The sequence below is a fragment of the Myxine glutinosa genome, chromosome 12, assembly GCF_964187855.1.
Source record: "Myxine glutinosa chromosome 12, kmMyxGlut1.1, whole genome shotgun sequence".
Classification (NCBI taxonomy): Eukaryota; Metazoa; Chordata; class Myxini; order Myxiniformes; family Myxinidae; genus Myxine; species Myxine glutinosa.
In genome coordinates, this window is record NC_136272.1 from 2,424,345 (window position 1) to 2,712,702 (window position 288,358).

Below are 288,358 nucleotides of genomic sequence, written 5' to 3' on the forward strand. Positions count from 1 at the left end.
TGAGAGAACTTCATTCAGGGCCACACGTTGACTACGACTAGAGAGGAAGTCCGCCAGCCATGCGTGGAGATTTCCATGGATATCAAAGCAGGAGAGTTTGGTGAGCAGAGCGGGGTGCCAGACCGTATCGAAGGCAAGTGATATGTCAAGGGAGACAGCTCTAATTTCCTGTTTGGCATTGAGGACCTCTGTCCATTGTTGAGACAGCAGAAGCAGCATGTCCAGAGTAGAGTGACCTGGTCTGAAACCAAATTGATGATCAGAGATCAAGCCATTGGAGAAGAGGAAGGATTTGATTTCCGAAGCGATGATGGAGTCCATGACTTTGCTGATAATTGGGAGAAGGCTGATTGGTCTGTAGTTGCATGGATCTGTTTTTACACCTTTTTGCATAAAGCGGAAATGTTGGCTGATTTCCAAGCAGGTGGAAGATGACCTTGAGCAAAAGAGAAGGTGAAGAGAACAGAGAGAGGGAGTGAAAGCGCGGAAGAACAGGATTTTAGGACACGTGGGCTGATGCCGTCAGGTCCAGTTGCAGAATCAGTGTCGAGGGTTGACAAACTGTTCCACCTTGTCAGGAGGAAAGGACACAGAGTCCAGGAGCAGCTGGGTACGACTGTGTACGGTGGGTACAGAGAGGGATAGGTTTGGGACACAAGTTTTAGAGGCAAACACAGAGTTGGGCATTTAGCTTTTTCACGTGCGGAGTCAGCTGTGTAGCCGTTTGAGGTAAGGGAGGGGATGGAGGCGGAACAAACACCAGAAACAGATTTGACCAGATGCCACCAGGATTTGGAAGAGGGAAACAGATAAGGGAATTCGGTCTGGAGAACGGAGAGATATTGTTTCCTGGCTCTCCTGAGGGTGGACACACACTTGTTTCGGGCTTTGTGAAAGGAAATGAGATTTCCTTCCTTTGGATTTGCTTTCCAGGAGACGAAGGCAAGTTGTTTCTGGGAAACAGCCTCACCATAAGATTCCGTGTACCATGGAAGGGAGGAACGGTATGACAACTGAAGATGAGATGGGATAAATCTGTGCATGAGAGAGAGCAATTTACTTTGGAAGAATTCCCAGGATGAGTTGATGTCAGAGGTGGTAGAGATGGGAGACCAGTCCAGATGATTGATGGCTGCTTGAAGACAATGCCAGTTGGCCTGAGTGAAATGCCAGACTCGTCGACGCTGAGGAGGCTCCCTGTGAATGATCAGAGAGATGTCCACTTTAACAAGCACATGATCAGATGAGCCGATTGGAGCAGAAGAAGAGCAGCAGACATTTTCAGGGAGGTTAGTCATAACCAAGTCCAGAAGAGAAGATGCTCCGTTGACTGAGATCCGGGTCGGGAAATTGACAGATTGTGTCAGTCCCAGTGAGTCGCAGAAGTCCTTTGCTGAGGAGCCATGGCTGGTGAGAGAGGTACCCACACCCAGCCAACTGGCATGGTGACAATTGAAATCACCACATATAAGGAAGAAAGAGTTGGGATGAGTAGATAGAAGTTGGTCCATATTATCAGACAGCGAGATGTAGATGGAGTCATCACTCTTTGGTGGACGGTACAGCACACATATGAACAAGAGGTGGGAGCGAAGGGGAAGCCGTAGCCAGAGGTATTCCAGGGAGTGAGGTGGAGAGATGGCAGTGCAGGGCGAGTGAGGAGGAGAGTTTTTGATAAAGATAGCAACCCCACCTCCAGGACGAGGCTCAGGTCTATCATACCGGAGGAGGGAGTAACCCGGGAGAGATTCTAAGGAATCAGAGACATCATGAAGGAGGAAAGTTTCTGTTAAGCAGATCACGTCTGGTTTGTCAGAAGCAACCTGTATGGAGAAATCAGTTAAGTTTGAACGAAGGCCCCGGATGTTTGAGGTCCATACCGTTAATGAAGAGGAAGGGGGAGCATCGGATACAGAACAGTGGAGAGGAGGGGTGGGGTAAGATGTGGAAGAGGAGGAAGAGGTCGGGAGAGCTGTTGAAGGTGTGTCAGATATTTCAGAATAGCTCTGAGAAAGGGAAGGATGGGGCGGACAAAAGGTTTGATGGTGATTGGGTGAGGCACAATGAGGTGTTATTTGAGGAGGGGGAAGAGCGAAGCAGGAGGTTGGGGGAGATGGAGGTGAGAGTTGGAAGGGGGAAGAAGCGGGGAGGACGCTTTGAGGAGGAGAGTGAGAGGGGGGAAATGGAGAAGAAATGAGGGTGGGGAGATTTGAAGGGGAGGGGGTGAAGGGGGAGTTTATGAGGGGAAGGGTTAGGGGGGAGTTTAGGAGGGAAGGGACAAGGGGAGGGATTTGAAAGGGATGGGAGATGGGGGAGATTTGGAGGGGAGGGGTGAGGGGGGAGATTTGGAGGGGAGGGGTGAGGGGGGAGTCTAGGAGGGGAGGGGCGAGGGGGAGTCTTGGAGGGGAGGGGTGTGGGGGGAGTTTTGGAGGAAAGGGGCAAGGGGGGAGATTTGAAAGGGATGGGTGATGGGGAGGATTTGGAGGGGAGGGGCAAGGGGGAAGATTTGAAAGGGATGGGTGATGGGGAAGATTTGGAGGGGAGGGGTGATGGGGAAGTTTTGGAGGGGAGCGGTGATGGGGAAGTTTTGGAGGGGAGGGGTGATGGGGAAGATTTGGAGGGGAGGGGTGAGATTGGATTTTGGAAAGTGTACGATTAATGGGAAATGAACAATTATTGCAAAATGAGTTCCTTGTGACCTTCGAGTTAAAAATACGTTTAAGGACGCTGGATGGGGGGTGGAGTGCAGGTGAGTTTAGGGAATGTTCAAAACAGGCACTGTAAGAGATGGAATTTTTTTGGGGATGAATAGATTTGGTGAGCAAGTCGAAAGCAACCTTTTAAAGAAGAAGAAGAAAAAGGTGTTATAATATACGACAGAATAGAGTACTTCAGGGAAAGTTTAAACATTTTTAAATTGAGCAGTGAAAACTATCTGGGGAAATGGGGAAGAAACATATGGTCGAAGAACAAACGAACGAATAAGAACAACGAATAAATGAATAAGAACAACGAATAAGAACAGAGAAGGAAATGTTTTTTTTTTGTTTTTTTTTGTTTTGAGTTGAGATTTTAAGCAAGGAAGTAGGCTATGGGGTGAAAAGACTGGTAAAAACAGAGAACGAAAGTTATTGGAGCACAAATGACTGACCGCTGAGAGAAAAACAAAGCCTCAAGGTCAGACACGGTAGCCTACAAGGCTTCAAATGACACGACACTAATTAACACGATTTTCTATACAGATATGAAAGATTTACACCGAGAATCTTCCTCGGGACACACTATAGGTAAAAACACCATAAAATAAATACAGTTTTAATGAAAATACAAATGGGAACAATTACTTAACTTCGATTTCGATGGAGAGCGTGGACAGCTGTGAATAAACGAAACCTCGCCGGCAAGACCGGAAGCTGCTGTTCCATTGTTTCTTGAATTCAGATGTTCCATTGTTTCTTGAATTCAGATGTTCCATTGTTTCTTGAATTCAGATGTTCCATTGTTTCTTGAATTCAGATGTTCCATTGTTTCTTGAATTCAGAAGTTCCATTGTTTCTTGAATTCAGATGTTCCATTGTTTCTTGAATTCAGATGTTCCATTGTTTCTTGAATTCAGATGTTCCATTGTTTCTTGAATTCAAATGTTCAATTGTTTCTTGAATTCAGATGTTCCATTGTTTCTTGAACTCAAATGTTCCATTGTTTCTTGAATTCAGATGTTCCATTGTTTGTTGAATTCAGATGTTCCATTGTTTCTTGAATTCAGATGTTCCATTGTTTCTTGAATTTAAATGTTCCATTGTTTCTTGAATTCAGATGTTCCATTGTTTCTTGAATTAAAATGTTCCATTGTTTCTTGAATTCAGATGTTCCATTGTTTCTTGAATTCAAATGTTCCATTGTTTCTTGAATTCAGATGCTCCATTGTTTCTTGAATTCAGATGTTCCATTGTTTCTTGAATTCAGATGTTCCATTGTTTCTTGAATTTAAATGTTCCATTGTTTCTTGAATTCAGATGTTCCATTGTTTCTTGAATTCAAATGTTCCATTGTTTCTTTAATTCAAATGTTCCATTGTTTCTTGAATTCAAATGTTCCATTGTTTCTTGAATTCAGATGTTCCATTGTTTCTTGAATTTAAATGTTCCATTGTTTCTTGAATTTAAATGTTCCATTGTTTCTTGAAATTTAATGTTCCACTGTTTCTTGAATTCAGACGTTCCATTGTTTCTTCAATTCAGACGCTCCATTGTTTCTTGAATTCAGATGTTCCATTGTTTCTTCAATTCAGACGCTCCATTGTTTCTTGAATTCAGACGTTCCATTGTTTCTTCAATTCAGACGCTCCATTGTTTCTTGAATTCAGATGTTCCATTGTTTCTTCAATTCAGACGCTCCATTGTTTCTTGAATTCAGACGTTCCATTGTTTCTTGAATTCAGATGTTCCATTGTTTCTTGAATTCAGAAGTTCCATTGTTTCTGAATTCAGACGTTCAATTGATTCTTTAATTCAGACGTTCCATTGTTTCTTCAAGTCAGACGTTCCATTGTTTCTTCAATTCAGACGTTCCATTGATTCTTCAATTCAGATGTTCCATTGATTCTTCAATTCAGACGTTCCACTGTTTCTTCAATTCAGACGTTCCATTGTTTCTTCAATTCAGACGTTCCATTGATTCTTCAATTCAGACGTTCCATTGATTCTTTAATTCAGACATTCCATTGATTCTTCAATTCAGACGTTCCATTGATTATATTTAATTCATACGTTCCACATTTTCTTCAATTCAGACGTTCCATTGATTCTTCAATTCAGACATTCCATTGTTTCTTCAATTCAGACGTTCCATTGATTCTTTAATTCAGACGTTCCATTGATTCTTCAATTCAGATGCTCCATTGTTTCATAAATTCAGACGTTCCATTGATTCTTTAATTCAGACGTTCCATTGATTCTTCAATTCAGACGTTCCATTGTTTCTTCAATTCAGACGTTCCATTGATTCTTTAATTCAGACGTTCCATTGATTTTTCAATTCAGACGCTCCATTGTTTCTTTAATTCAGCCATTCCATTGTTTCTACAATTCAGACGTCCCGGTTCCATTGTTTCTTTAATTCAGACATTCCATTGTTTCTTCAATTCAGATGTTCCAGTTCCATTGATTCTTTAATTCAGACGTTCCATTGTTTCTTCAATTCAGCTGTTCCGGTTCCATTGATTCTTTAATTCAGACGTTCCATTGTTTCTTTAATTCAGACGTTCCATTGATTCTTCAATTCAGACGTTACATTGTTTCTTCAATTCAGATGTGCCCGTTCCATTGATTCTTTAATTCAGACGTTCCATTGTTTCTTTAATTCAGACGTTCCATTGATTCTTCAATTCAGACGTTCCACTGTTTCTTGTCGTTCAATGAATTTTCCAGTGAGCTTCCTCTCTGCTACTTTGGATTTTTTACCGACCGTTTGATTCTTCCTTCTGTTTGACATTCTCAAAAGCATGGCTCTTCATTCGTTGAGGCCTTTTTCTCATCTGCGATATTCTTAGTTGTTGTCCATGTAAAAATATGGACATTTTCCTTCCTCTTCATGGGGAATGAAGATATACACACACATTCGTCTGTGTATATATTGTGGTGCTGCGCACACACGACTCGATTGCCAGAGAGGTAGGCCACAATGCGTTGGTATAACAAAGAGTCTATATTCAAAGCTCGTACTTCAGTACTGAGCAGGCTCGAGCTTAGAGCCCGCATATATGTCCCGAGGCCACGCCTACTCCCCGGGCGTGGCCGATCGGTCGAAAGGTGGGGCATGTGCTTTCGTTCCCCGCCTGGGCACTCGCGCCACCCACTGGTGCGCGGAATTATTGCCCCTTGTGCCCGCCACACGCGCCCCCCCAGAATTCCCGCGCACCTGAAGGGTGAGTTTGCGGGGAAGCCGGATGACCCGGCCGAAGCGCCCCCTGGCGGTGGGTGCAGGGCTGGGGGGTAGCGGGACGGCGGGGCTGGGGGGTGCCGGGGGTCCGACCGCCGGGGGGCGGCCTCGACGCGGAGGCAGAGCTGCTTGCGGGGGGTGGTCCGGATCAAAGTGGGCTGGCTTGAGGCGGTTCACGGAGATGCGATCCAGGGCACCGCCGATGTCGATGGTGAAGTATTTGTCCCCGGTCCCCAGCACGCGGAAGGGCCCGTCGTACGGGGGCCGTAGCGGTGCCCGGTGGGCGTCGTGCCGGACGAAGACGTACTTCGCCGTGCCAAGCTCCGGGGCGACGTGGGAAGGCAGGCAACCGTGGTGTGCCGTCGGCACCGGGGTGAACCTCCGGGCGGTCTCCTGAAGGGTGGAGCGCTGTTGCGCCACGGACCAAGGAGCCGTGGAGTCGGGGATAAATTCACCCGGTACCCGCAGTGGTTGCCCCAAGACCAGCTCTGCCGAGGATGCGCGCAGGTCGTCCTTGGGCGCCGTCCTGAGGCCCAGCAGGACCCAGGGGAGTCTGTCGACCCAGCCGCCGTCGCGGAGGCTGGCCCGGAGCGCGGCCTTCATTGAGCGATGAAAGCGCTCGCACAGGCCATTGGCCTGGGGGTGGTAGGCCATGGTGCGGTGTAGTTTCACCCCGAGCCCTTGCGCCACCATGGCCCAGAGCTCTAAGGTGAACTGGGGGCCGTGGTCGGACGAGATGTCCGAGGGGGCACCGAACCGGGCAACCCAAGTGGCGATGAAGGCTTGCGCCACATCAGCCGCAGACGTCGCCGCCAATGGGACGGCCTCCGGCCACCGTGTGGTGTGGTCCACCATGGTGAGGAGGTGGGTGAACCCCCGCGAGGGGGGCAGAGGTCCCACCAAGTCGACGTGCACGTGGTCGAACCGACGCTCGGGCACCGCAAATGGGGCCAACGGGGCCTGGGTGTGGCGGTGGACCTTTGCGCACTGGCACGCGAGGCACGTCCTGGCCCAGTCGCGGACGTCCTTCCAGAGGCCATACCAGACGAACTACGCCGCGACGAGCTTCTGGGATGCCTTCGTGCCCGGGTGGGACAGGCCGTGGATGGCATCGAAAACTGGGCGCCGCCAGCCAGCGGGCACGATGGGGCGAGGCTGGCCGAGGGAGACGTCGCATAGGAGGGCCGCGCCCGCGGCATCGAACGGCACCTCGGTGACGTGGAGGCCCATGACGGCGGTCCGCAAGGCCTGGACGCCGGGGTCGGCGGTCTGGTCCTCTGCCATCCGGGTATAGTGGACCCCGAGGTGGACCGCGTGCACGACGGACCGGGAAAGGCAATCCGCCACCGGGTTGTCTTTACCCGCCACGTGACAGATGTCCGTCGTGTACTCGGACACGGCAGAGAGGTGACGCTGCTGCCGTGCCGACCATAGCTCGGCGACCTTGGTCATCGCGAACACAAGGGGCTAGTGGTCGACGAAAGCCGTGAACGGGCGGCCCTCCAGCAGATGGCGGAAGTGTCGGATCGCCAGGTGGAGCCCGAGCAGCTCGCGGTCGAAGGTGCTATCGCGGCGTTTGTGCAGGCGAAGCTGCCGGCTAAAAAACGCCAGCGGTTGCCAAGCACCACGCACCCACTGCTCGTGCACCACGCCCACCGCGTAGTCCGACGCGTCGGTGGTGAGGGCGATTGGCGCATCGGGCGCCGGGTGCGCCAGCATGGTGGCGTCGGCCAGGGCCAGCTTTGCGCCCGCAAACGCCGCGGCCATCGGCTCCGACCAGCGATGTCACCTTTGCCTGGCTTGCCCCGGAGGGCCTCGTGCAAGGGGCGGAGGAGCTGGGCGACGTGGGGCACGAAGCGGTGGTGAAAATTTACCATGCCCAGGAACTCCTGGAGCCCCTTGATCGTGCAGGGCCGCGGGAAATCCCTGACCGCCTCCACCTTGGCCGGTAAAGGGACGGCCCCATGCCTGGTGATGCGGTGCCCCAAGAATTCAATGGTGGCGACGCCGAAACGGCACTTGGCGGGGTTGATGATTAGGCCATGCTGGCCGAGGCGTTCGAAAAGCGTGCGGAGGTGAAGCAGGTGATCCTCCCGGGACGTGCTCACGACTAGTGTGTCGTCCAGGTAGACAAAGAGGAAAGGTAAGTCGCGCAAGGCGCTGTCCATAAGCCGTTGGAACGCCTGGGCCGCATTCTTCATCCCGAAAGGCATTCTCAGGAACTCGAAGAGGCCGAAAGGGGTGATGACGGCCATCTTCGGGACATCGTCCGGTTGGACAGGGACCTGGTGGTAGCCCCGGATGAGGTCCACCTTGGAAAACACGGTCGTGTTTGCCAACCGGGCGGAAAAGTCCTGGATATGCGGGACCGGGTAGCGGTCGGGGGTGGTGGCATCATTGAGCCGGCGATAGTCCCCGCACGGCCGCCATCCTCCGCCGGGCTTCGGCACAATGTGCAGAGGAGAAGCCCAAGCGCTGTTGGAGCGCCGTACGATCCCCAGCCGCTCCAGCGTGGCGAACTCCGCTTTCGCCACCGCGAGCTTCGTGGGTTCGAGTCGGCGTGCCCGGGCATAGACCGGCGGCCCGACCGTGGGGATATGGTGCTCCACCCCGTGTTTAACGGCCACCGCTGAGAAGGTGGGCCGCGTGAGGGCCGGGAAACTGGCGAGGAGGCGGGTAAAGTAGGGCGCTGCCGGAAGCGTGCAAACTAAACTCGCCGGGACGGTACCTTCCAGCAAGCCGCTTGGCAAGCCGCTCGGTGAGCCGCTCAGTGAGCCGCTCAACGAGCCGCTCAGTGAACAAGCAAGCGAGCTGAAGGTTTCGGCCTAGACGAGCCATCTGCGCTTCACGTCGACCAACAGCCCATTCGCGCATAGGAAGTCCGCACCGAGCAGTGCCATTGGCACGCTGGTGTTCACGAACGACCATTGAAAGCGCTGCCCTCCGAACCGCAGTGAGAGGCAACGCTTCCCGAATGTGCGGATGGGTGTACCGTTGGCGGCAAGCAAAGCGGGGCCCCGGCCTGCGGTTTGCTTGTCGGACGTGGAGGTGGGGAGGACGCTGACCTGCGCTCCTGTGTCGCAAAGAAAACGGCGCCCGGACAAGGTGTCCATGATGAACAGCCTGCCGGAATGGCCGACGCTCAGGGCCGCTAATGAGCGCCGGCCCGGTCGTTTCCCGACCTGTCAAAAGAGCATGTCGGGCGACACGTTTTAGCCTTGCGGCCGAACCTGGCATGGTAGTAGCACCAGGTTTGCGGCGGTGGCAGCCGCGGCGGCCGTGGTGTTGGTGGCGGCGGTAGTGGGCGGGCGGGGCACAGCAGCGGCCACGAGGGAAGCCGGGGGCGCTGTAGCCTCTACCCCGTGATCCACTACGGCAGCACCGTACACCGACCGTGTGTCGCAGGCCGCGAAAAACCTGTCGGCCTCTACGGCCATGGCGCGGGGTTCCTTTATCTTGGAACCGGCCAGCGCGAGGCGTACCTGTGCGGGTAGCTGGCGTAGGAAAAGCGCCCGGAATAAGATCTCCGGGGGCTAGTCACCAAGCAGCGACAGCATAAAATCCATCCGGACGGATGGTCGTGTGCCGCCGAGTTCGGGAAGGTCCAGGAGGCGGTCGGCCCGTTCGATCTCCGTGAGCCCGAACGTGGCGAGCAGGAGACGTTTGAGTGCCTCGTACTTGTGGTCACCCGGCGGGCACCGAAGGATGGACATGACTCGGGCGGCCGTGCCGGGCCCGAGGGCGGCGACCACGTGGTAGTACCGGTTCTCGTCCGCCGTTATGCCTCGGAGCTGAAATTGAGCTTCGGCCTGGACGAACCAAACGTCGGCTTGTGCCTCCCAAAACTCCGGGAGTTTAACTGCGACGGCGTTGGTGGCCATGGCGCGTTCGGTGGTCAGCAACGGCTGAACCAATCGGGGTCACAAGTGTGGTGCTGCGCACACACGACTCGATTGCCAGAGAGGTAGGCCACAACGCGTTGGTATAACAAAGTCTTTATTCAAAGCTCGTACTTCAGCACTGAGCGGGCTCGAGCTTAGAGCCCGCATATATGTCCCGAGGCCACGCCTAGTCCCCGGGCGTGGCCGATCGGTCGAAAGGCGGGGCATGTGCTTTCGTTCCCTGCCTGGGCGCTCTCGCCACCCACTGGTGCGCGGAATTATTGCCCCTTGTGCCCGCCACAATATCTTCATTGTGTTTACGTACTTCCTGTTCCTTGCTTCCTTTCTTGTCTCCTAAATAAACATATCCTTCATATAATCAGTTCATTTTTCTTGTCTTAACATTCTTATTACTTTGTCGTATCTTTCTTAGTAGTAACTCTTTAAAAAAATTGTTTCTGCAATTAAAAAAGACAAAAAAATGTTTGGATATTTACGTGCGAGATTGCTCTTTACCTGCGTGTTTGCGAATTTTTGTGTGCGTGCTTGCGTCAATTTTGCGTGCGTGATTGCGTATATTTGCGTGCGTGATTGCGTTAATTGCGTGCGTGATTGCGTATATTTGTGTGCGCGATTACGTCAATTTTGTGTGCGTGATTGCGTCCATTTTGCGTGCGTGCTTGCGTCAATTTTGCGTGCGTGATTGCGTTTTTGCGTGCGTGATTGCGTATATTTGTGTGCGCGATTACGTCAATTTTGCGTGCGTGATTGCGTATATTTGCGTGCGTGATTGCGTTAATTGCGTGCGTGATTGCGTATATTTGTGTGCGCGATTACGTCAATTTTGTGTGCGTGATTGCGTCCATTTTGTGTGCGTGCTTGCGTCAATTTTGCGTGCGTGATTGCGTTATTTGCGTGCGTGATTGCGTATATTTGTGTGCGCGATTACGTCAATTTTGTGTGCGTGATTGCGTCATTTTGCGTGCGTGATTGCGTCATTTTGCGTGCGTGATTGCGTATATTTCGGTGCGCCATTGCGTATTTTTCGGTGCGTGATGGCGTCCATTTTGCGTGCGTGATTGCGTACGCGGAAATCTGTGTTTTGCCGGCGGGATGGGTATTTTTGTTTTTTTTTAGGGTTTCCGGGAGCGCGTGATTGAAATCGTTATTTCGCAATCCGCCATAACCCATTAACCCTTCACAGGCAGAGGCTGTTTTCTACCTTCGACATTGTTTCGTGTTAATGTATAGCCGTATAGGTGAGGTTCGGGTTGTGTTTTTCTTCCTAAAACGATGGGAAATAACTTTTTCTTTAACTGAAACTTGGTAATACCGTATTTTTAATAACCCTGGTTATTGTTTCCTTTCACCCACGAACCTGAAGACAGTTGTTATTTTCCTTTGCTTTGGGTTTATATGTGGTTTTTAAATTGTATTCTGAACATTGAATTTTGCGCGGATTTTACCTTAAGCACTTCAAAATATTGGCGAGTCCTGGCAAAGGGGAGGGTGTAGTGAATACAGCCACAGGTAGGCCTAATGATAAAGGTGAGGTAATGATTGAGGTGAGTTGAGTAGAAGTAATGATTGAGGTAAGTTGAGTGGAGGTCATGATTGAGGTGAGGTGAGTTGAGTAGAGGTAATGATTGAGGTGAGTTCAGGTCATGATTGAGGTAAGTTGAGTAGAGGTAATGATTGAGGTGAGGTAAGTTGAGTGGAGGTCATGATTGAGGTGATGTGAGTTGAGTGGAGGTCATGATTGAGGTGAGGTGAGGTGAGTTGAGGTAATGATTGACGTGAGTTGAGTAGAAGTAATGATTGAGGTGAGTGAGTTGAGTTGAGGTAATGATTGAGGTGATTTGAGTGGAGGTCATGATTGAGGTGAGTTGAGTGGAGGTCATGATTGAGGTGATTTGAGTGGAGGTCATGATTGAGGTGATTTGAGTGGAGGTCATGATTGAGGTGAGTTGAGTGGAGGTCATGATTGAGGTGAGTTGAGTGAAGGTAATGATTGAGGTGAGTTGAGTGGAGGTCATGATTGAGGTGAGTTGAGTGAAGGTAATGATTGAGGTGAGTTGAGTGGAGGTCATGATTGAGGTGAGTTGAGTGCAGGTAATGATTAAGGCGAGTTGAGTGCAGGTAATGATTAAGGCGAGTTGAGTGCAGGTAATGGTTAAGGCGAGTCGAGTGCAGGTAATGATTGAGGTGAGTCGAGTGGAGGTCATGATGAAGGCGAGTTGAGTGCAGGTAATGATTAAGGCAAGTTGAGCGCAGGTAATGATTAAGGCGAGTTGAGCGCAGGTAATGATTAAGGCGAGTTGAGTGCAGGTAATGATTAAGGCGAGTTGAGCGCAGGTAATGATTAAGGCGAGTTGAGCGCAGGTAATGATTAAGGCGAGTTGAGCGCAGGTAATGATTAAGTGCAGATTCAGGGTTGCGTCATGGTCAGTGATTGGCCATCTGGGCTCTGGTGCCTGCCTTTTGATTGGTGGAGCGAAGCAGTCTTGCAAGGTAAACCCCTATTGGCCCCAAAGACAAGTACGGTCACCCCCCCCTCACCCCCCCCGGCACACATTCCCACGACTGGCATGATTAACTTTCGTCATTGCAGGTGGCCTCTGTGGTTGGACAATGCATCAGAGTGAGCAGGCCAGACTCTCAAGGGCGATGGGCTCAATGTGAAGGGGGGTGGGATGGCATGGGCACCTTAATGCACACATCGCACCTCAATCATTACCTGCACACACCACACCTCATTCATTACCTGCACTCACCACACCTTAATCGTTACCTACACTCATCACATGTTTATCATTCCCTGCACTCACCTCACCTTAATCATCACCTCCACTTGTCACATGGATGGATCTTCAAGGCTCTGTTCCTTGTTCTCTCCTTGACTTCCTGGTTGCTACGGGTGGTGAAACCAATCCCGACCATGCCACCTGGGTTTTCATCACTCAGCCCAATGGGCTTAGGGGTATTGTCGTCAGGGCGGGCATCCGGGCGTCCGTCAACTTTTGGTTTCTGTCAATTTCAAGGAGAACGGCTTGTCCGATTAAATCCATTTTTGCAGTGTGTGTTGGGGTTGAGTAAAGGAAGGGTCCTTTCGAAAATGGGCGCGCTGCGATTTTCTATATGGCCGCCACGGCTTCCTTTCACCATGCATGGGCTGAAGGGTTACGCCCGCTTTGCAGTGCTATTTATTTTGTTTTGTATCCTTGTTCCAGGCTCATATAAGAGCTCACACATAGAACATATAATAAAGGGATCGGGAGACAAGATGGGGAGAGAGAGGGAAGCACAAAAACTAGTGAACAGGGATATCGGTAGATCTGTGGAAGGGAGAGGGTTGGGGTGGGATACATGGGATAAAGAAGATGGACACTACAAGGACTTTCAGGAAAGAAAACGGAATTTGAAGGAGATGGATTTGTGGTGTTTTAACGGGGGTAGAAAAGATCAAAGGTTTGGATGGGGGGGGGGGGGGCAGATAAGAGATGGTGGTGAACAGGTGTTTTGAGTTTTGGGACCTGGAGGGAAGAGTGGGATTGACGAGAGTGAGGGACTTTGTTCCAGAGGTGGGGGGAGGGGGGGGGGATTATTGAGAAAGTAGATGCGAGGGTTTCCAGTCGGTCTTTTCGGAGAGACAAGGTGAGAGTTTGAGATTTGTCAGGATTGAAAGACATGTTCCACTTGTTTGACCAGTTTGTGATTTTGTCCAGGTTTGTGGATAGTGAGGAGGCTGCAGCCTGCCAATCTGAGGGTTGAGATATGGAGCGGCAGAGAGTGGAGTCATTAGAAAAGTGATGGAGAGGATTTTCCAGAGTCGGAGAGATCATTGATGAAGACCAGAAGAGGCACAGGGCCCAGAACACTGCCTTGGGGAACTCCAGCCTGAACAGGAAGGGGAGATGAGAGAAACCCATTCAGGGCCACACGTTGACTACGACCAGAGAGGGAGTCCACAAGCCATTTGTGGAGATTTCCATGGATACCATAGGAGGAGAGTTTGGAGAGCAGGGTTGGGTGCCAATTGTATCGAAGGCACAAGATATGTCAAGGGAGACGGCTCGGATTTCCTTTTTGGCTTTGAGGACCTCCATCCATTGTTGAGGCAGCAGAAGAAGCATGTCCAGAGTAGAATGACCTGGTCTAAATCCAAATTGATGATCTGAGATCAAGCCATTGGAAAAGAGGAAGGATTTGATGTCAGAAGCAATGATGGATTCCATGACTTTGCTGATAATTGGGAGCAGGCTGATTGGTCTGTAGTTGCAAGGATCTGTTTTTGCACCTTTTTTTGTGCAAAGCGGTGATGTTTGCTGATTTCCAAACTGATGGCAGATGACCTTGAGCAAAAGAGAGGGTGAAGGGAACAGAGAGAGGGTGAGATAGAGCGGCAGAGCAGGATTTTAGGACCCATGGGCTGATGCCATCTTGTCCAGTTGCAGAATCAGAGTTGAGGTTTGACAGAAACTTCTCCACCTTGTCAGGAGAGAAGGACACACATTCCATGAGCAGCTGGGTACAACTGGGTATGGTGGGTACAGAGGGTACAGAGAGAGATTGCCTTAGGACACAAGATTTTGAGGCAAACACAGAGTTGAGGCATTCGGCTTTGTCACGTGCAGTGCCAACTGTGTAGCCATTTGAGGTAAGGGAGGGGATGGAGGGGGAACAAACACCAGAAACGGATTTGACCAGATGCCCTCAGGATTTGGAGGAAGGAGACAGGTTTGAGAGTTCAGTCTTGAGATTAGAGAGCTATAGTTTTCTGGCACTCCTGAGGGTAGAAACACACTTGTTCCGAGCTTTGTGAAAGGAACTGAGATTGCCTTCTGTTGGATTAAACCTCCATGAGGCGAAGGCAAGTTGTTTCAGGGCAACTGCCTCACCAAAAGATTCCGTGTACCATGGACGGGAGTAAGGGTATGACAACTGAAGACGAGATGGGATAAATCTGTGCATGAGCGAGAGCAATTTGCTTTGGAAGAATTCCCAGGAAGAGTTGATGTCGGAGGCAGAAGAGATGGGAGACCAGTCCAGATGATTGATGGCTGCTTGAAGACCGTGCCAGTCGGCCTGAGTGAAATGCCAGACTCGTCGACGCTGAGGAGGCTCTCTGAGAATGGCCAGAGAGATGTCCTCTTTAACAAGCACATGATCAGGTGAACCGATTGGAGCAGAAGAAGAACAGCAGACATTTGCAGGGAAGTTTGTCATAACCAAGTCTAGAAGAGTTTGCACCATGTTTGCAAACGAACTATGTTTGCAGCCTCACGAACCATGTCCTGCCTTTGTAATCCCGTCTGATTCATATGTGTGTGAGAGTCATGTGCTTTTGGAGTTTTTGGTTTTATTTGCATTAAGTGTTCTGTATTTACTGGGTCTCTCTTTTGCGAAGCGTTCTCTGTTTGATGTCGTGTGTCTTATCGTTTCGTATTCCTTAAGGGCACGCATCTGCCTTGTTATGCATCCTGCCGCACCATTTGGTGCATTTGGCAAATACCCGGGGGATCAAAATCTTGATAATGAGTGTGTTTCGACGCTAGTGGAGGAAGTATCGAACCGTGGAGGGAGTGAGTATCCAATCCTCGAGGTACTCTGTGGTTTGGCTTTCTGCAAAGTGTGTTCTTCGGCCTGTGCGACCCCCACATCCTTCCGTGGTAACGATTGGTTTTGTGGTGTGGGATTGAATGAATGAATGAATGATCGTTTTAAGGCCATTTTCCCCGCTAGAGCGGGGGTTAGCCTTGCGGGCCCCATGACGATCATGGTTCCCTGTTTGAGGCAATGTTTTTATGGAGGAAGGGATTATAATATAATAAATAACCACCTTTAGAGGCCATTTTTCCCCACAAAGCGGGGGTTGGCCCTTTTCGGGCACCGTGGTTGTTGTTGTTTTTCGGTCGCCTTTTTGAAGCAATGTTTTACGGCCGGATGCCCTTCCTGACGCCAACCCTTTTTGCCGCCTTTAACGACAAACAGGGAATTACCAGTGAACTGGTCCTCAATTAGCCGACCTCGGAAGGATGACAGGCTGAGTCAACCCCCCTGGCGTTAATTTAGCGATCGACCGGGATTCGAACCCAGGATCCTGGGATCCAAAGCCGGCACCCTAGCCGCTAGCCCAACACCAGGGGATTGCAAACAAAAAAACATCCTGCATGTTTTACATGATGAGGGAGTTAGGATATTTAATTGTCATAAGGCATGTTTGGCTGCCAAGGCTTCTGTTTTTTGTTTTTTTGCAATTTGTATGATTATAATATGTTTTTAATATTAGGGGTAATAAAGGATTATTAAAGGCAAACGATGTGTCATTCCTCCTTGTCTAAGATTTTGATCATGGAGACTGTTCGATTTGGAGAAGTATTGGATCGCGTGAAGAAAGCGCTCGACAGCACAATGGCGTTCTGGATTCAGCACTCGCATGACGAAGACCATGGGTTTGTTTTGTCTGGAATATTTAACAAGGAAATCGTTTTGATCTTTCAAGAAGACAGGCATAATCACAGGAATACTTACTCCACCAGATAATCTCGCGTTCTGCCTCGAAAGCGTCTATTTGGCTGTCAGACCGTTTTAACCTTCAACCCTAAACATTAAGGAAAGAAGCTTCTTGCTATTCTTCACCAATATTATTAATTGGTTATTTTTATTCCTCCGCCGACGAAGTCACCAGAGGCATTGTTTTCAGGTTTTCAGGTTCCTTCCGTCCGTGTGTCCGTCTGTGATAGGTTTTTGTTACCGTGATAACTTTACAATGGCTGAAGGAATCGAAGTCAAACTTTGTACAGGTATGTAGAATGATGTAACGATAAACCGATGATATTTTTGTGTAAAGAGGTCAAAGGTCAGAGATTTTTTTTTTTTTTTTTGTATACAAGATCGAAGCTCGTGAAAGAGCGAACATGATTCACAAAAAAGTTAAACCGACACATAAAACATATAATAAGGGGAGCAGTAGACAAGATGGGGAAAGAGGGGGAAGGACACAAACACAACATTTGAGACCAGGGACATCGAGAGATCTGTGGGAGGGAGAGGGTTTGGGGGGAGGTGAGAGAGGTATAAACCATGTGGACACTGCAAGGACTTCCAGGAAAGAAGTTGGAATTTCAAAAAAGAGGAGCTGGGATGAATTAGCGGGGTTAGAAAAGATCAAGTTTTTGGATGGGGGAAGATAAGAGATGGTGGTGAACAGCTGTTTTAAAGACCTGGAGGGAGGAGTGGGATTGAAGGGAGTGGGGGAGTTTGTTCCAGAGGCGGGAGAAAAGAGGAATGAAAGAGTGAAGGTGAATAGACGGTCTTTATTTCGGCAGTTTAACCATAAGAGGGTTGCAGGCAGATCTTGTGCGACCTGAAGGAATATTGGGGGGACAGAGCACAGAGAGAGCTGGGGGAGCAAGGCCGGAGAGGAGTCGATAGAAGACAGAAAGACCACCAATCTGCCTGCGGTGAGTGAGTGAAAGGCCCTCGGAGTTAGCTTCATCGCAGGAGATTACAATGATTCTGAAAGCTTTGGTTTTAACAGCATGAAGCCGAGCTAGGTGTGAGGCACGAGCACCGGCCCAGAGGGGGGAACAGTATTTCATTGAGCTGCAGATGAAAGCTTTGTATCTGGTGAGGAGCTCAGGTGTGCCAAGAAAGGACTTCGCATGGCGGAAGATGCCCAGTCGGCGACTAGCTTTGGAAGTACTTGCTTTGGATGCTTTGCTTTTGAAGCTTTTGGAAGCTTTTGGACTAGATTTGGAAGCCAACTTAGAAATGTGGTTTTCCCAGGAAAGATCATGGGAGATAGTGAGACCCAAAAGCTTGAGCGACAGAACTTCTTGGAGAGGATTGTTGAGAAAGTATATGGGAGGGTTGTCCAGTCGGTCTTTTCGGAGAGACATAGTAAGAGTGTGAGATTTGTCAGGATTGAAAGACATGTTCCACTTGTTTGACCAGTCTGTGATTTTGTGCAGGTCTGCATAGTGAAGAGGCTGCTGCCTGCCGATCTGAGGGATGAGGAATGGAGCGGCAGAAAGTGAAGTCATCAGCAAAGAGATAGAGGATTTTCCAGAGAGTCGAAGAGATCATTGATGAAGACCAGAAATAGCACAGGGCCCAGAACACTGCCTTGGGGAACTCCAGCCTGAACAGGAAGGGGAGATGAGAGAAATCCATTCAGGGCCACACGTTGACTACGACCAGAGAGGAAGTCCGCAAGCCAAGCGTGGAGATTTCCATGGATACCATAGGAGGAGAGTTTGGTGAGCAGAGCTGGGTGCCAGACCATATCGAAGGCACATGACATGTCGAGGGAGACAGCTCTGATTTCCTCTTTGGCATTGAGGACCTCCATCCATTGTTGAGACAGCAGAAGCAGCATGTCCAGAGAAGAATGACCTGGTCTGAATCCAAATTGATGATCGGAGATCAAGCCATTGGAGAAGAGGAAGGATTTGATATCCGAAGCAATGATGGATTCCATGACTTTGCTGATAATTGGGAGCAGGCTGATTGGTTTGTAGTTGCAAGGATCTGTTTTGCTCCTTTTTTGTGTAAAGCGATAATGTTTGCTGATTTCCAAACTGATGGCAGATGACCTGAGCAAAAGAGAGGGTGAAGGGAACAGAGAGAGGGTGAGATAGAGCGGCAGAGCAGGATTTTAGGACCCGTGGGCTGATGCCGTCTGGTCCAGTTGCAGAATCAGTCGAGGCTTGACAGAAACTTCTCCACCTTGTCGAGAGAGAAGGACACAGAGTCCAGGAGCAGTTGGGTTCGACTGGGAAAGGAGGGAACAGAGAGAGATGGGTTTGGGACTAAAGATTTTGAGGCAAACACAGAGTTGAGGCATTCGGCTTTGTCACGTGCAGTGTCAACTGTGTAGCCATTTGAGGTAAGGGAGGGGATGGAGGGGGAACAAACACCAGAAACGGATTTGACCAGACGCCACCTGGATTTGGAGGAAGGAGACAGGTTTGAGAGTTCATTCTTGAGTGTGGAGAGATAGTGCTTCCTGGCACTCCTGAGGGTAGAAACACACTTGTTCCGAGCTTGGTGGAAGGAACTGAGTTTGCCTTCAGTTGGATTAGCCTTCCAAGAGGCAAAGGCAAGTTGTTTCAGGGCAACTGCCTCACCACAAGAGAGATGATGTAAAGTAAAAATTATGTTACCGTGTCAACTTGTAAACCAGTGATGGGATTTTGACCAAACTTCATATGAGTACATATTATGATGATAAGATGAACTGGTTCGATTTCGGCCTTAAAGGTCAGAGGTCATGTCAGGTAAAAATGTGATACTTGAGAACAGTTGAGGGTATTTAAATCAAACTTGGTACAAGTATGTATTGTGATATAATAATGTGGGCGTAAGCATATCTGTCGACGTCGTGACGTCGAAGAGCGCCATTATAGTTATTCTCACAACATTGAAGTATTACATTGCATAGTACTTTAATGAAGTGCCAGAAAATTGTGGTGCACTTGACACTTTTTAAAATGAAACATCAATCCACTCTATTTTTTTTTTTTTTTTACTTATTTTCTGCTCAAGAAAAGTTTTAAATCAAAATCCAGTACCGGCATCTGTCGATCAGGTTGTTTCACTTTGCAATCAAATGTCCCTTTCCGACTTGTTTCATTGGTTCTTAAAGCTAATCATTGGAACCAATGATAGTCTGGTGTTGGCTTAACTGTTAAGGTGGCTGGCTTGAGATGTTACTGTCCTGAGACAGAGCCCCGTTATGCTGTTGAAATAACACCAGGTGGGTTGACTCAGCCAGATGGTCATCATTGACCTGGTGGTCACCTGAAATAACACCAGGTGGTCATTCTTCCAAGGTCGGCAAAATGAGCACCAGCTGACTGGTAAACGGGGGCATTGCATCAGTGGCACAGCCGCACCCCCAGAAAATGATGCAGCTGCAGGCTGCATACGAATCACCACCACCACTGAAACCAATGTCCAAATGGACAATTTGCCAAGAGAATGTATGTAAAGCAATAACAAATGTGATTGGATAGCAAGAAGTACTTCAGTGCAGTATGCTGAGCATGATGTGCACACAAAGCTCATTGGTCTCACCTAAAATCCACTCGAGTCAAGACTGGTCCATCATCTCCAAACTTCGCATGCTTCTGGTATTCCCTCGAAAATGGACTCATTTTTTTCGTCACATTCATTCCATCCCACATTCATACTTTTTGTCGATTATCTCGACTCTGCACTGCTGCGTGTGGTGAGGCCGTCACAAGAAAATAACTCGTATTTTCCTCCTGGAAGGCAAAATCTACTGAAAGTGATCTGTTGTCTCTCGACACAACTCGGAACCATTGTGAATGCATTCTATGAAGTACGACAGGCCGACAACAGGCTCACCTGCAATTTTAATTCTCCAGGCCCTCACCATCCTCCAAAGCCTGGCAGGAGCTGGTCAGGACGTCAGGTATTTGTGTAATACACATTTCACTTGTATTCCTTTCCTATTACACAGTTCCAACGCTCCCGTTGTTTGTGGCCGTGGCCTTGTTTGCCGGTGGCCTTGTGGTCTTGGTGGCCTTGTGGCCTTGTTTGCCGCTGTGGTCTTGATTAGCGGCTGCAGTCGTTTGCCGCTGCGTTTGCCGCTGCGTTTGCCGCTTTGCCTCCTCGACCTTGGCCTCGTACTCGTCCCTTCGCTCCTGCCTGGCATGGCTCTGAAGTACTCCGCCGCAAGGCTTCTTCTGCTCAATACCCGCTCCACCCCATCATGCATCTCTGCCATCAAATCAAATGGACTCCTCCGACGACCCAGGTACATTCACCGTGGCTCCGGTCGCAAGTTTGTTTATTTGCAATCAGGTCACTCCATCCCCGTCCTCTGGTCGGCTCAGCGCACTCTCACTCTTCGTCCCAGCGCACCTGGTCACAGCAACCCACACGATCGCACCTCTTGCCTACGAACCCTGGCTAAATCACCTGAATTCATCCCTGCTGTTCAAAACAACATCAAGCTCACCCTGTTCAACACCCGGTCCCTCAACAATAAATGCCTCATCCTGAACGAATACATCCTGGATAACAAACTGGACTTTCTCTGTCTCACCGAAACCTGGCAACAACCTCTGGACTACTACACACTCAACCTCACCACACCCAATGGATATTCCTACGTCAATAAACCACGCTCGGAGGGCCGAGGTGGTGGAATTGCCGTTATCCACCGTCAAGACATCAAGACCAACCTCATCTCCATCTCATCTGCTCCATCATTTGAACACCTGGCTTTAAAACTCTCTGGTCACACGCAGTCAGTCATGGCTGTCGTCTACCGCCCTCCCAAACCACACCCATCATTCCTGTCTGACTTCTCCTACTTTCTGACCCAGCTATGTTCCCTCTCCCCCTCAATCCTCCTCCTTGGTGATTTCAATATCCACATGGACTCCACTGACTCCACAATAACCACTGACTTCACTGATTTACTCACCTGCTTTAACCTCACTCAACATGTCGACTTTCCTACCCATATCCGTGGTCACATTTTGGACCTTGTCTGCTCCACTGGATTAAATTTGCACCATCTCTATGGCTCCGACCTCACCCTCTCTGACCACTTAGCCATCACTCTGACCATCAACATCCCCGCCCCAACACCAAGGCATTATCGCACAATCAACTTCCGTAAGCTAAACGCTCTTTCACCTACCTCATTCTCATCCACCCTCTCTGAAAAAATGTCCACTTCTCCCTTCATTGACCTCCACACCCCTTCCGACCTCACTGACTACTACAACCACACTCTCTCCTCCTGCCTTGACCAGCTTGCGCCTGTAAAAACCAAAACAGTTTCTTTCACCCATTCTGCTCCCTGGTTTACCCCTGAACTCCACCTGATGAAAACTCGTGCTCGCCAACTTGAAAGACTCCGCAATAAAACGGGTCTCACAGTTCACTCCCAAGCCTACAAGGACCACATACAACACTACAAAGATGCCCTCTCCCGCGCCCGCTCTGCCTACTACTCTCAAATTATCCACTCTGGCTCCGGAAACCCAAAAGCACTCTTCTCGACAATAAACAAACTCCTCCGCCCCCTGAACACCACCACCCAGTCATTCACAGTAGACAACTGCATCTCCTTCCTCTCTTTCTTCCAACGCAAAATTGACAACATCTACAACAGCTTGACCACCGCCGCACCCGCTCCCCCTCCAACCACCTGCCCCCCCCTTGTCCTGCCATCCCCTGTCTCGGTTCTCCCCAATCTCTCCTACTGACCTCTCTGAACTCCTCATAGGAATGAAAACTGCCACCTGCACTCTTGACCCCATCCCCTCCAGCTTTGTCAAAGCCTCCCTCCCTGCTCTCTCTCCACTTATCATTGCAACAATAAACTCCTCCCTGTCTACAGGCATCGTCCCACCTTCCCTCAAAATTGCTGCTGTTACCCCCATTCTAAAAAAACCTGGTCTAAACCCTGACACCCTAAACAACTTCAGACCCATCTCCAACCTACCCTTTCTGTCAAAAGTTTTGGAACGCGCTGTAGCCACTCAACTCAAACATCATCTCTCTGCCAATAACTTGTATGAAACATTCCAATCCGGATTCCGCTCCAACCACAGTACTGAAACTGCTCTCCTCAAAATCACCAACGACCTTCTCCTCTCCTCTGACGCTGGCAACCTCAACATTCTCGTCCTCCTCGACCTCAGCGCTGCCTTTGACACCATCGATCACACTATCCTCCTCACCCGACTTGAATCCACCTTTAACGTCACCGGCACTGCCCTCTCTTGGATTAAATCATACCTCTCTGACAGATGCCAGTTCATCTCCATCAATAACTGCAAATCCCCCACTGCTCCCCTCCCCCAAGGTGTCCCCCAAGGTTCAGTTCTTGGCCCCCTCCTCTTCATCCTTTACCTGTCCCCGCTCGGTCACTTAATCCGCCGTCATGGTCTCCAATTCCACTGCTTCGCCGATAACATCCAGCTTTTCATCTCCACCAAGTCCGTCTCCACCGACACCCACTCTATCCTGACAAACTGCATCACTGAAATAAAATCCTGGCTTCAAATCAACTTCCTCAAGCTTAACTGTGATAAATCTGAAATAATCATCATTGGCCCAAAAACGCTCACAAAATCCACCCATAACTTTGCCCTCAACATCGACGGTATCCCAGTATCCACCTCCCCTCACATCCGGAATCTTGGCGTCATCTTTGACCAAACCCTTTCCTTCGACAAATACACTAAACAGATCACAAAGTCAGCCTTCTTTCACCTGAAAAACATTGCCCGTCTCCGCTCATCCCTCTCCTCCACGGCTGCAGAAACCCTCATCCACGCCTTCATCACCTCCCGTCTGGACTACTGCAATAGCCTCCTCTATGGTTCACCCTCAAAAATCACCAATAAACTCCAATACATTCAGAACTCCGCTGCCCGTCTACTCACTCATTCCCGGACCCGTGACCACATCACCCCCGTCCTTTACAAGCTTCACTGGCTCCCCATCCCCCAGAGAATCCAGTACAAAATCCTCCTCCTGACATACAAAGCCCTCCATAACCTGGCCCCATCCTACCTGGCTGACCTCCTCTCCAGACACACTCCCACCCGCAACCTCCGCTCTGCTGGTACCAACCTCCTGACCCCCTCCATCCGGACCAAATTCAGATCCTGGGGGGACAGGGCCTTCTCCATCGCTGCTCCCACCCTCTGGAACTCACTACCTCACACCATCAGAGACTCCTCCTCACTCACCACATTCAAAACATCACTAAAGACCCACCTGTTCAACGCTGCATTCAACATTCAACCCACAGCATTTAACCCCTGACTATCTCTTCTCCTTCTCCCTCCTTTTGCTTTAAATATTTCCCTATTGATTCTTGTCTTGTCTTTTTGATTCTTGTCTTATATATATGCCGTATATCGCTGCTGTTTGTTTTCTTGATTCTTGTCTTTTTGCAATTGTTGTTTTCATGTATTGTTATGCATTATGTTTTCCACTCTGTCAAAGCGCCTTTGGGCTTCTGGAAAAGCGCTATACAAAATAAATGAATTATTATTATTATTAATGGTTGGAATCATGCTGGACACTGAGATCGAAATAAAAAAAGCAATTACTGAAATGCGTCTTCGCTCAAAAAGCCAAAGTCCCAAATCCATCCCTTCCTGCACCCATCCTTTCCACCTTTACATAATGTTCCCTTCAGCATGTGGACTTATCCCCTATCACAGTGGAGTGGTTTTATAAAATCAGATTCACGAACCATGCTGTATACATGTCGTTGCTGCTGTCGAAGCAGTTTCTATGGCAAGGGTTGCAATCTCAGATGGATCGCCACTCCGACACAGGAAGTTAGGGCAGGAATTTGGAATTTGACCAAGATTCCAGCGATTGCTTGTCTACTTGTTTGCTCCCCACCAACTAATGCCGGCAGATAGGACACAGAGTTTAACATCCATACGAGGGACACACTGATTAATCGCCCTGCATGTGAAACACCAAGATGAGAGTTTATTGCTCGCCAAGATTCCGCCCTAGGCTGGATAGTTTAGAGGTTAGCGTGCCGACCTCTAGGCCTTCCTGCCAGCCCGAGTACTTTCTTACCCAACTCCAAACCTCCATGCAACTGGTTCTGATGGCATAAGTGCTCTAATCTTTAGCAACTGTGCTACAGTCCTATCATACTCTCTCTCTCTCTCTCTCTCTCTCTCTCTCTCTCTCTCTCTCTCTCTCTCTCTCTCTCACTCACTCACTCACTCACTCACTCACTCACTCACTCACACTCACTCACTCACTCACTCACTCACTCACACACACCATGGTGGATAGAAGACATTTATTGCAACGAGGAGGGGGGAGTCGCCTGGGCATATTTCATGCCTCCCAGATAAAGATTGTAGAATGGAAAAACTAAAAAAAACTTTTAAAGAAGCCGAAAGTGCTTCCAAGTGTTCCTGCGAGAAATGTATGTACCTCTGCACAGCAAAACACTCGGGGAACTTCCTCATCAGCTTGTCCAAAAAGTTGACCTGTTGCAGTTCGTATTGAAAAAATTCCCAGAGATGTGCACCTGTGAAAGGCCCAAAAGTTTGTAGATGAGTGTGTTCTACCCAAACCTTCTTGCTTCTTAACACCAATGGGAAGATCATATGTGGGGCTTGTTGATGCACAAGGTAAGTTTAACATGATGATATTAATCATGTTTGGGAGGTTGGGGTAGGATTCGGAGCTGTATGGGCTGTGAGGAATATTATAATGAACATATGTCACCCACAGGGTGAACCGTATCTTGCCAAAATGTGAACATGAGTGACTTGCTTCAGGTCACAGTGAGGTGAACAGAACTGCTATCCACTAGAAGCGCAAAGTGACCTTGACCTTTGACCTTGACCTTAATAATTTCGTATGGGGAATAGTATGTCTTCATGACCAACGCACATGAAATATTGAAAGATTTTGATGAGAACTGAGGAAATAATTTTTTCATGAAAATTCCGTTTTTTCGTCATGACGTCATCAAATGACGTCATAGCGTCAAACTGTTTACAGATCTGGGAAGCACTCATCAAGGGCATTCATATGAGGTATTACTCGATATGGTACCTACGATTTCAAAATTTGACCTTGGGGTCAATAATTTTCGACCTCCAGCGCTAACCATGAAGGTCAAGGCCGATCACCACCAAAAAATAATCAGCTGAGCGCCGGACCATATACTAGATTCCCATGAAGTTTGGAGACGATCCGATCAAAGTTACTCAAAAAATAAGGATTTCAACATTTGACCTTGGGGTCAATAATTTTCGACCTCCAGCGCTAACCATGAAGGTCAAGGCCGATCGCCACCAAAAACTAATCAGCTGAGCGCCGGACCATATACTAGATTCCCATGAAGTTTGGAGACGATCCGATCAAAGTTACTCAAAAAATAAGGGTTTCGTCGACCTCCATGATTGACCACAAAGTGACCTTGACCTTTGACCTTGACCTTCAAAATTTTGTGTGCTGAAGGGTATCTCTATAGGACTCTGATATGCGAAGTTACATGCGAAGATATGCGAAGATATGGTACCTACGATTTCAACATTTGACCTTGGGGTCAATAATTTTCGACCTCCAGCGCTAACCATGAAGGTCAAGGCCGATCGCCACCAAAAACTAATCAGCTGAGCGCCGGACCATATACTAGATTCCCATGAAGTTTGGAGACGATCCGATCAAAGTTACTCAAAAAATAAGGGTTTCAACATTTGACCTTGGGGTCAATAATTTTCGACCTCCAGCGCTAACCATGAAGGTCAATGCCGATCGCCACCAAAAACTAATCAGCTGAGCGCCGGACCATATACTAGATTCCCATGAAGTTTGGAGACGATCCGATCAAAGTTACTCAAAAAATAAGGGTTTCGTCGACCTCCATGATTGACCACAAAGTGACCTTGACCTTTGACCTTGACCTTCAAAATTTTGTGTGCTGAAGGGTATCTCTATAGGACTCTGATATGCGAAGTTACAGGAGTTTCCAATAATAACTGTGGTCTACAGAGTGATCTAAACGTGAAAAAAAATGATTAACCACAAACAAAAAAACAAACAAAAAAATAAACATATGTCACCCACAGGGTGAACCGTATCTTGCCAAAATGTGAACATGAGTGACTTGCTTCAGGTCACACTGAGGTGAACACCTCCATGATTGGCCGCAAAGTGACCTTGACCTTTGACCTTGACCTTCATAATTTTGTGTGCTAAAGGGTATCTCTAAAAGACTCTGATATGCGAACTTACAAGAGTTTCCAAAGGGAACTGTGCTCTACAGAGTGACCTAAACAATGCGAACTAAAGCAATACAATATACATGAAAAGTGCAGTTTTTTCGTCATAATGCCGTCAAATGACGTCACATTGTCAAACTAGTTATATGTTTGGAAAGCACTCAACAAGGGCTTCAATTTGAGGTACTACTCGATATGGTAACTGAAACTTGAAAATTTTACCTTTTGGTCAAAATTGAATGACCTTCAAAATGACCTTGAAGGTCAAGGCCGATCGACACCAAAAACTAATCAGCTGAGCGCCATACCACACCCTATATACCCACCAAGTTTGGAGATCATAAGATCAAAGTTACTCAAAAAATAAGGGTTTCGTTGACCTCCATGATTGACCGCAAAGTGACCTTGACCTTTGACCTTGACCTTCAAAATTTTGTGTGCTGAAGGGTATCTCTATAGGACTCTGATATGCGAAGTTACAGGAGTTTCCAATAATAACTGTGGTCTACAGAGTGATCTAAACGTGAAAAAAAAATGATTAACCACAAACAAAATAAACATATGTCACCCACAGGGTGAACCGTATCTTGCCAAGTGACCTTGACCTTTGACCTTGACCTTCATAATTTTGTGTGCTAAAGGGTATCTCTAAAAGACTCTGATATGCGAACTTACAAGAGTTTCCAAAGGGAACTGTGCTCTACATAGTGACCTAAACAATGCGAACTAAAGCAATACAATATACATGAAAAGTGCAGTTTTTTCATCATAACGCCGTCAAATGACGTCACATTGTCAAACTAGTTATATGTTTGGAAAGCACTCAACAAGGGCTTCAATTTGAGGTACTACTCGATATGGTAACTGAAACTTGAAAATTTTACCTTTTGGTCAAAATTGAATGACCTTCAAAATGACCTTGAAGGTCAAGGCCGATCGACACCAAAAACTAATCAGCTGAGCGCCATACCACACCCTATATACCCACCAAGTTTGGAGATCATAAGATCAAAGTTACTCAAAAAATAAGGGTTTCGTTGACCTCCATGATTGACCCAATTGAATGACCTTCAAAATGACCTTGAAGGTCAAGGCCGATCGACACCAAAAACTAATCAGCTGAGCGCCATACCACACCCTATATACCCACCAAGTTTGGAGATCATAAGATCAAAGTTACTCAAAAAATAAGGGTTTCGTTGACCTCCATGATTGACCGCAAAGTGACCTTGACCTTTGACCTTTACCTTCAAAATTTTGTGTGCTGAAGGGTATCTCTATAGGACTCTGATATGCGAAGTTACAGGAGTTTCCAATAATAACTGTGGTAAATATGGTAACTGAAACTTGAAAATTTTACCTTTTGGTCAAAATTGAATGACCTTCAAAATGACCTTGAAGGTCAAGGCCGATCGACACCAAAAACTAATCAGCTGAGCGCCATACCACACCCTATATACCCACCAAGTTTGGAGATCATAAGATCAAAGTTACTCAAAAAATAAGGGTTTCGTTGACCTCCATGATTGACCCAATTGAATGACCTTCAAAATGACCTTGAAGGTCAAGGCCGATCGCCACCAAAAACTAATCAGCTGAGCGCCGGACCATATACTAGATTCCCATGAAGTTTGGAGACGATCCGATCAAAGTTACTCAAAAAATAAGGGTTTCGTTGACCTCCATGATTGACCGCAAAGTGACCTTGACCTTTGACCTTGACCTTCAAAATTTTGTGTGCTGAAGGGTATCTCTATAGGACTCTGATATGCGAAGTTACAGGAGTTTCCAATAATAACTGTGGTCTACAGAGTGATCTAAACGTGAAAAAAAAATGATTAACCACAAACAAAAAAACAAACAAACAAACAAACATACAAGCTGACTGATACATCTAGCAAAAACTTCGTTTTGGCAAGATAACAAACATACAAGCTGACTAATACATCTTGCAAAAACTTCGTTTTGGCAAGATAAATATATATTTTGTTTGGTTCCGAAGTCAAAAGAGATATACTAGATTATTTTTTTGTACACCGCTCCTTTCCTATGCCATCTCCAGGCACTGCAAAACGTCATTGCCAGGCACCGAAAGGGGCTCGGCGGTGACGCACGCTGAAAGGGAGTACTCAGTTTTCACTCTGGTTGTTGTAGACCGCACCTTTCCTATGCCATCTCCAGGCGTGGCATATCGTCATTGCCGGGCACCGAAGGGGGCTCGGCAATGACGCACGCTGAAAGGGAGTACTCAGTTTTCACTCTGGTTGTTGTACACCGCACCTTTCCTATGCCATCTCCAGGCGCTGCATATCGTCATTGCCGGGCACCGAAGGGGGCTCGGCAATGACGCACCCTGAAAGGGAGTACTTAGTTTTCACTCTGGTTGTTGTACACCGCACCTTTCCTATGCCATCTCCAGGCGCGGCATATCGTCATTGCCGGGCACCGAAGGGGGCTCGGCAATGACGCACGCTGAAAGGGAGTACTGAGTTTTCACTCTGGTTGTTGTTCACCGCACCTTTCCTATGCCATCTCCAGGCACCTATGCCATCTTCCAAGATTATCACAAAATATTTTCTTAATTGGCTAATAGCATAACTAAACCACTCGTGCTTCATCCGAAGATGTATCTTTTTAAAATGTAATTAAATAAGTCATGAATAAAAAAATAAATAATTCATTGATTTATCAATAAATAATTAATCGATTAAATGACTAATCATTACATCAAAAATATCCTTGCTAGCCATATCACTTGGTCACTGTCCTGTCCAAATATTAGCTTCCTACCTCAAAAGGTGCCTGAGATATTGGCCAAATGAGAAAGAAAATAAATAAATGATTAATAATGAAAATAAATAAATAGTAATCATTAAAAAATTAAATTATTAATCAATTCGGTCATAGAACACAAAAATCACCACCATTTCATCAGAAGCTGTAACTTAAAAAAAAAAAAGTTTAATCATTAATCGAATAATTAAATAATTGATCGATTAATTGATTAACTGATTAATTAATAAATCAAAAGTAGCCTTTACAGCCAAATCACCTGGTCATTGGCATGTCCAAATATCAGCTTCCTCACTCAAAAGGTGCTTGAGTAGCCTGGTGTTGGGCTAGCGGCTAGGGTGCCAGCTTAGGATCCGAGGATCCTGGGTTCGAATCCCGGTCGATCGCTGAATTAACGCCAGGGGGGTTGACTCAGCCTGTCATCCTTCCGAGGTCGGCAAATTGAGTACCAGTTCACTGGTAATTCCCTGTTTGTCGTAAAAAGGCGACAAAAAGGGTTGGCGGCAGGAAGGGCGTCCGGCCGTAAAACATTGCTTCAAAAAGGGGACCAAAAAACAACAACAACCATGGTCCCCGAAAAAGGCCAACCCCCGCTTGCGGGGAAAAATGGCCTCTAAAGGTTTTTTTGTTTGTTTTTCTTTCTCACTCAAAAGGTGCCTGAGATAATGGCCAGAAGAGAAAGGAAATTTGATTAATTAAATAAGTACTTAATTAATCGCTAATAATTAAATAACTCCTCAATTAATTGATCAATCAAAAAACAAAAAATACCGTTTTTGACAAAGGACTTGCTCACTATTGTGCCGAAATTTCAGCTTCCTAGCTCAAAGGATGGCTGAGATATCGCCCGAGACAAACAAGAAAGCAAGAAAACAAAGAAAGAAAGAAAACAAACAACCAGAGTGAAAACTGAGTACTCCCTTTCAGCGTGCGCCACTGCCGAGCCCCCTTCGGTTCCCAGCAATGACGATTTGCAATGCCTGGAGATGGCATCGGAAAGGTGTGGTGTACAACAACCAGAGTGAAAACTGAGTACTCCCTTTCAGCGTGCGTCATTGCCGAGCCCCCTTCGGTGCCCAGCAATGACGATTCGCAATGCCTGGAGATGGCATAGGAAAGGTGCGGTGTACAACAAGAAAGCAAACAACCAGAGTGAAAACTGACTACTCTCTTTCAGCGTGCGTCACTGCCGAGCCCCCTTCGGTGCCCAGCAATGACGATTTGCAATGCCTGGTGATGGCAGAGGAAAGGTGCGGTGCACAACAAACAACCAGAGTGAAAACTGAGTACTCCCTTTCAGCCTGCGTCACTGCCGAGCCCCCTTCGGTGCCCAGCAATGATGATTTGCAATGCCTGGAGATGGCATAGGAAAGGTGCGGTGTCCAACAAACAACCAGAGTGAAAACTGAGTACTCCCTTTCAGGGTGCGTCACTGCCGAGCCCCCTTCGGTGCCGGCAATGACGTTTTGCAATGCCTGGAGATGGCATCGGAAAGGTGCGGTGCACAATATTTCCTTTCTCTTCTGGCCATTATCTCAGGCACCTTTTGTGCGAGGAAGCTGATATTTGAACATGCCAATGACCAAGTGATTTGGCTGCAAAGGCTATTTTTGATTTATTGATTCATCAATTAATTAATTAATCGATTAATTATTTGATTAATGGTTTAAAAAAAATTTTTTTTTTAAAGTTACAGGTTCTGATGAAATGGTGGTGGTTTATGTATTCTATCAGCCAATTGATTAACTATTTAATTTTATAATTATTATTTATTTATTTTCATTATTAATCATTTATTTATTTTCTTTCTCATCTAGGCAATATCTCGGGCATCTTTTGAGCTAGGACGCTAATATTTGGACATGACAGTGAACAGGTGATGTGGCCATAAAGGATATTTTTGATTTATTGATTAATCATTTAATTGATTAATTATTTATTGATGAATCAATTAATTATTTATTAATGACCTATTTAATTAAATTTCTAAAAGATGCATCTTCGGATGAAGCATTGGAGGTTTAGTTATGCTTTTAGCCAATTAAGAAAATATTTTATGATAATATTTTATTGATTTTAATGATGCAATTAATCAATCAATTATTGTACTCGTCTCCCTCCCAATGCACTCTTGATGAGCTGCACTTTTTTTTTTCTTTTTTTTTTGTATACAAGATCGAGGCTCGTGAAAGAGCTAACATTAATCACACAAAAAGTCAAACCGACACATAAAACACAAAAAATAAGGGGAGCGGTAGACAAGATGGGGAGAGAGGGGGAAGGACACACAACATTTGAGAGCAGGGACATCGGGAGAAATGTGGGAGGGGGAGGGCTTGGGGGGAGGTGGGAGATGTATAAAACATATGAACACTGCAAGGACTTCCAGGAAAGAAGTTGGAATTTAAAAAAAAAGAAAAAAAAAGGGATCGGGTGAATTAGCGGGGGTAGAAAAGATCAAGGTTTTGGATGGGGGAAGATAAGAGATGGTGGTGAACAGCTGTTTTAAAGACCTGGAGGGAGGAGTGGGATTGAAGGGAGTGGGGGAGTTTGTTCCAGAGGCGGGAGAAAAGGGGAATGAAAGAGTGAAGGTGAGCAGAGAGCCTAGATTTTGGCAGTTTAACCATAAGAGGGTGGCAGGCAGATCTTGTGCGACCTGAAGGAATATTGGGGGGACAGAGCACAGAGAGAGCTGGGGGAGCAAGGCCGGAGAAGAGTCTGTAGAAGACAGAAAGACCACCAACCTGCCTGCGGTGAGTGAGTGAAAGGCCATCGGAGTTAACTTCATCGCAGGAGATTCCAATGATTCTGAAAGCTTTGGTTTCAACAGCGTGAAGCCGAGCTAGATGTGAGGCAGGAGCACCACCCCAGAGGGGGGAACAGTATTCCATTGAGCTGCGGATAAAAGCCTTGTACGTGGTGAGGAGCTCAGGTGTGCCAAGGAAGGACTTCGCATGACGGAGGATGCCCAGTCGGCGGCTGGCTTTGGAGGCCAGCTTGGAAATGTGGTTTTCCCAAGAAAGATCATGGCAGATAATGAGACCCAAAAGCTTGAGCGACAGAACTTCTTGGAGAGGATTGTTGAGAAAGTACATGGGAGGGTTTTCCAGTCGGTCCTTTCGGAGAGACATTGTAAGAGTGTGAGATTTGTCAGGATTGAAAGACATGTTCCACTTGTGTGAACAGTCTGTGATGTTGTCCAGGTCTGCAGAGAGTGAGGAGATGCAGACTGCCGATCTGAGGGATGAGGAATGGAGCGGCAAGTAAGTGGAGTCATCAGCAAAGAGATAGAGAAGATTTTCCAGAGAGGTCGGAGAGATCATTGATGAAGACCAGAAATAGCACGGGGCCAGAACACCACCTTGGGGAACTCCAGCCAGAACGGGAAGGGGAGATGAGAGAAATCCATTCAGGGCCACACGTTGCCTATGACCAGAGAGGAAGTCCGCAAGCCATGAGTGGAGATTTCCATGGATACCATAGGAGGAGAGGTTGGTGAGCAGAGCTGGGTGCCAGACCGTATCGAAGGCATGTAATATGTCAAGTGAGACAGCTCTGATTTCCTGTTTGGCATTGAGGACCTCCATCCATTGTTCAGACAGCAGAAGCAACATGTCCAGAGTCGAATGACCTGAGTCTGAATCCAAATTGATGATCAGAGATCAAGTCATTGGAGAAGAGGAAAGATTTGATATCCGAAGCAATGATGGATTCCATGACTTTGCTGATAATTGGAAGCTGGCTGATTGGTCTGGAGTTGCAAAGATCTGTTTTTGCACCTTTTTTGTGCAAAGCGGTAATGTTGGCTGATTTCCAAGATGCTGGCAGATGACCTTGAGCAAAAGAGAGGGTGAAAAGAACAGAGAGAGGGTGAGATGAGCGGCAGAGTTGGATTTTAGGACCCGTGGGCTGATGCCGTCTGGTCCAGTTGCAGAATCAGAGTCGAGGTTTGACAAAAACTTCTCCACCTTGTCAGGAGAGAAGGACACAGAGTCCAGGAGCAGTTGGGTTCGACTGGGAAAGGTGGGAACAGAGAGAGATGGGTTTGGGACACAGGATTTTGAGGCAAACACAGAGTTGAGGCATTCGGCTTTGTCACGTGCGGTGTCAACTGTGTAGCCATTTGAGGTAAGAGGGGATGGAGGGGCAACAAACACCAGAAACGGATTTGACCAGACGCCACCAGGATTTGGAGGAAGGAGACAGGTTTGAGAGTTCATTCTTGAGTGTGGAGAGATAGTGCTTCCTGGCACTCCTGAGGGTAGACACACACTTGTTCCGAGCTTGGTGGAAGGAACTGAGATTGCCTTCAGTTGGATTTGCCTTCCACGAGGCAAAGGCAAGTTGATTCAGGGCAACTGCCTCACCACATGATTCAGTGTACCATGGACGGGAGGAAGGGTAAGACAACTGAAGACGAGATGGGATAAATCTGTGCATGAGAGAGAGCAGTTTGCTTTGGAAGAATTCCCAGGAATAATTGATGTCAGAGGCAGTAGAGATGGGAGACCAGTCCAGGTGATTGATGGCTGCTTGCAGCCCTTGCCAGTCGGCCTGAGTGAAATGCCAGACTCGTCGGCGCTGAAGAGGCTCTCTGAGAATGGCCAGAGAGATGTCCACTTTAACAAGCAAATGATCAGAAGAACCGATTGGAGCAGAGAAGAGCAGCAGACATTTGCAGTGAACTTAGTCAAAACCAAGTCCAGAAGAGAAGATACTCCATTGATTGAGATCCGTGTCGGGAAATTGACAGATTGTGTCAGTCCCAATGAGTCGCAGTAGTCCTTTGCTGAGGTGCCATGGCTGGTGAGAGATGAACCCACACCCAGCCAGCTGGCACGATGACAGTTGAAGTCGCCACATATGAGGAAGGGAGAGTTTGGATGAGTTGATAGAAGTTGGTCCATGTTGTTCGACAGCGAAATGTAAATGGAGTCATCACTGTTTGGAGGACGGTACAGAACACATATGAACAAAAGGTGGGAGCGGAGAGGAAGCTGTAGCCAGAGGTACTCCTGGGGGTGGGGTGGAGAGAGGGCAGTGCAGGGATAGTGAAGAGAGTTTTTGAGAAAGATAGCCACCCCACCACCAGGACGAGGCTCAGGTCTATCGTACCGGAGGAGGGAGTAACCAGGAAGAGATATTAAGGAATCGGAGACATCTTGAAGGAGGAAAGTTTCTGTTAAGCAGATCAAGTCTGGATTGTCAGAAGCAACCTGAATGGAGAGATCAATCAGGTTTGAGCGAAGGCCCCGGATGTTTGAGGTCCATACCGTTAATGAGGAGAGAGGGGGAGCATTGGGTGCAGGACAGGGGAGGGGAGGGGTAGGGTCAGATGAAGGATGAGAGGGGGAGGTAGGAAGAGCAGTTGATAGTGTGTCAGAGATTACAGAAGAGTTACAAGAAAGGGAAGGATGAGGAGGACGAAAGGTTTGATGGTGATGGGATGAGGCACAGTGAGGGGTTGTTTGAGGGGGGGGGGGGGGGGAGAGGAAAGTAGAAGGTGGGGGGGGTGGGGGGGTGGAGGTATGAGATAGAAGGGAGATGAAGTGGGGAGGAGGCAGCTTTGAGAAGGTGGTGGGAGGAGGGAGAATTTGGGAGGGATGGTTGGGGGGGAGATTTGAAGGGGAGGGGTTGGGGGGGGATTTTGAATGGGAGGGGCAAGGGGGGAGTTTCGGAGGGGAAGGGCAAGGGGGGAGTTTAGGAGGGGAGGGGCAAGGGGGGAGTTTAGGAAGGGAGGGGCAAGGGGGGAGATTTGGAGGGGAGGGGCAAGGGGGGAGATTTGGAGGGGAGGGGCAAGGGGGGAGTTTTGGAGGGGAGGGGCAAGGGGGGAGTTTAGGAGGGGAGGGGCAAGGGGGGAGTTTAGGAGGGGAGGGGCAAGGGGGGAGTTTAGGAGGGGAGGGGCAAGGGGGGAGATTTGGAGGGGAGGGGCAAGGGGGGAGTTTAGAAAGTGGATGATTAATGAAAGATGAACATTTATAACAAATTGGGTTTGTTGTGATTTTCAAGTTAGCAATCCGTTTAAGAACTATGGAGGAGGGGTGGAATGAATGAGAATTTAGAGCATGTAGTGAGAAAGAATTATAAGAGATTGAATATTTTTTTGAAATGGAATGAGTTGAAGAGGAAATTGAAAGGAGCCTTTTAAATAGGAAGAAAAACAGCGTGTTGTAATATACGACTGAATAAAACATTCCAGTGGAAAGTTTAAACATATTTAAACAGAACCGTGAAGAACAATCTTATGTTCACAAAAATACCAATGGGGAGAGGGAGCCTAGAGGGACAACCACGAGTCATGTGAACAGGGCAAAAGGTGGAAGGCAGGGCGATAATGGGGACGGGGTGGGACAGCGCACATGGACAGAGGCAAAAGCACACGATGGGACAAAAGCACACGAGGAGAAAAGGAAATAAAAAAATTTTGGGGGGGGTGGGGGGGGTTGGGGGTGGGGGTTACAACGTTAGACAAAGAGTAGATGTTCGGTGAAGTTTGGGGGAGAAGGGAAAATAAAAAAACCAAGCAAAACCAGCGAAGGAAGAAACAAACTTCGACGGGGGAAGCCTGAGGCTGCAAGGCCTCACACGCGGCAGGCAAACAGAAACGAATAATTTATGAAAGATAAACACTGAGAAACTTCCAAGGGACACACTATAGGTTCACACACCGAAAGATAAAATACAATTGTGAACAATGACTTAACTTTGAAAACGTGGAGACCGTGTGGAGCTTCGAAAATCCGTGACGTTGTCTGACGTCGGGGGAGGGTTTTTTCAACTCCGTCGTGCGAAGTCCTTCCTTGGCACACCTGAGCTCCTCACCACATACAAGGCTTTCATCCGCAGCTCAATGGAATACTGTTCCCCCCTCTGGGCTGGTGCTCCTGCCTCACACCTTGCTCGGCTTCACGCTGTTGAGGCCAAAGCTTTCAGAATCATTGGAATCTCCTGCGATGTAGTCAACGCCGAGGGCCTTTCACTCACTCACCGCAGGCAGGTTGGTGGTCTTTCTGTCTTCTACCGACTCCTCTCCGGCCTTGCTCCCCCAGCTCTCTCTGTGCTCTGTCCCCCCAATATTCCTTCAGGTCGCACAAGATCTGCCTGCAACCCTCTTATGGTTAAACTGCCAAAGTCTAGGCTCTCTGCTCACCTTCACTCTTTCATTCCCCTTTTCTCCCGCCTCTGGAACAAACTCCCCCACTCCCTTCAATCCCACTCCTCCCTCCAGGTCTTTAAAACAGCTGTTCACCACCATCTCTTATCGTCCCCCATCGAAAACCTTGATCTTTTCTACCCCCGGTAATTCACCCCAGAGTCCTTGCAGTGTTCATATGTTTTAATCCTCTCCCACCTCCCCCCAAGTCCTCCCGATGTCCGTGCTCTCAAATGTTGTGTTTGTGTCCTTCCCCCTCTTCCCCCTCTCTTTTGTGTCCTTCCCGCTCTCTCCCCATCTTGTCTGCCGCTCCCCTTGTTTTTTGTGTTTTGTGTGTCGGTTTGTCTTTTTGTGTGATTAATGTTAGCTCTTTCACGAGTCTCGATCTTGTATACAAAAAAAACAAAAAAACTGCAGTATTGCAGCCAGAGGCGCAGACAGAGGCGCCAGAGCCAGACTGCAGCCAGAGGCGCAGACAGAGGCGCCAGAGCCAGACTGCAGCCAGAGGCGCAGACAGAGGCGCCAGAGCCAGACTGCAGCCAGAGGCGCCCCGGCAATGCCGCGCTGTGGGATATTTAATTATTTGGCATGGGGGCGGTGTACTTTGAATGTATCTGTTTTTGTTTTGTATCTTTTTTGTTGGTGTGTGTGTGTGTGTGTGTGTGTGTGTGTGTGTGTGTGTGTGTGTGTGTGTGTGTGTGTGTGTGTGTGTGTGTGTGTGTGTGTGTGTGTGTGTGTGTTGTGTTGTGTTGTGTTGTGTGTGATGTGTTCGCTCGCATTACACACACACTCACACCCTTGTTGTAACATATTTTAGATGTTTATTTGTTGCTTAAAGAGTACATGCAAGCAAAGCAAATGAACTGATGCATGTATTTGGTGTTCTGCTTTTCAGTGGATTCTTCACTTGTTTGGGTTGTGATGGTACCCTTTATGATGACTTGAAGTACATTTGGCTCCAAGGACGGCAGGTAGTCTTTTTTGCCATAATACCATGCCTTTTCAAAAAGGAAGTAACACATCACTATGTTAGAATTGCAATTGTTGCATTGTTTTGGGCTCACTATGAATTGGCATGATTTTGGTGCACCCTCTTTCACAGGCAGATCAATGTGTGCGTGCCGTCCCTCGGATGGATGTTACACGTGCGACCGGTCCTCTAGCATTAATCGGTCGACGTTAAATATCCCACAGTGTCCATGGCAAAGTGTAGGCAAACTATCCAGGTCTTCAAAACAGCTGTTCACAACCATTTCCTATCTTACCCCATCCAAAACTTTGAACTTTTCTACCCCCGTTAATCCACCCCAAATCCATCTCTTCAAATTCACCGTTTTCTTTCCTGAAAGTCCTTGTAGTGTCCATCTTGTTACCCGCGCAGGAGGAGAAGGTATTGCATTTGGGTACGTTTTTTAGCCTGTGTACCCATCCCTCTCCCTTCCACAGATCTTCCGATGTCCCTGTTGTACTTCCATGTCTCTGCCCCCTCTTATCTCCCGCTCAATTTTTGTCCCCCGTCGCACCGCGGAGCGAAAGGGGGACTATGGTTTTCCCCTCCGTGCGTGCGTGCGTGCGTGCGTAAGCGAAGGACCGCATTCGAATTTGGTGTGTGGGTGCAACCCACGTCAAAATCCAAGATGGCCGCCGCCATGTATGTCTGATGCCATGTATGTCTGAATCTTGTGAGCGGAATATCTTGAAAAATAAGCGAAGTACCAACTTCTAATCTGGGGTGTGGTTGTATCTAGGCATAAGGAAGAACACTATTGAAAATTGGGTCGCCACGTCAAAATCCAAGATGGCCGCCGCCATGTATGTCTGAACCGTGTGAGCGAAATATCATATGATAGCATGTTTTCTGCGTCTTCCACTTTGTCAACTCACATCACTTCCCCGACGGGGGACCGAGGCGTTACGCTTGTTTTATATGTTCTCTGTGTTCGCTGTCATACGAGCCTAGACAATGTATAAAAACCACCTTTAGAGGCCATTTTTCCCCGCAAGCGGGGGTTGGCCTTTTTCGGGAACCGTGGTTGTTGTTGTTTTTTGGTCCCCTTTTTGAAGCAATGTTTTACGGCCGGATGCCCTTCCTGACGCCAACCCTTTTTGCCGCCTTTAACGACAAACAGGGAATTACCAGTGAACTGGTACTCAATTAGCCGACCTCGAAAGGATGACAGGCTGAGTCAACCCCCCTGGCGTTAATTCAGCGATTGACCGGGATTCGAACCCAGGATCCTAGGATCCTAAGCCGGCACCCTAGCCGCTAGCCCAACACCAGGGAGCCTAGACAATGTATACCACGGGGAAAAAAATTTTTGTGATTAAATGTTGAAATATTCTTCATGATTAGCTTTGACGTCACACTAGGATGTTTACCGCCACTTCCGTATCGTTTACAGATTACATCGCGTTACGATTGAACTCAAATGGCGAATAACTTTCAAATTTCTACAAATATGCCGGGTCAATGCGTCGCCGGTGGTTGTAATAACACAAACCGAGACGGTTGCATGCTCCACCAATGGCTAAAATATCCGAGGGTTGTCAGAAATTGGCCAAGGTTTGTCCGAACCACCCGAGTGTGGATCAGGCCTAAAAAAATGTTCACTTTTTTTTCTCAGTACATTTTTCAGAGCATTGTTGTGAAGCAACATAAATGGCTACATCTTGTGGTGATCCACCATGATCGAGAGAGGATGGCATCCTCACGATTAAGCGAAAGAAAGGACCGTCGCTCGAGACCAAGACCATTCAGCACCACTCCCCTCTCCTCAATCCCACATCAGTTATTTTCACTTTGTGTGAATTTTTATTCATTTAATTATTTATTTTCACTTTCACTTTACTGAATTTCACTTTGAGTTATTCATCTTGCGCATGTGCCTTCTATTTGTTCAAGAAGGGGAAATGTATTAATACCCATAACCCATACCTTTTTACTTGTTTTACCTCTCAGGTATGGATGTATTGCCGACTCTACTGTGAGCTACCCAGGTTTCACAAGCCAGAGATCATTGATGCTGCTCTAAAAGGTGTCATCATTTTCCATTACTGTATTTACCTGTTTGTACCTGTATTATCAATAGCCATTTTTTGAATGATTATGAATATTTGAATGTTAAAATGGCTATATTAGATGTTTTAAAAGTGCCTTTGTGCTTTCTAAATGATGCTCGGATTCAGGTAAAACGATGAGATCATAGCTATCACATTAGTACCCTTTCCAATGATTAATGCTTCGAGTGAGCACTATGTTTGTATACACCAACTTATTTAACTACCCCAATTAATCCAACCTTTTTGGGTTGGCTCAACATTGGACATACTATTGGTCGTCTAAAGGATCAAAAGAGGTTTAACGTGGCTAAAAAGGGTCTAAGGAGTATGAAGGATATAAAAGGTACATTCCAATAGTACGTAATTGATGTATGATAATTAATAGACATGGTCATGGTCCAATAATGGGTAATTAAGACATACTCGGTTCAAACAGTATGTAATTAATAGACAAACTCGCATACCAATGAAATGTAATTGATAGATGTAGTACTCGCATTTCATTAGAACAATTAGGACAATTTGATGTACTTGTATTGCATTAGTACGTAATTAATGGATAAACTCACGTTCCAATACTGTAGTACATAATAGATGTACTCGTGTACTATTACCATGTACCTCGTGGCGTAGTGATGGGGGGGTTGGGGAGGGGGGGGGGGCGGAGGGGGCGACCGCACCAGGCGCGAAGTGGATGGGGCGCCAAATGACACCCTCAAAAAACCGTTTTAATGCTCCATTTGGTTGTGTTGTATATAAATAAATTATAATACCACGAACCCGTGAGATCACGAGAAGCAACTTTCAGAACCATGTTTTACAGTTTCAAGTCCGTGCTCTGTGTTAATGAGTCAGGTTGATGTTTACAAACTCCTTTTCATCCTGATTCACTTTTTTCTTAATTCCTATTTCTATCGCACAGTAAATAAATCCATGTTCTGGTGTTGCTGCGTAGATCTCTTATCTTGTATAATGAGGTTTAATATGCACTCGGTAACATGGAGATCGCCCATTGGCCCAAGGGATGGATGGGTGTAACTGTTGGACGTTTGTTTTGTAATTATGTCGATCAAATTAAATATCTCGGTCTATGTCCCAATGAGCGAGGCCAGGATCACGTGTAAAGTGAGTTATTTAACTTCCTTGCCTTCCTCTGCTGCTCTGTCTCATCAGCTCCAGTCTCCGGCCCAGATAAATGCCACACCATGCTACGTGCATGTTTGATGTAGTTTTTATTAATGGCCTTGTAGCATACCTGCCTGCTGTACTACTTCAGCATTAGTTTACCTTTCACCAAGCCCAGGTCTGCTTGGACCAGGGCAGGGATTATACGTTCGTTTTACTATTACCAAATGGTACGAATATTATTATTGTTGTTAATATTATTAGTATTAATAAATGCTTTGTTACAATGTTATCATTGTTTTTGTTATTTATTTTCTAATGGGAATACCATGCCATGGAAGGACCTATTAAACTGCTCTGTGCACCTTAACATGGTGCGTGTTTAGAAACATAGGAATTTTTCTGTATTCTTTGTAGTTAATTATCCGAATCATCTCAGGAGACAATAACTAAATCTCTTCTCATTTTGAGCAGGTTCCAGAGCTCTGCTGCCGAGCTCTTTCATATGCCCCCTCAATAGGAATTTCTGACTATATTAGTGCCTGCAAGGGGCGCTGTTTTTGACCTCCGCCCCAAGCGCCACAAACCATCACTACGCCACTGCTGATGTACCATTATTGTTAGCATTATTGGGGATCTAATCCTTCCAGGATGGATACCTATTGTTTTTCTTCTGTTTATTACGGATCTAATCTTCCAGGATGGATACCTATTGTTTTTCTTCTGTTTATTAGGGATCTAATCCTTCCAGGATGGATACCTATTGTTTTTCTTCTGTTTATTACGGATCTAATCTTCCAGGATGGATACCTATTGTTTTTCTTCTGTTTATTAGGGATCTAATCCTTCCAGGATGGATACCTATTGTTTTTCTTCTGTTTATTACGGATCTAATCTTCCAGGATGGATACCTATTGTTTTTCTTCTGTTTATTACGGATCTAATCTTCCAGGATGGATACCTATTGTTTTTCTTCTGTTTATTAGGGATCTAATCCTTCCAGGATGGATACCTATTGTTTTTCTTCTGTTTATTACGGATCTAATCTTCCAGGATGGATACCTATTGTTTTTCTTCTGTTTATTAGGGATCTAATCCTTCCAGGATGGATACCTATTGTTTTTCTTCTGTTTATTACGGATCTAATCTTCCAGGATGGATACCTATTGTTTTTCTTCTGTTTATTACGGATCTAATCTTCCAGGATGGATACCTATTGTTTTTCTTCTGTTTATTACGGATCTAATCTTCCAGGATGGATACCTATTGTTTTTCTTCTGTTTATTAAGGATCTAATCTTCCAGGATGGATACCTATTGTTTTTCTTCTGTTTATTATGGATCTAATCCTTCCAGGATGGATACCTATTGTTTTTCTTCTGTTTATAAGGGATCTAATCTTCCAGGATGGATACCTATTGTTTTTCTTCTGTTTATTACAGATCTAATTTTCCAGGATGGATACCTATTGTTTTTCTTCTGTTTATTAAGGATCTAATCTTCCAGGATGGATACCTACTGTTTTTCTTCTGTTTATTAGGGATCTATTCCTTCCAGGATGGACACATATTGTGTTTATTAACTCTGGCACCCCGCTCTGCTCACCAAACTCTCCTCCTCTGGTATCCATGGAAATCTCCATGCATGGCTTGCGGACTTCCTCTCTGGTCGTAGTCAACGTGTGGCCCTGAATGGATTTCTCTCATCTCCCCTTCCTGTCCAGGCTGGAGTTGCCCAAGGCAGTGTTCTGGGCCCTGTGCTTTTTCAGGTCTTTATCTCTCCGACTCTCTGGAAAATCCTCTCTATCTCTTTGCTGATGACTCCACTCTCTGCCGCTCCATTCCTCTTCCCTCAGATCGGCAGTCTGCAGCCTCCTCGCTCTCTGAAGACCTGGACAAAATCACCGACTGGTCAAACAAGTGGAACATGTCTTTCAATCCTGACAAATCTCACACTCTTACTTATGTCTCTCCGAAAAGATCGACTGGACAACCCTCCCATCCACTTTCTCAACAATCCTCTCCAAGAAGTTCTGTCGCTCAAGCTTTTGGGTCTCACTATCTGCCATGATCTTTCTTGGGAAAACCACATTTCCAAGCTGGCCTCCAAAGCCAGTCGCCGACTGGGCATCCTCCGTCCTGCGAAGTCCTTCCTAGGCACACCTAAGCTCCTCACCACATTCAAGGCTTTCATCCGCAGCTCAATGGAATACTGTTCTCCCCTACGGGCCAGTGCTCCTGCCTCACACCTAGCTCGGCTTCACGCTGTTGAAACAAAAGCTTTCAGAATCATTGGAATCTCTCGCGATGAAGCCATCTCTGAGGGCCTTTCACTCACTCACCGCAGGCAGGTAGGTGGTCTTTCTGTCTTCTACCGACTCCTCTCCGGCCTTGCTCCCCCAGCTCTCTCTGTGGTTTATCCCCCAAATACTCCTGCAGGTCGCACAAGATCTGCCAGCAACCGTCTGATGGTTAAACTGCCGAAATCTCGGCTCTCTGCTCACCTTCACTCTTTCATTCCTCTTTTCTCCCGCCTCTGGAACAAACTCCCACACTCCCTTCAATCCCACTCCTCCCTCCAGGTCTTTAAAACAGCTGTTCACCACCATCGCTTATCTTCCCCCATCCAAAACCTTGATCTTTTCTACCCCCGCTAATTCACCCCAGATCCACCTTGTTTGAAATTCCAACTTCTTTCCTGAAAGTCCTGGCAGTGTCCATATGTTTTATACCTCTCCCACCCCCCCCCTCCCCCTTCCCATGCCTCCCCCCCCCCCTCCCATGCCTCCCCTCCCCCTCCCATGCCTCCCCTCCCCAAAGCCCTCTCCCTCCCACAGATCTCTCGATGTCCCTGCTCTCAAATGTTGTGTTTGTGTCCTTCCCCCTCTCTCCCCATCTTGTCTACCGCTCCCCATGTTATATGTTTTATGTGTCGGTTTGTCTTTCTGTGTGATTAATGTTAGCTCTTTCCCGAGCCTCGATCTTGTATACAAAAAAAAACAAAAAAAAAACTCAACTGGACTATGTCCAGCTGAGTTTTTGTCGACACCCAGTGTCCGTCGTCTGTCACCTGTCTGTCTGTCTGTCTGTTGTCTGTAAACAATTCGACGTCGACGCTCTAAAAGTCACAAATATTGATTAAATTTAATGAAACTTGTTATGCAGCATCTTTAAGACATGAACTAGTTTGGGATTGCATTTGGGCGTTGCACGCCCAAAAATGGGCGCGGCAGGGCGGCCATATAGAAATCTATTTTTGTCATATATTTTTTAGCACATATAAACTATATAGTTTGTGGTTCTATTATGCATATTATAACCATATTGATATAGACCAGTTGAGTTCAGGCTCCCTGGAACCTCTCTAGTTCTGTTTATTAGGGATCTAATCCTTCCAGGATGATACCTATTGTTTTTATTCTCTTTTATTAGGGATCCAATCCTTCCAGGGTGGATACCTATTGTTTTTCTTCTGTTTATTAACTCAACTGGACTATGTCCAGCTGAGTTTTTGTCGACACCCAGTGTCCGTCGTCCGTCTGTCGTCTGTCTGTCTGTCGTCTGTAAACAATTCGACGTCTACGCTCTAAAAGTCACAAATATTGATTACATTTGATGAAACTTGTTATGCAGTATCTTTAAGACATAAACTAGTTTGGGATTGCATTTGGGCGTTGCATGGCCAAAAATGGGCGTGGCAGGGCGGTCATATTGAAAAATCAATTTTTTGTCATATATTTTTAGCACATATAAACTTCAGACTTGGCATTTAATATGGAATATTTTTTTTGTGGGGGTGAACTTACTTTTCAAGATGACTTAGAACCAAAAGTTCATTGGAATTATGTTGAAATTATTCGAGATTTTGTTAATGTGACCTTTAAAAGAAACAAAAACCACATTTGACATTTCGAAGCAAATAAATTGATCCTTGAAAGTGATGTAAACTGATATCGAACTCAATTCACGGACAGTACTGTGTTAAACTTCTGTACGTTTTCCAGAAGTATCTCTTTATTTTGCACATTAGCCAAAAAAATTTTCAACAAAAGCTAAATCATGACCGGGATTACGGACAGTAAAATTACATTTCAGTACTTCGTGTAACCCCCACGAGCATTCAGGAGAGCACGTACACGTCGAGGCATGCTGTTCACGAGATTTGCCAAGGTTTGGACAGGAATCGCTTGCCATGCAGTGACAATAGTCTGCTGCAATTCACGCACAGAGGTCGGCTGCTGGTCCAAGTTGTCGATTTGACGCGTTAATTCTGCCCACAAGTTCTCTATCGGATTCATATCCAGGGACATGGCAGGCCACTCCATATGCTCTACACCACGGTCAGCAAGAAAGTGTTGGATCATGCGAGCACGATAAGGCCGTGCATTGTCATCTTGGAAGACAAAGTTTCCTTGAAAGGCTGCACGAGCAAATGGAAGCAATGTTTCTTCCAGAATGACCCTGTACTTGAACTGGTTCAGGTTTCCATTCAGAACAACCAGGTCAGTTTTGACCCATGCATGAAAAGCAGCCCAAACGGTCACCCCACCACCTCCAGCTTGGACTCTTGGCACTATACAATCTTCGTTGTGGGCTTCATGCACTTGTCTGCGCACTCGGACGTGGCCATCTTGACGATAGACCAGAAATCTAGACTCGTCACTGAAGATCACATGATTCCAGTGTCCTGGCTGCCATTGACGGTGCTCTCTGGTCCACTGCAATCGGCGCTGGTGGTGTTGTCTGGTCAGGCGTGGCTTTCTCAGGGGATGCCTGGCACGATAGCCTGCTTGAACCAGTCGTTGGTTGACTAGCCTTCTGGATACAGGCACATTTGTCAGTTGCTGCCACTCAGCCCTAAGCCGATTAGCTGCCTTGGTACGGCCATTGCGGACTAACCGGTGCAGCTGGCGATCATCCTTCCTTGTGGTTCTGCGGGGACGTCCTGGCCTCGGTATTGGAGTAGGGACACCCCTCTGAGCATTTTGTTTCAGGATCTTTGACACCTGACCTTGAGTGATGCCATACTGCCGAGCAATAGCACGCTGTTTCATGCCGTAATTTCGTAAAGCCACCACTCCATGACAAACAGCATTGTTGAGTTGACGGACCATCTCCAGAGGAAGCGGCAATAACTTTTGGAGACGTGCAGCAGTTGTTTTCCACTAATAAAGAACGCAACAACCCTTGTATACCCGACTGTGAAGCCAATCATAAAATGCACCTGTCCGTACATTTTGCCACGCCACCTGTGATATAATCCTGTTGTTGACTTCTTGCTGCGACAGACAATCAGTGACATGGTTCTTTTAACAAATAAATCACCAAAGTGTAAAATAAACTCACCAGATTGATATACTGAGTTAAGAAAGTAAACCCAAGTCAAGAAAAAAAATATATATTCCATATTAAATGCCAAGTCTGTATATATATACTGTATGTATATGATTGTATGTATATATATATATATGTATATATATATATATATATATATATATATATATATATATTGTTGCGGAAATGGCCCTTAGTGGTTTATTAAATATAGAATTAGTTCAGGTCCCCTCTTAGATGTATGTTTACCATAGATCGTCTGTACTGGGATGGTAGTTTTGTGTCGGAAGGTGTAGCAGGCTGTTTTGTGTGGTGCATTGGTGGTGTACAAGAGACGGTTCCCTTTTAATTACATCTTGACAATCAAACAAGGTGCAAGTTCCATTAAGACCGGCCTCGGTGGCAATGCCATGATCGAGGCAATGGATTGACGTGAGAAAGCGCGATTGAGCGGGCAAAAACGACAAGCGCCGTCGAAAACTGGAAGCGGCGCTTCCAGGTAGTCGCTGAGCACGTGCGAGGGAGGAGGTGGAAAAAGACGCATGCACGGATGGCGGGTGGACAGGCCTTCGCGGCGGACGAGAACCACCAAGGCGAGTGAGAATAACGGAGTTCTCTCTCTCTCGGAAGAAGGGAGTTCGACAATCGTGCTGATCGCGTGGCCGATAAGGAGAGCGGGTGGCCGCCGTTTCGCGACGCTTGATGCGTGGCCGATAAGAGGGCGGGCCGCCATTTGGCAGACTGCAGGCCCAAGCGGGGCCTTCGAATCCGGCGACATCGGCTTGTTACGAGCTGCATTCGCCCTTTTCACATCTTCACCTCTCGTCCATCAACACCACCAAGTACCCCCTGTCTTGTATGAATGTTGTCCAGGCCTAAGGTTTATCTCGTTAGGGTCACCCCGCGAAACCCTTAATTGTAGCTCCCTAGATAAGAGCGGGTTATTACTCATAGTTGAATTATAATGTTATCGTGAACGCCTTGCTTGTTTTGTGTACCCTAATGTTCCCCCATTAAATCTGGTTGATTCGTATGGAAGTTGCCGCACTGCATTCATCTGTGTCGCATTGAAGAGCAATCCGCTCGATTTGTAATTAAAACCAAACTGGCTACAGGTTGCGGCAGACTTCGCTCGGTCTCTGACAAACCCAACCTGTAGCGACGGGTGTCTCCCCAACTGGCAAGGCACAGGTGTAATTTGGTATCGCGATAGAGGCGCGTAACCCGAGATCTGTGTCGAACCAGCCGGCGTTGCACCCGTGGGACGGCCGTGCCGGGAGGCGCGACCCGTCACCTACAACACTGGTGTCAGGAGTGGGATTTGGACCTGGGGTGCATTTCGCACCCCGAACATCGATTGTGAGAGGCGCGTAAAGAAAAAAAAAAAAAAAAAAACACGTCGCTCGCAAATTCCAAATTTGGTTTCATTTTTATTTTGAGTGGATTGGGTGTCAAACTTCGTAATTTATAAAGGAAGATGGAGTCGCAAAATGGCTGCGCGGCTCAGCAGCGTGATACGAGGTGGGAGAGAATCGGTATTAAGAGTGCAACGAGCCGCACATCACGAAGAAAACGCTCCCACCCACCGATCCAAACCACGTGGTCACAGCATGCGTCATGGCAAAATAAGCAGGACGACAATGCGTACATTAACGAGCTTCATGCACGATTGGACGATGCCTGGGAGCAGGTGGAGTGTAAGGACGATTATATTGGGGAGTTACACACGAAATTGCATGAGGCACTACAGCAGGCAAGTGAGGTTCAGGAAAATGAGGAGCAAAGGGAGTCACAACAATTGGTCGATGCACAGGAACGAATTCACTGGACGGAAATGGCCTTGGCCGGCGCATTGCGAGACAACACAGATTCCAGATGGGAACGAGCACGGATTCTCGAATTGGAAGGCATAGGGAATCAATTGGTGGAAAAAGTCCAGGTACTACAGGGAGAAAAGAGGAAAGTAGAGGGGAGTACCCATGAGTTGGAACAACTGAAAGAAAAGGTAAGATCCGGTGATCAGACAAGAGAAAGCCTAGAACAGAAGATAAAAAGAGGGGAGGAATACATGGAACAAGAGAAGAGCAAACTGAACAAGAGAATAGAGAAAGAACAAAGCAGAAACTCCCGGGATCGGGAGAACTTGAAAAAGGAAAGGGAGGAACACGATTTGGAATTGGAACAACTGAAGGGAGAATTGTCTGAGAAATCAAGCCAGTTTCGGGAATCAGAGTACAGAGGAAATGAACTGGCACGTCAAATGGAAAGTAGCAAGGAATACGGGAAGAGGATGGACAAAAGGAGAGAGGAAGCATGCGAAAGAGTAGAGGAGATAAGTGAGGAAAAAGAGAGGATGGAGAGTGAAATGTTAAGGAAACACACTGGGCAGATTGAGCAGATAGAAGGTAAAGCAAGACTAAAAAATGAGATGGAGTTACAGAAACACCAAAACAAAGAAAGGGAATTACAAAACAAGCTGAGGATGTTAAGTGAGGAAAGAGAGAGGACGGAGAAGGAAACGTTAAGGAACCACACTGTGCAGATTGAACAGATGGAAGCCAAAGCCAGGTTAAAGAATGACATGGATGAAAGGGTAATGAAAGAACAACGAATGAAGCAGGAGAAGGAAATCAATCAATTGAGAGAAACGACGAGATTGGAGAATGAAGAACAAAAGAGACGATGGGATACGAAACAAAAAGAATATGAATTTGAAATTGATCAACTAAAAAGGAACTACACTGTGCAGATCGAACAGGCAGAAGCCAAAGCAAGGTCAAAGAATGAGATGGATGAACGTGTAATGAAAGAACAACGAATGAAGCAGGAAAAGGAAATCAATCAATTGAGAGAAACGACGAGGTTGGAGAATGAAGCACAAGAGGGACGGTGGCATAAGAAACAAGAGGAATATGAATCGGAAATTGACCAATTAAAGGAGAAAGCAAGGGTGGAGTCCGCAGAGATGGAAAGACTCCGGAAAGGTAACGAACAACTAAAAAGGCTCAGAGAGGAAGAACGACTCAACTGGGAAAGAAAATGGAGCCAGGAAGTAGGGCAGCACAATAATGTGGGATGTGTGACGTCATCACAGGGAGGAATGTTAGTGGTGCAGGACTTGATTGGCATCACTCGTCGAATGAAACAACAATTGGAGCAAACCCTGGTGATGGAGACATGGAGGGAGTATACGGGGTTGTTGACTCATGAAACACATTTTGAGCAGGTCCAGCAAGTGAAGCTGACAGCCCCAGAGGAGTGTGGCGAACCAATGATGAGCGACCGGACCGATGTGACTTTGGAACGAAGCAGGTACGTGGGCATCTGCATACATGGTGCGGACGATGAGCTTAAGTTCGCAATTGGATTTGATGTTAATCAAGAGACTCCGTCCGATGGGGTGCACGTATGCGTGACACCTGAATGTGTGGATGGAATGCCTGTGGATGAATGCTGTGAGCCCATAGTCCAGTTTACAGCACCGGGGTGTGCTGTCAAGGCCGAAACGTGTGTGAGTGCGGAGCATGGAATGAGTGGTGACGTAGGAAATAGGTTCGAGGTGCAAGGGGAAATAGAAATTCCACCAGGAGCAGGCTTTAGAAAGGGGATTGTAATTTCTCCCTCAGCTTCACAGGAACTTCGAGGTAGAGCGCAGATGCGTAGCAGGCGGCGTTGGCATGCGTCACATACTCCCTGGACCCATTTTCGAACAAGAGGGGCCCAGCAACGACACCGCCAGGTGTCCCTTGGTCATCGGACCTCTCTGAGGACACGAGGGGTTCGGCTAGCTAAATGGGATTTACCTGTCTTCAGGGAATTAAAGAGAAGAGGGGGAGGCCGCTCCCCCAAGTGGGGTCTACCTGACTTCCGCGAACCCTGGAGAAAAGGAGGGGGTGGACCACGACCCCAATTGAGACGTGACCCTTATGAGCCGTGGCGGAAAGGCGGCGGGGCCATGTAAGGGGTAATGAGGGATTCCTTCCCTCACTCCCTTTCCAATGAGCCACAGAAGCAGGCCAGATTGGAAAGAAAAAAAAAAAAGGGGGAATTCTTGACTGAAAATAATATCGAGAGAGATTGCAAATTGAGAGACTGACAGAAGAGACAAGAGTGGCACAAGTGGATGTGCGTGACTATTTAAAAAAAAAAAAAAAAGAGAGAAATAGTGGGGACATGACAGACAGGGCGTTAAACACCCCTGCAAAAAAATGGAAGGTGTTGGATGGTGTTGTGGACTGGGTGTGTGGCACTGTGGAATGAATGACGAAGGTGTTTGGGATGAATGGCGTGATTGTGTGAATGAGGAGAGTGAGTGCGAACAATGTACCCTGTTGGTAGGAGTCTCCTAACCAAGTGAGTGTAGGTTAGGGGGACTTAGTGGATTTGACGTGGATTCTGGCTGCTGTTCCATTGTGCAGGCGGACTGCTAGGGGTAGGTGCAGCCAAGGTATGGTGGTACTGGCTGGGAGTGTGACATGGTATTGGAAGTTGGTGAGTCGGGAGGGGACACCAGACAGTAGGGTTTAGAGTGCTAAGAGAGCACAGTGCGGGGGCTAGAGAGCCACCCGGTTAGAGTGCTTGGAGAGCACAGTGTGGGGGCTAGAGAGCCACCCCTTATTTAGGAGCGCCAGAGGCGCGCTCAGGTGAACCCCGAGGTCGCTGGGTGTCCCCCACCACCTATTGGAAGCAGGCAAAGAGGCCTAGTTGTAGTCACACTCCCCAGCCAATGAGTTATGCCTGGCACCACCAAGTGAAGAAAAAGAGACAAATAAGGGCCTTGCCCAGGTTTAAAAGAATGGAACAGTGTGCCAGGTTGGGAAAAATGGGTCATTAGGATCATTGTGGCAATGGCAGGGTTTGTGCCATTGGTTAGAGCTTCAAGTAAAAGGTTAGGTTCGATGAACTCTCCTCCGCACCATTCATGTGTGACACCTGGTACGAGTCGTGTTGATGGGAAAGTTGTGAACAAGGGCCAGGTTCGGTCGCCCTCTCCAAGTGCCAGAGAAGCCACCAGTGTGTCATGAGCACACAGATAACAATTGATTAAGAAGCACACCATCCTGTCAGCTAAAAAGTGAAAGGACTTTTTAAGAAGACCATACTAAAACAAGTCGTACCAAGATAAGTCAGGCAAGGAAGGTTAAGGGTACTCTTCATTTTGCCTGGGCTGAGGTCATCACCCCCACTTGCCCCCTCAAGAATGCCTCCAGACTGCATTTGCTTACCATCGGTAGAACTGTGCCACCTGCTGTCCAAGGCAGGGCTTGTTGCCTGCTGCTGCTCGGTTGTGGGCCATGTGACCGGAGCATTTTGTAGGCCATGTGGCCGGATCATTTTTGTGTGCCATGTGGGCCGAAGCATTTTTGTGGGCCATGGAGGCCAAAGTGCTTTCGCGGGCTGTTGCAGCCGAAGATTCATGCCGTCTTGTGGGCTCAGTGGGCCGAAGGACTCTTTGTGAGATTAGGCCACTGGGCCGACTGAACTCACCTGGTGAGAGGCCAATAAGGCCACGAAGTAAGGAAACCCCTCTGGGGTGAAGACATAACACTGCCGGGAGGAGGCGTGAAGGAGCGAACACGTCAAGAAGCTTTGAAACTCTGAATGTCTTGCTCCGATGTGAATATTGGTGTTGAAAGTAACATTGAATGCCCTCCTGCGCAAATGCATAATTAGAATGTTAAGTATTGTGCATAGAGTGTGGATGTGTTTGTTAGATTAGTGATCCGACACACTAGGATAGGGACATGCCAATCTTACTGATACTTTGCTTCTTGGAGTTAAGTGCTTGCAATGTTGTGGGTTAGAGTAAATGGGAGATTTGTGCTGTACGTTAGACAGGGCCATTCCCGCGGGCTGCCCCTAGTGGAGGCTCGGGAGAGCCTCGGGAGAAAGGTGGGGGTAGTGTTGCGGAAATGGCCCTTAGTGGTTTATTAAATATAGAATTAGTTCAGGTCCCCTCTTAGATGTATGTTTACCATAGATCGTCTGTACTGGGATGGTAGTTTTGTGTCGGAAGGTGTAGCAGGCTGTTTTGTGTGGTGCATTGGTGGTGTACAAGAGACGGTTCCCTTTTAATTACATCTTGACAATCAAACAAGGTGCAAGTTCCATTAAGACCGGCCTCGGTGGCAATGCCATGATCGAGGCAATGGATTGACGTGAGAAAGCGCGATTGAGCGGGCAAAAACGACAAGCGCCGTCGAAAACTGGAAGCGGCGCTTCCAGGTAGTCGCTGAGCACGTGCGAGGGAGGAGGTGGAAAAAGACGCATGCACGGATGGCGGGTGGACAGGCCTTCGCGGCGGACGAGAACCACCAAGGCGAGTGAGAATAACGGAGTTCTCTCTCTCTCGGAAGAAGGGAGTTCGACAATCGTGCTGATCGCGTGGCCGATAAGGAGAGCGGGTGGCCGCCGTTTCGCGACGCTTGATGCGTGGCCGATAAGAGGGCGGGCCGCCATTTGGCAGACTGCAGGCCCAAGCGGGGCCTTCGAATCCGGCGACATCGGCTTGTTACGAGCTGCATTCGCCCTTTTCACATCTTCACCTCTCGTCCATCAACACCACCAAGTACCCCCTGTCTTGTATGAATGTTGTCCAGGCCTAAGGTTTATCTCGTTAGGGTCACCCCGCGAAACCCTTAATTGTAGCTCCCTAGATAAGAGCGGGTTATTACTCATAGTTGAATTATAATGTTATCGTGAACGCCTTGCTTGTTTTGTGTACCCTAATGTTCCCCCATTAAATCTGGTTGATTCGTATGGAAGTTGCCGCACTGCATTCATCTGTGTCGCATTGAAGAGCAATCCGCTCGATTTGTAATTAAAACCAAACTGGCTACAGGTTGCGGCAGACTTCGCTCGGTCTCTGACAAACCCAACCTGTAGCGATGGGTGTCTCCCCAACTGGCAAGGCACAGGTGTAATTTGGTATCGCGATAGAGGCGCGTAACCCGAGATCTGTGTCGAACCAGCCGGCGTTGCACCCGTGGGACGGCCGTGCCGGGAGGCGCGACCCGTCACCTACAACAATATATATATATATGTATATATATGTATGTATGTGTATATATATATATATATATATATATATATATATATATATATATATATTTTGAATAACTACAGTAATGAGGGAGAGTGCCCCGTCCCTTCCCTCGCACCTCCTAACTCTTACAACTTAAAGTATTATATGTATGGTGAATGGCCAAGCATTCAGGTTCCTTGTACTTGGCATGGTTGTGAACTGTTGACCTGTGTGACAAATGTTGTGGTGCTGGGAGGGAAGAATCCTCGATAAGAATTTGATAATAAGGAGAATATACTCTACAAGCCACTACATCACATGATTATTGTGTGGCCATTGGCAGCTCAAGGGTGGGCTGTTATAATGTTTGTTTCTTCTGCTCCACTGCCAAACTCTGGAACTCTTTACCTTCCCATGTCTTTCCAAACACTGACGACCTTCCACTTTTCAAAAAGCAGATTTTTTTTCTTTCCTCAAGATATCTTAGCCTATTCTCTCTTTCTTCACTTTTCTATCAATGCAGCTCTTTTATTTGAGGCCTGGCCTCAATGAGGACTATATCGTCCGTGACTGGAGCCTTCAACATTAAAAAAAACTAGAGCTTCCAGGGAAGCATAACTCAACTGAACTGACTGGACAACTTTAAAGTAGGTCGGGTCTCACATGCCAAGTTTGATGAAAATTCGTCAATATATATGTGGACGCTGGATTGTTAATGTCGTTTCAGAGCTGAAAAAATATGCCGGCCTATGGCGGCCATTTTGTGACAGATCGGGTTCACATGCGATAGCAACCTACCTTGTGTGGTAAGAGTCTCACACACCAAGTTTGATCAAAATCCATAAATATTTGTGGACGTTAAAGTCTTAACGTCATTTTGGAGCTGAAAACAATATGGTAGCCTTTGGCGGCCATTTTGTGACGAATCGGGTTGGAATGCAATAGCAACCTACCTTGTGTGGTAAGGGTTAAACATTCGGAGTTTGGTCAAAATCTGTTAATATTTGTGGACGCTAGAGTGTTGACGTCGTTTTCATGACCAAAAACAAAATGGTCGCATAAGTCCGCCATTTTTCAACGGATCGGGCTGAAATGTAATACCAACCTGTTCCTTGGGGTAACGGTGCTGCATGTAAAGTTTTATCAGAATCGGTTGATATTTGTGGACGTTGGAGTGTTAACGTCGAAAAGTTAACGGACGACAGACGACGGACGCTGGAGGGTTTTCAGTATGTGATGAACTCAACTGGACGGCAGTACTCTGGACGGTAGTCTAGTAGAGTTAAAAATGTGGGAAGGTAGTTTGACCGGCCCGGGGCATTAATTGTCTATTGTATGGGACTCGTTCACCTGTATGGTTTTGATGGAAATTGGAGGTGATTTGGAGTCCGAGTGAGTACGGGATTGATTGGCGGATGAACAGATGCATAATTGTGAATGAAAGAAGAATGAGGGGTCGAATGCTGAGGGAATTACAGGGGGAGCAGCACGGATGCACAGACGGAGTAACGGACAGAATATAACGAACGTGGGGTTGAAGGAAGGATCGATGGGCTGAAGGATGCGTTGATGAATTGAGGGAAAGAGATTGTTGGAACAGACCTTGGAAATAGTCTAGTAGGAAGGCTAGGTCCCCCTGCACCCCCCGGAGATATACTTCTAATCAGTGTTTCTAGATTGGAAAAAATGTGTAGAAAATGACTAGCTATGGCCCCAAGCTGAAATAATGTCCCACATACCATTTTTATGCAAATTACTGCTGCCATTATCAAAAAAAGACTAGGTCCCCCTGCACCCCTCGGAGATATACTTCTAATCAGTGTTTCTAGATTGGAAAAAATGTGTAGAAAATGACTAGCTATGGCCCCAAGCTGACAAAATGTCCCACATACCATTTTTATGCAAATTACTGCTGCCATTATCAAAAAAAGACTAGGTCCCCCTGCACCCCCCGGAGATATACTTCTAATCAGTGTTTCTAGATTGGAAAAAATGTGTAGAAAATGACTAGCTATGGCCCCAAGCTGAAAAAATGTCCCACATACCATTTTTATGCAAATTACTGCTGCCATTATCAAAAAAAGACTAGGTCCCCCTGCACCCCCCGGAGATATACTGAAACTGGCAGTGACTGGTGATTGAAATGCGGTGCCTTTTTGTGTTTCAGGTCGAGGTACGTGAACTCCCCACGATCTACAGCAACCAGGAAGAGACTGATACCAGGGTGGTTCTGTACCTCCATCATGCTGCTACCATCGGATACAAGAACGCTGTAGTCAGAACACCGGACACAGACATCCTCCTGATCCTGCTCCACCATGCCCACAACATCAAGCTGACGGTGTACCTGGATACAGGGTCAGGGAAGCATCGCCAACTTGTCAACGTCTCTGAGCTGGCAGAATCCCTGGGAGAGGACTACTGTGCCACTCTCCTGGGGTACTATGTGTTCAGCGGAGAAGACTGCACCAGTGCCTTCAAAGGGAAGGGAAAAGTCGGGCCCTTGAAAAAGCTGGAGAAGAATCCCAGGTTTCACAGGGCATTCGGTGAATTTCACAGGGTATTTAGAAAAATAAAACTTTGTGTTAACGTCTGTGTAGACGGACCTTAATATGAGTCTATTATTTCGTAAAACTGTGATTATTTTGTAAATAAAGCACTAATTAGCATACTAGTATACCATAGACACATGTAATCATGTTATGAATAGTTCTATCATGATCTATGCCCTTCAAAACATGGGTCTAGACACCTTCATTTTTCAATTATCTGCAATATTGGCTGAGATATGTCAAAAATCGTTTTTTTGATAATGGCAGCAGTAATTTGCATAAACATGGTATGTGGGACATTGTTTCAGCTTGGGGCCATAGCTAGTCATTTTCTACACATTTTTTCCAATCTAGAAACACTGATTAGAAGTATATCTCCGGGGGGTGCAGGGGGACCTAGTCTTTTTTTGATAATGGCAGCAGTAATTTGCATAAAAATGGTATGTGGGACATTTTTTCAGCTTGGGGCCATAGCTAGTCATTTTCTACACATTGTTTCCAATCTAGAAACACTGATTAGAAGTATATCTCCGGGGGGAGCAGGGGGACCTAGTCTTCCTACTAGACTAAAAGATGGTCCTGAGAGATGCCCTTCTGGATTTGCAGGCTTTACGTTGTCATGGTAGTATCAGGGCATTTGTCCAGGTCGGAGAATTTCAATAATCGCATATGTACTCGTATATATGTATACGTATACATATGCTGTTACGGGTCGAGCTTCGGGCACCGTTAACCTGGAGGGTGTCACGGCAGAAAATAAATGAAGACACTGATGTTCCTTTTGTGTTGTTTGATGGGGTCCTGCTCTGCCCTCCCTTATGTGACCATAAGGTTCTAATTGTCACTTTTCTGCCATTCTTTTGCCTAGGAGGTGACTTTATTCTGAAGCACGCACAAGTCTTCCCACCTGAGCCAAAGTGTGCGTTTGTAACGACGAGAGATGGACGCCCGGGCAGTGTGCAGCGCACTTTGTTCAGTGAGGCCTTTGTTGTAATGGGCTTATCGGAACTTGGCCGAGCAACCGGCCTGCTTCATTACACAGTAGGTCACCCTTTCGGCCATCTCTCACCTTTGTCTTCGACAGTATAACAAGTACAAAAACAGGTTGCTGATGAATGCAGGGAAAAAGGCTCCAAGAGAGTTGCTGGAGAAGACAAGATAGCACAAACGATGACATTTAAACTGCAGTGAAACTTAGGGAAACATGGCCTCAAGAGGTATTAAAATATAAGAACATCCTGGAGCAAGGAGAACACACCGATACCGAGTAAAATACGTGTGCAAATCATTCTGACTCATTCAATTCCTTCACTCATGATGGTATGTTATCCCTGGACAATGGACCAAATGAGCATGGTACTTGCTCGTTTAGTTCATTAAATCACCTTGTTTTATTACCTCTGCCACCGGAGGTGGATGGAGGTTATGTTTTCACCCCTGTCTGTTTTCTCTGTCTGTCTGTCTGTCTGTCTGAGTAGGATATCAAAAAGTTATGGATCGATTGAGACCAAATTTTGTGACATGTTGGGTGTGTGCCAATGATCGATTTGATTTTGGTGAGCATCAGGATCTGCACATGATCCGATCATTTTAAGTGATATTTCACCATTGTGAGAGAGGGCAAGATGAATATGCAGGAGGGCCTTGCCGTTCACAAGTTCCCCCTTCGTGGATTCACTCAAGCTCGAATATTTTAATGAGGCAAGGTTTGTGGATTTCCATCTACGCTTGAATAATTGTGGGTCAGCAAACTCCTATCCGCATTTATTCACCTAATTAACATGGACCATCAACACAATCACAACTAGAACGGCACTCGGTAGAGCGCACACCTCCGCCAGGCTGAACAGTTTGTTTTGTATCCCAATGATAGGCCGGATCTGGATTCGGACCGGAACCAAAATCTAATCGGCTTGTTTTTGTCACCAAACCAACTCATTCACATAGTTTTGTCATAAATCATCCATAACTTTTTAAAACATAATGTTAGATATCACTTTTCACTCGATCCCTCAATGGTGAAGAATCGCTTACAAATTAAATCATTATGGTTTCCGAATCCCTGGTGCTGGCCTAGCGGCTAGGGTGCCAGCTTAGGATCCTAGGATCCTGGGTTCGAATCCCGGTCGATCGCTGAATTAACGCCAGGGGGGTTGACTCAGCCTGTCATCCTTCCGAGGTCGGCAAATTGAGTACCAGTTCACTGGTAATTCCCTGTTTGTCCTAAAAGGCGGCAAACAGGGTTGGTGGCAGGCAGGGCATCCGGCCGTAAAACATTGCTTCAAAAAGGGGACCAACAAAAACAACAACAACCACGGTGCCCGAAAAGGCCAACCCCCGCTTTGCGGGGGGAAATGGCCTCTATAGGTGGTTATTATATATATATAATTCATATTCAGATCTTCACCAAAATCAAATCGATTAGTCCTCGTCACACACCCAACATCACCACCAAGTTTCGTCCAAATCCATCCATAACTGTTTGAGATATCCTGCTATGATATATCGTTTTTGGACTCATCTCCCAATGGTGAAGAATCACTTCAATTCTACTAGCCGAATCCCGATCTTCACCAAAATCTAATCATTTCGTCCTTGTCACATACGCAACCTCTCTGCCACATTTCGTCGAATCCATCCACAACATTTTGAGATATCTTGTTCACAGACAGACAACACACACAAATGAAAAATCACTCGTAAAGTGACACTGGGCAAAAGAGAATGAAGTAGAATGGCACTCGGTAGAGCATCCTTTTAACCTCACAAATAATAATTGTTGGTTGAATTATGTGACCTGATATGTAAATCGTCTTCAAATTTAGTCAATCGGATGAAAATTGACAATTTTAGAAAGTTGGCCAATGTTGACCTCAAAAATAGTTGGTGGTTGAATTTAGTTTGCTGTTATGTTAATCCGATTCAAATTTCGGATTTTAGAAATTTGAAATGGTTGTTGACCTTTGGCCTATGTTGACCTTTTGGCCTATTTTGATCTCCAAAATAGTTGCTGGTTGAATTCAGTTAGTAGATATTAAAATCGTATTCAAATTTCAAGTCAATCGGATGAAAATTGTGTATTTTAGAAATTTGAAACAAAAGTGGTTGAGCTTTGGCTTATGTTGACCTTTTTTTTTTTTTTGTCTTTTTGTTTACTGAATCGAGGCTCGTGAAAGAGCTAACATTTACTTCACAAACAAATCAACCAGACAAACAAAATATATAAAAAGAGGGAGCGGAAGACAAGATGGGGAGAGAAGGGGAAGCACACAAACAACATTTGAGAGCAGGGAGATGTGTGGAGGGGAGAGGGCTTGGGGGAAGGAGGCGTGGGAAGGTTGAAGTATAAAACACAAGGACACCAAGGACTTCCAGGACAGAAGTTGGTATTTCGAAAAAGTGGAATTGGGGTGAAATTAGCGGGGGTAGAAAAGATCAAGGTTTTGGATGAGCGAAGATAAGAGATGGTGGTGAACAGCTGTTTTAAAGACCTGGAGGGTGGAGTGGGATTGAAGAGAGTGAGGGAGTTTGTTCCAGAGGCGGGAGAAAAGAGGAATGAAGGAGTGAAGGTGAGCAGAGAGTCTTGATTTTGGCAGTTTAACCATAAGAGGGTTGCAGGCAGATCTTGTGCGACCTGTAGGAATATTTGCGGTACAGAGCCCAGAGAGAGCTGGGGGGGCAAGTCCAGAGAGGAGTCGGTAGAAGACGGAAAGACCACCAACCTGCCTGCGGTGAGTGAGTGAGAGGCCCTTGGAGTTAGCTTCATCGCGGGAGATTCCAATGATTCTGAATGCTTTGGTTTCAACAGCAAGAAGACGAGCTAGGTGTGAGGCAGGAGCACCAGCCCAGAGGGGAGAGCAGTATTCCATTGAGCTGCGGATGAAAGCCTTGTATGTGGTGAGGAGCTCAGGTGTGCCAAGGAAGGACTTCGCACGACGGAGGATGCCCAGTCGGCGACTGGCTTTGGAGTCCAGATTTGAAATGTGGTTTTCCCAGGAAAGATCATGGCAGATAGTGAGACCCAAAAGCTTGAGTGACAGAACTTCTTGCAAAGGATTATTCAGAAAGTGGATGGGAGGGTTGCCCAGTCGGTCTTTTCGGAGAGACATCGTAAGAGTGTGAGATTTGTCAGGATTGAAAGACATGTTCCGCTTGTTTGCCCAGTCTGTGATTTTGTCCAGGTCTGCAGAGAGTGAGGAGGCTGCAGACTGCTGATCGGAGGGATGAAGAATGGAGCGACAGAGAGTAGAGTCATCAGCAAAGAGATAGAGAGGATTTTCAAGAGAGTCAGAGAGATCATTGATGAAGACCAGAAAAAGCACAGGGCCCAGAACACTGCCTTGGGGAACTCCAGCCCGAACAGGAAGAGGAGATGAGAGAAACCCATTCAGGGCCACACGTTGACTACGACTAGAGAGGAAGTCCGCCAGCCATGCGTGGAGATTTCCATGGATACCAAAAGAGGAGAGTTTGGTGAGCAGAGCGGGGTGCCAGAACGTATCGAAGGCACGTGATGTGTCAAGGGAGACAGCTCTAATTTCCTGTTTGGCATTGAGGACCTCCATCCATTGTTGAGAAAGCAGAAGCAGCATGTCCAGAGTAGAGTGACCAGGTCAGAAACCAAATTGATGATCAGAGATCAAGCCATTGGAGAAGAGGAAAGATTTCATATCTGAAGCAATGATGGATTCCATGACTTTGCTGATAATTGGGAGAAGGCTGATTGGTCTGTAGTTGCTGGGATCTGTTTTTGCACCTTTTTTGTGCAAAGCGGTGATGTTGGCAGATTTCCAAGCAGATGGCAGATGACCTTGAGCAAAAGAGAGGGTGAAGAGAACAGAGAGAGGGAGTGAAAGAGCGGAAGAACAGGATTTTAGGACCCGTGGGCTGATGCCCTCAGGTCCAGTTGAAGAATCAGTCGAGGGTTGACAGAAACTTTTCCACCTTGTCAGGAGGAAAGGACATAGAGTCCAGGAGCAGCTGGGTACGACTGGGTGCGGTGGGTACAGAGAGGAATGGGTTTGGGACACAAGATTTAGAGGCAAACACAGAGTTGAGGCATTCAGCTTATTCACGTGCGGAGTCAGCGGTGTGGCCGTTTGAGGTGAGGGAGGGGATGGAGGGGGAACAAACACCAGAAACAGATTTGACCAGACGCCACCAGGATTTGGAAGAGGGAGACAGATAAGAGAGTTCGGTCCTGAGAACGGAGAGATATTGTTTCCTGGCTCTCCTGAGGGTGGACACACACTTGTTCCGAGCTTTGTGAAAGGAACTGAGATTGCCTTCAGTTGGATTTGCCTTACATGAGGCGAAGGCAAGTTGTTTCAGGGCAACTACCTCACCACAAGATTCAGTGTACCACGGACGGGAGGAAGGGTAAGACAACTGAAGACGAGATGGGATAAATCTGTGCTTGAGACAGCAATTTCCTTTGGAAGAATTCCCAGGACAGGATGAGTTAATGTCAGAGGCAGTAGAGATGGGAGACCAGTCCAGATGATTTATGGCTGCTTGAGGACCATGCCAGTCGGCCTGAGTGAAATGCCAGATTCGATGGTGCTGAGGAGGCTCTTTGAGAACGGCCAGAGAGATGTCCACTTTAACAAGAAAATTATCAGATTAACCGATTGGAGCAGAAGAACAACAACAGACATTTGCAGGGAAGTTGGTCATAACCAAGTCTAGAAGAGATGATGTACCGTTGACTGAGATCCCGGTTACGAAATTGACAGATTGTATCAGTCCCAATGAGTCGCAGAAGTCTTTGCTGAGGTGCCGTGGCTGGTGTGAGAGGTACCCACCCAGCCAGCTGGCATGATGACAGTTGAAGTCGCCACATACGAGGAATAGAGAGTTGGGATGAGTGGAAGAGCTGTTTGGCAGACGGTGCAACACACATTAACAAAAGATGGGAGCGGAGGGTAAGCCGTAACCAGAGGTACTCCTGGGGCAGTGTGGTGGAGAGAGGGCAGTGCAAGGAGAGTGAGGAAGATAGTTTTTGATAAAGATAGCGACTCCAGGATGAAGCTCATGTCTATAATGCCGGAGGAGGGAGTAACCAGGGAGACATACCAAGGAATCAGGCGCCTTGAAGGAGGAAAGTTTCTGTTAAGCCGATCGAGGAGTGGGACTGAAGATAGTGAGGGAGTTTGTTCCAGAGGCAGAAAAAACAGGAATGAAAGAGTGAAGGTGAGCAGCGAGTCTTGATTTTGGCAGTTTCACGAGAAGAGGGTTGCTGGCAGATCTTGTGCGACCTGAAGGAATATTTGGGGGACAGTACACAGACAGAGCAAGGCCGGAGAGGAGTCAGTAGAAGACAGAAAGACCACCAACCTGCCTGCGGTGAGTGAGTGAAAGGCCCTCAGAATCGGCCTCATCACAGGAGATTCCAATGATTCTGAACGCTTTGGTTTATACAGTGTGAAGCCGAGCTAGTTGTGAGGCAGGAGCACCAGCCCAGAGGGGAGAGCAGTATTCCGTCAAGCTGCGGAAGAAAGCTTTGTATCTGGTGGGAAGCTCAGGTGTGCCAAGGAAGGACTTCACACGACAGAGGATGCCCAGTCAGCGAGTGGCTTTGGAGGCCAGCTTGGAAATGTGTTTTTCCCAGGAAAGATCATGGCAGATAGTGAGACCCAAAAGCTTGAGTGACAGAACTTAGTAAGAGGATTGTTGAGAAAGTGAATGGGAGGGTTTTCCAGATAGTCTTTTCCGAGGGGCATCGTGAGAGTGTGAGATTTGTCGGGATTGAAAGACATGTTCCACTTGTTTCACCAGTCTGTGATTTTGTCCAGGTCTGCAAAGAGTGAAGGGGCTGCTGCCTGCCGATCTGAGGGATGACATATGGAGCGGCAGAGAGTGGGGTCATCAGCAAAGAGATGGAGAGGATTTTCCAGAGAGTCGGAGAGATCATTGATGAAGACCAGAAAAAGCACAGGGCCCAGAACACTGCCTTGGGGAACTCGAGCCTGAACAGGAAGGGGGAGATGAGAGAATTACATTCAAGGCCACACGTTGACTACGACCAGAGAGGAAGTCTGCGAGCCATGCGTGGAGATTTCCATGGATACCATAAGAGGAGAATGGAAAGGTGAAAACAGAGTGGGGATGGAAAGGTGAAAACGGCAAGATGGAGAAGGAGGGGAGGGAAGAGACAACACGTGGTCACAGGGAGGCGTGTGGTGAGGAATTTATTTATATTTTTTGAAGACATAAACATATGGTATATAGATGGGAGGATTTCAGGGATGGAGAAGTAAGGGGTGCAAAATTGAGGCTGAGGTAGATACAGAGAAAGATAAATATGGTCCAATTTATCCCTAGATCGGATGAAGTTTGTACTTGTACTTGTCAAATTATGATGTCATAATGGAGGGACCTATGCCAAAATCATTAACATATTTCATTCCCCATTGAGAGTTCTTTACAATTAGCCATGTCAAAAAATTTTCTATGCAGCGCTTTTGGAGATATAGAGGTGCAAAGTTTTTCGGTTTTTCCAAGATGGCGCCCACACTACGTGACCTATGACGTCATAAGTATCATTGAACATGACCGAAAGTCTAACAGCGGCATAGCCGGGCTTGTAAAATATTATAAACCACAAACACACATGATTAGCTTTTTAAACAGTCACTAATGCCGTTTATAACATTAAACATAGAAATTTGGAGGAATCCAGATATCCCTGAGGTAAGTTTAATTGCAGAACTGAGGGAAGATCTACTGTAATCTAGCTTATAATCCACGAGGGTTGGGTACTTGCCGTTTTGTTGGAAGAGACGTAACGCCGATCCTTTCGATATCTGATGGTCATTTTAACAATCGGTTTGTTTGTGTTTCACACTGAATGAAAAACGTAAAGGTGGAGCCTGGCGATTGTAATATATGACAGGATTGATGATATGTTTGGCATGAACGGCATATGAACCAAAATGGCGGTGTGTGGAGAGTCATCTGCCGTAATCGCATCACCCTGTCACGTGACCAGATCCTCAGCTCTGATTGGTATACGTTTGAGGGGACATACATACATACATACAGACGGACAAACACTGTTCTAGACGGCTTTGCCCTATGGGCCACGCCGTAAAAATTATACAGATGGAGACGCACGATGGTAAAAATTTCCTGTCAATCGGACCAACGGTTGCAGAGAAAAATCATATTTATTCTGTGTGGACAAAAAAATGGACTCAAATGCAATACCCTCTCCTCAGGTGAAGGTAACTAGAAGCACACAGTAAACAAAGAAACAAAATAACAGTAGAAAATCGTCAAAAATGGCCGGGAGCACTTTGAGGAAAAGGGAACAGTCAAAAATTGGCATGATGAACTCACGGAACCAGAAACTGGAAGGGGGATGGAGGAAACGATGAATGAAGGAAGCCAAATACAGGCAAATCCTTGAGGAGAACCTGCTTCAGAGTGCAAAAGACGTTCGACTGCGGTGAAGATTTTTGTTCCAACAGGACAATGACCCCAAGCATACAGTCAAAGCAACACTGGAATGGCTTCAGAACAAGAACGTGAAATTTCTTGAGTGGCCCAGCCAAAGCCCAGATTTTAATCCCATTGAGAATCTGTGGAAAGTCTTGAAGATTGTTTTTCACCGACGCTCCCCATCCAACTTGACAGAGCTTGAGCAAATCTGCAAAGAAGAATGGGACAAACTCCCCAAATCCAGATGTGCAAAACTGATAGACATACCCAGGAAGACTCGAAGCTGTAATCGCTGCCAAAGGCGATTCTACGAAGTAGTGACTGTGTGGGTTGAATACTTATGTTAATTAGATATTTCTATATTTCATGTTTTATTATTTTGTAAAAATTTCTTTGAAAAAAATTCCACTTTAACATTATGGGGTATTTTGTGTAGATCGTGATAAAAAAAATCTCAATTTAATCCATTTTTAATTCAGGCTGTAACACATCAAAATGTGAAAACATCAAAATGTCAAGGGGTGTGAATACTTTCTGAAGACACTAGTTGAGGAAAAGGGTAGAAAGCAGTTGACACAAATGATGACTGTACATCATTTGTACAGTCACGAGCTAGCTCGACGCAGCAGTAGTAGTAGTAGTAGCTTGTAAACAATACAAGTATATTTGGTGGAGACATTGTGAGGTGTACAGAGTCCATTTTCCTTGTGCTCCTTTAAATGAAAAGTCATTTTGTGAACGAGTGATGTGATTATTTTGCTACAGCACTGAAAACATGAGGATAACTGGCTGCATGTGGGAGCCTGGCTGTGTTAAATGATATTAATTGAAGCATATCGTGCTTACAATTCTCCACAGCCGGAAGTTTTAGGTTCTCACACTGGATGTCATGGAGAAAACCGTGTCCAAGTTGTTGATAACTGTGCTTCTTGGAGTTGAATGTTGATTAAAGTAAGTGTCGATGTGTTTTGCAGAAGGCAGCCTGGAAACTCATGAAACACATTGTGCATTGGGTCAGAATAGACTCATCTGGTCTAGGCAAACCAGCCCTCTCGGGCAGTGTTCGACATAGTGCGATGGCAGTTCCCATGATTCTGCTGTGCTTGATTGAGCAGCTGGAAAAGTCTACAAACAAAGACAGTGGGGCACCTGATACATCGACGGATGGAGTTGGACATGGAATGGAGGAGGACCATGGGCTGGACCTGCGAGAACTCGGGCAGTGGTGTGAAGACCAAATTTTGTTGCATGTCCAGGTAGTTCTGCAAGTTGTCCTTTCGAGAGAAAAAGTCCCCTTACCCCATGTTTTGATGGTCCCTCTCGTTCCTTGTGGGCCAGGTGTTTGACAAATCTGCTTGCTCATTCACACCTTGCTAAACTTTATCTTTTGTCAAACCTGTCCTTTTTCATCCGACCTCAACACTTTTCCCTCGTTTCCTCCTTTATTCTCAAAGCGACCACAGATATAATAATAATAATAATAATGCATTTATTTTATATAGCGCTTTTCAGGAAGCCCAAAGACGCTTTGACAGAGTGCAAAACATAATGCATAGCAAAACATAAAAACAATTGCAAAAAAAGAAGAATCAATAGGGAAATATTCAAAGCACAAAGGAGGGAGAAGGAGAGGAGATAGTCAGGGGTTAGATGCTGTGGGTTAAATGTTGAATGCAGTGTTGAACAGGTGGGTCTTGAGTGATGTTTTGAATGTGGTGAGTGAGGAGGAGTCTCTGATGGTGTGAGGTAGCGAGTTCCAGAGGGTGGGAGCAGCGATGGAGAAGGCCCTGTCCCCCCAGGATCTAAATTTGGTCCGGATGGGGGGGGGGGGGGGGGGTCAGGAGGTTGGTACCAGCAGAGCGGAGGTTGCGGGTGGGAGTGTGTCTGGAGAGGAGGTCAGCCAGGTAGGATGGGGCCAGGTTATGGAGGGCTTTGTAGGTCAAGAGGAGGATTTTGTACTGGATTCTCTGGGAGATGGGGAGCCAGTGAAGCTTGTAAAGGATGGGGGTGATGTGGTCACGGGTCCGGGAATGGGTGAGTAGACGGGCAGCAGAGTTCTGAATGTATTGGAGTTTATTGGTGATTGTTGAGGGTGAACCATAAAGGAGGCTATTGCAGTAGTCCAGACGGGAAGTGATGAAGGCGTGGATGAGGGTTTCTGCAGCCACGGAGGAGAGGGATGGACGGAGACGGGCGATGTTTTTCAGGTGAAAGAAGGCTGTCTTTGTGATCTGTTTAGTGTATTTGTCGAAGGAGAGGGTTTGGTCAAAGATGATGCCAAGATTCTGGATGTGAGGGGAGGTGGATACTGGGAAACCGCCGATGTTGAGGGCAAAGTTATGGGTGGACTTGGTGAGCGTTTTTGGGCCAATGATGATTATTTCAGATTTATCACAGTTAAGTTTGAGGAAGTTGATTTGAAGCCAGGATTTTATTTCAGTGATGCAGGTTGTCAGGATAGAGTGGGTGGCGGTGGAGATGGACTTGGTGGAGATGAAAAGCTGGATGTCATCGGCGAAGCAGTGGAATTGGAGACCATGACGGCGGATTAAGTGACCGAGGGGGGACAGGTAAAGGATGAAGAGGAGGGGGCCAAGAACTGAACCTTGGGGGACACCTTGGGGGAGGGGAGCAGTAGGGGATTTGCAGTTATTGATGGAAATGAACTGACGTCTGTCAGAGAGGTATGATTTAATCCAAGAGAGGGCAGTGCCGGTAATGTTAAAGGTGGTTTCAAGTCGGGTGAGGAGGATGGTGTGATCGATGGTGTCAAAGGCGGCGCTGAGGTCGAGGAGGATGAGAATGTTGAGGTTGCCAGCGTCAGAGGAGAGGAGAAGGTCGTTGGTGATTTTGAGGAGAGCAGTTTCAGTTCTGTGGTTGGAGCGGTATGTCAAGGGGTGTGAATATGAAGTCATTGGGAACTGACAGATGAAGTCATTTGAGTTTGGATGAAAACTGACAGAGACCGAACGTGAAACGTGAAAAATAGAGACCGAAAGGAATTGCGAGCGCAATCGAAGAAACCGCTGAGACAGAAACAAAGCCTCAAGCCAAGGGCAGACACGGTAACGTCCTACTACTAGTCCTACACTTGGCGTCAGAATATGTGACACGAACTGTACCGACGATTCTGTACACAGGTATTCTGTACACAGGTAAACACACAGGTATTCTGTACACAGGTATGAAAAACCTATGAAGTACCTAAAATCTAAAATATGAAGTCATTCATAATTTCCACTAATTCCGAGTCATTACCTCCACCACTGAAGGTGGACAAAGGTTATGTTCTTGCCCCTATTTGTTACCTCCCCCACTGAAGGTGGACCGAGATTGTGTTTTCACACCTCACAGCTTGCTCACAGACGGACAATCTCAAAAAAGGAATAGACCGATTTGGACAATACTTTGTGGACAGGTCGAGTGTGTGACAAGGACGAAATGATTCGATTTTGGTGAAGATCCAGATCCAGAAACAAGAATCTTTTAATTTCTAAAGTGATTTTTTTTTTTTACAATTGTTAGATCAGGTCAAAAACGATATACAGAGTGCATTCAGAAAGTATTCAGACCCCTTCACTTTTTTCACATTTTGTTATGTTGCAGCCTTATGCTGAAATCGTTTAAATTCATTTTTCCCCTCATCAATCTACACTCAATACCCCACAATGACAAAGAGAAAACAGGATTTTAGAAAGTTTTGCAAATTTATTAAAAAGAAAAAACTGAAATATCACATTTACATAAGTATTCAGACCCTTAACTCAGTACTTAGTTGAAGCACCATTGGCAGCGATTACAGCCTCGAGTCTTCTTGGGTATGACGCAACAAGCTTTGCACACCTGGATTTGGGGATTTTCTGCCATTCTTCTCTGCAGATCCTCTCAAGCTCTGTCAGGTTGGATGGAGACCGTCGGTGCACAGCCATTTTCAGGTCTCTCCAGAGTTGTTCGATTGGGTTCAAGTCAGGGCTCTGGTTGGGCCACTCAAGGACCTTCACAAAGTTGTCCCTAAGCCACTCCTGCATTGTCTTGGCTGTGTGCATTGGGTCATTGTCCTGTTGGAAGGTGAACCTTCGGCCCAGTCTGAGGTCCTGTGCGCTCTGTTTCAGGTTTTCATTAAGGATATCTTTGTACTTTGCTCCGTTCATTGTTCCCTCAACCCTGACCAGTCCCCCAGTCCCTGCTGCTGAAAAACACCCCCACAGCATGATGCTGCCACCACCATGCTTCACCGTTGGGATGGTATTGGGCAGGTGATGGGTGGTGCCTGGTTTCCTCCAGACATGACGCTTAGAATTGAGGCCAAACAGTTAAATCTTGGTTCCATCAGACCACAGAATCTTGTTTCTCACAGTCTCAGAGTCCTTTAGGTGCTTTTTTGCAAACTCCAAGCGGGCTTTGTGTCTTTCACTGAGGAGAGGGTTCCGTCTGGCCACTCTGCCATAAACCCCAGATCGGTGGAGTGTTGCAGTGATGGTTGTCCTTCTGGAAGTTTCTCCCATCTCCACACAGGATCTCTGGAGCTCAGCCAGAGTGACCATCGGGTTCTTGGTCACCTCTCTTACCAAGGCCCTTCTCCCCCGATTGCTCAATTTGGCCGGGCGGCCAGCTCTTGGAATAGTCCTGGTTGTTCCAAACTTCTTCCATTTAAGAATAATGGAGGCCACTGTACTCTTGGGAACCTTCAATGCAGCAGAGATTTTTGTGGGCTTCCCCAGATCTGTGCCTCGACACAATCCTGTCTCTGAGCTCTGCAGGCAGTTCCTTGGACCTCATGGCTTGGTTTTTGCTCTGATATGCATTGTCACCTGTGAGACCTTATATACACAGGTGTGTGTCTTTCCAAATCATGTCCAATCAATTGAATTTACCACAGGTGGACACCAATCAAGGTGTAGAAACATCTCAAAGATGATCAAGAGCAATGGGAGGCACCTGAGCTAAATTTCAAGTGTCATAGCAAAGGGTATGAATACTTATGTAAATGTGATATTTCACGTTTTTTATTTTAAATAAATTTGCAAAACTTTTTAAAATCCTATTCTCTCTTTGTCATTATGGGGTATGGAGTGTAGATTGATGAGGGAAAAAATGAATTTAAACGATTTCAGCAAAAGGCTGCAACATAATAAAATGTGAAAAAGTGAAGGGGTCTGAATACTTTCTGAATGCACTGTATAGCACAATATTTCAGAAAGTTATGGACGGATTATGACTAGCTGGACAAGTTGGGTAGGTGACAAGAAGGAGCCGATTAGAATTTGGTTCTGATCCAGATCCGGCCTATCAGTGGGAGACAAACCTTGAATTGTTCAGCTTGGCGAAGGTATGCACTCTACCGAGTGCCCTTCTCGTTTTTACTTGTTCTGTCACAAACATATGGACAGCATTCACTGTTTTCATTCAAGAATACCATGTTGATATCAAACAATATCGCTGTGATGGCTCTCTATGAATAGCACAATACCACTACTTACACCAACATTATATTTGGAGATACCAGCAGATGATGCACTTTATACACGATCAGCACACAGCAGATGATGCACTTTATACACGATCGGCACACAGCAGATAAAAAACCACCTTTAGAGGCCATTTTTCCCCGCAAAGCGGGGGTTGGCCTTTTTCGGGAACCGTGGTTGTTGTTGTTTTTTTGGGCCCCTTTTTGAAGCAATGTTTTACGGCCGGATGCCCTTCCTGACGCCAACCCTTTTTGCCGCCTTTAACGACAAACAGGGAATTACCAGTGAACTGGTACTCAATTAGCCGACCTCGGAAGGATGACAGGCTGAGTCAACCCCCCTGGCGTTAATTCAGCGATCGACTGGGATTCGAACCCAGGATCCTAGGATCCTAAGCCGGCACCCTCGCCGCTAGCCCAACACCAGGGTCTGATGATGCACTTTAGCACACAGCAAGCAAGGAAGCACACAGCAGATGATGAACTTTATACGACCCCAAAATTTAATCAGTTAATCTTTTCATCATTATGCATACCTGTACCAAGTTTGAATTGGATCACCTCAGCCGTTGTCAAGTTATAGACATTTTTTTTTTTTTTTTTTTTTTTTTTTTTTTTTTTTGTATACAAGATCGAGGCTCGTGAAAGAGCGAACATTAATCACACAGAAAGACAAACCGACACATAACACATATAACATCGGGAGCGGTAGACAAGATGGGGAGAGAGGGGGAAGGACACAAACACAACATTTGAGAGCAGGGACCGAGAGACATGGAGACATCGAGAGATCTGAGAGAGGGCGACATATTACAGACTTTGCCCTTTGACCTCTTGACCACAAAATTTAAAGGTCGGAGGTCATGTCAGGTAAAAATGTGATAACAGCTGAATATATTTAAATTAAACTTTGTACAAGTATTTTTTATTGATGTAATAATGTGGGCAGAGGCATAATCGGTCGCCGTCGTGATGTTGAAGTGTTGTTCTAGTTTTGTTTGTTTTGCGTTCTGATTTGTTTCCCTATTACAGCGCGATGGCAAGGCTGTGCTGGAACATGTGTCACCAGAGGGAGCAGAACTCTCTGGGAGCTTTGGCCGGCTGCAGAACCCTGGTGACTATGACTTTGCAATGTACACAATAGCTTGTAAATACAACCACGGGTATTCTGTGCTGAAAATTATTTTAAAAGTTGCTCAACAGGAAGATATGAAGAAGAAACGGAGACGGAAACTAACGGGTGAAGAAGCATTTAAAAGAAAAGTGAAAATTTTAAAACCGCTTTTAAAAACTCCTCCACAAAAGATGATGGAAATCCCTGTTTCTTCAATTCCTGTGATAAAATATCCTCGGAGAAAACTTCAAATGTTAGTCTTGGTCAAATGATGGAGCAAGAACCAGGAGATATAGGAGAATTGGAATATGATGATGAGCTGGGAAAGGTAAGTCGACCTCCTGATTATGTTGTTCAGAACTATTAACATTCATCAGATTCAAAAATTATAGCCGGTTTCATATCAACAGCAGAATCTGCGCATTTCTATTTAGTTAAGGAAAACGCGGTTTAGAGGTGAATTTGTCAAATAGTGTCTGGCCACCTGAGCAGCCGATTCGCACCCACCTTTGGTTGAATAATCCGATTGGACAGGGAGTAGCTCAGCCCTAAGTTCATTGGAAAAAGATCAGGCTCCGGCTTTGGTTACGAGTCAGCGAAATGTATTGCCATCGTTCTTGGTTAACGCTAATAAGTTTGCTCCAAAAAAGATAGGACGCACAGCTTCCGAAATCTCCCCACCGCAAAACCATGTTGATGAACAGGGTAAAAGAGAGTAGACGAACCCCCACATCGGCAGAGTCCTTGCCTAGGAGAGCCTAAAGGTGGCCCGGTCTGACCCCATCAGGGCCTGCAGCCGATCCGGATGGAGATAGATTGACCGAGGTCCAGACGGAATGCTCCGAAAGAACCACTGGAATGGCCAATTCACCATCAGGTGAAACTGGAAGGTTGAGGTCTGGCAGGGCAGCCAGATGTTTGGCTTTAAGCACATCGGCTGTTTTGGCTGATTGTGGAGCATGCCCCTCACCGGACACCAACTGCCTGACAGCCGCCTTGATATCCATGTCAGCAAATTTGGCCTTCACCCATTTGTTAATGCATAGCTGGTCGTCAACTTTGCAGGGCTTTAGGGGTAGAGTTGCCTGAACAGGTGGGTTGTAAGTGGTGGCAAAAAAACGTCCAGATCCCCAAAAAAATCAGCCACCTGTCACTTGACTTTGGATGTCAGCAAGCCATCGGGGGAGTCCGGTGCCTCCTTATTGGGCACTCTAAGGCCAAAAAAGCAAAAAACGAGGAGGCGGTACCAGGCCAAATGGGCCTGATCCTCAAGGACCTCACGGAGAAGTTTACTGAGGGCATCGGCGACAGGAATGTGAGCTCCCTTGGTACTTTACGGAGAATGCTGAAATTGCTGTGACATCTCAACAAATAAATGGAGATGTCCATTGGTTGGGCAGGGATGACAGGGGGGCAATCAATGCAATCCCATGGCAGACGGGGCATGACCAATTCGTAAAAAACACCTCTGCCTGACACCCAGACAACTTGACACAAAAGTAGTGATAGCAGGAATTGTATGCCGACACTGGATGGAATGCTTCCTCATGTTGACGAGCTTGCATTTGGAGCATGGAAGTGTATTGACCGGAGCGACCATGCTGGGAACTGAGGGGTTAATTAATAGTCTCATTTCCAAAGGTACTTAGCAGCGCAACAAACCACTCCAACAGATCTGAAGCCACTATCAAAACTGTCACCGGCCACTCCACCGGAGGCCACCAAAACGTTATTTTATTGGCCGCCAACAAGGGCCCAAGGACCCACCATGGGCTTCTGGATGCCCATTATAGGCATTGTCAATACACCGCCGAAGGCCGCTGAACGTTCTTTGTTATTATCGCCGACGATGGCACCACTACCAGTGGTTGCTGAACACCTGACAGGGCTAGGTTTTGTGTTGGGCTCTATGCCACACAGCCTTACAGCTACCGTGCGCTTTTGTGTGGCAATTGAGCCCTGTTGTTTCCTTGGGGCCACCTTGTTCCGGGACACCTTTTGCAAACTTGAAGGGTTAAACTGTGTTTTGTCAATTGTTTTGTTAGCTATGTGGTCTTCATCAAGCTCTTTGACGATGGGGAGCGGAGTATGCGCAGCCATGTTGCTCTGCCCGATCTGCTCGAACACAATATTCGGGTGATTCAAAGTCTTTATGGTATTAGCTTCACCAAAAAGCTTTTGCAAATCTGATTAATTCAGCTGTATTTTGTCTATTAAATTGATGGCAAATATGTCCCCCCCCCCCCCCCCCCTCACTCGTTCACCATGGGGAGGGGAGGTCGTGTGGGCATATTACTCTGCCCAAGGCTGTCTTGCTCGCTCACCACAGGGAGCGGAGTTTGCACGGCCATATTGTTCTGCCCGAGACCGTCCTGCTTGTCCACTGCATGAAGCTGAGGTCGTGCGGGCATATTACTCTGCCCAAGGCCGTCTTGCTCGCTCACCACAGGGAGCTGAGTTTGCACGGCCATGTTGCTCTGCCTGAGACCGTCCCATGTGTCCACAGCAGGAAGCGGAGTTTACACTGCCATGTTGCTCTGCCCTGAGCCGTTGTGTCCGCTCGCCATTGGGAGCACGGTCCGCATTGCCATGTTGAATTGAAGTATAAATCTGTCATCAATAAACCACACAAACACAGCAGCTAATAAACACCACACACAATATACCACACAAACGCGTCCTGGAGAGGGTCTGCAATCGCCGAGTACTCTTTGTTGTTTTCTATGTGATTAAGTTTTTGTCTTTGAGTTTTATCAATTTCATCTCTTCTATTTTACTGGCTAACTCTTCTTCCAATCTGTGCTGCTCTTCCTCATCTTCACCATCCTCCTCCTCCTTCTTTTCTCTCTCTCTCTCTCTCTCTCGCTCTCCCCTGCTCTCTCCTGCTCTCTCCTGCTCTCTCCTGCTCTCTCCTGCTCTCCCTTGCCACCCATCACCATCCGACTTTTCCACTCTTTTCAAATCCAATCCAATCCGACTTTTCATTTCACATGGAAGCTCACCTCGTTTGTCCTTTCAATGTCCGCCTTCAGGGAAGAGGCTCCAGAATCGTGTGAGGTCCCAGCAGATGTGCCGGCGGTTCGGCCCGCCTCGCATCGCTGATTAAAATGCCAACGGACCATGCTCGTCTTTCTCTCGTGTGTGTGTGTGTGTGTGTGTGTGTGTGTGTGTGTGTGTGTGTGTGTGTGTGTGTGTGTGTGTGTGTGTGTGTGTGCATAAAAGAGAGAGAGACACACACAGAGACACACAGAGAACATAAGCACACCTCCTAGCTTGGTAAAGCAGTTATGTACAGTTCGTGTCCCGTAACAGTTTAAACTGCATGAACTGTGAGAAGTAATGTCTGTCTGCCACACAAAAGCATTACCTCTACTTTACTGCCTCACCAACCAAGAGGTGAGTTTGTGGTTGGGCATAATCTATATATATATATACTAGCTGAATGCACCCGGCGTTGCCCAGGTTCTTTTTGAATGAATTTAATCTTTTGTACATAGGTCTGAGGCGAGCCCAGTATCAGTTAGTGCTCAACGATTCCTTGTTCTTTCTTCTGTCGGGCCCCACGAGAGAGAATTTTGAAAGCATGTGTTGCAATCGGTCAGATATTCCTATTAAGTGCATAAGTTGTACTTCAAGATAATTTTGAAAGAAGAAGAAGATTTATTGCGAAATGGGCCCAGCCCGGCCGAGGCGGCCTCGACCGGCCTCGCCACCTAGCCTAAAGCTTTCCCGGGGCCCGTCCCAACATTTTTTGTTTCAGAGGTTTCCTCCTATCTTTCACCGTTCAGGAGATTAGCGCATGCAGACAAACAAACAAACAAAAACACAAATTTTATTTTATATATATTGTTGCGGTTGTGCCATAAAGGCAAACCCTCTATAATTCGTTGCACGACAACATGTAGCCTGCAGTAGTTAGTTATTTTCTATTGAATGTAAAGATTAGCCCTTTCCCATTGTGTAGTAATCAAAACCAATATGCGTTGAAGTTAGGCAGGATCTTCAAACCCTCGTTGATTAAGGGAAACCATTTTTAATGAGCAGGAAGGCATGGCCAAAAGCACGGCCCAGGTGACCAATGGCGAGCCGGGAACCCGTCGCCATGATGCGACAAGCCTCAGCCAATGGGAGGCTGTGGAACATTTTTTGCATGCGTGGACGGATATGGTAAAAGCCCACGCAGATCACAAATTTATTCTCTTTGCCTGGGATTTCGTGCGCACAGGACGACCTCTCTCTTGCCTTGGATTTTGCCATGTAGACGACACCCTGCTTTGGTCTCTCTTGTTTTGGCTCCACCAGACGACACATGTTTTGGCCTTTGTGTTTTGTCGACCACCATCGACTCTTTGCCGATCTCTTGCGCCATCCCGCTGACCTGCAAAGGTTGGCATTTCTACACGACTCACCTGCGCTGAAGTTCATCTACCTGTGCTAAGTTCGTCCGTGCCGACTTCAAGGCGGCGGTTCGTCCTTCGGGCCTTACCTCATCCAGGCTGTATGTCCGGATCGGGTATTGAACCGCGAGCTGCGCACACCAGACCACATGGTCACCAGCGAGGCAATACCAGCACGTACATCGGTACGCCCTTAACCAGTGTCTTTTTCCGTGTGTGTGTGTGTGTGTGTGTGTGTGTGTGTGTCAGAGTGTGCAGGCGCCAAGTCGGGGTTATTATTAGGTAATAATTGATAAGCTGAATCTTCGTCTTTGTTTCTCTGTGCCTTCAAAATAAAAGGCTGTACATTTTGTTGTTACTCTCCAACCTGTTCACTACGTCCTTTCACCAATTGGCCTAGCATCAGCTGGGACAGAATTTGGCTAGACTCAGGTCCATAAATCTTGTGGGGGTAATGCCGCTTTCCACACCGTGCAAATCCGCTCGGCACCGATAAGGTGTGGGAAAGTGAGGGTTCGATCGCTCGGTTCTTTGGCACGCGCGTGCACCTTGATCCGTGCACCTTGAAGGTATTCGTGATTCTCCGGTATTAACCGAGGGGAATCACGCAACAAAATTGTTGTCCATTTGTTGCGGGATTTTGGTCCCTCGCCGCAACGATATAATATAAAATAATAATATATATCAAAAAAAAAAAAAATATATACTCAAAGGCAAAAGTTATTGTGACACACAAACAACAAACAGAATCAGTGTTAAAGTTTTACTGCCGTGAATGAAATGTCATTACATGGAAAGACAAATGTTTCAAGGTATGGTAACGATCAACAGTCCATAAGAACAGCGCACCTGGCATATGCAAATGAGCCACAACACAAGAGGGGGTTCACACGGTCAGTAGCGAGTGTGTCCACCTTCTGCATTGATGCAGGCCTGGCACCTTTGCCTCATTGAGGCCACTAAACGTCGATGAAAGTCCTGGGGAAGATCATTCCATATCCGAAGAAGGATTTGGCGGAGTTCCTTCAGCGTTGTTGGAGGATTCGGATGACGTCGTAGACATCGCTCCATTTCATCCCAGACGTGTTCAATGGGTGACAAATCAGGGGATCTTGCGGGCCAGGGTAACACATTAACATTGTTCTGATTAAGATACTGCTGTACAACTCGAGCAACGTGTGGTCTGGCATTATCGTGTTGAAACGTCACTCCAGGGCCGTTCTGTTGCAAAAACGGTAAAGCGGCCATTTGCAAAATCTCGACTCGGTACCTCACAGCATTCAAGTTCCCCTCAATCACAATCATTGGCGTCCTTGCTGCAGCTGTTATCCCACCCCAGATCATAACACCCCCACCTCCAAAACGATCCCCTTCCAGAACACATGGCCTGATGTAACGTTCACCTGTGCGCCTGTAGACACGTGTCCTGCCGTCAGCTCGGTGAAGAAGGAAACGTGACTCATCGGTGAAGAGAACTCTTCTCCACTCACGTGCTCCCCATCGCAAGTGTTGTCTGCTCCACTGGAGACGTCGATGTTCTGGCGTCAGAATTGGCCGTCGGGCTGGGTTCCAGAACGATGAATAGAGGTGTTTTTCTGACTTCTGCACTTCTTAAGACTGCAATGAGTGGAAATGATAAGCGTCTGATTGTCTGGCCTTTTAAAGTGAACATTGCTGGCCATTTTTCTCGAATATGTCATGCTTCTTGCAAATTTCGTGCAATTCGAACAACTGCTTGGTTGCATTTCTTCGACCATTTTAACACACTTTCTCTGGTTCAAATCCAAAAATTCATTGACAAGATTACCAATGAAAAAATTCCACGTCACAATAACTTTTGCCTCCGAGTATATAGATATATATATATATATACAGTAATACCCCGGCCTACGTCATTAATTGGTTCCATAAGCCGTGACGTAACTCGGTTTTTGACGTAAACTGGGAGTAATGTCTTAAAAATGCCTTAAAATGAAGACAAACACCGTAATTCGTAAAACTAGAGTAAATAACTGGAGGAGGCTGCGGCTTCGCCCTGAATCTTTGCCGCTCCCCGTCGGGAGTCCCTCCATTGTTTTCTATCGGTCGGGTCTTCTCGAACGGGGTAACCGGCACGGACGTGTCGACCGTGAGCTGGCTTGTGTGCCGAGTGGCTCTGCGGCCCGCTTCATCACCACGGGCTTTACCCAACGTGTCCGAGCAGTTTCACCGGTGGTCGTGTCGTGTCGTCTGTGACGAACGAACGAGCTCAGGGTTCCGTGAACCCGGCCGCCCTGGGGATCGAAGCTCGCCTCTGAGTGGTAGGCGTGCCCCGTCTTTCCTCGAGCGGCCGAAGTTGCTTGCTTCTTTATTTTTGGATGATGCGATATACGCAGAAACGACGACGTACAGGCAGGCATTTGCAAATCCATGCACATGTGCACATGCACACGTCGATCGGTTCTTTACAACGATATGCATCAAGGGTATCTACTTGGTATATCTACTACAAAAGTGCAGCCGCACAGCTCAGTGTTCCTGCACACTCCCCTCAACAAAGGATATGGGTCCATGGGTGGGGAGGAAAGACAAAGCAGAGGTTGGCGGGGGAAAGGGCGCAAGGGTACACGTCAAAACAAGGTAATGCAACATGAGGGGCGCGGGAGAGCGAGCGGAGAAAGCTCGTCCCTAGCCGTTCGTCACCCCCCATGTCAACCTACACTACCCTTGCCCCTCCCCGTATTTACACTTTACAAATTCCGTCTCTACCGTCTTGTCTCTTCTATCCCCCTTTATGCCAAATTCGTTTCCAATCCCTCCCAAGAAGGAAGAGATGGAATAAACACAGTGTCTCACCCACGTCATGATGCGTCTTTCATTCCAAATCATCTGCAAAACCTGGTGTGGAGTCCTGTCACCTTGGTGAGTGGATGTGGATGGTGCGAAGAGATTTCATCCTAACTATCCTTCTAATTGACATTAACTCTTTAAACTACCCGGGGTCTTGCCCTGCCAATCAATTGGCCTCTTTACACTATGTGGTTCTAAAAACCAATTCCCATTGACCCACCCTGTGGTGCCCTACCAAATTTGGGGTCTCACTCCCCCCTTTTTTCCATATGTGCCTTCGCACAATTTCGGCACTGGGTCGTGTGGCTCTACCAGCAGGTCCTACTTACCTGCGCACCTCCGCCACTGAAGTCGCCACCCGAGCTTGCCTAGCTCCTTCAACTACCCTAACTCCGGGAAGGCCCTCCTGGCTCTCTCACCCCTCTGATGCCCTCTCTGGCATTGGGCTACCCGGGTCCTTCTCTCGGATCCTCGGGCCCCACTGAACACTACACTGAACTCTACCTGGCTCCCAGAGCCTACCTGCGGCTTCACCTGGCCGACAGACTACCAGTGGCGGAGTGCCCATTTAACCATACTCACTAATTAAGCCCACACGCCCAGCCATTCCACTCACTCATGCACCCCTCAAAGCAACAACTTGCTACTCCCTGCACCACAGATGTCAATTTCCAAACAATTTACCTACTCCCTCTACCTAACTTTAAACGACCCTCCCCGGGTATTCGTGAAGGGGTCCATCCTCCCCCATCCACTCCTTCGCACCATGCACTCCACACCACTCAATCCACACCACACCACTCAATCCACACTACTCACTCCACACACCATTTATTCCCACACACGAAGTATTCTCTCCATTTATCCACTTGCACCCCATGCAAGTCAATCACTCAACACCATTACACTTGTCCTCAATACACCACTCATACACTTTCTCCGGTCATCCCAGACCATTGCCTCATTTCACTAAGTTCAACGATAACCAGATTCTCACACACACAACCATTCTCGACCAATGCCTCATTTCACCAAGCCCAAGAGGCACCCACAATTACACACACACACAGCGTCATCTAACTAACTACTTCCCTCTAATACTTGTGCTTTCCCTGTCTTCCCTTATACAAAGCACTTCCCTCGTCATTAACATCCTTCTAATCTGACTAGGTCCCCTCTACCTGTATCAATGTCTCTACTTAAATCTCGGTCTCCTATTGTCATCCTTCTAAATCCCTAACAATATCCTAGCCCGCCCTCGGCTAGTTCACACTGCCAAACCCCATAAATCTACTGCTCCTTTGCCCCAACGTGAGGGATGGTAGAGCTACCATCCCTCTACATCGGACACTATCTCCCACTATCACCCCCCAGTCCTCTCGCACTATGAGCCCCCGTCATTGGAGGTACTGGGTCCTGCCTATATATATATATATACAAATGTATACTGTACGTCCGAGCCGGCATCGTCGTGTTTCGCCGTTGCCACGTTACGTTGGTTGTTTTGCACAGTAAAGGAACATTTACACAGTAAAGGAATAATCACAAAAATACCAGCGAAAGGCAAAGCAAGCACGCGACCACAGCACAGGACCAAATGCATATGGTGTCGCCTTTGTTTTGAATGAGAACCAGCAGCTACGCGTACGTATACTGTACGTACATTTTTAAAATTTTTAATGTGCTTTTTATTGTATTTTTAATTGTTTCGATCGTTAAAACATCAACGTTATAACAACGATCAATGATCGTTAAAACATCCAATTGCTTAAATTGTTTAATTTTTTTCACGTCCGTAGGAATGACGTAAAGTCGCACATAATGACGTTCGCTGAACTGAAATTTACTCTAGAAGAGTGTCGCAAAGTCGGATTTGACGTAGGTCGAAATGGCGTAAAACGGGGTATGACTATATATATATATATATATATATATATATATATATATATATATATATATATATATATATATATATATATATATATATATATATACATATATATATTGTTGCGGATATGGGATTTGGCCTCCATCCATATCCGCTTGTAAATATTCCCCCTATTTCCCCAATACTCCCCAACTATCCCCAATCCCCCATTCCCTAGTCCCATTGTCTGTAAACAACACTCTGTAGAACCGACCTTCCCCTATTTCCCCCATTAAATGTCGCACCCAGGTTCACCGCATCTCACGTAGACAACTATAGGACATCTTGCTAGTTATTCTTAGTCTATGTCAGTTAAGGACTCGTTTCCATTAATTCTGACTCTTCGTTGCACCAGAATGCGATTGTATGGCACCATTAGTAAGTTTAGGACCTCCCAATACCTCCCCGCATCTCTTCCTCATGGAACGACAACACCAACAACAACAACAGCGGCGGCGGCGGCGGCGGCGCGGGGAGTGTGCGTCCTCACTCCGGCTTGGTTAGCCGCCATTGACCATGTGCTCCGACGGGGTTACCACGCAGGGGCTCACTGTCAGCTCCTCGTCAAGGGCGGAGCCCGGTAACCCCCCGCACCCAATAAGAAGCGGCGGACCGATTCCATCTGGGGCGGAGCTAACGAGCCGAGGGCGTGTCACTCCCCGCTGGGCATGCGCAGGAAGACGGAGGTGACGTCAGATGCGCCTCAGCTTGAAGAGAAACGGACGCCACCTCCAGCGCGATGATACCTACCCGCATCTCTGGACCGGACAGGGTCGATTCTGCCCCTGAGCCAAGGTGCACCTTGAGCTATCGACTGCCTGCCCTTCCTTGCCATCAATCCCTGTGTGAGTCAGTCTTGTCCCGTTTGTCTGTGGTCTGTCGGGAATAAGATAAGACTGTGTCTAAGTGCCCATCTTGCTGTGTTTTTACCTCTTGCCGTGTAATCTAACCGTTCTGCATAACCAATATTATATCCTCCTCCGGAGGTCTTGAGAACTGTACCCCTGGTGTCGTGTCATTTAAACCAGCCGTTGTGTCCTTTCCTTCATTGATTTAGCATAGCGCGATTCGGCCAACGTTCGAGTGTAATCGGGTAACTTGTGCGAACACGGCGGCCATTCCGCTCGGTCAAGCAACATCTAAGTCGTGTCCGTAACAATTGGTGTCGGGAAGTGGGATCGGTCCCGGAGCGCGTTTCACGCGCTCGAAATTATAACGGCGAAATTTAATTGTGTTTTACAAAAATAATAATAACCCGAATTTTGAAAGTCACGCTATGGCAGATCAAGACGGCTGGGTTCCGGTAGAGGAGAGTGAGGCAGGGTCGATCCAGGACCAAATTGAGGGACATGAGAGCGAAGCAGTGAGGGTAGCAGGGTCGCAAAATGGCGTCGTCGCGCACGAGGTTGCGGGTGCGCAAAATGGCGCCTCGCACATAGCTACGGCGGCCGCACCCGCTGCACAAGTGGGAGGGATGGCCCAAATGCAGGCCCTCATGGAGCAATTTATGGCGCAAATGCAGGCGTCCCTCAAACTGCAGAGTGAGCAATTAGGGGTAATGAGGAACCGGATGGAGGCTCAGAGTGAGCAAATGGGGGTAATGAGGGACGAAGCGAGGGGTACCGGTGAGGGATTAGACAAGAAATTAGAGGGGTTAGACAATGGGATAGAAGGGGTGAAACATGGGTTAATGGGGGTGGAAAATAGAATGGCTGCCCAGGAGAATCAGATAGAGGGAGTGAAAAAGGGGTTAGAGGGGTTAGAAAACAGTATGGAAGGCAAATTGAGGGACATGAGGGACCAAGCGGAAAGGGAAGTTAACCAAATGGGGCAGCAGATAGAGGGGGTCAGAATGGGGGTAGAAACTAAACTGGATGCTCACAGGGAGGAAATGGAGCAGATGAGGGTGGCATCTGGGCAGGAGATGCAAGTGATGGGAGAGGAGATCAGAAGAGGTGTGAGTGAGGAGGTCGGAGGAGTGCGCGAGGAGGTGAGGCACTGTAAGGAGCACATGGAGAAGGAGGTGAGAAAGGGGACTGTAAAGTTACAAGGGGGCATAGAGGACCTGACGCAGGAGGTGGAACAGCTGACGGAGGGACAAAAAGGACTAACGGAGCAGGTTCAAAGGAACACTGCGGTATTAGGAGGGTTAAAAGCGACACAGAAAGAACTAAAAGACGACTTGATAGCGACGAAGAGGGAATGTCAGATGGTACGTGAGGGACTGACAACGAGGTTGGACGAGGTGACAGAGGTAATGGAGACGAAGGACCGGCAGGTGAGGACGCACATGGAAACGGTCAAGGTAGCCTTAGAGGACGAACTTGAGGAGACGTACCGGGAAATAAAAGAGGTAAAGCAGAAATTAGAAGAAGTGGAAGAAGGGGTGAGCGAAATTAAGAAGCGACGGAGAGGGGATAAGAAAGAGATAAAAGAGGAGGTAAAAGAATTGGTCCAAAGTCTGTGTTTGGATCGTGATGATGTGCTCATTAACCGGATGAGGGATTCGCAGGTGATGGAGGAGAAGCGAAGAGGAAGAGGACCCGGTGTAAGTGGTGACCAATATGGTCGTGCGTATGATGCGCCAGGTGATTTAATGAGCTTGGGGGTCGAGATGGACCCGGGTGTTCGTGAGAGGCCGTTGGTGAAGTGTGCGACAGGTCTGGTGTGCGAAAAAGGAGGTGTGCGAGAAAGTTCGACCCTGGGGTGTGTGAGGAAAAAGTGCGTGCCAAGGAGTGAGGGTGCTGGCGAGAGTGAGTCGGTCGTAGCGCGTGTGCGAGGGAGCACATGGAAGCGCGTAGTGAGGAGTGTTACGGAGGGTGTAAAGGGAGAATGCACGCCTGTGGTGAGTGTTACAGAGGATGTAACGGGAGAGGGTGTGCGAGAAAGATGTGTGACGGACAGGTGCATGGGGAAAGAGTGCGCTGTCAAGAGTAAGGGTGAGTGCGTTGTCAAGAGTGGTGGTGAGAGTAGTGAGAGTGACAAGGAGCGTGAGTTGGTTGTGACAGGTGAGCGAGGATGTACACCTGGAATGGAAGGATGCACACCTGGAATGGTAGAGCGTGAGTGGGAATGCACGCTGGAATTGGTAGTGAGGCACGTGGTTGGGTGTGCGAGTGAGAGCACACCTGTGATTGTCACAGAGGAGGTGACCGAGGAGGGGGCGCGAAGAGGTGTGTTGGTGAGGTGTGCGACCAACGAATGTGTGCCAAAGTGTTCGGTGGTCAGGTGTGTGACCAAGGCTGGGAGTGGAATGAGTGTACCTGGGTGTGTTAGAGAAGGTACGACGAGGAGCATGGAAACGGCTGGATGTATGAGCACGAAAGGGGTAGCGTATGCTTGTAAGCATCCAGGTGAGGCATCGACGATAACCGGGTTAGAGGTTAGGTCGACCTTTAGCCGAAGCGGGCCCTCGGTGCGTGCCGGTCTTCGCGTGCCGCGAGAACCAGCGGGGATCCGAGCCACGGCGGGTTCGAAAGGACCGCCGTGCGCGATCCACGCTGGGCCTCGCTTTGAACGGCCGCGTCCGTGCTCCACTAGGCGGAGCTGGCAGCCCGATAGGAAGGGTCGTCATGGCGACCACTTTTTGTTGAGACGTGCCGGCAGGTCGAGATCGGGACATTGGATGGCTCCACGCCAAGGTGGTGCGTGGGGTCTCGGGCCGGGTAAGCCCCCGTCCCTGCCCCGAATGCGGGACGTATCCAGCCGCTGGCACCAAACAACCCGCATGCATGGCTTGGCTGTACGAAGCCGAGCAGTAGAAGTGAATTGGCGCACCGAGAGGCATTAGTGAGTAGACTGTGTGATGAGGTTAGTGTTTTGGACCGAAAATTAGAGAAAAACAAAATTTGATGATTGCCAAAGGATTGGCAGTAATGATTGGCAGATGATGGGTAGTGATTGGCAAATTTTTGATTTGTTGAAATTTGATGTGCAAAATTGGTAGTGAGCGATGGGCCCGGTGGGTAAGGGTGGCATCCCTGCCACCCTTCCCATCTGTGGGGCAAATGCGCTATAGATTATGGGGTGTATGGCAGTGAAAACTAGCCCGGGTGGGTTAGGATATTGATAGGGCCCTAGAAGATGACATTAGGTAACGTTAAGGTTAGATAGTGACTGATACCTGTAGTGGGGACGCAGGTAGATTAGTGTGGATTATAATGACGTGGGAGCGCAATAGTTTAAAGGGACGACTGGGAAGCGCAAGTTTCAGAGGGGAGTAGTTAGATGAGATGATGCTGTGTGAGAACTGGACAGGTGTGTGGAGCAGTGTATGAGTAGTGAGTGTTGTGGATCAGCGCGAATGCGCTTGGGGAGAGAAGGGTGCAGGCGGCACCAAGTATGAGAGCACAGGTGTGCAAGTACAGGTGTGTGGAGTACATGGAGTAAGTGGTACGGAGTGGTGTGCATGGTGCGAAGGTGTGGATGGGGGAAGAGTGGACCCCCTTTCACGAGTACCCGGGGCGGGTAGTGTAAGTGTTAGGTAGAGGGTATAGGTAAATTGTGGTTGGATATTGGCATCTGTGGTGCGGGTGACAGAATGGTATTTGGATGGGTGCATTAGTGTTGTGGAAATGGCTGGGCGTGTAGCCTGTTAGTGTGTGTAGTTGGTTTGGGCACTCCACCACTGTGAGGATGTCGGCCAGGTGAGGCCGCAGGTGGGCTCTGGGAGCCGGTAGAGTTGTGGATGGGGCCCGAGGATCCGGAGGACGGACCCGGGTAGCCCAGTGCCAGAGAGGGCACCGAGTGGGGAGAGCGCCAGAGGGCCTTCCCCAGGTAGATAGGTTAGGGTAAGGAGCAGGTTAGCTCGGAGGCAACTGCAGTGGTGGAGGTGTGCAGGTGGGTAGACCTGCTGGGAGAGCTACACGTCACCGCCCAGAAATTGTGCGAGGGCACCGGGAGATGAATCGGGGGAGTGAGACCCCAAATTGAGAGGCACCACAGATTGGTCAATGGGACTTGGTTTTTAGAACCCATAGTGTAAGTTGGCCAATGGATTGGCAGGGAAAGACCCCGGGTAATGTAAAGTTGTTAAAGTCATTTAGGAAATAGTTAGGATTGATGAACCTGTCGCACCATACGCAGCCACTTACCTGAGGGGATGATGATGACTCCACACCTGTGTTCTTTTGTTCTGTGTTGCAGGAAATGAGAATTGCTGTGTGGATTGGTGAGACGCATCACGACGTGGATGAGACATTGGGGTGATTCCATCTCTCCCTCCTTAGGAGGGACTGATGATGAATTGGTGATGGCAAATTTGGATGTTGAATTGGAGATGGCAAATTTTGATGAGAGTTGGAAATGGCAAATTTGATTGGTTAGGAGGGAGAGAAGACGAATTTGGTTTATGGGAGGAACGGGGAAGACAGTAGGGATGTTGTGGATTTGTAAAGTAGATGTTTATGGGTAGTGTTGTGTTTTGTGGATACAGTAAGGGGTAAGGGAGGGCAATGTAGGTTACCTGGTGGGGGGGGGGGGGGGGGCGTACGGTAGGAACGTACCTGTCTCACCTGGTTCCCATGTGCCCCCAGTGTGCATCACCTTGTATTGCGTGCACTTTTGCGCCCTTACCACCTTACTCACTTGTCTTCTTCTTTTGTCTCCCACCTCCGAGGATCTGGCTTTGGGGCAGAGAGAGAGGAGAGAGAGGTGCTGGCTCCGCAGTTGTGGGCCTGCACTTTCGCTGCTTGCTGCCTGGATCGATACACCATATGGACCGCAATTTTTGTGGCCGCCCACAATGGACCGCAGTTCTTTTGCGGGCAAGCACCACCCGTTGATGGACCTATGGGTCAACGTGGCACCTATGCCATAGAGGTGAACCACTATAGTTGGCCCCCTGACGGCCACAATTTAGAAATGGACGCGGTTGGCGCCTTTCTTTATTTTTTAAGGAAGCTAGAAGGCCAAGTGCTTCAAGAAGGCAAAACCAGCGGCAGAACATCGGCCGGCTGCGACACCACCGGTGACTATAAACACTTTATTGGTGCACCGGATGGTGCTGACTGTGTGATGGGGTGGTGCTTTTGGTGCTTGAACGGGGTGCTCTGCACATTATTAAAGGCCGTAGGGCCACAGAGCACTCGTGGGTTGGTGTATCGATGCTGGCATGCGTGCTCTCTCTATGCATAACATCTGCATGTGTTCCTCCAAAAACAGGTCCTGGATCGTAGTGTAAATATCAGTGTAGTCTTGTATAAATGATGCTCCCTACCGGCTGTATGTTTAGTTTGAGGATTCTTTCCGCGATTCGGTTATCCTGTGGGTGTGGTTCTGTGAGGAGAAGGGTGCAACGTCGCAGGGGGACATATTTACTCATTTGTGAACATCTGTAAAACTGTCGCACTCAGGGTTGAGTTAATAGTAGAGGGAACTACATCTGAGTGCCACACTAACGTAGGTAAAGATTTATCGGGTCGGGACGCCCCGAGGTAGAGAAGGATGCAATGTTGCGGATATGGGATTTGGCCTCCATCCATATCCGCTTGTAAATATTCCCCCTATTTCCCCAATACTCCCCAACTATCCCCAATCCCCCATTCCCTAGTCCCATTGTCTGTAAACAACACTCTGTAGAACCGACCTTCCCCTATTTCCCCCATTAAATGTCGCACCCAGGTTCACCGCATCTCACGTAGACAACTATAGGACATCTTGCTAGTTATTCTTAGTCTATGTCAGTTAAGGACTCGTTTCCATTAATTCTGACTCTTCGTTGCACCAGAATGTGATTGTATGGCACCATTAGTAAGTTTAGGACCTCCCAATACCTCCCCGCATCTCTTCCTCATGGAACGACAACACCAACAACAACAACAGCGGCGGCGGCGCGGGGAGTGTGCGTCCTCACTCCGGCTTGGTTAGCCGCCATTGACCATGTGCTCCGACGGGGTTACCACGCAGGGGCTCACTGTCAGCTCCTCGTCAAGGGCGGAGCCCGGTAACCCCCCGCACCCAATAAGAAGCGGCGGACCGATTCCATCTGGGGCGGAGTTAACGAGCCGAGGGCGTGTCACTCCCCGCTGGGCATGCGCAGGAAGACGGAGGTGACGTCAGATGCGCCTCAGCTTGAAGAGAAACGGACGCCACCTCCAGTGCGACGATACCTACCCGCATCTCTGGACCGGACCGGGTCGATTCTGCCCCTGAGCCAAGGTGCACCTTGAGCTATCGACTGCCTGCCCTTCCTTGCCATCAATCCCTGTGTGAGTCAGTCTTGTCCCGTTTGTCTGTGGTCTGTCGGGATTAAGATAAGACTGTGTCTAAGTGCCCATCTTGCTGTGTTTTTACCTCTTGCCGTGTAATCTAACCGTTCTGCATAACCAATATTATATCCTCCTCCGGAGGTCTTGAGAACTGTACCCCTTGTGTCGTGTCATTTAACCCAGCCGTTGTGTCCTTTCCTTCATTGATTTAGCATAGCGCGATTCGGCCAACGTTCGAGTGTAATCGGGTAACTTGTGCGAACACGGCGGCCATTCCGCTCGGTCAAGCAACATCTAAGTCGTGTCCGTAACAATATATATATATATATATATATATATATATATATATATATATATATATATATATATATATATATATATACATACATATACACTTGGCATTTAATATGGAATATTTTTTTTGTGGGGGTGAACTTACTTTTCAAGATAACTTAGAACCAAAAGTTCATTGCAATTATGTTGAAATTATTCGAGATTTTGTTAATGTGACCTTTAAAAGAAACAAAAACCACATTTGACATTTCAAAGCAAATAAATTGATCCTTGAAAGTGATGTGAACTGATATCGAACTCAATTCACGGACAGTACTGTGTTAAACTTCTGTACGTTTTCCAGAAGTATCTCTTTATTTTGCACATTAGCCAATTTTTTTTCAACAAAAACAAAAGCTAAATTATGACTGGGATTACGGACAGTAAAATTACAGTTCGGTACTTCGTGTAACCCCCACGAGCATTCAGGAGAGCACGTACACGTTGAGGCATGCTGTCCACAAGATTTGCCAAGGTTTGGACAGGAATCGCTTGCCATGCAGTGACAATAGCCTGCTGCAATTCACGCACAGAGGTCGGCTGCTGGTCCAAGTTGTCGATTTGACGCGTTAGTTCTGCCCACAAGTTCTCTATCGGATTCATATCCGGGGACATGGCAGACCACTCCATATGCTCTACACCATGGTCAGCAAGAAAGTGTTGGATCATGCGAGCACGATGAGGCCGTGCATTGTCATCTTGGAAGACAAGGTTTCCTCGAAAGGCTGCACGAGCAAATGGAAGCAATGTTTCTTCCAGAATGACCCTGTACTTGAACTGGTTCAGGTTTCCATTCAGAACAACCAGGTCAGTTTTGCCCCTTGCATGAAAAGCAGCCCAAATGGTCACCCCACCACCTCCAGCTTGGACTCTTGGCACTATACAATCTTCGTTGTGGGTTTCATGCACTTGTCTGCGCACTCGGATGCGGCCATCTTGACGATAGACCAGAAATCTAGACTCGTCACTGAAGGTCACGTGATTCCAGTGTCCTGGCTGCCATTGACGGTGCTCTCTGGCCCACTGCAATCGGCGCTGGCTGTGTTGTCTGGTCAGGCGTGGCTTTCTCAGGGGATGCCTGGCACGATAGCCTGCTTGAACCATTCATTGGTTGACTCGCCTTCTGGATACAGGCACATTTGTCAGTTGCTGCCACTCAGCCCTAAGCCGATTAGCTGACTTGGTACGGCCATTGCAGACTAACCGGTGCAGCTGGCGATCATCTCTCCTTGTGGTTCTGCGTGGACGTCCTGGCCTCGGTATTGGAGTAGGGACACCCCTCTGAGCATTTCGTTTCAGGATCTTTGACACCTGACCTTGAGTGATGCCATACTGCCGAGCAATAGCACTCTGTTTCATGCCAGAATTTTGTAAAGCCACCACTCCATGACAAACAGCATTGTCAAGTTGACGGACCATCTCCAGAAGAAGCGGCAATAACTTTTGTAGACGTGCAGTAGTTGTTTTCCACTAATACAGAACGCAACAACCCTTATATACCCGATTGTGAAGCCAATCGTCAAATGTACCTGTCCTTACATTTTGTCACGCCACCTGTGATATAATCCTGTTATTGACTTCTTGCTGCGAAAGACAATCAGTGACATGATTCTTTCAACAAAGACATCACCGAAGGGTAAAAGAAACTCACCAGATTGATATACTGAGTTCAGAAAGTAAACCTAAGTCAAGAAAAAAAAAATTCCACATTAAATGCCAAGTCCATGTCAAATGTGTGTTTGTGTGCTTCCTCCCCTTCTCTCCCCATCTTGTCGACCGCTCCCCTTTTTATATGCTTGTTTGCTTGTTTGTTTGATAAATGTTAGCTCTTTCACGAGCGTTGACTCTGTATACAAAAAAAAAAGAAAAAAAGTCTATATATATATATATATATATATATATATATATATATATATATATATTGTTATGGGTTTGAGAATTGCTGTGTTTTTTTTTATTGTAGTGTAATGAATTGTAAAAATATCACCCTCCTTCCTCCATTTGTTGTGTATAAAGGTCAAAGGTCGTGCCCGTAGTTATTCCAAATACCACACATAGCCAATCATAGATTTCCTCCTTGTTCGGTAGTTATCTCCTTATTATGTGTATTAGATTAAGGCTGTGTCTTCCATTAATTAACACTCCATTGCACCGAAGTGGAATAAGGTAGATTCCCTGCACATCCCCCCTTTCGTCAATTGCCAACTGCACTGGGCGGTTTGCTACATTCTGCCGCTGCTGTGGGGTTGTGGTTGTTTTCGCTGCAAGACTCCATTAGCCACGAGGTCATCTCGGAGCCAAAGGTGGGAGGAGTCGGCCCAGCGCCGGGAACAAGGCGTGGCCTTGCCAACGCCTCCGCTAAGGGCGGGATCGGTGAGCCCTCGCGACCAATCAGGGCCGAGGCGAGCTCACTGATGGGCGTGTCCTGGAGGCTTGATCGCCCGAGGCGATATAAAAACGCGCGCGGAAGCCTTTGCGAGGGTTGCGTCAGAGAAACGGAAGGGAGTTCAAGTCAAGTCGAGAGAAACGAGGGAAGCATTGAAAGAGAGTCCAAGGAGTCCTGAGAGCAAGCATTGAAAGAGAGTCCAAGGAGTCCTGAGAGCAAGCATTGAGAGTCCTGAGAGCAAGCAAGTGGAGTACCACGAGCAGTACCAGCAGCTTTAAACTCCACCAAGCAGCGTTGGCTCCACCAGCAGCTTTGACTCCACCAAGCAGCGTTGGCTCCACCAGGCAGCTTCGACTCGTTACCCCGTGGGAACCAGGATCGGTGGCATCGGTGGCCGTCGAGGTCCAGCCCGACGTCCCGTGCGGGATCAAGCCCGAACCATCTGCCCCAACTGAACCTTCCTCTCTCCTTCCAGTCCTTCATTCCTGCCATTCCATCCTTCTGTGTACGTGAGTTTGTTCTGTCTTTGTCTTGTCCTGGGGTATAAGTTAAGCCTGTTTAGTTAAGCTAGAGTTTCACTGTGTCCTTCTGGTCCGTCCCTCCTTCTGCATTATTTTATTATCCTTCCTTCTTCCTTGGTTTCTTTAATTGTGTAAATAGTAATAATAAATAATATTCGTATTTCAACCTTTTTTTTTTTTTTTTTTTTTTTTTGTATACTGAATCGAGGCTCGTGAAAGAGCTAACATTTATTTCACAAACAAATCAACCAGAAAAACAAAATATACAAAAAGAGGGAGCGGAAGACAAGATGGGGAGAGAAGGGGAAGCACACAACCACAACATTTGAGAGCAGGGAGAAGTGTGGGAGGGAGAGGGCTTGGGGGCAGGAGGCGTGGGAAGGGGAGGGGGGTGGGTCGGGGGGGGGGGGAGAGGTATAAAACACAAGGGGACCGAAATTAGCGGGGGTAGAAAAGATAAAGGTTTTGGATGGGGGAGGATAAGAGATGGTGGTGAACAGCTGTTTTAAAGACCTGGAGGGTGGAGTGGGATTGAAGAGAGTGAGGGAGTTTGTTCCAGAGGCGGGAGAAAAGAGGAATGAAGGAGTGAAGGTGAGCAGAAAGTCTTGATTTTGGCAGTTTAACCATAAGAGGGTTGCAGGCAGATCTTGTGCGACCTGTAGGAATATTTGGGGGACAGAGCCCAGAGAGGGCTGGGGGGGGGCAAGGCCAGAGAGGAGTCGGTAGAAGACGGAAAGACCACCAACCTGCCTGCGGTGAGTGAGTGAAAGGCCCTTGGAGTTAGCTTCATCGCGGGAGATTCCAATGATTCTGAACGCTTTGGTTTCAACAGCGTGAAGACGGGCTAGGTGTGAGGCAGGAGCACCAGACCAGAGGGGAGAGCAGTATTCCATAGAGCTGCGGATGAAAGCCTTGTATGTGGTGAGGAGCTCAGGTGTGCCAAGGAAGGACTTCGCACGACGGAGGATGCCCAGTCGGCGACTGGCTTTGGAGGCCAGATTTGAAATGTGGTTTTCCCAGGAAAGATAATGGCAAATAGTGAGACCCAAAAGCTTGAGTGACAGAACTTCTTGGAGAGGATTATTCAGAAAGTGGATGGGAGGGTTTTCCAGTCGGTCTTTTCGGAGAGACATCGTAAGAGTGTGAGATTTATCAGGATTGAAAGACATGTTCCATTTGTTTGCCCAGTCTGTGATTTTGTCCAGGTCTGCAGAGAGTGAGGAGGCTGCAGACTGCCGATCTGAGGGATGAGGAATGGAGCGACAGAGAGTAGAGTCATCAGCAAAGAGATAGAGAGGATTTTCAAGAGAGTCAGAGAGATCATTGATGAAGACCAGAAAAAGCACGGGGCCCAGAACACTGCCTTGGGGAACTCCAGCCTGAACAGGAAGAGGAGATGAGAGAAACCCATTCAGGGCCACACGTTGACGACGACTAGAGAGGAAGTCCGCCAGCCATGCGTGGAGATTTCCATGGATACCAAAGGAGGAGTTTGGTGAGCAGAGCGGGGTGCCAGACCGTGTCGAAGGCACGTGATATGTCGAGGGAGACAGCTCTAATTTCCTGTTTGGCATTGAGGACCTCCATCCATTGTTGAGACAGCAGAAGCAGCATGTCCAGAGTAGAGTGACCTGGTCTGAAACCAAATTGATGATCAGAGATCAAGCCATTGGAGAAGAGGAAAGATTTCATATCCGAAGCAATGATGGATTCCATGACTTTGCTGATAATTGGGAGAAGGCTGATTGGTCTGTAGTTGCTAGGATCTGTTTTTGCACCTTTTTTGTGCAAAGCGGTGATGTTGGCTGATTTCCAAGCAGATGGCAGTTGACCTTGAGCAAAAGAGAGGGTGAAGAGAACAGAGAGAGGGTGAGATAGAGCAGCAGAGCAGGATTTTAGGACCCGTGCGCTGATGCCGTCGGGACCAGTTGCAGAATCAGAGTCGAGGGTTGACAGAAACTTTTCCACCTTGTCAGGAGGAAAGGACACGGAGTCCAGGAGCAGCAGGGTACGACTGGGTATGGTGGGTACAGAGAGGGATGGGTTTGGGACACAAGATTTAGAGGCAAACACAGAGTTGAGGCATTCAGCTTTTTCACGTGCGGAGTCAGCTGTGTAACCGTTTGAGGTAAGGGAGGGGATGGAGGGGGAACAAACACCAGAAACGGCTTTGACCAGACGCCACCAGGATTTGGAAGAGGGAGACAGATAAGAGAGTTCGGTCTTGAGAACGGAGAGATATTGTTTCCTGGCTCTCCTGAGGGTGGACACACACTTGTTTCGGGCTTTGTGAAAGGAAATGAGATTTCCTTCCGTTGGATTTGCTTTCCAGGAGACGAAAGCAAGTTGTTTCTGGGCAACAGCCTCACCACAAGATTCCGTGTACCATGGACGGGAGGAAGGGTATGACAACTGAAGACGAGATGGGATAAATCTGTGCATGAGAGAGAGCAATTTACTTTGGAAGAATTCCCAGGATGAGTTGATGTCAGAGGTGGTAGAGATGGGAGACCAGTCTAGATGATTGATGGCTGCTTGAAGACCGTGCCAGTTGGCCTGAGTGAAATGCCAGACTCGTCGACGCTAAGCAGGCTCCCTGAGGATGGTCAGAGAGATGTCCACTTTAACAAGGACATGATCAGATGATCCGATTGGAGCAGAAGAAGAGCAGCAGACATTTTCAGGGAAGTTAGTCATAACCAAGTCCAGAAGAGAAGAGAACCTTAACACCATTTAGATCACTTGCACCCTTCAGACCGATTAGACAGTTTGGACCCTTGACCATTTAGAGCTTTACTCCACTTGGATCTTTTTGGATTACAAATAAATAATATCACCAATATTACAAATAAGTTACAAATAAATAATATCACAAATAAATTACAAATAAATAATATCACCAATATTATAAATAAATTACAAATAAATAATATCATCAACATTACAAACAAGAAGACGTCATGCAGAGCACGATACTTACAAAATCCACCACCCACCCCACCCACCCCAAAAGGATTCCATTGATCCATCAAATTGTCCATTTCATTCAGATTAAAAATGACGATCTTGATCAAAGCTCAGGTTAATAGGATGAAAAGTTTTTGGTTTTTTTGTATACAGAATCGAGGCTCGTGAAAGAGCTAACATTTATCACACAAACAAATAAAACAGACAAACAAAATGTATAAAAAGAGGGAGCGGTAGGCAAGATGGGGAGAGAAGGGGAAGCACACAAACACAACATTTGAGAGCAGGGACATCGGGAGATGTGTGGAAGGGAGAGGGCTTGGGGGGAGGAGGCGTGGGAAGGGGGGGGGGGGGGGTGGGAGAATATAAAACACAAGGACACCAAGGACTTCCAGGACAGAAGTTGGTATTTCATAAAAGTGGATTTGGGGTGAAATTAGCAGGGGTAGAAAAGATCAAGGTTTTGGATGGGGGAAGATAAGATTTTTCATTTGTGATTATTTTTCAGATGAAAAATGATTTTAGAAGTTTGACCTTGAGTTGGCCTTTGACCTTTTGACCTCAAATAGTTGGTTTCCCAATTCAGTGAGGCAATGCACAAATGCTGTTCTATTTTGAAGTCAATCGGATGAAAATTGATGGGTTTTCAGATAAAAATGGATGATTTTGGAAGTTTGACCTTGTGTTGACCTTTGACCGTTTGACCTCAAAAATAGTATGTTTCCCAATTTAGTGACTCGATATGCAAATGCTGTTCAATTTTCAAGTCAATCGGTTGAGAATTGACAGTTTTTTGGATGGAAATTGATGACTTAAAATTTGATCTTGAGTTGACCTTTGACCCCAAAAATAGTTCATTTCCCAATTTATTGACTCGATATACAAATGCTATTCAATTTTCAAGTCAATCGGATTTAAAATGGCGATTTTAGAAATTTGACCTCCAGATGACCTTTGACCTCAAAATCAATAGGCTTCTCAATTGGGATGACGTAGACAACTTGGTGAAGTTTCGTGACGATTGGTTTGGAATTGTGACCTGTAGGCCGGTGAAAAAAAAGACAGAACCACAAATGCAACCGACCAATATACTTGAAAATGTTCGATTTTGCCAGTAATAAAATGGGTGGTGAGTTTCACGTATCGGGGTTTCACCTCGACGTCACTTCAATCAGCCTCGGCCCAATAAACACAACTGAACTTATTCAGTCAAAGCAGATGATGTCCTTCAGCCTTTCGTCTCAGAACCCTCTTCAGACTGCATCCCCCTCACCCCCCCTGCCCCTTTATCTGTTTTTGTGGGATGTCGTAGATCGTTCATATAGATAGCATATAGTGTGAACAAACAACCGTAATTGTCTCATCAGTTCTTACATTTTGCCTCGACCTATTGTGCTTCATTCCCTCTGGAATTGTTTTCCGTTACGCAGGGCACGCCATGGAGGCCGGTTGGTTCCTGCTCCTCCGGGCTGCACAACGAGGAGACTCCGCGATGATCCACAAGACGATGTCGAGCTTCGTGCTGGGTCCACTGGAGAGCGGATGGGACGAGAAATATGGGGGCTTGTTCTATTTCCTGGACGTCGATGGCCACAGCCCTACGCAGGTTTGGGAAAGACCGAGTGACAAAGTGTGTAGGAAACAGAAGAGGAAATAAGACACAAAGATAATTTTACGAGTTCCCTTATTAAGGATGTCGATGCAGGAGGAGGCCATCGGGCCCATTAACGGCAGTCGCTGGATTACCAACCGATGGTTGTTTGTTCGTGTTCTATCCTTTCCAAATGCTGAGCGTCGGGCAAGGAAGAACACGGACAATTTTAAAAGTCTTTGGTACGACTCGTCCGGGCTTCGCACTCCCAGACTCGGAGCAGATTTTGTAACCATTACACCACTCCCAGACTCGGAGATAAACGTTTTTTCTGCCATCCTTGTATCTCATTCATAAGATACTAGTACTCCATTTACGGTATATCTTGTATCTATATATAGACGCAAGTTGAACAGTTGTCCGAACGGGGTAAACGTCGTAACCACAGCACGTATAATGCAGAAAGATCTTGATCTGCTGAATGAGCTCTTGGGTCCAGACATTGCATGCGGAGATCTAACAATATCGATATTCACGCGATAATTTGGTTTGCACACAGGTGGTGTATAGGCTGAGTCGCTGGTTCGCACACCTACCAGAAACAAAAATAATACTGTGCAACCACAAACTATTCAATCGATTCCGTCGAACGTGTAATTTCCTTTTCGTCGATTTACTTTATGGAGAAATCTCAGCAGCCCCTTAATAGTTGGTCATTATTATGCGGACTTGAAGTTGGGGTTGAGTTTAAGAAATTTGGACCTGAAGACTCGTGTCTGGTAGTGGGCTTGTGGACTTATGTTTTGTTTTGCCTCATTCTTCTCCGGACACCCTTGTCTTTCCAAATATCCACGCATATCCGTAGCACCGACGCAGGAAACCTGTCTCACAACTATGTAAACCCAACTCACGTTCCCTGTTAGTGAGTGAACAATCTCAATAGGCCAAAACAAAATGGTGCCTTAAGAACCCAGCGATGTGAGTGGGCTGACCAAGATGGTGGGGCACTTTTTTTTTTTTTTTGGAGCACCTTGTTGATCATCTTCAGGAAGGGTGTTTAAACAAACCCAAACACCAAGTTTTCATTGGTGCACTCCCTTGGAGTTCCCTTTGTATGCATGCAATATTTGGGGGTCGCTAAGTTTCATGGTTTTGGAGTTGTGGAGGAGACACACACACACACACACACACACACAGCCTTTTATTGTTATTATAGATTGTGCTATTTCTTTTTTGCCATTCCTTTGTATATAATAACCTCTTTCCTCTGCTTACTTCTGCACCAAAGGTGGACAGAGGTTATGTTTTCATCCCCGTCTGTTTGTCTGTGACCAGTATATCTCAAAAGGTTGTGGACGGATTTGGTGGAGAGTTTGGGTGTGACAAAGACCAATATGCTTGATTTTGGTGAAAATCTGTTTTATGAGAATTTTTAAAAATGCAAGTTATTTTGCACCATTTAGAGATGGAGCCAAAAATGATGTCACACGATATCTCAAAGTTGTGGACGAGTTGGTTAGGTGACAAGAACAAGCCAATTCGATTGTAGTTCAGGTTGATGATCCAGATCCAGATCCAGATCCGGTCTGTCTGTGGCATACAAAATGTAAACTGTTCATCCTAGCGGAGTTATGCTCTCTGCCGAGTGCCGTTCTAGTTTAGTATGTAAATCCATGTATCCACATTGGTTAGACCCCAGTCATACCAGTGTGCACGTCTTCTCTCCTTAATAATGAAGTAATGTGCGAGGTGGCATCTGTTGTACATCTCTCCTTTCCTATTCCATCTCCAGGCGCTGCATGACATCATTGCCGGGTGCCGAAGGGGGCCCGGCGATGACGCGCGCTGAAAGGGAGTACTCGGTTTTCACTCCGGTTTCTTGTTTTCTTGGTTGTCCGGGCGATATCTCGGCCATCCTTTGAGCGAGGAAGCTGAAATTTGGGCACAATAGTGAGTACGTGCTTTGGCAAAAACGGTATTTCGGCAATGCCACGCTGGAGGATATTTATTTATTTGGCATGGGGGGGGGGAGGCAGTGTACTTTGAATGTATCTGTACTTGTTGTTATTGGTCGTTAACTCTGATATGAATAAGAAGTATAGTTGCTTTTTACTTTCCTTTACCCATTTTCCCATGTGTTCATTACACCCCAGCTGGAGTGGTGCATGAAGTTATGGTGGCCACATTGTGAAGCACTGGTCGCCCTGCTCACGGCCTACATGCACGAGCGGAAACCAGAGCTGCTCGATAGGTTTTTCATGGTTTTTGATTACACCATGAGCCATGTGGGTCCCTTTCCCTGCCTCACCTTTGCCTTTTTTCTTCACTTGTGCTTCCTTGATATCGGGATAAAATAATTCTTATATTTTGGCATTAAGCTGAATTTTTAGTCTGTTGGATATTTTAACATGTCACAGATCGTTTGAGGAAATATGGCACACGTGGTTAAATCATTATTATTGTTGTTTTTGTTATTATCAACATTTTGTGCCAGAGTTGTTTTTTCTTTGCTTTTTAAAAACTTTATTTTATCACAATGTAGGGCTGCCGGATGGCCTAGGGGTACACACACTCACCTCGAAGCTCTCGCCTGAGTGCACCTGCTATATACTGTCATCCCGATGTTTCACAGGAAGTGATTCACCGTGTGTGCCCTCCTCCGGATGGACACGAAACAGGCGTCACGTCTGCCGGCATTAGTTGGTGGACGTTAGAGATCTCGGTGTCCTTTGTGAAGAGTACCCAAGCTATCGTCGGCACCATGAACAAATTACAAATTCCTCCCATAACCAGCAGAGGGTACTGCATCAGCGGCAACACCTGCTCCCTCAGCCAGCGTAAAATCTTTACACCTGAAAAATTGTGCTGCTTCTCTATTAAAGCATGTCTTTAGGCTGCACATGGAAGTGAGCCATCACCTCAGAATTCTCTGCAGAGCTGACTCCTCCAACTTGTAAAGATGCAGAAGACCATCTGGACAGCCTTGGAATATTTCTTCCCACTTGTGGTCGACTGCTGCTACTTCCTGTCTTGCCTCTCCTTAAAAGTCATGCCTTCTGAGCTCCTCCATATCATTACATGTGGCTGAATCCCTGTCTGCAGGTTTGTGGTGTTGCAGTCTTTATCCTCTACTCTGGTCTTGCTCCTCCTGCCCTCACATCTCTCTATCTCTCTCTCTCTGTCTCTCTCTCTGTCTATATATATATATATATCTGTCTATCTCTCTTTCTTTCTTTCTCCCTCTCTGTGTCTCTCCGTCTCTATATATATATATCTCTGTCTCTTTCTCCCTCTCTGTGTCTCTCCGTCTCTATATATACAGTCACGTGAAAAAGTAAGTACACCCCATGTAAAGTTTTGACCTTTTTCAACATATTTCAACATACAGCTATTTGATCTTCATTTCAACAATATTGATAGATAAAGGTGATATAATATAACAAATATCATGAAACATTTACATTTTGTAGTCCATTGTATAATTTAAATAAACATAAATGCAAATTTAGCATGTGGAAAAAGTAAGTACACCCCATGAAATGTTTTTAAAATCTTTTTAACATATGTGGACATATCAATATTTGATCTTCATTTAAACAGTATCTATAGAAAAAGGTGATCTAATTGAACAAAAAACAATGAAAGATTGACTTTGCAATAATTTATTCAACAAAAAATTAACAGAGATGCCATTTCCTTCTGTGGAAAAAGTAAGTACACCCTTGGCTCTAATAGGTGGTATTGCCCCCTTTGGCAGAAACAACCTCAAGGAGGCGTTTCTTATAACTGTCTACCAGTCTCTGACATCGACTGGGAGAAATTTTTGCGCACTCCTCCATGCAGAATTCTTTCAGGTGTGTGATGTTTGAGGGGTTTTTTGCATGCACAGCTCGTTTCAAATCCCCCCACAACAAATCGATGGGATTTAGATCCGGGCTTTCACTTGGCCATTCCAGAACCCTCCATTTCTTTCTTTTCAGCCATTCCTTGGTGGATTTACTGGTATGTTTAGGGTCATTGTCATGTTGCAAGGTCCACCTTCGGTTCAGCTTCAACTTTCCGACAGATGGCCTCACATTATCCCCAAGCACCCTCTGGTACAATGAAGAAGTCATAGTGGATTCTATGATGGTGAGCTGCCCAGGCCCTGATGCAGCAAAGCTGCCCCAAACCATACTATTTCCACCACCATGCTTTACAGTTGGTATCAGGTTCTTGTGGTCAAATGCTGTCTTTGGTTTTCGCCAAACATGTCTTCTGGTACTGTGGCCAAATAGCTCTACCTTTGACTCATCTGTCCAGAGCACATTGTTCCAGAAGTGCTGGTCTTTGCCTCGGTGTTCATTGGCAAACTTTAGTCTTGCCCTGATGTTCTTTCTGGACAGCAAAGGTTTCCTCCTGGCACACCTCCTATGTAGATCAAATTTGTGCAGCCTCTTTCTAATGGTAGACTCGTGCACTTTGACATCAACAGTGGCAAGAGCTACCTGTAGGTCCCGTGATGACATTCTGGGGTTCTTCGAGACTTCTTTCAGCATCTTGCGGTCTGTTCTCGGGCTGAACTTGCTGGGGCGGCCTGGCCTGAACAAGTTGGCAGTTGTTTGGAATCTTCTCCACTTGTAGATGATCTTCCAGACAGTCAAATGATTGATTTCAAATTGTTTGGAGATCTTTTTAAATCCCTTCCCAGACTCGCAGGCATCTATAACCTTCTTTCTGAAGGCCTCAGAGAGCTCTTTTGATCTAGGCATGGTGACGCCGCACACTTCAACAACAAAGAGCAAACCAAACTAAATGTCTAAGGTTTAAATAAGACAGGTTCCTCCAAGATCCTCTCTAACGATGTTCTAATCATTTGCACCTGAGCTGGTGCACCTGATTCTAATTTTAGGTATTTGAAGTAGTGATAAATGTCGGTGTGTACTTACTTTTTCCACATGCGAAATTTGCATTTATGTTTATTTAAATTATACAATGGACTACAAAATGTAAATGTTTCTTGATATTTGTTATATTATATCACCTTTATCTATCAATATTGTTGAAATGAAGATCAAATAGCTGCATGTTGAAATATGCTGAAAAAGGTCAAAACTTTACATGGGGTGTACTTACTTTTTCACATGACTATCTCTCTCTCTCTCTCTCTCTCTCTCTCTCTCTCTCTCTCTGTCTCTGTCTCTTTCTCTTTCTCTCTTTCCCTCTCTGTGTCTCTCCGTCTATATATATATATCTCTCTACAGAAACCTCTGTGCCGAGTTAGATTCGGACATGGACCAAATGATATTTTATTCGATATTTCACTGCGTTTATTTAATTAATGCTAACTTTACTGTTCTCCAAGGAACTTAAATTGGGCCGAAATAATGGCAGTTTGCGTACATGGAACCAGATGGCTCAAACTGGTCCAGTTGCAGAATCAGTCGAGGTTTGACAAAAAAACTTCTCGACCTTGTCAGGAGAGAAAGCCGTGGAGTCCAGGAGCAGCTGGGTACGCCTGGGTAAGGTAGGAACAGAGAGGGATGGGTTTGGGACACAAGATTTTGAGGCAAACACAGAGTTGAGGCATTCAGCTTTTTCACGTGTGGAGTCACTGTGTAGCCGTTTGAGGTAAGGGAGGGGATGGAGGGGGAACAAACACCAGAAACAGATTTGACCAGACGCCACCAGGATTTGGAGGAGGGAGACAGGTTTGAGAGTTCATTCTTGAGAATAGAGAGATCGTGCTTCCTGGCACTCCTGAGGGTAGACACACACTTGTTCCGAGCTTTGTGAAAGGAACGGAGATTGCCTTCCATTGGATTAGCCTTCCATGAGGCAAAGGCAAGTTGTTTCAAGGCAACTGCCTCACCACAAGATTCAGTGTACCATGGACGGGAGGAATAGAAGGGTATGACAACTGAAGACGAGATGGGATAAATCTGTGCATGAGAGAGAGCAGTTTGCTTTGGAAGAATTCCCAGGATGAGTTGATGTCAGAGGCAGTAGAGATGGGAGACCAATCCAGATGATTGATGGCTGCTTGAAGACCGTCCCAGTCGGCCTGAGTGAAATGCCAGACTCGTCGGCGCTGAGGAGGCTCTCTGAGAATGGCCAGAGAGATGTCCACTTTAACAAGCACATGATCAGAAGAACCGATTGGAGCAGAAGAAGAGCAGCAGACATTGCAGGGAAGTTAGTCATGAGAAAGTCTAGAAGAGATGATGCTCCGTTGACCAAGATCCGGGTCGGGAAGTTAACAGATTGTGTCGGTCCCAAATTATTTTTTCTTTCCGAAAAGTTTACTTCTGTATCCATCTTGTCTACTCCGTGTGCGCACCCCACCCTGTCATTCCTCCCCTTACCTCCCCATATCCTCCCCAACCCCCACCACTCTCATTCTTCCCCTAGCCCTAATTTCTTCTCTGCCCCTCAATTCCACTCCTACCCCTCCTTCCCCACAAACCCATTGTTTGTCCAAGTCTCCCTCTACTTTGTCCTTCAATCCTGCTGTTTGGTTCTCCCCCTTTCTCTTTCTCTCTGCTGTTCCATTGATTCTGTTGCATTTTTCCACGAGCTTTGACTTTGCATACAAAACAACAAACTTGACAAGTTTATATTATAAACGATAAGTTTATGTCATGCAAAGGATAATTTCAGGAGTGAATCCAAACAGACTATTTCTGTAAATATTTCTGATCCTTCTCAGCAATTCTTTTCCACTCTCTCGTCTTCCCTTCATTGTGGACTCGTCAATCTGACCTTTTTATTTTGTGTGAAAACCTCCATCGTTACAGGTTGTCATGTCATGTCATGTCATGTCATGTCATGTCATGTCATGTGACATTTCCTCCCTCTTTAGTTCCCAGATAAAAAGCATGGGGAGTGGTTTGGTTACCTGGACCGACAGGGACAGCAAACGCATGACTTCAAAGGTGGTCCTTTCAAAGGTATTCCGTACTCACTTAATTTTTCTTTGAAATAATTTGTTTATGATAACAGGTTTGAAAAAAGGAAATTCCGTTTTATTGATGCAGATAAACTCAGAACTGTATCCGGTTCGATAAAACCAAAATGGTCCACATCGGCATCTTAGCACGAACCCAATGATCTCATTAAAATCATATTTCAATCCGTAGAGATCTTATCAGGTTTTTTTTCCCTTGTTTACCTATTTACAGGTTGTTTAACGAGGATGTTTTGTGTTTTTCTTGTTTACCTATTTACAGGTTGTTTAATGAGGATGTTTTGTGTTTTTCTTGTTTACCTATTTACAGGTTGTTTCCATGTTCCACGTGCTCTCTATTTGTGTGAAACTATGCTGGAGCAGTTACTTGAAGAACTTGGTCCTTCTGCCTAATTGTGATGTTTATGATTGGTCTCGGTGCAGGTATATCCTGAATTATTTGTGCTACCTACCACTCCAAATGATTTCGTTTATTACCTTGTAACTTGTAAGTGTTTTGCTAGAGCCTGGTGTTGGCTTAGCGGTTCGGGTGCCGGCTTGGGATCCTAGGATCCTGAGTTTGAATCACGGTCTGGTGTTGGCTTAGCGGTTCGGGTGCCGGCTTGGGATCCTAGGATCCTGAGTTTGAATCACGGTCTGGTGTTGGCTTAGCGGTTTGGGTGCCGGCTTGGGATCCTAGGATCCTGAGTTTGAATCACGGTCTGGTGTTGGCTTAGCGGTTCGGGTGCCGGCTTGGGATCCTAGGATCCTGAGTTTGAATCACCGTCTGGTGTTGGCTTAGCGGTTAGGGTGCCGGCTTGGGATCCTAGGATCCTGAGTTTGAATCACGGTCTGGTGTTGGCTTAGCTGTTCGGGTGCGGGCTTGCGATCCTAGGATCCTGAGTTTGAATCACGGTCTGGTGTTGGCTTAGCGGTTCGGGTGCCAGCTTGGGATTTTTTTTTTTTTTTTTTTTTGTTGTATACAAGATCGAGGCTCGTGAAAGAGCGAACATTAATCACACAGAAAGACAAACAGACACACAAAACAAACAAGTCAAGTGAATCCACTTGGATTCCGCCCAGGTTGGCACATGGAAATTATGATGTAGCATAATTATCATCTCGGGTCAAGATTTGAAATTATGCCATGGTTTTTGTAAAATTGCTACTAGTATTCACATTATGTACTTTCACCAAAACATACATCATCATAGAAACATACATAGAATTTGGGTCCTCTGGGTCATTTGGGTCCTCTGGGTCATTTGGGTCCTCTGGGTCATTTGGGTTCTCTGGGTCATTTGGGTCCTCTGGGTCATTTGGGTCCTCTGGGTCATTTGGGTCCTCTGGGTCATTTGGGTCCTCTGGGTCATTTGGGTCCTCTGGGTCATTTGGGTCCTCTGGGTCATTTGGGTCCTCTGGGTCATTTGGGTCCTCTGGGTCATTTGGGTCATTTGGGTCCTCTGGGTCATTTGGGTCCTCTGGGTCATTTGGGTCCTCTGGGTCATTTGGGTCATTTGGGTCCTCTGGGTCATTTGGGTCCTCTGGGTCATTTGGGTCCTCTGGGTCCTCTGGGTCCTCTGGGTCATTTGGGTCCTCTGGGTCATTTGGGTCCTCTGGGTCATTTGGGTCCTCTGGGTCATTTGGGTCCTCTGGGTCATTTGGGTCCTCTGGGTCATTTGGGTCCTCTGGGTCATTTGGGTCCTCTGGGTCCTCTGGGTCATTTGGGTCCTCTGGGTCATTTGGGTCATTTGGGTCCTCTGGGTCATTTGGGTCCTCTGGGTCATTTGGGTCCTCTGGGTCATTTGGGTCCTCTGGGTCATTTGGGTCCTCTGGGTCATTTGGGTCCTCTGGGTCATTTGGGTCCTCTGGGTCATTTGGGTCCTCTGGGTCATTTGGGTCCTCTGGGTCATTTTGGTCCTCTGGGTCATTTGGGTCCTCTGGGTCATTTGGGTCCTCTGGGTCATTTGGGTCCTCTGGGTCATTTGGGTCCTCTGGGTCATTTGGGTCCTCTGGGTCATTTGGGTCCTCTGGGTCATTTGGGTCCTATATTCCTATCCTATAACATATATATCTCCTATAACCTATCCTATAAATATAGATTTGATGACGTCATGTTTACACATCTGAGCGACAGAAATGAGCGACAGAAATGGGCGACAGAAACTAGCTTCACTTTTGAGCGCCCGAAATTCCCAGGCAAACGCTATAACGCACCAGGTTTACAACCTGTGCGTTAATAACATCGGGAGCGGTAGACAAGATGGGGAGAGAGGGGGAAGGACACAAACACAACATTTGAGAGCAGGGACCGAGAGACATGGAGACATCGAGAGAACTGTGGGAGGGAGAGGGCTTTGGGGGGGAGGTATGAGAAGGGGGGGGGGGGGTGGGAGAGGTATAAAACATATGGACACTGCCAGGACTTCCAGGAAAGAAGTTGGAATTTCAAACAAGGTGGATCTGGGGTGAATTAGTGGGGGTAGAAAAGATCAAGGTTTTGGATGGGGGAAGATAAGAGATGGTGGTGAACAGCTGTTTTAAAGACCTGGAGGGAGGAGTGGGATTGAAGGGAGTGAGGGAGTTTGTTCCAGAGGCGGGAGAAAAGAGGAATGAAAGAGTGAAGGTGAGCGGAGAGCCGAGATTTCGGCAGTTTAACCATCAGAGGGTTGCTGGCAGATCTTGTGCGACCTGTAGGAATATTTGGGGGACAGAGCACAGAGAGAGCTGGGGGAGCAAGGCCGGAGAGGAGTCGGTAGAAGACAGAAAGACCACCTACCTGCCTGCGGTGAGTGAGTGAAAGGCCCTCAGAGATAGCTTCATCGCGGGATCCTAGGATCCTGAGTTTGAATCACAGTCGATCACTGAAGTCAGGCCAGGAAGGTTTGACTCAGCCTGTCATCCTTCCGAGGTCCACAAATTGAGTACCAGCTTGCTGGGATGAATGATCCCAGTGTGTACCCAGATTTAGAATAGGTACACCGTATCCCTGTGCATCGTAAGAGGCGACTAAAGGGTTGGCATCAGGAAGGGCATCCGGCCATAAAAACATTGCCTCAAACAGGGAACCATGATTGTCATGGCGCCCGCAAGGCTCTAGCAGGGAAAATCGCCTTAAAAAGAGAATCTTTTTTTTTTGTGTTTTGCTGATTCTCTCCTTTCTCTTTCGTTAGTTGTCAACAATTAGCAATTCATGATTGGGCTGGAAAAAAATCCATTTTTTCCTCTGTTGACACTTCCTGCATTTTAAAGTTTCTTTTTGTGCAATCATCTTTCTGTAATCGATCCATCTATGGCATGGATGGTCACCACTTCTTTCTCCTTTAACATAAGGCTGTGGATGGGATTTTGGTGCTGGTTTTGTTCACCGCTCGGCTTCATTCTTTGCTGCTGAAACCAATGAAGTCTGAATTTTGGAAGCGTCTGCAATAAAGTTTTTGTTGGTCTACCTTGTCTCTCAACTATTTTATACCTCCGCAGAGGCAGTGTGTGTGTGTGTATGTGTGTGTATGTGTGTGTGTGTGTGTGTGTGTGTGTGCGTGCATGGTCATTAAGCATAACATATCATTCTCTTTGATAACCCCCTCTCCCCGTACATTTTGCCCGGCAATGTCAGGTACCTTTGCACGTTTTCATACATCGTTATTTACCTGAGACGATTCCAATAATTATACGGACTGACGCATAAGGCCTGCAGCCTAAGATTCTTCCAAAATGTTGGCGCATTATGTTGAGTGTGGGCAGAGTTGGGCAAGCTGTCAAACCAATTGGGTGAAGGCAGTCGCGCGTCACTTCCGTGAATGTGAGGTGACTTAATTCGTGATCAAAAATGAATACACAGGGCCTTTATATGGAACCGCCTTTAGAGACCATTTTCCCCACAGGGTGGGGGTTGTGTTGGCCTTTTGGGGCACCTTGGTCCCCTTTATTTAAGCAATGTGTTATGGCCGGATGCCCTTCCTGCCGCCAACACTGTTAGTCACCTCCTGCGACACACAGGGAATTACCAGTGAACTGGTACTCAATTTGCCGACCTCGGAAGGATGACAGGCTGAGTCGACCCCCCTTGGCGGTAATCCAGCAATAGCCAGGATTCGAACCGAGGATCCCAAGCCGGCACCCTAACCGCCAAGCCAACACCAGACGGTGATTCAAACTCAGGATTCTAGGATCCCAAGCTGGCACCCTAACCGCTAAGCCAACACCAGACCGTGATTCAAACTCAGGATCCTAGGATCCCAAGCCCGCACCCGAACCGCTAAGCCAACACCAGGCTATCAGGGCCTTTTTATATAGCAAAAGAGGTACCCGGCGTTGCCGGGTAACAATGAGTCATTTCCTGATGGGAATATGATTTACGCAATCTGTGGCAATCATGTGCAGGGAATTTTAAAAACATCGCTGGAGCAGTGGCGAATCGAAGAAAAATGACACTCGGGGCGAGATGTCAGATTGCCACCACTCGTAACTTCCCACAAGTCTTTGAAGTATGTGTGTTGTGTGGTGTGGGTTGTGTTGTGTGGTGGTGTGTGTTGTGTGTGTGTTGTGTGTGTGGTCCATGTCTGGTCCGTCAGGGCTGTAACCTTTTTACCATTTCAGTTTTGTCATCAAATTTTCACCAAAGCATTTTTATGAGAATATGAAGAGGGCAAATTAATAATTTTGTCAAAAGGTCAAAGGTCAGCGTCACATAAAATCATCAATTTTCATGCGACTGACCTGAAATTTTAAGAATTTGCATATTAGGTCAATTAATTTGTTCACCAATCAAAAGCTAGAAGCAGAATGTTTTTTTTTTAGATCTAAAGATCAAAGGTCAAGGTGTAGCGGCTACCGCTGGGTTTTCACAATCGCCTTGCACCTATCAAGGACGCGGAGCGATCACCATGCCGGGCTCGGCCAGGACGCCCGGGCAGGCCCGCGCTCAACTTGCCAGGCCTCGGTCGGGACGCCCGGGCAGGCCCGTGCTCAACTTGCCAGGCCTCGGTCGGGACGCCCGGGCATGCTCGCCCTCAACTTGCCAGGCCGCAGCCAGGACGCTGGGCCACGCCCCCTCTCGCCTTTCCTGGGCATAACGCTCCGGGATAATATGTATATATATTGCTGCCCGATAAACGGGCTTTTCAGAGTGCCTGAGTGTTTGGTTTGATTAAAGCAACTCGGATGAATTCCAGCTTTTTGTCGCGTCCATTCTTCCGATCGACGTGGGAGCCCCAGCTCCTTCAAAGGCTGCATAAAATCATCATTTTTCATTTGTATTTTCTTAAACTGTTTTCGTTATTTTGAGCATACGGAAAAAGAAGAAGAAGAAGATGTGAATACAAACGGAAGCGGACGGGCTTTGCATTCTCAGATGCTTTCTGGTTTAGCAGTTGGAACTGTTATTAAACTCATTTCTGCAGTTTAAATTTTGAAAATCGGTTCAGAATAAGAGTTTGTCGAGCGTATCGCATTTTAGTTTTTAACCATTGTGCGGAAATAAAATAAAGGCACGAACACCGCCATGTCGGGACTCTATGTACAGGGACCGACATCCTCCTACCCACCTCCAACGCCGACTGAGCATCCTCAGTCGTGCGAAGTCCTTCCTCGGCACACCTGAGCTCCTCACCACATACAAGGCTTTCATCCGCAGCTCAATGGAATACTGTTCTCCCCTATGGGCCGGTGCTCCTGCCTCACACCTAGCCCGGCTTCACGCTGTTGAAACCAAAGCTTTCAGAATTATTGGAATCTCCCGCGATGAAGCTATCTCTGAGGGCCTTTCACTCACTCACCGCAGGCAGGTAGGTGGTCTTTCTGTCTTCTACCGACTCCTCTCCGGCCTTGCACCCCCAGCTCTCTCTGTGCTCTGTCCCCCAAATATTCCTACAGGTCGCACAAGATCTGCCAGCCACCCTCTGATGGTTAAACTGCCGAAATCTCGGCTCTCTGCTCACCTTCACTCTTTCATTCCTCTTTTCTCCCGCCTCTGGAACAAACTCCCTCACTCCCTTCAATCCCACTCCTCCCTCCAGGTCTTTAAAACAGCTGTTCACCACCATCTCTTATCTTCCCCCATCCAAAACCTTGATCTTTTCTACCCCCGCTAATTCATCCCAGATCCACCTTGTTTGAAATTCCAACTTCTTTCCTGGAAGTCCTGGCAGTGTCCATATGTTTTATACCTCTCCCACCGCCCCCTTCCCACGCCCCCCCCCCCCCAAAGCCCTCGCCCTCTCTCAGATCTCTCGATGTCTCCATGTCTCTCGGTCCCTGCTCTCAAATGTTGTGTTTGTGTCCTTCCCCCTCTCTCCCCATCTTGTCTACCGCTCCCTATGTTATATGTTTTATGTGTCGGTTTGTCTTTCTGTGTGATTAATGTTCGCTCTTTCACGAGCCTCGATCTTGTATACAAAAAAAAAAAAAAAAAACTCCTCCCTCCACCCCCATACAACTCTCCCTTAATCCCCCCCTACCTCCTCCCTCCACCCCCATACAACTCTCCCTTAAGCCCCCCTACCTCCTCCAACTCCTCCCTCTACCCCCATACAACTCTCCCTTAATCCCTCCTAACTCCTCCCTCACACAACTCTCCCTTAATCCCCCCTACCTCCTCCCTCATACAACTCTCCCTTAATCCCCCCTACCTCCTCCAACTCCTCCCTCCACCCTCATACAACTCTCCCTTAATCCCCCCTACCTCCTCCAACTCCTCCCTCCACCCCCATACAACTCTCCCTTAATCCCCCCTACCTCCTCCCTTCACCCCCATACAACTCTCCCTTAATCCCCCCTACCTCCTCCAACTCCTCCCTCACACAACTCTCCCTTAATTCCCCCTACCTCCTCCCTCATATAACTCTCCCTTAATCCCCACTCTTCCCTCCACCCTTATACAACCCTCTGGACTTCACTGGGCGGTGTTTGTACCTTTATTTCATTTCCACATGGTTAAAAACTAAAATGTGACCCGCTCTACAAACTCTAAATTTTGAAAATCGGTTCAGAATAAAACTGCAGAATTGAGTTTAACAGCAGTTCCGACTACTAAAAAAAAAATTTTCATTTGCTAAAAACGTTTCATTCAAAAAAACGTGTCTCCGGGCGGTGTTGGTGGTGTTTCGCCGATCAAAAGTGCCGCTCGAGGGGCTGCCACCTTCGCCCACCCCCCTCTCGCTACGATAGTACATGCAATTGAATGACACCCTATCCCATGGAAGTATGAATTAAGTTTAAAATAATCATATTCAAAAAGGGTGTTATAATACACCGACACTGCCCCAGCCTTGCGACTAATTAAGAGCCCTCGAGAAGCGGCTGAAGCACTCCAGCAAGCACAACAACGAAATGGGTTTTAAGGAACGGCTGGCTTGGCAAGCTGATTGCTTCTGGTTGAAATGGCCGAGGAATTTTAAAAACAGATCGTAGGTACAATGGAGTGACACCCTATCCCATGGAAGTATAAATGAAGTTAAAATTATCAAGTTAAAAAAGAAAGGGAGGGGGGGGGGGGGTATATATCGTTGCGGTTTTGTGGTTTTATAATAAAGGTTAATTTCACCTCCTAGTTAGTTACACTGCAACATGTAGCCTCGTTTAAGCTCAGTTATTTCATAGTAAATGTAAGCATAGACCTTTCCTGTGTTTAGTTTTGCATTGAGTAGGATAATGAAAATTAGGTGCCTTTACGATGCTTTTGGTTTTGGCGCGAAATACCACGGGGCAGGCCTGAACAAGTCGACCGAGGCCGAAGGAAGGCGGAGGAGGAGCCAACGGTAAGCGCGAGCCACCAATCAGGGCTCGAGGGGAATGACTTACCTCTGCGGCAAAAGGCGGGGTTTGGAACATTTGATTCGGGCTAGGGCGGGGGCAATATAACCCTGTGCCCTGAGCCCCCACCTCAGATGAGTTGCGCAGCCCATGAGAAGAGTTACGAATCGGAGTTGTGAGAAGACGCTCGTGAGATTGCGTTGTGTCGAGTCATATTGGAGGAACTGAATAACTCCGTGTAGATGAACTTTGCCCTGCTCCCCGCGCTCCGCGCAGTATTAATCACACTGCAAAGACGACCAGCGTCGGGCCACAGACGCGCGTATTTTCTCCTGCCTGCCTTTGCCGATATACGCGCCGCGAGGATTTTCCCGCCTGCCTGCCTTCCCCGGGATACGTGCTGTGACCGCCAGAGGGCCACGCCGGGTGAACTGTTCCTGGAGAGACCGAAGCAGGCGCGTTCGGCGCGCGAACATCCTTCCTCCATCTCCCTGTGTGTGTAAGTGGGCCCATTGTCTGGGAAAAAGGAGGACTGATTACGACTGCCCTGTGTCTCTTCTTCTACCAATCATTGTAAATAGTGTAAATAAACCTGTTATTTCTTCTGATTCGACCGTCTTGTGTTTTCCATCATTGGCTTAGCATGGTACGAATTAGATCGCTCTAATCGGGTTCAATAGCAAGGTAACAGCATGGGTCACGTGGTACGCCATCCGCTCGGGTGTACTCAATTACGCGTGGTTCGTGCGAGACTCGATCCCCGCTTCCGCTGCGGCATGGGTACTCAAGGTACGTGCGAAATTGTCCCGAGACCCTTTTCCACGTCTGCCCGGAAGTGGCGACTCAGTCTCGCGGTTTCGAAGACCCAAGGAGAAAAAGGGGCTTAGTATCCCCTTTGTAAGGGAACGGGCTTCGGAAAACCGCAACAATATATTTATATTGAAGCAATATAAATGTATAATAATAAATATTGATATTTATTTATATTGATATATATAAATAAATATCAATATTTATTATTGATATTTATTTATATATATCAAATAAATATCTCATCAATGATCTCAATATATATATACATACAAATGGATATTGTCCCAAATTGTACATTTATCATTATCTCCCTTATCATACTAAAATACACAATTTGGCATCTGTCTGATGATTTTTTGACCGCGATACATTCCGTCGTTACTTATCCAATGTCAACCAAATTTGACAGGATGACTAAAGGTCACACAATGAAGGTTGTAGCGCATTCAGTTCCCCCCCCCCCCCCCCTCCCCTCCACAAGATGGGATCCCACTATCGTTGGGCTAGAAAATGTGAAGTCATCAGCCTGGCAGAGGTATGCGCTCTTCCGAAGTGCCGTTCTCGTTATAACTTGTAATATCCCATAGTTGAAAATGCCACTTGTATGCTGATGCCCTAACTGACCACACTAGGGAGCGACACTATATGATACTGTTACGGATTCGTCACTTCCGTTGTGGTGGCTTTCATCCACTTGAGACATTTCTGGTTCCATGTATTATTATTCTTGTTGTTTGAGGGAAATAGCAATTATTATTGTCAAAAGGTAAAAGGAATGTTTTAAAATGAAACAGGAACCGGACGGCGATGAAGAGGAAGAAGAGGAAAGAGAGGGCGGAGCGAGTCGAATCGGACAAGAAAGTCGAGTTGCTCCGAGTTCTGAAACGAACGTTGGCGAGCTAGAGTCACTAGCGAACTTTCGGGTTTCCGGGATAGGAAATTCCTGTGACAGAGTTGTCATCGCTGTGATCGATCAACCTCGTGTCAGGTTTTGGGCGTTGGATTCTGAGGAGAATTAGCGCCGGGCCGTCCCGTCTCAAGAGCAGGTCGTCGGCCATTTTGACTCGCGCAGGACTTGTGCTTCGCTCGCGGTTTCGTTTATTTTCGACAATTCTCACCGCATTCAGACATCGATCTGGGGCGTGTGTGTGACATGGCTTCTTGAAGGCCAATTCGTCCATACCCGAGGGTGTGATCTCTCAGTCGCCTATAGGGCGCCTTTGGATTTCCCAGTCGCCTTGAGGGCGCCTTTGTACAGCTTCGGCTGTGTGACTGCCCTTGCCATCCGCACGGGATTCTGGTCTCGATTGGACATCGTTCTAGCGATCGCTGGAGCGAATCAACTTCGTCTTGAAGCCGGGAATAAGAGACATTGGGGAATGTTCTTGTTACACTCACTTGGAGCACAGTGAGTTATATATTACAAAACTGATGGTACCATCATAGGACATAGTGATTGTACTTTGGAATACTATTGTTGTTGTGCTGTTATTCTTGTGTGATCTCAATACAATATTTGTTTGTTTGTGAGTAACAATTGGGGTGGCTTCTCCATTGATCTTTGACACACAGAATAACCCATTTTTCTGCCGTGACTCCTCTCGGGGCTCGGTGGTACACCGTGACCAGGGGGTCGGGGAGGGAGCACATAACAGAAATTGGGGGCTCGTCCGGGATTAAATTCCCTGATAACTCGTCCGGGATTGAATTCCCTAACATTCCCAAAATTCCCAAATTTTTCAAAAAAAAAAAATAGGAAAATTTTTGTGTGACGGTTAACAGGTGTTAACTGATAGTCACCATGGTGTTTGATGCAGGAAAGTTTGCGGCATCCCCTAATGAGGCACAGTTCCAAGCATTAAAAAAATCGGAACTCTTGATATTGGCCAGGCATTTTAACTTGGAGGTCCGAGTTAGTATGAAGAAGGCAGAGATGCAGACATTGGTGGTAGAATCTCTGGTGGGACAGGGAACATGGACAGAGGTAGCTTTGGATTGGTTACCCGAGGAAAAAGAAAATGTGGAGCTCCGGAAAATGGAGATGCAACTGCAGAGCCAGGAAAGGGTAAAAGCAGAGGAAAGGAAAGCAGAGGAAAGGAAAGCAGAGGAGAGAAGAGCAGAGGAAAGGAGCGCTGAAGAAGAAAGAAGAGCAGGGGAAAGAGCAGAGGAAAGGAGAGCTGCAAGGGAACTCGAAGAAAGAAGAGAAAAGGAAAGAGGAGAGGAGAGCCGAAAGGGAGTTAAAGGAACGTGACATGGAGTGTCAGAGGGAAATTAAACTCGAGGAACTGGAATTAATGAGAGAACGGGGAGAGGTAGCATCCATGCCGGCTGGTTCGACAACTAGTCAGAACACCTGGGATGTAGGTAGGCATGTGAGGCTGGTTCCACCCTTCAATGAAAAGGAGGTAGCCAAGTTTTTTTTACACTTTGAGAAAGTGGCTCAAATGTTAAAATGGCCTGTGGAGTCCTGGACTATGTTAGTGCAAAGTGTTCTGGTGGGTAAAGCTCGATATATTTTCGGCTTTACCGATTGACACATGTACAGATTATGAGGAAGTGAAGAAAGGCATTCTCAAAGCCTATGAATTGGTTCCTGAAGCTTACCGGCAAAAATTTCGGAATACCAGGAAGAGGGAGAGTGAGACCCATGTGGAGTTTGCCAGAATGAAGGAAACCATGTTTGATCGGTGGTGTGACTCGAAAGGGGTTGGAAAGGACTTCAAACTGTTGCAACAATTGATCTTGGTGGAGGAATTCAAACAGTGTGTCCACGTGGACATTAAAGTACATCTGGAGGAAAAGAAGGTACCAGAGTTGTATGAGGCAGCAACTGTGGCGGATGACTATGCCTTGTCACACAGGATGGGGTTCCACAAACCTAACTTCCCACCTAGAGTTCGCCAGGAGAGTTATGGTACATCCGGTTCGGAGAACGAAGATTCATGGGGCGGCCGAGAGATGACTACGAGGACAGATCGGATACCGCGACTCTTGGGGATCAGAAGTCTACAGTTCGAAGACGGACTTATCTTCCGGGGGGCTCGAGGCAGACCACGAGTTTTTCCTCTGGTAGTCAGGTTCACTATGTTTTTTCGTTCAAAATTTTGGTAGATTAGCAAAACTATACATTTTGGGAATATTCAGAGCATGAGGAATCCAAAAATTAATGTTTACATTTGCGTAGACACCTTTGCAAAAATGACACTCAGGACAGTGATGAAGATCTGTAAAAGCATATTCCTGAACGGTAGACATCTTGATCCTGTGTATAGGACTTATAGTTCAATCTGATACTACCTATAACTTCCTATAACAACCTATAACTTCAAAGGACTTGCAATATCATGTATTATGTAACACAGTTATATCACAAATATAAAGACAATGGTTTTCAATTACCTTTGTTTGTTGCTTTTCTATAATCCTGAGCACTATTTTGAGGCCTTTATTGGATTCCTTGACCCAGAAAACATAGGATTAGCATATTTAATTAAGTCTCTAGGTTGACTAGAAGCCGAGATCGCGCAAAATATGTATTTTATGGCGGCCATTTTCAAAATCCAAAATGGCGGCCATGCAGGTGTCTGCAAATGCCAACATTGATTTTCAGATTCTCCATGCTCTGAAGATTCCAAAAATGTACAGGTTTGCTAATCTACCAAAATTTTGAACGAAATTATATTTGTTAACATAGTGAACCTGACTATCTTCATCACTGTCCTGAGTGTCATTTTCGCAAAGGTGTCTACGCAAATGTAAACATTAATTTTTGGATTCCTCATACTCTGAATATTCCAAAAATGTATAGTTTTGCTAATCTACCAAAATTTTGAACGAAATTATATTTGTTAACATAGTGAACCTGACTATGGGCCTACTTGCGCTTTTTGCAAGAAACCTGGACACTTGATGTCCCAATGTTATGCCCTGGAAAGGAACAATCATGAGCGGAGTCAGACTAGTACAACTCCGAATGCATTGGCAAATGTGAGAAATCGTCCTTGGAGGACAGTGCCTTATGAAGGTTCCCATGCCAAAGTTACGGCATCACAGAACAACCTTGTTCAAGAGGGTTACAAACCTTTTATGTCGGAGGGGTTTGTGTCACTGGATGGAGACTTGACTAAACAGAGACCTGTTAGGGTATTGAGGGACACAGGAGCACATCAATCTTTGATGCTTGAGGGCATTTTGCCATCGTCAGAGAAGACGGCAACTGGTGTCAGTGTTCGTTTACAGGGGGTTGGTGGCTATGTTAAAGCCCCACTTCATGTCATCCATTTAGAGTCTGATTTGGTGTCAGGACCGGTCACCGTGGGGTTACAAGCCACTCTACCTGTAGAGGGAGTATCTTTTGTTATCGGGAATGATTTGGCCGGTGGTCAAGTTTCTGGTAACCCGATGTTTGCTGAAAAGCCTAGCATGAAAAATAACACTGCACAGTTAGAGCAGAAGATTCCGGGTATCTATCCATCCTGTGCCGCGACTCGTGCTATGGGTAGGAAGCGCTCTGAAGAGAAGAGGAAGGTACTGACGTCACGCTTTGCACAGGCACGTCTTGTCAAGTACCCAAAAACGAAGTGTCAGCACACACAAGTCATGGATGGAGGCAATGTTGGCAAGCTCTTTGTAGGTGGACTGAACTTCAAAACAAAGGAAGTTGTTTTGGATTCTGTCTTCGGCCAATATGGACCACTCTTGGAAGTGCGGCTGATAAAAGATAGGGAGATGCAAAAGTCAAGAGGGTTTGGCTTTGTCACGTTTGAAAACACAAAGGACGCCAAAGATGTAGAAAAGGATTTGAATGGCAAGGATTTGGATGGTCGGACCATAACAGTAGAGAAGGTAGGCCATGGGCGTCGAGGGGGCTACAGAGGGGGAAAACGGGGAGGTAGCTTCAGGAGTGGCTATGGCTCCCGGGGTGGGAGTAGTAGTTTTGGTGGTGACCGCAGTCGATATTACTATGGAGGCTCCCAGAGTTACAGCAGCTCCCGAAGGGATGATTATCAGGGAAGTGGCCGAGGAGACCGCTATTCACGTGACTACAGCGACAAGCGTTCCAACCGTGATTATTATGAAAGTTAGGAAGAGTTTGAAGCACTGAATGCTGCGGAGCAGCCGAGCCAAGATTCCGACACGGATTAACCGTGAACTCCACGTTCCTAAAGGCGACCATGTAGTGAACTTTCCTGCACTGATTAACCGTGAACTCCACGTTCCTAAAGACGTCCATGTAGTGAATACTTCCAGGCCTCACCACCCAACCTCCATGAAACCTGGCTCTCAGCTCGGCCTCCCTAAAAAAGTGCTATAGATTTGCTTGACTTTGGATTTTTGATCACACCCCCTTAACCTTCATTCAAAAAAGAAAAGAAAAATAAAATTAGAGGTTGATGAGATGGAGTTTGGCTTTGCAGGAGTTCAACTTGGAAATTGAGCATGTAAAGGGCAGGGACAATGTCGTTGCTGATGCTTTGTCCAGAGTGAACTAACTTTGGAAATCTCTGTAGGTTGTTTAAAGTTTTGATGCTTTATTTTTGGGAACTATTGATTATCGTTGCTCACGGGAATTGATGATTTGGGTGTGAGTTTACTTTAGTTTGTTTGGAGAGTTTTGCCGACACAGAAAGTTTTCACTATGTTCAAACTTTCTTTCTTGAGGGGGGGGGGCAGGGGGGGGGGGGAAGTGTTACGGATTCGTCACTTCCGTTGTGGTGGCTTTCATCCACTTGAGACATTTCTGGTTCCCTGTATTATTATTACTAGGGCATGCCCCTACTATATATATATCTAAAATTATATCCCCCCCCTCTATTTACATGAAATGGTTTGGTCCATTCGCAAAGCCAAAGCGAACGGCTTGCGAGTACGGTAGAACCCCCCCCCCCCCCTCTATTTACATGAAATGGTTTGGTCCATTCGCAAAGCCAAAGCGAACGGCGAACGGCTAAATCGCCATAGCTCGGTAGCTCGCTGCTCTCTGATTGGTCGAATCGTTTTTTGGACATAGCTCGGTAACTACTTGTCCGATTAATTTCAAACCTTGAAAAGGCACATCCTTGGGTCCCCAGCAATATACCTGGCAAGTTTCAAGTATATCGGACCGGTAGTTGTCGAGAAACAGCGGTCGCATACACACAGAGATTACTGGAATTATAGATAGATTGTTGTTTGAGGGAAATAGCAATTATTATTGTCAAAAGGTAAAAGGAATGTTTTAAAATGAAACAGGAACCGGACGGCGATGAAGAGGAAGAAGAGGAAAGAAAGAGGGCGGAGCGAGTCGAGTCGGACAAGTAAGCCAAGTTGCTCCGAGTTCTGAAACGAACGTTGGCGAGCTAGAGTCACTAGCGAACTTTCGGGTTTCCGGGATAGGAAATTCCTGTGACAGAGTTGTCATCGCTATGATCGATCAAACTGCGTGTCAGGTTTTGGGCGTTGGATTCCGAGGAGAATTAGCGCCGGGCTGTCCCGTCTCAAGAGCGGGTCGTCGGCCATTTTGACTAGCGCAGGACTTGTGCTTCGCTCGCGATTTCGTTTCTTTTCGACAATTCTCACCGCATTCAGACGTCGATCTGGGGCGAGTGTGTGACGTGGCTTTTTGAAGGCTAATTCGTCCATACCCGAGGGTGTGATCTCTCAGTCGCCTGTAGGGCGCCTTTGGATTTCCCAGTCGCCTTGAGGGCGCCTTTGTACAGCTTCGGCTGTGTGACTGCCCTTGCCATCCGCATGGGATTCTGGTCTCGATTGGACATCGTTCTAGCGATCGCTGGAGCGAATCAACTTCGTCTTGAAGCCGGGAATAAGAGACATTGGGGAATGTTCTTGTTTCACTCACTTGGAGCACAGTGAGTTATATATTACAAAATTGATGGTACCATCATAGGACATAGTGATTGTACTTTGGAATACTATTGTTGTTGTGCTGTTATTCTTGTGTGATCTTAATACAATATTTGTTTGTGAGTAACAATTGGAGTGGCTTCTCCATTGATCTTTGACACACAGAATAACCCATTTTTCTGCCGTGACTCCTCTCGAGGTTCGGAGGTACACCATGACCAGGGGTCGGGGAAGAGCATGTAACAATACACATTTACATCAAGCTAATTTGCTTTCCCACCCCTCAACCATCGGGACTATGAATTATTTATTTTTTGGATGCCGATGGATGTGAAGCATGATATGTCATGGAGAACAATCGACCCTGGAGGGCAGCCGAATAACCAAATTGCAAAGTCCTCACCAAACGTACAGTACACGGACACTATTGGCAGCACATCCAAGCCTGATAAACCGGCACACAAAATTAGGGATCATGGTCATTCACAAATTAACACATAATGCTATAAATACATAGCAAAATACAAACACAGGTGCAATTATCAAAAAATAATAACATGCATGTCAGAACATTGCATGAATTTTGTTTCAAACAACAAAATAAAATTGAAATGTTCACATCGCACATTCACAAAGCCGAGTGAGTCGTCTCCTCAATACGTCCTTTCAGAATGTTCAGTAAGAGCAACAACCTGGCAGCAGAACACGACTCATTGAACAAGGTGTGGATATTTTACCCACAAAACAAGTGTGACAAACAAACAAATGAAAAATCGGTCAGAGACCGAGGACTTGCTGGAATGTACTTTTTATCGGCCATTTTGGGTCATTAAAAGTAAATAATGACCTCTGCCAAAGTTCAAACGACGTGGGTTTAATCTCTACATGAGAGAATTCCACATAGCTATTTGGGCGGTGTATAAGCTAACAGATCGCTGTCTCCATCGATCTTGCCAAGGCCGTAACACCTATCGGCTCAAAATCCTTTTAACTGCTGATTTGGTAGTTTTTACAATGAAGGAAACACGTATCGGGAGTACATACGACATAGCGATTGTGAATGTGACAGCTCTGAGGCGTGTTTCGCTTCGCATCGCAGTAACAGTGAGCACCAACATGGAGGCTGTAAGATTAAAATCTGGCTTCAAGCCCCCTCACCACCCAAAGCCTTCAACCAGACATATTAACACGCTCCTCCGCCTTCATTCCCGTTCTTCAAAGCAAAGCGGTAAAAATTGTTGTATCGCCATTATATATTACTAGCAACGGTACCCACCCTAAGGGTGGGGCTTCAATTGGGAGGCGCAAATGATTGGGTGACCATCGTTTTGGGTGACCTTGAGCTTGACCTAGGGCCTAGAGAGTTAAAAATTGTTGTATCGCCATTATATATTACTAGCAACGGTACCCACCCTAAGGGCGGGGCTTCAATTGGGAGGCGCAAATGATTGGGTGACCATCGTTTTGGGTGACCTTGAGCTTGACCTAGGGCCTAGAGTTAAAAATTGGGCACAGTCTATGCCAGGGCAAGGCAAATATGTGTGTAAAGTATGGCGATGTTATGTGCAACGATGTAGACGTAGTACTGCGCACAAACAGACAGACAGACAGACAAACCAACCAACATACTTGCCGGAATCTATCACAGAAATACAGAAAATTACAGAAATGTAATTTTAGATTACAGAAATACTGGATCCATTGCATCCACAAGTTATTGTACAGTAACACCTTTCCTTTCATCATTTCAAAATGGCCACACGGTGCAGGTTTTGTGAGTCAACATGGAGATATCTGAAGCCATCTGGAAAACAGCATTTAATGTGCAGTTTGACATTCGTCCAATTTGTTGAGCAATCATGTAAAATATCCCACAAAAGGTGCCTTTTCAATCACAACTGTGGCCCATAAGATTCCCCATATGAACCAAGTAAATAACTTTTCACCTTATTTACCGAGAACCTTTGAGGGTCTACAACAACCGACGTGGCCCAATGAGTGTTAAACCATAAAGAAGAGATAAATAGACAACAAGTTTTAAATATACATTCTCTCATGAAAACACCGAACTCATTTATATTCACATCACACAATATGGCAAATAAATATGACACCCCGAGATGATGGGATCAGCACCTTCGGCGTACTCGGAAGTTACTTTCCTCAAGGTCAACAGCTGTGTTTCCTCATGTTAAACATCAAGTCGTATGTTGCACGCCTGGCATCTGTATGTGTGCTCTTCCATGAGCCTTAGACCTTGCAGGAAATAGAACAAACTCTTCCATGAGCCTTAGACCTTGCAGGAAAAAGAACAAACTCTTCCATGAGCCTTAGACCTTGCAGGAAAAAGAACAAACTCTTCCATGAGCCTTAGACCTTGCAGGAAATAGAACAAACTCTTCCATGAGCCTTAGACCTTGCAGGAAAAAGAACAAACTCTTCCATGAGCCTTAGACCTTGCAGGAAATAGAACAAACTCTTCCATGAGCCTTAGACCTTGCCGGAAATAGAACAAACTCTTCCATGAGCCTTAGACCTTGCAGGAAATAGAACAAACTCTTCCATGAGCCTTAGACCTTGCAGGAAATAGAACAAACTCTTCCATGAGCCTTAGACCTTGCAGGAAATAGAACAAACTCTTCCATGAGCCTTAGACCTCGCAGGAAATAGAACAAACTCTTCCATGAGCCTTAGACCTCGCAGGAAATAGAACAAACTCTTCCATGAGCCTTAGACCTTGCAGGAAATAGAACAAACTCTTCCATGAGCCTTAGACCTTGCAGGAAAAAGAACAAACTCTTCCATGAGCCTTAGACCTTGCAGGAAATAGAACAAACTCTTCCATGAGCCTTAGACCTTGCAGGAAATAGAACAAACTCTTCCATGAGCCTTAGACCTCGCAGGAAATAGAACAAACTCTTCCATGAGCCTTAGACCTTGCAGGAAAAAGAACAAACTCTTCCATGAGCCTTAGACCTTGCAGGAAATAGAACAAACTCTTCCATGAGCCTTAGACCTTGCAGGAAATAGAACAAACTCTTCCATGAGCCTTAGACCTCGCAGGAAATAGAACAAACTCTTCCATGAGCCTTAGACCTTGCAGGAAAAAGAACAAACTCTTCCATGAGCCTTAGACCTCACAGGAAATAGAACAAACTCTTCCATGAGCCTTAGACCTTGCAGGAAATAGAACAAACTCTTCCATGAGCCTTAGACCTCGCAGGAAAAAGAACAAACTCTTCCATGAGCCTTAGACCTTGCAGGAAAAAGAACAAACTCTTCCATGAGCCTTAGACCTCGCAGGAAATAGAACAAACTCTTCCATGAGCCTTAGACCTCGCAGGAAATAGAACAAACTCTTCCATGAGCCTTAGACCTTGCAGGAAATAGAACAAACTCTTCCATGAGCCTTAGACCTTGCCGGAAATAGAACAAACTCTTCCATGAGCCTTAGACCTTGCAGGAAAAAGAACAAACTCTTCCATGAGCCTTAGACCTCGCAGGAAATAGAACAAACTCTTCCATGAGCCTTAGACCTTGCAGGAAATAGAACAAACTCTTCCATGAGCCTTAGACCTTGCCGGAAATAGAACAAACTCTTCCATGAGCCTTAGACCTTGCAGGAAATAGAACAAACTCTTCCATGAGCCTTAGACCTTGCAGGAAATAGAACAAACTCTTCCATGAGCCTTAGACCTTGCAGGAAATAGAACAAACTCTTCCATGAGCCTTAGACCTCGCAGGAAATAGAACAAACTCTTCCATGAGCCTTAGACCTTGCAGGAAAAAGAACAAACTCTTCCATGAGCCTTAGACCTCGCAGGAAATAGAACAAACTCTTCCATGAGCCTTAGACCTTGCAGGAAATAGAACAAACTCTTCCATGAGCCTTAGACCTTGCAGGAAATAGAACAAACTCTTCCATGAGCCTTAGACCTTGCAGGAAATAGAACAAACTCTTCCATGAGCCTTAGACCTCGCAGGAAATAGAACAAACTCTTCCATGAGCCTTAGACCTCGCAGGAAAAAGAACAAACTCTTCCATGAGCCTTAGACCTTGCAGGAAATAGAACAAACTCTTCCATGAGCCTTAGACCTTGCAGGAAATAGAACAAACTCTTCCATGAGCCTTAGACCTCGCAGGAAATAGAACAAACTCTTCCATGAGCCTTAGACCTCGCAGGAAATAGAACAAACTCTTCCATGAGCCTTAGACCTTGCAGGAAAAAGAACAAACTCTTCCATGAGCCTTAGACCTTGCAGGAAATAGAACAAACTCTTCCATGAGCCTTAGACCTTGCAGGAAAAAGAACAAACTCTTCCATGAGCCTTAGACCTTGCAGGAAATAGAACAAACTCTTCCATGAGCCTTAGACCTTGCAGGAAATAGAACAAACTCTTCCATGAGCCTTAGACCTTGTTGAATTACCTTGCCTGGGTCAGATTGTCCACCCAATGATAAACTAGTATTGCCGCTTCATAATTCAGTGTGCTGCGTCACAAAGTGTGCGGTTCCTCGGATGGACGCGGGCCGGGTGTCACATCGCCGCATGAGCTGTTCAATGTAAATTTTAAAAATCCCACAAGGTCGTTGACGAAGAGTAGGCAAGTTATTACCGGCACACTGAACAAAAATTCCTGCATAAATCGGCTCCAGTTGAACGCAAGGCCTTGCATGCCCGTTCATGAAAGACTTGGTCGAAAACCTGCACCATGTGGTCGGAACAATTGCAGCCACCCTAGTAGTAGCACTGGATGTTGTAGTGGTAGTAGTAACAGCAGCATTGGTTGTAGTAACAGTACCTGTATTTATACTGTACAAACGATGGGGCAATGTGTAGTAGTAGTGGGAGTAGTAGTGAACCAGGATGCAGCAATCATGTGCTGGAATGCATCAGAGAATGCACGTAACACTCGTATTGAATCTCAGCTTCGCACAAACGCTCGTAGAACCAGTTGACGTTGTGAATCGCAGCCAGGAGGTCGGTCCGTATGAGACACGAACCAAGCAGATCCGCAGTCGGAACCTGCCGAGGAGGTCCGGGGCCATTAAACACCTGGGAGAGAAAGAGTTCTGGGGTAAACTTTCATTGCGCTCGAATCCATTTTGCATTCCGCCAAATGCTTTGTAAACCTCAAATGATCTTGCTAGTTTTGCTTTATACAACCTCGTCCCTTTGGTGAAACATTGTTGATACATTGTTAAAAGTATGAAACTTCTGAAACAAAGTTTTCATGTCGACCATTTCCCCTTCATTGTATTAGTGTATTTTGGTGGTGTCCAGAGTAACGAAAAGGGAAGAAAGCAAAATGTATTAAATAGGAAGAAGGGATGATGAAAATGGCACCACATTTACACACACAAATGGAAGATAAGATAAATATAGAGCCGATTGGGAGTGTGAAAATATAAATAAATAAACACGATGAAAGAGAAAAACCAATATGAAATATGTCGTGCATAACACGATACTTGTGAAATCCCTAAAATAAGTTATTGGACTTCCACCTATGTTGACCTTTTGACCTTAAAAATGGTTGGTGGTGGAATCGAGTGACCTGACATGCAAATCCTGTTCAAATTTCAAATCAATCGGATAAACCGTTTCACTTTCATCTTTACTCCAAGAAAACAAATGGAGCGGCTTTCTGAAGATTAATCTCAAATGAAGCGGTAATCCAAAATACAAGCGACTGTTTGTGAATCGATAAAGGAAGTTTGTCAAAACCCAAAACACACTTCTTCAAAGTAACTACCGGTACCACAACAAATCAAACTCTGTCATGTATCGAGATTTCAAGAGATCTGGACAATGGAATGATGACCCAAGTAAATCAAGAATAACACACGGGTTTAAAGGACATGCTGGGTTATGTTATCTGATTATCTCGATAAATTTGTCAATCAATATCAATAAATGTGGGTTATCAAACAAAAAAGCAGCAACGAAGGCTGGAAAAGAAAAAACAACCACCTTTAGAGGCCATTTTTCCCTGCAAAGCTGGTGTTTGCCTTTTTCGGGCACCGTGGTCCCCTTTTTGAAGCAATGTTTTATGGCCGGATGCCCTTCCTGCCGCCAACCCTGTTAGCCGCCTCTTGCGACACACAGAGAATTACCAGTGAACTGGTACTCAATTTGCCAATCTCCAAAGGATGACAGGCTGAGTCATTCACAAACTCAGTCTAATAGTCAGTTTAGTCAGTCTAACGAAGGCTGGAAAGGGTGGAAATGCGAATGGTTCGGTGGATGTGCGTAGTATCGTTGAGAGAGAGGAAGACAAATGATGAATTGCGAAAAATGATGGGAATAGAGCCTGTGCTTGATGCTGTGAAGAGGAACAGGTTGAGATGGTTTGGTCCTGTGTTGAGGAAGGATGAAAGTGACTGGTTGAGAAGAGTGATGGAAATGAATGTAGAAGGAAGTAGAGGATGGGGAAGACCGAGAAAGACTTGGCTAAAGATGGTGGAAGAAGAAATGCGTGCAAGGGGGTTAACAAGGAGAGATGCAGAAAATAGGGCAAAATGGAGAAGATTGTCATGGGGACCGCAAGGCTAACCCCCGCTCTCGCAGGGAAAATGGCCTTAAAATGCCTGTTGTTGTTGTTGTTGTTGTTGTATCTAACAAAGGAGTGTCCAATTAATCAAAATCAAAACAAAAGCCTAGTTTATAAATGGTACTGTCAAGGGAAACCCGACCAGAAACCCAAAACGGCCTGTGAGCTAGAACTGAACTAAACATCCTGGTGCATGATGAGAGGAGGGAGACCAGTCCTTTGGAATGACCTGAAGTCGGGTGTTCGATCTGCTTGGATTTGTTGGCGAAGGAGAAAGTTCCAGCAATGTCTTTCAAAAGGTGAGCCATTATGTGCCGGTACCCTGCCCAAACAACAAACTCCTGCCTCAACTTACAGCAGCATAGATTAAAATGAATAAAGAAGAAGAGGCGTCTAACCAGCGGGAGAACAATCGAGTCTTCATCCTCCAGTCGAATGTTATCATCAAAGAAGACGTGATGGACCGAGGGATCCTGGGGATCAACCCAAAAGGGTTTACCTCCGTGGCATGAACATCCATTGCGGGTCCACCTGAAAGTGTACAAGGGTAGGGTGAGTGGAATAAAGGAATATTAGTTCCACTTATAGTTCCTCATGAAAACTCCACAGTGATGTCACACAAACGCAATGCCATCACCAGCATGGCCGAAACAATCACGGGGGAGGAGGGGCGGTTTAATCAGCCCACATGGGTCGAAACGTCCAAAAATCTCCTTCCTTCTTCCCTTTCCTGACACCTCATCTGGTTTACAGAGAGCAAAATCCAACACCCATTACCTCACAAATGTTAATTTTCGACACCTTCCGTCTCACGGCAGAAAAATAGCAAGACAACTTCACCCAAACAAATCCCTGTTATAGAAGAATGTTCTAACCTACTTGAGCACATGGACCACTGAACTCATGGTCTTTCCAAATGCGTACCCCCTCCAATGTAACAATATGTAATGCAGTTACTTCTGTGGCCTCGACTCATATAATCGACCAAATCAATCAAATCCATTTCAGTTGAGATTGAATTTTTTTTTTTAATATGCAAATGTTATTTAGATGTGAAATCGCCCTATTCCGAGAATGTCGAAAGTTGGTTTCACAGCAAAATGGTCCTTATGTATGGCAAAAGTATCCCGAAATACAAAGGGAAGTAACTCTGGATGGAAATTGAAGTCTTACTTGTTTAGACTCCACCATAGCAATATTTGTAGTTCTGGTAGAGGGTGTTGCTCCCACGTAAACGGCACAACAACATACGTATACACGTTTACACAGCGTTTGTTCAAGGAGGAAACACCTCTTGGGGCGGGGGATATTATTAGTATCAATATTGTTTTGTAATAACATAAATATTATGCTTTTGTTATGATAAGCAGCCCTTGGAAAAACGTCACGATAAAGCTATTTTAACACCAATATACACCTCAACACGCAACCCCATTGGTGGGGAAAACCCCCTTGGCGGAGAAAACCCCCTTGCGGAAGGGGACTAATTATTGTGCCACAACCTCCATTGTGTGACCCTTAGTCATCCTGTCAGGTTTGGTTGAGATTGGATAAGTAACGGCAGAATGTATCAAGATCAAAAATCGTCAGACGGACAAACAGACACCAAATTGCGTGTTTTAGTTTGATGATGTAAATAACATTTAATGTGTCCCAAGTTAAAAGTTTTTTTTGCATGAAAAACACCTTTGATAAGCCTTAAAAAGCATATTTTTGTGCATTTACATTCAATAACATCCCAATCATAAAATAAAATACCTAACAAACAGAAATCAGTAAAAGCATAACATAAATAACCAAAACAGGGGCAATACCCCTGGGCGCTCACCTGGTAGAATCAACGGTATACTACACTGACAAGGTATTTTAAACAGTATCATGGTATCAATTTCAATGGTTGCTAGGAGACAGGGCAGCATGTACAATCATACCAACGAAATCATAAAATTTAAAACAAGCAAACAAAAAAGTACCTATTTTAGGGGGCGATCCTCGCCCCCCACCACCCACCCACCCACCCCCAGACACTCCGGGCGGATTGTTTTCATTATTATCATGGGTGTTGAAGGTTGTGGTCAACTCGTTTCATCAAAATTGCGTGTGCAGGTTCTGAGAAGAAAGCAAATACCTATTTGGAGGAGGGGGGGGGGGGTGGGGGGGGGGGTGGGGGGGGTTGGGTTGCCCTCTCCTTAGACCCCGATTGATTTTATGTAGTGAACAAACCTCAGTCACAACATACTGTACCGATGATCATTTGTGCCAGGTTTGGTCACAATCCCATCAGCGGTTTCAGAGAGGAAAGCAAGAGAGCAAGCGTTTACGGTCTGTCGACGCGCCATCGCATAAGCTCCCTGGAACTTCGTGGCAGGTGAAGTAAAAAAGTAACATGTAAAGTAATGTACAGTACTGTACTGTATTCACTGATGATGGTCATGGATGGAGCTCTTGTGGAGATGGAGTGGGAGGGAAAATGGTGGGGGAGTGGCCTAATGCAAGGAGGAGGAGGACGATGGAGCAGGTTCCACCTCCCCCAACGCCTCTACGTCATCGTCAACACTGTACTTACACTGTACTTGCACTGTACTCGCACAGCTCACGAAGCGAAAAGCATGGTTCGGCATTCAGTTGTGTATGCGTGGCATGTCTGCATTTTTAAAATCCATTTTCTTGGCAACCGTTGGTCCGATGGACACAAAATTTTGACCAGAGGAGCGCCTCCTCCTGTAGAATTGTAAAATGATAATCATGACGTAATAGGCGCCATCTTGGAAAAACAAACAAAAAAAAGTTGCACCTCTATATCTCCAAAACATCTCCATGGGAAAAATTGAAACGTGGCTCATTGTAAAAAAAAACACCGCATGGGAAATATGTGTCGTTAACGATGACATCATTGGTGCTTTAATTATGACGTCATAATTCGACAGGAACAACGCTTTGTCTGATCAGTTTGAAATGTATTGAGCCTGATCTACACAACAATCTTATTAGAGAATATAAATTTATGATGTCATCGCTCACGTGGTCTGGCAGCCATATTGGATCAAAGAAAAATACCCTTCAAAAACAGAAGAGTTGGCTCGCACCAAGTTGACAGTGCAGGGTAAGTTATTCTATGAATACAATCTTGTTACCTCCGCCACCAAAGGTGGATGGAGGTTATATTTTCACCCCTGTCTGTCTGTTTGTCCATTTGTCTGTCTGTCCGTTTGTGAACAAAATATCTCAAAAAGTTGTGGACGGATTCGGACAAAATTTGGCAGAGAGGTTGCGTATGTGACACGGACGAAATGATTAGATTTTGGTGAAGATCCGGATCCGGCTACTACAATTTTAAAGTAATTCTTCACCATTGGGAGATAGGGCCAAAAACGATACATAGCGGGATACCTCAAAAAGTTATGGATGGATTTGGACGAAACCTGTTGGACAGTTTGTGTGACAAGGAAGAATCGATTCAATTTTGGTGAAGATCCGGATCAGGCTCGTGTAATTTTTAAAGTGATTCTTCAACAATGAGAGATCGGATGAAAAGCCATATATAACATGATATTTTAAAAGGTTATGGACGAGTTATGACTAAACTTGGTGGACGAGTTGGTTTGGTGACAAGAACGAGCTGATTCGATGTTGGTTCAGGTCCGAATCCAGATCCGGCTTATCAGTGGATACAAAACAAACTGTTCGGCCTGGTGGAGGTGTGCGCTCTACCGAGTGCCGGCCTAGTTTTGTGTGATTTTGTTAATTCCAGAATAAAACGGCATTCTTTGGGAAAGTTGTCGTCACGTTCCTGTTAATACACCCGTCGGTGTGGTGCAGGTCACCAGGCACCTGTACAAGGGGGGAGGGATAGGAGGTGTATGACCAAATGTCCAAATGTTAGAGTGTTACAGGGGGGAAGGGGATGTTGTCAATGGAGTTATGCAAAACTATTAACCAATGTATACTTTTCATTACAGTTATGTAAAGTTATGTAAAGCATATACAGTTATGTTAAATATGGGAGTTATTGAACAATCCCATATAATGTTTCATAGACAGTAATGTTAAATATGGGAGTTATTGAACAATCCCATATAATGTTTCATATACAGTTATGTTAAATATGGGAGTTATTGAACAATCCCACATAATAATGTTTCATATACAGTAATGTTAAATATGGGAGTTATTGAACAATCCCATATAATGTTTCATATACAGTTATGTTAAATATGGGAGTTATTGAACAATCCCACATAATGTTTCATATACAGTTATGTTAAATATGGGAGTTATTGAACAATCCCACATAATAATGTTTCATATACAGTTATGTTAAATATGGGAGTTATTGAACAATCCCATATAATGTTTCATATACAGTAATGTTAAATATGTGAGTTATTGAACAATCCTACATAATAATGTTTCATATACAGTAATGTTAAATATGGGAGTTATTGAACAATCCCACATAATGTTTCATATACAGTTATGTTAAATATGGGAGTTATTGAACAATCCCACATAATAATGTTTCATATACAGTAATGTTAAATATGGGAGTTTTTGAACAATCCCATATAATGTTTCATATACAGTAATGTTAAATATGGGAGTTATTAAACAATCCCATATAATGTTTCATATACAGTTATGTTAAATATGGGAGTTATTGAACAATCCCATATAATGTTTCATATACAGTAATGTTAAATATGGGAGTTATTGAACAATCCCATATAATGTTTCATATACAGTTATGTTAAATATGGGAGTTATTGAACAATCCCAAATAATGTTTCATATACAGTTATGTTAAATATGGGAGTTATTGAACAATCCCATATAATGTTTCATATACAGTTATGTTAAATATGGGAGTTATTGAACAATCCCAAATAATGTTTCATATACAGTTATGTTAAATATGGGAGTTATTGAACAATCCCATATAATGTTTCATATGCAGTTATGTTAAACATGGGAGTTATTGAACAATCCCAAATAATGTTTCATATACAGTTATGTTAAATATGGGAGTTATTGAACAATCCCAAATAATGTTTCATATACAGTTATGTTAAATATGGGAGTTATTGAACAATCCCAAATAATGTTTCATATACAGTTATGTTAAATATGGGAGTTATTGAACAATCCCAAATAATGTTTCATATACAGTTATGTTAAATATGGGAGTTATTGAACAATCCCATTTAATGTTTCATATACAGTTATGTTAAATATGGGAGTTATTGAACCATCCCAAATAATGTTTGATATACAGTTGTGTTAAATATGGGAGTTATTGAACCATCCCAAATAATGTTTGATATACAGTTATGTTAAATATGGGAGTTATTGAACAATCCCATATAATGTTTCATATACAGTAATGTTAAATATGGGAGTTATTGAACCATCCCAAATAATGTTTCATATACAGTTATGTTAAATATGGGAGTTATTGAACCATCCCAAATAATGTTTCATATACAGTTATGTTAAATATGGGAGTTATTGAACAATCCCATATAATGTTTCATATACAGTTATGTTAAATATGGGAGTTATTGAACCATCCCAAATAATGTTTCATATACAGTTATTAGGGTGCATCAAACGCCCCATGATTTTCAAAAAGTTGTTGTATTTTAATGTCTATTCCCTCAAATGTTACACTTGTTGGTAGAAGTATATATGCAAAAAATAGATGAAATCAGAGGTGGTCCTGGGTGGCCACCGGCCACTTTTATATATTTAGGGCCATTTAGGGCCACAGCTAAACTACTTTACAAGATAATGTAAAATTAACTACAAGATAATGTAAAATTAACCATTATACCTATATACAAAAGTAAAGTCCTACTTTTACTAAATGCCTAATATCAAACAGTTAAAACAACCTTACATGTCAATGTAAAATTAACCAAAATCGTTCTTCATATTACAAAGTTGTAGTACAGTGTTGTAGTATTGTACTTTCATTGATTAAAAGTTTGAAAATGTATTAAGCACAACGCCAATGTCACTACTCCAACTTTGCTCGTTTCCGCAAATTTGGCCTCGCTTTGCGGTCACATTCAACCACTTGAAGAAGATTTTGGAAGTGGTCTTCTCTTCTTGCAGTTGAGACAAAATCAGTTGCGAGCTTTACTGCTCTCTCCGCAGGGTCATTCACAACATTAAGCCCATCCACAATGGACTTGGCTGCCTTGAAGTGCTCATTGTTCTGCCAAGTGTCAACATCCTCTGTTAGGAAGGTCATATCTAGGTGAAGAAGGTTTACTGTAAACCACGAGTCCTCGTTCACAAGATCAGCCAGGGTTGTCGCTTCTGTAATTTTTGGAAATGACGGTTTGCCATATCCAGAACCGTAGCGGTGTTTTGGAGTGCTTGGCATTTCATCTGGTTGTATGGCCAGTAACACATCTGCAAGGGCACGACGATCCTTTTGAGGAATTGCATTGCTGAACAGTGCCAAAACAACCAGTTCTGGGGTTAAATACCACAAATGTCTATCAAAGGCTTTCACAGCGCTGACTGAAATGGTTGAGTTGACAGCTTTATAGTTGAGCAGAGTCTTGTAAAAGCACAAATCAAACCATGGGGCATTTGAAGCAGACTGACATATGAGCCACCAATCACAATAAATATAAACAACAAAAACAACAAACTCCTTCAGTTTTTTCTGTTGATGTTGTGTTGTTACAGTTCCTCGAGGTAGTAGAGAAATTTGCTCTTCAAGTAGGCATATTTTGATGGAATAAAGAATCTTTGACATCCACCTTGCTTTATGCATGGCCCCTGGTCTGTGGAGTGTTCCTTGTTTTGTGACATCATCATCGAGGACTACCTGGCAGAGTTGTGCCATTTCCTTGTAGTCTTCCCTACAGTATGAAGCGCTTGTGCGGATTGTGCTTAAAACCTTGTTTTTGCAGGATAAAAGCAGCTGTTGTGCATAGTCATTGTACATGGAAATGTCAATTTTGGTTAAACTTTCATTCTTTGCATGCGATATGCGTTCCCAATTCTTCTGGAATTTTTGGAACAAAGATACTTCTGGAGACTTTGATGCCTCAATTTTGAGAACGTCAAACACATGATCCAGGATTACCTCTCCAACATGATGGCGACATGCACACCACAGAAGAGCACGGTCCAGTTTTGACTGAATGGTAACACAGGCAGCTGTAACGTGTCCAGTGTTTGATGCTGTTGTGTCAAAACATAAGTTGACAACTGATTGTTTGCACTTCCATGAATGTAGATACGTGTAAGTGTGCTCGGCAATGATGTCACCTGATGACCTATCACTTCCAGGAGGATATCTAGCCACCCCCAGTAGCTTTACATCAGTGGCATTCCCAACCAACACTGGCAATCTTTCTTCCTTGACATTCTTGTTTGTGAGCGTTGGTATCTGCTTGCCATCCCAGTGAAGTGTTGCAGCTGTTGGGGCGATCCAATTTTCTTGAATATCTTTGGCGATAGCACTTGTTATTGATCGTCGAGCCTTATCAGCAGTTGAGTACGACTTGGCCACACGACGTGGATCACCTCCTGCCTCTTGAATTACAGCTTTGGTGAGCGCAACCTGTTGAACAGGAGTTATGTTTAGTCGAGTAGCAACAGACACAACTGAATGTCTTTTCAGAATATCATGAGGAATAAAGGCAGATGTACCTGCATATGTTGATCTGTGGTGACTACGCTTCCTTTGAAACTCTGGAATCGCCTCTTCTTCAGTTTCTTCCAAGCTATCTGCAGAGTCACTATCATCAGAGCATACAGAACTAATTGTCATCTCTTGTACACTGGATGATTCATGACGTTCTCGTCTTGAAGCTTCCGCTAAGAGGCGTTTTTCTTTTCTATGATCTTTATCAACTTTCTTCTTGTCAACACCACCAAATGAGGCTACTCTGTCAGATTTCATTGACTCTAAAAATACTCTATCTTCCTCATTCTTAATGTTTGTCATTGCATCTTTTGTCCATACACCAAAGGTCTTATCAAGACGTTCATTCATGGTTTGCAACTTAGCCAAAGTGCTTGGAGATTCTCGGCGAGAAACAGGTATTTGACGCAATTTGTTATTGTCATTAAGAAGGTCAAGTATTAGTTTGCAGCATTGATGGTCTGAAAGCATAGGAATATTTGCTTTAGTGTAGAATTTTTTCAGCTGGATAAGGACGATGCTGGCAGATTTCCATTTCAGTGGCTGAGTTTGTTTGCCTTCACATATTTCTTTCTGGATGTACCACATCACGCATCGAAGAACCTGCCGGCAAGTTGGGAGGCGGACTCCTGTCAATGTACCATCTGCTTCTGTAAAAGCATTGCCAAGACCAAAAATGGCACTTGCTAATCTGGTCTTCTTATCTGCCATCTGAAAGAAAATAAAGGATATTATTAGACTACTAGTATGGGACCCACGATTAGACCTCCGATTTCATTCATGTAAAAATACAAACTAATTATCAAACCATCGTTTTTTGCATAATATTGTTATATTTGTATTCCTCTCATCAAGACCTTCAATTTGATACCAAACATGACTAGGTTTGGGTGTAAAATAACAAAATCAAACATTTTTACATAGTGCGGCCCCGAAAATGGCCCTAAATATATAAAAGTGGCCGGTGGCCACCCAGGACCACCTCTGATTTCATTTATTTTTTGCATACATACTTCTACCAACAAGTGTAACATTTGAGAGAATAGACATTAAAATCCAAGAACCTAAGGGCGTTTGATGCACCCTAACAGTTATGTTAAATATGGGAGTTATTGAACAATCCCAAATAATGTTTCATATACAGTTATGTTAAATATGGGAGTTATTGAACAATCCCAAATAATGGGATGTTCGCGGGTCGGCGAGGTCACGTCTTTTCGAAGCTGTTCCATGCGCTCACGCTTTCGAAGCTGTTCCATGCGCTCACGCTTTCGAAGCTGTTCCATGCGCTCACGCTTTCGAAGCTGTTCCATGCGCTCACGCTTTCAAAGCTGTTCCATGCGCTCACGCTTTCGAAGCTGTTCCATGCGCTCACGCTTTCGAAGCTGTTCCATGCGCTCACGCTTTCGAAGCTGTTCCATGCGCTCACGCTTTCGAAGCTGTTCCATGCGCTCACGCTTTCGAAGCTGTTCCATGCGCTCACGCTTTCGAAGCTGTTCCATGCGCTCACGCTTTCGAAGCTGTTCCATACGCTCACGCTTTCGAAGCTGTTCCATGCGCTCACGCTTTCGAAGCTGTTCCATGCGCTCACGCTTTCGAAGCTGTTCCATGCGCTCACGCTTTCGAAGCTGTTCCATGCGCTCACGCTTTCGAAGCTGTTCCATGCGCTCACGCTTTCGAAGCTGTTCCATGCGCTCACGCTTTCGAAGCTGTTCCATGCGCTCACGCTTTCGAAGCTGTTCCATACGCTCACGCTTTCGAAGCTGTTCCATGCGCTCACGCTTTCGAAGCTGTTCCATGCGCTCACGCTTTCGAAGCTGTTCCATGCGCTCACGCTTTCTAAGCTGTTCCATGCGCTCACGCTTTCGAAGCTGTTCCATGCGCTCACGCTTTCGAAGCTGTTCCATGCGCTCACGCTTTCGAAACTGTTCCATGCGCTCACGCTTTCGAAGCTGTTCCATGCGCTCACGCTTTCGAAGCTGTTCCATGCGCTCACGCTTTCGAAGCTGTTCCATGCGCTCACGCTTTCGAAGCTAAGTAATTTTTTCACAATTGTGTTTTTGTCGAGACTGTATCTATCTTTCGGTGTGTGTACCTTAGGGTGGTCCAAAAAACATCGATCTCTCCGATTTTGATGCTCTACTGGATTATTGTTAGAAATGGTCTAAAACATTCACCCACCAAATATTTTCGCTCAATTCCATCTCGAAACTCATACACACTTCAATTGAAATATGGCGTTTTTCACCAAATTTGGCTAAATGAGAACAATCCAATAGCAACCTAGGCGGAAAAAGTACATGCACTATTGTACTAAGCCATTTTGTGGTTCATGACTTTTTGCATGCGCTTGCGCCTGTGAGTGTGAGTGTGAGTGTGAAATCATCATGGTCGAAACATGTTTGACAATGCTTGAAACATGTTTGAAACATGTTCATACATGTCCGACTCATGTTTCGACCATGAGGACTTCACAGGGGTATGTACCATCAATGACATTATTTCGGAAAAAAATATTTCTAAAGTCTTTGTAAGTCATTAAAATTGACCAAAATGACAAATTTATATGTTGAGTGTGTATGAGTTTATAGATGACTCGGATGCAAAATATTTTTTGGGTGAATGATTTAGACCATTTCTAACAATAATCCAATAGACTAATAGAGCATCAAAATCCAGATAAAAAAGTGATTTTTTTGCATTTTTGGACCACCCTTGTGTACCTATAGCGTGTCTTTAGGAAAATTTTCGGTGTTAATTTTTCGTACATGTATACACAATCGTCGGTTAATGCGTGTCGAGTATTCTGAGGCCTAGTACTAGTAGGCTTAGGCTACCGTCTCCAACCTTGTGGTTTTCTTTTCTCTCAGCGGTTCGTCGAATGCGCTGCAATTGTTTTCGTTCTCTGTCCCAGTCGTTCTCTGTCCCAGAACTTTCGTCCCAGTCGTTCACGCCATACTTCCTTGTTTAATATCTCTACTCCAAAAAAAATAAACCCCCAAATTTTTTTCCCTTCTCAGTTCTCATTCGTTTATTTGTTGTTCTTATTTGTTCGTTCGTTCTTCGTTCACATTGTTCGCGATCACGCGATCACGTGGTTAGAAATGTTTAATCTCTCCCCTGAACAACTGTTTTCTGTCATATATTATAACACCTTTTTCTTCTTCTCCTACAAAAGGATGCTTTCGTCTTGCTCACCAAATCTATTCATTCCAAAAAAAAAAAAAATACCATCTCTTACGGTTCCTCTTTTCTACCTTCCCTAAACTCTCCAGAACTCCACCCCTCCTTCAGCATCCTCAAACGTATTTTTGACTCGAAGGTCTCAAACTCATTTTGCAAAAAATGTTCGTTTCCCATGAATCATACACTTTTCAAAATCCAATCTCACCCCTCCCCTCCAAATCTTCCCCATCCCCCCTTCCCCCCAAAACTTCCCCATCCCCCCTTCCCTCCAAAACTTCCCCATCCCCCCTCCCCTCCAAAACTTCCCCATCACCCCTCTCCTCCAAATCTACCCCCTTACCCCTCCCCTCCAAATCTTCCCCATCACCCATCTCTTTCAAATATTCCCCCTTGCCCCTCCCCTCCAAATCTTCCCCATCACCCATCCCTTTCAAATCTTCCCCCTTGCCCCTCCCCTCCAAATCTTCCCCATCACCCCTTCCCACCAAAACTTCCCCATCACCCCTCCCCTCCAAAACTTCCCCTTCACCCCTCCCCTCCAAATCTACCCCCTTGCCCCTCCCCTCCAAATCTTCCCCATCACCCATCCCTTTCAAATCTCCCCCCTTGCCCCTTCCCTCCCCTCCCTCCTAACCTCCCCCCAGACCCCTCCCCTCCGAGACTCTCCCTCGCTCCTCCTCTCCGAGACTCCCCTCTCACCCCTCCTCCTCAAAGCATCCTCCCTGCTTCTTCCCCCATCCAACTTTCACGTTCATCTCACCCAACCTTCTGCCTCACTCTTCCCCCTCCTCAAATAACACCTCACTGTGCCTCACCCAATCTCCATCAAACCTTTTGTCTGCCCCATTCATCCCTTTCTCCAAGCTATTCTGAAATCTCTGAAATCTCTGACACACCTTCAACAGCTCTCCCTACCTCTTCCTCCTCTTCCACATCTTACCCTACCCCTCCCCCCCCCCCCCCCCCATTCTGTATCCGATGCTCCCCCTTCCTCTTCATTAACGGTATGGACCTCAAACATCCGGGGCCTTCGCTCAAACTTGACTGATCTCTCCATACAGGTTGCTTCTGACAAACCAGACATGATCTGCTTAACAGAAACTTTCCTCCTTCATGATGTCTCTGATGCCTTGGTATCTCTCCCAGGTTACTCCCTCCTCCGGTATGATAGACCTGAGCCTCGTCCTGGAGGTGGGGTTGCTATCTTTATAAAAAAACTCTCTTCCTCACTCGCCCTCCACTGCCCTCTCTCCACCTCACCCCCAGGAATACCTTTGGATACGGCTTCCCCTTCGCTCCCACCTTTTGTTCATATGTGTGTTGTACCGTCCACCAAACAGTGATGACTCCATCTACATCTCGCTGTCTGATAATATGGACCAACTTCTATCTAGCCATCCCAACTCTCTCTTCCTCATATGTGGTGATTTCAATTGTCACCATGCCAGTTGGCTGTTTGTGGGTACCTCTCTCACCAGCCATGGCTCTTCAGCAAAGGACTTCTGCGACTCACTGGGACTGACACAATCTGTCAATTTCCCGACCCGGATCTCAGTCAACGGAGCATCTTCTCTTCTGGACTTGGTTATGACTAACTTTCCTGAAAATGTCTGCTGCTCTTCTTCTGCTCCAATCGGCTCATCTGATCATGTGCTTGTTAAAGTGGACATCTCTCTGACCATTCTCAGAGAGCCTCCTCAGCGTCGACGAGTCTGGCATTTCACTCAGGCCAACTGGCACGGTCTTCAAGCAGCCATCAATCATCTGGACTGGTCTCCCATCTCTACCGCCTCTGACATCAACTCATCCTGAGAATTCTTTCAAAGTAAATTGCTCTCTCTCATGCACAGATTTATCCCATCTCGTCTTCAGTTGTCATACCCTTCCTCCCGTCCATGGTACACGGAATCTTGTGGTGAGGCTGTTGCCCAGAAACAACTTGCTTTTGTCTCCTGGAAAGCAAATCCAACGGAAGGAAATCTCATTTTCTTTCACAAAGCCCGAAACAAGTGTGTGTCCACCCTCAGGAGAGCCAGGAAACAATATCTCACCATTCTCAAGACCGAACTCTCTTATCTGTCTCCCTCTTCCAAATCCTGGTGGTGTCTGGTCAAATCTGTTTCTGGTGTTTGTTCCCCCTCCATCCCCTCCCTCACCTCAAACGGCTTAACGGCTGACTCCGCACGTGAAAAAGCTGAATGCCTCAACTCTGTGTTTGCCTCTAAATCTTGTGTCCCAAACCAATCCCTCTCTGTACCCACCGTACCCAGTCGTACCCAGCTGCTCCTGGACTCTGTGTCCTTTCCTCCTGACAAGGTGGAAAAGTTTCTGTCAACCCTCGACTCTGATTCTGCAACTGGTCCTGATGGTATCAGCCCACGGGTCCTAAAATCATGTTCTTCCGCTCTTTCACTCCCTCATTCTGTTCTCTTCACCCTCTCTTTTGCTCAAGGTCATCTGCCATCTGCTTGGAAATCAGCCAACATCACCGCTTTGCACAAAAAAGGTGCAAAAATAGATCCTAGCAACTACAGACCAATCAGCCTTCTCCCAATTATCAGCAAAGTCATGGAATCCATCATTGCTTCAGATATGAAATCTTTCCTCTTCTCCAATGGCTTGATCTCTGACCATCAATTTGGTTTCAGACCTGGTCACTCTACTCTGGACATGCTGCTTCTGCTTTCTCAACAATGGATGGAGGTCCTCAACGCCAAACAGGAAATTAGAGCTGTCTCCCTTGACATATCACGTGCCTTCGATACGGTCTGGCACCCCGCTCTGCTCACCAAACTCTCCTCCTTTGGTATCCATGGAAATCTCCATGCATGGCTGGCGGACTTCCTCTCTGGTCGTAGTCAACGTGTGGCCCTGAATGGGTTTCTCTCATCTCCTCTTCCTGTTCAGGCTGGAGTTCCCCAAGGCAGTGTTCTGGGCCCTGTGCTTTTTCTGGTCTTCATCAATGATCTCTCTGACTCTCTTGAAAATCCCCTCTATCTATTTGCTGACGACTCTACTCTCTGTCGCTCCATTCCTCATCCCTCAGATCGGCAGTCTGCAGCCTCCTCACTCTCTGCAGACATGGACAAAATCACAGACTGGGAAAACAAATGGAACATGTCTTTCAATCCTGACAAATATCACACTCTTACGATGTCTCTCCGAAAAGACCGACTGGACAACCCTCCCATCCACTTTCGGAATAATCCTCTCCAAGAAGTTCTGTCACTCAATCTTTTGGGTCTCACTATCTGCCATGATCTTTCCTGGGAAAACCACATTTCAAATCTGGCCTCCAAAGCCAGTCGCCGACTGGGCATCCTCCGTCGTGCGAAGTCCTTCCTTGGTACACCTGAGCTCCTCACCACTTACAAGGCATTCATCCGCAGCTCTATGGAATACTGCTCTCCCCTCTGGTCTGGTGCTCCTGCCTCACACCTAGCTCGTCTTCACGCTGTTGAAACCAAAGCGTTAAGAATCATTGGAATCTCCCGCGATGAAGCTAACTCCAAGGGCCTTTCACTCACTCACCGCAGGCAGGTTGGTGGTCTTTCCATCTTCTACCGACTCCTCTCTGGCCTTGCCCCCTCCCCCCCCCCCCCCCCAGCTCTCTCTGGGCTCTGTCCCCCAAATATTCCTACAGGTCGGAGACAAGATCCCATGTGAAGTAGTGACATGGGCATTGAGGAAGTTAGGAGTGGAGGAATGGTTGATCAGAGTGGTGATGGCAATGTACGAAAGAGCTCGCACAGCTGTAAGGACGAAGGACGGGAACAGTGGTGAGTTTGAGGTGAAGGTGGGAGTGCATCAGGGGTCAGTACTAAGTCCACTACTATTTGTAGCTGTGATGGAGGTGCTGGCTCAGAACGTAAAGTAGGGTTTACCGTGGGAGTTGTTGTATGCAGATGATCTGGTGTTGATTGCGGAAAGTATGGATGGACTGATTGAGAAGATGAACAAGTGGAAGGAATGTATGGAGACAAAAGGTCTGAAGGTGAATATCGGAAAAAACGAAGGTGATGGCAAGTGGTAAAGCATGTGGTGAGGTGGAAAGAACTGGGAAGTGGCCGTGTGCTGTGTGCAGGAAGGGTGTTGGAGTGAACTCCATTCAATGTACAATGTGCGCCGAGTGGGTTCATCAAAAATGTGGTTTGAGAGGGTCATTAACCAGTGTGGCAGCTACATTCAAGTGTAAGGTGTGCACAGAGGGAGCTGCAGATGGAGGAAATGTTGAGTTGGATCTTGGAGACGGCGTGAAGCTGGAAGGTGTGAAAACATTTCGCTACCTAGGAGACATGCTGAATGGAGAAGGTGGATCATACTTGGCAACAGTTGCTGGAGTGAGATGTGCATGGAAGAAGTTTCGGGAACTGAGTGGCATGCTGATGAGGAGGGGAGTGTCGTTGAAGCTGAAGGGAAAGGTGTATGCTGCATGTGTGAGAAGTGTTATGATTTATGGGAGCGAGACATGGGTAATGAACGTAGAGCGACAACGAAGGCTGGAAAGGGTGGAAATGCGAATGGTTCGGTGGTTGTGTGGAGTATCGTTGAGAGAGAGAAAGACAAATGATGAATTGCGAAAGATGATGGGAATGGAGCCTGTGATGGATGCTGTGAAGAGAAACAGTTTGAGATGGTTTGGTCATGTGTTGAGGAAGGATGAAAGTGACTGGTTGAGAAGAATGATGGAAATGAATGTGGAAGGAAGTAGAGGATGGGGAAGACCGAGAAAGACTTGGCTAAAGATGGTGGAAGAAGAAATGCGGGCAAGGGGGTTAACAAGGGGAGATGCAGAAAATAGGGCAAAATGGAGAAGATCGTCATGGGGACCGCAAGGCTAACCCCCGCTCTAGCAGGGAAAATGGCCTTAAAATGCCTGTTGTGTTGTGTACAGTTATGTTAAATATGGGGGTTATTGAACAATCCCATATAATGTTTCATATACAGTTATGTAAAGCTATGAACCAATGTATTAACCAATGTATACTTTGTTTTTCTCCATAATAAAGTCACATCAGTTGCATCTTTACGCATACAGTACTAACTGCCGGGAACCGACGATGTTATATGGAAACGTCACCACGTTGTAAGAAAAGTGATCCCCTATTTGTAAGCGACGTTATAGTAAAACGACGTTAGAAGCGACATTGTAGGAGAACTTACTGTAATACATCTATGAATGTACAAGTTACGCAAAGACAAATTTGATGAAACCTCTTATTTTCCACTCCCTTTGTTTGCAGATTTCCAAAGTGGTCAATATTTGAATCGAAAACAACAGTGAACGTGTGGGACTTGTACATCGACTTGTCCTCCATTATATAAACTGAAGGTTTTCGTTTTGTTGGAACATGAGGGATTCGAAAAGGATTGCATGAGGGAGTCGAGGAGCATGAGATGGAATCGAACAGGATTGTGTGAATGAGTTGAGGAGGAGCTTGTTCGGGAGGCGAACAGGATTGTGGAGGGAGTCGAGGAGGAGTGCATGAGCGAGTTGAGGAGCATGCAAGCGAGTCGCGGTGCACGTGAGTCGAGCAGGATTGTGTGAGGGAGTTGAATAGCATGAGTGAGTTGGAGGAGCGCGAGTGAGTTGAGGAGGAGCTTGCTCGGGAGGCGAACAGGATTGTGGAGGGATTCGAGGCGGAGTGCATGAGGCAGTCGAGCATGTGGGCGAGTCGAGGAACATGCGAGCGAGTCGAGGTGCACGTGAGGGAATCGAGCAGGATTGTGTGAGGGAGTTGAAGAGGAGCATGAGAGTTGAGCAGCATGAGAGAGTTGAGCAGCATGAGAGAGTTGAGCAGCATGAGAGAGTTGAGGAGTGTGAGCAAGTTGAGGTGGAGCATGCTAGGGAGGCAAACAGGATTGTGGAGGGAGTCGAGGAGGAGCGCATGAGGCAGTCGAGCATGCGAGCGAGTCGAGGTGCGCATGAGGGAATCAAGCAGGATTGTGTGAGGGAGTTGAAGAGGCGCGTGAGAGAGTTGAGGAGCATGAGAGAGTTGAGCAGCATGAGAGAGTTGAGGAGGAGCATGGTAGGGAGGCGAACAGGATTGTGGAGGGAGTTAAGAAGGAGCGCATGAGGGAGTCAAGGTATGCGAGCGAGTCAAGGAGTAGACGAGGGAGTCGAGGAGTAGTGAGGTAGTGATAGAGGAGTTGAGAAGTGTATTTGCACGAGTATACTGAGGGTCAAACTGAGTGGCAAGAGTGGAGGGAGAGGGGAGTGGGGAGGAGGAGGGAGAATGAGGGGGAGGGTGGGAGGAGGAATCGGCGGAAAGGAAGAAAAGGGGACGGGAGGAAGAGAATGGGAGGGAAGGAAGAGGAGAGATGGGAAGGGGGGAGGAGAGGGAGAAGTGAAGGGGGAGGAGGTGAGGATAAGAGGGAGGGGGGGGGAGAGGAGAGACAGAGAAGGCAGTGAGGTCAGGTGAGTGGAGTGGAGGCAGGGAGGAGCGAGGAGGGGAGGGGTTGGATGTAGGGGAGTGAGTCAAGTGTGAGAAACAGGAGTGACTCACAAGTGTGAGAAAGAAGCAAGTCAGGTGGGTGAGAGTAGTGTGGTGGGGGCTACGGGGGAGGATGAGTGATGAAAGTGCAGTGTGTGTGTATGTATGTATGTATGTATGTATGTATGTATGTATTGTTACGGATTCATCACTTCCATTGTTGTGGTTTTCATCCACTGTAAACATTTTTGATTCCATGTACTATTATTGTTGTCGTTTAAGGGAGATAGAGGTTACTATTTTCAAAAGGTAAAAAGTCAATGTTTTAAATGAAACCGGAACCGGACGACGACAAAGAGGAAGAGGAGGAGAAGAAGGCGGAGCGAGTGAGTCGGACAAGAAAGCCAAGTTGCTTCGAGATCCTGAGCGAACGTTGGCGAACGAAGGTCACGTGTGAACTTCGGGTTTCCCGGGAAAGGGATTCCTGCGACAGAGTTGTTATCACTGTGACAGATCAACCTGCGTGTCAGGTTTTGCGGTGGATTCTGAAGAGAATCATCGTCGTGCCGTTACGCCTCGAGAACGGGCCGTCGGCCATTTCGACTTGCGCGCTTTGCGCATCGCGCAAGGTTTTTCGCTTCGCTTCAACTATTTTCACCGCATCCAGACGTTTATCTGGTGTGTGTGTGTGTGTAACGTGGATTTTGAAGGTAAATCTGCAGTTCGCCGATTTGGAGCCGTGAAACGTCCATACCCGAGGGTGTGATTTCCCAGTCGCCTTGAAGGCGCCTCTGCGTAGCTTTGGCCTCGTGAGTGTGACTGTCATCCGAACGGGATTCTGGTCTCCATTGGACATCATTCTGACGATCGCTGGAGCGGATCGACTTGGGCTTGATGCCGGAATAGAGACATTCGGGAATCTTCTTCTTATTGCTCACTTGGAGCACAGTGAGTTATATTGTACGAACCTGATGGTACCATCATAGGAAATATATATTGATTGTACAATTTATTACTATTGTTGTTATACTGTTATTCTTGTGTGATCTTAATACAATATTTGTTTGTTGGTAACAATTGGTGTGGCTTCACCATTGATCTTTGACATAAAGAATAACACATTTTTCTGCCGTGACTCCTCTCGGGGCTCGGAGGTACATCGTGACTGGGGGTTGGGGAGGAGCACGTAACAGTATGCCTACGCACACAGGATGGTGGCAGCAGGCTGGTGTAGTAGGTCTAGCAGGTCAGCCCAGGCAGTGCTGCTGATTGATGATCTGAATGTCCCATACTAATAAAGATGGTACTAGCTCTGCCAGGTGGGCAGCAGTTCAGAAGTGAGATCGGGATAGGTATTTTTAATGTGGGATCAATGGAGGGGAGAGGAGTCTCGGTGGTGGAGATGATGGCGAGAAGGAGATTGAAAGTGTTGTGTGTGCAGGGGACTAAATGGAAAGGGGACAGGACGAGGAGGTTGGTAGGAGGATAGAAGCTGTTGCACGTAGGAGGGGATGGAAGGAGTAATGACGTGGGGAGAAATAGCATCGGAAGAGATCAGCAAGCAGGTGGTCGGAGTGGAAAGATTGGCTTCATGACGTATGATAGTACAGAAAAAAGGAAAGGACCAAAAACCTTGAAGGGGCACGTACCACAGGGTGAATAACCCCCAAATCCCAAGCATCGCTCATAATACTGGTCCGACGAACCACGAACCCCCCAGGTACATTATATGTAATATATGCATGGTCCACTATGAAATAGGAAAACAGTCGGAAAATGCCCTGAACTCACCTTAATTTCCCTTAAACTTTTTACATTTACAGATTTTTAACAATAAACCAATTTAAATGAAAATACGTAGAAAGCAGCTCGCAGTGGAAATTCACTCGAGGCTATTTAATGACTATTTAAAGGTATATCATTTCACATTCATCATTTCCTCAATCAGAAGATCAAAGATGAGGCTTAAAGAGCACACAAAACAGACTATGCTTGTAATATCAACCTCAGGTGGGAGGCAGGAGGGGAAGAAGAATGATGTGGAAATCACAAATTATAAACAAAATATTAAAATATCAACGAAAAGGTGAAAAAGATTTGTTGAAATGATTACTATTGATTTTAAAAAGGAAGACCTGAAGCAGGGTGATTGGTGTGCCATTAATAGCCACCAGAAAACATCTTAGCAGGTGGCAGTCATTAAAACAAGGAGAGTGCTGAGAGTTACCAGGTGTAGCTGTCCTGTAGACCACAGACACCTGTCAGGTTAGACAAAAGGTTGTAGGCTGCTCGAGGACCATCCTTTGCTGATACGGAGTGAGATTCAATCTCCAGTGCCACACCATATTTTGAGTTGCTTACCTTACCTGGAGACAGACATACCTGCATAAGAGATCAGATAGAGGAGGGATGGGAAGGGATTCACATTTTGATCACACCACCTCATGAGCAAACCAAATCAGTTTCCACAACCTGAGGTACAAACATCCTCGAACACTGCAAGGAAAATAGCTTTGTACTTGGCCTTGTGTGCTTGATACACGTTGGTGAACACAAAAATGTTACATGATGAGCACCAAATGGTCAAGTCTAGAGAATTACCTGAATGGAGGGGACGTGTGGAAAGTCAGGGTGATGGCCGAGGGCCCATTGGTGCACCGCAGCGAGTGTGGGACACAAATCAGACCCAAATGAGCGAAAAATAACAGCAAAATCACGGCCACACTGGTGGAGCTGTGTAAGCAGCTGAAAAAATCCCGGCAAGAGCAGGTGGAAATATTTCCCATTGGAACCTGCAACGAGTACAGTGAAGTTAACAAAAAAATATATATACGGTATATACATATACAAATGCCTTACCAATACTAAAGCCAGTAGACCATGTTCAGGAACATTCCGTTCAGGAACACCACCTTCCAACTCCCATTCATTCATTTATTTCACCCCCACCCCATTCCCACCCTTGCTCCCCAATCTCTTTTATCCCCAGCCTCTCGCAACTCATCTACCCTTCCTTTTCTCCTCCATTCCCTAGTTTTTCCCGAAATATTTTATTGATGAATTTACGACTGATCCTCTTTGCACAAAATGTATCAATGGCCTCTTAAGTCGTAGACCAAGGTGGTTTCAGACAGGCCCAGAAAGCAAGTCAAAAACACAAGACTAAACCAGAAAGCATCTGAAAATGGAAGGTCCACTTTGTATTCAGACGTCTTCTTCCATATGCTAAACATGCCAAAAACAGCTAAAAATACAAAACAATTGACAATTTTAGGCGAACTTGACCTTTCGCCTTTTGATCTTAAAAAAAACTAGAACAATGCAACTGTCGCCAATATGCCTCCTCATAGTCCCACAACGGGTAGATGCCATCGTTCACTGTCCTAAAAATAAACAAGTTTGATTTACATCCCTTCCACTGTTTTCAAGTATCACATTTTCACCAGCCATGACAGGTTTCACATTGATCGGTGAAACGGTTTCAGAGAAGGGATTTTTTTTTTGCTTTTTTTTTTTGGGGGGATACAAGATCGAGGCTCGTGAAAGAGCCAACACTAATCACACAAAAAGTCAAACCGACACATAAAACACAAAATAAAGGGAGCGGTAGACAAGATGGGGAGAGAGGGGGAAGGACACAAACACAACATTTGAGAGCAGGGACATCGAGAGAACTGTGGGAGGGAGAGGGCTTGGGGGGAGGTGGGAGAGGTATAAAACATATGGACACTGCAAGGACTTCCAGGAAAGAAGTTGGAATTTCAAAAAAGTGTATCTGGGGTGAATTAGCGGGGGTAGAAAACATCAAGCTTTTGGATGGGGGAAGATAAGAGATGGTGGTGAACAGCTGTTTTAAAGACCTGGAGGGAGGAGTTGGATTGAAGGGAGTGGGGGAGTTTGTTCCAGAGGTGGGAGAAAAGGGGAATGAAAGAGTGAAGGTGAGCAGAGAGCCTAGATTTTGGCAGTTTAACCATAAGAGGGTTGCTGGCAGATCTTGTGCGACCTGTAGGAATATTTGGGGGACAGAGCACAGAGAGAGCTGGGGGAGCAAGGCCGGAGAGGATTCGGTAGAAGACAGAAAGACCACCAACCTGCCTGCGGTGAGTGAGTGAAAGGCCCTCGGAGTTAGCTTCATCGCAGGAGATTCCAATGATTCTGAAAGCTTTGGCTTCAACAGCGTGAAGCCGAGCTAGGTGTGAGGCAGGAGCACCGGCCCAGAGGGAGGAACCAGAGGAACCAGAACCAGAATCAGAGGTAGATTCAGAGGCAGAGGCAGACATTCAATCAGAGGCAGACATTCAATCAGAGGCAGACATTCAAGCGAATGTCTGCCACACCACGTGACATATGACCTTTAAGAATGTAAACTCTGCATATGTATGGGCAGGGGATCACGTTTGTGAGGTTTTGTGTTGATCGGATAAGATTCGTTTTTCTACCCAAGATGGCTGCCAAACCACGTGACATACGGCATCATCATTTTAAACTATATGCAATAATGGTGTTAGATGATATTTGTAAAATTTCGCATCGATAGGGTAAGCGGTTTCAGAGATATAATTATTTAATATTTTCCTTCAATCCAATATGGCTGCCACACCATGTGACCAATGATGTTTTCGTGATCATCTTCTATTCACCGTGCCTAGTTAATGACACACGTAAAGTTTCGAATCGATTGATTTGGTGGTTTGGGAGAAGATTTTTTTTAAAGGTTTTAAGTTAAATCCAATATGGCTGCCGAACCATGTGACCTATGATGTCATAAGTTTAATATTTCAATACAAATGGGTTATAGATCATGTGCATGTAATTTCAGATTTTTAGGATAAGGAATTCAATTTAAACATTTTGGGCTGGTATACTTCACCTATGATGTCATCATTATCATGCTTTTGTTCCCCATTTGGAGTACTTGACAATGTGCCAAATTTCAAATTTTTCATTCAGCAGTTTCCAAGAAATAATTTTGAAATTATTTGTGTTTAATCCAAGATGGCTGCCATACCACATGACCTATGACGTCACAATTATCATAAAAACATTCTGCATGGGTGTCGCTCCTACCCTGAAAGTTTGTCTCAATTGAACATGTGGTTGCTGAGAAAAACGAGGTTTAGCCTGTATCGGACGGAGGGACAGACAACCCGAAAACATAATGCCTCCGGCCACCTTCGGGGGCGGAGGCATAACAATCATCTTCTACCTTTTAATTAGTGAACCAATTTAGTGACCCAATATGCAAATTCTTAAAACTTTAGATCAATAAGATGAAAATTGATGATTTTAGGTGACGCTGATCTTTGACCTTTTGAGCAAATTATTAATTTGTTTTCTCCATACTCTCATAATAAAGCAATGTTTTATTTCTTGTTTCTTGTCGGCAAAATCGAGGCTCATGTAAGAGCTAAATGAAATGATGAAAATGATGACAAAACTCAAATGGTAAATTTAAATTTCAGGTCAGTTGGATGATAATTGATATGAGGTGATGCTGACCTTTGACCTTTTGACAAAATTATGAAATTGACTTCTCCACATTCTCATAATAAAGCTTTGTTGAAAATTTGACGAAGATAGCCGAAATGGTAAAAAAAACGTTATGGCCTGGACAGACACACACACAAGCCATTGCAAAACAATGTCTCCTGCTGTGCGGGGGATGGACAAACAAGACATAGCAATCAGGTATTGCAGACCCTTGTCAGGACTTGTGTGTGCTGTATTTGTGGTGTACCTTCCCTCAATCCATGGTACACTGAATCTTGTGATGAGGCAGTTGCCTTGGCGCCTTGAAACAACTTGCCTTTGCCTCATGGAAGGCTAATCCAATGGAAGGCAATCTCCGTTCCTTTCACAAAGCTCGGAACAAGTGTGTGTCTACCCTCAGGAGAGCCAGGAAACAATATCTCTCTACTCTCAAGACTGAACTCTCAAACGTGTCTCCCTCCCTAACCTCAAATGGCTACACAGCTGACTCCGCACGTGACAAAGCCGAATGCCTCAATTCTGTATTTGCTTCAAAATCTTGTGTCCCGAACCCATCACTCCCTGTACCCACCTTACCCAGTCGCACCCAGCTGATCCTGGACTCTGTGTCGACAAGGTGGAGAAGTTTCTGTCAAACCTCGACTCCGATTCTGCAGCTGGACCAGACGGCATCAGCCCACTGGTCCTAAAATCCTGCTCTGCCCCTCTTTCACACCCTGCGTTCTCTTCACCCTCTCTTTTGCTCAAGGTCATCTTCCATCTGCTTGGAAATCAGCCAACATTACCGCTTTACACAAAAAGGTGTAAAAACAGATCCATGCAACTACAGACCAATCAGCCTGCTCCCAATGATCAGCAAAGTCATGGAATCCATCATCGCTTCGGAAATCAAATCCTTCCTCTTCTCCAATAACTTGATCTCAGATCATCAATTTGGTTTCAGACCAGGCCACTCTACTCTGACCATGCTGCTTCTGCTGTCTCAACAATGGATGGAGGTCCTCAACGCCAAATAGGAAATCAGAGCCATCTCCCTTGACATATCTCGTGCCTTCGATTCGGTCGAGCACCCCGCTCTGCTCACCAAACTCTCCTCTTATGGTATCCATGGAAACCTCCACGCATGGCTCACGGACTTCCGGACTTCCTCTGCTGTCGTTGTCAAAGTATGGCTCTAAATGGCATTCTCTCATATTCCCTTCCTGTCCAGGCTTGAGTTCCTCAAGGCAACGTTCTGGGTCCTGTGCTTTTTCTAGTCTTCGTCCACTATCACTCCGACTCTCTGGAAAATCCACTCTATCTCTTTGCTGATGACTCCACTCTCTGGCACTCCATATGTCATTCCTCAGATCGGCAGTCTGCAGCCTCCTCACTCTCTGCAGACCTGGACAAAATCACAGACTGGGCAAACAAGTGGAACATGTCTTTCAATCCTGACAAATCTCACACTCTTACTCTGTCTCTCCGAAAAGACCGACTGGACAACCCTCCCATCTACTTTCACAACAATCCTCTCGAAGAAGTTCTGTCACTCAAGCTTTTGGGTCTCACTATCTGCCATGATCTTTCCTGGGAAATCCATATTTCCAAGCTGGCCTCCAAAGTCAGTCGCTGTCCGGGCATCGTCCGTCGTGCGAAGTCCTTCCTTGGCAACACCAAGCTCCTCACCACATACAAAGCTTTCATCTGCAGCTCGATGGAGTACTGCTCTCCCGTCTGGGCCGGTGCTCCTGCCTCACACCTAGCTCGGCTTCACGCTGTAGAAACCAAAGCTTTCAGAATCATTGGAATTTCCCGCGATGAAGCCGATTCTGAGGGCCTGTCACTTTCTCACCGCAGGCAGGTTTCATCGCAGGAGATTCCAATGATTCTGAAAGCTTTGGCTCCAACAGCGTGAAGCCGAGCTAGGTGTGAGGCAGGAGCACCGGACCAGAGGGAGGAACAGTAGGAACCAGAGGAGCCAGAACCAGAATCAGAGGTAGAGAGAATCAGATGTAGATTCAGAGGCAAAGGCAGACATTTAATCAGAGGCAGACATTCGCTTGAATGCAGCTCTTTCTGTCTTCTATCGACTCCTCTCCGGCCTAGCTCCCCCAGCTCTGTCTGTGCTTTTTCCCACAAGATCTGCCAGCAACCCTCTTCTGGTGAAATTGCCAAAATCAAGACTCTCCATTCACCTTCACTCTTTCATTCCTTTTTTTTTCTTTTCCAACTCTCGAACAAACTCTCACACTCTCTTCAATCCCTCTCCTCCCTCCAGGTCTTCAAAACAGCTGTTCACCACCATCTCTTATCTTCCCCCATCCAAAACCTTGTTTTTTCTACCCCCGTTAATACACCCCAAATCCACCTTCTTCAAATTACGTTTTCTTTCTTGAAAGTCCTTGTAGTGTCCATCTTGTTTATCCCGTGTATCCAGCCCCAGTCCTCTCCTCTCCACAGATCTTCCGATGTCCATTCTCTACTGTTCTTGTGTTTGTGTGCTTCCCTCTCTCTCCCCCTCTTCTCTCCCACTCCCTTTATTATATCTTCTATGTGTGAGCTCTTACACAAGCCTCGACTTAGTATACAAAAAAAAAGAAAAGGTCTCGTTGTAAATGTGTGACGGTCAAAGGTCTGAAAAGTTGTAACGGTTACATGGTCCGAGGTTGAAAGGTGGAAATGTGTATAAAATGGTCTTAAAAGGTCGAAGGGATCTAAAGGGTGTAACTTAAGGTCCAAAGGGTCAGAATTTCTAAAAGTCTAAAGAATCATAAAATGCCTAAAAAGGATCTAAATGTCAAAGAGGTCTCCAGAGTATTAAAAACATCATGCCTCCGGCGACTTTGTCGGCGGAGGCATAAAAAGTTCCTTTGATCATGGATTTTAAATGGCATTCAAAAAATAAAATACACCTACCTGTATTGGAAACACTCAGGTAAGCATTGGGAGTGTGTTGCCACCGTAAGGCAGAAAGCGAGTGGTTGAAGATAGACCGGAAGGTACAACCTGGCTCATTCTCTGTAAATGTTGTGCTCCGCCCAAATACCGAAGCGAAAGTGCGCGCACCAGGACAGGGTGGTGAGAATGACGTAGTATCACCAATACACTTCCAAGAACCTTAAGATAAAGGAAGGTCAGGAACAAGTTATCAAATTCACAAAAGGAAAGGTTACAAACAAATGTATACAAACAAATGCATACAAACAAATGTATATAAACAAATGTATACAAACAAATGTATATAAACAAATGTATACAAACAAATGTATACAAACAAATGTATACAAACAAATGTATACAAACAAATGTATACAAACAAATGCATACAAACAAATGTTGCAAACAAATGTATACAAACAAATGCATACAAACAAATGTATACAAACAAATGTATACAAACAAATGTATACAAACAAATGTATACAAACAAATGTATACAAACAAATGCATACAAACAAATGTTGCAAACAAATGTATACAAACAAATGTATACAAACAAATGTATACAAACAAATGTATACAAACAAATGTTGCAAACAAATGTATAAAAACAAATGTATACAAACAAATGTATACAAACAAATGTATACAAACAAATGTATACAAACAAATGTTGCAAACAAATGTATACAAACAAATGTTACAAACAAATGTTGCAAACAAATGTATACAAACAAATGTATACAAACAAATGTACACAAACAAATGTATACAAACAAATGTATACAAACAAATGTATACAAACAAATGTTACAAACAAATGTTGCAAACAAAAGTATACAAACAAATGTTACAAACAAATGTTGCAAACAAATGTATAAAAACAAATGTATACAAACAAATGTATACAAACAAATGTATACAAACAAATGTATACAAACAAATGTTGCAAACAAATGTATACAAACAAATGTTACAAACAAATGTTGCAAACAAATGTATACAAACAAATGTATACAAACAAATGTACACAAACAAATGTATACAAACAAATGTATACAAACAAATGTATACAAACAAATGTATACAAACAAATGTTACAAACAAATGTTGCAAACAAATGTATAAAAACAAATGTATACAAACAAATGTATACAAACAAATGTATACAAACAAATGCATACAAACAAATGTTGCAAACAAATGTATACAAACAAATGTATACAAACAAATGTATACAAACAAATGTTACAAACAAATGTTGCAAACAAATGTATAAAAACAAATGTATACAAACAAATGTATACAAACAAATGTATACAAACAAATGTATACAAACAAATGTTGCAAACAAATGTATACAAACAAATGTTACAAACAAATGTTGCAAACAAATGTATACAAACAAATGTATACAAACAAATGTACACAAACAAATGTACACAAACAAATGTATACAAACAAATGTATACAAACAAATGTATACAAACAAATGTATACAAACAAATGTATACAAACAAATGTTACAAACAAATGTTGCAAACAAAAGTATACAAACAAATGTTACAAACAAATGTATGCATACAAATGTATGCAAACAAATGCATACAAACAAATGTTACAAACAAATGTATACAGACAAATGCTTCAAACAAATGTATACAAACAAATGCTACAAACAAATGTTACAAACAAATGTATACAAACAAATGCTACAAACAAATGTTACAAACAAATGTATACAAACAAATGCTACAAACAAATGTTACAAGCAAATGTATACAAACAAATGCTACAAACAAATGTTACAAACAAATGTATACAAACAAATGCATACAAACAAATGTATACAAACAAATGTATACAAACAAATGTTACAAACAAATGTATGCATACAAATGTATGCAAACAAATGCATACAAACAAATGTTACAAACAAATGTATACAGACAAATGTTTCAAACAAATGTATACAAACAAATGCTGCAAACAATGTTATAAACAAATGTATACAAACAAATGCTACAAACAAATGTTACAAACAAATGTATACAAACAAATGCATACAAACAAATGTATACAAACAAATGTTACAAACAAATGTTACAAACAAATGTATACAAACAAATGTTACAAACAAATGTTACAAACAAATGTATGCAAACAAATGTATGCAAAGAAATGTTACAAACAAATGTATACAAACAAATGTATACAAACAAATGTTACAAACAAATATATACAAACAAATGCATACAAACAAATGTTACAAACAAATGTTACAAACAAATGTTACAAACAAATGTATACAAACAAATGTTACAAACAAATGTTACAAACAAATGTTACAAACAAATGTATGCAAACAAATGTATGCAAACAAATGTATGCAAACAAATGTTACAAACAAATGTATAGAAACAAATGTATACAAACAAATGTATGCAAACACTTTTCATAAAGAAATAAATTATGAAACATATTGTTGTGGAAATGAATCTAAGGACTAATAATTCAAAGATTGGAAGAGTTATTTCCCTTAATTCTTTTTTTTTTTTTTTTTATACCGAAGTTGAAGCTTGTATAAGAGCTAACACATATATAAAAAAGGGAGCGGGAGACAAGAGGGGGCGAGAGAGGGAAGTACAACAACAGTAGAGAACAGACAGATCAGGAGATCTGTGCAAGGGAGAGGGCTGTGGTTGGATACACAGGATAAACAAGATGGACACTGCAGGGGATATCAGGGAAGAAAACTGAATTTGAAGGAGGTCGTTTTGGGATGCATTAATGGGGGTAGATCCAATGGTGTCTCCCATTAAGGTTTCGTTTTCCCCTACACTCTGGTATGCTAAAGATCTGCTCACCTTCACTCCTTCATTTCTCCTGCCACTGGAACAAACTCCCTCACTCTCTTCAATCCCACTCCTCCCTCAAGGTCTTTAAAAGAGCTGTTCACCACCATCTCTCGTCTTCCCCCGTCCAAAACCTTGATCTTTTCTACCCCCGTTAATTTCACCCCAGATCCACTTTTTTGAAATTCCGACTTCTTTCCTTGAAGTCCTTGCAGTGTCCATGTGTTTTATATTTCTCCCACCCCCCCCCCCCCACACCCCCTTTCCCATGCCTCCTCCCCTCAAGCCCTCTCCCTCCCACAGATCTTCCCCTACACTCAGGTATGCTAAAGATACAATGGTGTTTTGTCAAAGTAAATAAAGTGCGGTTGCGTTTAAATCCAACATTCACTTGTTCATCCCTGAGGGACCATGCATCAAATTTCAACAATATACTGTACTGCATCAAATTTCAACAACATACTGTACTGCATCAAATTTCAACAATATACTGTACTGCATCAAATTTCAACAATATACTGTACTGCATCAAATTTCAACAAAATACTGTACTGCATCAAATTTCAACAATATACTGTACTGCATCAAATTTCAACAATATACTGTACTGCATCAAATTTCAACAATATACTGTACTGCATCAAATTTCAACAATATACTGTACTGCATCAAATTTCAACAATATACTGTACTGCATCAAATTTCAACAAAACACTGTACTGCATCAAATTTCAACAATATACTGTACTGCATCAAATTTCAACAATATACTGTACTGCATCAAATTTCAACAATATACTGTACTGCATCAAATTTCAACAATATACTGTACTGCATCAAATTTCAACAATATACTGTACTGCATCAAATTTCAACAATATACTGTACTGCATCAAATTTCAACAATATACTGTACTGCATCAAATTTCAACAATATACTGTACTGCATCAAATTTCAACAATATACTGTACTGCATCAAATTTCAACAATATACTGTACTGCATCAAATTTCAACAATATACTGTACTGCATCAAATTTCAACAATATACTGTACTGCATCAAATTTCAACAATATACTGTACTGCATCAAATTTCAACAACATACTGTACTGCATCAAATTTCAACAATATACTGTACTGCATCAAATTTCAACAATATACTGTACTGCATCAAATTTCAACAATATACTGTACTGCATCAAATTTCAACAATATACTGTACTGCATCAAATTTCAACAACATACTGTACTGCATCAAATTTCAACAATATACTGTACTGCATCAAATTTCAACAATATACTGTACTGCATCAAATTTCAACAATATACTGTACTGCATCAAATTTCAACAATATACTGTACTGCATCAAATTTCAACAATATACTGTACTGCATCAAATTTCAACAATATACTGTACTGCATCAAATTTCAACAATATACTGTACTGCATCAAATTTCAACAATATACTGTACTGCATCAAATTTCAACAATATACTGTACTGCATCAAATTTCAACAATATACTGTACTGCATCAAATTTCAACAATATACTGTACTGCATCAAATTTCAACAATATACTGTACTGCATCAAATTTCAACAATATACTGTACTGCATCAAATTTCAACAATATACTGTACTGCATCAAATTTCAACAATATACTGTACTGCATCAAATTTCAACAATATACTGTACTGCATCAAATTTCAACAATATACTGTACTGCATCAAATTTCAACAATATACTGTACTGCATCAAATTTCAACAATATACTGTACTGCATCAAATTTCAACAATATACTGTACTGCATCAAATTTCTCCTTGCGGTTAATTTTAATATCTGCCTGTCCTCACATTATCTGAATAATAAAAAGGGAGGATGTTAAAACAACTCATAAATCAATGAGTATAGTCATATAATCACCACCATTATCGCACAATGAAGTCTTCCTGTGAATACACAAGGGGAAATGAGGTCGAGAACGCAAGATGGCAGACTTATTAAATAATTATTTTTTCTTTATTGATGCAGACACAGGTAGAGACTATATCACAGAGGTGAGGAAGAGCTATCAGATGGGACAGAAGGAAGTTGGAAGACAGCTCGACAAGCTTAAAAGATAAAGCCTCAGGGCCTTACTGGAGCTTGCAGAATATAACAAACTGGTCTGGAAAGATTATTCTAGTGTTCAAGATTCTAGAATAAACAAGATTCCAAACTTTATTCCAGTTTATTCTAGAATAAACTAAACTTTCTCGAATAAACTAGAAAGATTATTCTAGTTTATTCAAACTGGTATTCTCTGGTGGATGGCGCTGCCTGTGTGTGCAGGATTTGTGCGACAGCTCTTCCATGATGCTTAGACCGTGAAAAAAGGACCCTCTGGTTTTAAAATAAAAGAAAGACGCTTAATTGCAAATTTCTGATACTAGTGGGGTCACCCGTGGGAATCCCACGGGCATGGAGGTGTATCGTTGGGATCGGTGCAGCCGTTTTTGCGGTACCCGGGACAATAACGTTAGGCCAGAGTCCAAACCTGAAAATGCTGGAGACAAAAGTTGAAATTGGAAAACAATCCAGCCTATTTTACTCCAGGAGGTCCCAGGATTACCCACCCAAAATTTCGTTGCGATCGGTTCAGCCGTTTTTGCGGTACCTGGGAATGGATGGACGGACAGACAGACAGATGGGCGGACGGACGGACATTTGGTAAATTATAGTAAGATGCTGCGGATTTTCTTGTGTTCGTCCAATGCAAGTTTTTTCTTTCCCTACAACAAATTAAATCAAACTTTTTCTTGGAGTCTCTGCCAAATATTGTACATGTTATATGAGAATCTTATTATAATGGAGCAAACGTGGACGACTGGACGTCACCGAAACTTAAAAAAAAAAAAAAAAAGGTGGTGTAAGGAGTGCCACCTTTAGTAGTAGCTGGTATTACACATCAACTTCATTTATCTTATGACGTGGAGTACGATATGTTGCAATCAACAAAATTTCTTTCAAAAATGCTAAGTTGCATTGTGCCAAGATTGCGCTGTAGCACATTGCCCACCAAATGTGGGCCGAGAAGGGTAGTCCTACCAGGAGGACCCGGAGGTCAGGGTGCCCGCGAGTGCATGCAATACGGCACTTTTTGAAATGACAGAATCCACCCCCAAATGCTCTGCAAGAATGCACAGAATCCCTTAGAAATGATGGTGTTCGGGCACCCTAAAGTATATTGTGCCACAGAGGATAAAAGTGCCCTGTCCTGTCCAGCAGGAGTGAGCAGCTGAAAACACACACAGGGTATGCATGAAACCCCTCGTTAGCATTCATACTTCATTTTGAAAGTCGTGTATTACGTACGAAAAATTACATGTCAGGTAAGCATCACAAAAGGCTGAAGATAGTCCAACAGCTCGAAATACATTACCTTGCACATAGTGTCCCCAGGTGACCGAGGAAAGATAATAATTGAGTAATGCCTTCTGTTCCATCCCCATGACCGAGTCAGACAGCAATACAGTGCAGTTCACGTCCATATGCAAGACCAATTTCCTTCGAGACACAGTAGATATTGCTGCCAGCTCTGAGGGCACCTTTACACAGCAGACTCTCTGATCCTCGCAGATCTCTTCGTCGTTTCCATGGCTAATGTCTTGGCATATTGGTAACTGGTCCATGATGACCTTGGAGGCAGCACTGCACCTACTGAAATCATTTAAATGAGTGTTCCATTCAACAGGACCTTATGATTATGTTGATATTTTATGGTTTGGACACATAAACACCGACATGCTGAACATTCAAATATCTCAGGTGACAAGGTAAGCAATGGTACAATGCTTGGAACTCTTACCAAGTCAACACAATCGTATTGCTCGGAACTTATACCGAGTCAACACAATCCTAATGCTGGGAACTCATACCGAATCAACACAATCCTAATGCTCGGAATTTATACCGAGTCAACACAATCCTAATGCTCGGAACTTATACCGAGTCACCACAATCCTAATGCTCAGAACTCATAGCGAGTCAACACAATCCTAATGCTCGGAACTTATGCCGAGTCAACACAATCCTAATGCTCGGAACTCATACCGAGTCAACACAATCCTAATGCTCGGAACTTATGCTGAGTCAACACAACCCTAATGCTCAGAACCTATAGCGAGTCAACACAATCCTAATGCTCGGAACTTATGCCGAGTCAACACAATCCTAATGCTCAGAACTTATACCGAGTCAACACAATCCTAATGCTCAGAACTCATAGCGAGTCAACACAATCCTAATGCTCGGAACTCATACCGAGTCAACACAATCCTAATGCTCGGAACTCATACAGAGTCAACACAATCCTAATGCTCGGAACTTATACCGAGTCAACACAATCCTAATGCTCGGAATTTAAACCGAGCCAACCCAATCCTAATGCTCGGAACCTATACCGAGTCAACACAATCCTAATGCTTGGAACTCATACTGAGTCAACACAATCCTAATGCTCAGAACCTATACCGAGTCAACACAATCCTAATGCTCAGAACTTATACCGAGTCAACACAATCCTAATGCTTGGAGCTCATGGCGAGTCAACACAATCCTAATGCTTGGAATTAATACCGAGTCAACACAATCCTAATGCTCAGAACTCGTACCGAGTCAACACAACCCTAATGCTCGGAACTCATACAGAGTCAACACAATCCTAATGCTCGGAACTCATACCGAGTCAACACAATCCTAATGCTCTGAACTTATGCCAAGTCAACACAACCCTAATGCTCGGAACTCATACAGAGTCAACACAATCCTAATGCTCGGAACTTATACCGAGTCAACACAATCCTAATGCTCGGAACTTATGCCGAGTCAACACAATCCTAATGCTCGGAACTCATACCGAGTCAACACAATCCTAATGCTCGGAACTTATGCCGAGTCAACACAATCCTAATGCTCGGAACTCATACCGAGTCAACACAATCCTAATGCTCGGACCTTATGCTGAGTCAACACAATCCTAATGCTCAGAACTCATTGCGAGTCAACACAATCCTAATGCTCGGAACTTATGCCGAGTCAACACAATCCTAATGCTCGGAACTTATACCGAGTCAACACAATCCTAATGCTCAGAACTCATCGCGAGTCAACACAATCCTAATGCTCGGAACTTATGCCGAGTCAACACAATCCTAATACTCGGAACTCATACCGAGTCAACACAATCCTAATGCTCGGAACTCATAGCGAGTCAACACAATCCTAATGCTCGGAACTCATACCGAGTCAACACAATCCTAATGCTCGGAACTCATACAGAGTCAACACAATCCTAATGCTCGGAACTTATGCAGAGTCAACACAATCCTAATGCTCGGAATTTATACCGAGCCAACCCAATCCTAATGCGCGGAACTCATGCCGAATCAACACAATCCTAATACTTAGAACTTATACCGAGTCAACACAATCCTAATGCTTGGAACTCATACCGAATCAACACAATCCTCATGCTCGGAACTTACACCAAGTCAACACAATCCTAATGCTTGGAACTCATACCAAGTCAACACAATCCTAATGCGCGGAACTCATGCCGAATCAACACAATCCTAATGCTCGGAACTCATGCCGAATCAACACAATCCTAATGCTCGGAACTCATACCGAGTCAACACAATCCTAATGCTTGAAACTTACACCGAGTCAACACAATCCCAATGCTCGGAACTTATGCCGAGTCAAAACAATCCTAATACTTGGAACTCGTAGCGAGTCAACACAATCCTAATGCTCGGAACTTATTCTGAGTCAAAACAATCCTAATACTTGGAACTCATACCGAGTCAACACAATCCTAATGCTTGAAACTTATACCGAGTCAACACAATCCTAATGCTCGGAACTCATACCAAGTCAACACAATCCTAATGCTTGGAACTCATACCGAGTCAACACAATCCTAATGCTTGGAACTTATACCGAGTCAACACAATCCTCATGCTTGGAACTCATACAGTGTCAACACAATTCTAATGCTTGGAACTCATACCGAGTCAACACAATCCTAATGCTTGGAACTTATACCGAGTCAACACAATCCTAATGCTTGGAACTCATACAGTGTCAACACAATCCTAATGCTTGGAACTTATACCGAGTCAACACAATCCTAATGCTCGGAACTCATACCAAGTCAACACAATCCTAATGCTTGGAACTCATACCGAGTCAACACAATCCTAATGCTTGGAACTTATACCGAGTCAACACAATCCTCATGCTTGGAACTCATACAGTGTCAACACAATCCTAATGCTTGGAACTCATACCGAGTCAACACAATCCTAATGCTTGGAACTTATACCGAGTCAACACAATCCTAATGCTTGGAACTCATACAGTGTCAACACAATCCTAATGCTTGGAACTTATACCGAGTCAACACAATCCTAATGCTTGGAACTTATACCGAGTCAACACAATCCTAATGCTTGGAACTCACACAGTGTCAACACAATCCTTATGCTTGGAACTCATACAGAGTCAACACAATCCTAATGCTCAGAACTTATACCAAGTCAACACAATCCTAATGCTTGGAACTCATACCGAGTCAACACAATCCTAATGCTCAGAACCTATACCGAGTCAACACAATCCTAATGCTCGGAACTCATACCGAGTCAACACAATCCTAATGCTCGGAACTTATGCCGAGTCAACACAACCCTAATGCTCGGAACTCATACAGAGTCAACACAATCCTAATGCTCGGAACTTATACCGAGTCAACACAATCCTAATGCTCGGAACCTATGCCGAGTCAACACAATCCTAATGCTCGGAACTCATACCGAGTCAACACAATCCTAATGCTCGGAACTTATGCTGAGTCAACACAATCCTAATGCTCGGAACTCATACCGAGTCAACACAATCCTAATGCTCGGACCTTATGCTGAGTCAACACAATCCTAATGCTCAGAACTCATTGCGAGTCAACACAATCCTAATGCTCGGAACTTATGCCGAGTCAACACAATCCTAATGCTCGGAACTTATACCGAGTCAACACAATCCTAATGCTCAGAACTCATCGCGAGTCAACACAATCCTAATGCTCGGAACTTATGCCGAGTCAACACAATCCTAATACTCGGAACTCATACCGAGTCAACACAATCCTCATGCTCGGAACTCATAGCGAGTCAACACAATCCTAATGCTCGGAACTCATACCGAGTCAACACAATCCTAATGCTCGGAACTCATACAGAGTCAACACAATCCTAATGCTCGGAACTTATGCAGAGTCAACACAATCCTAATGCTCGGAATTTATACCGAGCCAACCCAATCCTAATGCTCGGAACCTACACCGAGTCAATACAATCATAATGCTTGGAACTCACAGCGAGTCAACACAATCCTAATGCTCGGAACTTATGCCGAGTCAACACAATCCTAATGCTTGGAACTCATACCGAATCAACACAATCCTAATGCTAGGAACTCATACCGAGTCAACACAATCCTAATGCTTGGAACCTACACCGAGTCAACACAATCCCAATGCTCAGAACTTATACCGAGTCAACACAATCCTAATGCTCAGAACTTATCCCAAGTCAACACAATCCTAATGCTTGGAACTCATACCAAGTCAACACAATCCTAATGCGCGGAACTCATACCAAGTCAACACAATCCTAATGCGCGGAACTCATGCCGAATCAACACAATCCTAATACTCAGAACTTATACCGAGTCAACACAATCCTAATACTTGGAACTCGTAGCGAGTCAACACAATCCTCATGCTTGGAACTCATACCGAATCAACACAATCCTCATGCTCGGAACTTACACCAAGTCAACACAATCCTAATGCTTGGAACTCATACCAAGTCAACACAATCCTAATGCGCGGAACTCATGCCGAATCAACACAATCCTAATGCTCGGAACTCATGCCGAATCAACACAATCCTAATGCTCGGAACTCATGCCGAATCAACACAATCCTCATGCTCGGAACTCATACCGAGTCAACACAATCCCAATGCTCGGAACTTATGCCGAGTCAAAACAATCCTAATACTTGGAACTCGTAGCGAGTCAACACAATCCTAATGCTCGGAACTTATACTGAGTCAAAACAATCCTAATACTTGGAACTCATACCGAGTCAACACAATCCTAATGCTTGAAACTTATACCGAGTCAACACAATCCTAATGCTCGGAACTCATACCAAGTCAACACAATCCTAATGCTTGGAACTCATACCGAGTCAACACAATCCTAATGCTTGGAACTTATACCGAGTCAACACAATCCTCATGCTTGGAACTCATACAGTGTCAACACAATCCTAATGCTTGGAACTCATACCGAGTCAACACAATCCTAATGCTTGGAACTTATACCGAGTCAACACAATCCTAATGCTTGGAACTCATACAGTGTCAACACAATCCTAATGCTTGGAACTCATTCCGAGTCAACACAATCCTAATGCTTGGAACTTATACCGAGTCAACACAATCCTAATGCTTGGAACTTATACCGAGTCAACACAATCCTCATGCTTGGAACTCATACAGTGTCAACACAATCCTAATGCTTGGAACTCACACAGTGTCAACACAATCCTTATGCTTGGAACTCATACAGAGTCAACACAATCCTACTTGGAACTTATACCGAGTCAACACAATCCTAATGCTTGGAACTCATACCGAGTCAACACAATCCTAATGCTTGGAACTCATAGCGAGTCAAACCAATCCGAATGCTTGGAACTCGTAGCGAGTCAACACAATCCTTATGCTTGGAACTTATACCGAGTCAACACAATCCTAATGCTTGGAACTCACACAGTGTCAACACAATCCTTATGCTTGGAACTCATACAGAGTCAACACAATCCTACTTGGAACTTATACCGAGTCAACACAATCCTAATGCTTGGAACTCATACCGAGTCAACACAATCCTAATGCTTGGAACTCATAGCGAGTCAAACCAATCCGAATGCTTGGAACTCGTAGCGAGTCAACACAATCCTTATGCTCGGAACTTACACCAAGTCAACACAATCCTAATGCTTGGAACTCATACCTAGTCAACACAATCCTAATGCTTGAAACTTATACCGAGTCAACACAATCCTAATGCTCGGCTCTCATAGCGAGTCAATTATAAGTCAATTAGTTTAATTAACGAGTCAATTCGTCAATCCTTTAAATTTTTCCTTTTTTTGTATACGAGATCGAGGCTCATGTAAGAGCTAACATTAATCACAAAAAACATAAACGGACACATACAACATATAATAAAGGGAACGGTAGACAAGATGGGGAAAGAGAGGGAAGCACACAAGCACAACAACAGTAGAGAATAGGGACATCGGGAGATCTGTGGAAGGGAGAGGGCTTGGGGGGAGGTACAAGGGATAAATAAAATGGACATGACGAGGACTTTCAGGAAAGGAAACCGGGAATTTGAAGGAGGTGGATTTGGGGTGTATTAATGGGGGTAGAAAAGATCAAGGTTTTGGATGTGGGAAGATAAGAGATGGTTGTGAACAGCTGTTTTAAAGAGGAGTGGGATTGAAGAGAGGGAGGGAGTTTGTTCCAGAGGCAGTATAAAAGAGGAATGAAGGACAGAAGGTGAGTAGAGAGTCTTGATTTTGGCAGTTTCACCAGAAGAGGGTTGCTGGCAGATCTTGTGCGACCTGTACGAACATTTGGGGGACAGAGCACAGATAGAGCTGGGGGAGCAAGGCCGGAGAGGAGTCGGTAGAAAACAGAAAGACCACCAACCTGCCTGCAGTGAGCGCGTGAAAGGCCCTCACAATCAGCTTCATCGCGGGAGATTCCAATGGTTCTGAAAAGTTTGGTTTATATAGCGTGAAGCCGAGCTAGGTGTGAGGCAGGAGCTCCAGCCCAGAGGGGAGATCAGTATTCCATTGAGGCGGATGAAAGCCTTGTATGTGGTGAGGAGCTCAGGTGTGCCAAGGAAGGACTTCGCATGACGGAGGATGCCCATTGCCCAGTCGGTCAGTGGCTTTGGAGGCCAGCTTGGAAATGTGGTTTTCCCAAGAAAGATCATGGGAGATATATATATATATAATAACCACCTTCAGAGGCCATTTTTCCCCGCAAAGCGGGGGTTGGCCTTTTTTGGGAACCGTGGTTGTTGTTGTTTTTCGGTCCCCTTTTTGAAGCAATGTTTTACGGCCGGATGCCCTTCCCGACGCCAACCCTTTTTGCCGCCTTTAACGACAAACAGGGAATTACCAGTGAGCTGGTACTCAATTAGCCGACCTCGGAAGGATGACAGGCTGAGTCAACCCCCCTGGCGTTAATTCAGCGATCGACCGGGATTCGAACCCAGGATCCTAGGATCCTAAGCCGGCACCCTAGCCGCTAGCCCAACACCAGGAGATAGTGAGACCCAAAAGTTTGAGTGTCAGACCTTTTTGGAGAGGGTTGTTGAGAAAGTAGATGGGAGGGTTGTCCAGTCGGTCTTTTCGTCGAGACATCGTAAGAGTGTGAGATTTGTCAGGATTGAAAGACATGTTCCACTTGTTTGCCCAGTCTGTGATTTTGTCCAGGTCTGCAGAGAGTGAGGAGGCTGCAGACTGCCGATCTGAGGGATAAGGAATGGAGCGGCAGAGAGTGGAGTCATCAGCAAAGAGATAGAGAGGATTTTCAAGAGAGTGAGAGAGATCATTGATGAAGACCAGAAAAAGCACAGGGCCCAGAACACTACCTTGGGGAACTCCAGCCTGAACAGGAAGAGGAGATGAGAGAAACCCATTCAGGGCCACACGTTGACTACGACTAGAGAGGAAGTCCGCCAGCCATGCGTGGAGATTTCCATGGATACCATAGGAGGAGAGATGCTTTTGCAACAAAGAGAATCAAGGATCTATATAAAACCGATTCGTTATCCGAGACTCACCCAACACTCAACCAAACAACAGTCTAAAACGATGAACATCGATACCATGTACAACACGAGCACTCATCAGTTTCAGAGAGAAATGGAATGATTGATATATTATAATTAGTAGATACACGGGGATACACAAGGGACTTGGAACTGGTCGGATGGGTGACCACGACGAAAGGGCTAGATTTTGATGAAGATCCGAATCTGGATATGAGGCGTTTTACATTTTTTAAAAGTGATTCTTTACCAATTGAGAGATGGGCCAAAAACAACATACAACATTATATTTCAAAAAGTTGTGGAGAGATTCTGAACGAAACTTGTTGGACAGGTTGGGTACGTCAGGAGAACAAGTCGATTCAATTTTCGTTCAGGTCCGAATCCAGATGTATCCCAGGTGGGATACAAAATGTTACCTGTTCAGCCTGGCGGAGGTGTGCGCTCCACCGAGTACCGGTCTGGTTCACTTTGTATGCAACCTTGAGGCTCGTGGAGGAGCAGAATAGAAAGGATCAGGAAGTAAAATAACAAAAGTAACAGTGGAATAAGATGGTCGACAGACAAAATAGAGGGAGACCTGGGCAGAGAGGGAAGGAGGAGGGAGGAGGTGAATGAGATGGATTTAGCTGCGTAATATCGGGAAGAGAAAACTGGAAACTTGGAAATAGGTGGGCTTAGGGAGGATTAATGGAGGTAGAAAAGATCATCAACAAATCGTTATATCGAGGAAGACCTGCAGTCACTCGGAGAGTTCAAACTTCCGACTCAGGATGAGCATGACACAGAAGTTATGTATCAGACTCGTCCTGCTTGGGTCACGCACACAGGTCTGTGAATCACCATCGATGGAAAACCACTGAAGACTATTAATGCCTTTACATATCTTGGTGACATTCTTTCAAATGACGCTCAACTTGATAAAGAAATAGCAAATCGGATTTTTAGGTTATTCCTTTCATCATGTACACTGTGGGTGAAGGAGCCCTGCCTGCACTACCACGGTCGCAACTCCACTTCCTTACTCTCAGGCTATGGTCCCTAGTCCTGTCGCCATCTGAGGATACAAGGACCATCAAAGGACAACGAGGGCCACTGCGTCGGCGCCAAAGAGTCGCTGGATGAGGTGAGATCCACCATCAACGCCTGCTGGCAAAACCTGTGGCCACAGGCAGTGAAAAGCGTCACAGGCTTTCCCGACAACAAGGACAAGAGGCATGGCATTGCCGGGTTGGCACAGCAGGTGTGAGAAGAAGGCTTTGACAACATCGAGCCTGAGGAGTTAGAGGATGTTATCGCCGGGCAGGCCGAGGGGCAGGCCGACGAGCAGGCAGAGCAGCAAGCCGAGGAACAAGCCGAGGAGCAAGCCGAGGGGCAGGCCGACGAGCAGGCAGAGGAGCAAGCCGAGGAGCATGCCGAGGAGCAAGCAGAGGAGCATGCCGAGGAGCATGCCGAGGAGCAAGCCGAGGAGCAGGCCGACGAGCAAGCAGAGGAGCAAGCCGAGGGGCAGGCCGACGAGCAAGCAGAGGAGCAAGCAGAGGAGCATGCCGACGAGCATGCCGAGGAGCATGCCGAGGAGCAAGCCAACGAGCAAGCAGAGGAGCAAGCAGAGGAGCAAGCCGAGGGGCAGGCCGACGAGCAAGCAGAGGAGCAAGCAGAGGAGCAAGCAGAAGAGCAAGCAGAGGAGCAAGCAGAGGAGCAAGCCAACGAGCAAGCAGAGGAGCAAGCCGAGGGGTAGGCCGACGAGCAAGCAGAAGAGCAAGCAGAGGAGCAAGCCGAGGAGAAAGTCGAGGGGCAGGCCGACGAGCAAGCAGAAGAGCAAGCAGAAGAGCAAGCAGAGGAGCAAGCCGACGAGCAGGCAGAGGAGCAAGCCGACGAGCAGGCAGAGGAGCAAGCCAACGAGCAAGCAGAGGAGCAAGCCGAGGGGCAAGCCGACGAGCAAGCAGAAGAGCAAGCAGAGGAGCAAGCCGAGGAGCAAGTCGAGGGGCAGGCCGACGAGCAAGCAGAGGAGCAAGCAGAGGAGCAAGCCAACGAGGAGCAGACCGAGGAGCAAGCCAACGAGCAGAACGAGGAGCAGACCGAGGAGCAGACCGAGGAGCAGGCCGAGGAGCAGGCCGAGGAGCAAGCCACGGAGCAGAACGAGGAGCAAGCCAACGAGCAGAACGAGGAGCAGACCGAGGAGCAGACCGAGGAGGAGTTTGACACCATTATCAAGGACGCCTTGATAAACTTCAGCAGTTGTTTTGCCTCTACCCTTCATTATCTTAAACATTCCAATCAAATTGCATCCTTTCTAATGTGTCAGGTCTTGTCTCCTCCAACTGCTCCTCATAGCTTCATCTCGTTAGTCCCAGAATCAATCTCGAAGTCACTCGATCCTGTACTCTCTCGATGGCGGTGATGTCCTTCCCCAGAAGCGATGACTGTACCCTTCCTTACATGTGGTGACCAAAACTGAACACCATCCCCCCCCCCGCATCCCTCCCACCCCACCACCCTCTTTCCACTTTTACCCTCCTGAAAGTTTGCTTCTGTACCTATCTTGTCCTCCACGACTCCTCACTCTTATCCAAACCCCTTATTTGTCCAAGTCCTCTATTTTGTCCTTCATCCCTACTGTTGGCATTTCCCCTTCTCCTCCTGCTGTTCCTTTCCTTATGTTGCATCTTAATCCGTCCAGTGTTCTCGATCTTCCACAAGCCTCAACTTTGCATCAAGAGATCTCACTAAATTCTGCAGGACAAGTGAACAAACTTCCTTTGATTCATCATTTACCCCCTACTAATAAAACACAACACCTGCTTGCTTTACCTGTATTGCTACCGGGCAATCCACTGTCTGATTACCTCCCATACTCACCCCCAGATCCTTCTCCCATACAACACGCTCCAAGATTACCCCTTGTATCATGTAATCTCTATTTTCATTATTTCCCCCCCCCCCCCCCCCCCCCCCCGCGCCGCGCCCTCCTCCTCCTCCTCCTCCTCCTCGTCCTCCTCGTCCTCCTCATGCCAATCATTGGAAAAAATCCGTTATTACAATATCCGTCAACCTGATGAATGCCCTGTCGGAGATTTGTGATTTGTTCGTTTGGAAAATGGATTGCGAAACCCACTGTGCCCATCATTCATGTTCATAAAGAATAATAATATCATCACTCCTCGTACTCATCACCATGGGCCCATCATTCATGTTCATAAAGAATAATAATATCATCACTCCTCGTACTCATCACCATGGGCCCATCATTCATGTTCATAAAGAATAATAATAACATCACTCCTCGTACTCATCACCATGGGCCCATCATTCATGTTCATAAAGAATAATAATATCATCACTCCTCGTACTCATCACCATGGGCCCATCATTCATGTTCATAAAGAATAATAATATCATCATCACTCCTCGTACACATCACCATGGGCCCATCATTCATGTTCATAAAGAATAATAATATCATCACTTCTCGTACTCATCACCATGGGCCCATCATTCATGTTCATAAAGAATAATAATATCATCACTCCTCGTACTCATCACCATGGGCCCATCATTCATGTTCATAAAGAATAATAATATCATCATCACTCCTCGTACACATCACCATGGGCCCATCATTCATGTTCATAAAGAATAATAATATCATCACTTCTCGTACTCATCACCATGGGCCCATCATTCATGTTCATAAAGAATAATAATATCATCACTCCTCGTACTCATCACCATGGGCCCATCATTCATGTTCATAAAGAATAATAATATCATCACTCCTCGTACTCATCACCATGGGCCCATCATTCATGTTCATAAAGAATAATAATATCATCATCACTCCTCGTACACATCACCATGGGCCCATCATTCATGTTCATAAAGAATAATATCATCACTCGTACACATCACCATGGGCCCATCATTCATGTTCATAAAGAATAATATCATCATCACTCCTCGTACACATCACCATGGGCCCATCATTCATGTTCATAAAGAATAATAATAACATCATCACTCCTCATACTCATCACCATGGGCCCATCATTCATGTTCATAAAGAATAATAATAACATCATCACTCCTCATACTCATCACCATGGGCCCATCATTCATGTTCATAAAGAATAATAATAACATCATCACTCCTCATACTCATCACCATGGGCCCATCATTCATGTTCATAAAGAATAATAATAACATCACTCCTCATACTCATCACCATGGGCCCATCATTCATGTTCATAAAGAATAATAATAATATCATCATCACTCCTCGTACACATCACCATGGGCCCATCATTCATGTTCATAAAGAATAATAATATCATCATCACTCCTCGTACACATCACCATGGGCCCATCATTCATGTTCATAAAGAATAATAATAATATCATCATCACTCGTACACATCACCATGGGCCCATCATTCATGTTCATAAAGAAGAATAATAATAACATCATCACTCCTCGTACACATCACCATGGGCCCATCATTCATGTTCATAAAGAAGAATAATAATATCATCATCATCACTCCTCGTACACATCACCATGGGCCCATCATTCATGTTCATAAAGAATAATAATAATAACATCATCTCTCCTCGTAGTCATCACCATGGGCCCATCATTCATGTTCATAAAGAATAATAATAACATCATCTCTCCTCGTACTCATCACCATGGGCCCATCATTCATGTTCATAAAGAAGAATAATAATATCATCATCACTCGTACACATCACCATGGGCCCATCATTCATGTTCATAAAGAATAATAATAATAACATCATCACTCCTCGTACACATCACCATGGGCCCATCATTCATGTTCATAAAGAAGAATAATAATATCATCATCATCACTCCTCGTACACATCACCATGGGCCCATCATTCATGTTCATAAAGAATAATAATAATAACATCATCTCTCCTCGTAGTCATCACCATGGGCCCATCATTCATGTTCATAAAGAATAATAATAACATCATCTCTCCTCGTACTCATCACCATGGGCCCATCATTCATGTTCATAAAGAAGAATAATAATATCATCATCATCACTCCTCGTACACATCACCATGGGCCCATCATTCATGTTCATAAAGAATAATAATAATAACATCATCTCTCCTCGTAGTCATCACCATGGGCCCATCATTCATGTTCATAAAGAATAATAATAATAACATCATCTCTCCTCGTAGTCATCACCATGGGTCCATCATTCATGTTCATAAAGAAGAATAATAATATCATCATCATCACTCCTCGTACACATCACCATGGGCCCATCATTCATGTTCATAAAGAATAATAATAATAACATCATCTCTCCTCGTAGTCATCACCATGGGTCCATCATTCATGTTCATAAAGAAGAATAATAATATCATCATCACTCGTACACATCACCATGGGCCCATCATTCATGTTCATAAAGAATAATAATAATAACATCATCACTCCTCGTACACATCACCATGGGCCCATCATTCATGTTCATAAAGAATAATAATAATATCATCATCACTCCTCGTACACATCAACATGAGCCCATCATTCATGTTCATAAAGAATAATAATAATAACATCATCACTCCTCGTACACATCACCATGGGCCCATCATTCATGTTCATAAAGAATAATATCATCATCACTCCTCGTACACATCACCATGGGCCCATCATTCATGTTCATAAAGAATAATAATAACATCATCACTCCTCATACTCATCACCATGGGCCCATCATTCATGTTCATAAAGAATAATAATAACATCATCACTCCTCATACTCATCACCATGGGCCCATCATTCATGTTCATAAAGAATAATAATAACATCATCACTCCTCATACTCATCACCATGGGCCCATCATTCATGTTCATAAAGAATAATAATAACATCATCACTCCTCATACTCATCACCATGGGCCCATCATTCATGTTCATAAAGAATAATAATAACATCATCACTCCTCATACTCATCACCATGGGCCCATCATTCATGTTCATAAAGAATAATAATAATATCATCATCACTCCTCGTACACATCACCATGGGCCCATCATTCATGTTCATAAAGAATAATAATATCATCTCTCCTCGTACTCATCACCATGGGCCCATCATTCATGTTCATAAAGAATAATAATAATATCATCATCACTCCTCGTACACATTTTTTTTTTTTTTTTTTTTTTTTTGTATACAAGATCGAGGCTCGTGAAAGAGCGAAAATTAATCACACAGAAAGACAAACAGACACATAAAACAAATAACATCGGGAGCGGTAGACAAGATGGGGAGAGAGGGGGAAGGACACAAACACAACATTTGAGAGCAGGGACCGAGAGACATGGAGACATCGAGAGATCTGTGGGAGGGAGAGGGCTTTGGGGGGGAGGCATGTGAAGGGGGGAGGCATGTGAAGGGGGGGAGGCATGTGAAGGGGGGGGGTGGGAGAGGTATAAACATATGGACACTGCCAGGATTTCCAGGAAATAAGTTGGAATTTCAAACAAGGTGGATCTGGGGTGAATTAGTGGGGGTAGAAAAGATCAAGGTTATGGATGGGGGAAGATAAGAGATGGTGGTGAACAGCTGTTTTAAAGACCTGGAGGGAGGAGAGGGATTGAAGGGAGTGTGGGAGTTTGTTCCACAGGCGGGAGAAAAGAGGAATGAAAGAGTGAAGGTGAGCAGAGAGCCGAGATTTCGGCAGTTTAACCATCAGAGGGTTGCTGGCAGATCTTGTGCGACCTGTAGGAATATTTGGGGGACAGAGCACGGAGAGAGCTGGGGGAGCAATACTCATCACCATGGGCCCATCATTCATGTTCATAAAGAATAATAATAACATCATCACTCCTCATACAAGATGACATCACTCATCACCATCACTCAGAATAATAATAATAACATCATCTCTCCTCGTACTCATCACCATGGGCCCATCATTCATGTTCATAAAGAATAATAATAATATCATCACTCCTCGTAGTCATCACCATGGGCCCATCATTCATGTTCATAAAGAATAATAATAATAACATCATCTCTCCTCGTACTCATCACCATGGGCCCATCATTCATGTTCATAAAGAATAATAATATCATCATCACTCCTCGTATACATCACCATGGGCCCATCATTCATGTTCATAAAGAATAATAATAATATCATCATCACTCGTACACATCACCATGGGCCCATCATTCATGTTCATAAAGAATAATAATAATAACATCATCACTCCTCGTACACATCACCATGGGCCCATCATTCATGTTCATGAAGAAGAATAATAATATCATCATCATCACTCCTCGTACACATCACCATGGGCCCATCATTCATGTTCATAAAGAATAATAATAATAACATCATCTCTCCTCATACTCATCACCATGGGCCCATCATTCATGTTCATAAAGAATAATAATAATATCATCACTCCTCGTAGTCATCACCATGGGCCCATCATTCATGTTCATAAAGAATAATAATAATAACATCATCTCTCCTCGTACTCATCACCATGGGTCCATCATTCATGTTCATAAAGAAGATTAATAATATCATCATCACTCGTACACATCACCATGGGCCCATCATTCATGTTCATAAAGAATAATAATAATAACATCATCACTCCTCGTACACATCACCATGGGCCCATCATTCATGTTCATAAAGAATAATAATAATATCATCATCACTCCTCGTACACATCAACATGGGCCCATCATTCATGTTCATAAAGAATAATAATATCATCACTCCTCGTACTCATCACCATGGGCCCATCATTCATGTTCATAACGAATAATAATAATATCATCACTCCTCGTACTCATCACCATGGGCCCATCATTCATGTTCATAAAGAATAATAATAATATCATCATCACTCCGCGTACACATCACCATGGGCCCATCATTCATGTTCATAAAGAATAATAATAATAACATCATCTCTCCTCGTACTCATCACCATGGGCCCATCATTCATGTTCATAAAGAATAATAATAATATCATCATCACTCCTCGTACACATCAACATGGGCCCATCATTCATGTTCATAAAGAATAATAATATCATCACTCCTCGTACTCATCACCATGGGCCCATCATTCATGTTCATAACGAATAATAATAATATCATCACTCCTCGTACTCATCACCATGGGCCCATCATTCATGTTCATAAAGAATAATAATAATATCATCATCACTCCGCGTACACATCACCATGGGCCCATCATTCATGTTCATAAAGAATAATAATAATAACATCATCTCTCCTCGTACTCATCACCATGGGCCTATCATTCATGTTCATAAAGAATAATAATAATATCATCACTCCTCGTACTCATCACCATGGGCCCATCATTCATGCTCATAAAGAATAATAATAACATCATCACTCCTCGTACTCATCACCATGGGCCCATCATTCATGTTCATAAAGAATAATAATAACATCATCATCACTCCTCGTACACATCACCATGGGCCCATCATTCATGCTCATAAAGAATAATAATAACATCATCACTCCTCGTACTCATCACCATGGGCCCATCATTCATGCTCATAAAGAATAATAATAACATCATCACTCCTCGTACTCATCACCATGGGCCCATCATTCATGCTCATAAAGAATAATAATAACATCATCACTCCTCGTACTCATCACCATGGGCCCATCATTCATGCTCATAAAGAATAATAATAACATCATCACTCCTCGTACTCATCACCATGGGCCCATCATTCATGCTCATAAAGAATAATAATAATATCATCACTCCTCGTACTCATCACCATGGGCCCATCATTCATGCTCATAAAGAATAATAATAACATCATCACTCCTCGTACTCATCACCATGGGCCCATCATTCATGCTCATAAAGAATAATAATAACATCATCACTCCTCGTACTCATCACCATGGGCCCATCATTCATGCTCATAAAGAATAATAATAACATCATCACTCCTCGTACTCATCACCATGGGCCCATCATTCATGCTCATAAAGAATAATAATAATATCATCACTCCTCGTACTCATCACCATGGGCCCATCATTCATGTTCATAAAGAATAATAATAACATCATCATCACTCCTCGTACACATCACCATGGGCCCATCATTCATGTTCATAAAGAATAATAATAATATCATCATCACTCCTCGTACACATCACCATGGGCCCATCATTCATGTTCATAAAGAATAATAATAATATCATCATCACTCGTACTCATCACCATGGGCCCATCATTCATGTTCATAAAGAATAATAATAATAACATCATCTCTCCTCATACTCATCACCATGGGCCCATCATTCATGTTCATCTATCTATAATTCCAGTAATCTCTGTTTGTACGTCTGTACGTTTGTACGTCTGTTTGTCTGTGACCGCTGTTTCTCGACAACCACGGGTCCGATATACTTTTAACTTGCCAGGTATATTGCTGGGGACCCGAGGATGTGCCTTTTCAAGGTTTCATATTAATCGGACAATTACTTACCGAGCTATGTCCAAAAAACGATTCAACCAATCAGAGAGCAGCGAACGATCGCGTGTGCCGAACGTGGCGGACACACTCTGCCTCGGATGGCACATTTGAGAGCGTATTCATTTATTTCACGTTTGCAAACTATGTTGGCGTTAAACTATGTTTTAAAACTAATAAAACCGAATTTGCGATTCATTCGCTTTCCTGCGTGTTTGTGCACGCGATGGCGATTTCTTTACCAAACTCCGGAAGCCGTTCGCTTTGGATCAAACCATTTCATGTAAATAGAGGGGGGGGATTGTCACCGTACTCGCAAGCCGTTCGCTTTGGACCAAACCATTTCATGTAAATAGAGGGGGGGGGATATAATTTTAGATATAGATATAGTACGGGCAATGCCCTAGTAAAGAATAATAATAATATCATCATCACTCGTACTCATCACCATGGGCCCATCATTCATGTTCATAAAGAATAATAATAACATCACTCCTCGTACTCATCACCATGGGCCCATCATTCATGCTCATCTATCTATAATTCCAGTAATCTCTGTACGTTTGTACGTTTGTACGTCTGTATGTCTGTGACCGCTGTTTCTCGACAACCACGGGTCCGATATACTTTTAACTTGCCAGGTATATTGCTGGGGACCCGAGGATGTGCCTTTTCAAGGTTTCATATTAATCGGACAATTACTTACCGAGCTATGTCCAAAAAACGATTCAACCAATCAGAGAGCAGCGAACGATCGCGTGTGCCGAACGTGGCGGACACACTCTGCCTCGGATGGCACATTTGAGAGCGTATTCATTTATTTCACGTTTGCAAACTATGTTGGCGTTAAACTATGTTTTAAAACTAATAAAACCGAATTTGCGATTCATTCGCTTTCCTGCGCGTTTGTGCACGCGATGGCGATTTCTTTACCAAACTCCGGAAGCCGTTCGCTTTGGACCAAACCATTGCATGTAAATAGAGGGGGGGGATTGTCACCGTACTCGCAAGCCGTTCGCTTTGGACCAAACCATTTCATGTAAATAGAGGGGGGGGGATATAATTTTAGATATAGATATAGTACGGGCAATGCCCTAGTCTATCTATAATTCCAGTAATCTCTGTTTGTACGTTTGTACGTCTGTACGTCTGTTTGTCTGTGACCGCTGTTTCTCGACAACCACGGGTCCGATATACTTTTAACTTGCCAGGTATATTGCTGGGGACCCGAGGATGTGCCTTTTCAAGGTTTCATATTAATCGGACAATTACTTACCGAGCTATGTCCAAAAAACGATTCAACCAATCAGAGAGCAGCGAACGATCGCGTGTGCCGAACGTGGAGGACACACTCTGCCTCGGATGGCACATTTGAGAGCGTATTCATTTATTTCACGTTTGCAAACTATGTTGGCGTTAAACTATGTTTTAAAACTAATAAAACCGAATTTGCGATTCATTCGCTTTCCTGCGCGTTTGTGCACGCGATGGCGATTTCTTTACCAAACTCCGGAAGCCGTTCGCTTTGGACCAAACCATTGCATGTAAATAGAGGGGGGGGATTGTCACCGTACTCGCAAGCCGTTCGCTTTGGACCAAACCATTTCATGTAAATAGAGGGGGGGGATATAATTTTAGATATAGATATAGTACGGGCAATGCCCTAGTCTATCTATAATTCCAGTAATCTCTGTTTGTACGTTTGTACGTCTGTACGTCTGTACGTCTGTTTGTCTGTGACCGCTGTTTCTCGACAACCACGGGTCCGATATACGTTTAACTTGCCAGGTATATTGCTGGGGACCCGAGGATGTGCCTTTTCAAGGTTTCATATTAATCGGACAATTACTTACCGAGCTATGTCCAAAAAACGATTCAACCAATCAGAGAGCAGCGAACGATCGCGTGTGCCGAACGTGGAGGACACACTCTGCCTCGGATGGCACATTTGAGAGCGTATTCATTTATTTCACGTTTGCAAACTATGTTGGCGTTAAACTATGTTTTAAAACTAATAAAACCGAATTTGCGATTCATTCGCTTTCCTGCGCGTTTGTGCACGCGATGGCGATTTCTTTACCAAACTCCGGAAGCCGTTCGCTTTGGACCAAACCATTGCATGTAAATAGAGGGGGGGGATTGTCGCCGTACTCGCAAGCCGTTCGCTTTGGACCAAACCATTTCATGTAAATAGAGGGGGGGGATATAATTTTAGATATCTATCTATAATTCCACTAATCTCTGTCTGTACGTTTGTCTGTGACCGCTGTTTCTCGACAACCACGGGTCCGATATACTTTTAACTTGCCAGGTATATTGCTGGGGACCCGAGGATGTGCCTTTTCAAGGTTTCATATTAATCGGACAATTACTTACCGAGCTATGTCCAAAAAACGATTCAACCAATCAGAGAGCAGCGAACGATCGCGTGTGCCGAACGTGGCGGGCACACTCTGCCTCGGATGGCACATTTGAGAGCGTATTCATTTATTTCACGTTTGCAAACTATGTTGGCGTTAAACTATGTTTTACAACTAATAAAAACGAATTTGCGATTCATTCGCTTTCCTGCGCGTTTGTGCACGCGATGGCGATTTCTTTACCAAACTCCGGAAGCCGTTCGCTTTGGACCAAACCATTGCATGTAAATAGAGGGGGGGGATTGTCACCACTCGCAAGCCGTTCGCTTTGGACCAAACCATTTCATGTAAATAGAGGGGGGGGGATATAATTTTAGATATAGATATAGTACGGGCATGCCCTAGTAGATATAGTACGGGCAATGCCCTAGTAAAGAACAATAATAATAACATCATCACTCCTCGTACTCATCACCATGGGCCCATCATTCATGTTCATAAAGAATAATAATAACTAGCCAAAACCCGTGGAACATCCACGGAAGGGAGGATGTGGTGTATGGATAGAGTGTACCATTGTGGACGGCATAGGGGATTTGCTTGTCCGACTAAGAGTTAGGAAGAAAGATCAATTTTCACTTGTGCAAAAATGCTACTCACAATTGCATCGCCTGTGCGTCGGCCTGTGATTGAGCCAGAGAGTTGGCCTGTGAGTCAACTTCCTTTCCAATGTCTGCAAGAATTGAAATACTGATTGTGAATGTGTAAAATTATATGAAAGGAGAACATGCATATCAATAGACGATGCCATCGAAAAGGAGAGCAGCTGTCAATAGAAAAGGAGGTCTGACATCAATTTGACATTATTGCACAGGAAATGACAAACAAAGAAACAGTTCATTTCCATCGGGTAATATTACGATGAGAGATCAGCCGATACCTTTATTATGTCCATCAGCATCCATGGCACTTAGAAAAAAACGTGGCATCAGCCAGCCGCAGCCAACTATCACGTACCGTCTCGAAGTCAATGCCATCCCTTTATCTCTTCGTATACAAGTACAACTCACTGATCGCAACGTCACTCCATTTAACTTTATTAAAATGCGATAAAGACGTGAAACCCGTGGAACATCCACGGAAGGGATATCGTTCGTCTGTTTTCAGCTCGTTATCTTTAAGCTTCCTTACGTCTCGCCACCTGCTACAACTCTCTGAGTTACGAGGATTTATGCAACGCACCCCGAGTATCGCAACGTCACTCCATTTAACTTTATTAAAATGACGATAAAGACGTTTCCTTATCTATCTATAATTCCAGTAATCTCTGTGTGTATGTATGTATGTATGTATGTATGTCTGTATGTCTGTGACCGCTGTTTCTCGACAACCACGGGTCCGATATACTTTAAACTTGCCAGGTATATTGCTGGGGACCCGAGGATGTGCCTTTTCAAGGTTTCATATTAATCGGACAAGTAGTTAGCGAGCTATGTCCAAAAAACGATTCAACCAATCAGAGAGCAGCGAGCTATCACGTGTGCCGAACGTGGCGAACAGACTCTGCCTCGGACGGCACATTTGAGAGCGTATTCATTTATTTCACGTTGGCAAACTATGTTGGCGTTAAACTATGTTTTAAAACTAATTAAAACTACTTTGCGATTCTTTCGCTTTCCTGCGCGTTTGTGCACGCTATGGCGATTTCTTTACCAAACTCCGCAAGCCGTTCGCTTTGGACCAAACCATTTCATGTAAATAGAGGGGGGGGGGGATTGTCACCGTACTCGCAAGCCGTTCGCTTTGGACCAAACCATTTCATGTAAATAGAGGGGGGGGATTGTCACCGTACTCGCAAGCCGTTCGCTTTGGACCAAACCATTTCATGTAAATAGAGGGGGGGGGGATATAATTTTAGATATATATATAGTACGGGCATGCCCTAGTCTATCTATAATTCCAGTAATCTCTGTATGTCTGTATGTCTGTGACCGCTGTTTCTCGACAACCACGGGTCCGATATACTTTAAACTTGCCAGGTATATTGCTGGGGACCCGAGGATGTGCCTTTTCAAGGTTTCATATTAATCGGACAAGTAGTTACCGAGCTATGTCCAAAAAACGATTCAACCAATCAGAGAGCAGCGAGTTATCACGTGTGCCGAACGTGGCGAACAGACTCTGCCTCGGACGGCACATTTGAGAGCGTATTCATTTATTTCACGTTGGCAAACTATGTTGCCGCTATGTTGGCGTTAAACTATGTTTTAAAACTAATTAAAACTAATTTGCGATTCTTTCGCTTTCCTGCGCGTTTGTGCACGCTATGGCGATTTCTTTACCAAACTCCGCAAGCCGTTCGCTTTGGACCAAACCATTTCATGTAAATAGAGGGGGGGGGATTGTCACCGTACTCGCAAGCCGTTCGCTTTGGACCAAACCATTTCATGTAAATAGAGGGGGGGGATTGTCACCGTACTCGCAAGCCGTTCGCTTTGGACCAAACCATTTCATGTAAATAGAGGGGGGGGATTGTCACCGTACTCGCAAGCCGTTCGCTTTGGCTTTGCGAATGGACCAAACCATTTCATGTAAATAGAGGGGGGGGATATAATTTTAGATATATATATAGTACGGGCATGCCCTAGTATATCCTAATTTCAAATGTTCAAGGGAATAAAAAAGCTTCCTTAGGTCTCGCCACCTGTTACACCTCTCTGAGTTACGAGGATTTATGCAACGCACCCCGAGTATCGCAACATCACTCCATTTAACTTTATTAAAATGACGATAAAGATGTTTCCTTATATATCCGAATTTAAAATGTTCAAGGGAATAAAAAGATCATTTGGTTCACACCACCCATCACACCACTCGACTGTCCAATCAGCGGACGGCTCGCATCGCCTTCGCCCAGCAGACGCCAATACGATGGTGTCGTAAGATGGCGTCGTATCGGCCGATAATCGGATGCTTTTGGGTCCCAAAGTCGGCGAATTCAGATTTTTCGAGTATGGCTGTACGTGATAAACAAAGAGCGCGGTTCGTAGATCGTAAATCCATAACTGCCGTGGGCATCGGGTCACTGGGTGCGGCGTAAAAGGGATAACAAAGTCGAGTCCTTACGGTATTATTTATATAGATAACGTGGTCACTCCTCGTACTCATCACCATGGGCCCATCATTCATGTCCGTAAAGAATAATAATAACATCATCACTCCTCGTACTCATCACCATGGGCCCATCATTCATGTTCATAAAGAATAATAATATCATCACTCCTCGTACTCATCACCATGGGCCCATCATTCATGCTCATAAAGAATAATAATAACATCATCACTCCTCGTACTCATCACCATGGACCCACCAATTCATGTTCATAAAGAATAATAATAACATCATCACTCCTCGTACTCATCACCATGGGCCCATCATTCATGTTCATAACGAATAATAATAATAATATCACTCCTCGTACTCATCACCATGGGCCCATCATTCATGCTCATAAAGAATAATAATATCACTCCTCGTACTCATCACCATGGGCCCATCATTCATGTTCATAAAGAATAATAATAACATCATCACTCCTCGTACTCATCACCATGGGCCCATCATTCATGTTCATAAAGAATAATAATAACATCATCACTCCTCGTACTCATCACCATGGGCCCATCATTCATGTTCATAAAGAATAATAATAATATCATCATCACTCCTCGTACTCATCACCATGGGCCCATCATTCATGTTCATAAAGAATAATAATAACATCATCACTCCTCGTACTCATCACCATGGGCCCATCATTCATGTTCATAAAGAATAATAATAACATCATCACTCCTCGTACTCATCACCATGGGCCCATCATTCATGTTCATAAAGAATAATAATAACATCATCACTCCTCGTACACATCACCATGGGCCCATCATTCATGTTCATAAAGAATAATAATAACATCATCACTCCTCGTACTCATCACCATGGGCCCATCATTCATGCTCATAAAGAATAATAATAACATCATCACTCCTCGTACTCATCACCATGGGCCCATCATTCATGTTCATAAAGAATAATAATAATAACATCATCACTCCTCGTACACATCACCATGGGCCCATCATTCATGTTCATAAAGAATAATAATAATATCATCATCACTCGTACTCATCACCATGGGCCCATCATTCATGTTCATAAAGAATAATAATAACATCATCACTCCTCGTACTCATCACCATGGGCCCATCATTCATGTTCATAAAGAATAATAATAATAACATCATCACTCGTACTCATCACCATGGGCCCATCATTCATGTTCATAAAGAATAATAATAATAACATCATCACTCCTCGTACACATCACCATGGGCCCATCATTCATGTTCATAAAGAATAATAATAATATCATCATCACTCGTACTCATCACCATGGGCCCATCATTCATGTTCATAAAGAATAATAATAATATCATCACTCCTCGTACTCATCACCATGGGCCCATCATTCATGTTCATAAAGAATAATAATATCATCACTCCTCGTACTCATCACCATGGGCCCATCATTCATGTTCATAAAGAATAATAATATCATCACTCCTCGTACTCATCACCATGGGCCCATCATTCATGTTCATAAAGAATAATAATATCACTCCTCGTACTCATCACCATGGCCACATTATATTATATAATATAGAGGATTAACCCTCACATCCGCACTCTCTCACCTGCACTCTCTCACCTGCACTCTCTCACCTGCACTCTCTCACCTGCACTCTCTCACCTCCACTCTCTCACCTCCACTCTCACACCTGCATTCTCTCACACCTGCATTCTCTCACACCTGCACTCTCTCTCTCACCTGCACTCTCTCTCTCACCTGCACTCTCTCACACCTCCTCTCTCTTCTTCCACTCATCGACCCAGATCTCAATGCAGTTTCTCTACTCGATCAGCCATTCCACACAGCCCTCGCTGACACACCAACCTTGAATGCGATGCCTTGTCCGTCAATCCTTCAACATAAAAACTACACACGTCTGTTGCTGCGCCATCTTGCCAGGCACCCCAGACTGCGCATGCGCGTTTCTTCAGATTTGCTCACCAAAATTATCTTCACACGCCGAACACGTCATAATAAAAACATTGTGTTTCTTAATGAAGTTGATATCAAATCAAACTAGAAACAACTGAAAATGCAAAGCCCGTCCACGTCAGTTTGTTTCAGACGTCTACCTCTTCTTCTTCTTCTTCTCCAGTTACCGTAGCTCAAAATAACGAAAACATGTGAAAAAAAAACACAAAATGAAACTTGATGATTTTATGCAGCCTCGACCTTTGAGCTTTAGATCTAAAAAAAAACCAGCTTTTACCTTTTGATTAGTGAACCAATTGAGTGAGTGACCCGACATGCAAATGATTTAAATTACAAGTCAATCGTGTGAAAATTGGTGATTTTATGTGAAGCTGACCTTTAACCTTTAGACCTTTTGACCAAATTATTAATTTTCCTTATCCGTATTATCATAATAAAGCTTTGGTGAAAATTTGATGATAAAACTCAAATGGTAAAAATGCTACAGCACGAACAAACGGATGGAAACACACACGCACACACACACACACACACACACACACACACACACACACACACACACACACACACACACACACACATACAAACACACACACACACCACACCACGTCTGTGCGGCCACTCCGAGCAGCAGGAAAGTGCCCTGTAACAGGTAATGACTACACCTTCTCAAGCGAGGAAAAACATCACCTCGCGAAAAGACATAATTATGCACCAAAGCAAGAAGCTGAGAAGGTGCTAACTGTCTCACCACCATCAAAGACAATAATCCAGAGGAGAAAATTACAAACGAAAACCTGGAGTGTTAAGGAGGAGGGATAATCCTCCAATGCAAGATGTATTCCATGCATGAGGCATGGGGGAGTAAAGGTAAAGGTGAACGGTTCAGGAACCAGCTAAAACGAAACAGGCTACGAGGGTGGAGACCGTCCCCCTTGATAAATTCGAGAAGGAATTTTCAACAATTAAAAGATATCTAGATAAAGACAGAATAGAGGAGATTACATCTAGGCCAAGGCAACAGGTGGCAAGAGAGATGAGAGTGAGGGGAGCTAAGTGCTCACTTGAAGGTGAATGTGAAAATCGAACATGTGGCAACGTGAAAATAGAACATGTGTCAACGTGAAAATAGAACATGTGTCAACGTGAAAATAGAACATGTGTCAACGTGAAAATAGAACATGTGTCAACGTGAAAATAGAACATGTGTCAACGTGAAAATAGAACATGTGTCAACGTGAAAATAGAACATGTGTCAACGTGAAAATAGAACATGTGTCAACGTGAAAATAGAACATGTGTCAACGTGAAAATAGAACATGTGTCAACGTGAAAATAGAACATGTGTCAACGTGAAAATAGAACATGTGTCAACGTGAAAATAGAACATGTGTCAACGTGAAAATAGAACATGTGTCAATGTGAAAATAGAACATGTGTCAACGTGAAAATATGAAAATAGAGCATGTGTCAACGTGGAAATAGAACATGTGTCAACGTGGAAATAGAACATGTGTCAACGTGAAAAGAGAACATGTGTCAACGTGAAAATAGAACATGTGTCAACGTGAAAATAGAACATGTGTCAACGTGAAAATAGAACATGTGCAACGTGAAAATAGAACACGTGTCAATGTGAAAATGGAACATGTGTCAACGTGAAAATAGAACATATGTCAACGTGAAAATAGAACATGTGTCAATGTGAAAATAGAACATGTGTCAATGTGAAAATAGAACATGTGTCAACGTGAAAATAGAACATGTGTCAACGTGAAAATACATGTTTCAACGTGAAAATAGAACATGTGTCAACGTGAAAATAGAACATGTGTCAATGTGAAAATAGAACATGTGTCAACGTCAAAATAGAACATGTTTCCATGTGAAAATAGAACATGTGTCAACGTGAAAATAGAACATGTGTCAACGTGAAAATAGAGCGTGTGTCAATGTGAAAATATAACATGTGTCAATGTGAAAATATAACATGTGTCAACGTGAAAATAGAGCGTGTGTCAACGTGAAAATATAACGTGTGTCAACGTGAAAATATAACATGTGTCAACGTGAAAATAAAACATGTGTCAACGTGAAAATAGAACATGTGTCAACGTGAAAATAGAACATGTGTCAACGTGAAAATAGAACATGTGTCAACGTGAAAATTGAACATGTGTCAACGTGAAAATAGAACATGTGTCAATGTGAAAATAGAACATGTGTCAACGTGAAAATATAACGTGTCAACATGAAAATAGAGCATGTGTCAACGTGAAAATAGAACATGTGTCAACGTGAAAATAGAACATGTGTCAACGTGAAAATAGAACATGTGTCAACGTGAAAATAGAACATGTGTCAACGTGAAAATAGAACATGTGTCAACGTGAAAATAGAACATGTGTCAACGTGAAAATAGAACATGTGTCAACGTTAAAATAGAACATGTGTCAACGTTAAAATAGAACATGTGTCAATGTGAAAATAGAGCATGTGTCAACATGAAAATAGAACATGTGTCAACGTGGAAATAGAACATGTGTCAATGTGAAAAGAGAACATGTGTCAACGTGAAAATAGAACATGTGTCAATGTGAAAATATAACGTGTCAACGTGAAAATAGAGCATGTGTCAACGTGAAAATAGAACATGTGTCAACGTGAAAATAGAACATGTGTCAACGTGAAAATAGAACATGTGTCAACGTGAAAATAGAACATGTGCAACGTGAAAATAGAACACGTGTCAATGTGAAAATAGAACATGTGTCAACGTGAAAATAGAACATGTGCAACGTGAAAATAGAACACGTGTCAATGTGAAAATGGAACATGTGTCAACGTGAAAATAGAACATGTGTCAACGTGGAAATAGAACATGTGTCAATGTGAAAAGAGAACATGTGTCAACGTGAAAATAGAACACGTGTCAACGTGAAAATGGAACATGTGTCAACGTGAAAATAGAACATGTGTCAACGTGGAAATAGAACATGTGTCAACGTGGAAATAGAACATGTGTCAATGTGAAAAGAGAACATGTGTCAACGTGAAAATAGAACATGTGTCAATGTGAAAATATAACGTGTCAACGTGAAAATAGAGCATGTGTCAACGTGAAAATAGAACATGTGTCAACGTGAAAATAGAACATGTGTCAACGTGAAAATAGAACATGTGTCAACGTGAAAATAGAACATGTGCAACGTGAAAATAGAACACGTGTCAATGTGAAAATAGAACATGTGTCAACGTGAAAATAGAACATGTGCAACGTGAAAATAGAACACGTGTCAATGTGAAAATGGAACATGTGTCAACGTGAAAATAGAACATGTGTCAACGTGGAAATAGAACATGTGTCAATGTGAAAAGAGAACATGTGTCAACGTGAAAATAGAACATGTGTCAATGTGAAAATATAACGTGTCAACGTGAAAATAGAGCATGTGTCAACGTGAAAATAGAACATGTGTCAACGTGAAAATAGAACATGTGTCAACGTGAAAATAGAACATGTGTCAACGTGAAAATAGAACATGTGCAACGTGAAAATAGAACACGTGTCAATGTGAAAATAGAACATGTGTCAACGTGAAAATAGAACATGTGCAACGTGAAAATAGAACACGTGTCAATGTGAAAATGGAACATGTGTCAACGTGAAAATAGAACACGTGTCAATGTGAAAATGGAACATGTGTCAACGTGAAAATAGAACATGTATCAATGTGAAAATAGAACATGTGTCAATGTGAAAATAGAACATGTGTCAACATGAAAATAGAACATGTGTCAACGTGGAAATAGAACATGTGTCAACGTGAAAAGAGAACATGTGTCAACGTGAAAATAGAACATGTGTCAACGTGAAAATAGAACATGTGTCAACGTGAAAATAGAACATGTGCAACGTGAAAATAGAACACGTGTCAATGTGAAAATGGAACATGTGTCAACGTGAAAATAGAACATGTATCAATGTGAAAATAGAACATGTGTCAATGTGAAAATAGAACATGTGTCAATGTGAAAATAGAACATGTGTCAACGTGAAAATACATGTTTCAACGTGAAAATAGAACATGTGTCAATGTGAAAATAGAACATATGTCAATGTGAAAATAGAACATGTGTCAATGTCAAAATAGAACATGTGTCAACATGAAAATAGAACATGTGTCAACGTGAAAATAGAACATGTGTCAACGTGAAAATAGAGCGTGTGTCAACGTGAAAATATAACATGTGTCAACGTGAAAATATAACATGTGTCAACGTGAAAACAGAGCGTGTGTCAAAGTGAAAATATAACATGTGTCAACGTGAAAATATAACATGTGTCAACGTGAAAATAAAACATGTGTCAACGTGAAAATAGAACATGTGTCAACGTGAAAATAGAACATGTGTCAACGTGAAAATAGAACATGTGTCAACGTGAAAATTGAACATGTGTCAACGTGAAAATATAACATGTGTCAACGTGAAAATAGAACATGTGTCAATGTGAAAATAGAACATGTGTCAACGTGAAAATAGAACATTTGTCAACGTGAAAATAGAACATGTGTCAATGTGAAAATAGAACATGTGTCAACGTGAAAATAGAACATGTGTCAATGTGAAAATAGAGCATGTGTCAACGTGAAAATAAAACATGTGTCAACGTGGAAATAGAACATGTGTCAACGTGAAAATAGAACATGTGTCAACGTTAAAATAGAACATGTGTCAACGTTAAAATAGAACATGTGTCAATGTGAAAATAGAGCATGTGTCAACATGAAAATAGAACATGTGTCAACGTGGAAATAGAACATGTGTCAATGTGAAAAGAGAACATGTGTCAACGTGAAAATAGAACATGTGTCAATGTGAAAATATAACGTGTCAACGTGAAAATAGAGCATGTGTCAACGTGAAAATAGAACATGTGTCAACGTGAAAATAGAACATGTGTCAACGTGAAAATAGAACATGTGTCAACGTGAAAATAGAACATGTGCAACGTGAAAATAGAACACGTGTCAATGTGAAAATAGAACATGTGTCAACGTGAAAATAGAACATGTGCAACGTGAAAATAGAACACGTGTCAATGTGAAAATGGAACATGTGTCAACGTGAAAATAGAACATGTGTCAACGTGGAAATAGAACATGTGTCAATGTGAAAAGAGAACATGTGTCAACGTGAAAATAGAACACGTGTCAACGTGAAAATGGAACATGTGTCAACGTGAAAATAGAACATGTGTCAACGTGGAAATAGAACATGTGTCAATGTGGAAATAGAACATGTGTCAATGTGAAAAGAGAACATGTGTCAACGTGAAAATAGAACATGTGTCAATGTGAAAATATAACGTGTCAACGTGAAAATAGAGCATGTGTCAACGTGAAAATAGAACATGTGTCAACGTGAAAATAGAACATGTGTCAACGTGAAAATAGAACATGTGTCAACGTGAAAATAGAACATGTGCAACGTGAAAATAGAACACGTGTCAATGTGAAAATAGAACATGTGTCAACGTGAAAATAGAACATGTGCAACGTGAAAATAGAACACGTGTCAATGTGAAAATGGAACATGTGTCAACGTGAAAATAGAACACGTGTCAATGTGAAAATGGAACATGTGTCAACGTGAAAATAGAACATGTATCAATGTGAAAATAGAACATGTGTCAATGTGAAAATAGAACATGTGTCAACATGAAAATAGAACATGTGTCAACGTGGAAATAGAACATGTGTCAACGTGAAAAGAGAACATGTGTCAACGTGAAAATAGAACATGTGTCAACGTGAAAATAGAACATGTGTCAACGTGAAAATAGAACATGTGCAACGTGAAAATAGAACACGTGTCAATGTGAAAATGGAACATGTGTCAACGTGAAAATAGAACATGTATCAATGTGAAAATAGAACATATGTCAATGTGAAAATAGAACATGTGTCAATGTGAAAATAGAACATGTGTCAACGTGAAAATACATGTTTCAACGTGAAAATAGAACATGTGTCAATGTGAAAATAGAACATATGTCAATGTGAAAATAGAACATGTGTCAATGTCAAAATAGAACATGTGTCAACATGAAAATAGAACATGTGTCAACGTGAAAATAGAACATGTGTCAACGTGAAAATAGAGCGTGTGTCAACGTGAAAATATAACATGTGTCAACGTGAAAATATAACATGTGTCAACGTGAAAACAGAGCGTGTGTCAAAGTGAAAATATAACATGTGTCAACATGAAAATATAACATGTGTCAACGTGAAAATAAAACATGTGTCAACGTGAAAATAGAACATGTGTCAACCTGAAAATAGAACATGTGTCAACGTGAAAATAGAACATGTGTCAACGTGAAAATTGAACATGTGTCAACGTGAAAATATAACATGTGTCAACGTGAAAATAGAACATGTGTCAATGTGAAAATAGAACATGTGTCAACGTGAAAATAGAACATTTGTCAACGTGAAAATAGAACATGTGTCAATGTGAAAATAGAACATGTGTCAACGTGAAAATAGAACATGTGTCAATGTGAAAATAGAGCATGTGTCAACGTGAAAATAAAACATGTGTCAACGTGGAAATAGAACATGTGTCAACGTGAAAAGAGAACATGTGTCAACGTGAAAATAGAACATGTGTCAACGTGACAATAGAACATGTGTCAACGTGAAAATAGAACATGTGCAACGTGAAAATAGAACATGTGTCAATGTGAAAATGGAACATGTCAACGTGAACATAGAACATGTGTCAACGTGAAAATAGAACATGTGTCAATGTGAAAATAGAACATGTGTCAACATGAAAATAGAACATGTGTCAACGTGAAAATAGAACATGTGTCAACGTGAAAATAGAACATGTGTCAACGTGAAAATAGAACATGTGTCAATGTGAAAATAGAACATGTGTCAACGTGAAAATAGAACATGTGTCAATGTGAAAATAGAACATGTGTCAACGTGAAAATAGAACATGTGTCAACGTGAAAATAGAACATGTGTCAATGTGAAAACAGAGCATGTGTCAACGTGAAAATAGAACATGTGTCAATGTGGAAATAGAACATGTGTCAACGTGAAAAGAGAACATGTGTCAACGTGAAAAGAGAACATGTGTCAACATGAAAATAGAACATGTGTCAACGTGAAAATAGAACATGTGCAACGTGAAAATAGAACACGTGTCAATGTGAAAATGGAACATGTGTCAACGTGAAAATAGAACATATGTCAACGTGAAAATAGAACATGTGTCAATGTGAAAATAGAACATGTGTCAACGTGAAAATACATGTGTCAACGTGAAAATACATGTTTCAACGTGAAAATAGAACATGTGTCAACATGAAAATAGAACATGTGTCAACGTGAAAATACATGTTTCAACGTGAAAATAGAACATGTGTCAACGTGAAAATATAACATGTGTCAACGTGAAAATAGAGCGTGTGTCAACGTGAAAATATAACATGTGTCAACGTGAAAATATAACATGTGTCAACGTGAAAATAAAACATGTGTCAACGTGAAAATAGAACATGTGTCAACGTGAAAATAGAACATGTGTCAACGTGAAAATAGAACATATGTCAACGTGAAAATTGAACATGTGTCAACATGAAAATAGAACATGTGTCAACGTGAAAATAGAACATGTGTCAACGTGAAAATATAACGTGTCAACGTGAAAATAGAGCATGTGTCAACGTGAAAATAGAACATGTGTCAACGTGAAAATAGAACATGTGTCAATGTGAAAATAGAACATGTGTCAACGTGAAAATAGAACATGTGTCAACGTGAAAATAGAACATGTGTCAACGTGAAAATAGAACATGTGCAACGTGAAAATAGAACACGTGTCAATGTGAAAATGGAACATGTGTCAACGTGAAAATAGAACATGTGTCAATGTGAAAATAGAACATGTGTCAATGTGAAAATAGAACATGTGTCAATGTGAAAATAGAACATGTGTCAACGTGAAAATACATGTTTCAACGTGAAAATAGAACATGTGTCAACGTGAAAATAGAACATATGTCAATGTGAAAATAGAACATGTGTCCACGTCAAAATAGAACATGTGTCAACATGAAAATAGAACATGTGTCAACGTGAAAATAGAACATGTGTCAACGTGAAAATAGAGCGTGTGTCAACGTGAAAATATAACATGTGTCAACGTGAAAATATAACATGTGTCAACGTGAAAATAGAGCGTGTGTCAAAGTGAAAATATAACATGTGTCAACGTGAAAATATAACATGTGTCAACGTGAAAATAAAACATGTATCAACGTGAAAATAGAACATGTGTCAACGTGAAAATAGAACATGTGTCAATGTGAAAATAGAACATGTGTCAACGTGAAAATTGAACATGTGTCAACGTGAAAATAGAACATGTGTCAACGTGAAAATAGAACATGTGTCAATGTGAAAATAGAACATGTGTCAACGTGAAAATAGAACATGTGTCAACGTGAAAATAGAACATGTGTCAATGTGAAAATAGAACATGTGTCAACATGAAAATAGAACATGTGTCAATGTGAAAATAGAGCATGTGTCAACGTGAAAATAGAACATGTGTCAACGTTGAAATAGAACATGTGTCAACGTGAAAAGAGAACATGTGTCAACGTGAAAATAGAACATGTGTCAACGTGAAAATAGAACATGTGCAACGTGAAAATAGAACACGTGTCAATGGGAAAATGGAACTTGTGTCAACGTGAACATAGAACATGTGTCAACGTGAAAATAGAACATGTGTCAATGTGAAAATAGATCATGTGTCAACGTGAAAATAGAACATGTGTCAACATGAAAATACATGTTTCAACGTGAAAATAGAACACGTGTCAACGTGAAAATAGAACATGTGTCAATGTGAAAATAGAACATGTGTCAACGTCAAAATAGAACATGTGTCAACGTGAAAATAGAACGTGTCAACGTGAAAATAGAGCATGTGTCAATGTGAAATTATAACATGTGTCAACGTGAAAATAAAACATGTGTCAACGTGAAAATAGAACATGTGTCAACGTGAAAATAGAACATGTGTCAACGTGAAAATAGAACATGTGTCAACGTTAAAATTGAACATGTGTCAACGTGAAAATAGAACATGTGTCAACGTGAAAATAGAACATGTGTCAATGTGAAAATAGAACATGTGTCAACGTGAAAATAGAACATGTGTCAACGTGAAAATAGAACATGTGTCAACATGAAAATAGAACATGTGTCAACGTGAAAATAGAACATGTATCAACGTGAAAATAGAACATGTGTCAATGTGAAAATAGAGCATATGTCAATGTGAAAATAGAGCATGTGTCAACGTGAAAATAGAACATGAGTCAACGTGAAAATAGAACATGTGTCAATGTGAAAATAGAGCATATGTCAACTGTTACGTGCTCCTCCCCAAACCCCTGGTCACGGTGTACCTCCGAGCCCCGAGAGGAGTCACGGCAGAAAAATGTGTTATTCTGTATGTCAAAGATCAATGGTGAAGCCACACCAATTGTTACCAACAAACAAATATTGTATTAAGATCACACAAGAATAATAGTAAGTACAACAATAATAATAATCAAAAGTACAATCAATATATATCCGATGATGGTACCATCAGGTTCGTACAATATAACTCACTGTGCTCCAAGTGAGCGAAAAGAAGAAGATGCCCAATGTCTCTATTCCCGGCTTCAAGCCAAAGTCGATCCGCTCCAGCAATCGTCAGAACAATGTCCAATCGAGACCAGAATCCCGTTGGGTTGGCAGTTACAGTCCTGCTGCCAAAGATGCACAAAGGTGCCCTCAAGGCGACTGGGAAATCACACCCTCGTGTATGGTCGTTTCACGGCTCCAAATTGGCGACACCGCAGATTTACCTTCAAAGAGCCACGTCGCACACACACGCCAAATCCACATCTGAATGCGGTGACAGTGATTAAAGCGAAGCGAAAAACCTTGAGTGAAGCGTAAATGCGCGAGGTAAAATGGCCGACGACCCGTACTCGACACGTAACGGCCCTCCAATGATTCTCTTCAGAATCCACCGCATGACACGCAGGTTGATCTGTCACAACGATAACAACTCTGCCACAGGAATCCCTTTCCCGGGAAACCCGAAGTGCACATGTGACCTTCGTTCGCCAACGTTTACCCAAGACCTCGAAACAACTCGGCTTTCTTGTCCGACTCACTCGCTCCGCCTTCTTTTCCTTCTCTTCCTCTTCTTTGTCGTCCGGTTCCGGTTTCATTTAACATTAACTTTTTTACCTTCCGAAAACAGCAATATCTATCTCCCTTAAACGACAACAATATGAGTACATGGAATCAAAAATGTTTACAGTGGATGAAAACCATGACAACGGAAGTGACGAATCCGTAACACTCCCCGCCCCCCCCCCCCCCCCCTCAAGAAAGAAAGTTTGAACATAATGAAAACTTTCTTTGCAGGCAAAAACTCTTTTAACAAACAAAAGTAAAACTCACACCCAAATCATCAATTCCCGTGAGCAACGATAATTAATATTTCCCAAAATAAAGCAACAAAACTTCCAAACAACCTACAGAAATTTCCAAAGCTAGTTCACTCTGGACAAAGCATCAGCAACGACATTGTCCCTGCCCTTTACATGCTCAAATTTCCAAGTTGAACTCCTGCAAAGCCAAACTCCATCTCATCAACCTCTGGTTTTTATTTTTCATCTTTTGAATGAAGGTTAAGGGGTTGTGATCAGTGAATCCAAAGCAAATAAAACCTATAGCACTTTTTTAAGGAGGCCGAGTGGAGAGACAGGTTTCATGGTGGTTGGGTGGTGAGGCCTGGAAGTATTCGCTGTGTGGACGCATTTAGGAATGTTGAGTTCACAGGTTAATCCAGGTAGAAATCTTGACTCAGCTACTCCGCAGCATTCAGTGCTTCAAACTCTTCCTAACTTTCATAATAATCATGGTTGGAGCACTTGACGCTGTAGTCACGTGAATAGCGGTCTCCTTCTCGGCCACTACCCTGATAATCATCCCTTCGGGAGCTGCCGTAACTCTGGGAGCCTCCACGGTAATCTCGACTGCCGCCAACACCAAAACTACTACTCCCACCCCGGGAGCCATAGCCACCCCTGAAACTACCTCCACGTTTTTCTCCTCTGTAGCCCCCTCGACGCCCATGGCCTGCCTTCTCAACTGTTATGGTCCGACCATCCAAATCCTTGCCACTCAAATCCTTTTCTGCATCTTTGGCATCCTTTGTGTTTTCAAACGTGACAAAGCCAAACCCTCTTGACTTTTGTGTCTCCCTGTCTTTTATCAGCCGCACTTCCAGGAGAGTGGTCCATATTTGCCAAAGATAGAGTCCAGAACATCTTCACTTGTGTCAAAGTTCAGTCCACCTACAAAGAACTTGCCAACATTGCCTCCATCTATGACTAGTGTGTGCTGACACTTAGTTTCAGGGTACTCGACAAGACGTGCCTGTGCCAAGCGTGCCGTCAGTACGTTCTCTTTCACTTCAGAGCGCTTCCTACCCATAGCACGAGTCGCGGCACAGGATGGAAAGATACCCGGAATCTCCTGCTCTAACTGTGCGGTGTTATTTTCCATACTAGGCTTTTCAACAAACATCGGATTACCAGAAACTCGACCACCGGCCAAATCATTCCCGATAACAAAAGAGATTCCCTCTACAGGAAGAGTGGCTTGTAAACCTACGGTGACCAGTCCTGACAGAAAATCAGACTTTAAATGGATGACATGAAGTGGAGCTTTAACATAGCCAGGAACCCCCTGTAAAAGAACACTAACACCAATTGCCGTCTTCTCTGACAATGGCAAAATGCCTTCAAGCATCAAAGATTGATGTGCTCCGGTGTCTCCCAATACCCTAACAGGTCTCTGGTTAGTCAAGTCTCCATCCAGTGACACAAACCCCTCTGAAATAAAAGGTTTGTTACCCTCTTGAACAAGGTCGTTCTGTGATGCCGTAACTTTGGCATGGGAACCTTCACAAGGCACTGTCCTCCAAGGACGATTTCTCACATTTGCCAATGCATTCGGAGTTGTACTAGTCTGACTCCGCTCCTGATTTTTCCTTTTCAGGGCGTAACATTGGGACATCAAATGCCCAGGTTTCTTGCAAAAAGCGCAAGTAGGCCCAGAGGAAAAACTCCTGGTCTGCCTCGGGCCCCCCGGAAGATTAGTCTGTCTTGGAACTGTAGTCTTCTGATCCCTAAAAGTCGCGGTTTCAGATTTGTCCTCATCGTCATCTCTAGGCCGCCTCCATGAATATTTGTTCTCCGCACCTGATTTACCATAACTCCCCTGGCTAACTCTACTGAGAAGTGAGGTTTGTGGAACCCCATCATGTGTGTCAAGGCATAGTCATCTGCCACGGTTGCTGCCTCATACAACTCTGGTACTTTATTTTCATCCAGATGTACTTTAATGTCCGTGTGGACACACTGTTTGAATTCCTCCACCAAGATCAATTGTCGCAACAGTTTGAAGTCTTTCCCAATCCCCTTCGGATCACACCACCGATCAAACATGGTTTCCTTCATTCTGGCAAACTCCACATGGGTCTCACTCTCCCTCTTCCTGGCATTCCTGAATTTTTGCCAGTAAGCTTCAAGGACCAATTAATAGGCTTTGAGAATGGTTTTCTTCACTATCTCATAATCTGCACATTGGTCAATCGGTAAAGCTGAATAGATATCTTGAGCTTTACCCACCAGAACACTTTGCACTAACATCGTCCAGGACCCACAGGCCATTTTGTCATTCGAGCCACTTTCTCAAAGTGTAAAAAAAACTTGGCTTCCTCTTTTTCATTGAAGGGTGGAACCAGCCTCACATGCCTACCAACATCCCAAGTGTTCTGACTAGTTGTCGAACTAGCCGGCATGGATACGACTTCTCTCCGTGCTCCCATTAATTCCAGCTCCTTGAGTTTAAGCTCCCTCTGATACTCCATGTCACGTTCCTTTAACTCCCTTTCGGCTCTCCTTTCCTCTGTTCTAATCTCCTCAAGTTCTCGTTCCAGTTCTACTCTTCTTTCCTTGAGTTCCCTTTCAGCTCTCCTTTCCTCTGCTCTTCTTTCCTTGGCTTTCCATTCCAACTCTTTTAACCTTTCCTGGCTCTGCAGTTGCATCTCCATTTTCCGGAGCTCCACATTTTCATTTTCCTCGGGTAACCAATCCAAGGCTATCTCTGTCCATGTTCCTTGTCCCACCAGAGATTCTACCACCAATGCCTGCATCTCTGCTTTCTTTATGTGAGCTCGGACCTCCAAGTTAAAATGTTTGGCCAATATCAAGAGTTCCGATCTTTTTAACGCTTGGAACTGTGCCTCATTAGGGGACGCCGCAAACTTTTCTGCGTCAAACACCATGGTGACTATCAGATTTGTGAAAACAGCACGGCTGATGAGCGAGACAGCTGCACTAGTGTCTACCTCCATTTGCAATGGTCGATTGTTGACGACAACAGTGGCAAGAAGAGGGTCCCGCTTATGGCGAGAATCAATATGAAACAGGTCATACGATTCTGAGTTGTCGGAAACGGAGCTCACCTGGTCAAGCTCAGGTTCCTCCGAACCGATAAACTGATGAATCTTGTCAGCAGCTTTCTCTTTTCCCGATTTGCGAGTGATGCAAGCTGGAGCAATATGGCCAGTTTTCGAACAGAAATGGCAGGTCGCATCTTTGAACCGACACGTCTACGGAGGGTGATTTCCGTTGCACCGAAAACATTTGTTGTGGGTTTGAGACTGCACTGCCTTCTGACGAGGCGACTTGTTCCAACGTTTTGGCTGATCATGATCCAACCGATTCACAGCAGGGCTGGTACCAGATGAGCGAGTGGCACCGATGCTTGTAATGTTGCGATCAGCACTTTCCATGGAAATGGCGGTGTCTCTGGCATTTTGGAAAGTCAGTCTTCTCTCAGCAAGCAGGCGTCTACGAGTGCGGTCATCGGACATGCCAACCACCAGCAAATCACGGAGCATGTCGTCAATAGTGTCCCCAAACTCACACAGATGTGACAGTTTTTGAGGTGTGCAATGAAGTCTGCGATTGACTGACCTTGCTGCTGTCTGCACATGTAAAAATTAAACCGACACAGGATGACTGAAGGAGATGGGTTGCAATGTTCCTTCAAAGCGGCCTTGAGCTCTGCATACGTGAGCTCCTGGATTGTCCGAGGCCGAATCAGGTTTTTAACGAGTGTGAACGTCTCACCCCCGCAAACGGACAGGAAGACGGACGGCCTTCTTCCGGGCTTCCGTCGTGATGCCGTTCGCCTCGAAGTAGAAAGACAACCGCTCAGAATACGTGTCGAAATCTCCCTCATGAGGGTCGAATTCATCGATATGGCCGAAATAAGTCATGATCTAGACTCTACATGTTTATCCTCGTCGCCATGTAAGGTATCTCGACAGACTACAATCGATTGTTGCACACGTTTATTGACTCTGCAGATACAGGCCCGATTCACCGCAGCACCTTCCGAGCTGAGCCGTAACTCCCGGAAACGGAAATAAACCCGCGGTCACGGTGTCCAGATAAAACGGTGAATATTTGCAGCTTCATACATGACAGGCAACAAAATAGATGAGATGAAATTGATAAAACTCAGAGAAAGACCAAAACTTTATCACATAGAAAACAATAAACATACAAAAATCTTAGTGGGGTGAACCAACCATTCAATTAGAAAAATGATTTCAAAATCATCCACCTTGAAGGAAATCAACGTCTGTTTCACTATTTATTCAAGAAAAAGTAACGGACAAACAACACCAGAAGAAGAAAAACCAGGCCCTACAAATAGAACCCAAATTCCACCTTGGAGACAGAGATTCGAGAAACAAAGAGAGCAACTGCGGAAGGAAGTAGGACAAATACAAGTTGTTTTTTTTGGATACTGAATCGAGGCTCGTGAAAGAGCTGACATTTACTTTACAAACAAATCAACCAGAAAAACAAAATATATAAAAAGAGGGAGCGGAAGACAATAGAGGGGACGCACGCAAACACTTGAGAGCACACAACATTTAAGAGCAGGGAGATGTGTGGGAGGGAGAGGGCTTGGGGGGAGGAGGCGTGGAAAGGGGGGGGGGGGTGGGAGAAGTATAAAACACAGGGACACCAAGGACTTCCAGGACAGAAGTTGGTATTTCAAAAAAGTGGAATTGGGGTGAAATTAGCGGGGATAGAAAAGATCAAGGTTTTGTTTGGTTTTGAAATATACATGAGATTAATACTATGACAGGTAATACCATTCCATCTTCCCACCACCAAATCTGTTTGTATTCCCTGGCTTTGTATAGTTATATGATTGTCTTGACTCTTTGTCATACAAACCATCGCTATGCTGCCATATAAGCTTTTACTTCCAAACTCATGTATTAGCTGACTACTAATTGTGTTTCCACATACCGCATTATGGTCACCAAGGGGTTAATATTCTTCTTTATGGGACCAAATAAAATCTTGTAGGTCTTCCAAGTTTATTGAAAAGAACCAATTATACCCTAACTCAAGCATATCATACCCCCATTTATCAATTACCATATTAATAATATCCCCCTCTTTATAAAGTTTGATTGTAAGTGGTACGTTAAATTTAATGCGAAAAGGGGTATGATCTGGAGAACCGGGCGTTGTGACTGTAATTTCTACTTGTTTGTCATAACGTGCTGTTTTCTCTTGGGATATATGTTGTACTACATCACCTAATCTCACCAAGTCGTTGTTACCCGCGGGACTCAGATAATTGATTAATTTATAACTATTTTTCATATTAAGATTTTTAGTTATATCATATTTCTGTCGTTCAACCTGGGCCTTTGTATAATAATTTGATAAATCAACAGTCGCCTCTTGAGATCCCCTAAAGATAGAACCACCTTTTCCAACGCAGGTCATTTTAAATAAGAGTAAAAATAATATCAGAAAACTTTTCATTATTGTTGAGGTGAAATAATACGTATAAACATAATTGACCACAACATTTAGAATTTACTTATTGGACTTGAAACTTTTGACAAGCACTCTCCCCCTTCGGAAGGAAGTTAATTACTTCAAGAGGCGGTGGAAGTCCATAGCTATCAAAATAATATTTATCTCCACCATTATGAATACAAGTCCAATGTGACCGATTCCCACTATTATCTTCTAAATTCATCATATTATTCTTTGTATTTTTAGGCAGCTTTGGTAATTCATCCCTCATACAAATACTTACGTTATCGAGTTTTTGCTGTTTACAATATTTACCGAGTTCTATATTTGACGTTGTATTCTTTCCAAAATGTTTAAACCACTCCTCCATTTTATTTTCGAAAATAAATTTTCTTTTTATTTAGGAGAAATATATAATCCATTACCCCTTTTAGTTAGTTTTACACCCGCCTGTGCGATAGAAGAAAGCATATTTCCGACTAACGATCTCGCCCTATCAGGCAGACTTTCAAGCCTTTCAGCAAAATCTACAATTGGATCTTGTGATATGATGAGTGCAGTACAGCGGATGGTGCTTATCCTGGGTCGGGCCTCGGGTTTCCTCGACGTGATCACCTCAAACGGTGTTTAAATTATCATTGTACATGTAACTCGTGTCGTGTCTTTTGAGGTTGAGGTCCGACCTTGAGGCTTTGTTTTTCTCTCAGCGGTCTGTTGATTGTGCTCCAAAAACTTTCGTTCTCTGTTTTTCCCAGTCTTTTCACCCCATAGCCTACTTCCTTGTTTAAAATCTCAACTCAAAACAAAAAATAATAATAATAATAAACAACAACAACAACAACATTTCCTTCTCTGTTCTTATACGTTGTTCTTATACGTTTATTCGTTGTTCTTATTCGTTTGTTCGTTCTTCGACCACGTGTTTCTCCCCCATTTCCCCAGATAGTTTTCACTGTTAAACTTTAAAATGTTCACACTTTCCCCTGAAGTACTGTATTCTGTCGTATATTACAACACCTTTTTCTTCTTCTTCTTTAAAAGGTTGCTTTCGACTTGCTCACCAAATCTATTCATCCCCAAAAAAAATTCCACCTCTTACAGTTCCTCTTTTCTACATTCGCTAAACTCTACTGCACTCCATCCCCCCTCCAGGGTCCTCAAACGTATCTTTGACTCGAAGGTCACAAGACACTCATTTTGCAATAAATGTTCGTTTCCCATTAATCGTACACTTTCTAAATTCCAATCTCACCCCTCCCCTCCAAATCTTCCCCATCACTCCTCCCCTCCAAAACTTCCCCATCACCCATCCCTTTCAAATCTCCCCCCTTGCCCCTTTCCTCCAAAACTCCCCCAACACCCCTCCCCTCCTAGACTCCCCCTCGCCCTCCCCTCCTAGACTGCCCCCTCAACCCTCCCCTCCAAATCTTCCCCATCACCCATCCCTTTCAAATCTTCCCCCTTGCCCCTTCCCTCCTAAACTCCCCCCACACCCCTCCCCTCCTAGACTCCCCCTCACCCCTCCCCTCCAAACCTCCCCCCTCACCCCTCCCCTCCAAATCTCCCCCATCTCCCATCACTTTCAAATCCCTCCCCTTGTCCCTTCCCTCCAAAACTCCCCCCTAACCCCTCCCCTCATAAACTCCCCCCTCACCCCTCCCCTTCAAATCTCCCCACCGTCATTTCTTCTCCATTTCCCCCCTCTCACCCCTCCTCCTCAAAGCGTCCTCCATGCTTCTTCCCCCTTCCAACTCTCACTTCCATCTCCCCCAACCTTCTGCCTCACTCTTGCCCCTCCTCAAATAACACCTCATTGTGCCTCACCCAATCACCATCAAACCTTTTGTCCGCCCCATCCTTCCCTTTCTCCGAGCTATTCTGAAATCTCTGACACACCTTCAACAGCTCTCCCTACCTCTTCCTCCTGTTACGTGGTCCCCTCGGTGAATACCTGGTCTCGGTGACCCCCGGACCGTGAGAGGAACTCCGCCAGCAAGCTGTATTATATATGCGCTTTCGCCACGCAATCCATAGGAATTTCACCCAGGAGACAACTGATGTTCAAGGATATATTTCCAATGGTAATGACACCATACAATTTCAAGGACACAACCACGGAGATTTTCCCCGAGCAATCAACAATACACAACCATCAACAATTCCCAATTCACAAACACTTCCCTATGAGTAAGATGGCCATCTTATATATGTGTGTCCCGGTGAGTACTCACACCCCCTTTCGGTCTCTGCTCCTCACAATGTCTCTGGGCCCCTCCTGACCAAGATACTGGTCGGCGTCTCCGCACTCGGGCGGTTGAACGAACCCCGGGTGGGCGTTTCTCCACCGGGCAGGTATCGTACCAGGCACCGTGGCTGCAGCCCCTCGTGGCCACGTGGAGCGGGTACGGTAGAGCAAGCCAAACCCCACGCCGCTTGCAAGGCGCGTTAGGCCCCAACGTGCGACCCGCACGCGTCTGTTTAGACGGTGCTGCGAACGACACCAGACGCGGGGTCGATGCACGGCCCCACGTCAACTTGACGTCTCCACCGGGCAGGTACACGTCCCGGTGATTCCTCTCGCCAGACAGGCTTCGGAACGCCGCTTTTCCACGCTGCGCAAGGTCGATCCCACCTTTTGGTCGGAGCGGGGCGAGGAAGAATAATCCTCGTCCTTTTTTCCTCGTGTCTTTTCCTCTTCCGTTTCCGGTCACTTCCGTTTCCGGCCACTCCCTCAGAAGGGCTCCTGACCCTCCAACCACAACAACTACACAACAACTTAATATACTACACACGGATAAGCAAAGACCTGAATGGTAATTCACATACATTCACATAAATATGTAACACTCCCCCCCTTCAAGAAAGAAAGTTTGAACCCAGCGAAAACTTTCTTTGCCGGCCAATTTGGAGAAACAAACCAGATAACTCAACCCCCCCCACATTATCCGTTCCCCCCGGGCACAGTTATCACTTAAAAATAAAGCAACCAAAATTTCACCACAACCCCTCCAGATTACTCCCTCTGGACTAAGTACCAACAACGACATTGTCCCTGCCAAATCAAACTTCATCTCATGACCCTCTGACTTTGACCGTCAGTTTCTTGGGAATGAAGGTAAAGGGGTTGATCAAAGATCCAAAGTTAAGCAACTCGATAGCACTTTTTCCGGGAGGCCAAGCCGAGTATTCACTACATGGATGCCTTTAGGAACGCGGAGTTCACGGTTAGTCCGTGCAGGAAAGTTCTCTACATGGGCGCCTTGAGGAACGTGGAGTTCACGGTTAGTCCGTGCATGAAAGTTCACTACATGGACGCCTTTAGGAACGGCGTTCACGGTTAATTCGTGTAGGAATCTTGGCTCGGCGGCTCCGCCGCCTTCAGTGCTTCAACTTCTCAGAACTTCCCTAATAATTAGGGTGGGACCACTGGTCCCTGTAGTCCCATGAATAGCGGTCTCCTTCTCGGCCACTACCAAAACTACCGCCCAGTTGTCCTCTCCTGTAGACCTCTCGACGCCTACGAAATGCCTTCCCTACTGTTATGGTCCGACCCTCCAAATCCTTGCCATTCCAATTCTTCTCTGCCTCTCTGGCGTCTTTTGTGCTGGCAAACGTGACAAAGCCGAACCCTCTTGACTGTTGCGTTTCCCAGTCTCTTACCAACCGCACTTCCACCAGCGGCCCATATCTGTTGAAGACAGAGGTCAGAACTTCTTCCTCTGTTTTGAAGTTCAGTCCCCCTACAAATAACTTGGCACTTTGGTCGCCATCCCGAGCTGGTGTGGTGTTATTTTCCCTGCTGGGCTCTTTACCAACCCTCAGGTTACCATAAACTTGACCCCCGGCCAAATCATTCCCGATAACCACAGATACACCCTCTACAGGAAGCGTGGCTTGTAAACCGACGGTGACCGGTCCTGACACCAAATCGGACTCCAACTGGATGACCTGAAGGGGAGCACTAACACCGCCCCCGATCCCCTGTAAACGAACACTATCCCCCGTTGCCGTCTCCTCGGACCATGGCAAAATGCCTTCAAGCATTAAAGATTGATGGGCCCCTGTGTCCCTCAATATCCTAACCGGTCTCCGGTTAGTCGAGGCTCCATCCAGTGACACAAACCCCTCTGAAATAAATGGTTGGTAACCCTTTTGATGGCGATTTCTTACGCTAGCCATCGCATTCGGAGTTGTAATAGTCGGACTCCGCTCTGGGTTGTCCCTTTTCATGAGGTAACAACTGGACATCAAGTGTCCAGGTTTCTTGCAAAACGCGCAAGTAGGCCCGGAGGAAAAACTCGGGGTCTGCCTCGGGCCCCCCGAACTATAAGTTTGTCTTGGGCCCGCATCCCTCTGATTTCGAACCGGTGGGGTATCATAGTTGTCCCCATAATCATCTCGAGGCCACCGCCATGTATGGTCGTTCTCCGCACCTGCTGTTCCCCACCTCCCCTGCGGAGATCTAGGCGAGGAGTTAGGTTCGTGGACCCCTATTCGGTGGGTTAAGGCATAATCATCTGCCATGGTGGCTGCGTCCCACAACTTTGGTACCTTCTTTTCCTGCAGGTACACTTTGATGTCCTCGTGGACACACTGCTGGAATTCCTCCACCAGGATCAAGTCCCGCAATGTTTCGAAGTCTTTCCCGACTCCTTTTGACTCACACCACCGATCAAACATGTTTTCTTTCACTCTGGCAAACTCCACATGGGTCTCACTCTCCCTCTTCCTGGCATTCCTGAATTTTTGCCTGTAAGCTTCCGGAACCAACTCATAGGCCTTGAGGATGTGCTTCTTCAGTACCTCATAATCTGCACATTGGTCCATTGGTAGCGCCGAATAAATTTCCTGAGCTTTCCCCACCAGCACACTTTGCACGAGTATGGTCCAGGCCTCCTCCGGCCAGTTTAATTGTCGAGCCACTTTCTCAAAGTGTGGAAAAAATTTCGCGACTTCTTTTTCACTGAACGGTGGAACCAGCCTCACATGTCTGCCCACATCCCAGGTTTTCTGGTTAGGTGTCGACCCCGTCAGCAAGGGTGGTGCCTCTCCCCGTTCTCTCATTAACTCCAGCTCCTTGAATTTGATTTCTTGCTGAAGCTCCATGTCACGTTCCTTTAATTCCCTTTCCGCTTTTCTCTCCTCTGCTTCGAGGTCCCTTGCAGCTCTCCTCTCCTCCGCTTTTCTCCCTTCTAACCTTTCCTGGAGTTCTCGTTCCACTCTCCTTTCCTCTGCTTGTTTCTCTTCTCTCCTCGCTCCTGCTTTCCTTTCTGCTTCTGCTCTTTCCTTTTCTGCTTTCCTTTCTTCTTCTGCTCTTTCCTTTTCTGCTTTCCTTTCTTCTTCTGCTCTTTCCTTTTCTGCTTTCCTTTCTTCTTCTTTTAACCTTTCCTGGAGTTCTCGTTCCACTCTCCTTTCCTCTGCTTGCTTCTCTTCTCTCCTCTCTTCTGCTTTCCTTTCCTCTTCTGCTCTTTCCTTTTCTGCTTTCCTTTCTTCTTCTGCTCTTTCCTTTTCTGCTTTCCTTTCTTCTTCTGCTCTTTCCTTTTCTGCTTTCCTTTCTTCTTCTGCTCTTTCCTTTTCTGCTTTCCTTTCTTCTTCTTTGATCCGTTCCTGGCTCCGTAATTGCAACTCCAGTTTCCGGAGCTCAACGTCTTCTGGTTCTTCGGGTAGCCACTCCCAGGCTAACTCGTCCCATGTTCCTAATCCCACCATAGATTGTATCACCGTGGCCTGCAACTCTGCCTTCCTCAAATTAGTTCGGACCTCCAAGTTAAAATGTTTGGCCAATTTCAAGAGGTCCGACTTTAGCAACGCTCGGAACTGTGCCTCACTCGGGGTTACCCCAAAGTTCTGTGCCACAAACGCCATGGTGCCTATCGTTAACAACTGTTAACCTTCACCCAAGACTTTACCCCAATTTCTCAATTTTTTTTTACCAATTAATAATTAATTAATAAATTTTAATTAATAAAAAAAATTATTATTTTATTATTTTATACAATTTTAAATCCCGGACGTAGACCCAATTGCGAAACCGCAAATCGTAATTTGGACGAGCCCCCAATTCTGTTACGTGGTCCCCTCGGTGAATACCTGGTCTCGGTGACCCCCGGACCGTGAGAGGAACTCCGCCAGCAAGCTGTATTATATATGCGCTTTCGCCACGCAATCCATAGGAATTTCACCCAGGAGACAACTGATGTTCAAGGATATATTTCCAATGGTAATGACACCATACAATTTCAAGGACACAACCACGGAGATTTTCCCCGAGCAATCAACAATACACAACCATCAACAATTCCCAATTCACAAACACTTCCCTATGAGTAAGATGGCCATCTTATATATGTGTGTCCCGGTGAGTACTCACACCCCCTTTCGGTCTCTGCTCCTCACAATGTCTCTGGGCCCCTCCTGACCAAGATACTGGTCGGCGTCTCCGCACTCGGGCGGTTGAACGAACCCCGGGTGGGCGTTTCTCCACCGGGCAGGTATCGTACCAGGCACCGTGGCTGCAGCCCCTCGTGGCCACGCGGAGCGGGTACGGTAGAGCAAGCCAAACCCCACGCCGCTTGCAAGGCGCGTTAGGCCCCAACGTGCGACCCGCACGCGTCTGTTTAGACGGTGCCGCGAACGACACCAGACGCGGGGTCGATGCACGGCCCCACGTCAACTTGACGTCTCCACCGGGCAGGTACACGTCCCGGTGATTCCTCTCGCCAGACAGGCTTCGGAACGCCGCTTTTCCACGCTGCGCAAGGTCGATCCCACCTTTTGGTCGGAGCGGGGCGAGGAAGAATAATCCTCGTCCTTTTTTCCTCGTGTCTTTTCCTCTTCCGTTTCCGGTCACTTCCGTTTCCGGCCACTCCCTCAGAAGGGCTCCTGACCCTCCAACCACAACAACTACACAACAACTTAATATACTACACACGGATAAGCAAAGACCTGAATGGTAATTCACATACATTCACATAAATATGTAACACTCCTCTTCCACATCTTACCCTACCCCTCCTCCCCCCTGTTCTGCATCCGATGCTCCCCCTTCCTCTTCATTAATGGTATCGACCTCAAACATCCGGAGCCTTCGTTCAAACTTAACTAATCTCTCCATGCAGGTTGCTTCTGACAAACCAGACGTGATCTGCTTAACAGAAACTTTCCTCCTTCATGATGTCTCTGATTCCTTGGTATATCTCCCAGGTTACTCCCTCCTCCGGTATGATAGACCTGAGCCTCGTCCTGGAGGCAGGGTTGCTATCTTTATCAAAAACTCTCTTTCTCACTCGCCCTGCACTGCCCTCTCTCCACCTCACCCCCAGGAATACCTCTGTCTACAGCTTCCCCTTCACTCAAACATCTTGTTCATATGTGTGTTGTACCGTCCACCAAACAGTGATGACTCCATCTACATCTCGCTGTCTGATAATATGGACCAACTTCTATCTACTCATCCCAACTCTCTCTTCCTCATATGTGGTGATTTCAATTGTCACCATGCCAGTTGGCTGGGGTGTGGGTACCTCTCTCACCAGCCATGGCTCCTCAGCAAACGACTTCTGCGACTCACTGGGACTGACACAATCTGTAAATTTCCCGACCCCGATCTCAGTCAACGGAGCATCTTCTCTTCTGGACTTGGTTATGACTAACTTCCCTGAAAATGTCTGCTGCTCTTCTTCTGCTCCAATCGGCTCATCTGATCATGTGCTTGTTAAAGTGGACATCTCTCTGACCATTCTGAGGGAGCCTCCTCAGCGTCGACGAGTCTGGCATTTCACTCAGGCCAACTGGCACGGTCTTCAAGCAGCCATCAATCATTTGGACTGGTCTCCCATCTCTACCACCTCTGACATCAACTCATCCTGGGAATTCTTCCAAAGTAAATTGCTCTCTCTCATGCACAGATTTATCCCATCTGGTCTTCAGTTGTCATACCCTTCCTCCCGTCCATGGTACACGGAATCTTGTGGTGAGGCTGTTGCCCAGAAACAACTTGCTTTCGTCTCCTGGAAAGCAAATCCAACGGAAGGAAATCTCATTTCCTTTCACAAAGCCCGAAACAAATGTGTGTCCACCCTCAGGAGAGCCAGGAAACAATATCTCTCCGTTCTCAAGACCGAACTCTCTTATCTGTCTCCCTCTTCCAAATCCTGGTGGCATCTGGTCAAATCTGTTTCTGGTGTTTGTTCCCGCTCCATCCCCTCCCTTACCTCAAATGGCTACACAGCTGACTGCGCACATGAAAAAGCTGAATGCCTCAACTCTGTGTTTGCCTCTAAATCTTGTGTCCCAAACCCATCCCTCTCTGTACCCACCGTACCCAGTCATATCCAGCTGCTCCTGGACTCTGTGTCCTTTCCTCCTGACAAGGTGGAAAAGTTTCTGTCAACCCTCGACTCCGATTCTGCAGCTGGACCAGACGGCATCAGCCCACTGGTCCTAAAATCCTGCTCTGCCCCTCTTTCACACCCTGCGTTCTCTTCACCCTCTCTTTTGCTCAAGGTCATCTTCCATCTGCTTGGAAATCAGCCAACATTACCGCTTTACACAAAAAGGTGTAAAAACAGATCCATGCAACTACAGCGCAATCAGCCTTCTCGCAATGATCAGCAAAGTCATGGAATCCATCATCGCTTCGGAAATCAAATCCTTCCTCTTCTCCAATAACTTGATCTCAGATCATCAATTTGGATTCAGACCAGGCCACTCTACTCTGAACATGCTGCTTCTGCTGTCTCAACAATGGATGGAGGTCCTCAATGCCAAACAGGAAATTAGAGCTGTCTCCCTCGACATATCACGTGCCTTCGATATGGTCTGGCACCCCGCTCTGCTCACCAAACTCTCCTCCTTTGGTATCCATGGAAATCTCCACGCATGGCTGGCGGACTTCCTCTCTAGTCGTAGTCAACGTGTGGCCCTGAATGGGTTTCTCTCATCTCCTCTTCCTGTTCAGGCTGGAGTTCCCCAAGGCAGTGTTCTGGGCCCTGTGCTTTTTCTGGTGGTCATCAATGATCTCTCCGACTCTCTTGAAAATCCTCTCTATCTCTTTGCTGATGACTCCACTCTCTGCCGCTCCATTCCTCATCCCTCAGATCGGCAGTCTGCAGCCTCCTCACTCTCTGCAGACCTGGACAAAATCACAGACAGGGCAAGCAAGTGGAACATGTCTTTCAATCCTGACAAATCACACACTCTTACGATGTCTCTCTGAAAAGCCTGACTGGACAACCCTCCCATCCACTTTCTGAATAATCCTCTCCAAGAAGTTCTGTCACTCAAGCTTTTGGGTCTCACGATCTGCCATGATCTTTCCTGGGAAAACCACATTTCAAATCTGGCCTCGAAAGCCAGTCGCCCACTGGGCATCCTCCATCGTGCGAAGTCCTTCCTTGGCACACCTGAGCTCCTCACCACATACAAGGCTTTCATCCGCAGCTCAATGGAATACTGCTCTCCGCTCTGGGCTGGTGCTCCTGCCTCACACCTAGCTCGTCTTCACGCTGTTGAAACCAAAGCGTTCAGAATCATTGGAATCTCCCTTGATGAAGCTACCTCCGAGGGCCTTTCACTTACTCACCGCAGGCAGGTTGGTGGTCTTTCTGTCTTCCACCGACTCCTCTCCGGCCTTGCTCCTCTAGCTCTCTCTGGGCTCTTTCCCCCAAATATTCATACAGGTCGCACAAGATCTGCCTGCAACCCTCTTATGGTTAAACTGCCAAGATCAAGACTCTCTGCTCACCTTCACTCCTTCATTCCTCTTTTCTCCCGCCTCTGGAACAAACTCCCTCACTCTCTTCAATCTGACTCCTCCCTCCAGGTCTTTAAAACAGCTGTTCACCACCATCTCTTATCTTCCCCCATCCAAAACCTTGATCTTTTCTACGTCTGCTAATTTCACCCCAAATCCACTTTTTTGAAATACCAAATTCTTTCCTGGAAGTCCCTGGTGTCCTTGTGTTTATACTTCTCCCACCCCCCCCCCCCTCTTCCCACGCCGCCTCCCCCGAAGCCCTCTCCCTCCCACACATTCCCGATTTCCATGCTCTCAAATGTTGTGTTTATGTGCTTCCCCTTCTCTCCCCATCTTGTCTACCGCTCCCCTTTTTATATACTTTGTTTGTTTGTCTGTTTGATTTGTTTGTGTGATAAATGTTAGCTCTTTCACGAGCCTCGATTATGTATACAAAAATAAATAAAAAATTACCCCACTTCCACTACGTTTTTTCTCCTCCACCGCCCTGTTATGCCTTTCCGTTTCTTTTTGGGCTGCCAGTTGAGCTTTCCTTGCGTTAGCAGCTTTTACCGCTTTCGCAACCCCACCCGCCACAGTTCCCGCTGCACTTACAGCACCAACAATTAGGGGCATTAGGGATAGAAGCGGAGGAAATCCTCCTGTTATTTCCTTTCGTGAATATTTTTTCAACATAGGTTTTGACATTTTTAAACTAAGTGAACCGTCACTATTTAGTTTTTCCTCCTGCACTTTTGTGAGCAAAACACTAATTCTCATGTCACCCTTTCTTAGAATTGTACGAACATTAATCGTACAAGGTTTTTGATTTTGGATACAAGGTGATAGTTTATCACGATTGATTTGATTAATATATACAGTCACATGAAAAAGTAAGTGCACCCCATGTAAAGTTTCGACTTTTTCAACATATTTCAACATACAGCTATTTGATCTTCATTTCAACAATATTGACAGATAAAGGTGATATAATATAACAAATATCATGAAACATTTACATTTTGTAGTCCATTGTACAATTTAAATAAACATAAATGCAAAATTTCGCATGTGGAAAATGTAAGTACACCCTTGGCTCCAATAGGTGGTATTGCCCCCTTTGGCAGAAACAACCTCAAGTAGGCATTTCTTATAACTGTCTACCAGTCTCTGACATCGACTGGGAGAAATTTTTGCCCACTCCTCCATGCAGAATTATTTCAGCTGTGCGATGTTTGAGGGGTTTCTTGCATGCACAGCTCGTTTCAAATCCCCCCACAACATCTCCATGGGATTTAGATCCGGGCTTTGACTTGGCCATTCCAGAACCCTCCATTTCTTTCTTTTCAGCCATTCCTTGGTGGATTTACTGGTATGTTTAGGGTCATTGTCATGTTGCAAGGTCCACCTTCGGTTGAGCTTCAACTTGCCGACAAATGGCCTCACATTATCCTCAAGCACCCTCTGGTACAATGAAGAATTCATAGTGGATTCTATGATGGTGAGCTGCCAAGGCCCTGATGCAGCAAAGCTGCCCCAAACCATAGTATTTCCACCACCATGCTTTACAGTTGGTATCAGGTTCTTGTGGTCAAATGCTATCTTTGGTTTTCGCCAAACATGTCTTCTGGTACTGTGGCCAAATAGCTCTACCTTTGACTCATCTGCCCAGAGCACATTGTTCCAGAAGTGCTGGTCTTTGCCTAGGTGTTCATTGGCAAACTTTAGTCTTACCCTGATGTTCTTTCTGGACAGCAAAGGTTTCCTCCTGGCACACCTCCCATGTAGATCAAGTTTGTGCAGCCTCTTTCTAATGGTAGACTCGTGCACTTTGACATCAACAGTGGCAAGAGCTACCTGTAGGTCCTGTGGTGACATTCTGGGGTTCTTAGAGACTTCTTTCAGCATCTCGCGGTCTGCTCACGGGCTGAACTTGCTGGGGTGGCCTGGCCTGAACAAGTTGGCAGTTGTTTGGAATCTTCTCCACTTGTAGATAATCTTCTGGACAGTCGAATGATTGATTTCCAATTGTTTACAGATCTTTTTAAATCCCTTCCCAGACTCGTAGACATCTATAACTTTATTTCTGAAGGCCTCAGAGAGCTCTTTTGATCTAGGCATGGTGACGCCGCACACTTCAACAACAAAGAGCAAACCAAACGAAATGTCTGAGGTTTAAATAAGACAGGTTCCTCCAAGATCCTCTCTAACGATGTTCTAATCATTTGCACCTGAGCTGGTGCACCTGATTCTAATTTTAGGTATTTGAAGTAGTGATAAATGTAGGGGTGTACTTACTTTTTCCACATGCGAAATTTGCATTTATGTTTATTTAAATTATACAATGGACTACAAAATGTAAATGTTTCTTGATATTTGTTATCTTATATCACCTTTATCTATCAATATTGTTGATATGAAGATCAAATAGCTGTATGTTGAAATATGTTGAAAAAGTCAAAACTTTACATGGGGTGTACTTACTTTTTCACGTGACTGTACGTCAGTTGTTACTTTACTCATTTTATTTATGTAAAGATTTTTTTCCTAGTTATTACTTATGTGATATTGGTCATAACACCATTATCCATATTGATCTATAGTTCTGTTTCTTCCAAGAGTAAACAATATGCATCAACTTCTTCATTCTCTTCTCTTTCAATGTATAAGGAAGTATCCACTCTATTAGACCTTATAGTTTCCTTTTTGCGCACTTCGGTCAATCACGTAGATTGTATATATGTCTTTAAATGATGCCATATCCAAAATGGGCTCTTCATTACCGTTGCTTTCACACACCTTTTGGTAAGACTTATAGGCTTCAGCATAATCATTGGTTTTCCAATTAATTTCCAATCTATCTCGAGGATAAAATGTTCCATCTCGAGAAACCCGAAGTTGTTTTACGGTAGCATTATCACACAATGCGTTATTCTTATCAGTAACAGTACCTCCATCGGGTTTCTTAAAAATAAGCCATAGGTACCGAGGCTTTCCTTCCAGAACACCTAAATTCCAAGTGTAGGTAGTATGTTCCAATTTAACATGTTGACATCTTCTTTTAAGGTAGGATACATTTAGCGGGGTCTTTGTGTTAAGCCTTCTATTCAACATCTCTTCCGTTTTAAGACTGGGAGTATATTCACTAATATACCAACACAGATCATTAACAACAAATTTATTGTTAGCACCGAAAGCATTAGCCTCCCCAAAAACCAATCTGTTTTCTTTAGTATTCCTTAGTAGTTGAAATCTAATTTTAAGGCCGTACAGAAATTTATCATAATCACAAAATCCAAATATACCTTTAAGGGGCACAGCTACGTTAAAACTATTCACTGGTTTTGTCTCATTATACATTCCCTTCCTTTGTTTATAGCCAGGGTTATCGACCTTTCCTGTTTTCATATCAGAAATAAAACCTTCAACACACCCCTTACCCACCCTATCACTAGACGAATATAGCGTAAATTTCATCATTTCAGCTGTCGCAGAGACATAATAAATCGCTTCAACTTCTTGCGTTCCAATATACAAACGAATACTGTCAAACATTTTTCAGAAGAAATCATTTACGAGTGTAGCGTTTGTGTTATTCACCCCTTTGGTGAATTTAAATTTACATAATAAGAAACCATCGGCTAGGTTCAAGTAAGTTTGTTGATTATTTATCTCAAAACTTTTTGTTCCGGTCGTATTCCAATCTGTTCCTGTTATGCATTTACCTCATAATAATCTTCTTTTTTAGTTGGGTTTGAGATGATAATCGTGTCATCCAAATCATAAATAGTATCAATTGCCTCCATTCTTTTTATATAACAATAAAAAATATAATAAATAAATTTATTATATTTATGTGTGATACTAATAAAATATTTAAAACTTTTGAAAACCCGACCCAAGTACTTCAATTATTCTTTGTCGTTCTTGTGGAGTTAGTTCAGTTTTACCTTTTCTAACTTCTTTGATCATTTGTAATTTATGAGACTCCTTTTGAGCATCTTTTATACTGTTTACAGCACCCGCTACATTTCCCATGGCAGAAGCGGTTGAACCAATTAGGTCTTTATGTTTAAGAATAGTTGAACCGATACCCATTAGAGTATCAATTAGCCCATCTTTATTTCTAAATTGATCTCCTACACCACGTTCTCTCGTAGGCTTATAGTATCCTCTCCCAAGAAACATACCTTCCCCCTTATAGTATGGTGAAAGATACATACCTTGGCCCTTATAGTGCGGTGAAAGATACATACCTTCCCCAATCCCATTCCCAGCTGTTTTACTAACACCTTTCGTATCTTTCGTAATGACTTTATATTTTCTTAGCTCATGTTTTCTTACAACAACCATCTTGTTTTTATTCTAAGTAGAATAAAAAACTTTTAGCATTTTAGTTTTAATTTTTTCAATTTATCCGCTTTGATTTTTCGTTCTAGTTACGAATAATTAGCGTGTGGTGGCCAAAACAATTTTTCAAAACATAATTTATCTTTCATTGAAAATTTTGACAGAATTAAAAATTCTCCGCTCGACGTTAACATAATCTCTCCTCTTTCCCGAGTAAATACAAGACCTATTTTTCCAAACGCTAGCTCTTGGTAAGTTTTCTTTTTATCTTTATCACTCGTGTTAAAACTCCATTCTAGAAAAAACAGGTGGATGTTCATTTATTAATTAGTTTATAGTTAATATATAATTTTTCCAATTATTTGTTGAAGAACTTCGCGTAGCTGATCTACAGTTGATTGTTGAACTTCACATAGGTGAATTCTGATGGATATAATTTCACCATTGAAAGAAACCATACGGTGATCCTGATCAGTTTTCTTAAAATTTACTTTAGAAATGTTTTTTCCTGACATTGGAAAATAGGTGAGATTCTTTGGCTGCATATTGAATTTATAACCTATTCGAGTTGAATAAGTGCTGAATGAAAATATTGTATTTGTTTTTACTCCATCGTCATAAGCACCATCAACCAAATCACAGTGAATTAATATTGAATTTATACCTGAGGATATGTCAATGGCGTTATCACTGTAAAACGTATTATTATCCTCAAGCTTTTTTGCGGAGAAACCTAACATCTCGCGGAATGAATTAGTAATTGTGAAATCTATTTTATAATTATTTTCAAGTCTAATAGTTGATTTTGATGTATGTTTTTGAGTATCTATTTCGATATTTTTTGGTTCATCGCCTTTTTCGTTCATAACACGAGAAATTTCTGAAATAGTATCAGGTAAGCTCCGGGGGGTACTTCTATAGTTTTATATCCAGTTCCCGGATCATAACTAAAGTTGTTATTCTTTTCTGTGATATTAAACAAGGTATTATCGGCTTCCATAGACAATAACGCCGCTTCATATTCTTTTGTGGGATCAAGTTGTACCGGGTATTGGAATGGAATTGTGTGATCACTTGTTGTAAAATAAAATCTAAGAGTTGTGTTTCTCATTTTATTGTATGTGAGATAAAAGATCTTTGTATTGACATTTATTAATTATTTTCCTATTCATCAACTGATCTAAAATGGCTGATATTTCATTAAAACAATTGTTTTTTCCCGTCTCCTTACTACCTTGCAACAGTAATAGTCTATTAACTAATTGTGATGAGTCACTCAGAAGAAAACTAACGCCCGAACCAAGCTTACTTAAAGCATTAAGAATATTTTTTTTCCTTCTCATTCTTCTTGCTTTTACCGGCACCAGAAACGTGATAATCAAGCAAGTGTAGTACATCAATATATACCTTATCTTCCACATTTTCCATATCAAGCGGTTCATCAAAATATTTTGAATTAGTATATCCATCTTTTGTGAGAATAAACATTAATCTGGGGGTTAGTGTCATAGGTAATAGGTTAGAATTTAAGAATAACAAATTAGCATTAAATATATATATACCTTTTCTCTAACAAGATAAAACGTTGCTGGTTCTTCTGTTGGAGTGAGGCCCGTTTTGGTTTTTGAATCTGCCGAATATTCATTGTTTTGAAGAGCTTGCACAACATAATCAGGGGGGTGATTTCTCTCCTCAAGCTGTTGGAATGAGTCTTCATTCTCAGATTTTAATGCTCCTATATCTCTAAGCTCTTGCTCTGTCATTTGACTAAAATCTTTTATCATCAGAAGTTTTTTAGGAGTATATTCTATCGTAGGAAGTTGAAATGAAACCTCCTTTTGTTCGGTAGATTGTAAAAGAGGTTTAAAAAACTTCTCTTGTTTTCTTTCAAATACGTCTTCACCTAATAGCTTTTGTCGCCGTTTCTTCCTTATTCCCTCCTGTTGTTTAACAACTTTTGAAAGTAATTGTTGATGTTCCTTCAATTTTCTTGCTCGTTCTTCAGCATTCATTTTATTTATGTAAATAAATTATTAGTTATTATATCATCTTCTTTAACAACGATATATTTCTATTTTTCAGTTGTATGTTTCATATGACCCTCAAATTTCTTTTTACTACAAAATGTAGAACAATTATCCCTCCAAAAATTGGTTATATCTAATGCATTTAGTTTGAATAAAATAAAAGTATTAGCATTGTTTCTTATTGAGCAACGAGGGAGTTGAAAGTATGATTGACTAAGAGAAATACAATTACAAGAAGAATGTCTCCCCCTTGTATAGTATCTGTCCATAACCGTTTGATTTTTCTCATCAACACAATCATCAAAGATAACGAGGTTCTTTTTTGTTTCATCTAAATCTTGAGGTGAAGGTATATCATCCGTATTATCAGTGAGAGTACAAGTTATGGTTGTAGATGATGTGGGTTTTGATTTCTTTTTCCATTTTTGTGGAGTATCACAAAATAGTTGTATTACATCTTCAATGTTGAGCTCATTTAGTTCGTGTTGAAGCTTAAATAACCCGATTATATCTTCTTTTTGAAGGCCGGCATTAAAACCTTGTGATAGTAGTTGATACTCTGGCTGAAAACTAGACTTTGTGAAAATTATTAAATTTTCATAATCTAAAAATTTTGGAGTAAGGAGCATCTTTAAAAGCAAACAGGTTTTTCCACATCCACTTGACCCGACTATTAGGCATCTTAACGAATTTGGGAGGTTCTTATGATTATTAAATTTTATCTTACTTTCCCACACGGGTAAAAAATCATCCATTTTATATAAGGTTGAAAATATATAGCGGGTAATCATTCATCATGTGTGTTGTTATCTCTATTTGTATTATAATTATGTATACATATTAGAAGCGATTCAACCAACCGTCTAATTGTGTTAAATATATCTTGAAATATTTTGAAAATGGGCTCGGCCATTTTATATACTCTATCAAAAAAAAATTTTATTTTCTTATTATATAAAATAGGAAAATGGGAAAATCGGGATATTGTTTACTTAAAGGAATAGTTTGTAATATGTACGGGGTGGGGTTCCTATATAGCGATGGATTGCATTACCCATCGCGTATGCCAGGGGTTTTTGTGTACCCGCTGTAGGAATTCCCATTCGTTGTCACAAATATTCATAAAATAATTTTTTAACCACACGGTTTAAAAAATGGTTGTTATAATTATTTAATTATGTTAAAAACTAGAAATTTGGGGAAATCGTAAAAATCGTGAAAATCTGATATTTTGAAAATTTTGGGAAATTCGAGAAAATCGTGAAAATCTGAAATCAAATAATTAATTGGTCACTTCCGGTTTGTGGTGAGTCACTTCCTGTTTTTGAGTTGAGTCAGTTTCGGTTTGGGGTCAAGGGGGGATGTGGGGAATATGGGGAGGGTGGGGAGGGTGGCCTGGCCTGGAACCTACCTTATACATCTACTAGCAGTGCTACCTTGACAAACGTTTACACACATTGGAATACTTCTACAAATTAACTTTAAAACTGCAGTATGAGGAACCAATCTGTTCTCACAAAGTGATTCAATAAAAACAAAACAATTTTGCCTTTTTTATGAACTGTATACAATGATTTGGATGTCAAATACAACAACAACAACAACAACAACAGGCATTTTAAGGCCATTTTCCCTGCTTGAGCGGGGGTTAGCTTTGCGGTCCCCATGACAATCTTCTCCATTTTGCCCTATTTTCTGCATCTCTCCTTGTTAACCCCCTTGCCCGCATTTCTTCTTCCACCATCTTTAGCCAAGTCTTTCTCGGTCTTCCCCGTCTTCTACTTCCTTCTACATTCATTTCCATCACTCTTCTCAACCAGTCACTTTCATCCTTCCTCAACACATGACCAAACCATCTCAACCTGTTTCTCTTCACAAGCTCTATTCCCATCATCTTTCGCAATTCATCATTTGTCTTCCTCTCTCTCAACGATACTCCGCACATCCACTGAACCATTCGCATTTCCACCCTTTCCAGCCCTCGTTGCTGCTCTACGCTCATTACCCATGTCTCGCTCCCATAAATCATAGCACTTCTCACACATGCAGCATACATCTTTCCCTTCAGCTTCAACGACACTCTCCTCCTCGTCAGCACGCCACTCAGTTCCCGAAACTTCTTCCATGCACATCTCACTCTAGCAACCATTGTCGAGTCTGATGCACCTTCTCCATTTAGCATGTCTCCGAGATAGCAAAATGTTTTCATACCTTCCAGCTTCACACCATCTCCAAGATCCAACTCAACATTTCCTCCATCTGCAGCTCCCTCTGTGCACACCTTACACTTGAATGTAGCTGCCACATGGGTTAATGACCCTCTCCGACCACTACATTTTTGATGAACCCACTGTGCGCACATTGTACATTGAATGAAGTTCAAGTTCAAGATTGGATTTCAAATGTTCCACCATATTTCACTCCCAGACACCAAACTCCCCAAACACTGAATCATTTCATTCTTTCTATCCCAGGGTTCATGTTCATTCCTTTTTACAAGCGTTGGTGAACATTTGTTTCAGGATTGAGGGAAACTTTGTTTTAATTCCATAAACCTGGCGATAATCATGTGTTGATCCTTTGGTAAACCCGAAACACATAATCTTGCAAATCTGAAATCCAAAATGTCCAAGTCATGATGGCGTCTGTCAAGTCTGTCCCTGGTTTGTGCTGTCCCTCTAACCTGTCCCTGGCCTCAAATAGCTCTACTGCAAACTCTGTCTGACAGGCACAATGTCTAAACCCTGTCTTTGCCTCGAAACATCACGAAGACAAGCCACCCCACTCTGTTCCCGTCTTACCCCGATGTACCCCAATCTTAACCCCGGACTCTGAGTCTTTCTTACTCGAGAATGCGGAGAAAGTTCTGTCGAGCCTTGACTGTACTTCTGTGTTGGCTTCAGATGCCACCAGGGCCCATTTCTCACATCCTGTGATGGCCGTTCTTGCTGTGGAATACAAGGCTGTTCTCGCTCCGCCTCTATCCACCATATTCAGCATATCCTTCTCATTTGGTGGATTTCCATCTGCATGGAAGTAAAAATAAAAAACAAGAAAAACACTCCTATCCATAAGAAAAGTACCAACTGTAGTCCAGTGATCTTGCTTCCAATTTCAATCAAAATCATGGAATCGATCATTGCTTCTGATGTCACGTGTTCTTGTTTCCAAACTTGATCTGACACCATCAGTTTGGATTCTGTCCCACTCAATAAACTCTTGACAGGCTTTTGCTCCACTCTCAGCAATGGTTGAGGGTCGTCAATCTGAAACAACAAGTTAGAACAGTCTCCCTAAACATATCTCGACCATTACACACCATGTGGCATCCCTCTTTGCTCGAACATTCCACACCGTGTGGCATCCCGCTTTGCTCAACCTTTCCACGCCATGTTACATCCTGCTTTGTTAGAACATACCACTCCATGTTACATCCCGCTTTGCTCGAACATTCCACACCATGTGGCAACCTGCTTTGCTCAACCATTACTACACCATGTGGCATCCCGCTTTGCTCAACCATTGCACACCATGTTACATCCCACTTTGCTCGAATATTCCACACTGTGTGGCTCGAATATTCTTTTCCAAGTTTGGGATCCATTCTGCTTCCTTGTTATGTTCTTTTCGATCTTCGTAAATTCCTTTCCAGAATTTTTCCAGTTTTCCTTTTTCAGGGGGAGTTGACACATTCTGCTTTTGTTTCCCCAATACACGGTAAAATCTCTTTGTGTTACTTTCCAACATGTGGTTTTGTTTTCTCCTGTTGTTTCCTTCTTCATCATTTTTTAATCTTCCTTGCTCTCATTTATATTTTGAGTTTGTTTTCAGCACCCAAGCACTCGAGGTCTTGGTCCTCGATTTTGTGTTTGTTTTTTATTCTTTGGATTCTCTTTGTTAGTTTTGAGTGTCTTTATTTTCCTAAACTGTCTTTCCTAATTTGAAATCAAATAATTTCAAATTAGTTTTTACCAATTCTATGTATTCACTCCTCATCCTTTGCTTCTGCTTTCCTCTTCTCCTCTTCCCTTGCTTTTGCTTCCCTTATTTCCCTTGCTCCCAACCTTGCTCTTTTTGCTTCCCATTTTTCCTTTTCTGCTACTTCCCCATTTTTCTGTTCCTCCTCTTCTCTTGCTGCCCTCACCACCTCTTCTATTGTTGTCTCTACTTCCTCCTCTTCCTTTGTTGGCCTTGTTATCCTTGCTGCCTCCACTTCCTTTGCTGTCTCATCCCATGCTCTTGCTTCCCTTACCACCTCTTCTATTGCCACCTTTACTTCCTCCTCTTCCTTTGTTGACCTTGCTGCTCCTACACCTCCTACTCCACGTTGTGTCCTCCTCGCTTCTTCATCCTTTACCATCTCCTTCAAGATCTCCGTCAATTCCGCAGTCATCCTCCTTCTCCCTTTCCAGAAATTATAAATAATACCTAGGTATGCACCATACCAGGCACCCTTCGCAGCCTCATCAATGCCCCTCCATACCATCCTCACATTCATCAATTCCTTCTTCACCCCTAGCTCACCTGCTTCCCAATCTAACCACATTGTTGAGCCCCACATACCCTCAAACCACACCCCCAGCAACTCTGACTTATTCACATCCTCTGGGCTCAACTTTGCTAACCTTGCTTGCCGTGCTTTCATCCCCGCCCCCACCCCTCTATTAATAGCCTCTTCTACCAATTCCTCACTCATCCTGTCTGGTGTTGCTCTTACTTCCTCCTCTTCCTTAACTACCTCTTCCCTGCTGCTTCCCTTGATAACCTTTCCTTCCCTTCTTCCTTCTCCCTGAGTTCCTTTATTGCCCTTGCCCTCCACTCTTCTAGTATTTGTAGTGACGCCGCCTTTACTACCCATCTCTCGATTGTCACTGCTTTCTTTGTTTCCTCTGCTTCCCCCTTCCCCTCTTCCCTTATTTCTCCTGTTTTCCTTTCCTCCTCTTCCCCTGCTGCTCTTATCACCCCTTCTATTGTTGCTCTTACTTCCTCCTCTTCCTCTGTTACCCCTGCTACTCTTGTTTCCTCCTTTATCTTCTCCAAGTCCTCCTTCATTTTCTCCAAGTCCTCCTTCATCGTCTTCCATTCCTCCCATTCCCTTTCCTCCTTCTCCTTTTCCTCCTTCTCCCTCTCTTCCTCATCTCTTTTTACCCTTGGAGCATCTCCCCAGAGCACATTATACATATATTCATCTGGATTTTGAGCTATTCTTGTATTTATAATTATTTTTCTCACAATAGGGTACCAATAGGATTTGTTGACATCTTCTAAAAGACTTTTATATTTCATAACTTCGAGAAGTTCATTTTTATTTAATATTTTAAGCAGATCTCTAGTTGTAGGTTTTACAATATCTGTATATGGCCAATCCTTGATTACAAACTTTCCCTGTTTATGTTCCAATTCATAAGGAATTAATAATTTTGCCCCCTTTTCTTGTAAGTATCCTTGAATACAAAAATTATAATTCTCCTGAAGTAGTTTTCTTGCCATTTTAATATAAAAAATTATTAATTACCTTCAATTGGGTCAATAAACATTTTTACTGTGCCTATAACGCTATTACAACAGAAAAATAATGGTTTGGGGATATTATTCTCATTCATTTCTGTATGAATTGCAATAGGATTACTCGAAATAGAACCAAGTTTCCCAATACGCGTAAATTGTTCTGATTTAAAATAACTGTGATAATCTGATTTATTAGTTATCCCCTCCTCATCCTCCTCTATTTCTGTTTCTGAATTAGTGAAAGAAACGATCTTTTTTTACCATATGTGCCATCTCAAAAATAAAAGAAAGAGTATTATTACTGCATTATATTTCGATGGTTGGCGTTTTAAATGATTGACAAAGCGAATTAAAACTTTATGGTGAAATAGGGGTAGGAACCGTTTGATATTGTAACGGTTTTGAGAAGTGTAACGAATTTGAGAAGTGTAACGGTTTTTGAGAAGTGTAACAATTTTGGAGGAAGTGTAACGAATGTGAAAAGTATGGTTTTGTTGTGTGTAACACCCTCGTAATGTAAATAATGGTCGCAGCCGTCCTCCTAGTTAATTCCATGAAACTTACACACAGGCCACGATATATCTTTTTAAATAGTTTATTTCCTTATTCCATGTAGGCTAAATATGTGTTTCCCACTAGATTGACTTTGCATTGTATCAAACAAAATAAGCGTAGGCCCTTTCAATTTCCCCAAACATCTCCGCTCTCCAAAGTTCCTTTCAAAAGGGGTGCGAGTGGTGTTCAATCCCGCAAGCTGCCATTGCCCATGTGCTCATCTCGGAGAAGAGGGGGGGTAGGAGCCGCCAACTCACAGGCGTGGCATGTCGTCATGAGCAAAGGAGGAATCGGACAGCCCTAACAGCCAACCAGCACCGCGGTTAGCGACCCGGTAGGCGTGCCCTCGCAGCCGGCGGCTTGATTCGGCCCCGAGTGATAAAGGCGACTGGAAGGGACTGCTTCACCAGATGAGAGATGGGAGATGAGCGAAGAGGTGACATACGAGAGGAGCGGTGAGATGCGAGACGCTCCAAGCCAAAGAGGAGAGGTACTCGGAGAGGAAACCAGCTTTGGAGAGACGCGCTGAAAGGAGGGAGACGGCTCCACCAGAAGGAGAGGAGCAGGTGTGACCGAGCCAGCGCGTGACGTCTACAGCATCGGCAGCGGATACGCGACGGAGGGTTTTCCCGCCAAAAACGCGAGGAATTGAGAGCTGCTGCCTCCGACCCTGCCTCCCTCTCCAGCAACCCACCTCAAGCCATACCTGCCTGCAATATCCCCCGTGTAAGTGTGAACGTCGTCTGTCCTAATCGTTGTCCTGGGGTTAGGTAAATTGAATAGTATAAGCTAACGATTCGCTGTGTGACTGCTTCTTCCATCCATTGCTTGTGTGTGTATAATAAATCTGTTCTTCCTCCGTACTCTGTCTTCTTCTCTTTTTCCTTCTCTTTCGGTCGCTTTAGAGGTTTCCCGATTGAATATCTGTGGTGCGATCTGGTCAACGTCGGGTGGATCGGGCCAATTGGGGATCCTGTAACGGTCGCGGTTGGACCATCCGCTCGGCCCATCATAACATCTTAAACCGCGTCTGTAACAATATGTTTGAATATTTATGGGAATTATATTTTGAACAGATTCTATATTAATCCCAAGCCACATGCTAGAATTATCGACCAACGACTTTACATTAATGATAAATTCAAGAGGGTGTTTCCATTTTAAAAACGAGGTCTGCTTTACTTTTGATACATTTGAAAAACTGTGTGATGTGTAATCCAAGTCCAATGTGAAGCATATCCATATGGTTGTAATAATATTGCTCAAAACAATCGTGGGGTAATATAACTTTGATCAGTATGTTTTGTGTCATATACGTTTGAAGATGTAAACCTTCGGTAGTTATCGTGAAAACAAACGGTATTCATGTTATTATATAACAATTCAAACAGGGCTTTAAACTTGTTTGAATGTTTTGATCGAGCGTAAAAAAGCATTACTTATTTTAATAACGCAATGTTTCTTTATACTAAAGATCAATTTTTAAAATAATTTATTCGCCAAGTTTTGTCTTTTGTAACTCTTGTGCATAAAATGACCCCAAGATTTCTTCTCCATGTAAATCATATAACTTATAAGTCCAAGGTACTGTTTCCGTTACCTCAACGATTTTAAAAAGTGCATTAGTCCATCTCTTCGTTTAACCCTACTCAAAATGACTTTTCCATCTGTATATTCTTACAACATCGTCAACTTTGAACTTTGGTTTTCTCAAATTAATCTCCTTTTCATATTCTAATTTTGCAACTGTTTCTGACGATTTTTCTTTAGTAGATGAATGTACTACATTGTTATAATTATGAACAATATCCTGAATTTCCGATACCCATTGTTTAGAACTGACTTGTGTGAATTTTTTATACAGCCTCTCTTTCAAAGTGTGATTAAAACGCTCAATAACAACTGCTGTTCCTTCATTGAATGTACTGTATAATGTAATGCCCTGCTCTTTAAGAAACTTCATAAATATGTTGTTGTAGAACTCCGTCCCCTCATCGGTCCATAGCTTCTTTGGTTTCCTTTTACTTTTATTAAATATCTGTTGGAAGGCTAACATCAGAGTATTACCTCTCTTGTTTATCAGGGGAACAACCCAGGCAAATCTACTTCTCAAATCAATAATGGTTAAAGCATACTTGTACCCTTTATCATTATTTAGTTCAATTAAATCAGCAGACCAGATGTGATCTACACCTTTGGAATAAACCTTCCTTCGTTTAAACTTTGTGATCATAGGTTTGTGTAACTCATTAGCTAAAATGACTCCTTCCTCAGGTTTAATATCATCCTTGGAGTTTAGTAGTTTTTTAAGGGCTTTGCCCCAGGTGGTACACCTTGAAGGGTAATTCCAAGCCCTAATCTCAATTTAGCGCCTATCATCTTCTTCACGATAAACCTATCAACTTTCTCTCTCAACGTTGGATTTCGGATCAGAGATAAATTATACAGCATTTCTCTATCGGCTTCATGTTTTTCGTCCAACGTAGTGGCATTACCATAATCAATGTCATGCTACATACACACCTCATCAACCCTGTTTTTAGGTTTAGACCAAGGTTTAGGGTTGCCATCCTCATCGTCTTTTATCTAAGTTTGTTCCTGGGCCACAGAAGGAATAACCCGGTAGATGTAGTTCCCCTGGAATCCCTGTTTTTGTAAACCGACTACCTGACAAATACTTTTGTATATCACCTCCACTTTTAGATGAGATGAATCGACACTTTTTAGTCCTGCATATTACACATTATCCCTTTTCATAAACTCTATTGTTTTTATTTATATTTTATTTTTATTAGTCCCGCATATTACATTTATATTATATTTAGGAGATATTTTTAGATTTAGTTTTCTTTTTGCACTTGATACAATAACTCATTTTATTATTAGATTAATTATAATTTTTTTATAATTATGTACATGTTCCCATTAGAGCGACAATCAATTCCTTTGTTTAAAATAAACCTTTTATCATCATAAGCCTCAAGAGCTTTTTTGTTCACCTCATCCATATATAATTGATGCACATAACTTCTTATCATATTCATTTTTCTAAACTCCTCTTTCTTTAAAGTTAAACAATTATAATAATGTTTAAACTCTATTTATTCTTTGATAACGCCTTTCTTTATTCCTTTTAACTTCTTATCACATCTTTCAATATTATTATCATCAATATATTTATAAGCATAAGCCTTAGCTCTCAATCCAACATATTCAGTCATTACCTTTCCTCCTAATTCATCCTTAAACTTTCCAATAACCTTTTTATTCTTTGAGGAAAACAACTTATCAGTTAACTAATAATTGCTCGTATCATAGGAGTCACTATCCTCAAGCATATCTGAATAAACATCTTCCGTCTTAATTTCTAAAATAAAACTATCCGTATCCATATAAAGTAGAGAAACATTATCTTGATATTTCTTCTTCAAGTTATTGTGAAGGTAATCATACATTAGTAATTTTGATAAATCAAGAACCGTCGTTCCTATATAAATAGGTTTATCCATTTTAATACTCTCTTTTTGAAAATGAACAGCGACAACATTCTCTGAAAACACCACTACTCTTTGAAAACTAGGTTTATTAATTAATTTTGATGCCTGCTCCATAGATGTAGTAAGTCTTATGTTTTCTCTATTCCTAAGGTTTTCCATCGTCTTTCCAAATACAGAATTATTCATCAATTTATAAAAGTCTTTCTCAAAATTGGTTTTTGCTTTGGTTCTCCTTTGTGTTAAAATCAATATACTCCCTCAACCAATGACGTTGGTTAAACTGTATAACTCTATGGACTTTCTTTACTATCAATCCTGCCAATACATATTGCTTTAAGTTCCTTTGGTGTGAAACATAATTTTCTTTATCATATAATGTAGTAAGTAATTTTTCTGTTGGTTTACCTTTTATATTAAATGTTCGTTGATAATCAATCAGCCATTCTTCTTTCGGACATTCTTTGGTAGGGGCATATGGTAGGTCGTCGTGTTTATTATGGAGTTCTTCAGGATGTTTCAAATCAACCTCAAAATAATATCCAACTTCCGAATCATCCAATCCTTTTTGTGAGGATGTAACGATGTTTTGTAAAACCTTTTCATAATCTTTCTCTTCAACCCATTTGAGTCCACCATAAGGTAGAGCTTGAGACATAGCCCATCCATACAAATTATTAGCATCGTAATACATCAGGTAAGAACTATCTTTCGTATCATCATAATTAGGAAGATACTTATTGTTAGCCTTAGCATATCTCTTAGAACATACTTGTGATATTCCTCCTCTTTTAGCCTCTTCTATCACCAAAAGCATATCTACCTCACTGATTAAATCCAGCTTCTGTTTCGTCATTTTTAGCATGGCACTCCAAGCTAATCCGGGAGCTGTGTAGTCGTGGATCGGATCTAGCCCATATGACTGTTTATTATGACAAACTGTTCTAAAGGTTTCAAAGACATCGGCTAGTAGTAAGATGTCGGTTTTAAGATACAAATCATGATACTCACCAACGTTCTTTATGTTAAACGTTTTCCAAATATTTTGTGCTTGAGTATATTCTTTATCGGTTATATGACATTTATTTAACTTGTTATAGAAACATTCTTTCGGGGGAAGTTGTGTTTCTTTAAATCTCCCAAATGAATCCATGTAATCATACGGGTATATTCCCTTTGGTGATAAGAGTTCAATTTCTTTTTTTATCTGATATATACTCTGAAAGACACGGAAAGTTTTTAATATTTGATGCCAAGGTAGATAATGGACTTGCCATAAATTTAAATGAGTCAAGAAACCTGATGTGGGTCATATCATACATATCTTTACCTTTTTCTTTGTTAAATCCTATTTTTGTGCTTATTGTTTTTGTGAATGAAATATAATCCTGATCTGTCGTAGGAATTGCTGAAATGTTTCCATATGTTTTTGAAAGCTCCTTAATAAATAGATGTGTATCATAATGGGCGTTGTTGTGAAGAAATACCGGAATGAAATTGGGGGTTTTATAATTAAGATTACATTCATTATGGGCTGGACCCCTATATTGCCCAGTGAGATGACAATGGTCTCTAACCTTTGGTCCCCCAGTATTTTCCTTCCCATCAATTTTCTTCCCACAGATATGACAGATGCTATTTAGATGCTTAAATTCTGCTTCTTCTGCTTTTGTTAGGGGGTTCATCGGTTTATTGGTTAATCTCATTATCCTTCTTAAGCATACACAGTCCTCTTCTAATCGTTTTATAAGCTCAGAAGCCACATCTTCTCCTCTATAAATTTCTTGTTTGTTGTATTTGTCGCCAACGGATGATTTAATATAATAACAAAACCCACAAGGAGTATGTTTTTGATATTTATTCGTGGATGTTTCGTTTGGTTTTGAAGAAGTGTCGTTTATCTTTTCAAGAATACATTCAAAGTCGGCATATATCACGGAGTGTTTTATAGTTTTATCGAAAACTTTGAATGATATGTTTGAACCTTCTGCAGGCATATTAATTACGGTGGCTTTATGTATGAGTTTATGTATACTTTATGTATGAGCAACACAGTATTGTAAGTGTTTGTCTAATCTTTCTTGACTATTACAGAAGTTTGAGACATCGCTTACAGATGTATTTTTTTGGCCTCGTGTTTGTTTATTTGTGAAGAAACTAATCTTGATAAATTTTTGATGTAAGCATAATGTGAATTTTCTTCCAAATTATAATATAGAAGGTCAATATGAGTTTCATCATTTTTATCGTTATCAGAAGTTTGTAAAACCTGAACTTTGTTTTTATCCGTTAGACCATAAACATTAATAGATAGATTATTCATTTTCTCAAATTTAGGAATATCTTTCATGGACATTGGAAATGGTAAACCAGCAACATTGAACTCATTTTCATATTTCTCACAATGTGATACCCTTTGAACATGATGTTCAGCGGGATGTAAGCGTGCAAGAACAGACCATAGAAAACATTTATGATCTTTATTTTGAATATTAATAATCGCCGTTTTATTTTTTATAACCGTCGGCAATTCAATATAAGAAGAAGCTTTTAGGGGGTTTGATTTTAGAACATGTATATCGATGAAAAGTATTCGAGTAATAGTAAATCCACTACCCACAAGCGAATGATCCACCTGTTCTTGTTCTATAAGTTTATCATAAACGTTCGTTAATAAGAACCCCTGGAGTGATGCGATAAAGTAAGGTTTTGTTCTCATATAGCGTTGTATAATAAGATCCCCTATTTCAGTATTTGTTTTTTTCAATTCCATTTTTACTCCCATATAAAATTTAAGGGGTTTAATCTCATCCTAAACATTCTTTGTATAGCTTTCAACGGCGGGTTTGATTGTTTCAATCACCTCAGCTATTGATTTTGGTTCTGGGGGTGGTAAATGAAAAATCCTTCTTTTAATATGTCCCCTAAATGCCCCATCAGTGTCCTTAATAGTGTATCCCACCAACGTTATGTGTTTTTTTGATTTAAGATGAGCAGGAAAACTCCTCTTCAAGACTGACTTATCACAAACGTGGCAATATTTTGTTTCTCGTTTGGGTGGAGCTATCATATGTAAAAGTTTGAGTGTATGTTTTGGGGATTTAAGATGTCTTTTACGTCCACTTTTATAATCATGTTTACAAACATCGCAATACCATGTTTTTTTTTTTTTTTGTTCAAGTGGAGCCATCATCTGTGAAAGTTTGGCTTTGTGTTTGTTGGATTGAAGGTGTTGTTTATAATTGTTTTTATAATCGTGATCACAAACATTACAATATGTTGTGACCCGCTTTTTATATGTCCTCATATTCATTTTATATAAGAGAAAGTTCTTTAAAGTAAAAATCTTTTTTTTCCCCATAACATAAAATGAATAAAATTAAAATGTTGCTGTAAATGTCCACCCCAATGTGTTAAATAAGTTATGACAAATCTTATCATGAAATTGTTTACGCTCAATTGTTTTTAAACCAGTAAAATCTTCAAGATTACATTTATGATTGTGTTTATTTAATAACTGAAATAATAAATATTGCATATTCAGAAATTGTTTTCTATCTCGTGCTTCCACCTTATCTTTACCATGTTTTTCATAGTATAGGTTTAATAATGTTTTAAAATCGGTAATTAGCACTTGTTCTAAATGAGAAATATCATCCAATTTCTTCTTGGTTAATGTTGCATATATTAGATTAATATTCCCATAATGTTAAGTATATTTTAATTATTTTAGAAACGTGGTGACATGAGTTTTTGTGCTATTGGAATATTTTATAACCTCGTCTTCATGGTTGATCAAAAGTCTATATGCTTTAAACTTTTCATTCAGATCGTTATAAACCTTTTCTGGTATTTTACAATACTGTTTACCTTGATATTGAGTAATACATTTTTGAAAATGAGAAACTCTATTGTAAAAAAAGTTTCCTATTATATTTACTCTCTTATAAATCATTGGAAGTCATATTAGTGTTAAAATTTAATTGTTGGTTATTACACCAATTGTGTGTGCGAAAGAGAAGCTGATGGAAAACGTGAAAGATGAGGAAGTTGTTGTGGTAGGAGGAGACCTAAATGGACATGTGGGAAGGAGTATGGATGGTTTTGAGGGAGTTCATGGGGGTTACGGATATGGTGTAAGAAATGGAGAAGGTGAAAGGATTTTGGAGTTTGCTGATGGAGCTGATTTGTTATACTCAGTTCCAGAAAGAGGATAATAAACTTGTTACATACACGTCAGGTGGGTCGACAACAACCGTTGACTACCTGATGGTGCGTAGGCGAGATAGGGGGCACCTCCGGGACACAAAGGTGATCCCGGTGGAGGAGGCTGTTTCACAGCACCACTTGGTTGTCTGCGACATAAGGGTGAAAGGTGCGAGGAGAGCTCAGCGGGTGAAGTACCAACCGAGAATGAAGGTATGAAGGTGTGGAGGTTGAAAGAGGTGACAGTAAGGGAGGCATTAAAAGAGAGGCTGAGTAGGGTAGAGGATGATGTGGTTGAGCTTGAAAGTGGTTGGATGTCAATGAAAGCTAGTCTGTTGGGAGCCGTTGGTGAGGTATGTGGATGGACAAATGGACCACTGAGGCACTCGGAAACATGGAGGTGGGATGATGAAGTTGAAAAGAGGATTGACGAGAAGAGGAAGAAGTTCAAGGAGTGGCAGAAGGCGAAGGGTAAGGGAGCAGAAACAGCAGAGCATGAAAGTTATAAGGCAGCCAAGAAGGCTGCAAAGAAAGAGGTAGCAAAGGCGCAGGAGGCATGTAGGAAAATGTTCGGAGAACGCTTGGATTCGGAAGAGGGTCAGAGAGCAGTATTCAGGATTGCAAAGCAGATTGCGAAAGAGAGGTGTGATGTGATGGGGGTGAGTTGCTTGAAGGATGAAGTGGGACAAATCGTTGTGGAACCAGATGGAATTAAAGGAAGATGGAAAAGATATATGGAAATGCTGTTGAATACAGAGAATGAATGGGATGGCAACATAGAGTAACCCAATTTTAGGACCGGCAGAGAAGATAACTGAGAAGGAAGTTGAGGAAGCGATAAAAGCAATGAAGAGTAGAAAAGCGGGAGGGCCGACGGGAGTTGTGGGAGATATGTTGAAGGCAGCAGGAAGTTGGGGTGTGAAGAGAATGACAGAGATCTGTAATCTGGCGGTGAAAGAAGGCCGCATTCCAGTGGTTTGGGAACTGAGTACCCTTGTCTCCCTATACAAGGGGAAAGGTGACCCTCTAGAGTGTGGCTCGTACCGAGCGATAAAGTTATTGGAGCATGGAATGAAGGTATTGGAAAGGGTGTTGGAGAGGGTGAAGATCGACGAAATGCAGTTTGGATTTATGCCAGGAAGAGGAACGACAGACGCGCTTTTTATTATGAGGCAGTTGCAGGAGAAGTACATGGAGAAGAGGAAGAAGTTGTTTCTTGGGTTTGTTGATCTGGAGAAAGCATTCGAAAGGGTTCCACACAAAGTATTGACATGGGCAATGAGGAAGTTAGGAGTGGAGGAATGGTTGATCAGAGTAGTGATGGCAATGTACAAAAGAGCGCGCACAGCTGTAAGGACGAAGGACGGGAACAGTGGTGAGTTTGAGGTGAAGGTGGGAGTGCATCAGGGGTCGGTACTAAGTCCACTACTATTTGTAGCTGTGATGGAGGTGCTGGCTCAGAACATAAAGGAGGGTTTACTGTGGGAGTTGTTGTATGCAGATGATCTGGTGTTGATTGCGGAAAGTATGGATGGACTGAAGGAAAAGATGAACAAGTGGAAGGAATGTATGGAGACAAAAGGTCTGAAGGTGAATATCGGAAAGATAAAGGTGATGGCAAGTGGTAAAGCATGTGGTGAGGTGGAAAGAACTGGGAAGTGGCCCTGTGCTGTGTGCGTGCAGGAAGGGTGTCCGAGTGAACTCCATTCAATGTACAATGTGTGCTGAGTGGGTTCATCAAAAATGCAGTGGTCTGAGAGGGTCATTAACCAGTGTGGCAGCTACATTCAAATGTAAGGTGTGCACAGAGGGAGCTGCAGATGGAGGAAATGTTGAGTTGGATCTTCGAGACGGCGTGAAGCTGGAAGGTGTGAAAACATTTTGCTACCTCGGAGACATGCTGAATGGAGAAGGTGGATCAGACTCGGCAACGGTTGCTCGAGTGAGATGTGCATGGAAGAAGTTTCGGGAACTGAGTGGCGTGCTGATGAGGAGGGGAGTGTCGTCGAAGCTGAAGGGAAAGGTGTATGCTGCATGTGTGAGAAGTGTTATGATTTATGGGAGCGAGACATAGGTAATGAACGTAGAGCAGCAACGAAGGTTGGAAAGGCGAATGGTTCGGTGGATGTGCGGAGTATCGTTGAGAGAGAGGAAGACAAATGATGAATTGCGAAAGATGATGGGAATAGAGCCTGTGATTGATGCTGTGAAGAGGAACAGGTCGAGATGGTTTGGTCATGTGTTGAGGAAGGATGAAAGTGACTGGTTGAGAAGAGTGATGGAAATGAATGTAGAAGGAAGTCGAAGACGGGGAAGACCGAGAAAGACTTGGCTAAAGATGGTGGAAGAAGAAATGCGGGCAAGGGGGTTAACAAGGAGAGATGCAGAAAATAGGGCAAAATGGAGAAGATTGTCATGGGGACCGCAAGGCTAACCCACGCTCTAGCAGGGAAAATGGCCTTAAAATGCATGTTGTTGTTGTTGTTGTTGGTTATTACACCACAAACACGTTTTAATATTTGTGTTCGTTATTTCAAAATCAGAGAAGTTTTGATTTTTACAAAATGTACAAGTAATATTAGCGATAGGTTTAATTTCATATAAAATGGGTATATTCCATAATTTTGACCTTATTATTTCTTTAACAAATCTAAAAACTCATTTATAATAGATACTTTCTTTTTAAAGATTGGATTATGTGTATTCATCGGTGATAATGGTTTAGATAAAATTGTTTTATATTCATGTATCAATAATCCTGCCCTCACAATGTAGAACATTTTATCCTGATTAATATTCTGTAATGTTTGTTCAATATTTGCAATATTTGTTTCAATATCAACTGACGTTTCATTATAAGTTACAATTAAATCTTTTATCCTGTTTAATTTTCCATGAAGTACATCAAATTCCATGCTAAATTAATTAATTATTTCATTATCAATGTTAATAATATATATTTTCTCATTTTAAGTTATTCATTTGTATTATAATTCTCATCCTGTTGAACTAAAAATCAATTTTTTAGTTTTATAATTATTTTAGTGAAAATCGGAAATTTTAGGAAATTCGAGAAAATCGTGAAAATCTGAAAATAAATAATGAATTGGTCACTTCTGGTTTGTGGTGAGTCACTTCCTGTTTTTTGAGTTGAGGCAGTTCCGGTTTGGGGGTAAGAGGGTGGGGTGACTGTGGTGGGGGTGCGGAGGGGGGGGGGGGGGGGGGAGGGTGGCCTGGCCTGGAACCTACCGTATACATCCACTACTGCTGTTATGACAACTATATCAGGTAAAAAGTTGAAATACCTCAAAAGATGGTTTCTTGTCATGGATTAACACAAATAAAAGGTGTAGATCTTGTTTAATAGTTTCATGAAGTTTTCAGATCTAATAAGATCTATACATAATACATATAGGTATTTTAGACTCCATGACCATGATTTAGTCTCTTATTTAGTGTTGATTAAACATTTATTTAAACATGGAAAATAGGGGCAAACAAGCAGTCGTGCCCGTCAACACACAAACACTTGTTCTGATGATGATGATGATGATGATGATGATGATGATGATGATGATGATGATGATGCCCACTCCTTTCACACCCTGACGATGCACAAGGCTACGGAAGCAGTTTCCTTGGCTATCCGGCACAATCCAGGACGGGTCGCCACTCGAAGCAAGAGTATGCTCTGAGGATCACGTGGTACTCAAGGGCACAAGGAACGCCCATTGGACAAACGTGCGGAATTCAAGGAACGGATGAAAAGAAACAAGAACCGTCCACCATGCACAAAATACATATTTCTCCTGTTACTGAAACGAAAAACAAAAACACACAGGTATACTTTTATCGATGCTTCAAATATTTCTTTAAAAATATATTAAAACTATGTCTGTCAGCCACAAAACCTGAACAATGGAACACAAACAATGGAACAAAAGCTCAATGGGAAATCGTTGCCATGAATACGATGGTAAACAAAACAGGCAGGCATGGTCAAACACTCATTGGTAGATCTACCTTGGTTCCTATACAAAGGGAACCAAACAATCAGAATGTGATAAGTAAATACACATGAACATTTTGAAAACCATGGTGCGATCTTTTTATTTGAATTGTGTTTTCCTGCTGGTGAGTTCCAATAAGAATCCCACAAAGCACCATTCTCCTGAACATTATTTTCTCCAGGGCATGTCCATGTCCATCCACTCATGTCGTCGTGCTCCTGTCCCCAATGCTAGCCACCAGGCCAGGGCAAGGCCTGTATGCAAGACTTGCACGTGAAGAAGCCGGTGAGGCAGAGCGTACAGAGCGCGAAGACCGAGACGCAGATGAGGATGCGTGTCACCGCCTCTGTGTGTGCGCCTCCTGCACAACATCGTTTCAAATGTTTGGACAAACACCGAGGGTGACATGACAAAAAACACACATGGGCAATCATAAACCCTCTTTAAATGATAGAGAGGTCTTCGTCATCATGCTTGTGGCATCATAACGCCAACAACGATATAAAACAAATAACTAATATACTTTGTGAGGTATTGAATAACAAGTACATTGCCTTGGATTATCACATTGTCACAATGTTTGTAGCTTCTCGGATGCTGCTGCTCTGATTTGGAGGATGCTGCTCTGATTTGGAGGATGCTGCTCTGATTTGGAGGATGCTGCTCTGATTTGGAGGATGCTGCTCTGATTTGGAGGATGCTGCTCTGATATGGAGGATGCTGCTCTGACTTAGAAGATGCTGCTCTGATTTGGAGGATGCTGCTCTGATTTGGAGGATGCTGCTCTGATTTGGAGGATGCTGCTCTGATTTGGAGGCTGCTGCTCTGATTTGGAGGATGCTGCTCTGATATGGAGGATGCTGCTCTGATATGGAGGCTGCTGCTCTGATTTGGAGGATGCTGCTCTGATTTGGAGGATGCGCTCTGATTTGGAGGATGCTGCTCTGATTTGGAGGCTGCTGCTCTGATTTGGAGGATGCTGCTCTGATTTGGAGGATGCTGCTCTGATTTGGAGGCTGCGCTCTGATTTGGAGGATGCTGCTCTGATTTGGAGGATGCTGCTCTGATTTGGAGGCTGCTGCTCTGATATGGAGTATGCTGCACTGACTTGGAGGATGCTGCACTGACATGGAGGATGCTGCACTGATATGGAGTATGCTGCACTGATATGGAGGATGCTGCACTGATATGGAGGATGCTGCACTGACTTGGAGGATGCTGCACTGATGTGGAGGATGCTGCACTGATGTGGAGGATGCTGCTCTGAATTGGAGGATGCTGCACTGATATGGAGGATGCTGCACTGCTTTGGAGGATGCTGCACTGATATGGAGGATGCTGCACTGATATGGAGTATGCTGCACTGACTTGGAGTATGCTGCACTGACTTGGAGGATGCTGCACTGACATGGAGGATGCTGCACTGATATGGAGGATGCTGCACTGCTTTGGAGGATGCTGCACTGATATGGAGGATGCTGCACTGACTTGGATGCTGCTGCTCTGAATTGGAGGATGCTGCACTGATATGGAGGATGCTGCACTGATATGGAGTACGCTGCACTGATATGGAGGATGCTGCACTGATATGGAGGATGCTGCACTGATATGGAGGATGCTGCACTGATATGGAGGATGCTGCACTGACCTGGAGGATGCTGCACTGATATGGAGTATGTTGCACTGACTTGGAGGATGCTGCTCTGATTTGGAGGATGCTGCTCTTATTTAGAAGATGCTGCTCTGATTTGGAAGATGCTGCTCTGATATGGAGGATGCTGCTCTGATTTAGAAGATGCTGCACTGATTTGGAGGGATGCTGCACTGATATGGAGGACGCTGCACTGATATGGAGGATGCTGCACTGATATGGAGGATGCTGCACTGATATGGAGGATGCTGCACTGATATGGAGGATGCTGCACTGATATGGAGGACGCTGCTCTGATTTGGAGGATGCTGCACTGATATGGAGGATGCTGCACTGATATGGAGGATGCTGCACTGATATGGAGGATGCTGCATGGATTAGGAGGATGCTGCACTGATATGGAGGATGCTGCACTGATATGGAGGATGCTGCACTGATATGGAGGATGCTGCACTGATATGGAGGATGCTGCACTGATATGGAGGATGCTGCATGACTTGGATGCTGCTGCTCTGAATTGGAGGATGCTGCACTGATATGGAGGATGCTACACTGATATGGAGCATGCTGCACTGATATGGAGGATGCTGCACTGATATGGAGGATGCTGCACTGACTTGGAGGATGCTGCACTGATATGGAGGATGCTGCACTGATATGGAGGATGCTGCACTGACCTGGGGGATGCTGCACTGATATGGAGTATGCTGCACTGACTTGGAGGATGCTGCTCTGATTTGGAGGATGCTGCTCTTATTTAGAAGATGCTGCTCTGATTTGGAAGATGCTGCTCTGATATGGAGGATGCTGCTCTGATTTAGAAGATGCTGCACTGATTTGGAGGGATGCTGCACTGATATGGAGGACGCTGCACTGATATGGAGGATGCTGCACTGATATGGAGGATGCTGCACTGATATGGAGGATGCTGCACTGATATGGAGGATGCTGCACTGATATGGAGGATGCTGCACTGATATGGAGGACGCTGCACTGATTTGGAGGATGCTGCATGGATTTGGAGGATGCTGCACTGATATGGAGGACGCTGCACTGATATGGAGGATGCTGCTCTGATTTAGAAGATGCTGCACTGATTTGGAGGGATGCTGCACTGATATGGAGGATTCTGCTCTGATTTAGAAGATGCTGCACTGATTTGGAGGGATGCTGCACTGATATGGAGGACGCTGCACTGATATGGAGGATGCTGCACTGATATGGAGGATGCTGCACTGATATGGAGGATGCTGCACTGATATGGAGGATGCTGCACTGATATGGAGTATGCTGCACTGATTTGGAGGATGCTGCATGGATTTGGAGGATGCTGCACTGATATGGAGGACGCTGCACTGATATGGAGGATGCTGCACTGATATGGAGGATGCTGCACTGATATGGAGGATGCTGCACTGATATGGAGGATGCTGCACTGATATGGAGGACGCTGCACTGATTTGGAGGATGCTGCATGGATTTGGAGGGTGCTGCACTGATATGGAGGATGCTGCACTGATATGGAGGATGCTGCACTGATATGGAGGATGCTGCACTGATATGGAGGCTGCTGCACTGATATGGAGGACGCTGCACTGATTTGGAGGATGTTGCATGGATTTGGAGGGTGCTGCACTGATATGGAGGATGCTGCACTGATATGGAGGATGCTGCACTGATATGGAGGATGCTGCACTGACATGGAGGATGCTGCACTGATATGCAGGATGCTGCACTGATATGGAGGATGCTGCACTGACATGGAGGATGCTGCACTGATATGCAGGATGCTGCACTGATATGGAGGATGCTGCACTGATTCGGAGCTTGCTGCACTGACATGGAGGATGCTGCACTGATTCGGAGCTTGCTGCACTGATATGGAGGATGCTGCACTGATTCGGAGCTTGCTGCACTGACTCGGAAGATACTGCTCTGATGCTGATATTTCCCCCAATATTCTGTGTTGTGTTTGTCATTGTGCGGAACACCTGATGATTGGCCTCACCTTGCTTCAACTCTTGGTTCCATGAACACGTCCAATTATGAAGGCACAGATCACAATGGTGCCCATTGAACACGGCACATTTTGTATGAGGTTCACATGTGCATATCGTGTCCAATACTGTTGTACAATTCTGCTTCATCACAAGACCTCGATCTGTCATGTAAACATTCATCAAATGAAATACGCGGTACGACAGCATTGAATCACAAAAACAAAAGTGTCCCATGCCATCATCAGGTGTCGAACATTAAAAGAAACAATTAAATGTACGTCATCATATGTGCCCTTGCGCTGGTGAATGATATTGGAATGGAGCACTTCTCCCTGAATGGTGAATGGTAACCTCTAACCACCAGAGACAAGAAGTAGAACGGCATCAGTAAAGGGCATACCTCGGCCAGGTGAACAGTTTACGTTTTGTATCCCAGAGTAGACAGGAAAATCACGACACAGAATCACATTTAATCAAAATCATCTGTCCATAACTTTTTGAGATATCGTGTAAATGTATCGTTTTTGGACCTATCTCCCAATGGTGAAGAATCACTTAAAACATTCTACTAAAGCGCGGCGTTACGCGCGCTGCTTGTGAGCAAGGAGGAAGCGGACAAGCGGTAACATATAAACGTCTTTATTGTAAGACTACACTGTAACACTGAACTCCTCCGGGCTGGTCGCCCGGGGTATATCATGAGGCCACGCCTACCCCTCGGGCGTGGCCACCGCCCACTCGGTGCGTGGAATGATGTCACCACGCCAGTGGGCTTTTGTGTCCGCCACACGCGCCCCCCCAGAATTCCCGCGCACCTGGAGGGCCAGTTTGCGGGGCAGACGAATGACCCGGCCGAAGCGCCCCCTGGCGATCGGCGGCGTCCGGGGTGCAGGGATACCAGGTGGGATGCCCCTGGCTGCCCCTGGGATGGGTGCAGGACCGGGGGGCGCCGTGGCGGCGGGGCTGGGCGGTGCCGGGGGTCCGCCCGCAGGAGGGCGGCCCCGACGTGGGGGTCGGGCCACTGGCGGTGGATGGTCCACATCGAGGTGGGCCGGCTTGAGGCGGTCTACCGAAACGCGGTCAGGAGTACCGCCGATGTCCAGGGTGAAGTGCTTCACCCCGGTCTCCAGCACGCGGAAAGGCCCGTCGTACGGGGGCCGCAGTGGTGTCCGATGGGCATCGTGGCGGACGAAGACGTACTCCGCCGTGCGAAGCTCCGGGGCGACGTGCGTCGGTGGGTGCCCGTGGCATGCCGTTGGCACCGGGGCGAACCTCTGGGCGGTCTCTTGCAGAGCAGAGCGCTGCTGTGCCGCGGACCATGGTGCGGTGGAGTCGGGGAGGAACTCGCCCGGCACCCGCAGCGGTTGCCCGAAGACCAACTCCGCCGCGGATGCGCGCAGGTCCTCCTTGGGCGCCGTCCGGAGGCCCAGCAGGACCCAGGGGAGCCTGTCGACCCAGCCGCCGTCGCGGAGGGTGGCCCGGAGCGCGGCCTTCAATGAGCGGTGAAATCGCTCACACAGGCCGTTAGCCTGGGGGTGGTAGGCCGTGGTTCGGTGCAGCCGGACCCCGAGCCCCTGCGCAACCGCCCCCCAGAGCTCCGAGGTGAACTGGGGGCCGCGGTCGGATGAGATGTCTGAGGGGGCGCCAAACCGGGCGACCCAGGTGGCGATGAAAGCCTGCGCGACATCGGCCGCCGTTGTCGACGCCAAGGGCACGGCCTCCGGCCACCGGGTGGTGCGGTCCACCATGGTGAGGACGTAGGTGAAACCCCGCGAGGGGGGCAGAGGTCCCACCAGGTCCACGTGGACGTGGTCAAACCGGCGTTCCGGCATCGTGAACGGGGCCAACGGGGCCTGGGTGTGCCGGTGCACCTTGGCGCGCTGGCACGCGAGGCACGTCCTGGCCCAGCCGCGGACGGCCTTCCGGAGGCCATGCCAGACGAACTTGTCGGCGATCAGCCTTTGGGAGGCCCTCGCGCCCGGGTGGGACAGGCCGTGGATGGCGTCAAACACCTGGCGCTGCCAGCCCGCGGGCACAATGGGGCGAGGACGCCCGAGGGAGACGTCGCACAAGAGAGCCGCGCCCGTGCCGTCGAACGGCACCTCGGTGACGCGGAGGCCCGTGACGGCGGTCCGCAAGGCCTGGACGTCGGGGTCAGCGGCCTGGTCCGCTGCCATCCGGGCATAGTCGATGCCGAGGTGGATTGCGTGGGCGACGGCCCGGGAAAGGCAATCCGCCACCGGGTTGTCCTTCCCCGCGACGTGCTGGATGTCCGTCGTGTACTCGGACACGGCCGAGAGGTGACGCTGCTGCCGGGCCGACCACGGCTCGGTGACCTTGCCCATCGCGAAGATCAGCGGCTTGTGGTCGACGAAGGCAGTGAACGCCCGGCCCTCGAGCAGATGGCGGAAGTGCCTGACCGCCAAGTGAAGTCCGAGCAACTCGCGGTCGAAGGTACTGTAACGGCGTTCGGGCGGGCGAAGCTGCCGGCTAAAGAACGCCAGCGGTTGCCAAGCTCCACGCACCCATTGCTCGTGCACCGCGCCCACCGCGTAGTCCGAGGCATCGGTGGTGAGGGCGATCGGTGCATCGGGCGCCGGGTGCGCGAGCATGGTGGCGTTAGCCAAGGCGAGCTTCGCGCCCGTGAATGCCGTGTCCATCTGCTCGGTCCAGGTAACGTCGCCTTTGCCCGGCTTACCTCGGAGAGCTTCGTGCAGGGGGCGCAGGAGCTGGGCGATACGGGGCAGGAACCGATGGTAAAAGTTCACCATGCCCAGGAACTCCTGCAGCCCTCTGATCGTGTGGGGGCGCGGAAACCCCTTCACCGCCTCCACCTTGGCCGGCAGGGGGACGGCGCCGTGCCTGGTGACACGGTGCCCCAGAAAATCGATTGTGGCGGCGCCAAACCGGCACTTTGCGGGGTTCACAATCAGGCCATGCTGGCCCAGGCGTTCGAAGAGCGTGCGGAGGTGGCGTAGGTGCTCTTCGTGGGACGCGCTGGCGACGAGGATATCGTCCAGGTAGACGTAGACAAAATCCAAGTCGCGCAGGACGCTGTCCATCAGTCGCTGGAACGCCTGAGCCGCATTCTTCAGACCGAAGGGCATGCGCAGGAACTCGAAGAGTCCGAATGGCGTGATGACCGCCGTCTTCGGGACGTCCTCCGGCCTGACGGGGACCTGATGGTAGCCGCGTATGAGGTCCACCTTCGAGAAGAAGGACCTGCCCGCCAAACGGGCGGAAAAGTCCTGAATGTGGGGGACGGGGTAGCGGTCGGGAGTCGTGGCGTCATTGAGACGGCGATAGTCCCCGCACGGTCGCCATCCCCCGCCGGGCTTCGGCACGATGTGCAGCGGCGACGCCCAAGCGCTCACTGAGCGCCGAACGATGCCGAGTCGCTCCAGGGTAGCGAACTCCGCTTTTGCCACCGCCAGCTTCGTCGGCTCGAGGCGGCGTGCCCGGGCGTAGACCGGTGGCCCGACGGTGGGGATGTGATGGGCCACCCCGTGCTTGACGGCCCCCGCCGAGAAGGTGGGCCGCGTGAGGGCCGGGAAGCCGGCGAGGAGGCGGGTGAATGCGTCCGCTGCCGGAAGCGTACAGACCAACGTGGCCGGAACCGAATCGTTCGGCAAGCCGCTTGGCAAGCCGCTCGTTGAGCTGGGCAACGCACATGCGAGCGAGCTGAACGTCTCGGCCTGGACAAGCCGTCTGCGCTTGACGTCGACCAGGAGCCCATTAGCGCACAGGAAGTCCGCGCCAAGCAGTGCCATGGGCACGTCGGCGGTGACGAACGTCCATCGGAAAACCTGCCCTCCAAACCGCAGAGAGAGGCAGCGTTTTCCGTACGTACGGATGGGCGTCCCGTTCGCGGCAAGCAGCGCGGGGTCCCCACCCGCGGCGTGCTTGTCTGACGTGCCGGCGGGAATGACACTCACCTGTGCTCCCGTGTCGCACAGGTAACGGCGCCCGGAGAAGGTGTCCGTTATGAACAGCAGGCTGCTCGAACGGCCGGCGCTCATCGCCACAATTGAGCGCCGGCCCGGGCGTTTCCCGACCCGTTGAAGGAGCACGGCGGATGACACCGCCGAGCTTCGTGGCCGAACTTGGCGTGGAACCAGCACCAGGTGGTGGAGCTGGAGGAGTGCGGCTGGCTCCGCCAGGCCGGTGGAGTCGACGGGTTTCCCCGCGGTGGCGGTTTTAGCCGCGGCGGTGGGCGGGGCGTGGCGGCGTTCACGAGGTGCGTATCAGCATGCTGCTGAACCACAGCGTGCTGTAGAAGATGATGCTGTGGAACATCAGCGTGCTGTAGAAGATGATGCTGTGGAACATCAGCGTGCTGTAGAAGATGATGCTGTGGAACATCAGCGTGCTGTAGAAGATGATGCTGTGGAACATCAGCGTCGAAGGCCGTGACGGCCACGCCAACGCTCGCCCGCGTGTCCGAAGCGGCGAAGTACTTGTCCGCCTCGGCCGCCAATGCTCGGGGTTCCGTTAGCCCGGTCCCGGCCAACGCGAGGCGAACCTGCGCTGGAAGTTGGCGACGGAAAAGCGCCCGGAATAGCGAACCGGGGGCTTCGTCGCCCAACAGTGACAGCATATGGTCCATTCGGACCGACGGGCGCGTCTCACCGAGCTCGGGGAGATCCAGGAGGCGGTCGGCCCGTGCGTCGTCCGTGAGGCTGAACGTGGCTAGGAGTAGCCGCTTGAGTGCCTCGTACTTGTGGCCGTCCGGTGGGTGGCGAAGGACGGACACAACTCGAGCGGCCGTGCCGGGCCCGAGGGAGGCGACGACGTGGCAGTAGCGCGTGTCATCGCCGGTGAGGTGCCGAAGCTGAAATTGGGCTTCGGCCTGGACGAACCAGACTTCGGCCTGAGCCTCCCAAAATTCCGGAAGTTTGACGAAGGCGGCCATGGCGATGGCGTCGCGTGTGGAAGGATCGCTCCGGCAGATCCAACGTCGAGGGTCACCAGTAAAGCGCGGCGTTACGCGCGCTGCTTGTGAGCAAGGAGGAAGCGGACAAGCGGTAACATATAAACGTCTTTATTGTAAGACTACACTGTAACACTGAACTCCTCCGGGCTGGTCGCCCGGGGTATATCATGAGGCCACGCCTACCCCTCGGGCGTGGCCACCGCCCACTCGGTGCGTGGAATGATGTCACCACGCCAGTGGGCTTTTGTGTCCGCCACACTACTAGCCGGATCCGGATCTGGATCTTCACCAAGATTGAATAGATTCTTCCTCGTCAGACATCCAACATGTCCACCAAGCTTCGTCCGAATACATCCACAACTTTTTGAGATATCCTGCTATATATCGTATTTGGCCGGTCTCCCAATGGTGAAGAATCACTTAAAACATTCTACTAGTCGGATCCGGATCTGGATCTTCACCAAGATTGAATAGATTCTTCCTCGTCAGACATCCAACATGTCCACCAAGCTTCGTCCGAATACATCCACAACTTTTTGAGATATCCTGCTATATATCGTATTTGGCCCGGTCTCCCAATGGTGAAGAATCACTTTAAAAATTATACGAGCTGGATCCGGATCTTCACCAAAATTGAATCGATTCTTCCTTGTCACACTCACAACATGTCCACCAAGTTTCGTCCAAATCCGTCCATAACGTTTGGAGATATCCTGCTATGTATCGTATTTGGCCCTATCTCCCAATGGTGAAGAATCACTTAATAAAAATTAAATAATTCTCATATCCGAATCCATATTCAGATTTTCACCAAAATTGAATCGATTCTTCCTTGTCACACACACAACATGTCCACCAAGGTTCGTCCAAATGAATCCATAACGTTTTGAGATATCCTGCTATGTATCGTTTTTGGCCCGATCTCCCAATAGTGAAAAATCACTTTAAAAATTCTAGTAGCCGGATCCGGATCCGGATCTTCACCAAAATCTAATCATTTCGTCATCGTCACATACACTTTTTCTTTGCCAAATTTCGTCCGAATCCGTCCACAACTTTTTGAGATATTTTGTTCACAAACAAAGTAACAGATAGACAGACAAACAGGGGTGAAAACATAACCTCCATCCACCTTTGGTGACGGAGGTAAAAATTCTCTAAATTGTCATAGCCCCACCGTGGTTTTAGTAATTTTACTGTACGGAGTTAAAGTCCGCCATTTGGCCATCTTTGGTCGGATGACAAAACAAAATCTTCTGCATGTGTATCATCATGTATTGACTTTGTGCCAAGTTTGAAGAAAATCGGTCCACGCATGTCTGAGAAATGGATGGGGACACGGTTAAGTAACAAATGGCGCTTTTCCATTGCACAGTACGGTTCGGTACGGTTCGGTACGGTTCGGTACGGTTCGGTACGGTTCGGTACGGTTCGGTTCGGTAATCCCTGTGTCGTTTTTCCATCGCACAACAGAACCGTGAAAATAGGCGGAGTTATCCAGGTTTTCCATCTATTTTTTTCTGATTATTATCACATGCTTTAGCTATCTTCTCTCTGGAATTGTGGTATTACAAAATGGCGGTTGGGTCTGAACATAGCGTGACGGTTCTGTGACGATTGTGATTGACCAATGAACGGTCTCCAGTGTTGCTAGCTCCACCCATAGGTCAGGATTCGGCTCGCTTCGCACCTATCCATAGCAGGAACCAAATTTAGCAGGGGTACTTAGGTACGGTACGGTTCGCTTGGCAATGGAAAAACGAAAAAACGGATTTTGGTTATGTATGGTAACATACAGTACCGCGGTGGAAAAGCGCCAAGAGTGCCTGCCAGTCGACCATGTTGGATCTGATTTCGAAACAAATGACATGTATATGCATAACCAATGATTCATTATCTGTGTGCCAAATTTGAACAACATCAAATGTCAGGAACAAGAATCCTGACAAATCTCACACTCTTACGATGTCTCTCCGAAAAGATCGACTGGACAACCCTCCCATCTACTTTCTCAACAATCCTCTCCAAGAAGTTCTGTCGCTCAAGCTTTTGGGTCTCACTATCTGCCACGATCTTTCTTGGGAAAACCACATTTCCAAGCTGGCCTCCAAAGCCAGTCGCCGACTGGGCATCCTCCGTCGTGCGAAGTCCTTCCTCGGCACACCTGAGCTCCTCACCACATACAAGGCTTTCATCCGCAGCTCAATGGAATACTGTTCTCCCCTATGGGCCGGTGCTCCTGCCTCACACCTAGCTCGGCTTCACGCTGTTAAAACCAAAGCTTTCAGAATTATTGGAATCTCCCGCGATGAAGCTATCTCTGAGGGCCTCTCACTCACTCACCGCAGGCAGGTAGGTGGGCTTTCTGTCTTCTTCCGACTCCTCTCCGGCCTTGCTCCCCCAGCTCTCTCTGTGCTTTGTCCCCCAAATATTCCTACAGGTCGCACAAGATCTGCCAGCCACCCTCTGATGGTTAAACTGCCGAAATCTCGGCTCTCTGCTCACCTTCACTCTTTCATTCCTCTTTTCTCCCGCCTCTGGAACAAACTGCCTCACTCCCTTCAATCCCACTCCTCCCTCCAGGTCTTTAAAACAGCTGTTCACCACCATCTCTTATCTTCCCCCATCCAAAACCTTGATCTTTTCTACCCCCGCTAATTCACCCCAGATCCACCTTGTTTGAAATTCCAACTTCTTTCCTGGAAGTCCTGGCAGTGTCCATATGTTTTATACCTCTCCCACCCCCCCCCCCTCCCCCCCCAAAGCCCTCGCCCTCTCTCAGATCTCTCGATGTCTCCATGTCTCTCGGTCCCTGCTCTCAAATGTTGTGTTTGTGTACTTCCCCCTCTCTCCCCATCTTGTCTACCGCTCCCGATGTTGTATGTTTTATGTGTCGGTTTGTCTTTCTGTGTGATTAATGTTCGCTCTTTCACGAGCCTCGATCTTCTTTACAAAAAAAAAAAAAAAAAAAAAGATTGGTAAATGCATGAACAAGAGATGGTTGAGAATGTGTTCAATACCGGGTTTTTTTACAACTAAAATGGCCGCCAGTCTACCAGCCGGCCATCTTTGATCAATCACAAAAATAAAGTGAGGTGCATGTGTATACCATCATGTACTGTGCTTGTTCCCAGTTATGTAGCCCTCTTTGTATCGGGTTATCTGGCCCTCTGTTTTGGGTTATCTGGCCCTCTTTGTATTGGGTTTTCTGGTCCTCTTTGCATTGGGTATTCTGGTCCTCTTTGTATTGGGTTATCTGGCCCTCTTTGTATTGGGTTATATGGCCCTCTTTGTATTGGGTTATCTAGCGCTCTTTGTATTGGGTTATCTGGTCCAATTTATATTGGGTATTCTGGCCCTCTTTGTATTGGGTATTCTGGTCTTCTTTGTATTGGGTTATCTGGCCCTCTTTGCAATGGGTTATCTGGCCCTCTTTGCAACGAATTATCTGGCCCTCTTTGTATTGGCTTATGTGGCCTCTTTTTAACAGGCTATCTGGCCCTATTTGTAACAGGTTGTCTGGCCCTCTTTGTATCAGGTTATCTGGTCCTCTTTTTAACAGGCTATCGGGTCCTCTTTGCAACGGGTTATTTGGTCCTCTTTGTAACAGGTTATCTGGTCCTCTTTGTAATGGGTTATGTGGCCCTCTTTGTATCGGGTTATCTCGTCCTCTTTTTAAGAGGCTATCTGGTCCTCTTGGCAACGAGTTATCTGGCCCTCTTTGCAATGGATTATTTGGTCCTCTTTGTACCTTGTTATCTGGTCCTCTTTGTATCAGGTTATCTGGTCCTCTTTTTAACAGGCTGTCTGGTCCTCTATGTAACGGGTTATCTGGCCCTCTTTGTATCGGGTCATCTGACCCTCTTTGTAATGGGTTATCTGGCCCTCTTTGTATCTTGTTATCTAGTCCTCTTTGTAACGGGTCATCTGACCCTCTTTGTAATGGGTTATCTGGCCCTCTTTGTATCAGGTTATGTGGTCCTCTTTTTAACAGGCTGTCTGGTCCTCTATGTAACGGGTTATCTGGCCCTCTTTGTATCGGGTCATCTGACCCTCTTTGTAATGGGTTATCTGGCACTCTTTGTATCTTGTTATCTAGTCCTCTTTGTAACGGGTTATCTGGTCCTCTTTGTATCGGGTGATCTGACCCTCTTTGTAACGGGTTATCTGGCCCTCTTTGTATCAGGTCATTTGGTTCTCTTTGTAACGGGTTATCTGGCCCTCTTTGTGTCGGGTTATTTGGTCCTCTTTGTATCGAGTTATGTAGCCCTCTTTGTGTCAGTTTATCTGGTCCTCTTTGTATCAGGTCATCTGGCCCTCTTTGTATCGGGTTATGTGGTCCTCTTTGCGTTGGGTTATCTGGCCCTCTTTGTATCGGGTCATCTGATCCTCTTTATAACGGTTTATCTGGCCCTCTTTGTATCAGGTCATCTGGTTCTCTTTGTAATGGGTTATCTGGCCCTCTTTATATCGGGTTATGTAGCCCTCTTCGTAACGGGTTATCTGGCCCTCTTTGTATCGGGTTATGTAGCCCTCTTTGTATCGGGTTATCTAGCCCTCCTTGTAACGAGTTATCTGGCCCTCTTTGTATCGGGTTATGTAGCCCTCTTTGTAATGGGTTATCTGGCCCTCTTTGTATTGGGTTATGTCACCCTCTTTGTAATGGGTTACCTGGCCCTCTTTGTAATGGGTTACCTGGCCCTCTTTGTAACGGGTTATCTGGCCCTCTTTTTATTGGGTTATGTAGCCCTCTTTGTATCAGGTTATCTGGTCCTCTTTGTATCAGGTTATGTAGCCCTCTTTGTAATGGGTTATCTGGTTCTCTTTGTAACAAGTTATCTGGCCCTCTTTGTATCAGGTCATCTGGTTCTCTTTGTAACAGGTTATCTGGCCCTCTTTGTATCGGGTTATCTGGCCCTCTTTGTATCAGGTCATCTGGTTCTCTTTGTATCGGGTTATCTGGTTCTCTTTGTAACAGGTTATCTGGCCCTCTTTGTATCGGGTTATGTAGCCCTCTTTGTAATGGGTTATCTGGTTCTCTTTGTAACAGGTTATCTGGCCCTCTTTGTATCAGGTCATCTGGTTCTCTTTGTAACAGGTTATCTGGCCCTCTTTGTATCGGGTTATCTGGCCCTCTTTGTAACAGGTCATCTGGTTCTCTTTGTATCGGGTTATCTGGCCCTCTTTGTAACGGGTTATCTGGCCCTCTTTGAATCGGGTTATCTGGCCCTCTTTGTGTCTGGTTTGTATGAGTTTTTGATGTGTGTGATCGGCAATTCCCGCATGTTCAAGCAAGGTATGTATTACATGTGGCAGTGTGTGCAGGACACGTAATGTGTGATAGGTGCGTGTGTAAGTAAGGTACGTACGTGTGTGGCAGTGTGTGCAGGACAGGTAATGGGTGATAGGTGCGTGTGTAAGTAAGGTACGTACGCGTATGGCAATGTGTGCAGGACAGGTAATGTGTGATAGGTGCGTGTGTAAGCAAGGTATGTATACATGTGGCAGTGTGTGCAGGATAGGTAATGTGTGATAGGTGCGTGTGTAAGTAAGGTACGTACGCGTGTGGCAGTGTGTGCAGGACAGGTAATGGATGATAGGTGCGTGTGTAAGCAAGGTATGTATACATGTGGCAGTGTGTGCAGGATAGGTAATGTGTGATAGGTGCGTGTGTAAGCAAGGTACGTACGCGTGTAGCAGTGTGTGCAGGGCAGGTAAAGGGTGATAGGTGCGTGTGTAAGCAAGGTACGTACGCATGTGGCAGTGTGTGCAGGACAGGTAATGGGTGATAGGTGCGTGTGTAAGCAAGGTATGTATACGTGTGGCAGTGTGTGCAGGACAGGCAATGTGTGATAGGTGCGTGTGTGAGCAAGGTATGTATATGTGTGGCAGTGTGTGCAGGACAGGCAATGTGTGATCGGTGTGTGTGTGAGCAAGGTATGTATACGTGTGGCAGTGTGTGCAGGACAGGCAATGTGTGATCGGTGTGTGTGTGAGCAAGGTATGTATACGTGTGGCAGTGTGTGCAGGACAGGTAATGTGTGATAGGTGCGTGTGTGAGCAAGGTATGTATACGTGTGGCAGTGTGTGCAGGACAGGTAATGGGTGATAGGTGCGTGTATGAGCAAGGTATGTATACGTGTGGCAGTGTGTGCAGGACACGTATTGTGTGATAGGTGCGTGTGTAAGTAAGGTACGTACGTGTGTGGCAATGTGTGCAGGACAGGCAATGGGTGAGCACATTAGGGTAACTTGTGTACGTTCCATCTTTGCAGGACAGACACTCCACAGAGCTGCTCTCATCAGAGTTACCATTGTAGCAACCTGCACACATGACGTATTCACAAAATGGTGGAAACGTTAAACTTTTAAAATCATGAACCTAAAATGAATGATTGGACTATTTCGGTCATGTGGTCATTTAAATGCCATGGTATTGTATAAGTAAGCTTCTGATTGGTCGTTTTGTGTTGCTTCCAGCAAAACGAGCACTAAATGCCCAAGAAAAGCTAAAACAACGTTGATGTCCTCAAATGGTGCGTTCCAGGTATGTTCCTTAAACGTTTACACAATGACGACTTCATCAAATTATTAGTTGCCATTTTTCGTGAATGATCTGAGATTCGAAAAATGGAATCGTATGACCGTTAACGAAGTGCATGTGACATTTGTACTTTGCACTCTATCTAATCACGTGACCTTTAATAAGTTGCATAATGTAAGTCTTATGTTTGTGAGGTTTGTAGTTTTTGTTTTCTTAATGTTTAAAATTATGGCCTGAAGGCCGATGGTCTTGGATTGGTCTTGGATAGTTGCTAGGCCGTGGCGTTTTTGATGAATATAGTTGTCTAAATGAAGGTTTTGGTTAAAGTAATGGATACGGTTGTATGCCTGAGGTTATAAGCTTTTGGATTACTAGGACGTGCCCGTACGTGGGTGCCCGTTCCTTGCCAAAAAAAAAAAAAAAAATGTCTTCGCCCATGCATGCATGGGCGTGCCCATGGGCCCATGGGCGTGCCCGTAAGTGCGTGATGTGACCGTACAATGAATGTATCGTCCCGACGCCGCAGCTCGGATGGCGCTGCAGTTAATCGGGCCTGTATCGGCAGAGTTATTATAAACGTGTACTACAATCGATCGTACCTTACAGCGTCTGCTCGCCACGTTCAGCATCAGTACGTCGTCACTATGACTATCCGTAAGTCCGGAAGTGACGTCCTCATTTGACTGTCCGGAAGGTCGCATATCGCAGTTACGATGCATCGCAAATTAGTTTTAATTAGTTTTAAAACATAGTTTAACGCCAACATAGCGGCAACATAGTTTGCCAACGTGAAATAAATGAATACGCTCTCAAATGTGCCGTCCGAGGCAGAGTCTGTTCGGCACGTTCGGCACACGTGATAGCTCGCTGCTCTCTGATTGGTTGAATCGTTTTTTGGACATAGCTCGGTAACTACTTCTCCGATTAATATGAAACCTTGAAAAGGCACATCCTCGGGTCCCCAGCAATATACCTGGCAAGTTTAAAGTATATCGGACCCGTGGTTGTTGAGAAACAGCGGTCACAGACAAACACACAGACATACACACAGACAAACACACAGACATACACACACACATACACACAGAGATTACTGGAATTATAGATAGATGTTAGGATTGTGCACGGATTACTTATAAATCGGGAATTATGACTTGGTAAAGGAATTCCTTTGGAGAAAATGCACTTGTTGCTTCGAGTGGCCTCACGGATCGATTTAAACTTTGATTTGATTTCTGTTTTTGTTTTGGTGGTTTCTGGAGTGGTTGAACACTAGACTACAAAATACCGTGGAAATACGATAAATGTAGAATAATTTAAACCTTTAAGAGAGGCGTAGATACTCCCGCCGTTTACCCGCGCATTGGCGATCCCATTCGTTGCTCCCTCGCTGAATGACTGAATACGCATAGTTATTCCCGTCGTTTACCCGAACCAGACGCCTAATCCTTTAAGGATTTAACATGGGAAATGATGATGATCATCGTCATTTTTCCTTTAATGCTTCGAGCGGCGTTACGGCTTTATTTTAACTTCGATTTGATTTCTGTTTTCCGTTTTCGTGGTAACAGGAGCAGCTGCACACTTAACTACAATAAATATGGTGAAAATCCAATGAATTTTGACTAATTACTCACAACCTTTAATAGTTTAATGACTCAACATAAGGTATCACTTAACATTAGGCATTGAGGAGCCGCATCATTCTCTCTTTTTGTCATTATTATCGTGATGGCTCCAAATGGGTTAACTTTTTCAATGCTAGTCTGCGTTATCTTTATTGACACAAAGACTAGCCTTGTCAGGGTTAACTTTGTCAATGCTAGTCTGCGTTATATTTATTGACACAAAGACTAGCCTTGTCAGGGTTAACTTTGTCAATTCTAGTCTGCGTTATATTTAGTGACACAAAGACTAGCCTTGTCAGGGTTAATTTTGTCAATGCTAGTCTGCGTTATCTTTATTGACACAAAGACTAGCCTTGTCAGGGTTAACTTTGTCAATGCTAGTCTGCGTTATATTTATTGACACAGAGACTAGCCTTGTCAGGGTTAACTTTGTCAATGCTAGTCTGCGTTATCTTTATTGACACAAAGACTAGCCTTGTCAGGGTTAACTTTGTCAATGCTAGTCTGTGTTATCTTTATTGACACAGAGACTAGCCTTGTCAGGGTTAACTTTGTCAATTCTAGTCTGCGTTATATTTATTGACACAAAGACTAGCCTTGTCAGGGTTAACTTTGTCAATGCTAGTCTGCATTATCTTTATTGACACAAAGACTAGCCTTGTCAGGGTTAACTTTGTCAATTCTAGTCTGCGTTATATTTATTGACACAAAGACTAGCCTTGTCAGGGTTAACTTTGTCAATGCTAGTCTGCATTATCATTATTGACACAAAGACTAGCCTTGTCAGGGTTAACTTTGTCAATGCTAGTCTGCGTTATCTTTATTGACACAAAGACTAGCCTTGTCAGGGTTAACTTTGTCAATTCTAGTCTGCGTTATATTTATTGACACAAAGACTAGCCTTGTCAGGATTAACTTTGTCAATTCTAGTCTGCGTTATATTTATTGACACAAAGACTAGCCTTGTCAGGGTTAACTTTGTCAATGCTAGTCTGCGTTATCTTTATTGACACAAAGACTAGCCTTGTCAGGGTTAACATTGTCAATTCTAGTCTGCGTTATATTTATTGACACAAAGACTAGCCTTGTCAGGGTTAACTTTGTCAATGCTAGTCTGCGTTATCTTTATTGACACAAAGACTAGCCTTGTCAGGGTTAACATTGTCAATTCTAGTCTGCGTTATATTTATTGACACAAAGACTAGCCTTGTCAGGGTTAACATTGTCAATTCTAGTCTGCGTTATATTTATTGACACAAAGACTAGCCTTGTCAGGGTTAACTTTGTCAATGCTAGTCTGCGTTATCTTTATTGACACAAAGACTAGCCTTGTCAGGATTAACTTTGTCAATTCTAGTCTGCGTTATATTTATTGACACAAAGACTAGCCTTGTCAGGGTTAACTTTGTCAATGCTAGTCTGCATTATCTTTATTGACACAAAGACTAGCCTTGTCAGGGTTAACATTGTCAATTCTAGTCTGCGTTATATTTATTGACACAAAGACTAGCCTTGTCAGGGTTAACATTGTCAATTCTAGTCTGCGTTATATTTATTGACACAAAGACTAGCCTTGTCAGGGTTAACTTTGTCAATGCTAGTCTGCATTATCTTTATTGACACAAAGACTAGCCTTGTCAGGGTTAACTTTGTCAATTCTAGTCTGCGTTATATTTATTGACACAAAGACTAGCCTTGTCAGGGTTAACTTTGTCAATGCTAGTCTGCATTATCTTTATTGACACAAAGACTAGCCTTGTCAGGGTTAACTTTGTCAATGCTAGTCTGCATTATCTTTATTGACACAAAGACTAGCCTTGTCAGGGTTAACTTTGTCAATGCTAGTCTGCGTTATCTTTATTGACACAAAGACTAGCCTTGTCAGGGTTAACTTTGTCAATGCTAGTCTGCGTTATCTTTATTGACACAAAGACGAGCATTGTCAGGGTTAACTTTGTCAATGCTAGTCTGCGTTATCTTTATTGACACAAAGACTAGCCTTGTCAGGGTTAACTTTGTCAATGCTAGTCTGCGTTATCTTTATTGACACAGAGACTAGCCTTGTCAGGGTTAACTTTGTCAATTCTAGTCTCCGTTATATTTATTGACACAAAGACTAGCCTTGTCAGGGTTAACTTTGTCAATTATAGTCTGCGTTATATTTATTGACACAAAGACTAGCCTTGTCAGGGTTAACTTTGTCAATTATAGTCTGCGTTATATTTATTGACACAAAGACTAGCCTTGTCAGGGTTAACTTTGTCAATGCTAGTCTGCGTTATCTTTATTGACACAGAGACTAGCCTTGTCAGGGTTAACTTTGTCAATTCTAGTCTGCCTTATCTTTATTGACACAAAGACTAGCCTTGTCAGGGTTAACTTTGTCAATTCTAGTCTGCGTTATATTTATTGACACAAGACTAGCCTTGTCAGGGTTAACTTTGTCAATGCTAGTCTGCATTATCTTTATTGACACAAAGATTAGCCTTGTCAGGGTTAACTTTGTCAATTCTAGTCTGCGTTATATTTGTTGACACAAAGACTAGCCTTGTCAGGGTTAACTTTGTCAATGCTAGTCTGCGTTATCTTTATTGACACAGAGACTAGCCTTGTCAGGGTTAACTTTGTCAATGCTAGTCTGCCTTATCTTTATTGACACAAAGACTAGCCTTGTCAGGGTTAACTTTGTCAAGGCTAGTCTGCGTTATCTTTATTGTCACAGAGACTAGCCTTGTCAGGGTTAACTTTGTCAATGCTAGTCTGCGTTATCTTTATTGACAAAAAGACTAGCCTTGTCAGGGTTAACTTTGTCAATGCTAGTCTGCGTTATCTTTATTGACACAAAGACTAGCCTTGTCAGGGTTAACTTTGTCAATGCTAGTCTGCGTTATCTTTATTGACACAAAGACTAGCCTTGTCAAGGTTAACTTTGTCAAGGCTAGTCTGCGTTATCTTTATTGACACAAAGACTAGCCTTGTCAGGGTTAACTTTGTCAAGGCTAGTCTGCGTTATCTTTATTGACACAAAGACTAGCCTTGTCAGGGTTAACTTTGTCAATGCTAGTCTGCGTTATCTTTATTGACACAAAGACTAGCCTTGTCAAGGTTAACTTTGTCAATTCTAGTCTGCGTTATCTTTATTGACACAAAGACTAGCCTTGTCAAGGTTAACTTTGTCAAGGCTAGTCTGCGTTATCTTTATTGACACAAAGACTAGCCTTGTCAGGGTTAACTTTGTCAAGGCTAGTCTGCGTTATCTTTATTGACACAAAGACTAGCCTTGTCAGGGTTAACTTTGTCAATGCTAGTCTGCGTTATCTTTATTGACACAAAGACTAGCCTTGTCAAGGTTAACTTTGTCAAGGCTAGTCTGCGTTATCTTTATTGACACAAAGACTAGCCTTGTCAGGGTTAACTTTGTCAAGGCTAGTCTGCGTTATCTTTATTGACACAAAGACTAGCCTTGTCAGGGTTAACTTTGTCAATGCTAGTCTGCGTTATCTTTATTGACACAAAGACTAGCCTTGTCAAGGTTAACTTTGTCAATTCTAGTCTGCGTTATCTTTATTGACACAAAGACTAGCCTTGTCAGGGTTAACTTTGTCAATGCTAGTCTGCGTTATCTTTATTGACACAAAGACTAGCCTTGTCAAGGTTAACTTTGTCAATTCTAGTCTGCGTTATCTTTATTGACACAAAGACTAGCCTTGTCAGGGTTAACTTTGTCAATGCTAGTCTGCGTTATCCTTTTTTGACACAAAGACAAGCCTTGTCAGGGTTAACGTTTGCCAGGGCTAATCTGCGTCTGTCACCGGACAATTCAAACTTGACTTGAAACAAACAGTTGATTGACAGAAGTTTGCTAAATGTCCTAAAAGGTAAAGGAAACCTGCCATTTCACGTAATAGTCAAACATCGGAGCTCGTGCCCGAAATGTCATGTTCGTCTACTTCTCATGGCGCTTTGTACACCTTTGTCAATGTGAGTTGGTGAAACCTACCCATTGGAGGTGGTGGCCTTGGTTGCTCGTGTTTGGCTGATTTTGTTTCTTAAGATCGGTATTGATTTGACAAACTTATCAAAAGTGAAGCAGAGATTGATGTTCTTCACACAGAGAAGCAAAGTAGGTTGGGAGCATGACATTCGGGAGTGGCATGACTGACAAAAATGGAAAACATGAAGAATGTTATTTCATGACAGGGCAGCTGAACATGCAACGCGTAAAGAAAGAATTTAGTTACCAAGCGATTGCACATTTTGCTCTGTTGCAATGTGAGCAATGTTATCCCACAAACTCGTGTCCGATATGAACTAGTGTCTTGACAAACCCGATATGACAAATGAATAACCTTAATCATCACAATAACTTATAGCTTTATAATACATGATGCAATTTTCCAAAAAGTTGTCTGATTTAGTAAAGGGTATTACAGGTGAAGGTCCAGGTAGGATTTTCAACCAAACATGTTCATCCAGAGCCTTTGCCTCGCATCAGGGATCTGCCATGGGTGTTTTCTAAATAAATGTTAACTAGATTACCTTTGTGACCATAACGACGTTTCCTTTCACCAGTTTTAATATGGATTTAGTATACAACATTTAGTATAGAACATTTAGTATACAACTTTTAGTGTACATTTAGTGTACAACATTTAGTATACAACATTTAGTATAGAACATTTAGTATACAACTTTTAGTGTACAACATTTAGTATACAACATTTAGTATACAACATTTAGTGTACAACATTTAGTATACAACATTTAGTATACAAAATTTAGTATACAACATTTAGTATACAAAATTTAGTATACAACATTTAGTACACAACATTTAGTCCACAACATTTAGTACACAACATTTAGTGTACAACATTTAATATACAACATTTAGTATACAACATTTAGTATAGAACATTTAGTATAGAACATTTAGTATACAACATTTAGTATAGAACATTTAGTATACAACATTTAGTGTACAAACATTTAATATAGAACATTTAGTATGCAACATTTAGTATACAACATTTAGTACACAACATTTCGTATACAACATTTAGCCAAGAGGTCCAGCATTCATGTGTTGTTTTCACCTTTTATCGTGTATTAAATTTAAACAAGTGGGAATAATCTATCTACATCTGCACACAAAGAAGGCCTTTTTCAACCTTCACTATTCACATAATCATATCATGGATTCTCACCAGCAGCACAAAGCACGCAGGCTTGCGACTTCGGATCCCAGGCCTCACAGCAGTCTCTATTTCTGGGCCGGAATTCTGGCATCACAAGTGCACAAATAGCTCGAGTCTGCCGTGTAAAAATAAAGAAATACACATTACCGTTTTATCTTGATGCTACGCAAGCGGGTGGCAACCCAAGTATAGAAGGACAATGCAGAAATGGCAAATGCCAAACTATGAACCAATAAATTCCACATTCCTGTGATAGATTCAGTCAAATGTCAGGCATGGACACCTGTCTTTTCTTTTATTAGTTCCTAAATACAACACTTTGTTTTCTATATCCATGCTAGATGGGATTGTCACATCGTACGTGAGTGTTACTTCCTTGTTTTCAGTTATCACTTTTGGTTCATGTTTTCACGAGTTTTCTGGAACTGTGATATATAATTGTTTGCAGACGTGCCAGTGGATTACTCCACAAACTTTGTTGTGTCTTTGTGTGCACAGCTGTTCTGACATGAGTTTTTCACATCCCGATAAAAAGCGACCCGTGCTTTCTGTTCCTACCTTGGGTATTTTATACCGTTGCTGAATCATGGGGTTGCTGATGATGCATGGGGTGGACAAACAACAACAGCATTGTTCGGCAAGAAGCATTTCTTACATTAGACTACGTGTTTTTTTTTTTTTTTTTTTTTTTTTTGTATACTGAATCGAGGCTCGTGAGAAAGCTAACATTTACTTCACAAACAAATCGACCAGACAAACAAAATACACAAAAAGAGGGAGCGGAAGACAAGATGGGGAGAAAAGGGGAAGCACACAAACACAACATCCGAGAGCAGGGAGATGTGTGGAAGGGAGAGGGCCCGGGGGGAGGAGGCATGGGAAGGGGGGGGGGGGAGGGATAAGTATAAAGCACAAGGACACCAAGGTTTTCCAGGACAGAAGTTGGTATTTCAAAAAGTGGAATTGGGGTGAAATTAGCGGGGGTAGAAAAGATCAAGGTTTTGGATGGGGGAAGATAAGAGACGGTGGTGAACAGCTGTTTTAAAGACTTGGAGGGTGGAGTGGGATTGAAGAGAGTGAGGGAGTTTGTTCCAGAGGTGGGAGAAAAGAGGAATGAAGGAGTGAAGGTGAGCAGAGAGTCTTGATTTTGGCAGTTTAACCAAAAGAGGGTTGCAGGCAGATCTTGTGCGACCTGTAGGAATATTTGCGGGACAGAGCCCAGAGAGAGCTGGGGGGGCAAGGCCAGAGAGGAGTCGGTAGAAGACGGAAAGACCACCAACCTGCCTGCGGTGAGTGAGTGAGAGGTCCTTGGAGTTAGCTTCATCGTGGGAGATTCCAATGATTCTGAATGCTTTGGTTTCAACAGCGCGAAGGCGAGCTAGGTGTGAGGCAGGAGTACCAGCCCAGAGGGGAGAGCAGTATTCCATTGAGCTGCGGATGAAAGCCTTGTATGTGGTGAGGAGCTCAGGTGTGCCAAGGAAGGACTTTGCACGACGGAGGATGCCCAGTCGGCGACTGGCTTTGGAGGCCCGTTTGGTGCTTTTGCAAGATTTTGATTGTGTGAAAACATTTTAAAGTTCAAAAACTACTGAGGAAATTACGATTACAAATTAATTTTTCAATCCGTAGAGTCTTTTTGCAGATGTTTCTAATATTCCTCAATACTGATAATTAGATATCGGAATCCACATAGATTTGGCCAGTCAACAGGACTTTATTCCTTTATATGAGGGTGTGCTGAAAAGTTTATTCCTTTATATGAGGGTGTGCTGAAAAGTAATGCCTCTTGTTCTTTTTTTCTCCAAAACAGGTAAAGGTATTCAGATGAAAAAGGGCAATTCTCACATCCCACCACTGGGTGTGAAGTTTCATGATTCTGGCTCCAGACGTCTCAGCGATACCTTAGTCAAGATGGCAGAGGGTACAATGTTGTCAGTGTTGTGAAGCGTGAAGCACTGGAGATGAGAGGTGGATGCATTATTTTGATCCTAAGAGTAGGAAATGGTCAATGGAGTACCACCACAAATGGTCACCGGCTCCGACTATACTCAGTCAGATTTTCATCTGTTCCACTAACTTAAGGATAGCCAGATAGCCAGATTTTACTTCCTCTCTAGTCATAGTCAATGTGTGGCCCTGAATGGGTTTCTCTCATCTCCTCTTCCTGTTCAGGCTGGAGTTCCCCAAGGCAGTGTTCTGGGCCCTGTGCTTTGTCTGGTCTTCATCAATGATCTCTCTGACTCTCTTGAAAATCCTCTCTATCGCTTTGCTGATGACTCCACTCTCTGTCGCTCCATTCTTCATCCCTCTGATCAGCAGTCTGCAGCCTCCTCACTCTCTGCAGACCTGGACAAAATCACAGACTGGGCAAACAAGTGGAACATGTCTTTCAATCCTGACAAATCTCACACTCTTACGATGTCTCTCCGAAAAGACCAACTGGACAACCCTCCCATCTACTTTCTGAATAATCCTCTCCAAAAAGTTCTGTCACTCAAGCTGTTGGGTCTCACTATCTGCCATGATCTTTCTTGGGAAAACCACATTTCCAAGCTGGCCTCCAAAGCCAGTCGCCGACTGGGCATCCTCCGTCGTGCGAAGTCCTTCCTTGGCACACCTGAGCTCCTTACCACATACAAGGCTTTCATCCGCAGCTCAATGGAATACTGCTCTCCCCTCTGGGCTGGTGCTCCTGCCTCACACCTAGCTCGGCTTTACGCTGTTGAAACCAAAGTGTTCAGAATCATTGGAATCTCCCGCGATGAAGCTAACTCCAAGGGCCTCTCACTCACTCACCGCAGGCAGGTTGGTGGTCTTTCCGTCTTCTACCGACTCCTCTCTGGCCTTGCCCCCCCAGATCTCTCTGGGCTCTGTCCTGCAAATATTCCTACAGGTCGCACAAGATCTGCCTGCAACCCTCTTATGGTTAAACTGCCAAAATCAAGACTCTCTGCTGACCTTCACTCCTTCATTCCTCTTTTCTCCCGCCTCTGGAACAAACTCCCTCACTCTCTTCAATCCCACTCCACCCTCCAGGTCTTTAAAACAGCTGTTCACAACCATCTCTTATATTCCCCCATCCAAAACCTTGATCTTTTCTACCCCCGGCAATTTCACCCCTATTCCACTTTTCTGAAATACCAACTTCTATCCTGTAAGTCCTTGCAGTGTCCATGTGTTTTATATTTCTCCCACCCCTCCCCCCCCCCTTCCCACGCCTCCTCTCCCCAAGCCCTCTCCCTCCCACACATCTCCCTGCTCTCAAATGTTGTGTTTGTGTGCTTCCCCTTCTCTCCCCATCTTGTCTTCCACTCCCTCTTTTGATATACGTATTTTGTTTGTCTGGTTGATTTGTTTGTGAAGTAAACGTTAGCTCTTTCACGAGCCTTGATGCAGTATCCAAAAAAACAAAACAAAAAAAACAACACAACTCGCAGTATTTCACGCATACCTCGAGGAGCACCAGCACCGCTAACACTACTCGCAGCATTTTACACGTACCTTGAGGAGCACCAGCACCGCTAACACAACTCGCAGCATTTTACACGTACCTCGAGGAGCACCAGCACCGCTAACACAACTCGCAGCATTTTACACGTACCTCGAGGAGCACCAGCACCGCTAACACTACTCGCAGCATTTCACACATACCTCGAGGAGCACCAGCACCGCTAACACTACTCGCAAGATTTCACACGTACCTCGAGGAGCACCAGCACCGCTAACACAACTCGCAGCATTTTACACATACCTCGAGGAGCACCAGCATCGCCAACACCACTCGCAGCATTTCACACGTACCTCGAGGAGCACCAGCATCGCCAACACTACTCGCAGCATTTCACACATACCTCGAGGAGCACCAGCACCGCTAACACTACTCGCAGCATTTCACACGTACCCCGAGGAGCACCAGCACCGCGAACACTACTCGCAGTATTTCACATGTACCTCGAGGAGCACCAGCACCGCTAACACTACTCACTGTATTTCACACGTACCTCGAGGAGCACCAGCACCGCGAACACTACTCGCAGCATTTCACACATACCTTGAGGAGCACCAGCAGTGCTAACACTACTCGCAGCATTTTACACATACCTCGAGGAGCACCAGCATCGCCAACACTACTCGCAGCATTTCACACATACCTTGAGGAGCACCAGCATCGCCAACACAACTCACAGCATTTTACACATACCTCGAGGAGCACCAGCATCGCCAACACTACTCGCAGCATTTCACACGTACCTCGAGGAGCACCAGCATCGCCAACACTACTCGCAGCATTTCACACATACCTCGAGGAGCACCAGCACCACTAACACCACTCGCAGCATTTCACACATACCTCGAGGAGCACCACCAGTGCTAACACTACTCGCAGCATTTCACACATACCTCGAGGAGCACCAGCACCGTCAACACTACTCACTGTATTTCACACGTACGTCGACGAGCACCAGCACCGCTAACACTACTCACTGTATTTCACACGTACGTCGACGAGCACCAGCACCGCTAACACTACTTACTGTATTTCACACGTACGTCGACGAGCACCAGCACCGCTGACACTACTCGCAGTATTTCACATGTACCTCGAGGAGCACCAGCACCGCTAACACTACTCACTGTATTTCACACGTACGTCGACGAGCACCAGCACCGCTAACACTACTTACTGTATTTCACACGTACGTCGACGAGCACCAGCACCGCTGACACTACTCGCAGTATTTCACATGTACCTCGAGGAGCACCAGCACCGCTAACACTACTCACTGTATTTCACACGTACCTCGAGGAGCACCAGCACCGCTAACACTACTCACTGTGTTTCACACGTACCTCGAGGAGCACCAGCACCGCTAACACTACTCGCAGTATTTCACATGTACCTCGAGGAGCACCAGCACCGCTAACACTACTCACTGTATTTCACACGTACCTCGAGTAGCACCAGCACCGCTAACACTACTCGCAGTATTTCACATGTACCTCGAGGAGCACCAGCACCGCTAACACTACTCACTGTATTTCACACGTACCTCGAGGAGCACCAGCACCGCTAACACTACTCACTGTATTTCACACGTACCTCGAGGAGCACCAGCACCGCTAACACTACTCACTGTATTTCACACGTACCTCGAGGAGCACCAGCACCGCTAACACTACTCGCAGTATTTCACACGTACGTCGACGAGCACCAGGACCGCTAACACTACTCGCAGTATTTCACACGTACCTCGAGGAGCACCAGCACCGCTAACACTACTCACTGTATTTCACATGTACCTCGAGGAGCACCAGCACCGCTTACACTACTCACTGTATTTCACATGTACCTCGAGGAGCACCAGCACCGCTTACACTACTCACTGTATTTCACACGTACGTCGACGAGCACCAGCACCGCTAACACTACTCGCAGCATTTCACACGTACCTCGAGGAGCACCAGCACCGCTAACACTACTCGCAGTATTTCACATGTACCTCGAGGAGCACCAGCACCGCTAACACTACTCACTGTATTTCACACGTACGTCGACGAGCACCAGCACCGCTAACACTACTCGCAGCATTTCACAGGTACCTCGAGGAGCACCAGCACCGCTAACACTACTCACTGTATTTCACACGTACCTCGAGGAGCACCAGCACCGCTAACACTACTCGCAGCATTTCACACGTACCTCGAGGAGCACCAGCACCGCTAACACTACTCGCAGTATTTCACATGTACCTCGAGGAGCACCAGCACCGCTAACACTACTCACTGTATTTCACACGTACGTCGACGAGCACCAGCACCGCTAACACTACTCACTGTATTTCACACGTACGTCGACGAGCACCAGCACCGCTAACACTACTCGCAGTATTTCACACGTACCTCGAGGAGCAGCAGCACCAGTAACACTACTCAATGTATTTCACACGTACCTCGAGGAGCACCAGCACCGCTAACACTACTCACTGTATTTCACACGTACCTCGAGGAGCACCAGCACCGCTAACACTACTCGCAGTATTTCACACGTACCTCGAGGAGCACCAGCACCGCGAACACTACTCGCAGTATTTCACACGTACCTCGAGGAGCACCAGCACCGCGAACACTACTCGCAGTATTTCACACGTACCTCGAGTATCACTAGTAAGGCTGAGAGTACTCGCATGGTTGCGACCGCATGTTCTGGACACCAACAGACAAATAACCGACTGCAGACGTTGCTGTAAATCGGGCTCCTTTGGTCCACCGTGCTCAAATTGGCCAGAGGGGGCGTGGTGTGCTTGTTCACGGGGGAGGAGTCTTCATCTTGGTGGGGGTGTTTACGGGGGAGGAGTCTTCATCTTGGTGGGTGTGTTCACGGGGGAGGAGTCTTCATCTTGGTGGGTGTGTTCACGGGGGAGGAGTCTTCATCTTGGTAGGCGTGTTCACGGGGGAGGAGTCTTCATCTTGGTAGGCGTGTTCACGGGGGAGGAGTCTTCATCTTGGTGACCGTGTTCACGGGGGAGGAGTCTTCATCTTGGTGGGTGTGTTCACGGGGGAGGAGTCTTCATCTTGGTGGGTGTGTTCACGGGGGAGGAGTCTTCATCTTGGTAGGCGTGTTCACGGGGGAGGAGTCTTCATCTTGGTGGGCGTGTTCACGGGGGAGGAGTTTTCATCTTGGTGGGCGTGTTCCCGTGGGAGGAGTCTTCATCTTGGTGGGCGATTGTGAGTTGGGTGATGTATTAGTGTATTACTGTATCGTAATGTCACTTGGTATCACTGATCTCGACAAGCACTGGATGGCGCATTGGCTGATCGATCTGACGCCAAACGCCGCCATCTTAACCACTCGCCTTGATTCTCCAAGAAAGGTCGCGTTAACACTCCTGCCAATACATATATAATTTTGATTCGTTATCTATCTATAATTCCAGTAATCTCTGTGTGTGTGTGTGTGTGTGTGTGTGTGTGTGTGTGTGTGTGTGTGTGTGTGTGTGTGTGTGTGTGTGTGTGTGTGTGTGTGTGTGTGTGTGTGTATGTCTGTGTGTTTGTCTGTGACCGCTGTTTCTCGACAACCACGGGTCCGATATACTTGAAACTTGCCAGGTATATTGCTGGGGACCCGAGGATGTGCCTTTTCAAGGTTTCATATCAATCGGACAAGTAGTTACCGAGCTATGTCCAAAAAACGATTCAACCAATCAGAGAGCAGCGAGTTATCACGTGTGCCGAACGTGGCGAACAGACTCTGCCTCGGACGGCACATTTGAGAGCGTATTCATTTATTTCACGTTGGCAAACTATGTTGCCGCTATGTTGGCGTTAAACTATGTTTTAAAACTAATTAAAACTAATTTGCGATTCTTTCGCTTTCCTGCGCGTTTGGGCACGCTATGGCGATTTCTTTACCAAACTCCGCAAGCCGTTCGCTTTGGACCAAACCATTTCATGTAAATAGAGGGGGGGGGGGGGGGGTTGTCACCGTACTCGCAAGCCGTTCGCTTTGGACCAAACCATTTCATGTAAATAGAGGGGGGGGGATATAATTTTAGATATAGATATAGTACGGGCATGCCCTAGTTACTATAAATGGACTCAAGATGCCTTCATGTGCTGCGGTCAACTGTACAAATAGGCAGTTCAAGGGTTGCAATCCAACATTTCATCTGTAAGTATAACAAGTGAATCCTCTTGGATTGCGCTGAGGTTCGGGCTTGGAATTTCTAGGAGGAAGTATAATTTGTATGCAATGAAAGTACATGTAATATGGGATCGAGTAAGATCGAGTAAGCTTCACCAGTGCGCGTGCGCGAATTTACGTCACGTCGGCAGCGAGAAGGCGTTCCCCAACACGAACCAATCAGGAACTGCCACGCCCACTTATATGATCTCCGAATTCCTGTGACAGGAATTAGCGTTACACTGGCTGGAAGTCAATCGCTAAAGGCGCTTCCTCAGCGCCAATCACCAGTGCGCGTGCGCGAATTTACGTCACGTCGGCAGCGAGAAGGCGTTCCCCAACACGAACCATTCAGGAACTGCCACGCCCACTTATATGATCTCCGAATTCCTGTGACAGGAATTAGCGTTACACTGGCTGGAAGTCAATCGCTAAAGGCGCTTCCTCAGCGCCAATAAAGTTACTGAAGCGCGGTGCTACGCGCGCTTGTTGCACAACAAGAAGGAAGCGGTCAACGCGGTGAGTTTAAGAGTCTTTATAAAAAGAGCTCACTGTAGCACTGGCGCGCTCCGGGCTGCGCGCCCGGTGTATATCCCGCGGCCACGCCTACCCCTCGGGCGTGGCCGCCGCCCACTTGGTGCGTGGAATGATGCCCTCACGCCAGTGAGCTTTCGTGTCCGCCACACGCGCCCCCCCAGAATTCCCGCGCACCTGGAGGGCCAGTTTGCGGGGCAAACGGATGACCCGGCCGAAGCGCCTTCTGGCGACCGGCGGCGTCCGGGGTGCAGGGATGCCAGCTGGGATGCCTCCGGCCGCACCCGGGATGGGCGCAGGACCGGGGCCTGGGCGGTGCCGGGGGTCCGCCCACAGGGGGGCGGCCCCGACGCGGGGGCCGAGCCACCGGCGGTGGGTGGTCCACGTCGAGGTGGGCCGGTTTGAGGCGATCCACCGAGACGCGGTCGGGAGTACCGCCGATGTCCAAGGTGAAATGTTTCACCCCGGTCTCCAGCACGTGGAAAGGCCCATCGTACGGGGGCCGCAGTGGTGTCCGGCGGGCGTCGTGCCGGACGAAGACGTACTCCGCGGTGCAAAGCACCGGGGTGACGTGGGTAAGCGGGTGCCCGTGGTGCGCCGTCGGCACCGGGGCGAACCTCCGGGCCGAACCTCCGGGCCGTCTCCTGCAGCGCGGAGCGCTCCTGCGCCGCGGACCATGGTGCCGTGGGGTCGGGGAGGAACTCGCCCGGCATCCGCAGCGGTTGTCCGAAGACCAACTCCGCCGCGGATGCGCGCAGGTCGTCCTTGGGCGCCGTCCGGAAGACCAGCAGGACCCAGGGGGGCCTGTCGACCCAGCCACCATCGCGGAGGGTGGCCCGGAGCACGGCCTTCAATGAGCGGTGGAACCGCTCGCACAGGCCGTTGGCCTGGGGGTGGTAGGCCGTGGTTCGGTGCAGCTGGACCCCGAGCCCCCGCGCGACCACCCCCCAGAGCTCTGAGGTGAACTGGGGGCCGCGGTCGGACGATATGTCCGAGGGGGCGCCGAACCGGGCGACCCAGGTGGTGATGAACGCCTGTGCGACGTCCGCCGCCGTCGTCGCCGCCAAAGGCACGGCCTCCGGCCACCGGGTGGTGCGGTCCACCATCGTCAGGACATGGGTGAAACCCCGCGAGGGGGGCAGAGGTCCCACCAGGTCCACGTACGTGGTCGAACCTTCGTTCCGGCACCGTGAATGGGGCCAATGGGGCCTGGGTGTGCCGGTGCACCTTCGCGCGCTGGCACGCGAGGCACGTCCTGGTCCAGCCGCGGACGGCCTTCCGGAGGCCATGCCAGACAAACTTGTCGGCGACCAACCTCTGGGAGGCCTTCGTGCCCGGGTGGGACAGGCCGTGGATGGCGACAAAAACCTGGCGCTGCCAGCCCGCGGGCACGATGGGGCGAGGCCGCCCGAGGGAGACGTCACACAAGAGGGCCACGCCATCGAATGGCACCTCGGTGACGTGGAGGCCCGTGACGGCGGTCCGCAAGGCCTGGACGCCGGGGTCGGCGGCATGGTCCGCCGCCATCCGGGCATAGTCGAGGCCAAGGTGGACGGCGTGGGCGACGGACCGGGAAAGGCAATCCACCACCGGGTTGTCCTTCCCCGCGACGTGCCGGATGTCAGTCGTGTACTCGGACACGGCCGAGAGGTGACGCTGCTGTCGGGCCAACCACGGCTCGGCGACCTTGCCCATCACGAAGACCTGTGGCTTGTGGTCGACGAAGGCCGTGAACGCACGGCCCTCGAGCAGATGGCGGAAGTGCCTGACCGCGAGGTGAAGCCCGAGCAACTCGCAGTCGAAGGTACTATAGCGGCGTTCGGGCGGGCGAAGCTGCCGGCTGAAGAACGCCAGCGGTTGCCAAGCACCACGCACCCATTGCTCGTGCACCGCGCCCACCGCGTAGTCCGAGGCGTCGGTGGTGAGGGCGATCGGTGCATCGGGCGCCGGGTGCGCGAGCATGGTGGCGTTAGCCAAGGCGAGCTTCGTGCCTGCGAACGCCGCGTCCATCTGCGCGGTCCAGGTAACGTCACCTTGCCCGGCTTCCCTCGGAGGGCCTCGTGCAAGGGGCGCAGGAGCTGGGCGATGCGGGGCAGGAACCGATGGTAAAAGTTCACCATGCCCAGGAACTCCTGGAGCCCCTTGATCGTGCAGGGGGGGGGGGGGGGGGAAACCCCTTCACCGCCTCCACCTTGGCCGGTAGGGGGACGGCCCCGTGCGTGGTGATGCGGTGCCCCAAAAAGTCGATTTCAGCGACACCGAACCGGCACTTGGCGGGGTTCACGATCAGGCCGTGCTGGCCCAGACTTTCGAAGAGCGTGCGGAGATGGTGAAGGTGCTCTTCGCGGGACGCGCTGGCGACGAGGATGTCATCCAGGTATACGTACACAAAATCCAAGTCACGCAAGACGCTGTCCATGAGTCGCTGGAATGCCTGAGCTGCATTTTTCAAACTGAAAGGCAGCCGGAGGCATCCCAGCTGGCATCCCTGCACCCCGGACGCCGCCGGTCGCCAGAAGGCGCTTCGGCCGGGTCATCCGTTTGCCCCGCAAACTGGCCCTGCAGGTGCGCGGGAATTCTGGGGGGGGGGGGGGGGGGGGGCGCGTGTGGCGGACACGAAAGCTCACTGGCGTGAGGGCATCATTCCGCACACCAAGTGGGCGGCGGCCACGCCCGAGGGGTAGGCGTGGCCGCGGGATATACACCGAGCGCGCAGCCCGGGGCGCTCCAGTGCTGCAGTTGAGCTCTTATAATAAAGACTTGAACTTACCGCGTTGTCCGCTTCCTCCTTGTTGGTTGGGGAGGGGGGATAGGGCGGGTTGGGGAGGGGGATAGGGCGGGTTGGGGAGGGGGGATAGGGCGGGTTGGGGAGGGGGGATAGGGCGGGTTGGGGAGGGGGGATAGGGCGGGTTGGGGAGGGGGGATAGTGCGGTTGGGGGGGGGGATAGGCGGGTTGGGGAGGGGGGATAGGGCGGGTTGGGGAGGGGGGATAGGGCGGGTTGGGGAGGGGGATAGGGCGGGTTGGGGTGGGGGGATAGGGCGGGTTGGGGAGGGGGATAGGGCGGGTTGGGAGGGGGATAGGGCGGGTTGGGGAGGGGGATGGGCGGGTTGGGGAGGGGGGATAGGGCGGGTTGGGGTGGGGGGATAGGGCGGGTTGGGAGGGGGGATAGGGCGGGTTGGGAGGGGGGATAGGGCGGGTTGGGGAGGGGGATAGGGCGGGTTGGGGAGGGGGGATAGGGCGGGTTGGGGAGGGGGGATAGGGCGGGTTGGGGAGGGGGGATAGGGCGGGTTGGGGAGGGGGGATAGGGCGGGTTGGGGAGGGGGATAGGGCGGGTTGGGGAGGGGGGATAGGGCGGGTTGGGGAGGGGGATAGGGCGGGTTGGGGAGGGGGGATAGGGCGGGTTGGGGAGGGGGGATAGGGCGGGTTGGGGGGGCATAGGGTGGGTTGGGGGGGGAGGAGAGGAGCAGGACGGGCGGGTTGGGGAGAGGAGGAGGTGCGAGTTGTGAGCGTTGTTGTTGTCGTCGTGGTTGTTGTTGTTGTTGTTGTTGTTGTCCACTACCGGATTCGAACCATTAACAGCTGAGGAAGCTTAAGCTCTTTCATTTGGCCCCTCAATAGGAATTTCTGACGATGTCAGTACCTCATTCACCAAGCTCGTTCCTCACATCCTGACGCTCTTCACGAGAACGCGCGGTTAGTGGGGCGTGGTTTAATACCAGAAACGACCAATCAACTCTGAGTGCACTGAGGAGAATCTGGAGGGTGAAGAAGAAGAGGGAAGAGGCTGTTTTACGAGCCCTGTCGAGTGTCGACTCTCGAGAAGTTTGAAACTAAAAGGTATGATAGCGTGGAACAGATAAATACTGTACTTCACTGTCTTCGGTTTCCCTTGGGACTATCGGCAGAGTGCTACTTCAACATCCGCTCGCTGTTCACGACCATAGATATATTACTAGATGCCGCATGGCCTTTCACTATCAGCGCTTGTCGCGATACGTCGGAAGCGCCGCCATCTTGCGGACGTGCAACCAGCATGTGTGATCATTGGATCCAAGGCTAAAAAATTGACTCCTAGACCGCAGCTCGGTTAATAATGAACGGATCTGTACAATTAATAATACCTCATTTTAATGCTGAGGAAAATTTCTATTTAATAAGAGCAAAGTTTTTCATAGGAGGAAAGTTGGGGGTACTGTAAAAAGCATACCGGCCAGAATAAGCAGACCATCCAGAATCGCAGACCACCCACACAGCAGGAACAGACCACCCTCACAGCAGGAGTAGACCACCCTCACAGCAGGAGTAGACCACCCACTCAGCAGGAGCAGACCACCCTCACAGCAGGAACAGACCACCCTCACAGCAGGAGCAGACCACCCACACAGCAGGAGCAGACCACCCTCACAGCAGGAACAGACCACCCTCACAGCAGGAGCAGACCACCCACACAGCAGGAGCAGACTACCCTCACAGCAGGAGCAGACCACCCACACAGCAGGAGCAGACCACCCTCACAGCAGGAGCAGACCACCCTCACAGCAGGAGCAGACCACCCTCACAGCAGGAGCAGACCACCCTCACAGCAGGAGCAGACCACCCTCACAGCAGGAGCAGACCACCCTCACAGCAGGAGCAGACCACCCTCACAGCAGGAGCAGACCAGACACACAGCAGGAGCAGACCACCCACACAGCAGGAGCAGACCACCCTCACAGCAGGAGCAGACCACCCTCACAGCAGGAGCAGACCACCCTCACAGCAGGAGCAGACCACCCTCACAGCAGGAACAGACCACCCTCACAGCAGGAACAGACCACACTCACAGCAGGAGCAGACCACCCACACAGCAGGAACAGACCATCCTCACAGCAGGAGCAGACCATCCTCACAGCAGGAGCAGACCATCCTCACAGCAGGAGCAGACCATCCTCACAGCAGGAACAGACCATCCTCACAGCAGGAGCAGACCACCCTCACAGCAGGAACAGACCACCCTCACAGCAGGAACAGACCACACTCACAGCAGGAGCAGACCACCCACACAGCAGGAACAGACCACCCTCACAGCAGGAACAGACCACCCTCACAGCAGGAGCAGACCATCCTCACAGCAGGAGCAGACCATCCTCACAGCAGGAGCAGACCATCCTCACAGCAGGAACAGACCAACCTCACAGCAGGAGCAGACCAACCTCACAGCAGGAACAGACCACCCTCACAGCAGGAACAGACCACCCTCACAGCAGGAGCAGACCACCCTCACAGCAGGAGCAGACCACCCTCACAGCAGGAGCAGACCACCCTCACAGCAGGAGTAGACCACCCTCACAGCAGGAGCAGACCACCCTCACAGCAGGAGCAATCCACCCTCACAGCAGGAGCAGACCACCCTCACAGCAGGAGCAGACCACCCTCACAGCAGGAGCAGACCACCCTCACAGCAGGAGCAGACCACCCTCACAGCAGGAGCAGACCACCCTCACAGCAGGAGCAGACCACCCTCACAGCAGGAGCAGACCAGACAATGAATAAACATTCTCTGTGACTCACAGGAAATTAATTAAGATTAGATGTACATATAACATGATGTTAAATATGGACTAACCAAATAATACTTAAAAAAAGGCTATCAATTAAGCTCAATCAATTAATCCCTACCTCAAACAATTGTTGTGTTTAAATGCATGTACATGTATAACATTTGTATCTGTTTATAAGATATTGTACTGTAACCTCTTCAGCTTTTGTTTGAAATAAAAAATCTATCTATCTATCTATCTATCTATCAATTAAAGAACTATTATATTAATTTATTTGTTATCTATCTATAATTCCAGTAATCTCTGTGTGTGTGTCTGTATGCGACCGCTGTTTCTCGACAACTACCGGTCCGATATACTTGAAACTTGCCAGGTATATTGCTGGGGACCCGAGGATGTGCCTTTTCAAGGTTTCATATTAATCGGACAAGTAGTTAGCGAGCTATGTCCAAAAAACGATTCAACCAATCAGAGAGCAGCGAGCTATCACGTGTGCCGAACGTGGCGAACAGACTCTGCCTCGGACGGCACATTTGAGAGCGTATTCATTTATTTCACGTTGGCAAACTATGTTGGCGTTAAACTATGTTTTAAAACTAATTAAAACTAATTTGCGATTCTTTCGCTTTCCTGCGCGTTTGTGCACGCTATGGCGATTTCTTTACCAAACTCCGCAAGCCGTTCGCTTTGGACCAAACCATTTCATGTAAATAGAGGGGGGGGATTGTCACCGTACTCGCAAGCCGTTCGCTTTGGACCAAACCATTTCATGTAAATAGAGGGGGGGGATTGTCACCGTACTCGCAAGCCGTTCGCTTTGGACCAAACCATTTCATGTAAATAGAGGGGGGGGATATAATTTTAGATATATATATAGTACGGGCATGCCCTAGTAAATGGAAAAGTCCATAACTCATTATTATAATGACATAAAAAGTTATTTAGCATGTTTAGAGGTCAGGTTTGGTTCAAAGTGGATGGCCACAAATATGCACTAGTTTTAAGATATTTCTTCACCAGCCTCACCTGAAAAAATATTTTTCATACTTTTCAATTACTTTGAATGAAAATGAATGAATGATCGTTTTAAGGCCATTTTCCCCGCGAGAGCGGGGGTTAGCCTTGCGGGCCCCATGACAATCATGGTTCCCTGTTTGAGGCAATGTTTTTATGGCCGGATGCCCTTCCTGACGCCAACCCTTGGTCGCCTCTTACGATGCGCAGGGATACGGTGTACCTATTATAAACCGGGGTACACACCGTGATCATTCATCCCAGCAAGCTGGTACTCAATTTGCCGACCTCGGAAGGATGACAGGCTGAGTCAACCCCCCTGGCGTTAATTCAGCGATCGACCGGGATTCAAACCCAGGATCCTCGGATCCCAATCCGGCACCCTAACCGCGAAGCCAACACCAGGCTTTAACAAACAAAAATAAAACTCACACCAAAATGATCAACTCGCGTGAGCAACAATAATTAATATTCCCTAGAAAAAAGCAACAAAACTTCCAAACAACCTACAAGAATTTTCAAAGTTACTTCACTCTGGATAAAGCATCAGCAACGACATTGTCCCTGCCCTTTACATGCTCAATTTCCAAGTTGAACTCCTGCAAAGCCAAACTCCATCTCATCAACCTCTGATTTTTATTTTTCGTTTTTTGAATGAAGGTTAAGGGGTTGTGATCAGTGAAGACTTTTATAGGAAAGGTAGTAGTTCCCAGATACACCTCATAATGCTGAAGCGCTAGCAGGAGAGTAAGGGTCTCTTTTTCCACAGTGGCATAATTTGCCTGGTGTTTGTTAAACTTTTTCGAATAGTAGCACACCGGGTGATCCACGCCATCACCATCTTCCTGGAATAGAACTGCCCCAGCCCCCACATCACTTCCATCAATGGCCAACTTGAATGGTTCTTGAAAATCCGGCGCTGCTAGGACAGGAGAGCTCATTAATATCACTTTGACGTGGGCAAAGGCAGCCTGACATTTGTCATCCCAAACAAACTTGGTCTCTTTCCTCAGCAAATTCGTTAAAGGGGCTACCACATCAGAAAAATTCCTGCAGAACTGCCGGTACCAACAAGCCATACCCAAGAATCTCATAAGATCCTTCTTCCCTTTTGGAACTTGGAAGCGATCAATGGCTTCTATCTTGGCTATCACCGGTTGCACCTGACCCTGACCTACTACATGGCCGAGGAACACCACCTGTGCTTTTACAAACTCACTCTTAGATAAGTTGATGGTGAACCCTGCCTCGGTCAGTTTCTTGAAAAATGCATGAATTTGTTTAAGACTAGGGCGTGCCCGTACTATATATATATCTAAAATTATATCCCCCCCCTCTATTTACATGAAATGGTTTGGTCCATTCGCAAAGCCAAAGCGAACGGCTTGCGAGTACGGTGACTATCCCCCCCCTCTATTTACATGAAATGGTTTGGTCCATTCGCAAAGCCAAAGCGAACGGCTTGCGAGTACGGTGACTATCCCCCCCCCCCCCTCTATTTACATGAAATGGTTTGGTCCATTCGCAAAGCCAAAGCGAACGGCTTGCGATTACGGTGACCATACCTTGGGAACCACTTGTCCGATTAATTTCAAACCTTGAAAAGGCACATCCTCGGGTCCCCAGCAATATACCTGGCAAGTTTCAAGTATATCGGACCGGTAGTTGTCGAGAAACAGCGGTCGCATACAGACAGACAGACACACAGAGATTACTGGAATTATAGATAGATGATCTTCCATGGTCATGGTGTGGATGATGACATTATCCAGATAAGCCTCCACCCCCTCAAGGTCTGCAATAAGCTTATTAATCAGCCGTTGAAATGTAGCAGGCCCGTTTTTCAATCCAAAGGGAAGAACCTTGTACTGATACAACCCATTTGGTGCGACTAAAGCCGAGATTTCCTTGGCTCTATCAGAAAGAGGAATCTGCCAATACCCTTCAGCAAGTCAAACTTAGTTACAAATTTAGCTGGGCCTATTCTATCAATACAGTCATCAATCCTCGGGATGGGATACGAGTCGGTCTTGGTCACTGCATTAACCCGTTTTAAATCCGTACAACAGCGAAAACTGCCATCGGGTTTGGAACCAACACATGGTGAGCTCCATTCACTGCTGCTTGGTTCGATGATGTCATTCTCCAACATATACTGAACCTCCTTCCGAAGATACTCCATCTTCACAGGGTTCATCCGATAGGGGTGTTGCTTCACAGGAGTGGCTTCCCCCACCTCAATATCATGATATACCAAGTCAGTACGACCAGGTACATCTGTGAACAAATGTGCAAACTCAAAAATTAGGCTGGACAGTTGTCCTTGTTTTTCCCTCGTCAAATGACCTAATTTCTCATCTAAACGACTCAATACTTCCGTGTTCCTCAATCTGGGACAAGCCTGGTCATCAAAGTTATCAAACTTCACACCGGCCTCAACCTCTGGATTCTCTTTCACCCCGACTGCAGGTGAGACAGGAACCATTTTCCCCACAGGCTTCCTCTCATGATATTTCTTCAGTCGGTTGACATGACATAGCTGCCGCTTTTTCCGTCGGTTGGGAGTTGTCACCACGTAATCTGTTTCATTAATCCTCCTTTCGATTGCATAGGGACCAAAATATCTAGCCTGTAGTAGCTGACCTGGAACAGGAAGCAACACTAACACTCGGTCCTCAGGACTGAAATTTCTTATCTGAGATTTCTTGTCATGTCTCACTTTCATTTTATCCTGTGTCACTTTCAAGTTTCTTCTTGCAACTTCACAAGCCTTTGCCAATCTGTGCCTAACCGTTGACACATTACCACTGTTGACTGTGACTCCTCCTGTAGCCACTGTTCTTTCACCAATTTCAATGGTCCTCGAACTGCGTGTCCAAACACAAGTTCAAAAGGACTGAATCCCAATGACTCCTGAACAGATTCCCTCATAGCAAACAACAATAAGGGTATTCCCTCATCCCAATCCTTGTCACATTCAAAACAATACGTTCTGATCATATTCTTCAATGTCTGGTGAAACCTTTCCAAGGCCCCTTGGCTCTCGGGATGGTAAGTACTTGATCTTACTTGCTCCACTCCCAACAGGTGTACCACTTGCTGAAAAAGTGTTGACATGAAATTGGAACCCTGATCAGACTGGTGACCTTAGGTAGGCCAACCAAAGTGAAAAATTTAATCAAGGCCTTCGCAATAACTGCCGCAGTAATTTTCCTAAGAGGCACTGCTTCTGGGAACCTCGTGGAAGCGCACATGATGGTCAGCAAATACTGATGTCCAGCCTTTGTTTTAGGTAAAGGGCCTACACAGTCAATAATGACTCTGCTGAATGGCTCTTCAAAAGCTGGAATTGGTTTTAAAGGTGCAGATGGGACTTTCTGATTAGGTTTTCCCACCAGTTGGCAAGAATGGCAAGATTTACAGAACTCCGCCACATCACGTCTCAATCCTGGCCAGAAAAAATGTACCAAAATTCTGTCACGTGTCTTGTTCACTCCAAGGTGCCCGGCCAAAGGTGTCTCATGTGCCAAACTCAACATCTCCTTCCGGTACGGCTGTGGCACCACAATTTGGTAATGAACTTTCCACTCATCATTTGCTGGTCTCCATTTTCTCATGAGTATTTCCCCTTTCATGAAGTAACCAACAGGTATAGCCTCTTCCTCTGTAACGGCGTTACCAATCAAACTCCGGAGCTCCGAATCTCCGTGTTGTTCTTCAACAAGTCTTTTTCGGACCAGCACCGTTTGTTCAGCCTCGTTCCCAGATGTCTCGGACGGACACGCCATTTCCTCTTTTGGTCCAGATGCCACCTTTTCCTTAGGTTCCTTGTCCCACTAGAGATTCCACCACCAATGTCTGAATTTCTGCTTTCTTCATACTAACTCGGACCTCCAAGTTACAATATTTGGCCAATATCATGAGTTCCGATTTTTTAACGCCTGGAACTGTGCCTCATTAGGGGATGTCGCAAACTTTAAACACCATGGTGACTATTAGTTAGCACCTGTCACTTTCACACAAAAAATTCCAAATTTTCAGAAAAATTTGGGAATGCTAGAAAGTTCCAAATTTGGGAATGTTAGGGAATTCAATCCCAGACGAGCCCCCAATTTCTGTTACGTGCTCCTCCCCAAACCCTGGTCACAGTATACCTCCGAGCCCCGAAAGGAATCACGGCAGAAAGAAGTGCTATTATGTGTGCCAATGACCAATGGTGAAACCACACCAATCAGTTGTTTCCAAAAAACAAGTATTGTATTAGTATTGCACAATAATACCAGCACAAGTACAATATGTTTCAATTGCACAACAAAAATACCATATGTTACGTGCTCCTCCCCGACCCCCTGGTCACGGTGTACCTCCGAGCCCCGAGAGGAGTCACGGCAGAAAAATGTGTTATTCTGTATGTCAAAGATCAATGGTGAAGCCACACCAATTGTTACCAACAAACAAATATTGTATTAAGATCACACAAGAACAACAGTACAAAAACAATAGTAATCAATTGTACAACAAATAGTATATCATTCCTATGATGGTACCATCAGATTCGTACAATATAACTCACTGTGCTCCAAGTGAGCGAAAAGAAGAAGATTCCCAATGTCTCTATTCCCCGGCTTCAAGTCAAAGTCGATCCACTCCAGCGATCGACAGATCAATGTCCAATCGAGACAAGAATCCCGTTGGGTTGGCAGTTACAGTCCGGCTGCCAAAGCTGTGCAAAGGCGCCCTCCAGGCGACTGGGAAATCCAAAGGCGCCCTCCAGGCGACTGGGAAATCACACCCTCGGGTATGGATGTTCCACAGCTCGCAGTCGGCAAACCTCAGATTTACCTTCAGGTATATCCGCGTTGCACACACACACACACCAGATACGTCTGAAAGCGGTGAAAACGGCTGACGTGAAGCAAAGAAAAACCTTGCATGACGCGCAAAGGCTGAAGCGAAGCAAAGAAACCTTGCTCGGCGCGCGAGTCAAAATGGCCGACGGCCCGTTTTCGTGACGTAACGGCCCGATGATAATTCTCTCCGGAATCGATCGCAAAACCTGACACGCAGGTTAATCTGTCACAGCGATAACCACTCTGTCGCAGGAATCCCTTTCCTGGGAAACCCAAAGCTCACTCGTGACTCTTGCTTGCCAATGTTCACTCCAGAACGCAGAGCAACTATGCTTCTTGTCCGACTCCACTCGCTCCGCCTTCTTTTTCTCTTCTCTTCCTCTTCGTCGTCCGGTTCCCGATCTGGTTTCCGGTTTCTTTTTAACTCTAACTTTTCCACCTTTTGAAAACAGTTCATAAACAATAAACCTTTTGAAAACAATAACAGTACATGGAATCAAAAATGTTTACAGTGGATGAAAACCACCACAACGGAAGTGACGAATCCGTAACACATACAATTCATATGATGGTACCATCAGTTTCTTAACTCGATAACTCACTGTGCTCCACGTGAGCGAAATGTAACATTCCCAAAGTCACTGTCCCGGCACCAGGCCAAAGTCGATCCACGCTCCAGTGATCACAAGAAAAAGGTCGTATCGAGACCAGAATCTCGGTCGGCTGACAGTCAACGCTGCCGAAGAGCCGCTGGGGGAGGGGGGGGGGGGACCTCGGTCAGGCAAAGGTGCACCCAAAACGCGACTGGGAATACGCCCTGTCGGTTCACCAGACAATGACGCTGGTATGGACGTTCAGCGGCACCCAAACGGAGAACCGCAAATTCCCAATCGAAATCCACGTTGCACACGCAAACCAGGCTAACGGCTAGGCGCGGTGAAATGGCAGGAGCGAGGTGAAAAGGCTGGAGCGATGCGAAATGGCGGACCGGCACGTAATGGAGGCGTACCTGCTCTCCAACAACGATTCTCTTCAGAATCAACCGCAAAACCCGTCACGCATGTTTATCTGTCACAGCGATCATGACTCTGTCACAGGAATCCCTTTCCCGGGAAAACCAATCTTCGCTCGTGACCCACGTTCGCCAGCGTCTGCTGGAGACCTCAAAGCAGCTCGGCTTTCTCCCCCGACCTCACTTGCTCCGCTCTCGCTTCCTCTTCTTCTCTTCCGGTTTCTCCCGATCCATTTCGTTTTTCTTTTAAAACACTAATTTTTCCCTTTTGAAAACAGTTATTTCCATTTCACTCAAACTATACCAAGAATAGTACATGGAACTAAAAATGCTTACAGTGGATGAAAACCACAACGACGGAAGTGACGAAACCGTAACACCTGGCATTGATGAAATTGACAGCTATTTTGGGTCAGGCTATCTAAGTGGCATACTACTTCTACTACCTCTACTACTTCTACTACTTCTTTACATTATTAGCCCCCTTGGACTTAGTCCGATTTGGTCTCGTCCATCCGTCCGTCCCCAACCATTTCTCGATATGCATGGACCGATTTTGTTCAAACTTGGCATAAAAACAACACATGGGCATATATATGAAGAAGACTTTGTTCTGTAATCCGAGAAAAGATGGCCGGCTGACGGCCGAATTAAAGACAGAGAGGAGTCGGTAGAAGACAGAAAGACCACCAACCTGCCTGCGGTGAGTGAGTGAAAGGCCCTCAGAGTTAGCTTCATCGCAGGAGATTCCAATGATTCTGAAAGCTTTGGTGTCAACAGCGTGAAGCTGAGCGAGGTGTGAGGCAGGAGCACCAGCCCAGAGCGGAAAGCAGTATTCCATTGAGCTGCGGATGAAAGCCTTGTATGTGGTGAGGAGCTAAGGTGTGCCAAGGAAGGACTTCACACGACGGAGGATGCCTAGTCGGCGACTGGCTTTGGAGGCCAGCTTGAAATGTGGTTTTCCCAGGAAAGATCATGGCAGATAGTGAGACCCAAGAGCTTGAGTGACAGAACTTCTTGGAGAGGATTGTTGAGAAAGTAGATGGGAGGGTTGTCCAGTCAGTCTTTTTGGAGAGCAGAGCTGTGTGCCAGGCCATATTGACGGCACGTGATATGTCAAGGGAGACGGCTCTGATTTCCTGTTTGGCATTGAGGACCTCCATCCATTGTTGAGACAGCAGACGCAACATGTCCAGAGTAGAATGTCCTGGTCTGAATCCAAATTGATGATCAGAGATCAAGCCATTGGAGAAGAGGAAAGATTTCATATCCGAAGCAATGATGGATTCCATGAGTTTGCTGATAATTGGGAGCAAGCTGATTGGTCTGTAGTTGCAAGGATCTGTTTTTGCACCTTTTTTGTGTAAAGCGGTAATGTTTGCTGATTTCCAAGATGCTGGCAGATGACCTTGAGCAAAAGAGAGGGTGAAAATAACAGAGAGAGGGTGAGATAGAGTAGCAGAGCAGGATTTTAGGACCCGTGGGCTGATGCCGTCTGGTCCAGTTGCAGAATCAGAGTCGAGGGTTGACAGAAACTTCTCCACCTTGTCAGGAGAGAAGGACACAGAGTCCAGGAGCAGTTGGGTTCGACTGGGAAAGGTGGGAACAGAGATAGATGGGTTTGGGACACAAGATTTTGAGGTAAACAGAGTTGAGGCATTCGGCTTTGTCACGTGCGGTGTCAACAGTGTGGCCATTTGAGGTAAGGGAGGGGATGGAGGGGGAACAAACGCCAGAAACGGATTTGACCAGACACACCAGGATTTGGAGGAAGGAGACAGGTTTGAGAGTTCATTCTTGAGTGTGGAGAGATAGTGTGGAGACTTCTGAAGGAATATTTAGTCGCCATTTTTTGTAATTATTTAAAGTAAAGAAAGTTGCACATTTATTACATGGTTTTATGTTTAGATATTTGGGGGAATGTTTAAGATGTTTGATGACTGTGCAAGCTTCGTTTCCTTTTATATCTGTAAAAAGAGCTGACTTATTTCAAACGACCACATGGTTACGTAATTATGAAGACGATATGATTATGATTATATCACCTAAGTGTGGCCATGAAAGGTCGAAAGATCAAGTGCCCCAGGACATTGTTTTCTAGTTTTGTAACCCAATTTATTGCTTCCTTGTGCTCACTCCTGAGGGGAGACACACGCATGTTCCGAGCTTTGTGAAAGGAAATGAGATTACCTTCAGTTAGATTTGCAAATGAATGTATTCTATCTCTATACATATCTTAAAGTGTGAACTTTATCGGAAGGTATTTCAGAATCTGTGTTGTGGTACGTTGACGTTGACGTTGAACTTGAAGTGGGTTTTAAGTTAAAGCATCGTAGTATCCGGTAGCGTGGCCGAGCGGTCTAAGGCGCTGGATTAAGGCTCCAGTCTCCTCGGAGGCGTGGGTTCGAATCCCACCGCTGCCATCTTTTGAACGTTCACGTTTATAATATGTTTTGTGAAACGAAGTTATGTCTTCAAAATTGCTTTCTTACCTTGATGGAAGTATCATTAAAATTTAGAAAACATCATTTAAGGAAATTATATTAATAGTCAGCAGCGGCTCCACATGGTTCCTCGTCGATGTGAATACAAACAACAACAACAACAACAACGACTTGTGGTGAGCAGCGGCTCCACATGGTTCCTCGTCGATGTGAATACAAACAACAACAACAACAACAACGACTTGTGGTGAGCAGCGGCTCCACATGGTTCCTCGTCGATGTGAATACAAACAACAACAACGACCTGTGGTCAGCAGCACCTCCACATGGTTCCTCGTCGATGTGAATACAAAAAACAACAACAACAACGACTTGTAGTCAGCAGCGGCTCCACATGGTTCCTCGTCGATGTGAATACAAACAACAACAACAACGACTTGTGGTCAGCAGCGGCTCCACATGGTTCCTCGTCGATGTGAATACAAACAACAACAACAACGACTTGTAGTCAGCAGCGGCTCCACATGGTTCCTCGTCGATGTGAATACAAACAACAACAACAACGACTTGTGGTCAGCAGCGGCTCCACATGGTTCCTTGTCGATGTGAATACAAACAACAACAACAACGACTTGTGGTCAGCAGCGGCTCCACATGGTTCCTTGTCGATGTGAATACAAACAACAACAACAACAACGACTTGTGGTCAGCAGCGGCTCCACATGGTTCCTCGTCGATGTGAATACAAACAACAACAACAACAACGACTTGTGGTCAGTAGCCGCTCCACATGGTTCCTCGTCGATGTGAATACAAACAACAACGACTTGTGGTCAGCAGCGGCTCCACATGGTTCCTCGTCGATGTGAATACAAACAACAACAACGACTTGTGGTCAGCAGCGGCTCCACATGGTTCCTCGTCGATGTGAATACAAACAACAACAACAACAACGACTTGTGGTCAGCAGCGGCTCCACATGGTTCCTCGTCGATGTGAATACAAACAACAACGACCTGTGGTCAACAGCGGCTCCACATGGTTCCTCGTCGATGTGAATACAAACAACAACAACGACTGTGGTCAGCAGCGGCTCCACATGGTTCCTCGTCGATGTGAATACAAACAACAACAACGACTGTGGTCAACAGCGGCTCCACATGGTTCCTCGTCGATGTGAATACAAACAACAACAACGACTGTGGTCAGCAGCGGCTCCACATGGTTCCTCGTCGATGTGAATACAAACAACAACAACGACTGTGGTCAGCAGCGGCTCCACATGGTTCCTCGTCGATGTGAATACAAACAACAACAACGACTGTGGTCAACAGCGGCTCCACATGGTTCCTCGTCGATGTGAATACAAACAACAACAACGACTGTGGTCAGCAGCGGCTCCACATGGTTCCTCGTCGATGTGAATACAAACAACAACGACCTGTGGTCAACAGCGGCTCCACATGGTTCCTCGTCGATGTGAATACAAACAACAACAACGACTGTGGTCAGCAGCGGCTCCACATGGTTCCTCGTCGATGTGAATAAAAAAATCCCCCAAAAACAACAACGACTTGTGGACTTGTGGTCGGCAGGAAATATTTGGCGGGAAAGTGTAGAAACTGCTGTGAGGTGAGTCGTGTGGTAGCTACGTGGTCGCGTTTGGTTGAGCTACTCCGAGCTTCGTCATGAATATCGTTGTAAAAATCATGTCTTTGTGACGACCGATGTTACGAGACCGGGGGCTCTGTTTCCCGCGTATTTTAATATTTCCGTCCTGAAACAAAGAAACTTCGCTTTGCTGCGGAGTGCAGGTTCGTCGATAAGATCCAGTCACGGGTCCTTTGTTTCATAAATTATAGCCGGAGTTGTAACACCATTGTACATGACGGATTTCGTGTCTGTTAAGTATCCGCCGCACTACCGGTACTGCTTCCGCTTCCCCATTCTCCCCCTCTCCCCCATTCTCCCCTCTCCCCCATTCTCCCCTCTCCCCCCACCCCCCAAGCACTACCCATTCCGCTCTACCCAACATTACCCCCCCTCCTCACCCCTCTGCACTACCAGTTCTGCACCCCATCCCCCCTACACTGCCCGTTCCGCTCTGGCCTCTGCACTACATGTTCCGCTGCCCCCCACCCCTCCACCACATGTTCCGCTCCCCCCACCCCTCCACTACATGTTCTGCTCCCCCCCCCACCCCTCCACTGCATGCTCTGCTCCCCCCACCCCTCCACTACATGTTCTGCTGCCCCACCCCTCCACTACATGTTCTGCTCCCCCCACCCCTCCACCACATGTTCTGCTCCCCCCACCCCTCCACTACATGTTCCGCCCCCCCCACCCCTCCACTACATGTTCCGCCCCCCCCACCCCTCCACTACATGTTCCGCCCCCCCCCACCCCTCCACTACATGTTCCGCCCCCCCCCCCCACCCCTCTACTGCAACTGCATGCTCCGCTCCTCCCACCCCTCCACTACATGTTCCGCTGCCCCCACCCCTCCATGACATGTTTTCTTGTTTGGTTGTTTTCTTGTTTGGTTGTTTTCTTGTTTGGTTGTTTTCTTGTTTGCTTGTTTTCGTGTTTGGTTGTTTTCTTGTTTGGTTGTTTTCTTGTTTGGTTGTTTGCTTGTTTGGTTGTTTTCTTGTTTGGTTGTTTTCTTGTTTGGTTGTTTTCGTGTTTGGTTGTTTTCTTGTTTGGTTGTTTTCTTGTTTGGTTGTTTTCATGTTTGGTTGTTTTCGTGTTTGGTTGTTTTCGTGTTTGCTTGTTTTCTTGTTTGGTTGTTTTCGTGTTTGGTTGTTTTCATGTTTGGTTGTTTTCGTGTTTGGTTGTTTTCGTGTTTGGTTGTTTTCATGTTTGGTTGTTTTCGTGTTTGGTTGTTTTCGTGTTTGGTTGTTTTCTTGTTTGGTTGTTTTCTTGTTTGGTTGTTTTCTTGTTTGGTTGTTTTCTTGTTTGGTTGTTTTCTTGTTTGCTTGTTTTCTTGTTTGCTTGTTTGTTTGGTTGTTTTCGTTTTTGGTTGTTTTCGTGTTTGGTTGTTTTTGTGTTTGGTTGTTTTCGTGTTTGGTTGTTTTCTTGTTTGGTTGTTTTCTTGTTTGGTTGTTTTCTTGTTTGGTTGTTTTCTTGTTTGCTTGTTTTCTTGTTTGCTTGTTTTCTTGTTTGCTTGTTTGTTTGGTTGTTTTCGTTTTTGGTTGTTTTCGTGTTTGGTTGTTTTTGTGTTTGGTTGTTTTCGTGTTTGGTTGTTTGCTTGTTTGCTTGTTTTCGTGTTTGGTTGTTTGCTTGTTTGGTTGTTTGCTTGTTTTCGTGTTTGGTTGTTTTCTTGTTTGGTTGTTTTCTTGTTTGCTTGTTTTCTTGTTTGGTTGTTTGCTTGTTTGCTTGTTTTCGTGTTTGGTTGTTTGCTTGTTTTCGTGTTTGGTTGTTTTCTTGTTTGGTTGTTTTCTTGTTTGGTTGTTTTCTTGTTTGGTTGTTTGCTTGTTTGCTTGTTTTCGTGTTTGGTTGTTTTCTTGCTTGGTTGTTTTCTTGTTTGGTTGTTTTCTTGTTTGCTTGTTTTCTTGTTTGCTTGTTTGTTTGGTTGTTTTCGTTTTTGGTTGTTTTCGTGTTTGGTTGTTTTTGTGTTTGGTTGTTTTCGTGTTTGGTTGTTTTCTTGTTTGGTTGTTTGCTTGTTTTCTTGTTTGCTTGTTTTCTTGTTTGGTTGTTTTCTTGTTTGCTTGTTTGCTTGTTTGTTTGGTTGTTTCCGTGTTTGGTTGTTTTCGTGTTTGGTTGTTTTCGTGTTTGGTTGTTTTCGTGTTTGGTTGTTTTTGTGTTTGGTTGTTTTCGTGTTTGGTTGTTTTCGTGTTTGGTTGTTTTGTTTGCTTGTTTTCATGTTTGGTTGTTTTCTTGTTTGCTTGTTTTCGTGTTTGCTTGTTTTTGTGTTTGGTTGTTTTCGTGTTTGGTTGTTTTCTTGTTTGCTTGTTTTCATGTTTGGTTGTTTTCGTGTTTGGTTGTTTTCGTGTTTGCTTGTTTTCTTGTTTGGTTGTTTTCGTGTTTGGTTGTTTTCATGTTTGGTTGTTTTCGTGTTTGGTTGTTTTCGTGTTTGGTTGTTTTCATGTTTGGTTGTTTTCGTGTTTGGTTGTTTTCGTGTTTGGTTGTTTTCTTGTTTGGTTGTTTTCTTGTTTGGTTGTTTTCTTGTTTGGTTGTTTTCTTGTTTGCTTGTTTTCTTGTTTGCTTGTTTGTTTGGTTGTTTCCGTGTTTGGTTGTTTTCGTGTTTGGTTGTTTTCGTGTTTGGTTGTTTTCTTGTTTGGTTGTTTTCGTGTTTGGTTGTTTTCGTGTTTGGTTGTTTTCGTGTTTGGTTGTTTTCGTGTTTGGTTGTTTTCGTGTTTGGTTGTTTTCGTGTTTGGTTGTTTTCGTGTTTGGTTGTTTTCGTGTTTGGTTGTTTTCTTGTTTGGTTGTTTTCGTGTTTGGTTGTTTTCGTGTTTGGTTGTTTTCGTGTTTGGTTGTTTCCGTGTTTGGTTGTTTTCGTGTTTGGTTGTTTTCGTGTTTGGTTGTTTTCTTGTTTGGTTGTTTTCGTGTTTGGTTGTTTTCGTGTTTGGTTGTTTTCGTGTTTGGTTGTTTTCGTGTTTGGTTGTTTTCGTGTTTGGTTGTTTGCTTGTTTGGTTGTTTGCTTGTTTTCGTGTTTGGTTGTTTTCGTGTTTGGTTGTTTTCGTGTTTGGTTGTTTTCGTGTTTGGTTGTTTTCGTGTTTGGTTGTTTTCGTGTTTGGTTGTTTTCGTGTTTGGTTGTTTTCGTGTTTGGTTGTTTTCGTGTTTGGTTGTTTTCGTGTTTGGTTGTTTTCGTGTTTGGTTGTTCTCTTGTTTGGTTGTTTGATTATTAATTAATTGATTGATTATGTAATTAGAATCGATTTATTAATTCCTTATTTATTTTCTTTCTCATCTGGAAATATCCGGCATATTTTGAGCGAAGAGGCTGAAATTTGGATACCAGAGTGACCAAGTTATTTGGCTATAAACGGTATTTTTGATTCATTGATTAATCAATCTATCAGTTGATTATTGAATTTTCTGATTGATTACTTAATTTTTACAAAGTTACAGATTTGGACAAAACAGTGGTTGTTTCGTTTTGCTATTCGCCAATTTATTTAGAAATTTGTGATTTTATGATCATTATTTATTTATTTTAATTACGCAATCAATCAATTTATTGCACACTGCTCCCTGCCAATCCTGTCTCCGTGTGCTGCACGGTGGCATCGTCATGCTCCGGGGGACATGTTATTTATTTATTTGGCATGGAGTGATGTACTTTGAATATAGCTCTACTTGTTTTTTGTTGTTGTTTTTTTTGTTTATCATTTGCTCGGGTTCTGAAGTCGATAAAAATACCGTTTTTAAGAAAACAACTTTCATTTGATGAGATTGTTACGGATTGCATTGTTCATCACGTGTTCTCTCTTTCCCCTTTTTGTCGTAGAGATAAAACCATGGCCTTTCATTTTGTTTTGCCTGAAGAATTGAAAGCACGATTATTAAGGGATGCTGGTAAGTGGTAATGGTTTGTTTTGTGGAAAATGTTTTATTCTTATTATTGTTTGTCTATTGTTGTTTTCACTAATCTATTTTGTCATTTGTGTGATCTTCAATGTGCCTTCTGAAAAATGAGGTTTTATAAATAATTTTATGATTGTCATTTCAATGATATTTGTCCTCTGATTAATGTTCATGAATCTCAAAACAGATCAAAGTAGACGGAGGTCGATGGTATGCAACCAGGAATTTTGGGTTGAAATAATTTTTTTGACCCCTGTGACCCCATGCCCCCATCCTTTACGGCATGAACCGGGGGTCCAATCCCAAAAATCGTCCCATATTTAATGGAATATGAAATGTTGTTGGAACAACATCCCCCAATGTTGAAATGCACACAAGGTTTCATACAAATGGTTCAAGCTCTGCTCGTAATTGCAGTTTTTGACCAAACCATAGGGTTCTTGGCCAAAATTATACTGCTCTCACACCATCTTGCCTTGTGTTGATCATAACGACCAGGTTTGGTGAAAAGTGAAATGCTGTAATCTACCTCTTTGTCGTTTTCAAGCTCGGCAGGTTTGTTTTTATCGATCTACAGTGAAATGTAAGGAAATGCCTTGTTGTAGTTTTCATGCTGCTTCTCATTAACTACCTCTGCCACCGAAGGTGGGTGGACGTTATGTTTTCAACCCTGTTTGTCTGTCTTTTTGTCTGTTTGTTTGTCTTTCTGTTTGTGAACAGGATATCTCAAAAAGTTGTGGACAGAATTGACGAAGCTTGTTGGACAGGTTGTGTGTGAGACAAGGACGAATTAATTTTAATTCTCGTGAAGATTGGAATGCTGATCCTGATCAGAGAATTCTTTCTTCATTGATTTTATTTATTCACCATTGAGTGATAGGGCTAAAACCGATATATAGCACGAAATCTGAAAAAGTATGGATGGATTCAGACGAAACCTGGTGGACTGGTTACCTCTGCCACCAAAGGTCGATGGAGGTTATGTTTTCACCCATGTCTGTCCGTTTGTCTGTCTGCCCGTTTGTGAACAGAATATGTCAAAAAGTTGTGGATAGATTCAGACCAAGTTTGGCAGAGATGTAGCCTACGTGACAAGGACAAAATGATTAGATTTTGATGAAGATCCGGATTCGGATCCGGCTACGAGAATTTTTAAAGTGATTCTTCACCATTCGGAGATGGGGCCAAAAACGACACATAGCAGGACATCTGAAAATGTTATGGAGGGATTTGGACGAAACTTGGTGGACCGGTTGGGCATCTGACAAGGACGATTCGATTCAATTTTGGTGAAGATCTGAATATGGATTTGGATATGAGAGTTATTTTAAAAAATTTTAAAGTGATTTTTCACCATTGGGAGATAGGGCCAAAAACGACACATAGCAAGATATCTCAAAAGGTTATGGATGGATTTGGACGAAACTTGGTGGAGAGGCTGTGTGTGTGACCAGTAAGAATCGATTCAATTTTGATGAAGATCTGCATCCGGATCCAGCTAGTAGAATTTTAAAAGTGATTCTTCACCATGGACATATGTCCAACCAGGCGGAGGTACGCTCTCCACTGAGTGGCCTTCTAGTTACTCCCGCCAGGGAGTAATGCATTCACTCGTGTCTGTGTGTGTGTGTGTGTGTGTGTATGTGTGTGTTTGTGTGTGTATGTTCGTGTGTTTGTGAACAAGATATCTGGAAAAGTTCTGAACGGATTTGGATGAAAGTTGGTGGGATGATTGCCCTTGGGATAAGAAAGAATTGATTAGTTTTTGGTGAAGCTCAGGATATTGTTCCCAATCCAGGAATTTTTTGAAGGATTTTTTGTACCATTGGAAGATAGGGCTCATTTTTTTAAAACATTATCTTCTATATATTCTATATTTAACATTGTGATATGAAAATAGTTTTCATATTTGTTGTAAATGTAGTTTAAACTCGTGGTTATGCGTTAGAGTGGTGTATTTCTTTTAGCAGCGTCGTCTTCAATGTTCATTTTTTTCTTTTCTAATAAAGACATATTCTGTCATTTTAAAACTACCAAAGTGTGTATTAGGTTTCCCCGTTTCATAAAATGTATAGTTTGATACGTATGATGCTTTAAAACTGTTTTTTTTTTTTTTTTAACCTGAGAAGAGATATCAACATTTAGCTCAGCGAATGTCATTCACGGTGTCAGTATTTGATGAACTTATCAAGACTTAGTTCCAGATTTGTCAATGGCTGAGGTATATTAACAAACGAATAAAACAGATTTGGCAAAATTCCAACTTTTAAAAAAAGATCGCATATTCACCCAGGGTTGTGATAGGCTGAAGAAGAAGAAACCTCACATGGGCTTCCCAGACCAAATAAATAATTCTGGTTCTGGCTCTGCGATTTTCAGGTTTATTACTCCCGCCAGGGAGTAATGCATTCGATCATGTCCGTCCGTGTGTGTGTGTGTTCGTGTGTTTGTGAACAAGATATCTGGAAAAGTTCTGAACGGATTTGGATGAAAGTTGGTGGGATGATTGCCCTTGGGATAAGGAAGAATTGATTAGTTTTTGGTGAAGCTCAGGATATTATTCCGGATCCAGGAATTTATTTTGGAAATTTTTTTGGGAAAGATTTTTTCTGTTTTGCTGCATTAAAGCTTTTATTCTTATTCTTAAATGATGTGTTTCTCCTCTAATTCCGAGATATATCAAAATAAATTCTCTGATAGTTAGGGCTTACTTTATTTTTCATTTATTGTTTTGGGGAGAGGGGATGTTAAACAAAACGTATTATTCCAACTAAACCCACGGCGGGAGTATGCGCTCTACTGAGTGGCGTTCTAGTTTTATAAGTTTTCATCAATTTCATGATTAATTTGTCGTCTCCACGTTCTCACAATAAAGCTTTGTTGAAAAGTTGATGACAAATGCTCAAGTGGTTAAAAAATGATGACAGTCACACACTAACACACACGTACTGACACATCACACACAGTCACACACAGTCACACACAGTCACACACAGTCACACACAGTCACACAATATAGTGAACACACAGTTGGTGTCTGTCAAAAAAACAGACACACACACAGACGTATACAGACAGACATATACACACACAGACACAGACAGACAGACACAGACAGACACAGACGCGCACGCACAGACACGCACGCATGCACACACACACACACACACACAGACATATACAGACACAGACATATACACATACACACACAGACACAGACACAGACAGACACAGACAGACACAGACGCGCGCGCATAGACACGCACGCACGCACGCACACACAGATACAGACGCACACACAGATACAGACGCACACAGATACAGACACACACACAGATACAGACACACACACAGATACACACACACACACACACACACAGAGAAATGGCTCTCTTTTAGTATGGATTCGTCCAATTTTTTTTTGCTGTTGTTTTTATTATTTGGCAAAAAAAATATTTTTGACAAGTATGTTTATCACTCCGGTTTGTGTGTGTTTGTTTGTCTGTCCGCTCACTTATACTTGCGTACAGGTCAAAAATTTAAAACCGATCTTCACGAAACTTCAGCAAATGGTAGAGTTTGTGGTCCGACAAAATCTTATATAATTTTGAGGTCAAAAGGTAAACATAGGCCAAAGGTCAACCACTTTTTTCAGATTTCTAAAATCCTCAATTTTCATCCAATTGACTTGAAATTTGAATAGGATTTGTATATCAGCTAACTGAATTCAATCATCAACTATTTTTGAGATCAGCATAGGCCAAAAGGTCAACAATGGCCAAATTTCTAAGATTGTCAATTTTCATCCGATTAACTTAAACATTGCAGACGATTTGCATATCAGGCCACTAAATCCAACCACGAATTATTTTTGAGGTCAAAAGGATGCTCTAATGAGTGTCATTCTACTTTGTTCTCTTTTTTCCGTGTCACTCTTCGAGTGATTTTTCATTTGTGTGTTTGTCTGTCCGCTCACTTGTACTTGTCTACAGGTCACAATTTGAAACCAATCTTCACAAAACTTCACCAAATTGTAGAGTTCGCGATCCGACAAAATCCTATATAATTTTTTTTAGAACGACTTTTTTAAATTTCTAAAATCCTCAATTTTCATCCGATTGACTTGAAAATGTAATAGGATTTTAATATCAGCTAGCTGAATCCAACAACGAAGTATTTTTGAGATTTGCATAGGCCAAAAGGTCAACATAGACCAAGGGTCAACAACCCTTTCAAATTTCTAAAATCCTCAGTTTTCATCCAATTGACCTGAATTTTGATTGGGATTTTCATATCGGCTAAATTAATTCAACCACCAACTATTTTGAGGTCAAAAGCATGCTCTACTGAGTGCCATTCTACTTTGTTCACTTTTGCCAAGTGTCGTTCTGTGAGTGATTTTTCATTTTTTCGCTCCTGGACAGGTCTGGGCCCATTGAATCCAAACTGGTTCGAATTATTGAGTGAGGCTGCCCTCAAACGAAGAGGAGGGTGTCCAAAGGCAAACCCCATAAGCAGCAGTTCTTGCAAGACTCCAAAAGAGAAGTGCAATGATAACAGCAACATTGAAGCCACTGCTGTGACATCAAGCACATGGCACAATAATTCAAATCCAGGTAATTTGTACTTGCTTGTTTGATTGTGTGGAAAACAAACTCTGACCTGGCTGCAGCATGCTTACTTCGAAAGTATCCCACGTGTAGCTGTTGTTTTAAATCGCTTAACACTATTTGTTTGTGCTAGCACAGCAGAACTGCAGTTTTGAGTCTGTTTTCTGTTCAAACTTTGAAACTAGAATTGAGGCAACTCTCACTACTCATAAGTTTGCCTCTGGCTGACACGGTTCAATCGGTGTTCGACTCACCTGAATTGTGCACAAGTTTGGTTTGAGTCGGTGACGAATGATCCCCGCAAGCATGGCACACAGACACACGAAAGATGCTGCTTAATGACAGGGCCAATGTCAATCATGATTTGTCATCCCATTTGCATTTTGATACTATCCTACTCCACTCCACCTCGTATGATTTCCTGTGTCCATATTGTATGTAATTTGTGGGAAGACACAGCACCAGCTGCCTTTTTCTCATTTCTGTAAAACCTGTTTTAACTGAGCTGTTTAGATTGGTGTTTATGTGCTATTTGTTGCGATGACTGTGCCACTTTGTTCTTCGGCTTCTTCTTCTTTCCAATGCGGCACATTGCTGCAGATAGTATCATTTGCTGGGGGCACAGCTATGCTGCTGATGCAGTGCCCCATTGTCGATTAGAGTTAGGTTTGTAATTTTTTCAGTGTGTAAAATTTCGACAGCTCGTCTCCTCTTCACGAAGGACACTGTGGGATCTTTAACATCCACCAACTAATGCCGGCAGAAGGGACACCCAGTTTAATGTCCATCCGAGGAACGGCACATACATTGATGAAACACTGCGATGACAGTTTATGGCTGGGCCGAGATTTGAACCCAGGGTAGAGCTGCTCAGAGGCAAATGTATGAACCTCTAGGCCATCGTGTGTGTGTGTGTGTGTGTGTGTGTGTGTGTGTGTGTGTGTGTGTGTGTGTGTGTGTGTGTGTGTGTGTCTTTAAGATCATTAAATTACACCGAATATAATTTGTGAAATTTAATATGAATGAATGATCGTTTTAAGGCCATTTTCCCCGCTAGAGCGGGGGTTAGCCTTGCGGGCCCCATGACAATCATGGTTCCCTGTTTGAGGCAATGTTTTTATGGCCGGATGCCCTTCCTAACGCCAACCCTTCGTCACGCTCTTACGATGCGCAGGGATACGGTGTACCTATTCTAAATCGGGGTACACACCGTGATCAAGCAAATATTATTAACAAGACGTCATACTAAAATATGCAATTTGGTGTCTGTTTGTGTGACTGTTTATTTGACCACCATACATTCAATCATTACTTATACAATCGCAACCAAACTTGACAGGGGGACTAAAGGTCACATGATGGAGGTTGTGGCGATTTAACTCCCTTCCCACCCCCTCCCCAAGGGGGATTTGGCCCTCGACGAACTCCGTGCGCGTGTGTGCACATGTAGATTGTTTTTCAAAAGTGAATATAAACTTTACTGTATGAATTTGTGTACTCTCCCCTCTCCCACCCTCCTCCCCTTCCTCCTCCAACAGCAGTGTTTGCATGTCCAAATGTGCAGTCCTTCATTCCTTCGGTAAGTTTATTTTGTTGCTTCATTTGTCATTCCTTTTCTGGCTTTATCAACTTTGACGTTAAAAAGTGAAATAAAAGCAAAGAAATGATGAAGAAATGGAAATGTTGATCCACATGAGATAACAACCTGTATTGTATTGCCTCTCTAACATGATAACACTTCATAATAGCTTTCTTGTTGCCCTATTTAGGTAGTTTTTTTTAATGGAAAGGAGGGAATGAGGGGTACCTCTAAGCATGCATGAAATAAATTAATAACAAGAAAGACGTTGCACAGAGTTGCATATTTGCGCAATCCTGAAAACAAATTTGACCTTAAAAATAATTGGTGGTTGAATTAATTAAATGACCAAATATGCAAATCTTCTTCAAATTCCACGTCAAATGGATGGAAATGGACAATTTTAAAAAAGTTGGCCTATGTTGTTGACCTTTAGACCTAAAAATAATTGGTGGTTGAATTCAGTGACCTGATGTGCAAACCCTGTTCAAATTTCAAGTAAATCGGATGAAAATTGAAAATTCAAGAAATTTGGCCTACAGTCTGTTAACCTTTTTAAAAATTATCTTTGTACCTCAAAAACAAATGGCATTTTAATTGAATGACCAAATATGCAAATCCTCTTTAAGTTTCAAGTCAATCGCATGAAAATTAACAATTTTTGAACTTTGGCCCATGTAGACCTTTTGTCCTATGTTGACCTCAAAAATAATTGGTTGTTGAATCCAGTGACCTGACATGTAAATCCTCTTCAAATTTCAAGTCAATCGGATGAAAATTGAGTATTTTAGAAATTGAGCATAGTTGTTCACTATGGTGCAACAAACTGCCTGTTTTTAAAAAATACTCTCATATTGACCAAGTCATACTTTTTGTTTTTGTTCACTAACCCTCTACAGCATTTCAGTTTTCCGATTTTGTTTGGACCACCCACCAAGATCGGGTAAAAATAGTAGTAGTGGTAGTAGTAAATGGTTTTATTCAACCGATCATAAACTTTCAGACATCGAAGAAAACAGAAATGGCATCAAAATATTACTTTGTAATGTAATTACTCCCGCCAGGGAGTAATGCATTCGATCGTGTCCGTCCGTGTGTGTGTTCATGTGTTCGTGTGTTTGTGAACAAGATATCTGGAAAAGTTCTGAACGGATTTGGATGAAAGTTGGTGGGATGATTGCCCTTGGGATAAGGAAGAATTGATTAGTTTTTGGTGAAGCTCGGATATTATTCCGGATCCAGGAATTTTTTGAAGGATCTTTTTACCATTGGAAGATAGGGCTCCAACTTGACCCACGGCGGGAGTATGCGCTCTACTGAGTGGCGTTCTAGTTAAATTTGTTGTATTTGGTGTGTACCCCGGTTGTAAAAAAAATACCCCGTACCCTTTTGGAAAAAATTTACCGGTGTGTACCCCGGTTTAGAATAGGTCCGT

At 45.0% G+C, this 288,358-nt stretch overlaps 4 protein-coding genes and 1 non-coding gene across 9 annotated transcripts in view; 3 read left to right on the top strand and 2 right to left on the bottom strand.

The window, feature by feature from the left end:
* Positions 1-10,944: 10,944 nt before the first annotated feature.
* Positions 10,945-102,783, top strand: RENBP (renin binding protein). 3 transcript variants are annotated; one of them, XM_068133406.2, is made up of 11 exons: positions 10,945-11,080; positions 16,164-16,273; positions 37,432-37,507; positions 39,496-39,571; positions 56,498-56,670; positions 65,046-65,327; positions 70,571-70,652; positions 94,651-94,826; positions 96,965-97,096; positions 101,653-101,740; positions 102,068-102,783. In XM_068133406.2, exons 2-11 carry the CDS (start codon positions 16,173-16,175, stop codon positions 102,148-102,150), a joined length of 1,269 nt encoding a protein of 422 aa, XP_067989507.2. In that variant the 5' UTR covers positions 10,945-11,080; positions 16,164-16,172; the 3' UTR covers positions 102,151-102,783. The 3 variants fall into 3 exon arrangements, with proteins under 3 accessions (XP_067989507.2, XP_067989508.2, XP_067989509.2); XM_068133407.2 differs by having other exon boundaries at positions 56,501-56,670; XM_068133408.2 differs by lacking the exon at positions 65,046-65,327.
* A 16,166-nt stretch (positions 102,784-118,949) lies between these two features.
* On the bottom strand, positions 118,950-180,246 carry LOC137438279 (uncharacterized). Its single transcript, XM_078766406.1, has 7 exons — positions 180,155-180,246; positions 155,682-155,959; positions 149,374-149,574; positions 143,587-143,777; positions 143,213-143,367; positions 124,098-124,230; positions 118,950-122,201 (listed from the first exon to the last, which is right to left on the bottom strand). Exons 2-7 carry the CDS (start codon positions 155,929-155,931, stop codon positions 122,022-122,024), a joined length of 1,110 nt encoding a protein of 369 aa, XP_078622532.1. The 5' UTR covers positions 155,932-155,959; positions 180,155-180,246; the 3' UTR covers positions 118,950-122,021.
* Positions 180,247-229,511: 49,265 nt separating this feature from the next.
* LOC137438281 (tumor necrosis factor receptor superfamily member 14) lies at positions 229,512-258,426 on the bottom strand. The gene is made up of 5 exons (XM_078766407.1): positions 258,284-258,426; positions 252,142-252,247; positions 244,964-245,086; positions 233,838-233,990; positions 229,512-230,539 (listed from the first exon to the last, which is right to left on the bottom strand). Exons 1-5 carry the CDS (start codon positions 258,317-258,319, stop codon positions 230,409-230,411), a joined length of 549 nt encoding a protein of 182 aa, XP_078622533.1. The 5' UTR covers positions 258,320-258,426; the 3' UTR covers positions 229,512-230,408.
* A 16,679-nt stretch (positions 258,427-275,105) lies between these two features.
* On the top strand, positions 275,106-275,187 carry TRNAL-AAG (transfer RNA leucine (anticodon AAG)). The gene has a single exon. It is a non-coding gene; the product is annotated as a tRNA-Leu (tRNA).
* Positions 275,188-275,893: 706 nt separating this feature from the next.
* BRCA2 (BRCA2 DNA repair associated) overlaps positions 275,894-288,358 on the top strand; it is a 165,166-nt gene continuing 152,701 nt past the window's right edge. For 2 of the 3 annotated variants that reach the window (XM_068133413.2, XM_078766408.1), the window contains exons 1-4: positions 275,894-276,840; positions 280,658-280,725; positions 285,159-285,350; positions 286,883-286,923. In XM_068133413.2, coding sequence (XP_067989514.2) covers positions 280,668-280,725; positions 285,159-285,350; positions 286,883-286,923 — 291 coding nt within the window. In that variant the 5' untranslated portion in view covers positions 275,894-276,840; positions 280,658-280,667. The remainder of the gene's footprint in view (positions 276,841-280,657; positions 280,726-285,158; positions 285,351-286,882; positions 286,924-288,358) is intronic. The other variant, XM_078766409.1, reaches the window with a different exon arrangement.

What these genes read in the sequence shown, in the direction of transcription:
- RENBP (XM_068133406.2), top strand. Translation starts at nt 16,173, where the DNA reads ATGGAGACTGTTCGATTTGGAGAAGTATTGGATCGCGTGAAGAAAGCG. An exon ending in TGGCCGGCTGCAGAACCCTG is followed by an intron (nt 70,653 to 94,650) that starts GTGACTATGACT and finishes TCCGTTACGCAG; the next exon opens with GGCACGCCATGGAGGCCGGT. An exon ending in TTGATTACACCATGAGCCAT is followed by an intron (nt 97,097 to 101,652) that starts GTGGGTCCCTTT and finishes CTCCCTCTTTAG; the next exon opens with TTCCCAGATAAAAAGCATGG.
- LOC137438279 (XM_078766406.1), bottom strand. Translation starts at nt 155,931, where the DNA reads ATGGACCAGTTACCAATATGCCAAGACATTAGCCATGGAAACGACGAA. An exon ending in CCTGAGTGTTTCCAATACAG is followed by an intron (nt 143,778 to 149,373) that starts GTAGGTGTATTT and finishes TACTCGTTGCAG; the next exon opens with GTTCCAATGGGAAATATTTC. An exon ending in ACTCGATTGTTCTCCCGCTG is followed by an intron (nt 122,202 to 124,097) that starts GTTAGACGCCTC and finishes TTTCTCTCCCAG; the next exon opens with GTGTTTAATGGCCCCGGACC.
- LOC137438281 (XM_078766407.1), bottom strand. Translation starts at nt 258,319, where the DNA reads ATGCGAGTACTCTCAGCCTTACTAGTGATACTCGAG. An exon ending in CTGCGTGCTTTGTGCTGCTG is followed by an intron (nt 245,087 to 252,141) that starts GTGAGAATCCAT and finishes TCATGTGTGCAG; the next exon opens with GTTGCTACAATGGTAACTCT. An exon ending in GAACCAAGAGTTGAAGCAAG is followed by an intron (nt 230,540 to 233,837) that starts GTGAGGCCAATC and finishes GATGTTGTGCAG; the next exon opens with GAGGCGCACACACAGAGGCG.